Genomic DNA, 288358 nt, shown 5'->3' with positions numbered 1-288358 from the left:
TACCAATTGCAATATGGTCAAGTATCGTTTCCACCACAGGTATTTTTGAAATTTAGGGCCACAGGCAGCTAATCCATAATACATGTACATAATGACATGAATAAATGCATTCATCTGAGCTCCGAAGAAAGCTGTCCAGAAACAGAAGGGAAGATTGCAACATAATTTTGGGGAAAGAAAAAAAGGTTGTCTTTTCTTGTATTATCGATGTGATAGTAAAAGTTATAAAGCACAGGACACGCTAGGATTTCATCTTTGAAATATTCAGTAGTATAGTATAGACCAGACTGCCAACATGTGCTGAGACAAACAGCTGTTCATGCAATTAGTGTATCACATCTTTCCTGGAACTACTTATACAAAAGCTTTTGATAAGATTTTGTTGAACAGATGTAAATCATACGGATTCCATATTAATTATTGTAGCATAGCTGAATTGTTTTGCTAGAGGATTATTAAAAGCTGTATTTGACAATGTAAAGTATAAAGTATCAGGTTCTGAACTTTAATCTTTTAAACTAAATGCACAAGGTCCACTTCTCAGCCAGAAGCCAAGAAACTAGTGGAAGTCTGATTACATAGGCCAAAAACCCCACAAACAAACAAACAAAAAACCCCACAAACCACACAAAGCAGAACTTCAGTTGTGGTTCTAAGACATTTAAGGGCATTGCCAAGTGAGCTTGGCTGAAGTGTTCATCTTTGGTTTCCTTATTTATGACTTAAAATATCCAGCATCTTTAAATACATAAATGTGTAACTTTTCCCAGAATTATCCACGCTGGAAATGAAGATCACAGCTCTTATTCGCATTAAGATCTCTTTACTCTGTCCAGATTAGCAGCCATTTAACAGAAAAAAATTATATCTTGTTAAATTATTCTTATACTGCCAGGCTCAAAAAGGCTCTACCATATAAGATTAGGGCAATACAGACAATAGCTGCTGACATCAGACAGCTCAGATGCCCACGTGGTCTAGCCCCAGATAGTTATAATAGGGTCTAGTTTATAATAGATCTGTCTAAGTAAGCAACATGTAAACAACTAGAACACAGAAGAACATAGATCTATCCACATTTGTGCAGCAGCGCTATACAAATTCAGAAGAGCAACAGTTGCTTTCCCTTTTGCAGGGGCTAGAAACTAAGAGGTAGTGTAAGAACAACAAAACTTGAAATATATTTGGAAACAGTTGCAACTGTTGTATTGAAAGCTGATGATATTTAGCATGAAATTTCTGAAAAAGCAACAAGGGAGAGAGACAGAGGGAATTTCTAAGTAAGACTACAAGTAAGCATCCAGTCTCCAATAAACATTTTATGGGTGTAGTAGTCAATAAAGATCATTAAATATCTGGCTGAGGACCTGCATCCTGCAGATTACTTGGGAAAAATTCAAAGATGGACACAGATGCTCATTTTAAATATTTCTTCTTTTGCATATAAGCAACCACTCAGTACAATTTAGCTATAGTAAATGAAAACATAACCCCCCCATGCAGTAAGTATTAGTATGTTTTGGAGGAAAAAAAAAAAAAGACTACACCCAAAACCAAGCAAACCCCAAAATATTAGTTTGGTGTGATGTTCATTACATGTTATTTTCCGTGTCTTAAGCCTACGAAGTACATTACAAACATCGGCCCAGGTATTTTTCCTGAACTCTCAGCTCTTTAGAGCTTGTAATTTGAGGGGACAAGGCAAAACAACTGGAACAAGGGTACAATGCAGGCACAGAAGGATGTGACAAATATAATGCAATAAGATTCTCCAATGGCTGCTTTAGAAAGGAAGCAAGGAAATGAGAAAAGGTTGATAATTATAGACTTGTGTCATTATGTTTTAGAAGTTGACAGATTGATTGGTTCACCTTCAAGGGAAGGTTTCAGAATTTTACACATGCCTCTTTATAAGAAAGCCAGCAAACCCCGAACTCATATACAATGCCAAAATAACATCTCCATTAACTTCATTATATTTGTACACAGATTGTGGCCCAAAATTAGATTTTGCAGTTCTCTGTATCTGCAAATCTCAAGTTAGACAAGACACGTTCATCCTTCTGTTTCACACAGAACAAGGATAATTCAGAAGACAAGAACTTCAGGCTTGCAATTGATGCCTGTGAGGAAAAAAAAGCAAACCAAAAAACCAGAACAAAACAAAATACTGCATTTCATTAGATTATTGCTCTGTTATCTTTCCCTCCCCACATTTCTCACAGAGGAAGACTACCCACTGAAGCCACTGCACTGCTTTAGTAGTATTTAATCGGTTTTGTATATTATAACGTTAAGTCTATAAGAACTTAGTAATTCAACCCTGTGTCCAGTCAAAAGGGTATGGGAGAAGGGAACTCACCTTGTCCACCTGCAACCCACTTAATACCAATCCACCACAAGGTGAACATGGTAAAATGGTGATAGACATGAAGAAAACTAATTTGGTTAAATTTCTTCCTCAGGATGAAGAATACTGTATCCAAATATTCGATTCCTTTAGAGACATAGTACCACCATAAAGCAGCAGCTATCTGCAATGAGAAAAAGACAACACAGAAGTTTTAGTGATTTCAAGCTGAATGGAATAAAGTTCTCTCACCTATCAACTGCAAGAGAAGGATACCTCTTCCTTCCCCAAATCCTGGTAAAGGTTGAGGTGGAGTCAACAAACATCTGACAGTATGAGAACAACAAAACCAATACTCCATTCACCTGGTCTGGACATGGAAGTATTATGCTGAACCTACTGCTCACAAATCACAACCGTAAAAAAGAGCTAACATAACTAAAAACTTTGCCATCTCTGAACAGTTTACCAGTTAAATAGAGAACCTGTGCCTTAACTGTCTATCCTAAGCTTTGCAGGTAAAGACTACCACAGAGCTTTCCCTACTAATGAGGCCACACTTTGATGTGGTCAGAACAAAGAAGCAGAAACATTAAGGTAAAACAAAGTTGCAAAGGTTGAAACCTTGTATGAAATTCTTTCCACACCACAGGCATGTGGGTGAGAAGATACCAAATCACTTACAAGCTAGGTATGGTATAGATTTCGCTTCCCTTAGAGCAATATTCCCCCTCAGCTGCTTCTGACATGCTCAGTAATCCCCTCTGGAAAGCAACATTTCCCAGTGGCTCTGTGCCACCTGGGGAGTAGGACAACTGAGACCATACACACAAGCTGCAGAGATAGAACGCATCTACCCAACAGGGTAATGCTACACACCCAAAATTCTTTTCCTAATCCACCCATCACAGTGAATCTTGCCCAAGATGCAACATCAACATGCTTCCTGCTGAAATCAGGATATTGTTGTACCAGGTAAAGCCCAGAAGCTCCACATAGCAATTTGTTAATACTATGATATGGGGGTATGGTGATGGTAGGGACTCCCTTCCAGATCCCATAGCATAACAAGTAGTCTAGTTCCTGGCATAATAAGTCATCTAGCTTGTTATACAAGGGTGGGACCAGAACATATCCCACATGACTCATACAGAGAATGAAAGAGAAAAAAGGACAAGGACAGCAGGCAATGTCACAACACACTTATTTGAAAGAAGTTTACCTGGTCTTTCAGGACTCGTCTGATGGAAAAATCAGACTTCCTTACCTTAACATGGTGTGAAATAACTCTGCCACCCCCTCAGTCCCCAGGGGAGACAGTAGCTTCCCTTCTCAAATACATACATACTGTTAGGCAAGTGAGAGAAAGGGGAATCGACAGAACAAGCAGGATAAGAGTAATGCTACAGCCCTGCATGGTGTTTTCCTCCACCTTTCCAAACCAGTGAGGAATGAATGCATTTCATCTCAGAATAAGTTTGTCACAGCCATATCCGAACTGGTGAATGTTTTAAGATAGATTACAGCAGAAGCAAAAAAGCAGCATGTGAGCAGAAGAACACCGCAGATCTGCATTGCAGACTCTGCAGTTTCCCAAAGGGACTGCATAACTTACTGTTGCCAAACTGCAGAGTTTTACGTATCCATTAATGAACACTCTTCTCACTCTCTGGATATAATTCACCCTACTTCAGGTTTCAGGGAGAAGAGGCAGATTTTGACATTTTTTTATATAAAGATACTAATTATGTGTCAAAATTGGAGAGAGGCTTAATGAGAGAAAAGTGACTCCCACAGATCTTGGAGTTCCCAAGACACAGGCAATCTGCAAAGACCATATATATAATGTTGCTCAATATCCAATGCAGTTCTGCTTCTGGGACAGGTAGTCAGGTATTTAATAACACCCATATCAAGACTATGTCTCACACCCATGGGTTGGCATAACAGCCCAGCATCTTTTACAGATCGCTGCTAAAGCTGCATCTCTTAAATTAAGATAACCATCTTTTCTTCTCATGAGTTAACAATAAACACTTTGGACTGTATCCATTAAACAAGAAGCCAGTACTACAGTACCAAAGCTCTTTGGAGGTCCTTCCTTCTGAGAAACTTTTAAAGAAACAATAGGTCATTTACAAGAAAACTTTCATAAAATCTCTTATAAAGCTGATGTGCATTTTGTTACAGTGGAACAATGAGCCAAATAGCCAATAAGCAAATAGCCAATTTACTGTACAACATATAGCAAAAATGTAAGTGGAGAAAAATCCAACAAAATCACATATGTTTTATGCCCAAGCTGCCACAGGTTCACTATATCACAGAATCATAGAATTGTTAGGGTTGGAAAGGACCTTAAGATCATCTAGTTACAACTCCCTGCCACGTGCAGGGATGCTTCACCCTAGACCATGTCACCCAAGGCTCTGTCCAACCTGGCCTTGAACACTGCCAGGGGTTTACCACTTCAACCTGTTCCAGTGCCTCACCACCCTCACAGTAAAGAACTTCTTTCTTACTTCTGACCTGAACTTCCCCTGTTTAAGTTTGAACTCATTAGTCCTCATATCGCTACAGTATGTTCCTGGACAAGTAATTTCATACATTTCCTCCTCTTTTGAATTCTACCTGCTTTTCGCAGAATGCAATTACAGCCCATGGATTAAAATCAGTTGAACTTTTGATTAAAATGCTTCCCATCACTTAAAAATAGTCTACATCTCTTTGCAGGATTATATCAATTGATTTTTGTGTTCCTGTACATTTTTTTGCCTGACAGCTCTTTTGCTTTCTTCCTATAATCTAGTGTTACTGTCATTTATTCTCAAACTTGATAGGTTTTGTGCACTGATGATCTATTTCAGTATTCCCAATGACTTATGCAGATGTTTTGATCATTAGCTAATAGACACTTAAAAAAATGAAACAGATGTTAGGTCATTTGCTTGAGGTCATGCATGCAATCACTGGCAGACAGCAGAAATAAAACAGGAAAAACCACCAATATGTAAAATCTGTCAGGAGCAGATGTTACTATTAAACTTCTGCAAAGCATCAAAAGTTAGGACCTAACCTGTAGCCCTTCTTTGGACACAGCATGAAAGAAAAAGATTTAGCTTAAAAGAAAGTACACATTGAAAGGCATATTCCTGAAATGAATAATGCTAGTCACAACCACACCTATTCTGGCAATTTTCATAGCCACCAATCTAAGTCTGTTAAAACACCAGATGACACAGAAAGATTACATTACAGCCTAGGATTCAGGGGGTCAATAAGAGGTCCAATTCCACGACCTCTCCCTGCTGCAGCGTTTTTGAACAGAGGTTTGTTTTAAGATGGGCCTCCATTCTTGCATCCTCCTTCCTCATTTCAGGTTGGAAGGGGTTTGAGGGGACGGGTACTACTTAGGAGCTAACTGTTACATGAAAACTAAGTGGCTTTTAAAAAGAACTCTTTTCCATGTTTCAGTTAAAAATTTTGCTTACAGGATCATGAAGTCTACTTTGTTAAGTGAAGTTCTCTTTTCACAGGAATAAATTATTATTTATTCCATAAAAAAGGAACTACTCATGCCCTAGACAAATACAAACAATTCAGATTACAATTACAATACAGAAGGCAAGCATAGCTCAGCTTTATGATTGCAATCAGCACACTTAAAAGCAGGAACTAATTCATACAGTTCCAGATTCCTAATTCTTAGTTCTCCAGAAACACTAGATGAACCTTGACCTGGGAAACAAGGACACACAAACATGAGCAGAGGGAAAAAGTTACTACTCACAGGCGCTAACATGCTTTAAGTTAGACAGAGTCAGAAAATTGTTCACTCCAAATACTGGAATTTCCAAAGGAGTATTACAAAGCATTTTAAAATTGCTTTTGCAGATTTATATTACAAAAATTATGGTAAAGGAATCTTGAGCAGGTTTGGGTGTTTTTTTCAGTCCTACAGTACCAAAGCTCAAGAACGTATCTCCTAAACACAGGGCATGATACACTGTAACACATACCAGAAATGTATCCCAGACTCTTTAGTCAGACAAGGTACAAGGCTGTGTTTTCTAGTTGAAACTTATTTCCCTAACTTGGGAATTCATTCCAAAGAACTACCAGGGTAGATGGGTATATATATACCCATCTATATATATGATATAGTATGTATATGATATAGGTTGCTGCAGTTGCTGCAACATCTTGCGAGAATTCAATTTTCCCTGCTTCCTCAATTCTCTCAGATGCAAACTGAACATGTTACAACTTAAAACTTTATAAACACAGTTTATGCAGATCCACAAGTTTGCAAAAAACTGAAAAAAGTCAGGAAGTCTGAAGGGTAGACATTGCTGGAACAACCTTTCTTTTCTGGACATACCACATGCAATAAATACATTGTGCGGGTCATTTTTACTTTATTTCATTGTATAATAGTGCCTTGTCATAACGAACAAAACAGGAGATAATTATTTTGAGCAGGTCTGAACCCTCCACAGCATCCCACAAACAAGTGCACCTAAAAGTGAGTCTGTGAAACAGAATTTTCACATATTAAATGTTATTACATCTTATGCTTCACTAAGATAAAAATTCCTTCAATATACGCCACACCAGTCCTCAGTGTCATCCAGCTGACTACAACATTTTATTTTGTTCATCTGTTGAAAAAAAGAATCCTCTTGAGGGTTACACTTGGATAGATTTTGTTTTTAAACAAAATTATTAACAGAAGTATTCTAATGACAGAAATAGTGAGTGAACAGTATTGGTGAAGGTGAAAGACAGCTGACTAACACAAGGCAAAAAAATCTAGACATAGTTTTTCTGCAATATCAGACATTATATATAATGTGTAAGAATCGAATCTATTCTTCTCACTACCACCCCTGCCACATGCATAAGTTTTAAGTAATACTACCCATGAACACCATTTTGAAATGTGCTATAAATATTAAATGTATTTAGACTATAAGACACTTTCATTGCATTTTCAAGAACATGTTCTAATCTGTAGGTGAAACTTGCAAGAAAAGCTGAGAGATTCTCAAGTGTCAGCTCTGTCAAAAGACAAGGTTTAGTACATGAGCTAATCAACAGTGCTGTGGAGATTATCAAGCATCTGCACTTTGATTTTAATTTGAATGCTTTCCAAAAGCCACACATTTGAAATCCAAGCTTCTACAATGAAACATACTGATAATACACTTGCCAGAAGCCAGCAAAACCTCAGGAAGCCAAACATGGGTAAAGGAGACAAAAAGTTGCCTCAACAGTACGAGTGAAGTGCAACCACAGTACACGCTGACAAATCTTACTTGCTTTGATCAGGCTAGAACACCACACCTTTACTGTGGTTAGCCTGGTATTGTAAACTTCAACATGGTCTAGGAACCAAGGTATGTATACGAAGTTTATCCTGGATTGTGCAACTGCAGATGAAGCCAAGGATGGTATCTTTAAGACCATCCTTGCTTCTAGCAGTCAGATGAAAGTTAATGCAGATACACTCAATGCACTTTGCTGATACCTGCTATGTGCAATGTAGTCATACCTGAGGTGGCCTGTGAGAATATAATGAGATACAGTCATGGGCTGACAGCAGAACTCCAGAAGGACTATTTTCAGACAAGATTTAAACCATCACATAGTACTATACATTACACACATTCATATAGAAATACAAAAAAGATATACTCACCCTAACTTCATAAACATTATCTGAATAATCCACAGTCTGGCAGACATAGCTGTATCCTCGAGCTCTTGACGACAAAAACAGCTGAAAATATTAAAGTCATACATGAGAGGAAAGATGCTACATAAAACATTCATGACAATTACCAGCAAATTTCTTGCTACATCAAACTTACCTGAACAGAAAATATGCTTCTCGATCCTGAGAATACTACTGAAGTTCTAACAACCTGTTTTTAGACAGTGTCTATTTTTTTCTTGTAAATTAAAAAGAAAGTACTCACTTTTCCCTGCATGTTACCTGCTCAGAGCCCTGTACAAATTTGTAAGAATTCCGGTATGACCTTAAGCTATTCAAACCCGAGTATTCTTTCTGATAGCTCTAGCTTCACAGACATAAAATATCTTAATATTTTCACTATGAATGACAGAACCACTATTCCTGTGATGGATCCGAGACAAGTGTCTCCAAGAGACAAGGATTAGATAATTTGGATTTACCATATATATATATATATATATATATATATATATTTACTATTCAGAGCATACCAGTCAAAACCCAGAAAAAACCCTAAGTCTGAACAGCCAGTGCTGAGCACCCATAAAATATATTGAGAGAAACTGAATGAAGAAAAGGTTCCGATTTTGTGCCAACAGAAATGGCCTAAAGCACATGAAGTGCTCCTGTAGGGCCACTCCAAATAAAGTGCATTGCAATAACCTGAACAGGAGAAGATAAGCTTGACATTTGAGCAAGGTCCCATTGGAAAGAAGAGCACTTGCCTAGAACTGTACAAGTAATACTTCTAATCTTGACATTCACAAATGTTATGATCCAAGATTGTTTAAAGACACGTAAGCCCACCCTGTCATTCTTGAATGTTTCTGTTAAAGATAGAAGTGGAGCAGACATAACCTGTAAATTGTGAGCTGTGAAAGTAAAAAAGGGTAATAAAAAAAAAATTCTTCAAAATAAACATGGGTCAGCACTGACTATTCTTACCGCTAACCTGACTTCCTTCTTATTTAGATTGAACTTGAGTTTACTTCAGTATCTCATCTCGTAAACAGCAGTAGAGGTGTAGTAGGGAACCTTTTCTTAATTCAGATGCAGAAACAAGTGTTATCCAGATAAAACCAACATACAAAACTTTGGGAAACTCTGGATTTTGTTGTATGTCTGTTAAATTACAGCAGTGAAAGAATGGTCCAAAGAAAGACACTGAACTACTTCTGCATCATTTGAGCCCACCTGCAAACTGCTGTAACACTACTACCTTCCAGTGTGGTCAGACACAGGCACATGTGTAGGATCAGAGGAGAGCAGGAAACAGTTCAGTTCACATTGTTACAGAAACTAACCAATCTCTACTGTTAACTACTGGGTAATTTGACCAAGGTTCTTTTGGCAAAAGGCAGCAAATTGACTTCACTAGACTGCCTCAAAGTAAAACAAGAAATTCAAGATTTGTGTGGCAAAATAGGGACTGCACATCTGGAACTTCTGCATGTTCTAAGCAGGATTTGCTTCTAATTTTAATCTGAATTTGAGTCCAACATACGGGAGTCTTGGACTACACAACCTAGCAGTGTTTTATGGGCTTTTTAAACATAAATTATTACAGACGAACAATACAGCTTACCTTCAGGATACTTATTCGAATAACACTTAAAGGCATTTCACATTCAAATTCTCTTCGCAGCAATAGCTGGAAACTTTACAGTCATTCACAAAATACAAACTGCATATCATTTAACTCATGTGAATTACAACAGTGGCACAATGGTATTGTAAACCTCATGTCGACTGAAGCAGAAGATGCCTGGTTAAAGGGAACAGTTGAAACTCAAACACCTTCCTCCTATCAATCTCTAAGATCAGGAAAAGACATTTCCTATAAGTGTTGTATCCATAGCCTTAACATCCATGTAACAACCACCTACCATTTTAAATAGCAGGAAACTAGAACCTGTCTGTGTCTAAAATTAAAAGCTTTCAGCCTATCAGCAGCAAACACCTATTTGCAGTCCCATTCATTTTTATGTTAATTCGGCAATTTGGAAATGCTGTACAAAGTCAAGTGTTACACTATAATCTACAAAGGTTTGAAAATTAACTGATCTTAAGTCTGGTATAATTCAGCTTCTGGATAAAACAAACCAAATTAAAAGAGTTTGTGAAAAGCACAGGCATGGCAAAAACTGCAGAGTTCATTTCAGAGGAGTTTCAGTCTTAACCTGTGAAGATGATTGGATTTCATCCATTCCCACAACTCTCCTTGGGTGTCAGCATTAGATTCTGTTGTTCCTGTAGTATTTTATTACTTAGTTGAGTAGTGCAAGGAAACAATTTAGACAAAATGATGACTGAGGTGGGATGGCTAATATTTTACTGATCCATGTCTTTAAAAAAGGCTGAAAACAGTTAATTATTTTATTATAGAAGCTCTCTGGAAAGGTCACTATGCAGATCATCATACTCTGTCATGCTTTCCTGGCAAACGTATAGAACAGACCAGCCAGAAAGAAAGAGCTCTGCAATGCTGTAATTTTAACTGCTCCATTCGTTTACTTCTGGAACCAGATTTTCAAATTTATGATCTGAGGTCTTTCAGGAAGAAGAATCACAATCCACACAAGCAAAGTCACAGCAGCATATACTACTCCTTAGCATCAGCTATATTTTGCGGACCTATCCTTGAATAATGATTACTGAACTGTTAAGTAAGCCCATTTAGCTACTGCTAAAGAGCTGACCCACTGCACTGTTACTAGTAATTTCCTCTGTACAGAAAACTTAAATTCCAATGTTGCTGCATTTTTCCTTTGTTATTAAAACAGAGTGTTACAAAACAAATTAGAAGACTGGATTATTTTACTTTTAAAGATCTACTTCATTTTTATCCTTATTCTAAAACATAACTTATAGATGAGAGACTACTTTTCCTCACTACAACGAATGCCTGATTTTCTAAGATTTATCAGCACACTGAAGGCATCAATAAACAGCTCAATTTCTAACAAGATACATTCTGACACCCTTTAGGATTATTAAAAAGTTGAAAAAAAAAAACCCAAACCAGTTGCAAGCATTAAACCTCTACGGGTTTTAGTTAATCTGTCCAGTATTTACACTAACATAAACCTAAAAAGATCTTGGAATAGCTAGTACACAAATTTTCTCTATAGACTCATTTAGCGCATTTATTCTCAAACACATGTACCTAGCTACAGAAGTACCCACATTAAAGGCAAACTCAGCTTTATAGAAATCTGTGCAAAACATTCCCTGTCAATAATCATAAATATGTAAGATTATTTTCATATTGCAATCTGTAGACACCCTCAGACTTAAATAGGAATTCCCTCCTGTGAAAGGGTATACACACCTCTTTGAAAATGAAGAAGTTGAGTAGAACCATTCCAAAGTTGTAAACAACCAACAGGAAACGTAACTGGAAGGGCTCTCTTGTCTTCATCCATTTGGGGCCCAGCCAGACAGTGAGGAGATAAATAGTGCTTATAGTCAGTGTTGGAAACGGAGACTGCATCAAGGGCCAATCATCGACACGTTTGTCTGGGGGGGTGAAGCAAATAGAAGGAGTCAACAAGGGCTGAACAAAATATATTTCACCACCATTTTATGCATTGCATTTGTCAAGTATTATTCTCTCCTGGAATAGCTGCATGAGACAGTAGAAAAACAACACATCCATTCTTTCCAGGAAGGTTAAAGAAAATATTTTTTAAAAAACCCAAACAAACAACAAACCAAAATGCAACACTATATCACATTAGCTTACACAGAGGTTCATAATGTCATGCAAATTCTGTTGCCCAGTTCTACAGTCCAAAACAACAAAGCAAACAGAATCACATGACCGCAATTACAACTCAACCCACTAATTCCCTAAAATCTGATTTTGTTTATGATGAACAGTGACCGCAGCGGTAATGCAACCAAATATTCAGCACCACTGCAAATGAAAGATACGCAAATTTGGCAAACCTGATATAATTAATATCTTTTATTAGTTTAAAATTTGGCACTAGAAAGCCTTCTATTAATTTTATACAGACTGTATGATGCTAACCAAGCACCTTAGCTATATGATGTAGGTCAGCCTTATGTTTCAGACAGAATACTAACAACGTTACTGGAACACAACTAAGAGTTTAAAGGGATGGTTCTAGTTAGAGTAATCTGTGGTGCCCTACGGGACACAAAGATTTTTACCTCCAGTCTCCTGTCACTCACAGGATCCAGAGTTACACATATTCTAGGACTCAGAATATGCTGTATTAAGTTCTGGATCTGTACTAAAAAAAAAAACCAAACAACAAAACCCCACCACTTTCAGCCTGATGAACCAGTGACATCTAAGATTAGAAGATGTCTCTGCTACAGAAGAGGGAAGGGAGAGACTATAGTGACACCCCCTTACTCAGTGTTTCTTCCCCCCCTCCATACGAAGGCTAATGTGTAGTTATAGTAACAGACAAAAAAGTAATTAATCCATAACTATCAATACTTAAGATACTGCACAGCTATATGATACTAACAAGATTATCTTCAAGATGCTTAGGCCAGCTGGAGTTCAGATGGAAATTGCACCACAGTGCTCACTGGGAACCTCAGACATTTAGAACACCTGCTTCAGGCATTTGTAGGCAAATTCGCGAATAGCAGTGCAGTTGCCCAAAGACTTACCTAGAGGAAAAAGTTCTTTTGGAGAACTATAATCCAAAGACAGTGAAAAAAAAAACCCTCTACCATAAATTAATTCCTGTTTCCAGATACACTTACAGGTTAGAAAGCCCTTTTTGTCTACAAAATAAGTAACTCTGTTGCAATGAGGAAAGTACAAAACAGGACTGCCATTACTCCTCCTACACTTCTTTCTTGTTTCCTTAGTTGCCCTTAAGATCATAAATTAGAACCTCATTTTAGAAGCAGATTTCATGAGACTCTCTATTTCTAATGAACAGCACATATCATGATATACAGAAAGATACACAATGGGCAAGGCACTAACTCTTCATGCTCAGACACTTGATATGCACACTGCAAGCAAGATGCTAGGAGGCCTAAAAAGAACTGAAAAAGGAGAAAGAAAAATCAGCCTAGCTGCTTCCATTATGGCTATTACTATCAGAACAGGGAAGTCATCCTCATGCATGGAAACCTCCATAAAGGCTTACACAGCCAGGATGACAGGAGTCACCCCTGCGACCACAGCCACCAGGAGAAACCAAGGGTGAGATAGTGCAAGAAGTAGAGAGAAGCAGCAAAAAAAGTCAGATCAGCTGTAGAAACACAGCATTGAAACAGAACTGAAGAAAGACAGAGAAGACAGTTACCTCTTTTCAAGTCCCTGGAACAAACACTTCTATTACAATTTAACATACTGTCTGTAAAATATGAGAACTTTCGCTTTATGTTACATGACAGTGTCTTGGGATGTAAAGGAACAACAGCCCAATTTTCCAGACATCACAGAATACTACTATGGAACCTGAAATCACACTGCTGCACTGCAGTCACTACACTATTATCTTCCTTACACTTTAGTTCCTGGTTGCTTTTAGCTCTACCAATCCGAATTTGAAAATAATATGCCACTTAGGAGACAAGAGAACTGGATAACCTCAACATTCACCTGTAACAAAGTAATGGGCAAAGACTCATCTACACTAAGCAAGAAGAATGGTGTCACTTCAGACACTGTAGTGTGCAGAGTTAAGAGTATATGAGGCAAGAGACCCACTTATTTTCCCAAACACTCTTGCACTAAACAGTAGTTTACAGTAGTAGAGAGGCAAGGACATATAAGAGAATCTACCTTCTATTTTCTAACCCAGTGTTTCATGGTATCCTGAATGCTAAAGTGACAATATGAAAAACATGAAAAGGGAAGAAGATTAGAATTTTGCCCAGTAGCTGAATGTTACCACTGCTGAAAGTATGAAGCTATGACCTATTCCAGATTTTTTTTTGTGGCAGGTGACAAACATTCTACAGGGAAGAATGAAAATTCACTAGTGGGTGAAAGAAAAGACAAAGGGACAACTTTCATAAAAGCCCAGCTGCAAGCGGGCTTTGCTCACACTTCATCAGCACCGTAAACAATTAATTCATCTACTTTCCACAAACACTACAAATAGAAGAACTGGGGAAAACCAAGAGATGTATTTAATTGACTCTGACAACAAGATAAGAGCATCTGAGCAGCTGCCACTGTACTTCTATACCTGTATCATGGTTTCGCAGCCTGTTACTTTCCCTCTGCACAGGGTTTTGGACAGTGAGCCACCACATCTCAGAGACAAATCTTAAAGTATTTGCAAGAAAAGCACAGCTTACTGATACAGACCACATAACACTGCCCAGGGAAATCATCTGACTGGGACTTGGGGCACCTGACCCCTCTTAGGGCAATTAATTACACTTTGAACACAGAATGCCTGTATGAGAGGGAACGTAGTAGGCAATCCAGTCCTGGAGTACATCCTGGCCAAAAAGCATGTCAATAGTCAAAAGTTTATTCTAATTCCTACTGTGCTAAAAACAACACCTTGCATTTATTTTAATGACATTTAGGAGACTCAACACATGATTACTTTTTAGTAATAGTGTGGCACCAAAAAACACGCTGTTACTCATCCCAAAATTTGCTAGATTTAGAAACTTGTTCATCACAAGATTTCACCTGCATAATGCAAAGTAACTTACTCAGTTTCAAATCAGTGCCATTCACTATTTTTACTGCACAGAAAGCATTACAAAACCAATTTCATTTCAGCTTACCAGGCAAGCCTGCTTGTCCATGTTCTACACAGAAAACACAGTTAAATGCAGACCCTTGTTCCAAACTTCTTTTCAGATACCCTCTTTCGAACCAAGATAAATTTACTCTCAAGTTATCTGCTTAAGTGACAAACCTCCCAAGCTACTCCAATACTCTCATCCCTGCCATCCCCAACCCTGTTTCAGCAAAACCAGCATAATTTTGTATTCTCTTTACTAGCTGGAGTTGATGAACACAAATGATTTCTACAAATCACAGAAAACTGTGATAGCTTAAGGGGACATATGAGTGTATCAAATCCTGCAGTACTTTGCATGCAATAGGTACATTACCTGGAAGGTGAAATAAGCTTGAAATAAAAAGGCCAGATCCCCGAATTAAAAAATCCCTCCAACTGCTTTGAAGCAAAAAGACCAATGCCTTTACCTGATTAGCACTGACAGAGACTGACTGAATCTTTCAGGAGATTAATGTGTTTGTCTTTCAAATCCTAAGACCCAGATTCTAATTCAATCACAAAGAAAATGTCTGCTGTGATAGCACAAACTGAAGTACAGTGTTTTCTCTTTTGCTAAGGTGGGAGAAGTTTCACAACAAACATTTGAGGTTGCAGTCAATAGTAAATGTGAATCCAGAGTAGAATAAGGCATCTGCTAACATGCTCCTGCTAGAAAATTACTGTTATGTAAGGGAAGAATACGAAACAGTTATATACACAAGGTTTTCCTGTAATTTAGTGTATATACATTTTAAAGTTTCATATTGCAAAGACAGGAAAGAGAAAAACACCTATATTTTATATATATATATATATATATATATATATATAATAAATAATTTTAAATGCCCTGAAGCACCTACCCTTGCAGGATTTAATTCTTCACATGGGGCATTTAACTGGAAACAAATGAACTCCTCAGATTTCTTCCTCCAAAGAAAGAAGAGCAGGACCAGTGAAAAGGACTGAACATCCTATCTGGTAATGTCCAAAGAGGACATAATTAACCTACACTGAAATATGGAAGGCAAATGAAGATAAATTTTGTAAGTAAGGCTGCACTGATGGTGATCTGTATTTAAAACCCACAATAAACTTCAGTGAAACATACCATGTATTAATATGGAAATACTTCTGTTTAATGTGGTTCAGCATTTTCTTTCCAGTAGAGAGGATCTGAGATGTTGCATTTCCTATGTATTACTGAGCCTATGATTTTCGGGGTTTTTTTTTTAATTTCCTCAAGTACAAACTTTAAAAATAAGCAAACAGATGCATAGCACAGTTGTTCCCACATTCATCAGAAGAAATCCTGAAACAGTATAATGGTGATGATCTCTGCTTTTAAGATTAGTTTTAAAGAAAACATTACATAACTAATATATATGACTTGTGAAATTACCTGCATTTCGGATCAAGATCAGATTCAAAATCAATACTTAGTCTTTATTTTTACTTTAACAACATATGTATTCCTTAGCTATAAAGTCGCTACTCACTAATTTATCTGGAGAGCCTTTCTAAGTTATTAATAGCTATTGATACTATTCTCAGAGCAAAGACACTTACAGTGCCAATCCAGCACATCCATCTGTCCAATTACATTTCTAAAGACACTGCAGAAATGATGGTGAGTGTTTAAAAGTGGTTGTTAACAGTAAGAGCTCTCTGTAGATCACGCTGCTTATTTTAAAAAGAAGTGCTGTCAAAGCCTCATCTCAAGAAAGATGTTTTTAAGTGAGAGAAATTTTAATTCCAAAATATAAGGAAGGCAAACCAGTGCTATCTAACTGGAAGACTGCTTTATGAACCTGTCCTGGGTTCAGCTGTAACAGTTATTTTTCTCCTTCCTAGTAGCTGGTGCAGTGCATGACAGAACTACACCAGTTTAATTGTCTAAGAATCTCCTACATCTTGTTAGTTCCAATAGCACTATAATGGAAGGATATTATAAAATGAAAATATGCATCACAGAAGAAAATGTGTTAGAAACAATATCACACACTTTAAATGTTTATAAAGCTTCACATCAGATTCCTTTGCAGTATTTTAGTGCCTCCCCCCGCCCTTTCTCTTTCTGGTTATGGGTTAATATTCTATACAATACTTCTCTTTCTGCATTTTTAATCAGAAATACTGGCTCAGTCCTGTAAATATTTACAGGTGTATATGGTCCACTGTGGCTATACCACCGCTGCAGACTGGCTCAGTGGAAAGCAAATGCGAATAAGCATCTCCATTAGACCCTAGGCTTTTAAACTAAATAAAATAATGCATGAGAATTTGCTACCAGTTTGTAGATTCCAAGAACAAGCTCCGTCATTGACTAACTGAACTCTCAGAACATACAAATAGTACTAAAGCAGAAGCTATAAACTAGTACACAGCTAGTTACATGGGCTGCAGAACTTGCAACTGAAGATTTTGAGCAGTACCATTGCAGAGTCAAAATTGAAAGGCCATACATCTTTGGATTGAATACCTACAGATTTTTAAGTTTTCTATTCACTTTTTACAATTTTACTAGAGCAGTTTATATGGCCCAAAATCAATGATACTTTTAAAGGTCTCCAGTATTTGAATTAACTTGCTTGCTTTGATGTTTCATCGCACTTTGATTATTCATTGCACATATTGCACTCTAATCCTCAGTTATCACAGTTTATCAAGTTTATGAGAAATTTTACAATAGAGGACTGAAGCTACAGCATGAGCTAAAATAACAGGCCTATAACCTCACTTCCATTTCAATCGGAAGTCTATGTCCTCCTAGGAGGGACTGTACAGACAAATTGCTGCAGGAAAGCAAAAGGATACATAAGGCATGTCCAGTTTATGCTTCTTTCTCAGCATTATCTCTTCTATCATGCTTGTTAATGTCTGCAGTCTATGGGTATTTCTAAAGAGTCTGACAGGGTCAATGACTCCCTTACCTAACTCCGGAAGGTCACAATAATCTACAAAACAAAGGCCATGGAACTTCCCCTAACCAGCTCTAGCTAAGAGATCTTCCTTAAAAGAATTTCCCATTTTGCTACAGGACACATCTTTTCAGAGGCAGAAAACCCAGTAGAATACATAACAGCTTGCTGTAAAGTGTTACCTAGACCCACTGGATAAATTTGCTCCCTAAATTAAGGAATAAGGATTAAACTTTAACCAATTTGTGATAATTTTCTCTGCTAGACTGAAGACCTACCTTTTATCCTTATGTTTTCTCTAGATATTCTAGAAACAGTTAAATCAGCCTTGAACTTGTTAGACAAGGAAAATTAACTATAGCAATCAAGTACCTGACAATTTCCCTCACAGAAAAATTCTGTATTACCACAATGATGTCATATCATCAGTGGTAGTTACGACTGGCAAGATCAGAAAGAGGCGGGAATGTTATGGGTAAAGCTAAGGACGACATGCACATGATGCTATATGCACAAAAGTTTCCAAAATCTAGCACAGAAAAGCACAAGAGCTGGCCTGATCTAAGCATCTCACTTTTTTTGAATACAGAACAGTATAAGGAAAACATGTTTACTTTGACCTTCAGGAATGAATGGAAATATCTCAGTTAAGCATTTTGTCAATCCTCAAGCTTTAACTAGCCAAGAACAAACTAATTTGTTTGGATCGATACCAGGAGACACCAAAATTTTATGGCAAAGCATTGTCATTTTAACAACTTATGAAACACCAAGCTAAGATGCAATATTCAGTCTCGAGCACAGTGAATAATGAAAGCATGTACTCTGAAAAACAGAACTAACCCTACAGATTTTAAAAGTTTGCAGATGAAGCTGAACAGATCCTGTTGCACTCAGAAGCGAGATGCCAGCTCCAAGGAACTACAGGCAAGACTAACAGGTACTGCTTATAACCAACTGTGGCTTTGTTTTAAATGTCAGGGCTTTGTAATTGGCTGTTTATTGACTAAACAACATATGCAACATAAAGTACCACACAGCTAAGAACATCCCCTACAGCTAATAAACACCCGTGTAATATGCATGTGTTTCATAAACTCCCATTAAAGTAACAGGAATGCCTAATCCCTATTTGCCGTTAGGAGGTCTGATTTATTTTAACTAGTATTCCTGTTATTCTAAGTCTTCTTGGGACTCCCATCATTCAGTCACTGATACTATATTGTCTTTGTGCCTGCACACAGCAATTCAGGATACACATGTTTCAAGACAAGGATAATAATGAAATTATTATGAAGTTCAGGAGCCATTTCAATTCACCATCTAGTCTCAGGATTTTCAAGTCTAAGAGATCACCTCGTTCAAGTTACTTTTTATTTACCTCCTCTGTTGATCATAATTATTTGTGAGGACAATGCAAACACTCTGCTTCAAGGAATAATAAAAATATAATCCTCATTGAAGCTTACACAAGATTTGCAAGGTAATACACCCTTCAGGCTTGTAGCATTCTTCCATTTGTCAGATCTTACTTCTGCAAGGAGCAGAGAAGCAAGATGAATTCCCAGTCCAGTGAAACCTACATGGCTTTTCTTAAATGTTACAACTTATGGAGTAAACAGGTAAGCAGAACAGATAAACAAGCAAAACAAAAAAAAAAAACCAAAAAGCCATGGGATGCACTTCTATGAACTAGCTGCAGTAATATGTGATCCAGCCCATGTCTTTGTATTTCTTTAGAAAGAAAAGTGCTCCATAAAATGCACTTCAACAAAATTTCTCCTATAGTGTTTTGTTTATTGAAACTTTTGTTCAAACTTTTGTGGTCTTAGCCAAAACTGTATTTGTGAGCTCAGATGTGAGATGTCATTACTTCCCAAAAAAGCAGAGGGCTTTGGTACTATGAAAATAATTGTAGGGGTATCAGTAAGCAGTAATGCAAACGCAGGACTTATGCACATTCAAAGCTGCAATAACAGATTAGACTACTGGCCATCTAGTACCATTCAGGGTTCTATAATGCTGAAGCAGGTGACCACAAAATAAATCTCAAAGCTAACATTCTTGAAAAATGTGGAGGATTATTAATAAGTTTAATAATAACTGTAGAGATGTGTTACATACTCAGCATACATGGGACAGCAAGCTCAGCACAGATACGTGTCTTCCTAATGTGCTAACGCAGCTGGAGGATACTGATGCTTAACTACACAGCAAGTGTAAACCCCTTGTATTGCTGTTCTCCTAATAGGATGATTTGAGGTTGCAGATGAACATTTAGAGACTCCTAGAAGAGTGATTAAACATGTATGAAAACCAGCAATGAAAATTGAAATCCACCTAAAAATAATATACCAGTTACTTGAGAACATCTGCAAGGAGCTGCACAGAAATCTCTGATAAACTACCTGTTTTTTTCTGATTGCATCAGCATGAGGATGCTGCTCATCAATTTGGTTTTACAGAAAGATGAAATGGGATTTCTGTTACTTCTGTTTCGAGTGAAAACTACAAAAGGAGTTATTGAAATAGATTTGCTCCTATGTAAGGTTCAGGGGCAGATGTAAAATTTACAGTTGTAAGGTACATTAGGTCTTCTGGTAGCTTAACACCAGTACATCAGACAAAGCCTTCAAAGAAAAATAAACACCACAAAACATTTAGAACTTAATTCCTCAATGTGCCTTCAACATCATAACAAATGGCAAATCTGGTGGGGTAGAGAGGATGACAAAAAACAAACACCACAAAAAAAAAAAAACCAAAACAAACAAAAAACCCCACCTACTTTTGAAATGTCAGTTTACCACTTGTATTTCCTTTTTCTTTTTTTTTCTTCCCCATTTAGAGTATCTTAAACCATTTAAAAATAAGGTGTTACAAAGATGCTCATGGGGTAGAAGGACATAAAATCTTGTCTTAACACAAAAGGTGAAAGAAATGGGTTACAAATTCCCATCTTCCAGCAACACTGAGCATTCAGAAACCAATAAAACAGCCTCTCAGACTTGTTATAACTGGGAGAGGGAACAAGGAGATGAGAAGTAAACCCACCATGGACAAGCATGCAACCTGAAGCATAACTACAAGAGCAGGAAGAAGATACTTTTGAGGTACTGCACAAAGTGGTAAGAGGGATAAGAAAGTGGAAATGGAACAACTAGTCAGAAGTCCATGATTATGCTGAAACTGAGGAGTACATGTGGAAGGTGAATAGACGGAGTGAAACTAGGGAAGAATCTCATGGTACAAGCCGATACAATGCCACAGAGAGACAGAACACTCTGGGGCAGGAGTTAATAATCAAACCACCTCAATTATTCAAGTACATGAAGAAAGGATTTGAGTTGCAGGCACATAAGAGAGTTAACCTGACACAACCAAGAGCAGTTAATGTCCACAGATGTGCCATTATCTTTCATCAAATGCAAACCAAATTTATGTAACTTATTCCCCCTCACCTTCCATGAGACAAAGGCAAACTAGCTCATGCTTATCTTGAGATCCAAGCACACACAATGCAAGTTAATACAAAACATGTTGCATTCAATTCATCTCTAGGCTTGCCTTGGAGCTACTTACTGCTTTACCTGCAGTCTACGGTGCAGTCCTGAAAATCCCCACAGAGCTGACACCTAAGTCTCAGCAGACCTTGATTTCAGAGCTGCCTTAATTTATGTCCTTAAAATGCCACAAGACCTTGAAGTCTCCACACACTCAGAAGCACTTGAGCACAGCTGTACTCACCTGCCACCTAAGCAAGACCCAGAAGCTATGTATTCCACATCTACATCTTCCTAAAGGAGGGATCAGTCAATATAGTCCCACACACAAAAGTTCCTTATGAAATGGAATGGTAGCTTCAAGCTTGTTTCAAATACAGCCTGAGAAAGCAAAGCCTTGTCATATAACAGTTTACTGTCAGAGTAGCCCTATTTCATGGATCTGATCTACCCTTAAAAGCCCACTGTCCCAACTTCTGTGCTCCCGCCACACTCCACTCACATCAACACTATTTAAAAAAGCAAAAACTTTCATTCTTTTTATGGCCAATTATTTTCAGCTAAACAGACTCTCATTTACCTCCACTTTTTCAGGACATTCATGTTTAGCCCCATTTGCCTTATCTCAAAAACTCTTCAGAACACACAACAGCCTTCCCCCCTATTCCTAGTCCTGCATCTCAGCAAATTCTTCCTCCAAAAGTTCTCTCACAGTTGAAGCCTCTTCATTCACTCACCTTTTATTTAAGTGCTCCCTTAATCCTTTCCTTGTGAACAGAGCAACTCCAAAAACCTGTCTGGACTGGCAAAGGAAAAAGCAGAGTCAAGCCTCACCTACTCCTCATGGCTCCTGATCTAGAAGACCTTAAAAGGAACTACATTCTATGTTTCCTACATCTTCCTCTACCAACTGTCCTTATGAAAACTTTGATAACCTTTCCTGGTTGCACAGGATAGTAACCAGGAAATTAATTGAATGCAACCTCTTCTTGTCTTACATAGCTATAACCACAGCCCTGCTACATGTCTTTTCACCCCAAGCACAGCATAAATACAGAATGACTACCACGATCAACTTCTAGTCATGTTTCTCCAACTAGAGATCTAAGAACAACTGTTAAACCACTGTGCTCAAACAATTTACCATAACCAGTGCAGTCCCCAGGAAGAACGCATCTGCTTCATGCCACAAATATTTCAACTGCTCAAGAATCCTTCATCTTTTGTTGTAGTATGTGGCTCCAAGGCCACATGCTGATTTGCACCTCACTAATGGCATGCAGCCTGAGCTGAGACACATGATCTGCAAGAACTCTATTACAGTAATTTTAAACATCTATTAATTTGGCCTTCTGCAGTAGGTAGTAGAATAATGCAATCAGCTTGGTTAAATTCTGTATAAAGCAGTTTTGCAACCTTGCTCCATGGAATCTGCCTTAAGAGTATTAGTAATATCTTACTTTCTCCAAAGATTTCAAGATATGCTATCTACACAGACTTAAAAAGAATTTTCAGAAGTTATGTTCTTGCCATGTTGTCCAAACATTTCCTTTTGCTTCTGGAACATGTTGATTAGTGTTCACATAGAAGTTCATAGAATCATATCACATTCTTGCTGGTGCTCTTTGAAGAATTTCCATGATGAGAGTTGCATGTGATCACCTATAACTCCTTCATCAGAAAAGAGTCTTCCATTCACAACTTGGCTCCTCGTCCATAGCGTTAGCTTTGCTTCAGGCTTCTCCCTCAGAATTGAGTTCTTGAAGCCTGATGATCAAAAAAAAAAATCTCTAAGTAGACATTTCTACTTCAGTACTGTACTTTTCAAACAATGCCTCCATTGCCAAAGATGCTTGGTATCTGTTTTGTTCTGATTGTCTTTTGAGTTCCACAGTCTGATAAAAATCTTCTGGTGACAAAATGTTGGTAGAATTTCCTTTAACCACTCAGCAAACTGTCTTCAATACCAACAGATGTTTTTTCTTCACTAATAAAGTCCGTCCCTCCACTTGCACGCAGTTAAGTGGGATGCTTAATGAAACAAGTGAAGTTGGATGCTCCTAGTGCTCTGTGTGGTTGAGGGTAGACTCATAATCTAGCCTTTAACATTCTTCTGTAATCAGTTTCTCCAAGTGCTGCTTCTGCCACAGGTTTTCTGCCACAAGACAGCCTAACCCAGTTACACTAGCTTCCCCATTTTCTGGTGCGTTTCTTCCTGTGTAATCCCTGTGCTTTACCCAGATGTGGTCAGATCAAACCAGATCAAACCCAATTTTCTTCTTGAGGTACCAGTTTATCTGCAAGACAGGCATCCTGCCAAATCATCAAGTCTGATGTTCAGCCAGCCCTCCAAAAGCTTAGGAACACATTCGGATTTGTTCCTGTGAAACAGACTTCATGAACCTTTGTCTCACCTTTCGTTCTCTCTCCCCATCGTCACCCTCAGAAGAACTTTCATCTGGATTCTATTTGCCTCCAGCGTTGGCAAACATCCTCAAATACAAGGTTGTACTTGCACTCAGACTGTTCTGCTAAGCACCCCAATGAACTTTCCTCAAGGATAAAAATTCAGGATCCTTTGGCCACATTTTGTTTCTTCTTCCCTCCTTTGTTTTCCCATGCAGAAACCATATGTCTGCTTCTACTTCTGTTTCCTGGACTGAAAAAGAAACTGTACCTAAATTTCCTAACCATTCTTAACTTAGTCCCAAGGTCTTCTGGGCAAAAACTTTCACGGCAATTTGAGTTCTCATGGAAGCTGCTCCACTGATTCACTTTTAAAGACAGCAGATACAAGTTTCCCCTCTTCCTCATCCTCATTGCCTTATACTTCTGACCCAACTGATAAAAGCTATGACTGACATGGCTCCTGAACAAAATGCTACTTCGAAGACTATTCTACCACTAAAGTGAAAGTTTGCATCTTTCTCCTCTCTCCTTTCCTCTTGATGGAAAAAGTCTGTAATCTTATTAACTGCAACAGCTGTAAATAGTTGCTGGTCCAAAGCAGTCACACGTGGCTGGGGATGGCCCTGCCTCCTTTCAGCCTGGAGGTCCAAGAACACCCATTCTCACCCAAAGTCTGTAAAGCCTTTGTTTTTTTAGCTCAATATATTCAAATTAACTAGTTCCTCTGCAATAACTCTTTTCAATACAGCATTTCACAAACCTTTCCTTTTAAAGCCACAGCCTCCTAGTCCCCCTCCCCAGTTGCAGATGTCTCTTCACCCCCATGTTTTGAGATTTCCACATTCTTCTTTCCTGGATTGTATCCTGAGTTATTCATCTTAATAGTTCCCCTGGACTCAGCCTGGAACCTCCCTTTAAGTCACTTGCTCAGTCATCTAATCATGCCCTTAATCCATTCTGGCAGATCTAACCCCAATCAGCTATGCGAGCCGAGAGAAAGAAGGAAGCACTGCCCTACCTATTACATGTAAGCGGTCCCATGCCCTTACAGAAATAATGGCATGGAATTCCTTGATCATGTTTTCTCATAGGAACTGTTCCGTCGACCACCTTTTGTTCTCCTGATGACCACTAAGACCATATTTTTCTCTTTCTGTCTCTCCTTCAAATGTATGGATTCCTAAATGCTTTCCTTCAGCCTTTTCAGGTGAATATGTGGTTACAGTGGATTTCAGGCTTTCATGAAAGGGGTAGTCAAAAAAAGAGTAGTCAAGGAAGGAGAGGAAAAAAAAGTAATTTTTCAACAAATTAACACGTAAAATATTAAGCTAAGGCTGAGAATATATTTGATAATACACAGGCAGAAAAAGTCGTGGAATACTGTTATTATACCCAAACTCAAGTGTTAAAAAAAAAAAAAAACGACAAACAAAACAGCTTTAGATAGCAAGCTTTATGATACAAAAATTGTGATGTCATTAAAAAAAAAAAACAAACGACCCAGTTAGGCTCATCAGATACTCAAGTCTTTTGGGGTTCTTTTTGGTCTCAGAAAAGGTCAGTTGCTTTTTAAAGAGCACAAAGCAGAGGAGGAAAAAGACTGAATCTTTACAGAACCAAAATAAAGCATCACAAGACTCAGTGGGATGTTCTGGCACAGTTCTACACAAGTCTCATCATAGGAGCACAGGGTAGCAATAGAAAACACCTACTGGCCGGAGCACCCTGCTGAATACAGAGAATAGGGCTAAAGACAGACATGGGTGTCCAATAAAAAAATGGAAGAGAGACCTGGAGAGAATGAGTAAATTTGGGTTTATATGAATGAGAAGGTTTTGTGTAGGAGTTGTAGTGGGAATAAAGTTTCTTCACATTTTATTGTGTAATTTTGCTGTGTAGTAGTGTTTCAGTATGATTTATTGTGTAATGCTATTGCATGGCATTATTTGTTGAGCAACTTTGCTGCGTGGTATAGTTTTTTATTTAATGATATTGAACATTAGGCAATGGTCTTGCACACCATAATTTGTGTTTTCCATTGAGCAACATCACTGCCATAGTTCTTGACACAAAGCTGAATTGCATGAGTTCAGGTTTTTAACATATATTTACTCAGAGATGGCAAACAGACTATTTTTTTTCTGAATGAAGACACATGCAGAAATGCAGTAAACTGAACAGGTATTTAAGCAGAACTTAGAACTTAAGATACAATTTCAGTAAATAGCAATGCAGCATTGCCTCAGAAATCTACCTTGTAACTTCTTTGTGTGATAATATGTTTTCCATATCTGTACTTGACTGTAACAACTACAGGAGGACCTTGTTTTACATACTACTGGGTATAAATAAGAACAGTAACATGCTTTTGATGCAACTTAGGCTCTACCCAAAACTATCATTGCAGGGACCTGCTGAAATTCAGAACCTGAACAAGAAACTCTCCACCTCTTACGCAAAAACCAACTGATAACACAGGATTCCACTGTAATGAAGTGAATAGCAACACTACTGAACTTAGAGCAAAAGTTTAAAACTATGCATAAGTATATTAGTAAAAGACTTGAGCATATTTTAGATGCCATCATAGTATCATCCTACTATTGCATAACATTCTCCAAGAAGCAGGATGAAGAAATAAGTTTGTTCTATATGCAGTACTAATGTAACTTACGTATCTTTACATTCCTTACATAAACTTCCCTTTTCATCCCTCTTTTTATTCTCTAATCATTTCTGCCTACAACAAATGCTGTCTATATACAAACTTAAATAACACATCTGAAGTTCTGGAAATATATCAGAACTTGAAGATTTTTTCCAGACAAATCAAGTAATACATAAGGATATCAACCCTGTGCACACACCTATTTTTATATCCATCTGAAAATGCTCCTGACTGGCTACAACAGCACCTTTTCATGCATTACCTGTCAGTCTATGACCAATCGTATGTTGCAAGAGGCAGAGAAAGAGAGCAAACACTGGTAGATTACATTGCAGTGCTGCTGCAAGCATTTTTATTTCATCTCGTATCCTAGCAGGTTTGAAGTACAGAAAAAAAAAATGCACACAGGCTTATTTTTTGTAATATGGCAAAAACTAGAAGGTAAGCTGGGAAGGCAAATTGTGGAGAAAAGTGAACTCCATCTATACCATAGGATTAATTTATTATCTGACAGATGGCAGAAGGGAGGGGGGGTGGAAAAGACTGCCGATGCAGTGAGATTCCTGTCTGTATCGAAGGCCCTACATTCTCACTTATCATACTACCACAAAATGTGTTCACAGTTACATTCACTCCAAAGTTCTGCTCCATGTACTTCTAGGTTTAAGTCAAAAGAGCATAGACCTCATCACTGTGTGGGCTACTGACAAGCTAAGAACACATCCAGAGAAGCGATTCTTCTGTCAGTTGCCCATGGCTACTCACAACTGTGACTATGAAAGCTGCAACTCTACCCCACTTGTTTCGTTTGACTAGGGAGAGAGCCATTCATACTGACCAACACTTCCAGAGCTACTGGTCATCGTAGCAAGTTAGTATCTCATTTGCTGTCCCAGCACTGAGAGCTGCTTTTTCACATTTCTCCATATTCCAAGACATTCCTTCAGCATCTTCCACACTGCAGCCGTGGGGTGCCAATACATAAGCGGAGCATATTAAAACCGGAAAATAGCAGAACCGACCCAACCACACAATATAAAAGGAAGGTGTCTGCATTCACAGTAACAACGTTTCCTCATTTAGTTTGCCGAGCTCCACGCGATGCTGTCACAGGGCTCCCACCTGCCACAGAAGCCAAAGGCTGAGCTCCAGCGGGAATTATCAGAGGGCCTCGCTTAGCCCCGACATGAGACTCCCGTATGAGCACCCCAAGGCACGCCGCAAAGAGGGAAGACTGAGGAGCGACGGCTCCGGGAAGCTGACTTCGCCAAGTCCAGCCCGCAGGCGCCAGGGGGGACACCCTCACCTTGCCATGACGAGATGCCCCGAGCACCCCGGGCCGTTACACGGGATTAAGGAGATAAAACACACAAAGCACCAGAGCACACCCACAAGGACGAGAGGCAGGTGCAGAGGGGCCCGGCCGCTCGCCGCAGCCCCGGGCCGGGGCCCGCCCGTCGCCTCAGCCCCCCTCGGAGCGCGCCGCGTCTCCCGGGAGACGGAGCCATTTTGAACCGCAGCGCCTCAGTGACAGCGGGGTGGGGGGCGCCAGGCACGGGCGATGGCGATGATGGCGGGGCCGCACCGGCGCGTTACCTCGGATGCTCCAGGTCCAGCGGTAGAACTCGAGGGTGTCGTTCACCACGCTGGACATCAGGCCGATGGCGCGGGGGGGCTCTGCGGCAACGGCACCCATGGTGAGCAGCAGCAGCAGCGGCGGAGCCGGCAGACCTGTCATCGGCGCGTGCGTCCGTGCCTCTGCGCCGGGGCTGCTGCTGCTGCTGCCCTTCTACAGCCGGGGATGTGATTTAAATCTCTATCTCTCGGTATCTTCCCTCCAGACTCCGCCTCGCTCCCGTCACCGGCTCCCGCGCCCCGCGGGCAGGGAGGAGGGCGCGGAGGCGGGGAAGGGAGGGATGGAGGGAGGGAGGGAAAGAAAGGCAGGACGCAACGGCCGCGGCTCCGCAGCACGGTGCGCCGTGCCGTGCGGTCCGGTGCGGTGCGCTCGCGTCACGTGGCCACCCCCTCGCTGCCCGCCGGCGGCTGGCCGCCGGGTGCGCGTGGCCCGGCCTGACTGCGCAGGCGTAGTGCGGGAGGGCGAGGGGAGCAGGTGCGTAGCGGCTTCGGGCGCGCACTGCGGGGGCTTTCTCGTCCTTCAGTGGGCGGCTGGGGTGGGAAAGAGGCGCTTATTGTACTCGTGTGCCGTTTGTTTTGAAGGAGATCTGTTTTTACCAGACGGGGGATAAGCGTTTCAGTCATCTTTTATTTCCTTTATTCCTTTTCTCTTCTTAGCAGCTTGTATTTTTCTTGTTCTCTGCTCCCCCTGTCACTCCGCCTTGGTGGACCGGCCGAGGCACCGGCGTGAGTAGCGCTCACTTCACCTCAAGCGGTCATGCTGAGGTGTCGGCCCTTCAGGTGACTGCCCTGCTAAAATCCCTTCCCCTCCTAGGACTGATAAAACCCGCAATGGCAACGGGATCTCGCAGTCTCCCAACCCCACCAGAAACGGATGGTGCCGTTTCCCTCACCAGCAACTTGCCCAGCCTCCTCCAGGTGCCACCAAGGTGTCTTTCACACACTGTGCCCTCCACCTCCTGGGCCAAAGCCTTTATGGTCTCTTCATGATGGAGGGAGGTTCGTCTGCCCAGGCTCTTGCTGGAGGCTGCGGGAGAAGTAGGTTCTGTGGCAATGGCTATCAGGGCCTTTGGTGCAGTCCCGGCTCAGCCATTCTGCACCCTCCGTTTCAACCCCAGTAAACCCTCTGCCTGGTGTGGGTGCACCAGCTGCTCCTCACACCCTTTGCCTCTTATTTCCTCCTGCCAGCCTGTCTCTCATCCTCTGTGTTCATGATCCACACGGAGTGGATGGCTGCATGACACTTGGGATCAGTTTCCCCACTGAGGGACATGAGGGGAGCTGCTCCAGCTGGATGTAGGCCTTCCTCCTGCAGACAGCAGATCAGACAGTACCAGCCTCTTCCTCCCCCAGTGCACCAGCACCTGTGTCACTTCTTGTCACTTGGTCTTGGTGATCACAGCTCCTGGACCGTCCTGGCTGCTGCGATCCCAGCCCTATGAACATGAGAGGCACACAGGCCATTGATAGTTACAGTGAGCAGAGATGCTGCATCTGGTGCTTGGAAACCAGCAGGTATTTCGGAGGAAGGATCACCTGCACTGGGAAAAGGAAGAGGAGCTATGTCAACTTCTGGAGGCCTGGATGGACAGGAAAGTCCAACTTATCCCAATGCTACCTGAAAGTCAGAGCCAAAGCAAGGTTACCACAGGCTGATATGTGGACAGCTGCTACTCTCAAAAGAGAAGAATCAATCAGAACTCTGCATGTATTATAGATTTGAATTACATTTTATTTCGATGGCACTGATCGTGGCAGGAGGTCTGGTGAGAGCTCTGAAACAATCTGTCACTGGGTATGGCAAGGCAAACACCAACCTCCTTCCCAAGGTTTGCAGGCAGACAGCATAGTGTTACCTGTGGTTCCTGTGCCTCCTTCAGATGAAACCACTACAACATATTGTTGGGCAGTTAGAAACTTGCCATGCGGTTGTCATTTCCAAAGCACAGCTTCAGAACTTAAACATTATCACTTAAACCTAAAGGAAACCAGAAGAATGAGCCATAATCCTGAAACTAATGTATGGCTGTTTTCCAAGGCACCTATTTGAAACGGAATGGGGTACTGAATGAATCAGTGTGACAAAGGATCTCACTTCCCTGAATTCAGGGAAGATGTGGAATAAGCAAAGTGTTGTCAACCCCAGGAGTAAAGAGCCACAGTCTACCAAAGAGCAAAAGTAACAAGACATATTAGCAATATTAATACATATTCATAATAATTATTTCTATTATAGCCTAGATATGCTTACTACTTTATAATATTTATTATTATTTATTTGTTCTATGGAATTCTTTTTTGCGCAATTAACGCAAACCATTATTGTTTATAAAATGTATGTATGAACAGGTTTACCATTTCATCTATTTCATATTAGATAACTTTTCTTGATTGCAATTAATTCCTTTATATTGGCAATATGATTGTACATAGATAATTTTACAAAGCAATTAATGCTTGAGGTGAGCTGCAGCAAAGCTGCAAACTTGGAGAACAGGGAGAAGATGAACAGTCTAAACAGAGTGACATCTGTACTTTGACATTGGCTTTAAAAAATTTGAAGTTTATGACAAACTATTGTCATTAGTTTAACTTTCAGCCTGCAAGTATGCAGACATGCTTTTAAAATTAAGTCCGTGTCTGGAGGCTTCCAAAGACATATCAAGAATTTCCTACGTTTGTGAATGCAGCAGGATGTGTTGGTTCTAGGAAAGCTGAAGCCCATGTCTTCTTCTTAAAGACAGTGGGAGAAAGGCATCCACTGATGCAGCCTCCAAGGAAATCTGCAGCATAGTAGTCAGAAAAATATGATGCTTAAATGTTATTAATTAGCTACTGTTGTCATCTTCTACTTGGTAATTTACATGTCTCTAACACCTGGCCATCTCAGATCGTCAAATTCCTGCTTGGAAAAGGCAGGCCTGTGGCAGTGATTCCAGAGGAACACATAACTTCCCAGCTGTGCTCTGGCCATTCTGGTGCTCCAAGGTGCTTGTGCTGGCAGCAGGCAAGTCTGTGTGCTTCAGGAAAGGTGCAGAAGGTTACAGGAAGTTGTGGGCAGTCTGCCCCAAGGAAGGTCTCCTCCCAGTTCCCATTCCAGATACCATCTGTTCGTATTCCTTTCAGACCTTTTATAAAAAAAACCCACAAACAACAGTGAGATATCTCATTTCAGAACTATTTCAAGCCATTTTCTGCTTCTTCATGACACAAATAAATAGCAATAGAAATGTTACAAAATCCAAATGATCAGTGCATTTAGTGATGCACGTGAAAAATAATTAATTAATGAATTTCAGTGAATCATTTTCTGCTATAATGTTTCATGAATAAGCAGATGCTTCTGCACTAATTGAAAATATTCCCACTCAGGTTTTGCTTCAGGTTAGCAATGAGATTGTTCTGAGGGGAAAAATGAAATACAGGTATGTTGGATAATACCTGTGAAGTGTGGTAGAAAGAAAGCAGTCAGAGCTTTGTCTCCTGCCACCAGTGATCCCTTCAGGCAGCTCACCAGAAGACAAAAGCAGCAGTAAAAGAACTTTGCCTTGCTACAGAGAGAATCACCACAACCAGGAACTTTCCTGGTGGGAAACCATAAAGTGCGTTTGATAGAAGATGTTAATGTTAAACCATGCAAAAAGGTGTTCTTTACCACTTTTTGGTGGTAGAAAAAGGTGCCCTTTGGTAAAGGACAACCTATTCACTTACCAGTAAAGAAGGCATACAAAGTATTATATGCATTAAGCATGACCAAATCTAAACTGTTCAGAAGAACTTTAGAAATGTTTTTATTACTTTATTTAACTATCTTCTTTTTTTTCTTTTTTTTTAATTTGGTTCCATTAATGTTTGAGAAGGGAGAATGATGAAATAAGTTAACACATCAATTTGCAGTGCATGGGATTTTCTTTCACAGCCTGTCAAATTTATATGCTCTTTGCATTGAAGCTTTCTAGCTGATATGCTTTATAAAGACTGCTGGCTGTGCCAAAAAAGCCTGTCTGATCTTTGAATCAACAAGTACAGGCTTAAGTGTATGCATATGCAATAGTACAAATGCTATCTGCTTCAGTACAGAGGGTGGTTTGAGGCATCTTTAAGCCATACATGCTTAAAAGAAGCTGTTTTCAAACAGCCATAATTTTCTAAAAATAATAACATTGCAACCAACAATGTGTCTTTCAGCACTGATTAATTTTTTTTTTTTGTTTATTACGTAACATGTTGTTAACTCCATAATTTGAGGTGGGGTAACTCAGGCACACAGGGATTACACAGCTTTTGCACAGGGAGGCTTCCTTAGGATCTGAAACAGATCCAGCTCTTTTGTCTTCTAAACCATCTGCTAGATGCCATCTGTCCTTTCATACATCCAACTGCATCACAACAGTGTTCTTCCAAACCAAATATAATGGTTGCAAATGCAAGTGCACCAAATGGCGCATCAGAAAGTATTCAGAGATGTTAATAGCCAGTGCAGGCTTTGGCCAAAACATACCTTTGCTGTAAGTTCCCACTAGGTATTACCTCACTTGCATCTGCCAGCACCAGCACTGAATTTGATTTCTGGTCTGTACCAACTTCATGTTTTGAACATTGGCCATTTTTGCTGTGGTTTTATCTGAAATACCAAAATTAAAATATGTTTAAGATCCCTTGAGTTTAAGTGCTCAAGGGCCAGAGATCCATCAGAGAGAATTCGTAGTGAAGTAAATACAACTTCTGTTTCCACAGGACTCTGTATACATATTGACATTTCTTCTCCATCTTTCCACCCAAAAATTTGGTCCTGAGAAGAAGACCAGGGGAGTGGTAGACCACTTCCTCCCAAACTGCATTGTTTTATTCCCAAGTCAATATAACTATGGTTTGACTCCAGATCATTATGTTTACAGGTTTTAAACTGTAGAACTAACCCCATTTACTGCAAATCTGGACAGCAAGTGGAGGTAGTGTTGGCCTGCAGTGCTGGGCTGCATCCAACTTAAGCTGCTGCTGTTCTGTGGTGGTCCAGAAGAGGAGCCATTAATCCAGTGCTTCCCAGCCCCACTCATTTATAAGTAATATCTCTGAGGGAGGTTTCACCCTAACCAAGAAGCTGATGTGTATATGCAGTATATGAGATGTGTTGTGTACCCAGCAGGTACACATTCATAGCTTTATCTGCGTTTCACCTTCCTTTTAAAAATGAGCTTTTTGTGGACACAAGGGTGATAAAAACCTGTATGCATACTATCTCATTCTGCTTTACTGATACTTTTCTTACATGGTTTCTCATACTTTTACACAGCTAAGATTTTTATCTGCAGTGATATCTGTCACAGCATCTATCATTTGTGAGGTGTGGTAAGCACGCTTTTGCAATGAGGGCTTCATATGTGTACATGCTGGGGAACAGCTATGCCAAACTATCAGCTGATGTTTTGAGGGCAGTATGTTGAAATGACAGCAACATGTATAGTCAGATCTGCAGCATGTCGCTAACTACCAAATCCAGCCTTTTCCATAGGTGTGTGTCACTGCTACTGCACCCACTTCACTGGGTGTGTCAGCCTCCAGAAGGCGTGTAGCTGTTTGTAGGGATGATTTTGCACCTTTGCTTCTGCACTAGTAATGGCCTGAAATGTAGGGCATTGTCCCCTGCAGAAGCCGCTTATAGCAATACAGTAAGGTGGAAGGGCGTTGATTTTGCAAGCTCTGTGCTATTATGCTGTCTCCGGCTGTAACTGTGCAAGTATGGGTGGTAACAATGGTGCTGGGCATACCCTTTATCTGTGTGATGTGTGGAGGACAAAATTGTGGTAAAGGAGTTACATAAAGGCTGTGTAACCCTCTGAGCGTCTGAACCAGTGTGACCTGGCACACACTGCCTTTCGCTCTGCCAGCAGGGTATTCTGTAGATCTGCATGCCCTCGACGGACAGCGCCTGAGTGCCAGTCCTTATTAGAGGCTCGTGTTGTCCTGTCCTCAGAAGATTGTGTGGAAGAAATTGCCACAGGGTTATATATTTATACACAACAGGTTAGCCATATTAACACCCTGCTGAGATAAATGGGTATTATTCAGTTCATTTTATGTATGGTGAAATCAAGCCTGGAGAAATGCAATGCCAGTTCCAGCTCTCTGGAATGGAATAGAGCAGAAATGTTGGGATCTCCCTTAAGTTAACTAAGTCTTGTCCACTCACCGGTATAAACCCTTTGTTCACTGGTCTTTCCAGTGCCATATTCAGGCATGACTGGTTAAGGCATGAGCCTCAGGACCCTACTTGGAAAGAATCTGAAGATCCACTAGGGAGTTGTAAGCAAGACAGATATTACTCCTAAAACATAACATTTCCTACAATAGGACTAGTGAAACTCCAAATTTTTCACAAAATGTGTGAGAGTTTTCTTGTACATTTTCATTCAGTGGCTGCTCCAAAGCTTTTTACGTGGCAGGGTTCTCAACAGAAAATTTTGTAGTAGTTGTGTGTGTATAACACAATGGTGTTTTAAAAGAACAGAACTAGAGAAGAAGCTAATACCAAGAATATGTTGAAATCAGAAAAACAGCCATTACCTTGTAAAGGACTTTGAAATTGTCTTCTACAAGCTCCTGTCCACACTCAGCCCAAGTTGCCATAAATCCCTCTCTCCAGACTAGGAAAAGGCAGGGAAATCCCCGGAGAGGGCTGCTGTACAGGTGCACTGTGCTTCCTGCTGGGGATTGCACTGCCCATTGGAGGGTGTTGTGATGCTGGGCTTGGTGTTAGCCTGTGAGACATCCATTCTTACTGTAAGAGGCAATTAATACTCAAGACTTTTGCCAGGATTGCAAAGCTCCAGTGGGAATGAAGGTACCTGTCATCCAGGTAAGAGTCACAGCTCTACATGGCAGCTAAATGGACTCCCAGAAGGGAAGGTGACACCCTAAACTGTTGTGCTTTTTAAAAGGCAGCTATTGCATATGAGTAGGTGCACAAAATATGCACATTTTATCTGCCATGCACATTTCATCAACCCCAATCTAGTCACAAGTCCTTATTTTGCCTCAGGTCTTGTCAAAAAATTTTAGGTCTCATCTATGTAATGGAACAGGATTCTTAAAACCAAAACCTGAGAAGCTTTGATACTGGAAGATCTATCTGTTAGAGGCAATATTAAAGTATGCCTGAATCATAGAATCATAGAATAGTTAGGGTTGGAAAGGACCTCAAGATCATCTAGTTCCACCCCCCCTGCCATGGGCAGGGACACCTCACACTAAACCATCCCACACAAGGCTTCATTCAGCCTGGCATTGAACACTGCCAGGGATGGAGCACCCACAATCTCCCTGGGCAACTGATTCCAGTGTCTCACCACCCTAACAGGAAAGAATTTCCTCCTCATATCCAACCTAAACTTCCCCTGTTTAAGTTTTAACCCGTTACCCCTTGTCCTGTCACTACAGTCCCTGACGAAGAGTCCCTCCCCAGCATCCCTATAGGCCCCCTTCAGATACTGGAAGGCTGCTATGAGGTCTCCATGCAGCCTTCTCTTCTCCAGGCTGAACAGCCCTAACTTCCTCAGCCTGTCTTCATACAGGAGGTGCTCCAGTCCCCTTATCATCCTCGTGGCCCTCCTCTGGACTTGTTCCAACAGTTCCATGTCCTTTTTATGTTGAGGACACCAGAACTGCACACAATACTCCAGGTGAGGTCTCACAAGAGCAGAGTAGAGGGGCAGGATCACCTCCTTCGACCTGCTGGTCACGCTCCTTTTGATGCAGCCCAGGATGCGGTTGGCTTTCTGGGCTGCGAGCGCACACTGGAGCCGGCTCATATTCATTTTCTCATCGAGCAGCACCCCGAAGTCCTTCTCCTCAGGGCTGCTCTGAATCTCTTCTGTGCCCGACCTGTAGCTGTGCCTAGGATTGCTTGACCCAGGTGTAGGACCTTGCACTTATCATGGTTAAACTTCATGAGGTTGGCATCAGCCCACCTCACAAGCATGTCAAGGTCCCTCTGGATGGCATCCCTTCCCTCCAGCATATCAACCGAACCACACAGCTTGGTGTCATCGGCAAACTTGCTGAGGGTGCACTCAATCCCACTGTCCATGTCAGCGATGAAGATGTTAAACAAGACCGGTCCCAACACCAATCCCTGAGGGACACCACTCGTTACCGGTCTCCAGCTGGACATTGGGCCATTGGGACATTGGACAACTCTTTGTGTGTGGCCATCCAGCCAGTTCTTTATCCACCGAGTGGTCCATCCATCAAATTGATGTCTCTCCAATTTAGAGAGAAGGATGTCATGTGGGACATTGTCAAACGCTTTGCACAAGTCCAGGTAGATGACATCGGCTCCTCTACCCCTGTCCATCAGTTCTGTAGCCCCATCATAGAAAGCCACCAAATCGGTCAGGCAGGATTTCCCCTTAGTGAAGCCATGCTGGCTGTCACCAAGCACCTTGCTGTTTTTCATGTGCCTTAGCATGCCTTCCAGGAGAATCTGCTCCAAGATTTTGCCAGGTACAGAGGTGAGACTGACTGGTCTGTAATTCCCCGGGTCTTCCATTTTCCCCTTCTTGAAAATGGGGGTTATATTTCCCTTTTTCCAGTCATTGGAACTTCACCTGACTGCCATGATTTTTCAAATATGATGGCCAGTGGCTTAGCAACTTCATTCGCCAGCTCCTTCAGGACCCACGATGGATTCCATCAGGTCCCATGGACTTGCCCCAACTAGATACTATAATACCTGTCCAAAAATCATAGGAATGGGGGCTCTCATGGACACAGAACAATAGTTCTCTATCTGTATTACATCAACAATTCGTGAAGCTACAGTCTGAATAGATCCTCAGCTCAGTATAAATGAACAAATCTCTTTGGACTTCCATAGTCTTTACAGACACCCATTTTATGTCATTTGCAGGCAGGAACACAAACAGAAATATAATACTTGATTTTTCATTGAGAAAGGGGCAATTGAAAATGTGAGGGAGGAAAAAGATGTTGCCCTAAAAGAGCACAAAAAATATTTATAATATAATTAATATTAATTAATAATTATATTAATAATAATTATTATACTTTGAGGATCAATTTAATAATACATGTCAACATGAAAACAATCTTCAATTTTTTTAAATAAACCTGTTGACTAATAAATTTTTTTCTTTTATTTCTGCCTAGCTGATTCTAATAACAAAATAACTGGTCTTCTTTGCTGTAGTCCTACTAAAAGCCATAGGATTTAAAGATGGAAAGCAAAAGAGACAAGTGGCAATAATGACTCTGAGCTTCAATAGAGAGAACTTCAGGGGGATTCGTGGTACACTGGTTTCCAGGAACTGCTTCATGAAAGACAAGCCCAGGAGAGAGCAGGTTTATTTATTGATATGTAGGGATAACTTCCTCTAAGCATGAGCAGCATCCACTTCTGTATGCAGGGCATGCTGGAGGTATGAGGAGACCAAACTAGCTGAATGGGGAACTTTTCACTGGGTTTAGGTGGGAAAAGGAAGCCTATGGGAAATGGAAGCAGGAATAGGCTGCTCAGGAGAATAAAGAAGGAATGCACAGGCATGCAGAGGTTAAACTAGAAAAGAAAAAGCATAGCCAGAGTAAAATCTGGTGAAGGACTTGAAGGGGTACAAAAAGGACTTCTATTGGAACAAAAGCAGCAAGAGAAAGACTAAGGCCAAGTGGACAAGTGACCTAGTGATGAAGGAGATAGAAATGCTGAGGTCTCCATGTCGGTCTTTTGTGGCTAGGTCTGTTCTCAGGCTTCCCATGTGTTTGGAGGAATACAACCAAGGTTAGAGGAAGACTTAAGGGATTACTTAAGCAGCCTGAACACATAGTCAAGCAGGGTGCATGGCTGATATCCCTGCAAAGCTGATCTTTATCTGTTCAAAAGATTGCAATGATCAGAAGTTCCCAATGACTGCAGAAGCAAATGTCACACCCATCTTCCAGAAAGCCAGGGGAGAAGAGCTGGGGAAATACAGGCCAATTTTCTTTTCTTCAGTCCTCGTGAAGTTTACGAAGTAAATCCTTCTGTAAACCATACCCAGGCACATAAGAGAGAAGAAAGTGATAGGGAAAAAAACAACAAGTGCAAATTGTGCTTGACCAACCTAATTGCCTTCTACAATGTAATGGCTGGATTTGAAGATTAGGGCAGAGCAGTGGATGTCATTTACCTTCATTTTTTCAAGCTTTTTATTCTGTCTCTTGTGGCATCTTTGGAGAGATAGAGACTAGCTTCATGAATTATACAGTGAGTAAAACAAAGGCTGGAATAACAGGCTGGAAGTGTCATGGTGCTGTTTATAGGTGGTATTCATTGGGCATTCCTACTGGGACCAATATTGTTTAACATCTCCATTCATGGCTTTGACAGTGGAACAGCATGTGCCCTTCACAGGTTCACAGATGACATTCAGTTTGGGGGAGAAGTCATTGTGCTGGATGATATGGCTGCCATTGGAGTTACTTTGACAAGCTGGAGGAATGGGCTGACAAACATTCTAAGAAATTCAACCGGGCAAAATGCAGTCCTGCGTCTGGGATGGAATAGTGCTGTGCCACAGTACAGGATGGGGACTGAGCCGGAAAGCAGCTTTGCAAAAATAGGCCTGGGGTCGTTCTGCACAGCAAGCTGGATATGAGTCAGCAGGAAAGGTGGTCAAATACATACCGAGCTGTGCTAGCAAGAGTGTAGCCAGCAGGACAAGGGAGGAGCTGCTTCTACTCTATTCTATTCCATTCTACTCTATTCTGTTCTGGATAAACTGCCTGTATGTCCCATTTAGATTGACAGCTAATGAAAGGGAAAGGAAATCTGCAGCTCCTGGAACAAGATTAAACATTGTATTTATTGTAAGAATGTGAAAATGTGCAAGAAAAGGTAGGCTGTGTCTGGTAGAAACCAACAGCAGAACAGAAAGTAACAACAGGAGAAGCCAATGACTGATAGTTCTCCAATAGACTTCCCTAGCTGCTAGAAATCTATGACCATTTGATCTATCTTTGAAATGAGTTTTATGGGCACTCCCCAAATGACAGAACAGTCTGCCTCTTTCAGCACCAAAGAACCCTGTCTGAAACATTAAAAAGGGAATTAAAAAAAGCATGGAATATGTTCAGACTGTAGCTACTTACTGGCATAACCCTCTGGGGAAGAAAAATAGTTTCTTTGATATTCAAAATGTTTAGTATGTCAGAGAAACTACGGATGACTCAGTTTATCTGTATTTTCTACAATCCTTCTAAAGAAGTTGATACAATGCAATATAACAACATACATCACACACTGGGTAAGGAAAAATACCTAGTAATGATGAAGAGTTAAATCTGAACATGAAAATGGCTGTCATACAGCCAAAAGTTAATAGAGGTACATATGGTATGTAGTAGTATTCATTCTACCAGCATGGTCTAGAAAGGGTACCTGTAGGTATAGGTCTAGCTCCAGGGTGTATTCTAATGCTACAGAGGCTATTTAACTGCAGAAAGGAAATCATACTTCTATTTTCTTTTACAATTTTACACAGTACAATCTTGGTATCTAAAGAACAATGCCCCTTAGGACAGTATCTTATTACAAAGTCTATCTCGTCTCTTTTGTTGATGCAGGGGAAAGGGAGAACACCAGCTAATTCTGCCAAGATGCAGGTCCATGCATAACACAATGCCAGCCCAGAACTGTTCAGTGGCTGCAGCACAGAGGACATGGTCCTCAGACCTACTTGTTATCGTGTCAAGAAGCAGCTGAAACACCCATTTATATGAGAGGTGAGGCTAGAGAAAATGGCGTCTGGTCCATATTATGCATAGAGACTGCCAAGAAAATATTCCTGTGTAGGTACAGTGACCTTTAATAATGATTCATTGATCTTACTGATGTTTAAATAGGTATCTGAGGTGATTCCACCTTTTCCACCTCTTCCTACTCCTCCTTTCCTTTTTGCAAACAGGAGTTCAGCTTTGATGTTAAGTTTAAATAGATTCTTGCTGTGTATTTGATTCCTGTGGTTAAGGCTTGCCATGCATTCAATGAAGAAACATGAGCTTGTGCCTGCAGGACTTGGAGTTTCCAGATAGTTCTCCTGTGTTGTGTCTGTACACCAATAGCACAGTGCATTAACAACCCACATGGGCAATAATAGCTTATAGAATTTTTGTTATCTGGCTGTCCAACTTAAAGGATATGGTGGGTATAATGTATATTATAACCTTATATATGTGATATTTTAGCCTTATCATTCTTATGAATATATAATACATAGCAGCAGTTGATTGAGCAAAATGGTAAGTCTGTGCTTAACCTCCCTACTTTGTGCACCTGCGTATCTTCTATGAACTGCTTTAGGTTTCATCACCAGTGGGGAGGAATATAGACACCTCGAGAGGAAGACACATTCGAACACCCTGAGGTTTTCTGTCTCTACAGATAATACAAAGAGCCTAAAACAGTGACTAGGTGAAATACATAAGTATAAAATGACTGAAGAAAATTAATCCCACCCAATATATAGTTTAGGTAAAATTCATCTGTCTTGAGCCAGTGTGTATGTTCTCTAAGTACATATAAACAGAATGTGCTGTCCTGTTATGAATAATAAGAATGCTTTTCATGTATCTATCTCATTCACCCCAGGATCTCCTCTTCTTATAACCATTAATTAATGTGGCTTCTTAACAATCCCCTGAGGAAAGAATTGTGCCCAATTCAGAGATGAAGAAATGCAGTTTTAGCATGCTTAAATAAGTTGTCCCAGGTTGCACAGAAAACCAGCCACATAAACGTAAATACCAGAGGATTGTAACTGAAAGATAAGGTAATCATAAGGTGTGGCTCCCAAATCAATATGGTGCTTGCTGCCACCTTATTCAAAGTAAATAGGTTGAGGTGTGGTGTGCACAGGGTAATTCCCAATATGTTCACATCAGTCGTACAGTAAACTTGATACAGATGTAGCCAGACTAAGGACAGAACAACAGGGCAAGATCGAATACCTTTTCTACATACTTGAACATTTGTCTGTACTTTCAGCAAGGAATCACAGTCTGAGGGAAGCCGTGCGGAGAAGGACTTGGGAGTACTGGTGGAAGAAATATTGGACACGACCTGGCAATGTGCTCTGGCAGCCCAGAAAGCCAACCGTATGCTGGGCTGCATCAAAAGGAGCATGACCAGCAGGTCAAGGGAGGTGATTCTCCCCTCTACTCTGCTCTCGTGAGACCCCACCTGCAGTACTGCATCCAGCTCTGGGGCACCCAACACAAGAGGCACATGGACCTGTTGGAGTGAGTCCAGAGGAGGGTCACGAAGATGACCAGAGCACCTGGCTGGAGCACCTCTGCTATGAAGAAGGGCTTAGAGTGTTGAGGTCCTACACCCTGGACAACAGCTGGGCAGGTTAGTTGGTTCAGGCTGAAAGTAGGACAGGGAACATTTTAGCTTACTAGTATAGCTGATTTCAATTCAGGATTGTGGAACATTCCCTGATGCCAATTTATTAGTGGGCAAGTAGGCTTCTACTGATGCCAGGATTTGTTCACACCATCAGTAGGTTTCATGTCCAAACCTACTATCATCATTGTGCGCATTGCCAGAGCTGCAGGACAGATCGTGTGGTGAGGCTACCTCCCTGCTTTGCCATATGGAAGCAGCAATACATGGATACTTCAAATGTTGCTGAAGTAATCTCAAAGTATTATTCACACAATTCCCTTTATGCTTTCATTCTCTCTCCTTTTTCTTGTCACTCTCCCATGTACAAATAACTTCCTGATGCGTTGTCAATTTGTATGATGTTTCACTCTCCATTTCCATATGGCCCTTTTAATTTCTTACACAGTTCATTGCTAATATGCCAGCCAACAAAATGCCAGGTCAACTTTCTGCTGCTATCTGGGTCATGCTATGGTTTGAGTTAACTGCTGGTGTGAGCAACTAACAGCCAACTCCTTCAGCCACCATCACCTACAGTGACATAACTATGAACAAAAGTTTTCTCATCCTTTTGTTGGAAGATACAGGTGAAAGTAACCGAGAGGTTGCATGTTAAGGGCAAAGAGGAAGGAGAACAGAACACAATGACCATGGGTCTCAAGGTCAGCCTCTGGAAGTGGCTGCACTGGAAGGTGTTCTGCTGAATGCTACAAGTGCTGGACAAAGTAAAAGCTGTGGACATGTCTTGGAGAATGGTCTGTGGCCAGAAGAAGGTCCATGGATCCTTTTTGCTCTTGTCATGGGTGAATTGTAACAGAACAGGAAGAGACTCCTAAATTTGACTCCAGTATCCAGCTTTCTGCACTGGATTTATTACTATTTTACAGCTAGGGATTATATTTGGCATTGTATAAAGATGGGAGAAATAAGTATTTCTCTTGCAACACTTCTTTTTTACCTTAATCTGGTAGTCTACAGAGGATGGAAGGGAAGTGATTTAAACATACAACTGAGGCCTCTTTTAAATTGTTTTTGCAATTTGCAGAGATATAAGAGACGCGGGTATAGTAAGGAAGAGTACCCATATCTTCCAGTATTTCTGTAGCTCTATCCTAGCAGTAGGCTGAGACAGATTAACTAACACTGAAAAATTGTCCCAAATGAATGGACTGAAGAACCCAGTACAGTTACAGTTTTTGACTCATGTAATTTCTTAGAAAGCTTTTTCTGACTGACAGGATGAAGAAAGGTGTATGATACAATTTGCTTGCTGGAATTCCTCTCAATAGTTCAGCTTCTTTTCATGCTTGCCTGAATTTTCCCTTTAGTTAGCAAGCAACACCTCAGAACACTTCATATGGGTGGAATTGCAGGTGGGCAACGAGTTCATGTTTTCAGTGTTACAGTCCATGGCTGTTGAGTCACCAAGTAATGAAGAAATCTCCTTGGAATTAACAGGTGGAAATATGCTTATCTTTCCATAGTTTGCCTTTTTTTTTTTCAGTCTCCAATAGTAATGTATTACAGGACCATTCATCATGAGGATGAAGCAACAGTGAAATGATTTCTGGTAACAAGATCTATGATGACATACTATGTTGTATTATTATTTTCCCTAGTAAATCCTCCTTCAGTTTCCAAGTTATTAAACATTTTTACTAGTCAATAAAGAAAAATAATTCTTAACATAGTTTCTGTTTGTTTATTTTGGCCTGGATTACTTTAGCTTTAAAGACTTCCAAATGCACACTATTTCAGATGGGAAAAAAAGCATGTCATGTTGATAACAAATCCTAACCAGGCTTTAATTTTTGACTAGACAAGAGGACATTATTTCCCTCTTCTATTAAAAAATATTTTCAGTTGTTCTGTATGTACTTTTGTTTTTGCACAGATATTTGGTTTCGTTGTTATATTGGCAGAGTACCCTAAAAATGGGGTTACATTCTTGGAAAATGAAGGAGAAACATGCTGTTTCACCCAAAACTTTTATTGTCAGAGTCTCTGAAAATTCTGTAAAACCAAAAGTCTTTAATACACAACATCATATCAGTCCATAACAGGGTATGGATATACATAGCACACCAGTACACAACACACAACGTGACCCCTGGTCACCTGGCATTCCTTCATTCCTAAGCCGTATCACCCTGCAATAAGAGATGTGGGAGCAGGAGGTATTCCTCACTTTCCCAGGTTGCCTCCCCTTACCTCAAAGGGAGGAGATAGGATTTCTGTCTGTGCGTGCCAGATTCACAAGCTGAGTGTGTACTAGGATAATATATGTGAGCAGAGCCTGCCATTATCTTCTCAGATAATGAGATGATAACATAAGAAGTACGTAAATGTTCACTATGTAAGCTGTGGCATGCTGCAGAGACATGGCCAGGGCTGCATCCTGGTGTTCCCCTGCACAGTGACATTTTCACTGTATCCTGCATGTTCTTCCATCCTCCTGCAGTCATTAGGTTTCACATCATGATAGGAGCAGGTCAATGGGATTCCAGCAGTGAATCACATGCTTTATTGATTACTTTGACAGTAAGTGAGTTAAGTCTCTGTTGTCCCAAAAGGTAAACATCTCTTCAGCAATGTGGCAATATATCTTTGCTGCTACTTCCTATATACACACATACACATGTTGAGTACCACTTGAGAATAATGGAATAATAGCCTCAGAAATTAATTTTTCATGTGTTCATATGATGAGCAAATAATGTGCATTTGAGTAGCACTGATGACTACTGGCATTTGGCAAGTCCAATTACAGACAGCTGTTATTTCAGGGATATTTGAAGACTTATCTTATAACCCAGAGGTGTCATTTCAGTGCCTGACTTTGTGTGATGCTGCTCTCACAAATTCATTAGGCCATAGAGCTGCACCTAGATGCAAATAAGACAGATGCAGGTGAGGAAATGGATGAACCTTCTGTTTGGGAAAAACTATGTGAAGACAGAAAGAATAAGTATAATTTTGCTATGTGGAATTGGGAAGGAATTCTCCCAAAGAGGATGGGATTGTTCAAGATTTGTGAATATTACCAAAATAATGCCAAGAGATAGAGGCATTGGGTAAGAGTATGCATTGAAAGCTGATGAGAATTTAGTGTGAAAAAAGGAAAAAAGGTTAACTAGTGGTGAAGTTACTGGACTGGGATTCAGGATAACAAGTGTTGTTACAGACAAGTACATGTTGTTTTCCTGAAGGAAGGATAAAGGTATGCTATTACAGTTCCATTATGATGACTTTCAGAATCTTGTTAAACAACCAAAACCATTTGCATATATGTCTCTCATGTTGAGTCTCTTCAGCGTTATTTACCAGTCACCAGAGCTGTGCCCTTTTGAGCTGTTCTGTCTCAAAGAGGTAAGGCATGAGTAAAGCTGAACTGTAGCTTTCTAAGAAGCACTTCACTGTGAGAGTAATGAGACACTGGCACAGGTTGCCCAGAGAAGCTGTGGCTGCCCCATTCCCGGATGTGTTCAAGACTGGGTTGGATGGGGCTTGGAGCAACCTGGTCTAGCGGAAGTGTCCCTGCCCATGGCAGGGGGGTTAGAACTGGATGATTTTTAAGGTCCCTTCCAACCCAAACCATTCTATTACTCTTCTATGAGTGCAATACAACCACCTTTCTTAAAAATACGTTAAAAGGGAACTGTAACTGAATATTCAATTTATTCCTTTAGAACTATCCTGGAGTTCTTGAAGCTCTTTGAGTAATTTTGTAATGTAGCTTACTTTGTTTTTTGGTTTTGCTCCTTATGATACAAAATTTTGTGTAGGTCTTGCAACAGTTACACATTCACTGTTCAACAGAATGGACGTTTATGAGAGAACTGCCTCTCAAAAGTCTCATTTTAAAGTTGTCTTTAGCAAATTTACCATTTCAACAGATGGACTAGAGAAGAGATAGGACTAAGGTGCATAATGGTAGAAACAGGACTGTTTCCCCAAAATATTCGTGTCATATGAATTACAGCACCTACACAGCATATGGCAAGTAATTTAGGAAGCAAAAAATAGCTAATAAACATGACAATGCATTTTATAGTTCTGGAAAATTTATTTAGAACAAAATAAGCCTCATAGTCAATCGACATTGTTAAGAATGCAGAGTAACATACATGCACAAATAACTAGCCAACAACAACAAAAAATGGACATAATTCCATGGTAACTTTGTTTGTACAAAAATCTGATTGAAACAGTGTTGAGTAGGAGTTTCAAAATGTTCAGTGTTTAGTGGGATCTCTTTTTCTGATAAAATAAACTCATGCTTTACCAGATTCCACCACCACCCCCCCCCCCCCGCGATCTATCTTTCATGCACTGCATGTTTTGAATTCCCATCTAACTGTGGTGTTTGTGCCTCGACAGCAACTAGATACTTTGGCCTGACTGCCATTCCTGAGGCATACCACATCAACTAATCAGCACAGACAGTACGTTTTGAAACCTAAACTGCTTTTGGCTTTCAAACTCACTGTCAGGACCTCTGAAATTAGTTATTTCATAGCATTTTAAGTCAGACACGACTGTAAAACACACATCTGTGCTGAAATATCACGACTCACTGCATTTCATGGCATTAACTTTTTACTGAGCCAAATACATTTTTGAAAAATCTTTCTTTCAGAAAGAAACAAATTTGATTCAAAGATGGTTATTCACAAACCCCCTTTAAAGCTTTATTTCAGTGGTTATGCTCAGTGCTATGCTGTCTCCAGTTCAGGTATGTCCAGTGTGGCTCTTTCATGCTTTTTAATGACTCACTTTTTTAAACGAGGATCCTTTGCTGTTGACTAAGACAAGACTCACCAGCATCATATCTGAAAATAAAATTGCTCTGCAGCTTCTACTTACTAATCACCTGCTTTCTATACACAAGGACTGAATAATTTTCTTTTGCAATATCATCATAGTTTTACGTTTGCTGTCCTTAAAATCCATATAAATCTCAGATTTTTCCAAGGTACATCAAGGTTCTGGGGCAAGGAAGACTTTTCCTTGGTGGATGAGGATCATGTTAGGGACTAATTAAATAAACTGGACATACACTCTGGACCTGATGGGATGCATCCACAAGTGTGGAGGACCAACCAGCTGGAAAATACCTTTGCAGGAAAGGACCTCTTAATTGAAGAAATTTGCCTATTTGAATCATGTAGGAAACAAAATGTATTCACTAAAGATGTTTCAGCCATTCTTCCTGTCCTTGGCCTGTAATGAGGACAGCTGATTACTGCTGGCATTTCAGTGAGACACTGTAGCTCCACAATAACGCTCTGAGGCACTAGACACATTATTTATAAACTGCACACTTCAGTTACACTTAAAATTCACAGACAACCACATTATAAAATAAAAATGTGAAAGGTCCAACCTATTTCAGACTCACTTGACTTGCCAGTGGGAAGCTGTGGGCAAATGAATAAAGTGATGCACTGTAAGTGGGTTGTAAAGGGGGATATGAATGGCGTCAGGGCCAAATGGTTCTGCTGCTACCATGTTTGTTAGTGCAGCTCCAGGTTAGCATGGCTGCCTCTCTACACTACAATACAGCAGTACTCCTTGGTGTCTAGTGAAGCAGGTACCTCATAAATCTAATTATTTTCTGTGTTCTTAGGTATGCCACTACCTTCAGTAGCTTTAAATACTTGATTTTAGATTTTTTCCATATACTGTCATTTAATTTCTTGGCTTGGTTTTCCATTTTTATCCAGGTCAAACCAATACTGTGGCCATGTCAGGGCAGAAATCTTCAGAAAGATTCCTGTATTCTCTTGGTTTTTACATTTGTGTCCCTGGTTGGACAGTGAAAAAAATGGCTACGTCTTGATACTGCTTCCAAGTTGCAAAACTACTTATAGACAGGCTGTTTGGTAGACCTGATGGGTTAAAGAAGTCTTGCATTGCCAAAAAAAAAAAAAAGAGAAAATAGAATGATTATCTCTTCAAACATCCAAGCACTCCAAGAAAATGTCTTTGCTGGCTTTTCCAGGGCATTCTGTAACACATTTTCCCAGAAGAAGTGTACTTTATATAAAAAGATCAACCTGAAAATCTTCCCATAGACACTATGAGAAAGTATTTCATTTAAAGTTATTTGATTCTTCAATTGTTAATATGTAGCTACATTTATAAAATCACAGGCTAATATGCTATCTCTGTAAATAAACAGGGAAGGGTTTTGCTTTGTGGATGAGTCTTGAAATGCACCTTCCTGTTTCAAGCTACATTCTGCAGGTTTTCTGAATGGAAATAATTACTCTTCTCAAATGCAATTACTGTTCCTACCCCATAAGCAATCAGACTTAGGAGAATAGCAAGTAGACAGACTGCTAGGCAGTAATCTAGGGATCTGAAGTCCCCACATGTCAACCACTAATGAGTATCTGCCTACTCTCACCTTGTGGTAAAAGTGAGTTCAGTGAGGGGTGGTCTATTTGCTACATTCTTTGGAGATTAAACCAGTAATGCATGGTAACACTGGCAATTATGGGAGACCTGATGCACTGTAATTTCATACTCTACTTTAGCCTGCATTTAATGGCTGATGCATTTATCTCTGCAGTTTACTTTCCTGGTATTAATATGAGACCACACATGGTTTCTTCTCAGAAGACATATAAGATAAAGACTAGGGCAAAACCACGTGTGGTGTTATTGGTTGCTCTGCCAGTCTTCAGGCCTCCTAGTACAAAACATTGTGGGATTTTTAGACATGGGAAGTCAGATTCCAGTGAAACAATCAATGTGGAGTGTAACAGTTTGGTATGTGAGAAAATTTTCCTATGTCTTTCTAACATTAGCTGAGAGCAGAAAAAATCAGCAGATTTTTTTAAGGTACTTTGTGTTTCTTGTGAAGAAATACAATAAACCAGATATTCAGGTGCCATGGACTTCAGAAAGACAGCAGGAACTTTTGTTTTTTGACAAAATGGGACTCTATTTCATAGAGCACTCAGAATAATGTAAGTTATAAGGCACTGGATTTGTTTAACTGTGAATGCTTGTTTGTTTTTTTTTTTTTTTTTTGTTTAACATGGAGAACAAAAGTTTTCCTCCTTATCCACTTTGATTATGTCAGATTTGCATTGCTACAGTGAATAATTCACTACTCCTGCTCTGATCAGTTTTAAAAACTTAATCTCTATTACCTTAAGTTACGATTTATTTTTGGGAGGAATAACACTAGTAAATAAGACAACTTTTATTTGTAATCTTCTTTTCTAAGGCTTCTTGAAAGTATTATTTTACATTTTTGTATGAAAGCACTGGTACTGAGAAATGAGAAGTCTGTATTAGTGGCTGCGTAGGTGGGAATACCTGCAAACACTTGGATGTAGGCTTTATCTCTGTTCTCTTTACAGAAACGATAATCTGCTGAAACCACTGTCAACATCTGTAGGGTAGTCTTTCTTCTTATTGCTCATTAATAGGTCAGATTGATTGCTAATTCAAATACACCCTAGTCATCTCCTCTGCATACTTCTCCTTTATGCTAGCTCAGTCCTTGATCTTTGCTGCTACTTTAACGCTCAGGCCATCTTCAACAGAATCACAGAATCACAGAATCCCAAGGGTTGGAAGGGACCTCAAAAGATCATCTAGTCCAACCCCCCTGCAAGAGCAGGGTAACCTACGTCTTAGTACTTTATACATTTATTAATACCTGAAATCCTAGTGGATTTAATAGCTTTTTTACAATCAAGACACTTTATTTCAAACCAGTTTTCATGGAGAGTGTACAGAAGCATAAACTGGAGCACCCTTTGGCTACATGAGCATAAGGAACCTCTTCGCTGAGAATGAGGCTGAAAGTGCCAATGTCCTGCCAAGTGATTACTGTAGCTAATAATAAAATTTTCCTAGTATATATGAAACGCTAGCATAGGTAGGGTTGAAATGTCAAAACTTTTGCCTACCTGTGACTGTACTTCAGTTTTGCAGGATTTAATATGAGCAATTTTAAGATCATTTGCTCACAACAGTGATATTAAAGTCCCCTAAGGTGTCATCAACTTTGAATTCAAACTTTCCAAGGGAATAAGGTAATAAACTGGACAACCAGTGTGGTTTCTCCCCTAGACAGCATCAGAAATGTGCATGCCATGATGACTCCCCTTCCTTTATTCTTGTATTTTTCTCCCTGGGGACAAATGCTCTTGTGATACACTCTAAGTATGGAATAGCTGGTTATTCTCATATCTTTCCTTTCAAATAGATTTGTTTGTCTTACCTCTGGGTACCTATTTCATGTACAGTGAAAACGAGGGTTCCTGCAGGACTACAGCAAGTAGATCAGCCCTTCCACTGAGTCTGGAGTTGCTTTGCCAAATTTAGCCCTCTGGGTAGCATACCCCACTGTCTCCACTGGCCTCTCCACACGTCCATCTACAGATGGGATACACAGCAACAGCATTAGTAATTACCACTATGTGTGCTGTAATCTGGGTAGCTCAGTTAACAACAGCGCTGATAATCATAACATCAGCAGTAGCCAGGGCCTTACAAAGAATACAGTATACACTGGCTACTGGCTCACATGCTGCTATGTCTTGACTGCTATGTTACCTCTGCTTACTGGATTAAAGTAACATGTGCTTGTCTATTTATGCTGCTTACACACACAATGGAAAGCAGGGTGGACAAAGCCTTCTAATCTCTTTTTATCAATATCATGTGTCTGGACATTTGCTAACTGCTAATTTCAGTTCTCATACCTTTGATTAAATCACTCTTGGTGGTTGGTTCTTTTGTGCCATTAATCTACAGGTTACTTTTTGAGTAACTTCCTTTCTTGAGAAACCCTGGGAGGAGGTGCTGCTGCAGTAAGTTAACACCAGTACAGTTTGCTACCCAAGCCATGTTTCTTTTCCTAATTTTCTATGGCTTTCTTACCCCATCAAATAGAGAAGACTGCAGCTCAGCATGAAAGATCTGATTCCCGAGGCAGTAACTTGATTTTTCATTGTCAACCTTCTTGCAAACCTGTCAGGACAGAATAGAGAATACGGCTCTGTACAAAATCATGATCATCTCTTAAAGTCAGATTCTTATGGAGCAACCATCACTTTGTATCAGGCAGTAGTCTGTACTATGTTATATTATTACAGGTATTACTTAAAAATTGCTATTTGGTACCAGAAGCAACAGTGGCAGCATGAAGAACTGTGCAGAATAGAGCACAGCTTCTCAGCTCAACAGTGCTCAGCAATGTATGGGAGCCCACGTTATTCTCTGTTGCTCCTCTTGGACTGCTTTTAATAACCAGGTTAGCTCATTTAAGGTCTGCTAAAATTAAGAACTCTAAAGAAGATGTTGTGAGGTGGATCTTTTGGCTCTTGTGCTGCTATTTACAGCTGTGATAAAAATCAGCTACATATTTATTCCTAGTAATAAGATCTTAAAATGCACTTCATGTTTGGCAGGCTTAGATCGCCTTTTTTTTCTTCTAAGTATCTCCTGAGGCTCCCTTCTGGGCAATCTGCCTAGTAACAGTTTCCACCAGCTTCGCTTCATTGTGTCATCTTGAATCGCAATTTCAGCTTGAAAAGTCAGTTCCTTTTGTGGGAATACATCATCCACGATCACGATTTTAGCCATTTTTTTTTAACAACTTAGTATTACGGAACAGATTTTCTCTTCAATTTTAATTTCCTTCATGCTTTACAGAAACAGAATTTCAATCAATTTTATGTGCATTCTTAAATTTCTGCTTGCTTTGTTTATGCTGAAGTTTAAAATCTTTTTTTTTTTTTTTTTTTTTTTCCAGCAATGGAAACAATCCCTGATATTTAAATCTTACCATTTTTACTTGCAAAAAATAATTTCACAGCAGAGGAAATCAAAAAGAAAAGTTTCTACACTCTGTGCATTTTGTAGAGGGTGCTGATGGGATTATTTGACTGTGTGGGTAATTAAAAAAACAGTGTGCGTAACTTCGGCTTAAGCAGCATCCACCAGCAGGTATTTCTCTAAGACTGCAACAGTTTGTATCTCAGGTTCTATTTTCCTCTCTGGCCAGGTCTGATTAATCCCCATTTCCTATATGATTAGAAATAACAGGGTTCACTTTCCCAACAATACTGATGAATAGTAATTACAATCTACCCTCAAAGAGTGCTCAACATTAACATCAAGATGGTGCAACACAAAGCTGACCTATCATCTGTACAGTACTAGAATCTGTTGCTTCTGTGTGTAATTTTAATTATCAGTCCAACCAAATACTCCAGTACATGGTTACTTCTTGTCTGGCTTCATAAATAAAATTAATGCAATTTTGTCCATGTTAATTTTTACCAACTGCCTGAATCTTTTAAACTTTTTTTTTTTTTCTAAACTCTTTCCAATTTGTAAATAACTTTATGATAATGTAATAACTTTGTGATAATGTGGTAATCAGAAGCTGCAGTGATGTTTTTGATGCAGTCTTTCCAGGGCTGTTAAGAAAAAGAGGACTGGAAAGTCTGAATCTGATCTCTCTGTTAATTCTAGCAGCAAAGGTATGTGAATTTATATCCCTGCCATCCTAGCTGAAATGACAGGCTGCTTTGTTAGCATTAATTTGTGGTGTAGTTGTGGTTTGTGCATGCTCACAGTTCATCTACCACATGAAAATCTGTTGAAATGAGTAGATGAATGCTTCATGCCACTGGAATCTCTCACTAGTGCATTAAGACGCATTACGTCTCAACAAACATTGAGACAAACGTCAAATGCTGCATATTGCTAACATTTGAGTTGTTTTCTCATTCTTATCAGGAAAAAAAAGTGAGAACTTTCAAGGTAGAAATAAATTTATCTATTTCCAGATGTAGGAAATGATTTTGAGAGTAATTGGCCTCAATGTTTTGACCATGCTGCTGAGAAAGGAGGTGAAAGTTTGAAAGGCTCCCTTCATCACACTGCCTGAGGTTATTTTCCCTGTAGCTGAGTGCATCAAAAGGAACGCTTATTTCAGCTGCACATTTCAGTCAAGCATCCTGCTTTCACTGGGACTGAAGAAGTACACTGCATTCCTCTATCTGCATTATAGAAGTAGTAATCTTCAACAAAAGAGGGAGAAAAGAGGAAAGGGTGAAAAGCAAGATTCATGAGAACTCTGACAGAGTCCTTAATTGCTTAAAATGGCAATTGTTTTCAGGGCAGTTATGACATACATCCTTGTGTAACATCATCTCTATTTCCCTTGCAGCATTACTGATTGCCACTTAGTCATTCTTTTTGAATGCCTGCATTTAACTTCTTTTTTCATATATAATTTCATTTTCTCTTCTGGTTCTATTCTCCTAAGGTTCTTATAAGTTACTCCTATTTCAGCTCTTCCCATTCACTTATCAATTTCACGGATATTTTATTTATTTCCTATTTTATTTCCTTCTTAAAGTCATCAATAAAGATAAATATGGGTCAGAAGTGCAATCTCTGTGGCATAATACACTGTTTGGATGCACTGATAATTCAGATGGTGGAGTATTAATGATTGCCTATTTAAATAAATTTTGAACCCTGCTTCTTCTATTCATGAGGGGACACTTAATTCCAGTACAAATCTATTATTATTTATGCAATAATAACAATAGCTGCATTTACATACTTGTAATAATATCTTCCACATGAGGAACTGCAATGATTACAAACCCATTATTATCACCCATTTTCATAGATAAGGACGAAGCAAAAAGAGCAAAGCCCTGAGCCTTAGGTAAATGTCAGACAACATTTCACTTTCATTTGCTTTTCTTGTAAACAAAACACAAGCCTTTTCCCTATTAGCTTTTCATCAGCTGAGTTCTTATAAAATTGTTGAAAAGGGATGCTGGGAAAAGAAGCAGTTAGCAAGTAAGAGGTGGCACAGATATGGGGTCATACTCCTGAGGGGCAGAGGAAATGTTCCCGTGTGGTCTGAAGGTCTGACCCTGCCTAGACTGTTGGACCTTGATTGTGCCTTCTTGGATGTGGTCATCCTCAAAGACTTTCTATCTCCTTAGGTTTACTTTTTTTCCCAGCAGATGATTTCTGGAAATCAGTCCTTCAGATGTTTGGGGTTTTTTTTCTGCACGTGAAACCAGTCTGATAAGAACTGACTTCTTGATTAAATACTTACAAATCACTTCATTTTCTTCTAGTTACAAGTATCATTTAGATTACCCAAGCCTAGATCTTGCCATCCCATTTTCAGGATCAATTTCACAATTATATGTGTTATCTTTTCTTGCCTTCACTGGTTATGGTAAAGGTGTCATCAAAGTAGATTCTTAAGCACCGCAATGGTTTCAACAGTTATAGAGTCTGTGGAGCAGCATGCCCAGTATTTTATAGATCTCTCAACCTTCTAAAGATCCCACAAAGTCATACAGACTGGTGAATTAGCAGCAGCAAATCTGTACCCTATTTTCTCTGCAGGGTCCTATGATCTGATAATAAAAAAAATGTGGTTTGGTATTTATGGTTTGTGTTTTGTTTTTTTTTTTTTTTTGGATACAGAAACAAAATACTACAGCTCTATGTCAAATTATAGCTATAATGCTTATTGATGTTTAGATGTCTGTTACACATCTTTTGAAAGGTATATGTTAAAATGACTGATGCACATTATCACATTATGGCCTTCTACTCTTCGAAATACTCCGTGAAATGCTCTTTGAAATAATGCACTGAACAATGGCAACATGTTGTAATAACTTCAGGCCATGATCTGGTACCAAGAAAAGGTTCATCTTGCACCCATGCACTGTCTTAAATTTGCTGCTTTGAGCTGCCCAAGTTAAACTACTTTTACTGAGTTCTTTCTGATAATCCAATTATTTTCTCCAAAACTTAACATTAGCGAAGTCTCAAGTCAGTCATTTATGACGAAAGATGTCAAGAACAGCTGTTGAGTAAACTCAAGTCCCAGATTTCTTAAACTGTAAGGCATTCACAGATGATATCCCTCTGCCCACACCCCTTATTTTCATTAAAACATACACTGCAGTGTCATAGGGCTTTATAAGGGAGCGGTGAAAACAGACTCAGGTTTCTCTGGCCAAGCTTAAGATAGTCACATAGAAACCACATGCAATCTAAGGGCTGTAGAGAGGAACACTATGCACAAACTAGTGTGTGCTGCTTCTCAGGAAGGTTTCAGAGGACTGTCTCAGTGCAATAGTGTCCTTTGTGAACTGGACCTTGTCCATGTACAACTGGACCAGAACACAGGCAGAAAATATTGTAACTTGAAGCTATTTGACTAATTGCCCTTAAATGTCCACTTCTGCCAAAGCTTTAACCAGAGAAATAGTAGTTGGAATTATCTACACTTTTACAGGTCAAAACTCATATTTAAAATATTAGTAATGAACTGTTTAGCAGCCAGTGTAACAAGTTTGATCATTTTTATTGCAGTTAATAAATATTATCTGACATTTTTTGAAATATTCAAGAATGTATGTATATAAAATATACTGCAGTGAACATGGCAAGTGACCATGTTTAGCTGGTATAGGGCAGACACTCAAAAAGAAATTTCCAAAAGATATATATCTGAAAAATATGCTTTCTTCTGCTGTTTTGACATGGACATCTAACAGAACCTATGGATCCAGCATGACCCAAAGTTGTGAACCTGCACAACAGGCTGTTCACATGATTTCTCAACTCTGTTCTTTTCTAGCTATTTCCAGCCCACATAAATCTGTAACTCAGTTTGGCCACATATGAAGCAAGCTGCTGAACAGCACCATCAGGATGTAATGAAATCTGTATGTTCAGCTGGGTATTATCTTCCTACAGAAGGCACCACAACTCTCATATCATCATAGATTTCTTGTATGGCCAGATAACAGAATAAAACACAGGATAACTCCAGTTGAAAAGTCATCCATGTCAGGTTACTAATTACCCAGTATGCAGGTGAGCAGTCATTTACTGTTTGTTGTACTCAGTGCCAAGCTGTAGAGACTGGCACTATAATAGGTCTACAGATATCACCATGTATATATATACTTTTCATCAAAGATTAGTGCAGCTACTGAGTGCCAAAGAAATCCTCAAATGAGAAAGTTCTTAATGCACTGAAATTGTTACCAGGATCTCTAGCATTGATCACTAGATTTGTTTTTGGCATCTTGTATGACTTAAGGTATGCCACTCACTTTCCTACGCCTTACTTTTCCAACAGAAGATGTGAATAATACTTCTCAGTCTTACAAGGGGGCTAAAACCAGAATTCTCAGGTATTTTCAAGGTATTCTGATGGGAAGGCAATGCACAGAAAAATATCTGCAAATGAAAAGGCACTGAAAGGCTTAATATGGGTGTTTGGACTGTGTAACAATCCATCATTGAGATATACAGGCTGTCCTATTACTTCCAAGGATAGTAAGTTAAAATCTAGAAAGCAGCTGATCAGTTGAGTTAAAGCCATTTAGTTTTTAAGTTTAAAACAAAATACGTACCATCCAGTGAAGAAGTATATCAATGAAGGCAGGAAACTAGTAACAGGTTAGGAGATACCTCAGAGAGAAGGATGACGGGGGTTGGAACTAGATGATCTTAAGGTCCTTTCCAACCCTAAATATTCTATGATTCTATGAGGAGAAATGGCATTGCTTGTCAAAGGAAGCAGTTCAGAAATTCACTTTACCTTATTTAATTGACTGCAAGTTATGCATTTAGACTAAGACAGCTGCAGAGATTCCCTCAACAGTCAACGAGAGGAAGGAAGACACCTCCAGAGTCCCTCACCTCCTCTGTGGTCTGAAAGGAGGTAGGGTTTGACAGTCTCCCCTGTGCTAGCTATGAATGGAATATGGATCACTAGGTTTGGCTATCTATCTTTCAGATAGTTCAGAGGTGGTAAAATTAATCCTAACCTCCTGCTTTGATTTTTTCAACAGTACCCAAAAGCTTAATGATAGCAGTTATCTCAGATTGTAATAATGAAAAATGAGACACTGCACCACTCCATGAGTAAAGACATATCCTTATTATAAAAGAACTATAACTAACCCTATCTTTTTGATTCTCAGAGAAGTAAAGAGGGGGGTCAGTAGAACTGCTACCTTGGATTTCTGGAGGGCAGACTTCGGCCTGTTGAGAAGCCTGGTTGACAAAAATCCCTTGGGAGGCAGTGCTGAAGGGCAAAGGAGTCCAGGAAGGCTGGACTTTCTTCAAGAAAGAAATCTTAAAAACACAGGAGCAGGCCAACACCCAGCCTGACCCAAGCAGTGATCTGGGCCTTCCAAGTAACTCCCTCCAGTTTATATACTGGGCATGACATGCTGTGGTATGGAATACCCCTTTGGCTAGTTTGGGTCAGGTGTCCTGTCTCTGCTCCCTCCCGGCTTCTTGTTCCCCTCCTCACTGACAAAGCATGAGACTGAAAAGTCCTTGATCGGAGTAAGCATTACTGAGCAACAACTAAAACATCAGTGTGTTATCAGCATTGTCCTCAGAGTAAAACCAAAACACACCACTGTACCAGTTACTAAGATGAAAATTAACTCTATACCAGCTGAAGCCAGGACACATTCATAGCAGCTTGATCCACCTGTTTGTTGATGTTCCTCAGTGGCCCTGACTCTTGGGTACATGAGCATCTACATGGGGTACCTTCACCACCAGGTTCTGCACCTGGGCATCAATATCTTGCCACAGTGCAGCAGCCCAGGTGTGTTTATCTCTGCATTGTCAGTTGCTCTGCTTCCATTGCTGCAACCACCTCCACAGCACATTTGCCACCATCCATGAGTCAGTATAGAGATAAAGTACTGGCCATCTTTCTCATTCAGCAATGTCCAAGGCCAGCTGGATGGCTTTCACCTCAGCAAACTGACTCAATTCACCCTCTCCTTCAGCAGTTCCTGCAGCTCCACACAGCTGCCTTCCATCTCTGATGCTTTCCTACAATACTGTAGGACTCATCAGTAAACAAGGCATATTGCTTCCCACTTTCTGGTAGTTTGTTGTACAGTAGGGCCTCCTCAGCATATGTCACCTCCTTCTCTGGTGACAGAGAGGGCTTATAATCAGATTGTAATTTGGGATGGGCATTGTCAAAAATCTTTGCCCTCTGGCCTAAGTCATAATGACTTCGAGGATTCCTTCACTTTCCACTGGACTTTTACACTGGTCACATGGGGATATTAAAGGGTGTCTCAGTTTATGGACAGGAATCAGGGAGTCTCGGTTGGTGCAGTATTGCTGCCAATGCATCACTGATCAGCACCTGTTGCTCTTTGGCCTTCAGCAGCTCCATAACAGAAGGGTCCTCCAAAAGCCCAGGCAAGGTAGACAGTGGCTTAATTTCTTCTGTCTCCAAGGCAGCTATACCAAAAGCCCACTAGTATGTTTTTTGGGTCCTTGAAATACCTTCTCCTGAGATTCATGGAGCCTCTGGACCAGTCACAATGGCGTGCTTTTGCCACCCCTTCCCAGTCAGGCTTACTTCAGCCTTCAGTACAGTCAGCTCTTGAGATTCCCCTATCACTCCAGAAATGCAAATAGGTTCTGTCTCTTGATGGCATTACGGTACATTGCACCAGTGTCTGCTACAGCCTTACATTCCACTTGATCCATAGTCAAATAAACCTGGTTGTCCCTCTCCTCCAGCTGCCTGGAGGCAGGGCCCCTTTAGTCCTGGTCATAGAATTCTCCACTTGCCTCTTGTATAAATGGATTAGAATTGCTTACTATAGGATCAAGGGTAAGATCAACAGCTCCACTCTTTCTGGGAAACTAACACTGGAGACTGAAGCAACAACTCTGATGGAAGAACCCCCATTTGTTGTTGTTTTTCCTTGCAATTCATGTACCTGTGCCTCTAGGATTAAGGTAGATTTTCTATCCCACTTCCTCATGTCTTCTCCATGGGCACGCAGGCAAAACCACAAGGTGCCCTGTGGTATGTTCCTTCTATATCCTCTGTTTTGGTCAAAAGAACACTTACTGTTAACAGCTGAGATACTGGTCCATACAGGTGAGGAGCAGGAAATATCCTCTTTGAATTGCTGGAACCCCTGGACAGTTTTTCCCATTCTTTGGACAGTTCTTTCACAGCCAAGACACAAGTCTGTAGGGAAGAAGAGATATTTTCTTCATACTGCAGGCGTTGGCTAGCTAATTAATTCACTGTTGGTGCCTTTTTCCTCCCCAGGTCACGGAGGGAAGTATCTCCATCACGGTTTGGGGCTCCGAGAAGAAAAGGTGCAATTATAAATAGTTTCCGATAGATGGCTCCCGAAGTACGGAGTCGACGGCAACACCGAGGACAAATACCGGATTAGTTTTGCGACCAGCCATTCCATCGTATCATAAACCAGTGTTACACAGTATAACAACATGATAACCTTAACCCAGTTCCCACAAGCGATAAACCGCACAACAGGGAACACATACTGCAAGGTATTACGTAACACGACTGTTAAGAACAAGCACAACAACTTTGAGAGCAAGCAAGTCAACATTGTGCCAGCGACTATTGAACTAATTTAATGAATGCCTATAACAAATTTGTTGTAACATGCTCTGGTTAGATCTGTCTTTATCTCAACCCTTCATGACCCATGTTGGGTGCCCAAAAGAACTGTTGTGGTTTAACCCCAGCTGGCAACTAAGTACCATGCAGCTGCTTGCTCCCCCAGTAGAAGGGAGAGGAGAATCAAAGAAAAAAAAAGGTAAAACCTGTGGGTTAAGATAAGATCAGTTTAATAATTAAAATAAAAATAATAATTGTAATGAAAAGTGAAACAAAGAGAGGAATAAAACCCCGGAAAGACAAGTGATGCCCAACACAATTGCTCACCCCCACTGACTGATACCCAGCCTGTTCCTGAGCAGCAGTCAGTCCCTCCTGGTCCCAAGTCCCCCAGTTTATATACTGGGCATGATGTGATATGTGGTATGGAATACCCCTTTGGCTAGTTCGGGTCAGCTGTCCTGTCCCTGCTCCCTCCTGGCTTCTTGTGCCCCTACTCACTGGCAGAACATGAGCTTGAAAAGTCCTTGTTCGGAGTAAGCATTACTTAGCAACAACTAAAACATCAGTGGGTTATCAGCATTATTCTCAGATAAAAGCCAAAACACAGCACTGTACCAGCTATTAAGAAGAAAGTTAACTCTATCTCAGCTGAAACCAGGACAATGCAGCACTTGGGGACATGGGTTTAGTGGCAGACTTGGCAGTGTTAGGTTAATGGTTGGACTCAATGATCTTAAAGGTCTTTTCCAACCTAAACGGTTCTATGATCTTATCCACAGCTCACTCTCACATAACTGCTAACTATATTTTAGCAAATAGCACAGGATTATATTCTGATTAAGCAACTCTCGTTTGATAGATTTTGAATATTGAGACCAGTATTCCTTAAGCAGCAAAGCAGAAAGAGAAGAATAAAGAACGTAAAGTGGGGAAACAAGAACCATAGATTTATACAAAGCGTAAGATTAATCAGAAATTATTTCTCTGCCCAAGAAGCAGATGCTGTGAAGAAGCAAATCTGACTGAAAGAAACATTTGAAGATGAGACCCATACTTTCCAAGTGATAAAGAACGCTGGTCAATTATTGAACACCAAGGGTATGTCTCTTCAGAGTCTTGTGGATTCATGAAGTTCAAGGTGGAAAGAACCATTGGATTATCCAGCCTGATCTCTTAGTACAGTTTAGAAGTTTTCATGTAGTAGCTCTACTAAGGGTCAGAGTAAGTTATGCTAAATATAACATATTGTACTACAAGCCCTACCTTAACTGTGAAAAGCAATAAAATATATGCATTTCTTTCCAGAGTTTATCACCTCTTTTTCCATTTGTCAGCACTTTTTTCACTGCCCTTGTGCCTCCCTTTCTCTGTTCCAGGTCTCTCAAATATAGAACCTGCCTCTAATCCCTTCTTCACTGCTGGTCCCACAGTTTTGATAAATCTGTATTTAAATCTGGTATGGCTGGCACCTTTACTAAAGTGGTGATGGTATTCCATTACTACAGTGGTGGTGTGGTTATGCAGGTGCTGTTGGTGTTGTACAATCATACTTCACTTTTCAAAATATTCCACTTCAAATACCTGTGAACTTCGGCTTTTCCTCACATAAGTTCCCCATAACCACATGTGAGATCCAGCCACCTTTCACAGTGTGATGTGTAGCTTTCATCAGCTTCTCACAATGTTACGTTCAGCAACTTCTTGTCACATGCTCTAGATTTCCATGACTCCTCCATCAGCTTAACCTCAGGCTGGGACCTAGTCAACAGTTCAACCATTTGCTCACAGCCTTAACACCATCTTTGTATCAAGTTTATTGGCAGCCTTTTTGTATTACCAATACAATACTCAAAATACATCCGTTAAAGCCAGTCCTCAAGGTGTCCTTCCAAAATGGACAGCTCAGTCATTTCTTACTCACACTTCCTTTTTGAGATCTGATTAGCCAGTTTCTAAATCAGCATTTTGTGTGCTGTAAAATGCACAGATGTGCATACGTCGACCTTGTCTTCTTTCTCCCATTCATTTTGATTTTGCCAGGATTCTGTGTAGTATCCTGATTTCTTGTCACAGCCACAGAAACTAAATGACAACTCCTTGCACCATTATTCACTCACTAGAACAATGCAACTTTCTTCTCCTTTGACCCCATCGAAACCTCTGCTGATAAATAGTCTGTGTCCTTCAAGTGGAGACAGAAGCAGAGCAGATTCACGGCACTTGTGCCACCTCTTTAAATTTTCACTAGAATTAGATTCTGATGGAGCATCAAAGCTCCAATACAACAAAACTGTCAAATCCCCCCCCAGATATGTATATGCAAGGATGAATAAGGCAATGCACAAAAAAATAATCTCACTTACTTGTAGCTGAAAGTTATAATTGCTTTATTCTTAGTAGAGAAACAGGCACATCCATGGGATCATCTACTGCATTCTAAAATAGGTGGATGGACTGAATTTCTCTCTTGGAATGTCTCTTTTCCTTGACTGTAGAGTGATCATATATCACTACATTATACAAGATAGTCAAATTTCAGATGAATGAAGATGAGTAAGATAAATTTCAATGACAGACCAATGTAAGTAAACCTCATAGCAGCCTTCCAGTACCTGAAGGGGCCTATAGGGATGCTGGGGAGGGACTCTTCATCAGGGACTGTAGTGACAGGACAAGGGGTAACGGGTTAAAACTTCAACAGGGGAAGTTTAGATTGGATATAAGGAGGAAATTCTTTCCTGTTAGGGTGGTGAGGCACTGGAATGGGTTGCCCAGGGAGATTGTTGGGTGCTCCATCCCTGGCAGTGTTCAATGCCAGGTTGGATGAAGCCTTGGGTGGGACGGTTTAGTGTGAGCTGTCCCTGCCCATGGCAGGGGGGTTGGAACTAGATGATCTTGAGGTCCTTTCCAACCCTAACTATTCTACGATTCTATGATATGTATTATGTGTATATGTGTATGGAAAGCTAATGGGTAGCAATTTATGAAATTAGCAAGGCGCATATATATACACATCTCGCTGTTTTTTTAGAGTGCGTTAAGAGTATCTTGACAACATAAGCATCAGAAGAACCATACCACCGTAAAGAACACAGTAATTACTATGCACAACCAGAATGCAAACTGAGAGGCTGAATTGTTCTCCTCAGTGCATTTGCATTACTATAATCCAACCCCGAGAAAGGCCAGCTCAGAGAAAGAGATGCTTTAAGTAGCTTTAGGCAGACTGCAGATTTCCAATCAGTTTATGAAGAATCCGCCTGAGAAAAAGGTAGTGGAAAGATACCATCTTAAGGAGATGATCAGGGGACACAGTCCTGCTATTCTGTCACAGGTAAATGAATCTCAAAAATTATCTAGATATCGCTTAAAATGGAAATATTTTCAAACACATTTTAAGTTAGTTCGCATTATACCGTTTCTGTGCTCTGCACTTGCATAACCAAGAACTGAACGCGGGTAGCTCACGCTTCCCTTTCCATCCCTATGGAATCGGGAATAACGATGGAGCCATGCCAGCCCCCCGGACGGCGTGAACCAGGCGCTGCTTTTGCCGCCCCTGTCCAGCGTTGTAGCGGAAGCTTCCTCTCTCCGCTCCGCGAAGACCTCCAGGGAAAAGAGGCCTGCGGCCGGCCAGCCAGTGGGGAAAAACCCGCCACCGCCGCTGAGGGAAGCCCTTCTCGCCTCCTCCGACACGAGGCGGACAGCAAGGCGCGGAGGGTGCCCCGCAGAGCACCGCTGCAACCCTACCTAAGCCGCCTCCTCAGGGCAGAAAGCTGCCGCTCCGCTAACGGGACCGCCCTCCCTACTCCCTGGGACGGCTAACGGCCACCCTCCGCAGCGCGCCTGCGCACAACGCTCCACTGGGCTGCAAAGGGTCCATGGGGAAGAGTACCTGCCGGAGGAGACAACACTCCCACCACACCTCCCTCCAATAGCCGCGGCCTTTGCTGCTTGTCTTTTTCCTTGCCAATCAGCGCTTACTTCCTCCCCGCCCCCTGAGCCTTTTTGACCAATGGGAAGCGAGCTCTTTGGGCGTCGGTGATATTCAAACTGGGAGCGGCGCGCGGGCACTAGTTTGGCTTGTGGGACAGTAGCCGCATAAGCGGCGCCGGTAAGGGTGAGTGCTGCGGGACGGGGCTGCGGAAGGGCTCGTAGCGGGAGCAAAGCCGTGTGTTTGCCGGAGGAGCCCGGCAGGCCCCGGGTAGCCTGTGGCGACGGTGCCCGCGAGGCAAGCCTTGCGCCGGCCCCGCCCTCCTCTTTGGTCCCCGCCGCGGCCGGGAGGCCAGCGCTGCGCCTTGGGGAGCGGCGGTGCGTGAGGCGGCACCTCGGTCACCCGCCCCGGCCTGTGGGGTGGGCTGCGGCGGATAGCGGGGCCTGCGGTTCCGCTAGGCTTCCTCCGCTGAGGATGAGGAGTCGTGGTGTCGCTTCTGAGGCTCTTCCCACTACTGCTCACCGCCTTTCTCTCCTCGGAGTTGTTTTTGTTTTGTTAACCTGGGTTTCATGAGGGGTTTCGGGACTGGTAGTGGGTTGGTTCTTTTGGGCTGGGGTTTGGTTTTTGTGGTTTTGGGTTTTTTTTTTGGTTTTTTTTTTTTGTTTTTCTTTTTTACTTAATTAGGTTCGGTATGTTATGAAACTAAATGCAGAAGAAATTCTGGATAATACAGTTGGTTGCAGGCTTGGCAGCATGCAAGAGGGTGAGGATATCAAAGCATTATGCGGGTTGTAGGCTGAGGAGCAACACTTTCCATAAATAGAATGAAGCAGAACTGAGCTTGATATTGACTTATGCAAGCTGTTTTGGAAATGGGAGAGGCCATGTGGGCAAGGAGAGAAGAATCTTGGCATGGGTGCTTATTCACCTCCAACTAGTGCAGGTGATAGAACAACGGGTATTCCTGAAATGATACCCGAAATTAAAACTACTTCTGGTTTTGTCCTTATTGCTGCTTGGCTATATCCTTAAGCTTATATCTTTAGATAAGCTTTCAGAACTTAAAATTGTATGCTGCTGTGTTAGCCTTTGCTGCCTCTTGGTAACTTACCTGCCCAAACCAAGCCTATTTTGTTTATGCCACAGTAGCTCACCTGCTTCTCTGCTGTTGAATCTCTTTCTGATTAGCCCTGGTTTGTATCTTTGAGTCTTATCTCTTTTGCGGTTAACCTAGAATTTATTTTTTTCCCCTATTCCTTTTCATAATGTTGCAAACTTTTAAAATAATGATTCTTCCCCCAATGGTCGACATTTTTGTTTCCAGTTAAGAAAATCCTGATTTATGCTGTAAGACTTATAAACAAAACCAGTGAAGAATTATGTACATATATGGGGTTTATGGTTATTTTTTTAAAGCCTGTGTAAAAGCTTTAAAAACACCATGTTTCTTTTTATTTTCGGAAATGGATGCTGGATAAAGGAGACTTCTACTAATGGCTGCACTAGGAAACAGTTTAGGAGTGAGTTACCAAGTCTGTCTTATTAGATAGCTAGTTAATAATCTTGTAACCAAGTCCTGTAATCAGGGTGTTATATGGGGCATGAGGTGAAATGGAGATGATTTGGAGGGCTTTGCCACTTGTCTGAATTTAGATTTTGATGTCTGCTTATGGGAAGCTTTAGCTTGACTTTTCCCGCTAACGGTTATTTAACATCTGTCTGGAGTAAGCAAAAGTCATGGGATTTTAGAGAGCAGACTTTAGCTTCTTCAGGAACCTGCTTAGTAAGTTCCCATGGGAAATAGCCCTAGAGGGCAGGGGGGCCCAAGACTGTTGGTTGATATTCAAGGATCACCTACTGCAAGCTCAGGAGTGTTGTATCCCAGCTAGAAGGAAGTGCAGCAGGAGGGCCAGGAGACCTTCTCAGATAGGTAAGAAGCTGCTGAGGAAACTTTGAAGGGAAAAAGAGGCTTATAAAAGGTGGAAGCAAGGACAGGCAGCCTGGGGAGAATACAGGGATGTTGTCCGGGAAGGTAGAGACCAGGTTAGGAAAACTGAGGCCCAGTTAGAATTAAACTTGGCTAGGGATGTTAACGATAACAGAAGGGATTCTGTAGGTACGTAGCAAATAAAAGACTGACTAGGCACAATGTAGGCCACCTCTGGAAGCTATCAAGAGAACTGGATATCCTGGATTTGGAGAAGGCTGAGGTTCTGAATGACTTCTTTGTCTCAGTCTTCACTGGGAAATCGTCTGACCACACCACCCAAGTCTTGGAAGGCAGACTCAGGGACTGTGAATACCTTAGGCCCACTGTAGGAGAGGATCTGGTTCAAGACCATCTTAAGAACCTGAATGTACACAAGTCCATGGGACCTGAAGAAATCCATCCGCGGGTCCTGAAGGAGCTGGTGAATGAAGTTGCTAAGCCACTGGCCATCATATTTGAAAAATCATGGCAGTCAGGTGGAGTTTCCAGTGACTGGAAAAAGGGAAATATAACCCCCATTTTCAAGAAGGGGAAAATGGAAGACCTGGGGAATTACAGACCAGTCAGTCTCACCTCTGAGCCTGGCAAAATCTTGGAGCAGATTCTCCTGGAAGGCATGCTAAGGCACATGAAAAACAACAAGGTGCTTGGTGACAGCCAGCATGGCTTCACTAAAGGTGAATCCTGCCTGACCAATTTGGTGGCCTTCTATGATGGGGCTACGGAACTGATGGACAGGGGTAGAGTGGTTGATGTCATCTACCTGGACTTGTGCAAAGCATTCAACACTGTCCAGCATGGCATCTTTGTCTCTAAATTGGAGAGACATCAATTTGATGGATGGCCCACTCGGTGGATAAAGAACTGGCTGGGTGGCCGCACACAAAGAGTTGTGGTCAATGGCTCAATGTCCGGCTGGAGACCAGTAACGAGTGGTGTCCCTCAGGGATCGGTGTTGGGACCGGTCTTGTTCAACATGTTTGTCAGGGACATGGACAGTGGGATTGAGTGTGCCCTCAGCAAGTTTGCCGATGACACCAAGCTGTGTGGTCCAGTTGATACGGTGGAGGGAAGGGATGCCATCCAGAGGGACCTTGACATGCTTGTGAGGTGGGCTGATGCCAACCTTATGAAGTTTAACCATGATAAGTGCAAGGTCCTACACCTGGGTTGAGCAATCCCAGGCACAGCTACAGTTAGGGCACAGAAGAGATTCAGAGCAGCCCTGAGGAGAAGGACTTGGGGGCTTTGGTCAATGAGAAAATGAACATGAGCTGGCTTCAGTGTGCCTTCACAGCCCAGAAAGCCAACCGTATCCTGGGCTGCATCAAAAGGAGCATGACCAGCAGGTCGAAGGAGGTGATCCTGCCCCTCTACTCTGCTCTTGTGAGACCTCACCTGGAGTATTGTGTGCAGTTCTGGTGTCCTCAACATAAGGATGTGGAGCTGTTGGAACAGGTCCAGAGGAGGGCCACGAGGATGATCAGGGGACTGGAGCACCTCCCGTATGAAGACAGGCTGAGAAAGTTGGGGCTGTTCAGCCTGGAGAAGAGAAGGCTGTGTGGAGACCTCATAGCAGCCTTCCAGTATCTGAAGGGGGCCTATAGGGATGCTGGGGAGGGGCTCTTCATTAGGGACTGTAGTGACAGGACAAGGGGTAACGGGTTCAGACTTTAACAGGGGAAGTTTAGATTGGATATAAGGAAGACCTTCTTTACTGTAAGGGTGGTGAGGCACTGGATTGGGTTTCCCAGGGAAGTTGTGAATGCTCCATCCCTGGTGGTGTTCAAGGCCAGGTTGGATGAAGCCTTGGGTGAGATAGTTTAGTGTGAGGTGTCCCTTCCCATGGCAGGGGGGTTGGAACTCGATGATCCTAAGGTTCTTTCCAACCTTTAGTATTCTGGCTCATGTTATGTTTCTAATCAGGCCGTAGGAACAGACTTAAATATTTAAGCTAACAGTATAGCCACAGTGGTGTGGAGGTATAAGGAAAGGTGTAAGGCTAACAATGTCTTTAATTAGGTTTATCAATTCACTTGGAGAGAAAAAAGGCTGGGCAAGCTTGTGGACATTGGCTTTTTTTTTTTTTTTTGCTGTCCTTTACACCTCCTTGGAGTGAGAGATTCACAATATAGGTAGATTTCAGGGGCAGGATGAGTGTACCTTTTTTTTCAATAATAACATATTTTTATACTTTCTCAAAGTCTGCATATGAGGGAAGACTGCATTGGGCTCCATTCTGAAACTCAGCAAATAGTTTTAACACAGCAAATCCAGTATTTCAAGACTGGATGTTATTTCTATTTATTATAAATTAATATTCTTGGGTGTCACACATGAAATTCTATGGCTAACATGTAATGCCAATTCATTTAAAACACAGACTGCTAATTAGTCTTTGTCACTTGGCTCCTTGTTTAGTGGGTCTGTGTGTGGAGGGGTGGGGGTTGAAGTTATTTAAATTTTCTACACTTTCTTAGAGATAATTCTGTATCTTCCTGATGTTCTCCCTGATCCTTGATTCCTTGCCCCTAACCTCCTTTCCTCTACTGGTTTCTAGATGTTGAGTGTGCTGCCATGGAGCTATTGCACTTGGAAGCTCAGTTCCTATTGAGTGCGTATATAACGGCATGTTGCTGCTTTAGGTCTTTGCTGTCTTTTCACATTTTGAATGTACTTCACACAGATGATTCACAGCAAATGCTTTTCTAAAAGTAGGGATGCAGCAGATTAAGCCAAAATAAGACTGAATACTTGCTTACAGTTAAACTTTGGCATGAGTAGAGATGTTAGTTGCAAATCATGCCAATACACAGATGAATATGCCTTTAGTGTATTGTTTATCTGAACATCATAATAAGCAGACACACTGGGAAGTGCTAGCACTCGGTATAAAAATTATCTTTGAGCTTTTTTGTTCTGTATTTATTACTGACAAGAAATAGTTTTAATGATTTAATGAAAACTATATTTCTGGGATTTCATGAAGTTTAGGCAAGCCTTCAGGCTTTACTGAGATTCATTTACTTTTCAATGTCTAACCAGTCCATTTCTTATACAGATGAGCTTCAGGATGGAGAGCTATGTTTCTTGCCTTTGCTGGATTCTTGGGATCATCTGACATAGTCTGACCTGCATCCACCTTATCTTTTTGACAAGGCACATTCATTCTTCAGGAGAGTTTTTTTCCGTATAGTACACATTGAACCTTGAATAGTTAAGCAGCACACCAGAAATGTAAGTCTGATGCACACTGATAAGAGTTAAGATCAAATTTATGCAGAAAATGTTGCAGGGTGGTTTTGTTTAGTTGTTTTTTTTTGCCTACTGTGTTTGACAAGCTATCATTTGCAAAAAGAATAATGAGCTTTTTACATTGGTGAGGAAAATATAAATATTGTGTTTAAAAGAAAAAAATTCCGCTGGGAACTGTTAGCAATTACAGCTGTAATGAGAGATGACAGTATTACTAAACATGAGGTAAATTTCTCTTGAGGGTCTTGGTGCTTCAGGTTCTCGAGAAGCTGACTTTTAAGTCTCAGCTTAGTGAAACAGAAGTTCTATTTCAGATAGCACTGATTTAGCATGCTGTCTCTAGCTTTCATAGTGGTGGGGTTTTTTTTTGTCTGTAGGGCTTGCTTACAGCTGTATTCGGGGGATGTTTGCTTCTGCATTTCTTAGACCACTGAAAATACTTCACTTGGTGAAGGAAGGAAGGAACCATTTGCATAACTTAATGCATTTTTTGCTTTTCTGCAAAGATATTTACAGTTATGTCTTCAATATCTCACCAGACTCCAGTAGTTGTTAAAGTGCTCCTAAGACTGTTTAGTAGTGGTAATACAGATGGTGCATTTGACAGACTACATTTTGGACTATACACAAAACCCCACCATGTTTTGAACCTACTAAAGCAACACTTCCAGGTAGACAAGATCAGACTTAATGTTCTTGGTGGCAATTTCTAGTACTAGTTCTAGGACAAACATGAAATATGCTTACTTCTGCTGTATAAGCAAGTTCCGTAAGGATGACAGTCTTTCTGGTTTATGGTCTCTGCTTGGGGAAAGCTAGGAGTCTGCTGCTTTTCAAAGAAATGTAAACTTGAGATGACTAATGCTCTAAACGTATTGTGAGACTTACTGGAAGTGGTGCCAACTTTATTTTTTAGATAGTGGAATTAGAGATGGAGGAACTTTTTTTATCCCACTTAAATTATGTTGCTATCAGTAATTCATCTAAATCAGATCTGATCTCTCTGGGCCTTCCGCCAGCTTTTCATTGAGCTGTTATACCTGAGTACAAAAGGAACAAAGAACGACAATTTACTGTAAAAAATAATCTTTTTTTGAACCTGTTTGGTCTGTACAGAGTTACCTTCCCTGTTTCTGGTTTCAGCTTCACAGTAATTGGGAAGCCTATTACCCTGGATATGTACTTAATTCACCACAGTTTTTAATATTAAAATTCCCTTGTTCATTAGATGCATGGGACATTGATTAACATGGAAAAAGCTGTGATTAGTGTGTTTTATAAAAATGTGACAGACTTTCGGTGTAGGCAGAAAAAGATACGATATAAAAGTTTGTTTGCTTTTGGTGTGCAGCTTTGGCCACATCATGTATGATGTAACTATATTTCTGTAATGGATTGCCAGATGTGCATTTGCAATAAGGAATATGTAAAAATTGTGTTAATTTGTTTTAGTATATTAATAAATTATTGTGCTGGGAAGGGGATGTGAGCTGGAAAGGTGAAAGTATCAAATGTGAGAAAAATGACAGTTTTTCCTCGCAGGCGCTTGGCTGTGCTGCATTTGTTGACATTGCTGAGTGTGTGTGTTTTCACAAGCTCTGATGGGTAAAAATCTCTGAGCTTGCTATTTATCCCCAGCAGGCATTTTACTGTACCAGTGGCTTTCAGCATTTATTCACTGGTGGAGCTTTTAAGCTTTTTAACAAAGTGCTGGGTAATTATCATTTCAGTATAGTTTAATTTGTTGTGTCTTTGCTAGTCTGTGTTAATCGGAAAAGTTAACCCTCATATTCAACAGATCAGTCTTGAGTACCACTGTGCTATGATGTATTGAGACTTGAGGGTGAGTGGCATAGCACTTCTTATATTTATTTTGACATGTTATCAATTGCAAAGTTAGATTTAAATTGCCATGTTAATAAATTACTGCAAACACATCACAATAGCAGTTAATAGCTCATTTAAGTTGGCTTCTGTGGAGACATTTACTTGTATAACTACATTGACAAAGTCTCAATAGAATATTTGTTGCATTAATGTGGTTGAGTCTCAAGCTGCAAAATGAGAGGCTTTCACATGGTAATTCCAGTTAAGGTAAACTATAACAAGATTCTTCAGTAACTTCATGGGTTTTTTTAACTTTATGCCACAGATGGAGGAGGGGGACCTAAGTGAAAGAGGATTGCCGCAGATTGCTTCAATCATGAGTAGAGTTAGAGACTTGAAAAGCAAATACAGAAATGAAGACAATATCACAGATGAGCTTAACTGTACTAAAATCTCAGCTGACACAACAGGTATGTGTGTTTTGTTACTCTATTGTCACACAACACATCTTAGAGTCATAGGATAGTTAGGGTTGCAAAGGACCTTAAGATCATCTAGTTCCAATCCCCTGCCGCTGTGGGCAGAGACACCACACACTAAATCATGCCACCCAAGGCTTCATCCAACCTGGCCTTGAACACCACCAGGGGTGGAGCATTCACAGCTTCCCTGGGCAACCCATTCCAGTGCCTCACCACCCTTACAGTAAAGAACTTCTTCCTTATATCCAATCTAAACTTCCCCTGTTTAACCTCTTACCCCTTGTCCTGTCACTACAGTCCCTAATGAAGAGCCACTCCCCAGAATCCCTATAGGCCCCCTTCAGATACTGGAAGGCTGCTATGAAGTCTCCACGCAGCCTTCTCTTCTCCCAGGCTGTGAATAGTCCCAACTTTCTCAGCCTATCTTCATACGGGAGGTGCTCCAGTCCCCTGATCATCCTCGTGGCCCTCCTCTGGACTTGTTCCAGCAGTTCCATGTCCTTTTTATGTTGAGGACACCAGAACTGCACACAATACGCCAAGGGAGGCCTCACAAGAGCAGAGTAGAGGGGCAGGATCACATCCTTCGACCTGCTGGTCATGCTCCTTTTGACGGAGCCCAGGATATGGTTGGTTTTCTGGGCTGCGAGCGCACACTGAAGCCAGCTCATGTTCATTTTCTCATCAGCCAGCACCCCCAAGCCTTTCTCCTTAGGGCTGCTCTGAGTATCTTCTCTGCCCTACCTGCATCTGTGCCTGGGATTGTTCCGAACCAGGTGTAGAACCTTGCACTTGTCATGGTTGAACTTCATGAGGTTGGCATCAGCCCACCTCACAAGTGTGTCGAGGTCTCTCTGGATGGCATTCCTTCCCTCCAGCGTATCAACCAAACCACACAGCTTGGTGTCATTGGCAAACTTGTTGAGGGCGCACTCAATCCCACTGTCCATGTCCCTGACAAACATGTTGAACAAAACCGGTCCCAACACTGATCCCTGAGGGACACCACTTGTTACTTGTCTTCAGCTGGACATTGAGCCATTGACCACAACTCTTTGTGTGCGGCCACCCAGCCAGTTCTTTATCCACTGAGTAGTCCGTAAATCTTAACTTAGACTGAGTGAAAGAACCGTTAACCAAAAGACTTCAAGGTTTAGCATTTCTTCAATATGAATGACCACAAAATACATTTCATCTCCCCTTGTTTCTTTAACTGTAGCGCTCTAATATTTAAAACAGAAGTCACTAGTCATCTTGAATGAAAGCATATAAAAAGTGTTTTCCTCTGTTAATGGTTACTGCAGTTTTATTCAATCTCCTTTGTTGTTTTTTTGTCAGATAACTCTGGAACTGTTAATCAGATAATGATGACGACAAATAATCCAGAAGATTGGCTGTGTTTTTTGCTTAGGCTAGAGAAAAAGAGTATTCCGCAGAAGGATGTTAGCTTCCTAAATAGACTCATTGGTCGCTACAGTCAAGCGGTGACTGCATTACCTGCAGAAAAGTACAGTCAAAATGAGAGCTATGCTCGCATCCTTGTGAGATTTGCGGAGTTGAAAGCGTAAGTATAAATGTTCAATATAAGAACTCATCATTAATAATTCTGCATTTTATTAGAAGCTGATAAAAGTGGCTTGTTCTCAGTGATTTCTGCAACAAAGTATTTTGTGTTGATGTTTTCATATTGGCTTCTTCAAACTCTTGAGCAGTTTTTACTCATTGCTTATCTCTCATCTCCAGAATACTTGCATTTTTTATATATGCTCATAAACATAATTGTTCAGAGTTATTTGATTTAGAGATGCTAATACTCTTTTGGGGGGGGGGTCTGTGTGTGAGGTATATAGGGAAATAGCATGAGACTTTTTTTCAGCTTTATACTTGAGCTCAAAAGAAGCTGTGTGGATAAAATCTGATATAACTTTGGGTAGCTATAATCTGTGTATTAAACTGTGTATGTGGTAAGTTAGCATTAGTTTCCATGTGGTATTCTATAAGTGATTTGGGTGTGAGGCAGAAAATTTGCCATTATCTAATCCATCTAGTCAGACGTTAGTGGTCTTATGCATGTCTCATCTGCTTTATCCCTTACCTATGACTGATCCTAGCTATACTAAACTAGCTGCCTTAGTGTAGGAAGAATGTCTCGGAACATCATTCAGTAATTCCATGCTTATAAAATTAGTGTTGGTTGTGGTCATTTATTGCTTTATTCAGTCCAAGTTTGAACAGTGTGGGTTGTTCAGACATTTTCAGACATAATTTCAGACAGGGTTATAACTTGATTCTTTGGTAAGGAGTTCTTTTGTCACTTGAAATATTACAGCAAGTATTTTGATGAAGAGCTGTGTTTTAACTTGCAGCAGTCCTTAATAATTATGGTTGAGCAGATGATCTTCCAGTGAATATAGCTAGTCTTTCTTACATGTGTAACACCAGAACATGAAATTGTTTTTGACTTACCAAGTCTAAAAAAGAACAGCAGTGTTGCATGTCTGTAGCTTTTGGAGGTTAATGTTATTCAGTGAGTAGTTAGTTGGATCTTCTGTGTTTGGCATATTTACTTATTACTTGTAACTTTCTTGGTGTTTGAGTTTTCCCTAGTGTTTCATACTTGCCTTCTCTGTGTCTGTTTGTCTAGTACTATCTGTCTCTGCCCAATTTTAGCTTCTGTTAAAGTCCTCTCATCTCATGAGTTCTTAGGGTGCTTCCAATTTTTTTTTTCTTTCTTAAACTATTGCAAGTAGAGTAACACTTTGATACATAGGTGCTCTCATGATACTTGCTTTGGTGGGAAAAGTGCTTTTCATTAGAGTTGTTTGTTCTCTGAAATATTTCACTGAACAGAAAAAACAAGTCAGTGTCACAGACCTTCAGAAGCAGACAATGGCTTGAGATTTTAGTGTCTATTGGCATCAACACTGTTTTCTTCAGATCAAAGCTGGATTATTCCATTCTTTGCATTGGACCTATATTGTTCTGGTATCTTCTCTAGTTGCAGTCTGATTCTGCCAAAACCTCTTGATTCAGTAGGATACTGAATTTGTTTAAAGAACTGTTAAATATACTGTGAAATGGGTGAAGGTGAACAATCATCTGCATCTGTGTTTATCTGTATTGCATATTAACCATGCCAGGCCTGTTTTCATGTAATGCTTCTGGCTGTAGCACAGTGCCACCAAGTGTGTGGCACTTGATGCCTGTTGCTAACATTTAGGTCTTGTCTACATATTGCTATCCAAGTTATTGCTGCTATATACTGGAACTTTATTTTTTAACCTGCTTTTTGAAAGTGAATGTAATTAATGTTACAGCTTAATTGCTATTACTCTGACTTGCCTGCAGATGGATTCTTTTGTGCCTGTCCTATTGGTTTGGATGATCAGAGCTGTGTGTGTTAAAATTACTGGAGTTCAGTAACATGCCTAAACTGAGGCTTTTGTTGTTGTTAATTCCACAGAATTCTACTGGAAACACACTCTCTTTAGCCTTGTATTGTATTTCTCCTGTGGTTTTTTTTGTTTAAGCTGTTGTATAAATTTTTCACTGTCCCCACTTCTGTGCAATGCCTTTGCTTGCCTGTTGAACCAGGGTGGAATTCTGGAAGAAATTAATTTAATTTATTTCTTGATTGTGGATTTTACTAATAAGTGTTAATTTTTTTTCTTTGTATTAAAAGGGGGAAGGGAGTCCAATGAAACAATGTTAATCTGTTATTTCATAATGGTATGGATCTAGGCCTTTTGTATCTTAGCTAGTATTTACATAAGCTGCAGATCCTCTAGAATATTTAAATGTTGTACTGTGATGCAGGCATCTCAGTTGTCCTACTGTGCCAGCTATAGCTGAATGCAAAACTAGAGTTTAATTTAGTAAAACTATTAAATGTGAAGTACCTTGTCTGGATTTTGTGGCACAATCTCTGTTTTTTAAGTATACCGTGTTTGCCACTGCTGCTTCTGGTGTGTCTGCAGAAAACAGGCTCAAATTCACCTTTGTTAACAAATTTTAATAAGACTGTTACCTAAGAGTATGGGGAAAAAGGGTATGAATTCTGTACATCTTCTAAGGAGTCAGTGTTCCCATAGAACTCTATCAAGGATTAGCTGTTGGGTGAATGCCTATGTACTAGTTTTCTATAGGTATGGTAGTATAGATGTACCAACAAACATCTTCCTTCAGTGACCTCCATCTCTGCTAAGGGAATCTGACAGTTTGGGTGCAGCTACAGAAGCTCTTTTCAGTGTAGAAAAGTTTATAACTCTTAGCAAAATTTTGGAGTTCAGCATTGGTTTATTATAATGGATTGGAAACTGTGACCATATTGCTGCAGGATATAACTAAGTGTATATAATGCTTCTTCTGACTGATGTGATACATTTTTCCACACTTCCTGTATCTAAAGTTATCTCCTCCCTGTTCTTCTGTCTTGCAACCTCCTTAGTATAGGAGTGGATGCATCTAGAAGACCAGAGTTTTTGCTCTGGATGGTGTCAGCATGTAGCCTGGAAGGGCTACAGGTGGATGTTCTGAAGAAAAATATCCAAGTGTTTTGCAGACCAAGTTATGACGCTTAATCTTCCGGTTGAGCACATTCTGGGTTTGGAAAAGTATCTTTCAGTGGTCAATTTAAGACTCCTTGCTTATTTGTACTTTACTGATGGCTCTAAGGAAGAGTTAAAACTTCAGTTATAGATGGATTGCTTTTCCAGAATTACCTAAAACCATCACCCAGCATGTGGAACTTTATCCTTCTTACTCAGGCTCTCTGCCTTGTATAACTATTGATGTGCTGTCTTTACAGTCTTCAAGATCCAGAGGAGGCACGGGACCAATTTCATCTGGCCAAACTGAACTGCAAGAAATTTGCTTTTGTGCATGTGGCTTTTGCACAGTTTGAGCTATCGCAAGGTGTGTAGATAAACTTATTTGGTGATGGTGTTCTGGGGTTTGTTGTTTTAAAGTTCTGAACTGTTAAATAGTTTGCAAGGAAACAGGTTTTGAATCAGGAAAGAAAAATCTGGATTTTTTTTTCTTTTTTTGATTGAAGTTTAGCAGTAATATGTTTTTAAGCACAGTTCTTGGTAGTTTTTCTTTCTAGAGATAAGATGAAAATTAGTGATTTCTTTTTCGTCTTTGATCTCGTGGTGGAAGTATGTGTAAGGCTCTTGCTGCATTGAAAAATGATGCTCAAATTTGGGTGGTAATTTCCCTTTATATACTTTCTGTGTGCTTGTGGAAAGTTTGTCTCATTGCAAAGAATCTTCTGTGTTGGGTGTGTTGGTTTTCTTTTTTGTTTTGTTTTGTTTGGCTGTTTGTTTTTTTGTAATTAAACTAAAATGTGCTGTAATTTGGTCCAGTTAAATTTTTCCATCAGCTACTCGGGTAGCAATTGGATTTTGATTGATTCTTCTGTTTCCTATTCCATTGTTGAGCATTCATGTTGGGACAGTGGAGATGGTTCGTATCTTCTTTGCTTCATAAATGTTGTGGACTGACTGACAGTGTCATTGCTGCCATGTTCCAGTTGGGGGGCAGTTTGTCAGTATTTAAAATAGAATGATAGTCTTTGCCGTATAGTGCCATACAATGTTTTAGGCGAGCCATTCTAATATGAGAGTGATGTCTCTTAAAAATTCTGGTTTCCTTCTTTTTTTTTTCCATTGTCTTGTTCCTTGGTATACTGGATCTGGTTTGGGTGGGATTAATTTTCTTACGTGATGCTGTGTTTTAGACTGTGACTACAACAGTGTTGATAACACACCAGTGTTTTAACTGTTGCTGAACAGTGCTTACACAGTGTCAAGGATTTCTGTTTCTTGCTTGGCCTCTTCTCTTCTTGAAGGCTGGGCATCGGCAAGAGGCTGGCAGGGGATGCAGCTGGGACAGAAGGGGTATTTCATACCATATAGCATCATGCTTAGCAATAAAAAACTGCTAGGGGATAGCCTTTCCTCAGCAGCAGATGCTTGGAGACTGGCTGGGCATTGGCCTGTTAGTAGGAGGTGATAAATGATTGGTTTTGTACCACTTGTTCTTTTCTTTCTTTTTCCTTCTCTTATTGAACTTTGAGGTTTTTTCCTTTGCTCTTCCAGTTCCCTATCTAGACTATTCTAGATTGAGTTATGCTCTAATATATCTAGAACAACAGGTCTTAAATACTTTGGTCCATTAGTCTATGAAGCTCACCTGGGCTTGTATCACTTTTCTCCTATTGTGTGTAGGGGATGTGGCTGTGGTCCTTGGTAGCAGGGTTGTGCTACCTACCCACAGGATCATACTTTTGGGTGTTGTCTTTGTCTTCCTTCCATGGGTGATTTGAGCAGTGATCTTATTTTGAGGTTTTTGTCGTTTTTCTTCATGGTTTTTGTCAGTATCATGCAAGCTGTTGCATACTGTCTGAGAAATTATCCCCAAAATTAACTATGATAAATAATTAAAGGAGATTAAACTTCTGTTTAATCTGTAGTCTGTTCTACACTATGTGAATATATCTATGTACTATATGTATTATATATGCATCATATACTATGTTCTACACTACGTGAATCCATCTGACTCAATATTGTGTTTACTTTGGTTTTTTTTATAGGTAAACCCACTACCAATGGAAAATAGACTTTTGGTCCAGTACTTTTTTTAACTGTATTTTAGGATACAATTTCGATGTTCAAAGTGTCTCATGAAGCAGAGCCATTTTATTAAAACCAGTAACTAGATGCTCATTTGCCTTTTTGGGCTTTCCATTACAGACTTTAATCTTTTTTTTTATTTCCTTGATTTGTAACTGTTCCTTACTGCTTAGGAAATGCGAAGAAGTGTAAGCAGCTCCTTCAGAAAGCTGTAGAGTGCTCTGCTGTTCCCCTAGAAATGTTGGAAACTGCTCTACAAAACTTTGATTCACAAAAAAAGCAGTTGCTTTCAGATGAGGAGAAAGAGAACATAGCAGGTAATTGCAGTTACTGAAGATGTGTTGGTTGAGTTTATGCATGTTTTAATTCTGGATTGGAAAAAGTCTTTCTAATGTTTATCTGTTCTAGATAACTCATAATCTGCTATTGTCTAATAAGCAGACATTTGTCTCTCTCAATCTTACTCCTTCAGTTCTTGTTTCCATTTTCAATGCAGTAACCTGTAGCTTGTAAGAGCCGTAGGGTTGTTTTTTTTCCTTTTTTCTTTTGAAGTAAATACAATCTGTGGAATTACCTGAATAATCCTAACTATTTTACCTATAGTATCAAGCACACAAGAGTCTGGACTTCAGAGCACATTTGGAAATCACAGAAGCATAAAAAGGAACGATTGCGGTGAAAATTCTTCTATTGTTACCAGACTTTTGCTTGGGTAATGGCTTGATTTCTTAACTTTTAATTTCTCAAAACATCATTTAAACCAAAACTAAACAATGTTGTGTTTTCTTTTTTCTTGCCTTCAGGGAGGAAAAATCACAGGAACTTGATGCTCTAGTTAATTACCACAATCCATTAAGACTACTAAACAAATCTAACCAGGTAAAACATGTATCATTTTGTTTCAAAATCTTAAACTTATCAAGTTCTGCTTTACAGAATTGATAACTTTCAATTTCTCCTAGATCTGCCCCTTTGGGAGGGTTCCTGTTAAACTAGTAAGTGATGATGGTGATGATGTGAAGACAGATATCCCACTTACAGCTAGTGTTACGAAGAGGTATGGTTGCTGGGTTTACTACAGCACAAAAGATTGTAATACTCATTTTCAACAGTGTTTTTATTGGACAGTGGAAATGTAAGATGTTAAAATTGATTTAAATATTAACAACAAGGTCTTGTAATATCAAAAAGATTTTTAAATGCTCATTTTTAGCATAAATCGCATGGTAACAATTACATTAAGAAAGTGGTTGTACTTGTTTTATTGTGAAGTAACTGTTCAGCGTGGAAGAATCTGCCAATTAAAATAGCACTTTGCTACATGTTACCTGACTGTAACAGTGCCTGAAAGTAAACAGGAGAGCTTTTTCCCCCCCAGTCAATCCTGTTATGCTGACTTTCTTCCTCTCTTATTGCTGTGTGATTAAATTCATGCTGAAATAGGAACTCGTGGGAGAAGAGTGTAGCCGAAGGGTAAACCCTGCATACTCAAACTCTCAGAAGTTAGCTAAAGCACGATATTTCAAATATCTGAAAGTAGTTTATTAAGGTATTTTGCATAATAGTATTCTTCTGTCAGGATATAAAAATACTACACTATTGGGGTTTAGGATCCTAGCCCATAGCTTATTACTGTTTTCTATGGAAGACAACCAATTCTGTTACTTCATAGAATGATGTTGTCAGTGCTACAAGGGTTTGTTTTTTGTATTTTCTCAGATGGCTGTCAGAGTATATCTGCCTTTCTGTATATCTGGAAGTTGTAGCCAAAAGTCTTTGTACAACTGCCTTTTTAATCTGGTTCACAAAAGGTGATCACTACATTATATGTTGGCATGCAATGTAATTAAGAGTGGTTTTTCAACAGGCAAATATCAGGCTCCAGGCTTACAGCCTTCGTTGCACCTTTTCCACTATCAGAACCAAAATCTAGTGGGGGTGATTCATATGACCTGAGAGACTTGCAGGTAACTCAAATCTTATTTTAAAATAGGTATAAAGAAATCCACCTGACTTTCCTATGATATTGGAAAATAAAATAACACCTTTTTTTTGTTTTCCCCCCAATTCACGTGAAAATTCTACCCTATTTCTATTGTTAAGTAATCCGTTGTGAATAGAAACGTTGTAGCTTTTATGGTTGAAAACTGTTATGCATAATAAAGTCAAGAATAAAAAGCACTTAGCTCTTTATTATAGAAACTTTATGGTGGAATTTCAGAATGTTGATGGATTTAAAAATAGTATCCGTAATACCTGTTTGTTTATCCTGAACTGTTTTCTGAAGCGTATTTGCTTTGTGATCCATCAGTTGTTAATTACCACAAGGAAATGTCTTTTGGACACTGTGCTTAAGGTCACCTTTGATTAGTTTTAGATGCTTTTTTGTTTTCTTTAGTCCTTAAACAAACAAACAAAAATATCTTTACATTTGCAGATGTTGGATGAGAGCAGCTCAGAAACAGCTACCAATTCAACTGTTACTCTCAAAGCCAAAAATGGTACAAATCCTGCAGTGAAAAAAGAAGGTAACTATTAATATGTGATGTTCTTGTAGTTCTTATAGATTGCCCATGATTTCAGAAAATGGGCTTAAAATTGGAAGTATATCCCAGGATGCTGTAGTGCAAATTATGAATATAATCTTGATTCTGTGTGTTGAAGGCAGTAATTGTCTCTGTTACAGTTGCAGTAGTATCCTAAGATTTTTCTACTAGTATCCTAAAATTTTCCTAAGAAAGTTGCCATGTTACTACACTGAACTGAATGTGAATCCTGAAGATTACATTAATGCCTTTTAATGCATGATTCCAGTAAGTCAGTGGTGTTCGTTTATTCTGGAAAAATGAGGTAAAAGTCTTCTAGAGACTGTGGGAGAAATCTGCTAGAAGCTTTCGAGTACTAAATATCAAGTCTTATTAATAATCTGGGTTGTTTTGTTTTTGGGTTTTTTTTTTTCCCTTCTTTCAGAAAATGAACTCCAGCATCTGGAGTTGAAGATACCAGAGCTAAGGAGTCTGGAAAGTCAACAGCAGCAATCTAGTTCTGGTGAAAGCTATATAAAGCAGTTGGATCAGATTAGATTAAACTGTGTTAACAGCAGAAAAAAATGGTCAAGTCAAGAAGTGACACAGAAAAGCCTCTATGGAGAGGTAAATTAACAGGGATATGTAGTGGTTTTTTAGCTGCAGTAGCCTTCGCATGTTGAAAAAATTATTTCTTTGTTCTGAATTGTAGCTTCTTGTGTAGAATAATATCATGCTTTGCCCACTGTAGGGAAAACAGTCAAGCCTTGAACAATCTGGTCATCCTGTTTCAAAAGGATTATCACCGCCAGATGCTGTTACTAAGAAAAGTGATCCATTACATGTTTGTGGAACACCAAGCACCAGATACAGCGATTATATGGACTGGTAAGATACTTCTTTGAGCTGCACACTCATGAACGGTAGTCAATCCTTGGTAAGACTTTAGCAGTTTTTATAACAGGGCTTAAGTTTCTCTTTAGATAGCAAATGATTTCTGAGTGTTTCCAATGATTGATATCAAATGCCTGACTTTAAAATTCAGATTGCATTTAAGGAACTTTGCCTTGCCTATCAGCTTTTCAGCATTTGGAAGTATACCATCAAATCATTAAATCCTTATTAGAGCATTTACCTCTTTAATACCTGCTATGCGACCCTGTCTTTTGGATGCCTTGTTTTCTTGAGGCTGACAGGCTTGATAACTGCATATCAGTCTAGTTCACACGATGCAAGTGTTTGTGGCCTTAAAAAAACAAGCATAAGGAGTCTAGGTGCTTGCGGAATTGAGCACTCAAGTTAGGAAATGCTAGCATCTGTTTATCTGTGTAATCAGAAATTGGGCATATACCCCTGTGTATGCATTGATGAATCCTCCTAATTATATGATTAGTTACTATTTTGTCTCTGGGATGAATCACATAGGTAATGAGTAACTGTTCCTGTTGGTATGACCTCTGTAGCTCTGGAATTTAGAATATATGTAGTGAATAAAGCACATCATCTCATAGTGGAACTTGATAAAAGTAGTGCTTGAATAGATTCTATTCTTGCTTCTTTCAAACTTTTGGTAATACAAATGCACAGCACATGGTTAATATGCACAATTGTTTAGTGCTTTTGTGTTCAGTGAGAACATTGCTTTTGACTTTTTTTCCAAAGTTCATGATTTTATTTTCTACAGAAAAAGTCCTAGGCATATGAATTCTTTTCCAGTTCTGCTCTTATCATCACTTTATGTACATACTGTGGCTGGGGGAAAATGTATTTGGTAACATAATGTACAGTAAATACATCAAGGGAACAAATAAAAAAAAAATAAAGGATTTCTTGCAGTCTTTAATTTTCTTAAATACATGATGTTTCTGCTCATATACAGCATAGCTGCAGCTCTCAAAAATGCCTCTCATGATTGCCTCAAAGTTGTTTGTCACAATATGCTCACTTAAAATTCTTCACTTAAAAAGGTTGAGTAAAGAACAGTAAGCTGAAGAAAATCAACTGTGGTGCAAACTATCTTACGGTCTTCTAGTTATATGGTGCTTTCACTTTCCAGTTTGTGGGGAATATCCCTATATCCACCTGGTATCTGGATATTTAATAATAAAGTCACTAATATTTAATTAGTGACTATGTTAAGAAAAAATTCCCAAGTATATTATAGTTGAAGTGTACGTCTAAAGGCCTTCTAAGTGAAGAAGTTGAAGTGGTCTTAATGCTGATTATTGAATCTAGCAGAGGCTTAAATTTTTGCTAGTCAAATAGGGTTTTAACTTTTAAGGAGCACTGTAGCTTTAAACTTTGTTAGAATAACTTAAAAATACAACTAAATGCACACACTGGTCATAATTTCTTTTAGTTTCAGAACGCCAGTTGTAAAGAACAACTTTCTACCAGGATGTCAAATTTCTACTCCCTACAGCCAGCTCCCATATTTCCTACCACACACTCCAGCAACTCCATTTCAAAACCAAGTTGGTTTGCAGGTAACAATTTTAGGCTGTCTTCTGCCATTTTTAAGTACATGTTCTTGTTGGAGACTCCTATAGGTTAGTTGAGTCTGAGGGAAGTAAACAATGAAGAAGGAACGTAACTCTTCATTTTAATGCATTTGTAGTGGCCTGAGATCATGTAAAATTGGTTACCTTAGATGGGTTGTACATTCAGGTAGACAGACTTTTGGGGATAGGTTTAAAGTTTGTGGCTGTTCTACAGCTTGGTGTAGCAGGTGTGGGCAATACAGACTATTTCAGTTTCACAGCAGTAAAGTTAGCTAGTTAGTAGCTAACTTCAAATAAAATAGTAGGTGCAGTACGGCTCTAAGTATGCTGTGATTGAAAGTCTCTTAGATAACCCAGGTATGATAGTTTCCAACACTACTTACAAAAAGGGAGGTGTCTCTAATAAACTGAGAAGTCTTCTTAAAGAAGACCCTTTTCTTGACTTCCAGTGTGAAAAGCACTGGTATCTTTATATAAGTTCAATAATGTTAGATGCCAAGTGATGGTTGTTATACAAATACTTTAAGCTATGATGATATTTAGCTTTCAATTAGAGTTTAGCCCTTATATACTTTATCTTGCTCAGAAAGACCAAGTCAACTTATTAACTTAAAAAGCAGAGCTCTACCAAGTCCTGCTGCATGTATACCAATAGTTATTTTCTTACTTCTTTCTGTATTTACATAGGTTCCAGCTTCTGTATCTTCACATGAATGTCTTGCCATCAAAGGAAAAGTTTATACAATATTAAAGCAAATAGGTAGTGGAGGCTCAAGTAAGGTAAGATGATTTTCTATCCTTTTACAATCACTCATACATTTACATAGTAGTAGTTGTATTGTAAGCATACATGTTAAAGTCATCTAAAAAGTGCCTAGTACCAACATGTACAAAGTGTTTTACCCAGAGAACCTAGACTTTTTTTAAAATACTGTGCTTAGACTTTTTCCCTCATGGATGCAGAAGAAACATAGCGCACAGATTAGATTTGGTGCAATGCAGTTTTATGTGAGCCTTCAGATAGCCTGCAATAAGAAATGAATTAGTGTATTATTTTGAAAACTATTCTTCAATCATTACAGGATGTTAAGCACAGTACTGTTCACTTTAGTGGAGAACTAAAGTAAATCCAGGGAGTAGATAAAGGGGGTGGTATTGAAGTAAAGGATGAACAGTGAACAAAACTCTGAACAGATGTGGTCAGAACACTGAATGGAAGCTACAGATCTGGGAAAAAGGGATCACCCAACTGTAAAGAGCATTTTAAAACATTTCACTTAAAAACATTCACTTAAAATGGTGGGAGCCCACTTCCTTTTGTTTTCTGCATGAAGGCCTGAAGGTAGATGGGTTGAATATAATTTCTGTGGTAATTTGAGTGAATATTAAAATTCCTAATAAAATTGTTTTTTCTAAGATGTGCTGCATTATTACTGTACATCTTAATTTGAGATGCTGTTGTTTAGGGTGGTGTGATTACATGTTGGGAAATACATGATTTGTAAGGTTGATTTTCCTGGTCTGGAGAGACCATCCTGTATTACTTCTGTAACTTGTTTGGGAAGTGGAGTGTAAGTGTAACTGAAGTGGTGAGTGAGTTGCTTTTTGTAAAGAAATTTGAGGTCATAGGAGCTTGGGTAATAGTTTTGGCAAAATCTCATGTTCAGAAGAGAGAATTGTAACAAAAAAACAACACAGTTTTATGTGACTTAAATTTCTCTTCTGTCTCCTTCTGTCTCCCACACTTCTGCTTCACCTATTGCTTTTGTCTGTGAAGACTGTATTACTAACAACATGCATAGCCTAAGGATTTCTGTAAGGGAAATTTGACATGTGCATGCATGGATTAATCCTCACTAACTGCCTATGTAGTGCTTAATCTGCAGTACATGGAAAAATCCAGCTGCCTTCCATTCATTCACTAAGTGGGTGACCCTATCACTGAAGGATATGAAATCAGCTAAAAGGACTTGCCCCTTGTCAACCCATGTTGACTGTGCCTGATGATTGCACTGTCCTTTAAAAGCCTTTCAAGAGTACCCAGTATGATCTTTGTAGTTTTGCAAAGAACTGAAGTTAGGCTAACAGGTGTGTGGTTTCCTGTTTCTTCCCTCATGCCCTTCTTGTAAATTGGATTAACATGGGCTCCAGTCAGTGGAGACCTCCGGGAAGAAAAGCTTCCTGTGTTGGCAGCGTACAACTGTAGAATGAGGCAGGATGGAGGGGGGCCTCTGCATATCAGTTAGTCCAGTGGTCTTCTTAAAGCAAGGCCAAAATAGAGCAGGTTGCTTGTGGCCTTTTGTAGTTGAGTTTTGAGCATTGCCAAGGATGGAGATGCCACAGTCTCTGTGGATGACCTGTTCACCTGTTTGTCTATGTGATAGTGAAAAATTTCCTGATATCTAATTTAAGTTTTCCTTGACGTTAGCTATGCCTGTTGCCTCTCATAATGCATTGGTTCAAGGGGAATCTGTCTTTTACATATGAGTCTTTTGTGTAGCTGGAGGCAGCAATAAGATTCCCTCTAGCCTTCTCATCTTAAGACTGAACAGACCCAGTGCCCTCAGCCTGTAATGTTCTGTGGTCTAACATCAGTCATCTTTGGTGTGATGAAATGGATGTGCAGTGGCAGGTCAAATCGTTAGCTTGTGGGAGGTGTTATTTTGCGTTCTTTATCTTAGGAACGTTTCAGACTTGTGATCAAATACACCTAGTGTAATATATATAATATGTTACCAAGATGGTTTCTGATAGAGGGCTGTTTGTTGTAACTGGTGGCCTCTTTGTTAATTTTTTCCTTATACTGCCTTGTTTGAACTTCTTTGTAAATTTAGCATTGCTTCCTCATTTTGAAAAGGTAGACTTTTCTTTGAAATTCTGGCTATGGTGAGGTAAAGTACCATAGTGAATCAGAACTAGGACTGAATGAAGCTATTAACTGATATTGTTTTGCAGGTGTTTCAAGTACTGAATGAAAATAAGCAGCTGTTTGCTGTCAAGTATGTGAATCTAGAGGAAGCTGATCAACAGACAGTTGAGAGCTATAAGAATGAAATTGCTCATTTGAGTAAACTGCAGCAACACAGTGATAAGATTATCCGTCTTTATGGCTAGTGAGTAAACAATTTTATTAAACTTGTATCTTTTTATGTAAAGAAGTTGCCTTAAATTTTACTGTAAGTATATTTATTTATTTTCAGTGAAATTACTGATCATCATATCTACATGGTAATGGAGTGTGGAAATATTGATCTCAATAGCTGGCTCAAAAAGAAGAAAAAAATTGATCCATTGGAACGAAAGAGCTATTGGAAAAATATGCTGGAAGCTGTTCACACAATCCATGAATATGGTATTAAATAATTATAGGTATTTGTATGGGTTACAACAGAGATGTGATTAAATTTTGGAGGTGCCACTGCTTTAATTTCGGTGTAACCTTGGTGATCTTCAAAGATGGGTATTGTCTTATGGAAAATTTTCAGTGAGACAAGTAAATCTTGATGCAGAGGTAGACTGATTTTGCAAACTTAAAGGGATCTCAAGGTATTAGCATTGTATAATGCTTTCCATTTCCTTGCAATAGCCAGAAAATAATTCTTTCTGTATTAGACTACATTGTATGCTCTAAACACTGCTTGTTCTCTATTAAATTTCAGCCACTCATCCTCTCCAGAAAGCTATCATTAATGTCAAAGTTTCGTATTTAGCTCTGTTGTCTTTGACACTTTATCAGCTTTTTCTCACAGTTCTTCAGATCTTCCTTTCTTCTTTACCTGTGTAATTGAAGTGCATGCATATGTATTGTTTGGCTTGTAATATAAAGGAGAGCAGATTTGGATCCTTTTCCTACTTAAGAAAACAAGTGAAGAGACCTGCGCATACAGCAGAGAACATCACCTTGTTACAGCACGAGAACACTGGAACATTCAATAATACAGAAAGATAGCTAAAACACAGGCTACATGCTATTGTGGTGTGTCCTTGAAGCAAACAGTTTTGCAAAATATAAAGATGCATTGGTTTGATTATATGGGTAATAACCAAAATTCATAATAAATCATGTAAGTAGGGTGTTCGAGAGGTCAGTCGTGTAATCCTCAGTGAATGGTACCTTCGAGATAAGGAAGGAGAAAATACCTGACTAAGCAATGTAATTCTTTTAAGTACCTGCTTAGCTGATTATTGAAGAGAAACCTACAGGAGTGGATAAACCATTGAATTGCTCCAGAATAGCAGTTCAGGATGGCAGTGTACATATACAGCCTGTCCCTATCGGAGAGAAACTATGCAACTTAAGTCTCTTGGAGTTATTTTGGGGTTCCTGCAGATCTGAATAAGTAATTCAACCTATAAACTCATGGAGGTCTTAACTGTTTAAAAAGAATGGAAACACGTATGAAATTTGCAAAGAATAACTTATTTTTGACCTGGTAAAACTGATCAGCGCCTTGTTTCTATGCAAGTTCCCCATAGGGAACTGAGCAATAAAAAAACTCACTGTGGTAACTTGGACTAACAACCTGGGTTGACTTTCAACTTTTCTTTTTTATACAGGTATTATTCACAGTGATCTGAAACCAGCAAACTTTCTAATAGTTGATGGGATGTTAAAGCTGATTGACTTTGGCATTGCAAACCAAATGCAGCCAGATGTGACGAGCATCATTAAAGATTCTCAGGTGAAATACTTCTAGAAAATCCAATGTAGACTTCTCTGTAGTGTGCATACTGCTATACTACTTGCTGATTTATGTTAATGCAGTAACTTCAAGGAATGCTGAATGCTTATGCTGAATGGTTTTTATATATGTATATAAATATTCATATATATGAATTTTTACATGTTTTAATCTAAAAGAATTACAGTGGCCTTCAGCCTTACTGGAAGCAAATTTTCAGGATGCTTTTCAGTTCTTTGGGACAAAAATATTAACTTTTTATTGAGTTAATTTAAGTGCATGCTTTACTTGAATATTTTTGCATTTTTATGCCTAGGTTGGCACAATGAATTATATGCCACCTGAAGCAATAAAAGATATGTCTTCCTACGGAGAAAATGGGAAATCTCGATCTAAGGTAACACATGATCTTTTTTTCTTTCCTATTCCCTTTCTCTTAAGAAGAAAGTGATTCAGCCATATATTTTAGGACTTAGTTTTCTCAAAATCTTCCACTGAAACCAGAAAAAGAAGATCCATTGTGCCACGATGATAGGCAGAGAGTGAAGGCTAAGTTTATTCCTCTCTCTACCTAAAAGCATTTTACAGACAGTGTTTAGAAAATTAAGTGCTGAATTAATCAGTAAAATTGTAAGCAAAACATAGTCATACTTTCAAAGTCTTTTAACTGAAAGGCAGGTTTTGGAAGAAATGTGTGCTACCTGATAAGGTCTTTTGAAAGATGATGCAATGAAGGCTGCATGAAGATCTCCTAGCAGCCTTCCAGTATCTGAAGGGGGGCTATAGGGGTGCTGGGGAGGGACTATTCATTAGGGACTGTAGTGACAGGACACGGGGTAACAAGTTAAAACTTAAACAGGGGAATTTTGGATATAAGGAAGAAGCTCTTTACTGTGAGGGTGGTGAGGCACTGGAATAGGTTGCCGAAGGAAGTTGTGAATGCTCCATCCCTGGTGGTGTTCAAGGCCAGGTTGGACAGAGCCTTGGGTGGGATGGTTTAGTGTGAGGTGTCCCTGCCCATGGCAGGGGGGTTGGAACTAGATGATCTTGAGGTCCTTTCCAACCCTAACTGTTCCATGATTCTATGAAGTCTAGTGTTTTAGGGGGAAACATGTATGAGTTCTGGGTATCCTATTTTTCTGTGCTACAGAGTACTGTGTATTGTAGAATTTCTTATAATGTCACCAGGGCAATGGAATGTGAATGATGAGGAAAGTACTGAAGGAAAGCAATTTCACATTGGAAGTCAAACTTCAGTTTAGGGGGGTACACAGTTTTATGGAAAAGTATTTTAAAAATATCTTATGTATGTGCATATGCACACTCAAAGAGTGTGACTTTCTAACAGTTAAATGGAAGTATTATTATGTAGTGAATCGCTATCTTGTCTTTCTAAATACAAAATAGAGTGTTTTATAGATGGATTTCTTTTGTTAAGGATGAGACTTTTTTTTTGGCCTTTTTTACACTTTTAAAAATTGCGTGCCAAGTGCAGGCTTGTTCTGGAGCTCAGCTGATGTAAGCAGAAATCAACCTAACCATTATGCTCCCTGTGTGCCTCTTTCCCCACCTCCCTCTTCACAGCTCCCTCAACCTTATGTGCTTTTTCTTAATGTGCTTCAGCTTCAATAGAAGAAGCGGAAAGTCCTTCTGTCACGCATAGCACAGGGGTGGTGGCTGAAATATGGATCTGAATCCATTAAACTCAGAGGAACTGAACTCTGGCTTCCCATTTCAGGGGCATAGCTGACATATCTCACAGGTTTCTGAATGCTTTTGTTTGTATTTACTCATAAATCTGAAATTCGAATCCTGCTGTTAACAACTAATCATGAATTTTAAGTTCAAGTAAAGTGATTTTTCAAAGATGAAAAAAATAGGTTTCTTACAGAATATTAGTGAATGAACACACATCACTCTTTTAGTAGATAATGGCATACTGTCTTAGTGATTTTTGTGTGATAGTTACCAAGATCTGTTATGTTTAACATACAGGGTTAAGTGAAATGACTGTGTAATTGTATGATAGATTAACTGAAGGGACAGTTCCTTAAGCGAGAACTAATCTTTTTTGGTTTTGCTTTCTTTTTTGTTTGTTTGGTTTTGTTTGTTGTTGCTATATTAGATAAGTCCCAAAAGTGATGTGTGGTCATTGGGATGCATTTTGTACTGTATGACATATGGAAGGACTCCATTTCAACGTATAACAAATCCAATGAATAAAATGCATGCTATCGTTGATCCTAGTTATGAAATAGAATTTCCAGATATTGCTGAGAAGGATCTTCAAGATGTGCTAAAGGTAACTGGCCCTTAAGATTAAATTTGTGTCAAATAATGGCAATTTTTTTTAAAGCATATTTTCATAAACTGAGTTATGCTTGAGAATCTTCTTTCACAATTAAATGCTCACTGCTACGTGTACTGACAGGCCTTGTTCCAAAAGGATTAAGCTAGAGCTGCTTCATATAGCTTCCATGGTAAAAGTTTGGCTTAACTCCCTTGTCTGAACAACATGAAGTAAATAGAGTAGCTTTTGTACTGATCATCCCTTTCCCTCACCCTGCATATCTGTCTGCTTTTAAAACTTGGTTCATGCTTTTACTCAAGCCCTTACTGTGTTGCTTAGCAGATAATAAACTGAAATCCCTAAAAACTTATTCCCTTAACTCTCAGATCTGTGTCTTTTGTCATTTGGAATAAAAGGATATTGTAAGTTCTGGTCTTCACCTACTCTGACATTGTTGCTTGAGTAAAACAGGAATCTAAGCTTTAGAATAAAGATAATTGCGAATGGAGGCAATTAGGTTAATTTGGGTCCTTGAGTATGAATTTTAGCAGTAAGTAGTTCTGACGTGCATCTACATGGTCCTTTAGAGATACTCACTGTTAATTCATAGGAAAACCCTTAATTTATAGGCAAAGCATCTTCCTCTTTTTTTCATTTGCAGCGCTGTTTAATAAGAAACCCTAAACAAAGAATATCTGTTTCGGAGCTGCTGGTACATCCCTACGTTCAAATTCAAAGTCACTGTCAAACAGGTACATCTATATTCAAGTATGCTTTTATTAAATAGTACTTATAATTCTGTTTAAGAAAACAAAATGCTTTATTCTTACATGCACTTACCACCTGTTGGGGTAACAGTCTATTTTGTTTGCCTGTGTGTGTTTCAGAAAAATACTCAGTATTTAAACTTTTAAGGCTCTTACAAACTGCCCTGGTAATTTATACATAGTTGTGTACAGCTTTAACATAACTGTAAATTAATTGCAGGTGCTCCAAATGCAAAAGGAACAACAGAGGAAATGAAACGTATCCTTGGCCAGCTTGTTGGCTTGAATTCTCCCAACTCCATTTCTAGAGCTGCTAGGGTAAGTAAATTGTTTGCGTTTTGTGTGAGACTATGTGTTCGTGCAAAGGTTAGGAGGATATTTGATAGTGAAAGCTGAAAGAATACATCCATCAGAGCTTTAACTACAGCTGGAAAAAAATTGCACTTGTAGTGCTTTTGATTACAAGCATGCAGAATCTCTACATCCTTCTGAATGGGAAGGGTTGAAAGGTTGATGGTAATCTTGATTTATTATTTTTTTCTTTCTTTTCCACCTCCTACTACATCTGTGTTGCTTTATTTCCAAGTCCCCCACTGCTCTAGCATCTCCTTGCTAAAACAGTCCTTACTGTGCTTTTAAGCTGCCGGAAGCTCTAGTAGGTCTTCTAAATTAAGAACTGTTATTATGTAGAAATGATCTAGTGTGCAGGCTTTTGGACTGCAACTGTTCCTGCTTCCTGGAAGTCGCTGAATTGTTAGCACATTGCTATGTGTAGATTAGTCCCTGTATGTTTAGGTATTCCAGCCTCTGCTTACTGCCTGAAAGAAAAGCATAGTAACTTTTTACCAGCTTGGTTCTTCCCACCTAAGTTGTCTTAAGTATGTATATATTTTCTGATCTGACAGAAATTTTAGTAGGGGGCTGGAATATTTCAATACGTGGTGACTTATTTCAAGTGGCAATGATTGTTATAAAGATACAGTTTGAATGCATATGTGATACAACTGTTTTGATTAACTTTCAGACTTTATATGAACAGTGCAACAGTGGTAAAAGTCTCGATGTATCAGCATTTGCAAAACATGGGAATCAAAAATCATGGACCACAAAATGATGTACTACTCTTCAAGATGCAATGGAGATGTCTGGTCTGTTCAGCAGATATTTTGTGCTGCTAGCTTTTAAAAGGACACTCAGCATAAAGTTCACATTTTTAAATGTTCTTTGTGTCTTCTGGTAATGCTTGCAGATCATTACAAAGAATTTGAGTGAATGCTTTTTCACTGTGGGCTGTTTCACTCTTTTCATGCCACAGTGAAAATTACTAGTTGGTGATTATGGTCTTTGTTACTTCCAAAGCACAACAGTATTTGGAATACAAAAACTTGTATGAGAATCTTCAAGCTCATATCCCACTGAAGCTAAAACAAAGAAGTTTGTAAAATGCCAACTGGTGTACCTGAAAAAAAAAAAAATGCAAATGTGTTTTGACATATCTCCTGTGGTATGAATGCAGGTATTATGCTCTTCTGTCCTTTGCCAACAAATGTCTGTTTATATGGGGTCAGTTACAATGCTGATATAAACATGTAAATGTCATCTAGTTCTTGAGGTGTTCCTGTGGTTAAATGACATGGTGGAATTGCTGTTCTGAAGCTATATGAATCAAATGGCTTTTGTTCTATTAAAACTGCTGCTAAAAATCCAGTATGCTTTTCAGACTTCAAAATAATAGAAAACCCATCAAGATTCATGGTGGTCAGAGATCACTAATTTGGATTTTTAAAAGCACTAAGTACTCTTTAAAATGTACCAAACAGTAGGACTGGTTTTTATGTGATTGTTGGTGGGTTGATTGGGCTTTTTTTTAAGAGTTAAATTTCCAGTGCAAGTATAAGAATTCTAAATTTACCTAACTCAAAGATGTTAAAATATCCAGTAGCTTGAAATTGGGGAACAAAATCCCTTGCCTTCAGTTTTATGACAGCCACCATGCTGCCCTTTGCCTTCTAAAATGTGGAGTGCTCTCTATTGATCAAGCATTTTGAATAGTCTGCCTATCATTCATATAGCCCTGCTTATAAAGAGCCCAACTTCATTATTAAAGTGTCTCTTTCATTGTTTATCTATGTCAGTTAAGAGTATGACATACTCCTTGATCAGTGATGGCAAAAGCTGGTCAGCACAAGGGAAACTTTCCTTGACAATTTCTGCCTCTTGGATTACTCAGGTCATGTTACCTTACCTTCAGATGAACACTGAAATATTTTAAGTCTTTGTGATAGCTTCTGTATTTTGTGTTTAAGTTTGGATAACTCCAGTTAGGAAAAGATGTCGTAATGTAATGCTTCACAGTGACTGAAGTTGAGGGAAGTTTGTCTTTTTAGTATAAGCATGTATTTAAATAGTCACTTCCCCTTTCTGAGTAATTTTTTTCTTTCAGACTTTCTGGATTAACAGATGTATTTTTTTTTTTCTCCATTTTGTTCTTAATGTCGGGTTTCACTGATGTGTTACTGCCAGTTGTTTTCTGTACCTTTTGTTTCCGTGACTCGTGAAAGATTGAGGCTCAAAAATCTGAGTGGCTTGGTGCCACTGGTTACCTGTGAACCTGAAACTGGGACAGTACTGCAAGATCTCCATAAGGCCTCTGAGTAAGGGATGTAGTCCAGTTTACTCTGCCAGGTTTTGCTACCTGACATTATGCATTCAAGCACTGGAGTGCCAGTCAAGTGCCTGGAAATTTTTTCTGCCTCTGCAGTGGAGGTGCATGTTCCATAGCACATATGTCATCCCTATGCCATCTGGAAGGTCAACTTTGAGCATCACAAAACACTGGGTAGTTGTGGTTGATGTTCTGAGCATGTGAATATTGTTCTTGAAAGCTTTCTTTTTGACCCTGTGAAAGGTGAATTCACACTGCCTTTGGCATGTGTATTAGCAGGGCTGAGATACTTCTATCTTTGCTTTGTCTAGGTAAGCTTGTCTTACACCCAGAGTAATAAGCATATTGTACCGCATGCTCTAGTCTACTTTCCGTTAGTGTTTATAAGGGATCACACATTACTGACAACTTTAAAAGATAGGTATATTCCAGGCATTTTCTTTATCTCAACATCAATATTTGGGAAAAGACTTTATTTCTGTGTTCTTGTTATCTTTCCTGTCATTGGTTTATCTTTTTTTTTTTTTTAACTTGACTGCCCCATAAGAACTGAAGAATGAGAGAAGAATAGTACACACTTTGATGTCAAATGATGAAAGAAACTTGGAACTGTTGTGTTCTTTCCCAAACTTTTGCTTTGATTTTTAAATAAAGACTTCAGAGCATGCTAATGTTAATAAAAGCACCCCTTGCTAGGTGGGGAAACGTTGTTCTCAATTATCTCATTCAAAGCAGCAAAATAACTCTTCAAATAATAAAGAGTTCTTTAATGAAGAACAGTATTTGTGTAATTTTATCAGGCCTCTGCTTAATGTCTGTGATTAAAAACCCCTTAAGCCCTCTCCGCCTTCAATTGCCAGGTATGACGATCCTGCTGTGACAGAGCTGCTGCGTGTATAAGTGTTAACTACTCCAGGGTGTGGTGTTCCCGTGGCTGTGCAACATGGACCCTCTTTGTTTCAGGTTAGCAGTGATTCTTGGGGTTACACAGGGATAGCGATTAGGGATGGGAACTGCTCCTGCTATCTGCTCTTCTCACCCTGTCATGGGAGGAGAAAAACTGAAGAAAAACTATTGCTGTTACGCACCTTTCATTCTACACAGTTTGCTACTACAGAGACTACTTATAGTGTGGGAACTGAAACACTACCTCTGGCTTCCCCTGGAGGGAGGCGAGAGGTGAAATATCAGCCTATTCAGAAGATCTTTACTCTGCAGAAACACCTTTTTGTAAAGTGTTAACTGAAATACACTTGTGAGGTGGGCTGATGCCAGCCTTATGAAGTTCAACCACAACAAGTACAAGGTCCTACACCTGGGTCAGAGCAATCCCAGGCATAGCTACAGGTTGGGCAGAGAGGAGGTTCAGAGGGGCCCTGCAGAGAAGGACTTGGGGGTGCTGGCCGATGAGAAAATGAACATGAACTGGCTTCAGTGTGCACTTGCAGCCCAGCAAGCCAACCGTATCCTGGGCTGCATCAAAAGGAGCGTGACCAGCAGGTCGAAGGAGGTGATCCTGCCCCTCTACTCTGCTCTTGTGAGGCCTCACGTGGAGTATTGTGTGCAGTTCTGGTGTCCTCAACATAAAAAGGACATGGAACTGTTGGAACAAGTCCAGAGGAGGGCCACGAGGATGATCAGGGGACTGGAGCACCTCCTGTATGAAGACAGGCTGAGGAAGTTGGGGCTGTTCAGCCTGGAGAAGAGAAGGCTGTGTGGAGACATCATAGCCGCCTTCCAGTATCTGAAGGGGGCCTATAGGGATGCTGGGGAGGGAGTCTTCATCAGGGACTGTAGTGACAGGACAAGGGGTAATGGGTTAAAACTTAAACAGGGGATGTTTAGATTGGATATAAGGAAGAAGTTCTTTACTGTTAAGGTGGTGAGACACTGGAATGGGTTTCCCAAGGAAGCTGAGAATGCTCCATCCCTGGCAGTGTTCAAGGCCAGGCTGGACAGAGCCTTGAGTGGGATTGTTTAGTGTGAGGTGTCCCTGCCCATGGCAGGGGGGTTGGAACTAGATGATCTTGAGGTCCTTTCCAACCCTAACTATTCTGAGATTCTTTGATTATATAAATGTTTCTTCATTACTCATCTATAAATTACAGATCTTGAGATATTTCTGCATAATTATTATGATGCTATAATTGTTAATTTTCACCACTTTTTTTTTTTGTGGTTAGTGTGGAACATGCAGAGAAGCAGTGCTGCATGCCTTGGGTTTTTCCTGTTGGAGTATAAGGTTTATCAACCCTTTCTCTGATTCCATTGTTGCTAGAGAACCCATGGGAAATAGAGCTGACATGAGAGGGAGCTTATGAAAGAGGACTGGGGCTGATGAGAGGCAGTGGGTTGTTATCAGTCATCCATTTGTAAATAGAAACTTTCCATTGCAAATGGGAAATTGATTTATACTCCTTCCCTGCCTCAGTGATGTGCTACAGGATGATACTTATTCTGGCAGCTGCTGCTTAGCAGCCCTCAGTCTGTTAGTACTGGGTTTTTTCCTTTACAGGCAACCCATGACCCTTTTCAAAGTACAGGACAGCTATGCATGAGTAGCTTTAAAGGTCAGAAAATGCATATTAAATGTTGGTTAACAGAGGTTGCTGCCTGCTTTGTTGAGATGACAAAAAGTCCATCCTCCATTACTGTCACCCTCAAGGCCACAGCTCAGGACATTGTCTATGTAAATGGGGAGAGAAGATGTCTAATTAAATTACAGGATGTCTGCTGTGGTCACTGTAACTGGATACATGTATAGTATAGTGCTGTATCAGCTATTACTGAGATACCACAACTGCATCAAGAGTGGAAAGGTAAATGAGAACACATCAGTAAGTTACCTGTTTGAAATGGGATTGGAAACTTGCACCTTAAAATCTAATACTGTCATCCAGAAAGCCTTTAATTGGCAGCTAACACTAAGAAAAGCTGAACTGCAGAGTGGTGGCTTTTATTATTGGATGGATATAGCATTACTCTGAATAGCTGTATGTATAATTGGAATTCAAAGACTTAAGTTTAACATTTGGAGGCTCTGGTGTTATAGTCTGTCCTGGTGTACCAACATCCAGAACTGAGTTCTGGGCAAATGCAAGAGGAGCCTGATCTCTTGTCTAATTCCCTGCTTTCAGGAGGCTTGTCCGAGGAGCAATGCAGTTCTGCCCCCATGGCCCTGCAAAAGTCAGACTCCTGTTTATCATTTGGCTTTCTTGGAGGCAGCCTAAGCTCCTGCTGCTGAACAAGTAGCTGGGTGGCAAGGGAACCATAGAATGGTTTAGTCATCTCATCTAACCTCCCTGTCATGGCAGAGACATCTTCCACTGGATTAGGTTGCTCAAAGCCCTGTGCAACCTGCCCTTAAACACTACTGGGAACGGAGCATCCACAGCTTCTCTGGGCAGTGCCTCGCCACCCTCACGCTAAAGAACTACTTCATTTTATCTAATTTATATCTGCCCTCTTCTATTTTAAAGCCATTCCTCCTTGCCATGTCACTACATACCTGTGTAAAAAGTTCCTCTTCAGATCTCTTGTATCCCCCCTTTAGGTACTGGAAGGCTGCTCTGAAGTGTCTCTAGAGCCTTCCTTCTCCAGGCTGAACAACTCCAGTGCTCTCAGCCTGTATTCATAGGAAAGGTGCTCCATCCAGCCTTCTGATCATGGTGAAATCCTCAACAGTAGAGGGGGTATAGCAGGGTGTGAGTCTGAAGGTAAGTGGTTAAATTGTCATTCCCTTCTGGTCCCTCCTGTGGGTTTCTGTTCTTTAAGCACCTGGTGATGGTTTCCTGCCAAACAGGTAACTAATTGGGAGTGGTGATAACCATCGAATTCAAAAATTAAACAGTTGAACTAAACTTGAGTTTTAGTCCACCTTAGTCAGTTTGCTCCTGAGCTCCTGAGCAAGGATGGCAGGCTAAGGTGCCAGCTTAAGGTGGCAAGAGCTGAAAGCTATTTGCTGCTTCCATCCTGTTTACACTCCTACTGCCTTGCTGCTCCCTCAGCAAGGGTAAAACAAATACTTTTTAGTTATATTTCTGTCTTGGACACTGTTATGACTAAGGCACAACCTGTTCCTTTTGAGTGTAACCTGCTAATTCAAAACTCTTCCCTGCCTGCTTGGTGCGTGTATCGCCTCCCAACTCGGTTATCTGTGCCCGCCTGGCAGGAGGGCAAAGTCTGTCAGTGAATTTGCAGAGTATGTATGCCCTTGTTTGCTCAGTGCTCCACATAAGAGAGAAATCCTCTTGCAAGATAAAGGCTTTAAAGAATGGAGCAGGCACTGTAGGGTGATTCCTTGTAGGATATGGAGGTGTGCACCTGTATAGAAACAGGAGTCTTTATACAGCCTCCTTTCTCAACTCATGGGAGTTGCTGAAATGAAACCTGCGATAAAAATCTGACTTCTCACCTCATTCCTCCCTTGGCAGCTGGAACATCCTCAGCTAAACAGTGATGCAATGCCAAGATGCCAGCTCTAATCAGATGAATTACTAAAATCCGAGCGCCTTTGCAATGAGAGAGATGACTAATTTAATGAGTAGTGGTGCCACTGTTTTGAACCTTTAATAAACACAAGGAAAAGGTTAAAGCATCAGCCCATTGGTCTTGATTCTTACAGTACTGTAAAGAGCTGTGGCTTGTTTCTGTACCCACTTACTGTGCACATTATGTGGTAAGTAAGTGCAAGTAAACTTTGGATACTTGCCTGTTACATGCTTTGTCTGCTTACCCAGTTATTTTCCTGGTTTACATAGCTGTTGAAAACCAATTAAAAATACAATTAAGTATATTTAAGGAAACATGAATTAGGTTCTTGGCATTTACACTTGCTTCCCGTGTGGTCTTGGAGAGGATAGCTTAGGTTGGAAAGGACCTTTAAGGTAGAACTCAACCATTAACCTAAGACTGCCAAGTGAAGGGTGAAATATTCCTTCGAGTTTTTGTTCTTTACATTCCTTGTCTGCTTACAGTCTGGCAGAAACCCGTTTTGTACCACGAGTCTGTACTAAGCTTGTTGCATTTGGAGACTCTGGGGCATGGAGGTCTTTATGCTGCTATTGCAGTGGCATCAAGCTCCGATATATTAAAACGGGTATATGATTCCTCATCCACGTGGTGTTTGGGTGTTCATACGATGGGGGCCTGATTTACAGAATCACAGTTCTGTGCAGCAGAAGGCAGAGATGTCCCCCCGTGGTGGCTGAGGGGTGCGGAGCAGGGACTCCTAAGCCCTTCCCTCCACTAGGAAGCACTGACCAAACCCTGCCCCTCAGGCAGAGGAAGACCTGCAGCCTACGTGTTTCACCCCGCTGATGCATGTGCTAGCCATTGCACTATAATGCAAAGCACAGCTTCCGTGGCCACCTCTGCTATGTGCAATTCGGACACATTTAGTGGCCTGGGCCCTTCAAGGGACTCAGCTGCTGAGACGGCTTCCAGATTCATGATGATCTGGGTGAGAGGCAGCCAGGTGCTCGTTTCTGACAAGCCGGTGATGCCTGTTGGCACAGGCAGTGGTGGCACTGTAGTGCATCAGTGAGTTACAGGTGAAAGTGACCACAGACAATAAGGTACCTCAGTAATGAGACAAGCAGGAATTTTGAGGCTTGAGCAGGACTTGGATGCCTGACTCAAAGGTGAGTGTCTGCCTACTTCTCATTCAGTCTGATCTGTGGACTTAGCAGAGGTCTGGGCAATGGCAATATGAATCTTTATTAGGGAGAGCAGATGGAGATATAAAGAAATCCTGGCTTTTGGTACATTGTTCACCTTGAGTTAGAGAATGCTCCTACTGCTGCTCCTGCTGCCCATCTTCTGTTGGAAGGCTGTGACAGAAAAGCAAAGTTGTTTACCTGCACTGGTGTTCAGAGCAGATGAACTCAAAAGTTTCCGTGTCAGAGCCTTGCTCTGTAAGAGATTAGTCCAAGGAACTACTTGAAATTGATGTGCCAGTAACAGCTTTTTAGGGCAGTTGATAAACTCCAGGCCCAGGTGGTATTGACTGAAGGAGTCTAAAGGAGTTTGCTGTGCTAGACATTTACTGTGTGATTCGTAAATTAGCTTTAGGACACAGAAATGGAAGGTAATAAATATGATGCTGGTCTTCAAGAAAGCTGCATCTTGTAAATTGGACTACCAAGTCTGACTTCTGTAACAAATAAATCAAAGGGAGAAATACAAAGAGAGCAGGGTGAAGGGGTTGGTTTATATTGTTCATGGATCAAGAGAGAATCTTTTGTGAAGAGATAATGTTTAGAAATCTTAGTTCTTTCCAATGAGGCCATGAGCCATGATACTTGTATATCTTTTATTTGGGTTTTCCAAAAGCTACTAGTGCAAGGTCCTTCAACAGCTTTTAAGAGAAGCTAATGTGCCGAGACAAAGGAGAAAAATCTCAAGGCTAAATGGGTAGGAGAAAGCTATGGAATAAGTGGTCATTCTCACCTAAGGACAGGAAGGTGCGTCAAGGAACTGTGGTAATGCACATTTCCAAGTGATCCTAGGGTTAAATAGCAGATTGGCTGTTGATACAGGAGAGTTCAGAAAGATGAAACTTAGAGCTTCCTGTGGGGAAAACAGGTAGAAAAATCTCATATTATTGATGAAATGGCAGAGGAAAGCCTACATTGGCAGGGCACAAAGGCATTTACATGAGAGGAAAGTACCCTAACACACGAATAGCACAAGGAGCTTCAAAGTGTATTTGGGGAAAGGTCTTCTGCATTATGCATAGTTTTCTGAAAGCATCTGCCCAACCCTTGTACTAAAGGAGCCAATTAGACTGTGAATTAATGGTAATGGAAGAGAACAAACCAAGACATCAGTGTGCTGCTATGGAAATGCATTTGGTTTGAATGCTGCCTGCAGCCCTTGAAAAGGATCTAGTAAAACCAGAGAATATGGAGAAAGACAGTGAAGATGTCCAACGAGATGGAGCCACTTCCATACAAGACTGCAAGCTGTGTGACTCACTTAGGAAACTATCACTGTGGCAGAGTGCTGGAGGGGAGAAATCAGCATTGCATGGGGCTGGGAGCTGATGAAATGGTCCGTCAGAATTATCAAATGGATGAAAGGAAGATACTGGAGTTTACTATGCAAATGGATTACATGTGAAATGAAGCTAGTGGGGGATATTGTGGAAGCCAAAGGTATATGGGTGTTCAGAAAGAGATTACATGCATTCAAGGAGGTTAGGGTGATCCTTGGCACTGAGTAGAAGTAGTGGGGATATAATCTCTGGTTTGGGAATTCCCTTTAGGTATCTGATCCCAAGCGTCTGGGGATTGCTTACCTTGCTGAAAGGGTTCATGTTGGAAAAGAGTATCAGAGCACACCTCCTCTTGCTCTGACCCACTGTGGCAACACTTTCATTCCTTCATCAAAGCCCCACGTTTGGGTTTCTTTGGGTACAGGACACTTGATTTCAATCTCCATGCCTGTCAACATGGCAATTTCTGCAAGCAGCTTTCAATTGCATTTGTTCAGGTACATCAGTGTCAACTGGAAAGCAGTTGTGTTTAGTAGGCATTTTGTGAACTGGCAATAGCTTGACCATACCTGTATGATGCTATCTGGCGTCTCACCTTCACCTTCTACCTGAGCCACTGCCTCAAGTCCTCATGCAGGTTTGGTAACTTTGCTGCTGAGATCTTGCACTGTACCTCAGAAGGGCACCTGGAAGCTAGGATCACAGCAAAGGCACTTGCCTGGATGCAAGCTGGGAGCAAGGCTACAGGAAAGCAAGTAGCAGAGTAGCCAACTACCATGCTTTGTAATAGGAGCAGAGGTTCTAACAGCCTCTGCTTGTTAGTCTGCAGGTTTGCTCTTACGGGTTCGCCTCTATGTCCTGTGCATGCACTATAATTTTCCCAACTCAGCTTGTAACCACATACTGACATAGTTGGCACTAGGCCTGCAGATAGTGCCGGCAGCAATTCCTGCCGGGAGCGTAGGTCTGTGCGGGTGGTGATGTTCCAATAATCACTTTGGCACTCTGGTGGGTTTTGTTCTACATGGGTAGGTCTATAACCGGTCCTGTGAAACTTGTTTAACTAGCCCCTTCCTTTGCATTGTTACCCCATAAACTCAGCCTTCCCATAGCGCCTTGCCTCACACTTTGCTACATGCAGTCCCTGTTTTAGGGCAATAGCTGGAAGCTTTCTGGTAGTGGTTTCATAGGGAAATGCCAGTTCAAGGAGTTCACAGTTTTCCTTTAAAATTCCTCTGGATTTCAATTTTGATGAGTGCCTGGCATGCCCTGGGGGGACTCCTGCATAGTTCCCAGCATGAGGCCTCCATGTCCTGAAGTTTAGGTCCCTTCAGGACCTGAAAAGACAGTAAGCCTGCTGGGGAAAAAAAAAGCCCCACAGCGTTTCCCTTTCACTCCGTGTTCTGTCATTATATTGGAGCACTAAATCTTGGCCCTTCAGCCTCTGGTCAGGGGTGTTTTAGAGTTCAGGGAGGTTCTGGTTCATGGAAGAATAATGGAAAATGAACTTTTGTGCGTGTTGGACATCCTTCTTTCGACCACGTCTGAAACCTCTATCCTCCCAGAACAGATGTGCATAAAGACTGGCTCTGTAATGAATTGATCCATAAACATTGCTAGTGCATGACCTGTGCATCCAAAGCTAGTGCATCCAAGCACATTTTCTGTAACGCTTTATTCATCTTACTTGATTACAGTAAATGGGAGCCATTGCAAGCGGAGACTTGCTCATTCTGATCAAACAAAATATCATATCTTTCTCAATTTTTCAATTATAATCACTTGAAGTCTATACTGAGGTAAGTTATCATGGAGGTTAATTGCTTTTCATCTCAAGCATCCCTTAGAACATGGGTCTAATAATGAAGAATTTCCTTTCCCTAGCACAGGCCAAGCATAAAAGATGAAGGTACTAATGCAGGATTAGGTGCAGCATCCACTTCCCTCTGCCCATAAGCCATGCTGCAGTACCATGCTCACAGTACCGTGGATGGACCCAATTTTAAAAGAGGGGCACACAACAAAACAAACAGAGAAGTCCAAGCAGGATCAGGGAGGTGCTGTGTCTGCCCTGTTCTGCACTGGGAGCTGCCGAAAGCCTCCCTGGAGGGGTGAGAAACCGTGTGGTGCCCTCCTGCTTTCTCCCAGCCTTCCTTCTCTTTGGCTGAGTGAGGCTTTCCTGTGAGCGTTTTCCTGACCCACACAGCAACCCGTCTTTGCCCTTTTTGCACGTCCTGGTTGGCTGCTTTCAGAGAAGATGAACTGAAAATGAAACCCTCTGAAGTCCCACCTGATGCCTTTTAGAGGGAAATGTTAACAGTGCCTTGTCTTTTCAGGAAGCACAGAGTACGATCCCTAAGCTGCATCTGTTTTATTGGCTTAAGCAGTCGTGATCGATAACTAATAAAAAACAATTCCCTCTTTCACCTCTGACTGTTAAGCTCACAGTACACAAGTGAAATTCTTTGGCTTTAGTTCTAGGTGCTTGACCTGCTCTTTGTACAACTGAATTTGCCACAACTTATTTTTACTCCTACCCATGAAGACAACTACCTAGACCTGAATTACTGATCCTGAATTGAGGGTGATAAAGGCAGAGGAAATGATAATTTTCATTAGAATGCTGGTCATTTGTCACTGATAAAATGACCGCTTTGTCATTGATAAAAACGAGTTGTGATTCTTAAACTCGAGCTCTGAGATCCTGTTTTCAGCCTACTGAAACTGGTCTTGCTTTGCACCAAGCTCTGCAGGCTTCTGATTATTTTCTGACCAGCAGGGTGACATCCAAATCCACCTGATGAGCAAGACCAACGTTAGTACTGTTCTATTAGATGCACGTTCTCATCTGTCTTAATAGTTCATTTTTTCCCAGGTCAACTGATATGCTGGAGGGAAGGGATGCCATCCAGAGGGACCTTGACAAGCTTGTGAGGTGGGCTGATGCCAACCTCATGAAGTTCAACCACGCCAAGTGCAAGGTCCTACACCTGGGTCTGAGCAATCCCAGGCACAGCTACAGGTTGGGCAGAGAAGAGATTCAGAGCAGCCCTGCGGAGAAGGACTTGGGGGTGCTGGTCGATGAGAAAATGAACATGAGCCGGCAGTGTACGCTCGCAGCCCAGAAAGCCAACCGAATCCTGGGCTGCGTCAAAAGGAGCGTGACCAGCAGGTCGAAGGAGGTGATCCTGCCCCTCTACTCTGCTCTTGTGAGACCTCACTTGGAGTATTGTGTGCAGTTCTGGTGTCCTCAACATAAAAAGGACATGGAACTGTTGGAACAAGTCCAGAGGAGGGCCATGAGGATGATCAGGGGACTGGAGCACCTCCCGTTTGAAGACAGGCTGAGGAAGTTGGGGCTGTTCAGCCTGGAGAAGAGAAGGCTGCGTGGAGACCTCATAGCAGCCTTCCAGTATCTGAAGGGGGCCTATAGGGATGCTGGGGAGGGACTCTTCGTCAGGGACTGTAGTGACAGGACAAGGGGTAATGGGTTAAAACTTAAACAGGGGAAGTTTAAATTGGATATAAGGAGGAAATTCTTTCCTGTTAGGGTGGTGAGGCACTGGAATGGGTTGCCCAGAGAGGTTGTGAGTGCTCCATCCCTGGCAGTGTTCAAGGCCAGGTTGGATGAAGCCTTGGGTGGGATGGTTTAGTGTGAGGTGTTCCTGTCCATGGCAGGGAGGTTGGAACTAGATGATCTTGAGGTCCTTTCCAACTCTAATTATTCTATGATTCTATGTTGTGCCAAAAGCTGTATGTGAAGATATATGCAAACACATCCTGATCTCCTGACTGTCCAGAGGAAAGGAATTCTATAGTAGGTCTGATTTGTCATTAACAAACCCAAGCTGTATTTTGTGTCGCTTTCCACATTAGTATTGTTGCATACATTTATTTGTAAATCTAGACATAGCTTTCAGATCAGACTAATTAGTCTTGCATAGATCAGCACATTTTGGTTTTTTTTTTAACCTTGGCAGTCTTCAGGCAGGTAACATTCACTTTAAAATGAGTCTCCCTCACCTGCAATTTCACATGCCAATCCATTTGGAATTACCAAGGAGCATCTTGTTGGGGTCAGAGTTCAGGTCCATGTAGTCTATACCTTGTCTCTGACCAGTAACTCTGATCCAGTACTGGATATTAAGGAAAGAATTGCCTAGGGCAAGTGTGCAGTGATGTTTCTGAGATGGTGACCAGTGCCTTCCCTTGAGCACAAATGAAGTTGCCCTTCCAATTCCAAAATAATGGAACTGTGCAACACCATGCTCAGTTCCAGTGGCCCTCCTGCCTTTGCTCCATGGAGACATGATGGTCCTCACTGAAAACCGAGGCAGAAAATTGGATTCTTTTGGGGTTATATGTAAAACTTTCTTTTAACTGCTTAATGTTACATTTCTGTTTTAACTGCTGCTTCCTGGTTGTCCTTGATTTAATGACTGCCAGCCTTTAATGTGTGTGGTTTTGACTGTGCCAAAATCAGATCTGTACCAGCAGCAGCCAGACTGCAGGTTTGCTTCCTTTGTGGTTATTTGACTGTCCCAGTGTCATGGTTAGAACAAAACCGTGCCGATGTGTGGGGTGGTTTTCTCTTCATAGTGTTGTCAGGTACTGTCCAGGGGTATGTTATTATCAGCGATGATGTTCTAGAGCAATACGTCATTGTCCAGTCAATGTCAAACTGATACCAGCACTGGTATAAGAGCTGGTATGCCACTGCCACCATTCTTTTCTTCTTCGCATGGGCCTGTATTTTTGGCATAAACTTGGCAGGTCTTGATAACGTCTTCAATGTACCTAGTTCATTTCAGGCTAAATAAAAATGATTTCTACCCTTCTTAGGTCCCTATATGTAAAACAATTTTATTAGTCAGAGTTGAGGTGCCCTTAAACAGGTTTCTACTTGTACTGATGGTTTCCTCATATGCCAGTAGGAGGATGTTCATCATCTTTTGTATTCATAGCTCTACCTCTTTTAGGTATGGTTTTGTTTTGAGTTCCAGATGTTGTAATTGTTGTCTGAGCTGTACAATACTTCATTGACACACCACTGGGCTCTGAGCTGTGTTTTAGGTCACTTCTCATGGATCATTAGGGAAAAGCTTCTGACATTGCCAAATCTCTCCCAGGTTGACATTTGATTTGCAAATTACACTTGCTGATTTCAAACATGCAGAGCCTTTTGGTGATATCTGAAAGGTGTAATTCTTCTGGCCATTGACTGTAAATGCGTTTTTTTTGTCCACAGTCAGACAACAGTGGTCTGCCAGTGAATAGGTCTAAAGTTTGTTATGGTTCTACACTGTGACCAAAACTGCTGTTTCTGCTCAGACACGCTGGTCACTGGTGCCTATTGGTGCCTAGTCCACGTACTTTTAACCACCCCCCTTGGCTGAACCACATGCTGCTGGTGTTTTAGGAGTACAATGCCCATGCACTTCTTCAATGTCTCACTGTAATCAGGTTCTTTAACTCCTTCAAAAGTCAAATCTTTACTAAGATCTGTGTCAGTGTGTTGGATATTTCTTCACAGAAGTGCTCTAAAGTAGCTGATTTGGAGAACTAAATGAGGTACCTGTTTCTGAACTTAGTTTTCTGTTTCAAATGAGTTTGTATTCCTTCCTACTCTGCTAGACAGCTGTTTCTGCTTGACTCCTATTGACCATGATTTCACTATATACCTAAGAATGCTCCTTCTAATAAATAGTTTGCTGTAGCTCTAGTATTATATTTCTAGTTCTTTCTGCAGCTGCTCAGAAGATTAAGTCACACTTGAGCAATCTGATTACCTTCTATGATGAAAAGATTGGATATGGGGATGAGAGGAGAAGAAGAGGTGATGTTTACCTTGACTTTAGCAAGCAAGGCTTTTGACACTACCTCTCACAATACTCTTGTATTCAGGGCAGGATATTAGGGACTGGAGGGATGGATTGTTCTCTTTCTGCCCATCTGCTGTAATTGTGAAGAGCCGTGATTCTGGCATCTGTTTCCAGTTAGATGCTGCAATGTCTCCTGATGACAGGCAGCACACCTGGCTCAGGACCCACTCTGGTTTCACAGATCTGCTTCGTGCAGTGCCCAGATTGCACCTTCACCCTCATTATGTGATACAGACCCCCCAGGGGAGCAGCTTTGCCTCAGTGGCTGTGTCTGCTCTGGCAGGTAGAGCAGACCCAGGCTCCCTCCCTGTTCCTGAGGGCCGGGGCACTGCATGGCTTGTATCCATGCACCTGAATTCACTTCTGTCCTAGTCTAAGGTCATCTCATCCAAAATGCCTCCCCTGAGCTCCTGCTGTCCCTTGAATCTTCTGGGAAGGGAGTAGTTGGCTCAGGCAAAGCTTCTGCTCTGTATTTTGCCACCTGTGAAGCAGCAGGGGCAAGGCAGAGTGTTCCACTGGCACAGTGAGGTGACTGGATGGTGAGGCTGGTGTCAGGCAATTCAGCATCAAACACTGCTTTCCAGAAAAAGGCAAACCAAGCTGCATCTGCGGGAGGCAGAATCAAGATCGTTGGCACACGGTCTGTGGTTGGGCCCCAAAGCCGCTCAGATTTCTGCTTGCTCCTTGCAAACATCAGGAGGGTCACACCACAACCGCGGCACATGTCGGTTTTTGTCACAGATCAAACCATTCCTTGAAAAAGAAAGTTCTTTTTATGAAGTGGGAAACTTCCGGTCTGGCACTTCTGATGCCGAAGTGCATTTATGCCTCTGGCCTTGCAAAGGGCTCTTAGGGTGGGTTTGCAGTCTGGGGTAGCAAACCAGAGAGCAGGGACCACCCTCAAGAAGAGGACATGGAATATAGCACATATCCAAGTGTTTTGCATCCACTTGAGGGCACCACCGTATTGCGATAGCAGATTTTTTCCTAACCACGCAGTTGACTGTTCCCTGCATCCTAAAGGAATCTTTTGGGGAAAAAAGAAAAAACCAAACCAGTCAATTTATTTAAAATTACCACTATATTTTAAGAATGCCTGTGTCTGATCTGTTTTATCTTCCCCCAGATTATAGGCATCCTGTGCCAGCATGCAAGACCCTCTGTTGTGGTATGCATCTTATACCAACCCTTTCAGTAACTCCAAACAGGGAGATGAGCTTTGTGGGTGAACAGACTCAAAGAAAGAGGAAATAAGGAGTAACTTAGCTCTGAGCTGTTGTGAGATGTGACCTTTGCTTGGAGACCCCGGGTGGTGACTACTCATTCAATTGAGAAGGGCAGGGAAGATAAGATGAAGGCAGCTGCTGTGCCCAGCACTGCAAGGTGGGCCAGGCAGGCAGCCCCCTGCACTGTCGCTCTAGCAGGCAAAGCCTCCTCCACTGAGTTGCTGAACTTCTTCCTTTGTTTCTATCCCTCCTTTCCCATCCTTCCTCTCCCTTCACTGCTCTAACCTCAGCCTCTGACGCTTCCAGCTGCAACCAAGCTAATGCAGTCGTGGTGTTCATTACCCTCTGCAACATCCCCTGCAGGCAGGGGTGAGTCCAGAATTGCACCTGCTCAGCAAAGAGAGTCCCTTATACCAGAAGGTCACCTTCATGTGGCTGCTCAGGTATGCCTGGTATTGCACAGCTCCTGCGAGCAGCAGAGGCTCAGCAAGCCCCAGGACCTTGAGTCGCCCTGCTTCCCTCTGCTCTTGGTTTTGTGACTTGAAGGAGGGGGATGCTGAGGGTGGCTGATGGACTTGCTGGTTTTAAGGGAGTCTGAATTTTGCCAGAGAGGGTTGACTGAGGGTCTGACTAAACTGGAAAGGACAAAAGAGGGGTCTGCTCTTGCCAGGGACAATTGCTAACCATGCAGGAGTGCCTCAAAGCACTGCAGAGAGCTGCCTGGGGGAGACATCCTGAGGGGCACTTCAAACTTAAGTGTATTACCTGGGAAGAATAAAAAGGAGGATGTGCGTACTTCACTGGCAAGTGCTAAGGGCCTTGGAGTTGTGCCCCAAAAGTGTTTCTGCTGATATTTCAGAGGCTGGACTGCTTCAGGCTTGTCAGCACAAGAACAGGCTCTCAAATGCATAAAGCTTCAGTAGGAGCGTTTTGTCGTACAAAGCAAGAAAGAGTGTGAGTAGATTTGATCTGGGGCTCCGTCCAGGACTCCAGAGGTCCCTGGCTGGCACAGCACCAGGCAAAGAATCAGGGCAAATGGTTCTGAGCCTCAAATCTACTGCGGGGTTCTGTGGCAAACTGCTTGGCTTCTCTGAGCCTCAGCTTCACTAGCTGCACGCTGCACTCCCTTATGCTCAAATTCAGTGACCTAAAATGCAAGGCCGACATTGCTGCCTAGATTTGCTTTTGTTATTTACGGTCTTGTTGAGGACCTTATCTTTCTCAGTGACCCATCTCTTCCAAAGCTCCTCTGCAACAGATGGAATTTCACCTGGATAAAAGGCTTTAGACAGGCTGGCATTGGTCTAAGGGGTGGGAAAGAAGAGAGCCTCTCCTTACCGGGTCAGCTGCTTGCTCACCAAATATTTATCTCTCTGAGATTCTAGCTTTGTTGAAAGAGGTTGGTGATCAGGCTGTGCGATTTGGGACCGCCAGTCATTCTGGTGAGCTTGTGCCACCCAGGGGTGAGGCGCAGCCGCGTTCTCTAAAGAGGTTGCAAATTGGACAATGGCTGATTTTTATGATGCATTTAGAGGAAAAATATTGATAGGAATAAATCCATGGCTTTCCGTGGTGAGAACCCAGATGTCTCCCCCTTACAGGGCTGTCAGACTGGGAAAGCTGCATGAAGGTCCCCTGCTGACCCAGTCAGTCTGTGGTACCTGGACTGTCTCTTGTTTCACATGCTCTGAGACAACGTGTGGTTTGAAATCCCAGGGGTCAACACCACCGGTTGTTGTGCCCATCATCCCCTTCCTCTGTCAGGCCAGCTACTCAGTGATTTTCTGTAAAGAAGTCAGACTATGAACTGTGAACGCTGACTCTAGGAACATTTCTGGGTCACCTTGTCAAAGCAGTTTGGTATCAGTGCCAGAAGAAAATGGTTCCTGTTCACCATCATCTAAGAGACGACTATTTGCAGGCACCTGCACAGTTCAAAAGGGCATTGAGGCTTGACTGTATGCTTTTGTGGCTATTTCTACCACCTTTGGAAGCCTGTAGGCCCTCCTCCAGTTGTCATAGAATCATAGAATCGTAGAATGGTTAGGGTTGGAAAGGACCTCAAGATCATCTAGTTCCAACCCCCCTGCCATGGACAGGGACACCTCTCACTAAACCATCCCACACAAGGCTTCATCCAACCTGGCCTTGAACACCGCCAGTGATGGAGCACTCACAACCTCCCTGGGCAACCCATTCCAGTGTCTCACCACCCTAACAGGAAAGAATTTCCTCCTTATATCCAACCTAAACTTCCCCTGTTTAAGTTTGAACCCGTTACCCCTTGTCCTGTCACTACAGTCCCTGACAAAGAGTCCCTCCCCAGCATGCCTATAGGAACTCTTCACTCTCCCTTCAAGGTGCTGGGTAGCTCAGCTCTGCTTCTCAGTCTTCAGATCCTTTCCCTTCCTGCCCAGTTGCTCCACCCATGCCATGAGGAATACTCACCTGTAAATCCCTCTTGCTCCTTGTTTTCTTTCACATGGCAGTCTCCAATACGCTTACACCCCATTTTCTCCAGTGCACAGTTTTCACATCAGTTCTTGCTTTGTCACTGGTGGTCCTCCTGCCCGCCACCTCTGATGTGGCGAGACGAACATTCCATCTGTGTTGCTGCAGAGCGGTCTTTGCAAGCCTGGTTTGTATTTCTGACTCCATCTCATATGGCAGCACTTCCCAAAATAACCTTTGCCCCCCTGTTTTCATTTTGCATGGAAATCTTGTTAATTTAAACTGAAATATTTACATGCAGTGGAACAGAGGGATGCAGGATTTTGTCGATAAATTTAGGTGGAGATACACAGCTTGCCTTTGGGTTTTTCTCTGCCCCAGGCCCTTTGCGAGTATAAACTGAGAATTTATTATTAGAATTGCATCACTGGTGAGGCATGCAGCAAGAAGGAATCAGTCATAGGTGATGCTGGCTTGCGAAAACTGCCCCTGAGCTTTCTCCTGCACTGCTCTAAAACAGGGCAAAGCACATGTAAAAGCCTGACTAAAGAGGCCTGCTTGTGCTGCACGCGTAACCTATGATTGTATTTTAAAACACACCCCCCCCAGTTTGGTGTCTTTGCAAAGCTGACATTAAAGCGCTGGTTTCACAGTGTGAAGCAAAGAAAACATCAATTCTACTTGAGGCTTGGTGTCAAAACGTACTCACTGCACAGTGGCTTTATAATCTATGTGAGACCAGAGATTAATGTTTTCCATTAATTTTACTTGTTGAATACACAAGTTGGTATTATGCATGTTTTTGCTTCTGAAACTGCATATTTAGGAAGCATATGCTGCTGCTGCTGGATCCCAATTAAAGGTTAACTATACTCAGCTGTCATACTGGTCTCTTATCAATTGTTTTCTATCTGTGAAGCCAGCCTGCATATAATTCTCTGTCCTTGGATTCTGCAATTACATCCGGGTAGTTCGGTTTACTTTTAAGGTAGAGTGAAAAACCCCATAAACTCATGGAGATCATTGCCAGACCAAAAGGCACTGGGTTCATACACGGAAGTACCAGGTGTGTGGTCATCATCCTGTCCACAGCTAATCCATCTGCGTGTTCAGGGACTCAGAAGCACTCCTGGATTTGTCAAGTGATGGGGTGAGAAACAAGAACTGTTGGGAAGAGAGTGACAGAGCAAAGCTTCATAATACTCTACAAACAGGGAAGTATTTTTTCATCACTGCTGCTCTTGCTGTTTGCATTACTATAAATAGCAGCTGTTGCACGTGATACACGTACATGAAGGTATATCCCAGCAGGTATTTTAGAAATAATGATATTTGGTAATCAGGGTTAATCTGCTTTTTACTTTCACATTCAGCAATGTCATGGGGGTTTTGGAGAGAAATGAGCTAGGATGAACCTGCGAGTTGCTACAGTATGTTTACTTCTTATATTAACTTGTTTCGTGATGGCTCCAAAGAAAGTCAACGTCCACTTGTTTTGCCTGCTCTGCAAACACCCACTGACAACCAGGCACACAACACAGAAGGCATGAAGGAAAGGGTGGCAGAAAACAGTTGATTCTCAGGGAAGGTCATGCGTACTTTGATGTATCTTGCATGCTATTATTTCTTTTAGCATGTTTGAATCATACCAGCTATGTGCAGCTGAGGTACACCCAAAACCCAAGCACTTGTGTGCTTTCCTGTGAATGTCCATGGTAGAAATGCCTTATTCACAAGGAAAATTTATTTTGCTATTACCAGAGAAAAATAAAGGGAAAAAAGAATCTTCCTGAATTCTTGTTTTTTATCTTCTTTGTGATTAAAGCTTTCATATTAAACTCCTGGCTCAGACAGTGAAATGTTGATTTCTTAATAAAACTTATCAATGAGAAACAATAACCAGTAATAGTATTTTTTCCAGTAATTTCATGGTTTAGGTTGGAAGGGACCTTAAACCTCATCCAGTTCCAACCCCCCTGCCATGGGCAGGGACACCTTCCACTACAGCAGGTTGCTCCAAGCCCTGTCCAACCTGGCCTTGAACATTTCCAGGGAATTGTTTCATTTGCTTGCTCAGTTTGCTTACTCAGTCATTCTCTTCTTCTAAACACCTCCATCTGTCGAGATTTCAGCCACCGGATTTAATATGTAACAGAATGCACGAAGACCTTGCTCTTAATGTCACCCTTATCCTTTTCAGCACCAAAGCAGTTGCGTGACCAGGTGGCATCTAAAGAGTTTTCATGGGTTTACTGTAAATGGCAGAGGTGCAATAAAACTGGGAACGGAGCACATCAGTGCTACTGCAATGGTGAAGTCATTCACTTCGACAACGTTAATGCTGGTGCATGTACTGTTCTGCCAAAATGTCTTCAGATGATTTTTCGGGAGGAAGTTTGGTTTTCCAGAGACTTCTTCCTCTCCTGTTATTATGATGGGTGGGATCTTCTAGGTTCTACTGATTGTTTATAGTTCTCTTGCTGCCCAAAATGATGTTTTGGGTCTAGACATGATGCTGTATGAAAATCTGCTAATCCTCCCTACAGACTAAAACATGAATTCATACAGAAGGGGTGGAAGGCTAGCTCATGAAACACCTAGACCTCTGCTTGCTGTTTCTTCAAACCATACAGCTTGATGTGGATATAGTAGAGAAGTTCTCACAAAAATATATACTTTTAGCTAATCCATGTGGCACTTTTAATATATTCTACATTATTTGCTTTAACCTTAGAAGAGACATCTTGCTTTGTCATTTAAAATAAAAACAGGGTTACTTTTTTCCCCATTTGTTTTGACTTACTTATTGCTCCAGATTTTGGGGGTTTGAAGGTGACACTTGAAGTCGCAATAAACTAAACAACTCATGTTGACAGTTGCTGAAGAGAAAAATGTGCGTGAAACTACAAATTCTGCAGATTTGTTTCCTACTGGGTTTTCCATTATTCCCTTTGATCTGAAAAACGAGTCTGTTCTTTGCTGTAGTTCATATTTTATTAGCAAAGTAATGCTAGCATGCACGACAGCGAACAGAGCAAACATGAATGCTGTCCTTCCGAACAGTCCTTTTGTAACTGAACGGGCTGCAGACTCTGGCTCCCATGCTCAAAGCAAGAGCCTGGCAAATAAAATCACTGGTGTGGATGCCCTGGGGTGGGAAATGTTGCTGCTGCCTGTGAGTGAGACTGAGTAGCCTGGGGAGCTGGAGCAGGATCTCTTCCAGCTACCTCCTACAGGTCCTGACACATGTAAAGGTACACAGGACCTTACTAGTCAGGTTAGCGTGTGGTAAAAATCATCATTACTGCCACAACAAAAACATAATTTCTCACGTTTGAAAACATTGCAGTAAGAGGTGTTATCTGTCGTTGCTGAAATACCCATGCTGGGCACAGTCACCATTTCCATGTCCCACATAACCTGAAGAGTTGAATGGAGCCCTGCCGCAATGTCCTGGTAAAGGGCTCACTTGAGCTGGTGAGACTCTCCTTCTGCTGAACCAGAGACAAGGTTTTTGGACATTCAGCAGTCCAGCTTTCCTCTGCTTTTTCCACTGATGAACAAATTCAAGGCAATTTTCTTCTCTCTGCAGATGACTTTTCTCCTGCTTTCCAAAGCAGGTAAGACATGCCAAGGAGTCTGGTGGGTGCGGAAATGCATGGGACACAGCAGGAGCATAAAGCTCTGGGGGGTGGCCTCCTACCACAGGATGGGAGCTGTTGGGTCAACTTAGTACCTTTTGTCGCAGAAGCCTCTGCAAACACTGAGCTGGCAACCGGGCTGAGGTACCCTCCCAAATGCTGTCACCTCCACACATGTGGTTGCTATCAACTCTAGTCTCAAATGAGATCAAGTAATGAGCTATGTTATTTGTTCACGCTGAAGATACTGTATAAAACAGGGTACATGGGTACCAGATTAGCAGGGTACATGGTGTGGGTACAGAAAAGGAAGTTTCACATGAAACGTTTATATCCTAGGATATGGCCATTTCCCAGCTCAGCTCTACTTTACAATGACCTGAGAGCTTGTTAGGGGTGTTAGCCCGTTATGGGAATAGCTGGGACCTGTTCAGCTCAACCCTTCAGCCCTGTCCAAAGGAGATTCATATCTCCACAACCGATGGTATCAAGTACTGGCTTGATGGAAGGAAGAGCTAGAGACTTTCCTGCTTGACCTAGAGCATGAAGTATGTGGGGCAGGAAGAGAGGAAAAGGAGAAGAGGTTTGGACCAGCATGATCTCCACTGTTGGACCTGAGCTACAAGGGGAAGCAAGTTCTGAAGGTATAAAATGTTTCAGTCCATCCAAGTTTGAATATACCCTCCTAAAGGACTGCTGTGAAGCTCTTACCATCTTGTCACAGGAATCAGGGAGCGTGAAAGGGTTGTTGGGCACTAACCTAAACACCCTGCAGACACATGCTCCTCTTGGTCTTTTATTTCCTTCTGCGTGTTCACACAAACCCTGCAGCTCTACTGACTGATCTGGATTTTCCACCACTCTCAGTTGCTTTCAGATGAATCTTGCCTCTCTGAAGATGATTTCAAATACATGGCTGGATTCTAAACTATCTGTTCCCTTTAGCGTGAAGGGATATATAGGTATGATACCTAGTTCTAGGTCTCAGACGCTCTCTCAAGCACAATGCTCCTCATACATGTGTTTCAAAGTGTAACTAAAGGAGAAAAAGGTATGTCCCCATTTCAAAGGCCAGTTTGAGAGGGGACAATTTTCCTCTTAAGGAAAAATACCTTTTGGTAGCCACTGCAAGCTGAGAGCAGTCACTGGCATATCGCATGATAAGATCACTCCTGAACTGTGTGTGTCCCAAAAGGGAATGCTACACGAAGAAGAAAGAACACGCTTGATTTCTTTCCTACTGTTTTATAATGTGTTTGAAATCAGTATATTGCATACATTTCAATTTCCATTCCCCTAATGATCTGATGATTCCCTGAAACACTTTAATGGAGTTTCCACTGGCCTTAAAGTAATAGTATTTTTTAAAAGCGGTTAAGTGCAGACTGCTTGAGACAAATGGAGCCAGGCTTTTTTTCAAAACTAGGTTTTTTGCAAATGTGCTTGCATCTAAAAACCTCAGAGCTGGTTTTCAGAGAGACAAGAATAACATAAATGCCAGAGTGAGCAGCAGTTGATCTCAGAAATGCCAAAATCTCAATATTGAGTGAGTAATGCATTCATTTACTACATACAGAAGTAGGTCTAGAAGAAGGTCTGAATGTCTTTCAAACCTCCAGTGAATGTTGTGGAAGTGCTTGTGTCTTGTGGCCACTTCTGTCTCCATGGGCAACTCCCGTCTTCATATGAATGTTTGCAAGTAACATTTACCCTGTAAAAATCTGCTGTTATTAAGTGTGCTGACATTTATCTTCTCATCCTTTCCCTCCCTTCAGTTTTTAATCTGTTTATGAAGAATCAAACCCAAATTATGTAGAATTTTCTATCAGTTTTTAAGTAGCCCGAGCTCTAAGGAAATCCAAATTTTGAGATAGAACTGCTTTCTTCTTTCCTTCTTCCCCAATCTGAAGAGATAGATATTCAACTTAAGAGTTACAGATAGAGAAGTTATCCTGTGGCAAACAGTAAGGGAAGCTTGGGAATGTTAAATTTTGTCACAGGGAAGATTCAATGTATTAGTCCTATACGTCTGGTTGAAGTTAGTCACCCCTCATATATTTCAAACAGAATGCAAATGTCTGAGATTTAGGTTTTTGGACCACAGGTTACTTGTTACACCCTTGCTCATTCCATCATAAACAAAATGTCTAAAGACAAGACTAAAGATATACACTGCATATCAAATCTGCCATCTAAACTTCACTCGCTAATCTGTGGTACTTATAGAGTGCTAATCACTAGATGAGGCATTTATCTTCAGTGATATAAGACAGACTTAAGTTTAGTATGATAGTGGGCTCCATGCTACGTTGACTATTTTACATCTCAACCACTGCTCTCAGCAGGGAAGGGGGCCTAAGGGAGGACTCACTTTTCCAGTGCCACTCTGGAGGTGGAACTGCCAACCATGAGCATTTTCCAACTTTGCTTTTCCAAAACTGTGCCCATTTTCTACCTTGCTTTCCCGTATTTTCCACTTGCAGAACAATAATTAGTGGTGCACCTATCTACATCTAAAATGACAGATGGTGCCTGTCCCAGTGCTGATAAGGGTGACTGTACAAACACAGCCTCCTTGGTGGGGGAGCTGTACAAAAATGGCACAGTCTGGTACAAGGTCATTTCTAGTTTATTTTACAATCTCTACATCCCAACCCCCAAGGTGTGCCCTTACAGAAATTTGCCAATCTACCCTCATAAAAGTTCACCAATTTTTCTAACATGAAGAAATCGAAAGACTGATGTTGGGCAGTTTAAAACTTACTCATGTCTCAAGATTCACACCCCTTTAAAACAAACCCTAACCTTTAATCAAGGGAGAAATGGCCCAGTAACCATGGTTTTTATTCATTTGCATACATGGAATCCATTGCGGTTTTAGAAGCAGACGTGCTTTTTCTTTAGCTTGGTCACCAAAGGTACGTTCAAAACAGGCTTAGTTTCAGTGATAGACATCATTTCACTGGAGGGTCTCCTGGGGCAGCTGCCTCTATTAATTTGCTACTTCTATTCAAAGGACTATCATCAAAAAGAAGTTGATTTTACCAGCCCTCATCAAGGAAAGTATTTTAAGTACACGCTTTACATCAATCACTTGAGAAGTGCACCCATGGGCCTTCAAGATAAGCTAAACATGTTTAAATTAACTGCATTTATAATTTACATACCCTTGCTTCAGATGAAAGGCCAAATTGTAGTTTGCCATGGCATTACCTGTTGGATCATAAGCTAAAGATACTGTTTCAGAGCTTGTTTCAAACCTGAGTGGGCTTTAACTGCGGGGTTATACTTCCCATTATCTTCCTAGTGAAAGTAGGTAGTCTAAACAGCAGCTCTTGGTTCCTCTAGTTGAGAAACAAACACCTTTATTGCTCAAGAGAGAGGGTATGCAGCACAAGGTAAGTAGGAGCTGGAACCCTTCTAGAAAGACATCCGTTTTACTACTAGCTGCTTTTGTCATCATTAAGGCTGTCAGTGAATCAGGTGTCCTCAAAAGTACCTGTGACATGAGATTCACCCAGCGCCTCCCTCTGTATAAAACTCCTAGAGAAAATCCTGTTCTGAACTCACGTAGACGTTTATAGACCAATTAAATGTTTGGTGGTGTTTTTACAGGAGACCAGAGAGATAAGAGATCACTGAATCAAGCAATACATGCATGTACCAGGCTGGTGTGACAGGATGACCTCAAAAAGGCTGCTGTCAGCTTCCTAGGAAGATGTTTCTTTCTTGTAGCCCATATGAAGAAATAGCGTCAGATTCTTCTCCTCCAGAAACACATCTTATTCAGAGGATGACTAGTGCTGTTAAGAATTGCAGAAGGGGTTTGTGAAAATCATCAACTAGGTGTCAAATGATAGCTCAGTGTATGTATATGGCAAAAGATGCACATAAGGTAAAACACTCCTAACTATACTTCTGACTAAGATGAGAGCCTCTGAGCTGATGACTGTCACTCAGGAGTAAAACTTGGGGCCTGTGAATGATTCATGACAACAACATCTCAGTATTTAGGAGTGACTTCTGGGAAAGACAAAACAGAGAACTTCATCTATGCTTGTATAAACCCATGCTCTCCTGAATCCTAGATACTAAGTCCTGTTCTGATACGTTTCCCACTTCCCCTTAAAGAATATCTTAGAAAAGATGCAGGTCCATGAGAGGTTCAAAAAGGGCAACAAGATGATCAAGGCATGGTGTTACTCTAAAAAACCACATAGGTTTGGAACCTACATCTCTTTAGTTTGGACAAAGAATGACTGTGGGACCCTCACCAAGATTCATAAAATGAAGCAAGATACAGAGAAGGTGAAGAGGGGTTGACTGATTCTTTTTTTTTTTCTCCTCAGTGCCAGAGCAACAGGACATCAAATCCAGCAAACATCATTTTCATCTAGTTTTGTCTCACATACAGCATCCCCAGAGCTCCTTGACACAGGCTGATGCAGATGTTCATGGGGCTTCAGGAGCAGACTGCATGAGATTATAGGGTAGAAATATACTGAGAGTTATTAAATGCAGAAAACCACTCTTGTTCAGGAATTCCATAAGCTGTAAATGATTGAAGACAGGAAAAGTACTCATGAGAAGAGCAGTATATATGTACCGCTTTTCCTGGAGGACTCGCATTTGGCTACTGCCAAGGTAAGGATGAGATGGCCACTTAAGCTCCTGTACTATCTGGCAAGTGTCTCCAGCCCCCGAGTAATCTATTAGGCAGATATGGGTAAGAGCCAAAACTACTAGATGCATTATACTTTTGCACCTGATAGAATATTTAAGAATGCACACAAGTCACTGCGTACTTATTAGTAACAAATATCCCTCAGCTCTGGCTGACTTCGATACACTGACCCTGCTGTTACACACTGGTCAGAGAGGGTAGAAGCATGGGACCATCTATTGCTAGCAAGCAATTTTTGCACACCTGAGAAATACTTGGATTTCAGGAAAAAGTTTGCATTATGGGTGAATCTCTTAAATAACAAAGGCAAAGAGCTGTATATATTACTTGTAACAGTAACATACATGTGTGCAAAACATTACTCAAGGGAGAGATGGAGATGGCAGCCTTGCTTGCGGCAGGACAATTCCCAGCAATAGCGCGAATATCCATGAGCTGCCTATAGCAGTTTTGTGTGTGGGCTTAGGATGTAGTTTCTTGTTGCACAAACGGTGGCACTTGTGCCTGGGGAGAAATTCTGATGGCTTCAGAGAGCATCTGGCGGCAGCAGGTATTTGTGAGGGTGTGCGTGCTTTCCTACTGAAAAACTGTATAAATGCAAAGCAGAAATAATAACACTGATGTGGCTGCGTCTCACTGTTCTCAAGCCATCATGCTAGAAACAGCATGTATTTGTACAGCGTACTTTCTCAACATTTGAAAGTAAGAAGTGTTGCTACTGTAGCAAGAAGACTGTAGGTGCCTGATATCAAAGTGCATGTGCTGGCAACCATTCTATAAGTAAGATTTAGAAAGAAAAAAATAACTCCTGTCTAATACATAAGCATAGAGGTGAATTTTAGCTGTTGGTCCTCTACATTTGAGAAAATCAGGTCACACAGAAAGCTCATCTCAGGCAATTTTGGATCAGGACCACCACAGTCAGCTTCACCTGCAATTCAATACTGACTCATGATAATAAGTAATCGTTCTCCCAGAAAAAGCTGATGATGTATTCTTAGTGATTGTACTGAGGCAGTAACCTTTACTCTCTATTTCTGGTAAACAGTCATAAAGCTATTATAATATACCAGGAATTCCTGTTAGAAAAATATCATTTGCTTCGCCTTCTTAGAAATATAGACAATCAAAGGAAATCAGTGATGACAAATAGAAATGGTATCCAATGCCATCTGTTACTGACATCAGGACTCTGCATGTGACTGATGCAGATCTCAGAGAAAAAATTAGGGAAAGAACCAATTTAATCTGGAGTAGAACTTTAACAAGCACAATTAATAGGGGCTATGAATGACGACATGAATCATGAGGGTGAAATGACAGGGAACAGTGAAATGGTACTGATTTAATCATAGAATCATAGAACAGTTAGGGTTGGAAAGGACCTCAAGATCATCTAGTTCCAACCCCCTGCCATGGGCAGGGACACCTCACACTAAACCATCCCACACAAGGCTTCATTCAGCCTGGCCTTGAACACTGCCAGGGATGGAGCACTCACAACCTCCCTGGGCAACCCATTCCAGTGCCTCACCACCCTAACAGGAAGGAATTTCCTCCTTATATCCAATCTAAACTTCCCCTGTTGAAGTTTTAACCCATTACCCCTTGTCCTGTCACTACAGTCCCTAATGAAGAGTCCCTCCCCAGCATCCCTATAGGCCCCCTTCAGATACTGGAAGGCTGCTATGAAGTCTCCACGCAGCCTTCTCTTCTCCAGGCTGAACAGCCCCAACTTCCTCAGCCTGTCTTCATACAGGAGGTGCTCCAGTCCCCTGATCATCCTCGCGGCCCTCCTCTGGACTTGTTCCAACAGTTCCATGTCCTTTTTATGTTGAGGACACCAGAACTGCACACAATACTCCAGGTGAGGTCTCACAAGAGCAGAGTAGAGGGGCAGGATCACCTCCTTCGACCTGCTGGTCACGCTCCTTTTGATGCAGCCCAGGATACGGTTGGCTTTCTGGGCTGCGAGCACACACTGAAGCCGGCTCATGTTCATTTTCTCATCGACCAGCACCCCCAAGTCCTTCTCTGCAGGGCCGCTCTGAATCTCTTCTTTGCCCAATCTGTAGCTGTGCCTGGGATTGCTCTGACCCAGGTGTAGGACCTTGCACTTGTCGTGGTTGAACTTCATAAGGTTGGCATCAGCCCACCTCACAAGCGTGTCAAGGTCCCTCTGGATGGCATCCCTTCCCTCCACCGTATCAACTGGACCACCTGGCTTGGTGTCATCGGCAAACTTGCTGAGGGCGCACTCAATCCCACTGTCCATGTCACTGACAAAGATGTTGAACAAGACCAGTCCCAACACTGATCCCTGAGGGACACCACTCGTTACCGGTCTCCAGCCGGACACTGAGCCATTGATCACAACTCTTTGTGTGCGGCCATCCAGCCACCGAGTGGTCCATCCATCAAATTGATGTCTCTCCAATTTAGAGACAAGGATGTTGTGTGGGACAGTGTCGAACGCTTTGCACAAGTCCAGGTAGATGACATCAACTGCTGGATCAATCATCAATTTCAGCTGAAGTCAAAGATTTTTTTGACTTGGAGTAGAAGATCACTGAAACACCACCAGGCTCACCTGCAATTAGGAGACAGAACTACTTTTCACAAGCAGTGTCTGGGTAAGAATGGTTTCAGCAAGCTCAGCCATTAGCCAGTCTATGTAACTCATGAAGAACCTCAGACAGTATTAGCCCTGCAACTGGAGTTCATTGCATTGACCCTCTGCCCAGCTTGAATTTTACAGTGAGAATAAGAAGAATGAGACTTTCTGGGGACTTCTCTGTTGCTGTGCCATTTAACCTAAAAACCTCTTGAAACCCCAGCAATAGGCAGCAGTTGAACGGATGGAAAGGTGGACAAGCAAATCCCTTCAGGTGTTCAGTGCTCTGGGCCCCTTGACCCAGCAGCACTACACTTTCAAATTGCTCAACTTTGAAGCAGTCATCTCTTCCTCCATTTTTATCTCCTCAGAAGGGGAAAATTTTGCAACATAAATATAATGGAGAGGGAAATAAATGGAAATTTTTAAATGGCTCAGCATGGAAAAAAACAACCAACTATAGCAAAGGACAAATTTGTGGCCACGCATCTGGTGGCATGGCATTACACGCTTGAGGCCTGAGACCTAACAGAAGTGGCTCTTGGAGCTGTTGTTTTTAATGCTCATTTTTTGTTAAGACATGCTAAGAGCCCAGACGAGAAGGATGCATAAACATTATGCTTGGTATAAAAAACTCAGTACCTTTTCCCCTGTATAAGAGCAAGCAAGAGAGAGCAAAGTAAAAAGAACTTGAACTATCAATTTCTTCTTATTCTGGTCAATCTCCTTGCATTCCTGCTACTTAATGTTTCCTGATGTTGACTGAAGAGTAATGTAGCTCTTGCTCGGCTACAAAAGTTCCTACCTACAGCAGTATGAATTGCCGTTTTGCTTGCTTTCTTCATGAGTTTTATTTCCACAGCTTGTATGAAGAATATTTCATTACACAGTGAGTCTGGGAGAATTCCATATGTTCTGTGTTTGACATTATCGTATGCGAAATGCAGGAGATAACATTGTCATGAACTACAGCAGCTGACTTTCTCTGAAATTTCTCTCAGCTCTCCCAGCAATGTTAAGTAATTCCTGTGTATGGGCTTTCCATCCCTGGGACTTTCAGCTGTGAGCCACATCCTGTTAGCTACAGCGTAAAGTACTCACACACTGTTAAGTGGTCTGTGAAAAGTACTGTTAGACATGCGGTGTCTCCAGCTAGCTCCTTTCAGCAAGAAATGAAAGCGTCTGCTCAAAGTCCTGCCAGCACAGCATCTTTTGTAAGTATAAACATATTTCTGTGCATCCCAGAGCATTAGCCAGTGGGCAAGGCAGGTGCATCAATGCGAATATAGACAACTTGCTCCGTCTTCTCTTAATGGTGGTGTAGTTTTCACTGTGCTTCCCCTCGGGGCAGGCTGTACGTGTTATACGGCTGTAAAAGTGCCAGCGGTGGCGGCAGCAGCACGGAGCCACGGGCGGAAGGCCAGGCACGGCCCGGCTGCAGCAGCGCCCATGCAGCCGGTCCGTGCTCCCAGGCGCTACCGCAGCCCCATGCGACTCCAGCTGCCCGCAGCCCCGCCTCGCGCGGTGCAAACAAAGTTCAAGGCTGCTTCACAGATCAGGGTCATGCAGCTTTTCACCCGCCTCTGTACATAAAAAGCACACAATGGCTCTCCGCGTGGCAGGAATGCTCTCCCCTGCTGTTGATGCACAGCCCCACAGGTGCTGCCTCCTGCCACAGGGAGCTCTGGCTCTATGGCTACCGAGATCCCACCTGAGAAATGTGGGAAATGTCAGTGTGAGACACACCGTGCAAAGAGCATCCTGTACCAGATCCTTAACAAAGAGCATGGAAGTGAGACCAAGCGCCAGCTGTATTGCAGCCCCCACGACTCCGCAGGAAGTATGGGCTGCTCTTGTGCAGGCAGAAGAGTTGTCCTAAAAATGCCAGAAGCCACGTGGAGAAGAGCCTCTGAAGTGCTCCTGAAGACTTTAAATTTCATTAGGAACTTGCCTTCTTTTTATCATGTGCCTTGGGAGGATCAGCTCATCCTCATACAGCAGAACTGGGCCCCTCTTTTTGTCCTGGGCATGGCACAAGACAGGGTGGATTTTGACCTGAGAGAGATTTCAGCCCCTAGCTTACTGAAGAAGATCCTCCTCAATCAGTCCTTGACAGCTAGCAATGAACCGGACAGCTCGTCACCGGGAGCATCTTTCACAGAAGTACAGAAGATAAAGAGTTTATTGTGGAAATTCTGGGACCTGGACATAAGTGCAAAAGAATATGCTTATCTTAAAGGAATTACTCTTTTTAATTCTGGTAAGTCCTCAAGGAAATCGCATGGCTCATTATGTGCCTAGAAGGATATTTTCATAGACAAATGTTTCATTTCACTCTTTCCTATGAATATAGCAAAATGTGTTTAAAAAAAAATCTATATTCCACAGTTTAATGATTTTCTGCCTGAAGCAGTTTATTTAGGTTCCTTGGATAGTCACCCACTGTAAGCCAAAACAGCTTCTACTAAACAAATTTTAAGTCATAAAGAATTAACTGTGTCACTTCAAACTGATTTCCAATACAGAAGCCTCACCCTTAGTACAGCAAAGGAGAGGTGGTACATGGGTATGTACATGATGTATTAGAAGCAGTTTAACAAAGACTTCCTCTGTAGCAAGAACACTGGAGAAGATAGCATTATCTATATCATCTGATTTTCATCAGTGGGGCAAAAGGATTCTGCGTTGAGGTGACACAGCTTTTATCTATTTATTTATCCTCTACTACCTCTACATTCGAAGTCTGAGCACACTCAGACTAGTTATTGCATCCTCTCACTTCTGGTGCCAAGGTCAGCCTCTCACGAAGGAAGGTTGCCTGGGTGAGCACCATGGAGTGGGTGAGTCACTAAAAGCTGAGCTCTAAGCCTACTAAAGTATAGGGAAAGACTTATTGACTCCAGTCTGCTCTGGATCAGACCCGCAACTCCTTCCATTGAAATCACTGCTGTTGGCTGCACTGTCAGTAGAGTGCTGTACTTGGGATTGCACCAAAAGGATATCTGAGTGCTTTGGTTATTCCATGATAATTCTTGTGGTGAATGGTTTATAGGCTGCTTAAAGGCTATAGTGACTTTATTTGTTTCCAATAGGATTTAAATTATGGTTCTTGAGATGTAATGTCATCCAGATGTTTGTATTGTCTTGTTTTTGATGCTGTAGCATTAAACCAGTGGAGTTCCTTTCAGTGCAAGTTATTTTCTCAGTTTTTCACAATAAAATCAGGCTGAAAAAACCACCGGTTATGGCCAGGGTTAGGGTAAGAGGAGAAATCCCTCCTCTGCAGTGGATTACACAGTTTAACAAGCAAGCATTTTTATTATCTCTGTGGATAAAATATGATTTTCACTTAAAGAAACAGAAGCAGTGTAATGGTCTGGATTTGCACCTTCCAACGCCTTCTCCTTCCCCGGGGTGCTGTATAGAATCATAGAATCATAGCATAGTTAGGGTTGGAGAGGACCTCAAGATCATCTAGTTCCAACCCCCCTGCCACAGGCAGGGACACCTCACACTAAACCATCGCACCCAAGGCTTCATCCAACCTGGCCTTGAACACTGCCAGGGATGGAGCACTCACAACCTCCCTGGGCAACCCATTCCAGTGCCTCACCACCCTAACAGTAAAGAACTTCCTCCTTACATCCAATCTAAACTTCCCCTGTGTAAGTTTTAACCTGTTACCCCTTGAAATGGGGAGGCCCAGCAGCCCTTCATGCTGCAGACACCTTCCAGAGTTTTAGGGGACTCCCTAGTTCTTAGGGGGGATGACCCTATTTTCTGGCTGCAGAAGGAGGCTGGGAGGACTTCAGCTAAGCCTAGATTGCCTCCAGATGCACCGAAGAGTTGCAGTCTAACTCTGGGCTGAAACAGGTAGTCAGGGCTTGCACACAGCCCAGATTACCCTTTCCCTACCTGCTCTGCTGCAAACAAGTCTGTACAGCTATCATTTCACAATTACTATTCTTAACAGTTTATGAACACTTTCCACCAAACTCAGAAAACGTTTTCTATATGCATGCAGCACATTTTCAGCTTAGTTTTGGCTTGATGTTTGCCCAAATATTAATATTCTGCAGGCCTCAGTTCTAAGAGAATTTCAGGCAGCACCACAGTGACATTAAGCCCTCTCCTGGATCGTGGGTTACCTTCTGTGGGCTTCCACCAGGAACGTTTCATTCCTGTTAGGGCCACTAAAACTGGCTGAGGCAAAGGGGAAGGACCAGGCACAGAGCAGTCCAGAGCTCAGCCACAAGCTGGATTTCAACAGGGTGCCCAGAAATTCCGCTGTAGCAGCACAGCTAGGCCAGTGCTTGGGCAAGAAGCATGATGAACAAGTATGGCAAAGCTTAGCTTGTATCCTAAATGATCTCATGTGACATAGACACTGTGCTTACTATCATAAAACCCCCTCTGGGGACATGGTGGCAGGCAGCATGGAGTATAGGTCCCCCCAGTAAAGCACGATCTACGCAGCACTTCTGCACGGGAGGCTCTGTCTGGGTTACTGATTGACCACATCTGGGCCGGCAAGAACCTGTGAAGGAGAAAGTGTCCCGCCATGCATGAACAGCACAGAGTGAAGTGAAACTGCTATTGCTGCTTTTGACACTTGTCTGAAAATGGGAACTACACAGTGAACAGATGGGAGTCACGAAAAATATTGCTATTATTGTATCAGTGCCATATATGTATGTTCATGGACTGCTATATATGTATTTATCTCCATCAAGACCGCAACAGGACTTCTCTTAAAAAAGGTGCTCTTAAGAGGTTTACAGTTCAACTCGGAACATGCGTTTGACTGAATATTATTACAACAGATCTCAGAACAGGAAGTTTTTTGTTATTTGAAATGAAAATTGGTGTTTGATTAGAAAAAAAAAACCCAACAAAGGGGGAAATTGAGCAAATTTGAATGGATATAAGCAATTACAATTTCATCCTGAATGTACAAAATCCTGACAATTTCCTTTCCATGAAAAATCTAACACTTGGAACCATTTCACAGCTTGCAGCTGCTGGTAATCATGCGGGACGAGATGACTTTTCCAAACCCTTCATTTCTGGCTAGCCTGGTTGCAGGCCTTGCTGAGGGTTCTTCTCTGGCAGTGATGTCTAGGGAGAAGAGAGCTGCTAAACACTGACAAAGGGCAGTCAGCCACAGATGAAAAAACCCAGCCGGCTTGGTTTTGCCCTGCTGCAGGGCGCTAGGCAAGAAGGCAGAACCTCCCACAATTAAACAAATGATCCTGTGTGAGACGTTCCCGTCTAAGCTATTCAGACCCCATAGCAGGGAGGTATGGGGTCAGTCACTGTAAAAGATGCTAAATGGGCCTGGAGTGTATGTTGGAGGATAGGTTAAAGAAAACATCAGAGGCTGGAGAGGCGGGAGTCAGAATTTGTGGATTCATGCGGCCCCTATCCAGGCTGCAGCAATTCTGGGAAAGAAAAGATGGTGTCAGCCTCAGGCAGTGGAGACAGGAGGGAAGAAGTTGCTGAGAGCTACATGACAAGGTGATACCACCAGAAGCAGAGGATAAACAAGGGGCGTCCTTTGAACTGACCCCTAGCAACCACAAAGACCCTCAGTGAACCAGAAGGTTTGAAGTCACATGCTATGGAAGGTAAGTGACTGAGGCTCAAGGCCATCTGTTCAGAGGGCAGAGACCTCTCCCTCTTCAGAAATGACTGAGAAATGGGAGTACAAGAACAGGAAATACAGTTATCTATACGACTCCTGTGGGTCATGATGCATCTCACAGAGAATCTTTATGCTCTTTTTAGACTGTAAATGAAGATATCTAGATAGTATGGTGAACCACAGTTCACCATAGCTTAGTCTAGCAAGCAGAGGCAACCAGAGGAAGAAGACAGGGCTGGGTAGGCTGTAAACTTATCTCTTCAGACTACCAGCCTGCTTGCTGCTTCAAAGTACCACTTCCATCTTCCTGATGTTGCCTGTCTATTTTAGATCAGAGCTGGCAGGTTTCCACATACTCAGAACACAGTCTCAGCATCAGCTGGTGGGTGGACAACATGGACAACACTATAAAGCTTCTTCTCCATCTGTACTGAGTCAAAGTTACCTCCTGTTACCATTTCAAATCTGGATTTAATGTAATGGGCTGGATTCCAATGTGCTTACAATGCTGCACCATCCTCCTTCACATGACTGAACTATTCCTACCAAAAAGCATGTTTAGAAAGTTTTTATTGTTTTTTAGAGAAAGTAGTATGACAAGCTAGAAAGCCAGAAATCCATCATTACAAGGGGCACAGAATTAGAATGGTCACTCAAGATTTATTATTTTGCTTTTTGTTTTGACAGGATGCCATGCCCTAAAATGTCTCCTGTACGTACAAACACTGCAGCAGGAAGCTCAGCAAGCCTTGATGGAGTTTATCTCAACAGTGTTCCACAGAAACCTAAGCAGGTTTGCTTGGATTCTTCAGCTAGTAGCCTCTCTTCAAGACATTGATGCAGATGCTATTGAAGAGCTCTTCTTCAGGCCCATTCTAGGAGAGGCCACCCTAAATATAGTACTTCTAGAAACTCTGTATATGAAGCCAGACTGGCTTTGAAAACAGATGGCAACTGTGCTCTCAAATACCTGTTTTTGAAGAGATGAGAGGATTTTATGAGCTAAACACATTTCAAACAAATCATTGATGCATCTTTGTAAGCCATACATATTTTTTGTATGATGAAGTAATTTTGTAACATTTTAGAATTAAAAGCAGAGAAATCCGTGCCTTTTATGATTCTGTGTGCTTTTGAAAACCTTTAGTATAACATATTTGAAGACTGTCTAGGGGCACCAGCATACTTTCCAGTTGTGCCTGGTATGATTTCTAGTGAGCTTCTTCATAGCTTTTTTAAACTATACTATACGCTTTGGTTTTACAGAAGTTTTTGCTTTCAGGAAAAGGAGCAGTGGTAAATATTATTCAGTGCATCACCAGCTGAAGATGAATACATACATAAAATGCTGATCAATGGTAAGATCGGTATAAATCCTTCCTTCTCTTGGGATGTTATTCCCTGATCCCAAACCCTTTTCTGTTCCACTGTAAACTCTAGTCCTTGGTGGTAATTACTTAATGAAGCACCCCCTTACTTTCTTACAGGTTCCTTTCCTAAGTCTTGCAGTAAACTGTGGCCATTAAATCCCTCTCCCATTATTCACCATCATAAGCAGCACAACTAATGTAGCCCAGTTTCCTACATATTTAAGACCTTTTGCCTTTAGCCCCCCCTGCAGCCTTCTATAATTACCCTAATTTCCCTCTAAACACATGTCAAATGTTCCTTGGACAGCAGAAATGCTGAAATATAGTTTCCTACAGATGTGCACAATCTATTTGTCCCTCTTTAGCTGCAAGAGTTCCACGTCTCCACCTCCAAGTGTGTTGTGGCATCACCCCTCACTGTCTTCTCTCTGGCTGGCTGGAAAAGAGGAAACACATGCTGGGGCTGGTGGCAAGCTATGTGTGTGCTGACTGGTTATCCATCGGGATAAAAGCACCATTAAGCTTATACTTTAGCAGCATTAAGAGAAGCTATTTGTATCTCTTTTCTGTCCCATTCCTCTCCCAAGTTTCCTCTAAGTTTCCATGAAAGAGAAATTAAGTTTTGATTTTTTTTCAGTAGAGGGTCCACTCTAGTTTTGTGTGTACACTCTACCTGTACCTAGGCAGATAGACAGAAAGGAGGACAAAGGGTATGATAGCGTAATCCACGCTTCCTTAGAAAGTCAAGCTAAAACCATAAGAAAAAGACTCACATATATATATATACATGCACACATTGATATGTATTTACATAGAGATGGATATTCAAAGGACTTTAAAAGAAAGTCGATCAAGGAAAAAAAGAAGTTTAAATAACACAAAGAGTTTACTACCTACCGCTTTTGACCAAGTACCACATGTTTCTCCCCCTCCCTCCCCCCTTCTTTGGTAACTGAGGAATAAATTGTAAAAATAAGAGGAAGAAAACAAACCCCAAACAAGACAAGAAAGACAACTGAGCCCCAGGGTATCAGTAATCATGGAAGTAACAACCTCTACAGTAAGCATAACTCACCTTCTTGTGTTACAAGCTACCCAAACCTTTCAGAGATGCAGCTTTTTGGACTGATGTTTTCCATGGAAAGCCTTCAAGCTAGCAGTTTTCAGTGAGTTTTTATTAGAATGGTTCAATAGTATTGACACAGATCAAGGGGTAAGTGGTGAAAGTATTTCATAGTTGCTTGTGTTAGTTAATGGAAACATTAGTTCAAGAGGTTTGCATTTTGTCTGTTCTTTCTAAGATTCACCCAAGAAGTATACATCCAAACCCCTTATTTTGGTATTGACAGTACCATATGGTAGTTGACATATGAGTTTCTCTCAAACACTGCCTAAGTCCCAACAGCTTCCAACTTCTGGCTGCTATAAATGCTCCACTTGTACAAGTGACAGTGGAGCACAGGCCAGGGCTGCAAAAGCAGGACTCAGCTGGCATGCAGCAGCTTCTGCAATAGGAATGGCAGGAAGATCCATGCTCTGATCTCAGTGCTTCCACTGCTGGTGTGGAGAGAGCAGGGAGGGGAAGAAACACCCTCAGTGCAGTGGGAACTGTGGGGAATTTTGGATAGAGGTAAAAAGTACAGAAAACGTAAAACGACAAATTGTCATGGGTGGTTAGAGACAGGAGCAAAAAGGGAGGTCAAAAAAAAAAAACCCGACAGGAGAGGGGGAGAGAAGCAGCTTATTAATAGAGCTAATTTAAGTGTAGTGTCCAGCTTACCTTCATAAGCCAAAGGCCTGCCCAGTGATTCGCTAACAGCCTGAACCCAGCATGAGGTTTGTGACTCAGTAGCCTGAATTTCAAGCTACTGAGAGCACATCAGTCTATGCTCAAAGCTTTACTTCTTATCAAAAACTGCTTCAAGGTCTTTGGCTTTATCTTCAAGATATACAATGGCTTCAATTCAACTTTGAATTGGAAGGCACAATGCCAACAAGTTCCCATGGCTTGGCTCATCTGGAAGACAATGCTTTATTTGCTGACTACTCTGTGTCTATGCAACCAGCTGTCTGGAAAGAATGCCTAGTGCTCCACAGTGAAGATCATGGTCAGCATCTTGAGTTTTCAAGATGGTGTTATCATCTACCACAAAGGCAAATACTAGGTTTGAAAGGGAACTCTCACAGGATCTGATACTCATGGACTTCACCTCACTGAGCTCTAAATGCAAAATTCAGTCCTTCAACAGGCCTTTAACAAAATACATCTTTAGTACTTATGCAATTAAAAACAAACCAACCACCTTGAGCTAAAGCTCTATGTAATCAAACATTCTCTATCTCATAGACATCACAAAGAAAGCATAAATATTAGCAATAATTTGCTTGCTATACTGTTTAAAGAGGCTGACATGCCATTGCTTTGCTGAGGACAGAGTAAGAATCTGTACTTAATGTAACTAAGCTGCTGCATATGAAGGCGAATGCTGTGAAGATACAAGAGGCAGGAAGGAACAGGAGAAGTGAGGGATCATGAGTAGAGGTTAGGAGCAAAAGCAGGAGCTCTCTCTGGAAGGAGGAAAGGTACAGAATGAGACAGCCTTTAGAAGTGGAGGGGAATAACGCACAGGAATGGAGAGGCAGAAAGAAATTAACAGAAGGCAAGAGGAAGATAAAATTCTCTCTCTCCCTTCTACCCAAAGAACAAACAAACAAGATTAAAAAACAACGAGGAGAGAAAGGTTTGTCAGCACTTAAGGAATTATTACTTTTGTTTCTGGAATGTAAACCACTGTTTCTCCTGCTGTGAAATCCACCAGCAAATCCTGTGCATCCACCCCCCCTAGTGCCCAGAAGATGACAGTATTGCCCCCACGTAGAATGGAAGCATAGCTGATGGAGACCTGCCAAATAAATTACCTAGGACTGCAGATAGATAGATGATCCAGGCAGAGCTTTCACTCGGAGGCACCTCTCCTTTCCCAGCTGGTGACTGCTGTATGACAGCACTTTTAAGTTGTCAGAAGAAACTTGCGTTTGCAAAATCAAGAATGAAAAAGTAAATTTATTTTGCTTGCGAGACCTTGCTGTAGCCTCCTTTTGAATATATCATAAGCTCTTTTAACGATCTGATTATAGACTCCTGTGGGTTCCTCTCAGGACTCCCTGCCTTACATGGGGCAAACAATTGCCTCTGCTGTGGGGTTTTGTTATGATTGTGCAATGGAGGAGGCTGCTGTCTGCTAAGATTCAGCTGCTTTCGTTGCAGCACCAGCATTGCAGAACCTGGATTAAAATGGGTCTGCAATGGCAGAAACAATGCCTTTTAAAGTTAAATTGGATGAATGACACCTTACAGAATGTGGGGCAACCATGTAAAGTCAAGAGGCGTTACTCCAGGCATTCCAGACTGGTATGTGTCCCAGAATAAATCTGCTACTAACAGTGTTAACTGGAATACAAGCTTTCTGTTTTCATCATGGCCAACATGGGGCTGGGGAAAGCATGGTTTGTAGAACTCACATCTGCAGTGCAGCTTACAACAAGCTGTGTTTCACACTTCCAAAATGATGCATAGTGCTGCAAGCACTGAAGAGTCAGTCTGTACACATCCAAAGTGCAGGAAAGCTTTCAGTGGCTCTAGTCTTGCTTCTTTTCATTCCTTCGTTGTCAAAAGAAATCACAATATTATTGTGATATCTATTTTGTGACACATCTTTGAAGATATTAACCAGAGTTTTTAAAGAGCTAACAAATGCTATTCCTGAGTACCTAAGAAAAATCCCACCGAAAATGAGTATTTCTGTGTTCTACGCTATATTCAACATCACACAGTAAAATAATGTGGAAGCCTACACATTACAGGGAAAGGATAAAAAGAGAAGATACTGAAGAAGCACTAAGGCAGAAATCCTCTGGCAAAAACAACATGCCATTTGCTATGGAGGAATCTACCTCGAAAGTAAGTCGTTCTCTCTGTACAGAACAGACATGAGCATGCTCTGAGGGAGAAAAGCCTCCCTTCTCTTAGCCACCTGCCTTAGGTTTGGATGAAAGCACTATGACAAAAAACCAAAAGGATCTCATTGAAGCCAGTGTTACTAATTGTACAGATACCCTCAATCTTTTCCAGTGGGTCAGGAGAAGGGAGGGTGAGTCAGTAGTTCAGTTTTGCTTGGGCTTGTTATCAGTTGTTGTCCTAGGTGAGGTTGTGATTTTGAAAGTACAAGTTGTCATTCTTCCTGTGGGCTTGCTCTCTCTCTGCCTGGGGGAGGGGTAGCAGAAATGTTGCAAGATGACTCACTCCACATCTCACCTAAGATAAGAACTCCTTCATCAAAGGAAGACGTGGCCACAGATATCTCTAGCAGGTAGTCTCAGGAGCCAAGAATACAAAGCTTCAAGTAGCGTGAGAATGGTCCCATTTCAGTCACAGGAGAAACAGTGCAAGCCACGCACACTCGCGTAAGTCACAGATGTTTACTAGGGGCGTAGAATGGAATTTTAGTGTGCTTGTGACAGTAGTCAGGATGTCAGAAGAGGAGTTTGCAAAATAAAGGTCCCGTTTATGGAGATGACCATGCAGTGAAGGGTCTAATGATCTATCCCCACCAGATCTTACTAGGAATTAAAAATAATCTGTCATATGCCTAACATATACAAACATTTGTTTCCAAATATCCAAATATCAGTCACTGGAGCGTGACTTGATGCAGTAGATGGCTGTGGCCACTGCAGTGTGAGCAGTGGGTTGTACATTTGTTGAGGAGCCACGTAACTTCTGGGAGCATGACAGACAAGGAAGGGATGCTCTAACTAGGAGGAACAGTGGCATCACCTCCACTGCATAGTGTTGTCTAGGAACCCAGCACAACTGGGAGAGCAATCAAAGATGTAAGTCATCATTACTGGTGACATGTCGTACACAGCGCTGGTGAATCAGACTTCACCAATAAATCAAACACCACACTGGCATACAGACGTGACCAGAAAGATGTTGCATGCACTCCTGAGGGTCACGTCAGCCCTGATATATCAGTTTGTACAGTCCCTGCACCCCTAATCTAAGTAGTTTTCACACTTCTTTGAGGTACTGAATGTAAGCACCCAGCACGGCCCTCTGAGGGTGTACGGATAGGTGTGGACTCCCTCCCCCACACTTCAAGTTAGGCAAAAGTAAGCCGGTTCAGATCTGAAAGTTATGTATTTGCACAGATTTAACAACTTGGGTACACCCCTGGGCCACTCCAGCTCAGATTCCAGATGTGGGTGGCATTTAGTTGGCTTGGAAAGTGAGGCAAATACGTGTCTGTCCGCACCTGTCGCAGTCAATAAGTATGAGTCAACAGCATCATTATTAGGACAATAAGATTAGGGCAGGGACTAGGAAGGTCCTCCTACAACATCCAATCTGGTCTCTCATAATGGGTATCAATCTTGTATATAATTACATCCCCAAACTTATCAAGCTCCACCTGAAGATAATCTAGGATGCGTCTGCATGCTCTGCTCCTAATGGGATAGTATGTAGAGCCTCCTGATCCAATTGTTAGGAACTTTCTAATTCCTATTCAAGATTATTAACAACTAATATATTCACATCCTTTCTTGCACCAACATTGACATTCAATTCATTCAATTCAAATATCAATTAATTCAGTTCATTCAATTAAAATATCATCTCCAAGGTGTTCATCCAAGATACATTGCAAATAAAAGACAGACTAGGGACAATGTCAGCCCTCTTCGGAAGCTATCAGGAGAACTGGCTATCCTGGATTTGGAGAAGGCTGAGGTTCTGAATGACTTCTTTGCTTCAGTCTTCACTGGCAAATGGTCTGACCGCACCACCCAAGTCTTGGAAGGCAGACTCAGGGACTGTGAGAATGAAGACCTTGGGCCCACTGTAGGAGAGGATCTGGTTTGAGACCATCTTAAGAACCTGAACGTACACAAGTCCATGGGACCTGATGAAATCCATCCGCGGGTCCTGAAGGAGCTGGCGAATGAAGTTGCTAAGCCACTGGCCATTGCATTTGAAAAATCATGGCAGTCAGGTGAAGTTCCCGACAACTGGAAAAAGGGAAATATAACCCCCATTTTCAAGAAGGGGAAAATGGAAGACCTGGGGAATTACAGACCAGTCAGTCTCACCTCTGTGCCTGGCAAAATCATGGAGCACATTCTCCTGGAAGGCATGCTAAGGCACATGAAAAACAACAAGGTGCTTGGTGACAGCCAGCATGGCTTCCCTAAGGGGAAATCCTGCCTGACCAATTTGGTGGCCTTCTATGATGGGGCTACAGAGCTGATGGACAGCAGTAGAGTGGTTGATGTCATCTACTTAGACTTGGGCAAAGCGTTTGACACTGTCCCACATAACATCCTTATCTAAATTGGAGAGATATCAATTTGATGGATGGACCACTCAGTGGATAAAGAACTGGCTGGATGGCTGCACACAAAGAGTTGTGGTCAATGGCTCAATGTCCAGCTGGAGACCAATAATGAGTGGTGTCCTTCAGGGATCGGTGTTGGGACCGGTCTTGTTCAACATCTTTGTCAGTGACATGGACAGTGGGATTGAGTGCGCCCTCAGCAAGTTTGCCATTGACACCAAGCTGTGTGGTTCGGTTGATACGGTGGAGGGAAGGGATGCCATCCAGAGGGACCTTGACACGCTTGTGAGGTGGGCTGATGCCAACCTCATGAAGTTTAACCATGCTAAGTGCAAGGTTCTACACCTGGGTCGGAGCAATCCCAGGCACAGCTACAGATTGGGCAAAGAAGAGATTCAGAGCGGCCCTGCAGAGAAGGACTTGGGGGTGCTCGTTGATGAGAAAATGAACGTGAGCCGGCTTCAGTGTGTGCTCCCAGCCCAGAAAGCCAACCGTATCCTGGGCTGCATCAAAAGGAGCGTGACCAGCAGGTCGAAGGAGGTGATCCTGCCCCTCTACTCTGCTCTTGTGAGACCTCACCTGGAGTATTGTGTGCAGTTCTGGTGTCCTCAACATAAAAAGGACATGGAACTGCTGGAACAAGTTCAGAGGAGGACCACGAGGATGATCGGGGGACTGGAGCACCTCCCGCATGAAGACAGCCTGAGGAAGTTGGGGCTGTTCAGCCTGGAGAAGAGAAGGCTGCATGGGGACCTAATAGCAGCCTTCCAGTGTCTGAAGGGGGCCTACAGGGATGCTGGGGAGGGACTCTTCATCAGGGACTGTAGTGATAGGACAAGGGGTAATGGGTTAAAACTTCAACAGGGGAAGTTTAGATTGGATATAAGGAGGAAATTCTTTACTGTGAGGGTGGTGAGGCACTGGAATGGCTCTCCCAAGGAAGTTGTGAATGCTCCATCCCTGGTGGTGTTCAAGGCCAGGCTGGACAGAGCCTTGGGTGAGATGGTTTAGTGTGAGGTGTCCCTGCCCATGGCAAGGGGGTTGGAACTAAATGATCTTAAGGCCCTTTCCAACCCTAACTATTCTATGATTCTATGATATTTGTAGACAATGATAGTTCCCTATCCATCTGCCTCTGTTAGCCCCTCCTGTAATGTTTACTCTGATAGTTTTCAACTTTTGTTCCATATCTCATCCTCTTGGTTTTGGCCTAACATTACGTTCACTTGATCTGCTTGAGTCAGAGGATGAATCTCTGGTAAAGAGATGAATCTCATATTTGCTCCCATCTGTTCTCTCCTACACCTGGAGGTTGCTTTGTTTCCTGGTTTATGTCAGTCTCATGTATGGCTTCATTGCTCTGTCTTAGGCTCCACCTCTTTGCTATCTCAATCATAGCTTCCTCTCCTCTGTTGCAACTGTCTTCCCTAATCTTCTCTTTTGCTGTTCCATCATCTGCTTGATTTTTCACATCCTTTTCCTTTACAGGAGATTCATTTCTCAACTGATTCTTCTGTTACCAGCAAGTCTTTTTTATTTTTGTTTTGCAACTGCATCCTTTTTCCTCTCTTCAGGTTCTCTTCCTAGATCCCTGCCTTAAAGGATGAAAATCCCCAGACCTCCTCCTACAAGTTACTACATAAACCACTCTTGCTTGTTGTTTGTTTTGGGCAGGCAGAACATTGCTTGCAAGAACAGTTTTCCTTCAGTGTTGTCTGTAACAGTCTTTCACAAGAAGCTGAATGTATGCAGCTGTATGTAGGCAGTTGCTTTGACAGTACATATGAAACCACCAGTAAGTCTTGTACCACCTCCTGGCACACTTGAAGGAAAACAACCCCAGGTATTCATCTACTGCAATGTAAATCATCCCCGTATCCTGCACAGCTGAACAAAACCACCCCTATTTTCTGTCTCATCCTACTTCTCAGCATGCTAAGAAAAGTGTACTAAGAAAGCACACTTCTCTCTTTCCACTAATCTCATTTCTGGGTGATGTCTAGCAGGGAAGACAGAGCAAGACGGTATAGAGCATGAGTCTTCACAGAGTGATCACATGCCTAGGAAATACACAGTGTCCTGCTGCTCTCCAGAATTTTTGACTTCTTCAGCTTCTCCTGTCATGCCTGAGAACCCCCTTTCAAAGGAAACTTTAATTCATTAACTTGGGTTAGTTCAGATGAAGGATTTTCCTTCCATCTTACAGTGAAATGTTATCCCTTCTTTGCATTCTGAAATATGTTTTAGTTTACTGGGAGCTTCTCAAAAGAAAGTACTGGAAAGTACAGATTTACAGTTTATTGCCTAGTTCAAGAAAAACAAAACCAATGCTTTGTTTGATGTTCTCCACAAAAGGAGATGAGGCAGAATAGCAATAAAAATTAATGTTGGGGTTTGGGGTTTTTTTGTTGCTGAAGCAGATAATTTGTCATGTTCTTGTCTTTATTACATTCACTTCAGAAAGTAGATGGACAATACAAAATCCTGCAAAGGGGGCTGACCTTAGTCCTCTTGGACACAGCTCAGGAGAAATCAAGGAGGTTTGTGGCCATAACTCCTAAGGAGGATGCAGTGAGACTGAATCTTGTTTAGGTCCTTGCATTCTCAGAATATGACAGTATCTCAGAACATGTTTATCCTTTTCTGGGGCAGACTTTCATATCTGACTGTAAAACAATGAAAGGACCAAAAGAACAGGATTTGGGCCCAGCTGAGTAAGCACTTCTTGACATTTCTGACACAACTGTGAAAAAAATCATATGGAAAACAGCCTGATAACAGATAAACAGTCTTCCCTAGCTTCAGGCGTTTGGTAACCCACATGTGAATCATACAGACTAGAAAGACCTTTCCTTTCTGGAGATCAAAATATTTCATACAACTTCTATGTTTTAAAAATGTAAGGCACAATGAGTGATCACATTGGTCTTTATGATTGTTCCTCCCTTTTCCACGAAGGTAAGTAAACCACCTCTTTCCCAGACCCAGCCAACAGCATTAACCAATGTGCTGTTAGGCACCAAGCTGCTGAGAGCACAGCAGCATCATTAGTATTTACAAGTGGAGATCACTTCATGTGAAAACCAAGCCAGAGGCCACAGTTTTGCTATGGGCTCCAGGGGCAGATTATAGCGTGTACACAGCTTGCACTATGTATTACATTGCACGACACTTACAAGTTCCCAGCAGCCTGTCCTTCCTAGAGCACGACCAGCCCTACTGAACACAGCCCCCATGACAAACGCATTTGCCTAGTGACTCCCGTTTTTCATCAGATCTTTCAAAGGCAGTGATTTTTGACTGTTAAATGGCTCACGGCACAGTAGAAAAAATATTGCTTGTCTGGTTTCACACAGGGTCGAAGTTCAGCCTCCTTACACATTGCAGCTCCTCTCCTATGGGCTACACTGCATCTTTCCTAGGCCAGGACATCCCTCATCTAGAGAGTTACAAGGTAGAAATAGGGCATGGTGATCTATGGATCAGCTGTAACACTAATCCGTTTGGACTAAGACTGCTGTCAGATGCTAAGGCTGACAACATGCTGAATTAGCTTCCATCCATTTGACAGTTTTCTGAAATCCGTGATTTATTTGTGAAGGAAAAACATGGCTGTTGAAGATGACCCATGTTGTATGCAAACAGCCATGGTGGCCATTGGACTAGGATGTGCAGAGGCAGTAAGTATTTCGATATTTCTGTAACGATATTCAAGTTAATAGAATCTGTTGCTTAAGTTATCTTGTGGCACCAGCATTATTACTGGGCTTGGGATTTTTAATTATTAAAGATTCCTGTTCATATACACAGTTATCCACAGGATTGCCCCTGTCTGGACTGGGCATATAAAACACACTGACTGAAACTCAGTGACTGAGATGAAAAATACTGAATCCAAATCCAAGTAGACATGTAGACCTCACAAATACTAAGACTACAGCTTGTGTGCTTACTGTCAGTGTCCTCAGGGAACACCGAGGGGAATGAAGAACTGCTTTCTTTCAAACCCGATTGCCTGGGACAAAAGAGACGCACTGTGAGTTGCTACAACACATTTTTCTGTGAATTTCAGTCACTCTTCTGTCACTCAGACACATTAAAACTGCATTGAGCTGAATTTCTCTGCATATCAGACTAGTCAATAACAAATCAACAAAATGTCCCTCTTGTGCTTTTCCTCCTCTCAAGTGTTAGCTTAACAAAGAGGTATGGAGAACTGCGGCTGTAACATATTTTGTGGAATTGCTGCTTCTTTCTTTGGCATGAGTTTGTTACTTAAACATATGGAAAAATCTGCACTGTGACTTTCCAGTTAAGCACATGTGATAATGCCTGTGGCATGGTTCCTACCAATAGCACTAGAAGAATTTAGGGAATGAGAACAAATTTCTTAGGGGTGACTCCTGCCAGGGACTTGATTCTACGTCTCTGGGAAATGCTAAGCATAAGCATCCCTAACTCCTACAAAGCCACTAGCGGCAGAATGAACTTCCCATTCATCAGTCATTGAGTGAGTTATCAAGGGGCAAGACTTGCTCTGTGATTCTTGCTATCTACCCTCTCACCCTGCAATTCTAAAATCAGCAGTCAGAGAAACAAATGTTTCTGGCAGTATAAGTTTGCTGTGTTTTTACATCCACCTGTCAGCCTACCCCTTAAAACCAGTTTAGAATCAAGATTCCAAAGGAATAATACAGTTTCTTGCCTCCCACTAATGCCTTCTTGAATTAGCCTGGCCCAGGAGCTACTTGCAACAGTCAGATTTAGCCTGACCAGAAGCAGAAGTAGAGGTTAGAAGTAAAGATACAACTGTGGTGAGATTTAATTTTTGGAGATCTCCCAGGAGGATGAATTGTCTTTTTGTCTTTTGACAAAAGGATTGCATAGAAATGAAATCTGAAACAGTCTTGCTGTAAGTCGTGAGCCCTGTTGGTAAGTCATTTAATAATTAACTACACAAAGCTCTTGACAGTTCACAGTTGGAAATAATTCTGATTCAAAAAGGGTGGAGAGAACAATCTGACAGATCTGTATTTCAACATACGCATGACATTTCAAGTAAATCGTTATTGTTCCCTGCCACCTAATGGTGCATGTGAAAAATTACAAATCGGTAAGACACTTCTCAAGTTAACGCTACTTCTAATAGACTTTGATATTTAAAGAAAGATCAAGGTTATGCATAAAAATGTGAATTACTATCATTGTTACTATTACTGGCTTTCAGTGGGATCCTAATTCAGTGAGTGCCTAATTTAGTTTACATTCTGGGTGTTAGTGAAACTGTATTTCTACATTAAATGCCTGTGCTGCCAATGGGTGCCTCTGAAAACCCACTACAAGATATTCTGTTCATCTAAATTACACTTATGCAGAATTTTGTCATATACCTACTTGAAACAATTCTTTATATGAAAAGCAGAAAGTATAAATGTACAGCATTGCCACAACTTAGTTGCTCTTTTTTTGAATGAGGTACAAAAATGTTGAACTGATCTTAAATTTCCCCAGAGCCATACAAATTGCATGAGTGTTAAGCATTCCTACTTTGAATGGAAAAAAACCCAGAATTTGCAGGAACACTGTATTGATGAAAACCTATAGCCATAGCATATAGAAACATCGCCTCTTTTAATGTTTAATTAAAAATACACCTACAAATTTCTTTTTGTTGGCATGAAGAAAATAATAATAATAATAATAATAATAATAATAATAATAATAATGATGATGATGATGATGATGATGATGATGAGTAATACCACAATCAGCTACTTTATTTAAAGATGGGTGCAGGTGGGTGACTGCATTGGGTGCAGACACCAGTGCAGCACTGACTTCAGCATTAGAATCTGAATATGATCCATATGTGAAACCTTTGTAATACAATTAGCTTAGGAAAAAAACCCAAACACCTAGAACATCCTCTAACTGCAGAGATGGTCAGACTAACTGGGTGAGGTACGTAGAAGGAAAAGAATATGCCATTTGGATTAAACTTAGGAGAGCTGATAGCTGAGTAAGGGGTTTTGCTTTTATAAAATTAGTAGCACAGGTGTCCCTAGAATATGATCTAGTTTTGGTGAGTTTTGCTTATTCACACCTTGAATACAGTTCTTTTTCAATCTCCTCATATTTGAGACCAAGGAAATGTGGGCCTGGATACTGCACTGACTTGTGCAATATTGCCTCGCTGGCTATTCAACAAATGGGCAACCAATGCATTGAAATTGATGTACTTGTTCACTTGCTGGTAGAGTATCAATCCCGTATGTTTAAATTACAGAAATTACTATTAACATTATGGGGTGAGATTTACTATTTTCATAACTGATTACAACTCCCACTCTGATCAGCAGTACAATGTCAGTCTGGCAAGGCAAATGGAATCTCATACACTTATTTAAACCTATGGAATGTGTTTCTTGGTACATGGTTATCTATAGAGCAGCACCTGCTAGCAGCAGGTAGAACACTGTGGAAACCTGTAGAGAACCCATGTGATCCAAAAGTGACTTCTTTAGATTATATGGCCATTACTTAAAGCCAACTAAACTGAACAAAACTGTATCTTCTGATAAAAGATAATTCATGGACAGTGGATTTTCCTTTCTACCTCCTCCTTTAACCCACTTCTACCTGCACGTGTGGTAAGGTTTACAGCTGATTATTATTTAACTCAGACCTAATGTTATTGGTCTGAATAAAAAAAGCAGATAGTCCTCTAATAGAAATAATAGCAGCAAGAATACAGAATTATGCTTTAGACTTAGGTACAGAACACAAAATGCTTTATAAAGGTGCCTCAATTGAACAGAGATGTGAACTTCACTGTGCTCTAGGGGAATGACTAACTATGGGAAAACAGCGAGGCTTTGGCTCAGCGGGTTCCTGGCACTTATTGATCCATCATACTTTTTCATTCCCCCTTTTTTAACTTCTACTGAACACAACTATACTATAAGCTGGCCAGTATACTGTAGTATGATGCCAAAACACTGGAGAGGCATTCCGGCATATTTTATATGTAATCTGTTGGATGGATATGTTTTATCACAAGAATTCTGATTATGGGTGTCCAGGGTTCAGCAGTAGCAGTCATTTTTTTCTCCTTAGTAGCTGGTGCAGCACTGTGTTTTTGACTTTCAGCCTGGGAACAGCGCTGATAACACCAGTGTTTTAGATGCTGCTCAGTAATATTTACTCTGACCTAAGACTTTCTGAGTCTCATGCTCTGCAGGGAGGAGGGGGAGCTGGAAGGAAGCAGAGCCAGGACACCTGACCCAAACTGACCAAAGAGGTATTCTATACCACAGCACCTCGTGACCACTATATAAACTGGGGGCAGTTACCCGGAAGGTAAGGCAGATCACTGCTCGGTCGGGTTGGGTATCGGTCGGTGGGTGGTGAGCGGTTGTATTCTCTTCCCTTGTTATTCCCTTATCATTATTATCATTGGTGGCAGCAGCAGTGGTTTGTGTTATACCTTTGTTACTGGGCTGTTCTTATCTCAACCCGTGGGAGTTACATTCTTTCCATTCTCCTCCCCATCCCTCTGGGAGCGGGAGGGAGGAAGGAGGGGAGTGAGACAGAGACTGAGTGGCTGACTGAGTTTAAACCACGACAATGGGACTTCTGTGTATTTGCTTTTTGACTACTGTTTATAACATCAGTTGTAAATATATATACATATATCTCTCTATATAGCCATATATATATATCTGTGAAGAATTCATCTTGCTGCTCATTTCTGAATCTGATATTTTTTGGCATACTTTCCTAATCAATCAAATGGTAGTTCCTGCTTATTAATGAACAACAACAGATATTTTAGAATGGGAGGTGTTAATATGATTATTTCAGCATGATGTCACCCAGTAGTTTTGGTATCAAGATTATATTTTTGTTCGAGCTACAGTACTTCTTTTACAAAGAAATCTAGCTACTATTTGAAGAACAGGAGTGATGAGAATCCAGCATGTTCTCAGATAAATTGTTCCTACATTTAATTATTCTCAAGATAAAAAATGTGGTCCTTATTCCATGTACAAACTGGATTTCATCATGACTTTTTTTTTTTTTTTGGTGTTGGAATTATGAACTGTCAACTATTAGAAAGCATTTCCTTGTACAGGTATTTCTAGACTGAGTCACAGTCTAGAATATGCTCTGTGGCTTTTCAAAGCAATTAAAACTAATTGAATTAAACAGTGGAGAGTGGGATTGTTTTCCCATAATTATGAAACACCAAAATGCCTTATAAAAACCAGTTTAATAATGTCTCTGTGGATAGACACCGCTGTTTCTAGCACAGCTTCTCTTAAGGTTAGGAATAACTCATATAATTTAAAAATAGGATTGTCTTTCACTCAAATGTGATCATTCTGGTGAAGTGTTTAAAAATCTAAGAAGCAACTGGGGATGACAGCCACAGTTACTATTCTAGACTGACAGGGAAGCACCGTGGGTGATACGGCAGAAGTAAGTGGATGATTTCTGGTGCCATTGCAAATGCATGCAAAATCACTCTACTAAAGCTCCTTTCCCTTTTTTTTTCTCCTGCTCTCAGCCAGACTACAACTTGGATGGCTCCAGATGCAGTGTCCCTGGTCTGGACTGCTTTTTATCAACAATATCTAAAATAATAGTTTCTCTGCTAAACTGCAAAACTGTCCCAGGCATTTATGCTACCTAAGATGAAACCATTCATTTCTAAGTCCCTTTGTTCAAAACCACTGCTCCTCTGCTTTTGTTCAGTTTGTCTTTCTTCTTCCTAGGGGTAAGACTATCCTTTCCATTAACATGTCTAATCTGTACAGGACTGACAATAAAAGCAGCCAGGCCAAAAGCTGCATCTCCTCATTTCCATAGCGTACTTTAGAAAACAGTTCCTCAGCTGTACGTACAGAAGAAAGATATGACAGTCTCTAACCAGCAAAATAACCTATTTGTGTGAGTGAGGAAGAAGGGACAGGGGAGAAAACAGATCCAAATTACCAATAAATTACAGAAAAAGAAGGATGAAGCAGATCATAATTACGGTAGGAGAATGACACAGCAAACAAAGTAAGAAAACAGCTGCAGTGCCAAGACACAGTATCATGTCAGAAGTGTTTACTAGGAGGTCCTCTAAGAGGGGATGAATCAGTTAATTGACTGTTGGTGTGGAGAACATGCTACAGAATTCCTTCAGTGAAACACAGAGAGGTGAGAAAAACTTACAGCAACACTACAGCGCGACAGAATTGACAAGAAAGCAACAATGAAACTACACTTGAAGAAATGCAACAGAAATCACCTGGATGCCTTCTCATCTACAGAGATGGAATTTAAATAGAGCAACACCTACTGGGAAATGTGGCAAGCTCAGAAGGAGTCTAAGGTTCAGTTGCAAGCTATGTCCAAATTTTGAGAGATTTTGGAGTAGAACAGTAGGCATGGACCCATATGCTCATGTCAGAGTCCAATACTTGCAATTTGCTCCCAATTAGATTCATGTCAATCAGAGGTAACAGCATGGATTTCAAAGGAGTTACATCTGATTAATGCTGGCATAAACTTGTCAGTAGGGTCTGCAATCATCATCAAATCCTCATTAATTGCTGTGCATGATTATGCAGAAATAATAGTAATGACTGCCAGGGATTTTTAATGATTGTCAGCAACACTAAGGATGCACATAATGACTAATACACACAGATGTGGAATGCAGCTGATTTCAGCTCTTCAAAGTCTGGTGTATAGATTTAACAGAGTGGCCCTAAGTGACTGAACAATTTCCAAATGAGAAAACTGTTTTCAAAATGTAATTGAAGTTGCTGGAATATGGTAACGCATACCAGGAACAACATGGATATAATTATGACCCCATCAGATCTGGAAAGACATGAATGCTAGGACTCATCTTCACTAACATACTAGTCAGCCAAAATACATCTGGATAAACCTTTTTGATGGCCCATTCATCCTGGGTTCCCTTTTTAGTATCAGTGCAAACTCCCAAGGCCATGTGGACAAACTTTTCTACTCAAAAGGCAATAATAATTTACGTGGCAAGTCTCATCTCCAGACACTTTCTCTCTTTCACCTAGGTTTGAATAGCAACTGAATGGGTGTTACTGAAGGTATTTCTTCTTTCCGCCCTTCCACCATGAATGCCATAATGTCTTCTGCAGGGTACTGGGCTCCACAACCATTCTTTTGCTTTTCAAGTTTCATGTGTCACCAGATGTAGGAGACAGCAGTCACTGAATGAAGACAGTAAGGAGAATCCTTTTTCTGCCCATGTTGATGACTGAAGCATCTCCTGGAATATCTGACCAAGGTTATGCCCACATTTTATAAATAATACAGCATGACAAAACTAACTGTACAAAAACCAAATATATCACATAGTTTACAGTCAGTTTTTAGCAATACTCTTGTTTCATCAGACAGGCTGCTTTTTTATTGCCTGTATTAAAATTCTCATGTCCTTTAGATAGTCATCAGTATTTTGCTTCCATGGAATATACGGAGGCATGTCAGAAGAACTTGTTTGATCCTATCATCTTGGGTGCTTTGTCAGCAGTCTCTAAAGATAAAGGAGATGTTAAAGAGCAAGTGATTGGTCTTCCCAGCCTGTAGTAAGATAAAGGCTTTTATCTTGCATAAATCCCAATAATGAATTAATTAAACATGAAAAAAACTGTTGTTTTATTTTTTTCACACAATACATAATGAAACAATGGTCTTCACTGCCACGGTCCTGTGGTCATTAAGAGGGATATTCCACAATGGCTTGGAAGTCAGACAGAAAAAAGAATATCTAATCATAATAGTGATACGTATTTCATACTATAATACGAAATCTTATATGCCAGTGTTTAAAACAAGCTCCTTTCCAGACTGGGTTACACATGAGCCCCCTCATTTGAAAGAGGTGATGCCATATATACATTATTCTAGTTTCCAGTCTTTTTCTCTGAGGCAAAGTTTTGGATTTAGTGTTCTTGGAGCAGGGTAAAAATGCTATCCAGTAGGGTCAGTCTTAGAGATAATATCAAGACAGACAAGAAAGGGGACTGTCACAATGTGTTGGAGGCTGCATGAAAGGTGTTGATGGAGAAACATGTTCATGGACAAGATGTGAAGCACTGGTAAAAGCAGAAGGATTGATACAGAGGTGCCTTTCAACAGAGGCAACTGAAAGGTGTCAGTGATGGACATATGGAGGAAGAAAGGCTGCAAAGGTAGAGCAAGAACCTTCACCTGGGCAATGGGAGCATCTGGGGAAGGAGTGTGAGGTGGTCACTTTGATAAGAATGTTAGAATGTTTTATAAAACCTTACAAGGAAAATACATAGGCAACTGTCATTTCAATTGCTTAAAAAAATTAATTTAATTATGGTATGAGCAAGGGTGTTTGGGAAAAAGAAAAAGACCTTGGACAAGATGAATAATTAAATATGAGGCAGAGGCTGGATGTGCAGTTGAGAGGCGGTTTCAGGTCTATCATTTTTCATCCTTCCAGGCCATCTGCTGGGGTAGAATTTGATGATTTCAGGCATTTGTTCAGTATTTCTCTCTGCTGGGACAGCAATACGAAAATCCCAGTGGAAGAAAAGCATGTTTAAGGGAGAAGGTAAAGCGTTTTGTTTCACCCACGCTTGTGACAGTACTGAGAGAGGCGATGCCAGTTTCGCACTGCCCAATGCACCCAGTGCCTGTCACACCGCTACCCGCAGCACCATCGGGCCGGGAAAAGCACCCGCTACCCGGCTCTGCGCATTCTGCGGGGCCCCCCTTGAAGGATACACCGCCCCTCACACAGACCCAACGGCAAACGGCAAACGGCAAACGGCAAACGGCAAACGGCAAACGGCAAACGGCAAACGGCAAACGGCAAACGGCAAACGGCAACGAACACGAGCACAGCCCGCCCCAGCGCGAGCATCACTCTCCACGTGCCGCAGCCGCGTGCGCAGCACGTAACCTCATCTCCCTCACCGCCCCCCCGCGGCCCCGCCCCGCGGCGCGCCTCCAGCGCAGGCGCACTCAACCCTTGCCCTGCCCTCCCACCCCTCCACCCACCGCAGGACGGCTGCTGATTGGCCCGCCCTCCACCGGCCGCTGGCCAGTGAGGAAGCCCTCCGGGGCCCCCGCCTCTGTACAGCGCGCGGTGGTCCCTGGCAGCTGTGGCGATGGCGGCGGCGGGGCTGGCGCTGGCGCTGCGAGGGGCGCTCCCCGGCGGGGCGGCGGCGGCCGTGACGGTGCGCTGCCGCGGTGGGCTCCGGAGCCGCCTGCCCCCGCCCGCGCCCCGCCGGTCCGCGGCGCACTTCTCTTTCCTGCCGGACCCGGCGCCCACCGAGTACGGTGAGAGCGGGGCTGGGCCGGGGTCCACCCTAGGGCCGGGCTCACGCTCAGAGTGCTGCCAGGCCCGCCCCGCCGCCGTCTTCTCGGGGCCGTGCCCGGCCGGGGTGTGGCGGTGGGGAGGGAGAAGGGTGGGCGCTTGCCTCCGCCGCCCCTCGGGCGGCACTGCCCCAGCCGGGAGGGGGTTGTCACGGTGCTCTGCTCGTCAACCCCAACGCTGGGGGCGAGACCCCGGGCGGCGGCGGCGGCCTTGGCCTGGGTGTGCGTCCTCCGCTGTGTCTGCGGCTGTTCGACCTGCGGGCTTGGCGTGAAAAAGCCTGGTTTGTGGTGAGAAGGCTCCGGAGTGCGGCTGGCGGGGGTGCTCCAGGCCTTTTCGGCGCCTCACGGCCCTGATGGAGTGTTTTTGGGCAGTCAGTGCAATAGTTGCAATAAGCCTACCCATCATGAGCTCAGACCCGCAAGCGCCTTCCCTGCCCCTCTTCTGTTTCAGTGGTGAAGCTTCTAGTAGTAACTGAATGACCTAATTCCTCCCAGTGTTTTATTGCATGGTTAAATTATCGATGTGGTGATAAACTTGTTGAAAAAGACAGCTGTGTAGTGAAAACTTCGAGGTAATTGCCATGATCACACTGCTGGGAGTAAACAGGTCAGTTGGAAACAACCAGCTCAGGATGAAAGTTGGTGGTTTTGTGTCTGAGATGCAACCCTGAAAATGAGTTGTGCTGAGTTCTGGAAGAAGCCTGCCAGCTGCAGAATAGTGATTTCTCTCACAGGAACCACCCTGTCTTCTAGACAGGGGCTACTTGGTTGGGTGCCTTTGGTGTTCCAGCTTGGGCATTAGGTCTGAGAAAACTTGTCAGTTTCTCTTAGTCAGTGGGGGCTGGAAGCATCCAAGGTGTCAAGGAGTAAAGGACTGTGGCCTGCAGGTACCCGCTTGGGATCATAGTGAAAAAGCTCTAGGGGGTCACGCCAGTTTTGTTGCCATATATCAATAGCAAATTTGAAATTCTGTGAAAAACTGAAAGTGAAATAAAGTTAAGCCACTACTCATCCTGATTTGCTAAGATAATGCTTCTCCAACTCCACAGTTCAAATCTGAAGGACACAATTGGTTTTTCCTTTCCCAGGAGGCCTTTATTATAAGGAAGAACAGCAGGTCAGGACAGTCAGTGTGAAGACTTTCTGACAGTTGCTTAAGCATTTATTTATAACAAATACTGGAAGGTTTGTATATTATGGAAAAGATAACCTAAATACTAATGTGTATAACTTGGAAAAAAGAGAAACAACTGCTGTTCCCCAGCTTTCTGTCCCTTGAATTTGTAAATGTTGATTTAGCTTTCATGTAATTTGAACAGTTTCCCATAACATGTTGTTTTATACAGTTTCCCCTTCTTAAAGGGCAGTGTGAAGTGTAACAGGTGAAGCTACCAAGTACAGAAACATATAGGAATGCAGCTACTCAGCCCTGGTGTGGCATGACATAAGTCTTGAAGAAAATTTGCTAATGTTAATTAGCAATATAGGAAGAAGGAAAGCTTGAGAGATAATGTCACTACTGGAAAAAGAATATTGTTTGCCTGTCTGATTTCTATCCCCTGTTCTTATGTTTGTCTGGGATCATCACCTAACTGTTACTTGTTTGTTTGTTTGTGTGTGGGTTCTTTTTTAATGTTTGTTTGTTTGTTTGGGATGTTTTTTTAAGTGCTGTGTGTGCTGGTAGGTAGGATTCTCCTGGGCTGTGGCTTTTAGTCATGGCTTAGATAGAGTTTTTTTGCCGGTTAAAGAGCTACCAAATATCAGACAGGCAATTTCTTACTCGGTTTCTGGTAAGGCTTTATTTTATTTCCTTGGAGAATCTGAGTTGGTCACAGTAGTGGGGACAGGACTATTGTTTTATTCCATCTTTGCATTCAGGCCTGTTTTTTTTCATTGCAGTGCTTGAGTGGAGAAGGGCATTTGGGTCTTGAAAGTTTTCTTTCAATCTGCACTCTGGAAGACTTTAATACGGCAGTCTGGTGCATTTTTTTTACCTCTTTTAAGTATAGCTGTTCAGTGTCAAGTTGTCTTTCTTTGCAGTGTGGATTTGATGCTTCTGACACTTTCTAACTGCAGTCCAGAGAGAAGGCTGATCAGAAAACTTCTGATAATCATAAGAGTCTGTAAACAGGAAAGGCTGGAGCTTTAAAAAAAATGTAACGAAAGAATGATGAATTAAGCTTAATAAGATCTGGTGAATCTTAGTAGAAAGGATCACAGTCCTCAAAACAATAAAGCTTTACTATGGTTTCTTCCTTTGAAAGGCTGTTGTAACAGTCATTGTTCCTAGTGTTTGAGTAAGCATTGCAAAGCTGCATTTGCTCTAGCTAAGAGCATAGTTTTTGTAAAAAGTAGTAGAATTATAGTCCTTGGGATTGCAAAGTATACCATGCTCAATCCCATCCATACCATAATTTAAGTTTACTCAGCAAATGCATCTTGGGTGCTCCTAACAGGGAATCTTGTTTATGACTGTTAACTAAGTTTTCAGTTGTGCTTTGTGTTTTCTAATGTACTTCGTGTTTTGAACCAGATTAAATTGTTAACTAATCACTTTCACACAGGTGAGACGCAGAAGATGAATCTCTTTCAATCCATAACAAGTGCCTTGGACAATGCTCTAGCCAAAGATCCGACTGCAGGTATACTACACTTGTTAGTGTCTTTTGCTTTGTGCAAATTTCCTTTTGTTTTCCCTGTTTATTAAATGCATTTCTTGTGGCCTTTAAAGTTTTATAGCAAGTTATTTCTACACTTTGATCTCAAATCTTAAAAATGTGTTGTATTATCAGATTATTAAGGGATTATAAAATCTAAAATGCAGTTGTATGACATTTTTGGGTGACATGTGTGAGGTGTCCCTGCCCGTGGCAGGGGGGTTGGAACTAGATGATCTTAAGGTCCTTTCCAGCCCTAACTATGCTATGATTCTATGTGTCTTCTGTGGTAGCTGGGTTAATCTCACTTTAAAGTCAGGACAGAAAGATACATTGCTTAACATACTTCTGGTATTACTGATGTGAACTGTAGTTAAGGTCAGCTTAGTTAACTTAGTTAAGGGCACTAATAGGTAAAGGAGTTTTAAAAATGTAAATCTTAGTTTTTAATTCCTTCAACTCTCTATGCTCACAAAGTTTTTTAGAGACTATATGTTCCTCACTCTGTCCATTCTTCCTTCTCTCCTTTCTGCCCTTCTTCTCCCAGGCTCCAAAATTCCTTTCCAGGTTTATTGATTTCTGTTCATCATCATGCATAATAGGCACTGTAAGGTTTTTCTAGGCTTTTGCAGTCTGGATAACCCATGACTGAAGATGCTAAATCATAGCTTGATTTAAAAGGTTTAGCCTAAACTCTTTTGCACAAAGCTATTTACTCCACTTTTAATTCTTATACATAACAGGTCTCTTGCTTCTTTTGTTGTAACAAAGGCATGATGATGGCCAGATATATGAAAGAGATGTTTATTTTTTTTTTAGCGTGTTAGTAACACTTTTTGGCACTGCTTGAACCACTGCTCAACCTGAAATCTGACTAATTATCTCATCTGTTAGGGCAAATTCCATGTTATCTGTCCAGTACTATGCCTGTATACATTTCCTCTCAATCTACAGCTGTGTTATTATCACCTTTATTAAATTAAGCTTATACAGGCGAGGGTGTGCCCTTGTCTAAGTGCCAAGAACAGATTTTAGTACGATTTCTGTAGAATCAGCCATATAAAAACAAGTAGACTGTTAGTCCAGTAGGAATCTAAACTCATGTATAATCTTTAGCCCTTTAGTCACTCTGAGGTTCCAGTCTTGCTCCTCAGCTTTCCCAGGTTAGATCTTTGCAAAGCTCTTTGCAAGACCATGTTGGAGTTCTACAGTCCAGCCTTGTCAGTTGTATCACCCTGCTTACTGAGTTAATGGTATTTCATGCAATAGAAAGCATGTTCTTCATATGTTTTTAGTTACATGGGAATTGAGCAACTGTTGTTTAAGTAGTGGAAATCCTCATATTTGTGTTGATGAGAATGAGAATCTGTCCAGGAAAATATTTTCAGTGGCTGAGCAGAATTACTAAATCCAGGCAAATTTGCTGATATCAGCATTAAATGGGGTTTTATTTTTTTATGTCACCTGGCTCAAAAGTGAATAGTCATATGGTCATGGAAAGGCCTTACAAAGATTTTAAATACATAAACCCTGAAACAAATTAATACTAAAAATGAATTAGATGATTTGAGGGCACACTTTAGTCATATACTCCATGACTTCATTGGTTTCACATCATTATACAAGTTTTTTTCTTTAAATGGTGTCATTTACATGATTTTCAGAAGTGTGTTAGTCCCTTTTAGTGCCTCTAACCAGAAATGTATTTAAACAAAAATAATATTTGAAGGATAAGGAGTCTAACTTATTCTTTTTTGCCCTTTAGAATATCTAGGGTATCAAGGGATTTGGGAATTACCAGAACTGATCCCAGTTCATGCAAGCTGCTATTGGTGATACTGCTGCACATCTCTTACATGCTTTAAAAAATATTGAAATTGGTAATACTTATTTCTGTGAATCACAACACTGTATTAAGAAAAATTAAGCATCATTATTCCAGAAATTCAAAGAAAAAAATAAACAAACCCAAGATTAGTTGATTTGAAGCTAAGTTTTAAGAGCAATTACTTTTAGAGATAATACTTTATTGGCTACATCACCTGTGCTATAAGGTTAGTGGTTTGAATACTGAGAGTTGCCCTGGTCTTATGTTAGTGTCTCAAAAACCTTTGAAACAAGTTCATTAAAAGTAAGATGCATTGGAGTAACATTAGCCTCCTCTACTGTTCTTATTTTTCAGTAATATTTGGTGAAGATGTGGCCTTTGGTGGAGTCTTCAGGTGTACAGTTGGCTTGCGAGACAAATATGGTAAGTTAACTTTTAAATCTGACATTTTGACGTTAACTTCTCTGTTCTTTTGTACCCCTCTGTGGCTTATGGGATAAGAGAGGAGCATGCTGGAGAGAAGCCCTGTAAATGAACTTTTGTTTTCCTTTCTGTCCTTGGAAAGAGAACAATTTTGAATGTATTGCCAGTTATGGTAAGCTTTCAAAGCTTTCAAAACTTGCTGACATAATTTCTGGAGTCTTCTTTTTATTCAACTAACCTTATCAACATAACTTTGTATTTTTTTTTTAAACTGCGGTTGGACCGGATATTCATAATGTGGCCCCATTTAATTACTGTAATCAAATTAAAGCCTCTTAGCAATGATACGTGGTGATGTTTTTTGTCCCATCTGTCAAGAAGTGAAAGAATTACATTAAAACAGATTTAAACTCTGGAGCACATGAGTTACTGCCAGCTTGGAGATCACCATGATCCACATCTTTCTTTTGGACTGACCCATAAAAGGGAGAGGAGAAAGGCTATACTTTTAAGATGTTTTAAAAACATAACCATGTTGTTGTATTTTTTTTCTGCCTCGGTTATTATGTAGATGTTTTCTCACGCTCTGTTTTATATGTTAATATTCAATAGTTTGGTTGTGACTTTTATTAGCAACGATCATTAATGCTGCGTGTTGAAGTTAAGAGTTCTGTAACTCTACTTTAAAAGACAAAAAGAATAAATTTTATATTGTTAGGCTGTTGCTTTGAGGGTAATTTGTTGGTTTTCTTTGATAAGAAAGTACTATAATATTGGAATGAAGGAAAGACGTTATTTAATTCCTTTATAGCATTTTATTGATGGTGTATTCAAAAGTGCTGTTCAAAGTCTCTGTGATAGCCTATGCCCCAGTTTGCAGAGGCTACTGTTGAGATGGTCACTGTTGAGGGAGTGCAAAGAACTATTTACACTGAGTTAGTCAGTATGATAAGCAACAGTTACAGCGTATCAGCAGCTTAGCTAGAATCAGGTTTATTTTGTGGGTATAACAACAAAGGGTTTTAATAAGATCTTTTAATAAGATAAGTCATTCATAAGATGACTTTGGGGATATTTGAAAAGAACTCCTTTAAACTATGAGGGGTAACATGAGAAATTGTGGAAGTACTTAGATGAACATTGAACAAGGGCTAATGAAATCTAGTATTGCTATTTGTAAAAAAGGGGTACTGACCTCTTTATGTTAAATGAGAGGATAGATTTGATAAGCAAAAGCTAAGAAATGCTCTTGTTTCATGTAAAATACAGTGGGTGGGTACATAAAGTGCTGGTAAGATCAAATTAACAAGGTACAGAACTGTCTCCTCATATTCATTCAGAGCATTGCAAAGATTATATTTGATAGAGGAAAGTGTGTTAGGTAGATGAGGAGAACTTTGAAAAGGTTTTGCTGGTTTCTTACTCATATAGAAACAAGTTTGTCTTACAGATTCATTACAGAAAGATCTTCCTAAGATCTATTTGTCCTGCAGATTCTGAGGTTTAGGTCTGGATGAGAAGTGAACTGAAGATGCTGATAGTGTTTGAGAGAGAAGAGCATGGAGAAGGCATGAAAGAAAAAATAAGAGTTCTTATGCTGCTAATTAGGTGGCCAGAAGTAAATGAAAGCAGTTACCTGAAATACAAGTTTTATGCAAAAGCTAAGAGTCCATGTAAAATGAGGAGGAATTCCAGAAGGAATAGATGAACAAGCAACATCGTGGATCTTACCTGTATGAGGAAGATGACATACACTTACTGACTCTTCTTTCCTCATTCCCCTTCTGCATTTACCATCAAAATAATAATAATAGGAGATATAAATGATATGACATTGTTTCTATATGTTCATGTAAAATATGAAGGAATTATTTTTTTTCCCTTTTCTCCTGGAAGAGGAAGGTTGGTGGTCTATTTTTTTTTACTCCCCATAGGTAATAAAAATCACTAGGTGGCAGTCTATGCCTATAAATAGTTATTTTGCTACAAATGGATAGTTCCTTTTCAAACACTTTTATAGAGGTCAAGGTCTAAATATCACCTAATATTATAGTAGGGAGAATTTAGTATATTAATACTCAGTAGCAGTAGTACTATACAGATGTTGGTTGCTATCCAGACTGTTACTGGAGTCTCTCTGGGGAGATAGAGAAGAAATTTGCTTTTAGAATATGTCTGTCATCAAATCAAATCCCTTTATTTATTTATTTATTTAGCCAGGAAGCAATTTAAGCCTGAGTATAGAGTAGTGTTGTGATATAAGCACAGATAGAGGCCTATACTACTAAGTGAAAAATGTCAGGCTCACTGACCTTGTAAGGAAATAATACCTAATATTTGATCGGATTAATATTTGACATGCTGACTGGATTTTATTTGAAAATGTTTAATTGAGGAATCATATATAAACAAGTCAGTATGTGGAAGTTTATTTTGCACAATAGCCATGACTTAGGTTAATATGTTTCTTCCTGTACATCTGGTGTATAGGAAATGGGCAGTTCCATTTTTTTTCTGGCATTGCTTTGCTGCTCATGATCCCTTTGCATTAACTGAATGCTTAGAAATCCATTGCTGTATAATTCTCCATCCTGAAAATGAGTAGAGTCCCTGCAGTTTTTATGTGGAGAGTTACTTTTGGATAAGGGAAGGGAAATAAGTCTTGTAGAGTTTTTTTCCTTTGTCTCCTCTCTCTGCTCTCACAAACTGGAAAGCATATTCTTGCTTTATTTCTTGTCTCCTTCTCCATCACCTCCTGCCAGGTTTTTGTCACCATTTTGTGGAGGTTGCATACTCTAACCTGTAGAGTATCTTTATTGAAGTAATGAATGTCTGCCATTCTATAGTCCTGCTGTCTGGAGATGTGTCCTGTGTCTATAGCAAACATGTAAACTGCAGGATTGATAGTCTGCTTCTTTGTCTATTGTACTTTTGTAGCCTTGTTAATGTGTGCAGACATGTTTTCATGTTTGTGTGGGGTTTTTTTTGTGTGTTTTTCTCTCTCTCTTTCTTTCTTTATTCTTTTTCTTTTTTCTTTTTTTTTTTTTTTTTTTTACCCAGAGGGAAGTACATTATTATTTTTGTCTTTTGAAGAAAATACTATCTGAATGAAATAGCTTGTACGTTTGTCTTTGAGTCTGCAAATGTATTTGAAACAATGATGTTGGAGTGTGAATACATGTCCTATTGCTCTGCCTGAAGTGTGAAATAAAGTTGCAGCATGTAAAGATCAGTATCGTCCACAGGACAAAACTAGAGAGGAAATCAGAGTTAGGGATTAGATAACAGCAGGTAAAGGAATGGGGAAAAAAACCCCAGAGGATAAGGTAAAAATGGAGAAAGTGGGCAGAAGGAAAGACTGAGAAACAAGAACAGAAGAAATAGTGATTGACAATAAAGGCTACTTGGAAGAATGACAGAGCAAGTGTTGTTTTGGATTGGGTTTTCTTTTTCTTGTATGGGTTTTTTTTTGGTTTTGAATAACCTGTCTGACATTCTCCAAACACTTAGACCTTGAGGACTTCCTTACCTAAAAGTGCCTCTGTGTAGTCATATGCCTCAGTCAAGATGTATCTTTAATACTATTCTGGTATATGCTTGAAGGGAGGCTCTAATGTGCACTTACTGCAGCGTCAGAAACCTTTTCTTAGCGAGCATAAAAATCAAGAGCTTTATGACTGTTTCAAAGCTTAATGTTCTGAGAATGTGGAATAGGAGCAGTCTTTTCTCAGGACTTGGAGAATCCAACAGAAGTGGGATTGGCTTGGTAGGTCTTTCCCTATAACAGTGTTTTGGGGAGACTGAGTTTGTTTGTGTTCACTTTTATAGATGAGATTTGGGTAGGTGATAGAAACCAAACTCAGAAGAATTGGAGTAATTGAATGAATTTTAAAAATTGGAATCTTAGATTGAGTTACTGCCAATGCTTGTTATCATGTCAAAAAGTAATACACATCTTTAGTAATTCACATCTCTGTGCTAACAGTTATTTATGTATAGGCTTTCAAATACTACAGCTGTTCATAGGTTTTACCAATTACATGCAGATAATATAGGTGCACAAATGTGTATGTATGTGTTTGGATAGTGTGTTTCAGTCAAGCTACGTTTCACTCAGATGCTGGAAAGTTACTATTCTTGCCAAAAAGTTTGCACTATAGAGAAGAAAGTTGACCTAGTAAAGAAATGTGAAGGACAAAAGCTTAGTTTTTCATGTTGCTAAGATTTCAAGCAAGTTTGAATAGCCAGGGAACCAGCAGTTTCCCCTTACAACAGGAATAGTGTTTGAGCCTTATATCACTTTAACTAGGCAGAATGCCGTTTATTTTAGGAACTGTTTGTGTTGGTATATGTGATGTCTAATTAGAGTTCATTAGAGCTCTTCATGTTTCTTACTCCAATCGCTTCCCTAGTCCTGCTGGCTACACTGTCTCTGACACAAGCCAGGGTGCCTTTGGCCTTCTTGTCCACCTGGGCACAAGCTGGCTCCTGTTGAACTGGCTGTCAGTCAGCACCCCCAGGTGCTTTGCCACCAGACAGCTCTCCAGCCACTCTTCCCCAAGCCTGTAGCATTGCACGGGGTTGTTGTGAGCCAAGTGCAGGAGCCAGCACTTTTCCCTGTTGAGCCTCATACCATTGGCCTGGGTCCATTGGTCCAGCCTGTCTATACCTCTCTGTAAAGCCTTCCTACCCTCAAGCAGGTAACACTCCCACCCAACTTGGTGTTGCCTGCAAAATTAGAGTGTGCACTTGATCCCCTATCACATAGCAGCCTGCATTTCTCTTTCATGGCATGTCTTTCTGTTTGAGACCAAGGGAGTCTAGGTGTCTTCTTAAGTTAGATTCCTAGTATTTGAATGCCTGATTAGATTACCTTATAAGTTTTTGAACTGTTGGAATTATTTTAAGTGAGATTTTTGTTTTTTACTTTTCAGTAGAGACGTCTTGGATAATGCCATTTTAGTTCATTTGCAACTATGTGAAAATATGGCTAGAATGTGAATGCTTTCAATGGAATTCTTTATTTCAAAGATTCTCTCAGTTCCTGGAAGATGCCACTGTGGTGTTTCCCACCAGAAGTGCGTGCTTGCCCAGTGTAGAAGACACTTGTCCTCAGTTTTGTTGCTGGGGAGTTTTGAACTTACTCCCAAAAGAGCTGGCTAAGATATCAAAGCTGATCTCTGTAAAGATGTAGCAGAAATAATTTTGACAGTAGTTGGGCTTTTGAAACGTTTTGGAAGGGATTGGTCTTTTGCTCATGTGATTCATTTGTCACTGTTTGGGATCTTCTGTGTGATAGGAGAGTGAACAAGAGGAAGATAGTTTTCCTCTTTTGTTCATTAATGTGCCATTACTGGTTGGCCTTTCACTCATGGCTTTTATTTTTGTCTGTTCTGGTTTCTTTTAGCTCTTCTGTTTGGTCTCTTTTATTGCTGTCCTTCTCTGTTTGTCAATGCTTACAGACATGTACTGCCCACAGCAGCTTATGGTACTCTCATAGAATCATAGAATAGTTAGGGTTGGAAAGGACCTGAAGATCATCTAGTTCCAACCCCCCTGCCATGGGCAGGGACACCTCACACTAAACCATCCCACACAAGGCTTCATCCAGCCTGGCCTTGAACACTGCCAGGGATGGAGCACTCACAACCTCCCTGGGCAACCCATTCCAGTGCCTCACCACCCTAACAGGAAAGAACTTCCTCCCTATATCCAATCTAAACTTCCCCTGTTTAAGTTTGAACCCGTTACCCCTTGTCCTGTCACTACAGTCCCTGACGAAGAGTCCCTCCCCAGCATCCCTATAGGCCCCCTTCAGGTACTGGAAGGCTGCTATGAGGTCTCCACGCAGCCTTTTCTTCAGGCTGAACAGCCCCAACTTCCTCAGCCTAAGCCCCAACTTTCTCAGCCTAAAAAATGCATACAAAGTCAATTAGTCATACAAAGTCAATTAGAACAAAATGGTTTTTATAAGGTTTTTGTGTAACATTGCTAATATGTTCTGCAGTGATGTTTGCTGCCTATATTAGCAGTATGGTGTTAAGTGTCAGTTTGTGGCATGCTTTAGTCCCCAAGTCCTTTTCTATTAACTGCTGTGCAGCCAGTAATTACTTCTTTTCCAGGTGGACAATTCATAAAGTGAAACTCAGTAAGAGCAAGTGCGTGTCACTCTTATATGTAGGATAAAACAAAATAAACCTCAGATCATTTCCTTTCAGGTAATTCTGACTGGTTAGAGACATTCATACTTGCAGACAGTAGTAAATGAGAAATAAGCATCTAAAATAGGTGTCCTTACATGGAGTAGAAAGGGTGCAATAAGTACAAAAAAGTAACTTGAAGTTTTATTACTTTCTTGCCCTATTCTGTTCAAGCATATAGGCTTGTTTTATAAATAATCTTCCTATGCTGTATGATTTTGATGCAGCTAGAAGTGTAGATAAAGTTGGTAGGATTTTTTTTTTCTTTCAACCCAGATTTAAAAAAAAACCCAAAAAGTTTAAAATAGATGGGGAGCAGATTGTAAACGGTAACTAGTGTCTGTTCGGTTTGTTCAGGATATCTTCTTTCAAATTGGAAAATCACAGGCAAAGGAAAAAAAAAAAGGAAACCAAGAGAAGAAATAACACTTGTATTGAATCCCATGAGGATGGGAGAAGTTGAGTGAAAGATTTCCCGTGTGGAAAATTTCCAACACATCAAAAAGCAAGTGATTGAACTGCAAATGAAACCAGGAAAATAATACCTAATGGCAAAATGACCTAGTCACGTTAGCAATCAGCTGGATGCTTTAAAAATGATTTTATTTATCACTTCCATATTTGTTTTCCTCTACTTTCTGCCTGCCTTAGAGAATTAGAGTTCTGAAGCACAAGTCATGGTTTTGAACAGCTGGCAAAGGCTGTTCTTAGCCTTCAGTGATCAAGATTCTCTGGCTTCCCTACACACACAGTCCCAGTGGAGGATTATTATTATGGTTTGAATATTTTTTATTACTGGTTAGTTTTCTCTGGACTCTGCTTGCTGCAACTGCTGGATATGGACCATCCAAAACTGGATACTTTGTGTCTTACTGAGTAAATCTCTGTTATTTACAGCTTTCTATTGATACTTCTTACAATAATGCTAGCTTGTTTTGTAGCAGTAATGCTTATTTACAGTGTCTGATCCACTGTAATCCCTGGTTGTTATTCTGCAGACTTTGTGCCTGAGGTGTAAACACCTGTGTGTTTTCAGGGCACACTTCATTCTCAGTAAATGAGTTATTTGTTTATAGTAAAATAATGCAGTTTTTTTTCTTTATTTGACCAGAAGATGGCTGTACCTAGCCATGCCCAAGAGACATCAGCCTTTCTAAAACTGCAGTAGTCATTCTTTGAAGAAAAGTACTTACGCGAACACAGTGTTATTTTATGAGCTTGAACTCTAGAAAACTCCTGAAGGCAAGTTTCGTGTTTAAGTGAAATGGCCATGGAGGAAAACATGGGTGAGAACATAAGGCTGTCCCCAGGTTGTTATAGCATTTGTTGAGATTTGTTGGCTAAGGATTGGATATGCTTACAAAAACTGCTTAATGTCCTGATGGCTTTTAGTAGCATGAAACAGTGGGAGAACCAACCCTTTGAAACTCAGCTAGTATTGGTAGAGATAATGTGGTTTGGGTTTTTTTATTTTATTTTATTTTAATAATTTGTGTCCAAAATCTATAAAATACTTTAAAATGTTTATATTATAAATCCCTTCTGTTAATGATTCCAGGAAATTGTTTATTGTGGAGACTTCACAGCATGTTACTGTCAAGGGAGCAGAGATCTGTCAGTGGAGGTTCTGGGTATGTTCTTGTGGTGCCAACATTATAGTGCAAGAAGTACAAGAGCACAGTTTAGATGGGTTGGTTGGGGCCTGAAATGCAGTGTACTAAGGTAGGGTGTTCTGCCTTCCAGGAGCTATTAGTGGGTTGGTATTAACTTCAACAGGTGGGGAGACACACCGGGTTTTTTCTTTGAGATTTTTATCAGTCATCATGGAGTCTTTTGCATGCTTTAAGAACATAGGAATATGCTATTATAGGGAGAAGAAACTCAGCCCAACGTAGCATCAGGAATAAATGTTAGGGGTTTATTGAATAAAGTAAAAACATTAGCTTAGCGCTTCAGAAGCAGACTGAAAGCTTGTTGGAGAAGCACTGTGCTTCCTCTTCTATGCAGATGCTGGTCCGTCATAACATATTGCACATGGCAGAATAAAGTAGCTCAGAATTTTTGACACGGTGGACTTAAGCTGAGGGTGGAACATTTTATTCAGAGTTAAAAATGATGAGTTCTTTTGTACAGATCGAGGAAAACATAAGTAGTCTGGAGTTGGATTATCCTTGTTTCTTGTGGATGGGTTTAAGACGGAGAATTCTGCAGCTTGCTTGCCTGGTTCTTCCAGAGCAATTGGCAAGATCTGGATTTTCTTCTGATTTATATGAATGTCTTTGAACACTAACATCTGTAAAACATGTTCCAGACTCATTCCACAATAGAACATTTTGTTCATTTTGATCTTAAATAGCCAATTCTTAAGATTACAATTAGGAAAAAAAAAAGGAAAGTTGAGAACTTCATACGGTGTCCAGTTATACTGTTTGTATCTGTGGCATACTGATATAAACCAGTTGTTGTCAGAACCAGATAGATTTTTATTTTTGTTTTGGTTTTATTCTTTTATTGTTCTGATAATGTGCCTAGTATGACAACATTTTATTTGTTTGGGACTAACTAATATTTATTATGTTTCTTTTTGTATATTGTAAACCTGTTTGAGAGAAAGATAAAGGATGTAAGTTTCAATATAGAACTTGATACTCAGTACAGGGCTTGATCTAACACATTTTTAAGGTATTTCAAGATGCATTGCTGGGCAAAAAAGTATGTGCCACTGAACTTTATAAATGGAATTATCCACTTCAGAAAATACTTGCAGTGAAACATGTAAAAGTAATATTTTGTAACACAGTGTCAAGGAGGATGAAACTTTATGTATTAAAGGCACAAGATGGAATCAATGAACGTTAATATATTTGCAGTCTGTGTTAATAAACCAGGTTTGCAAGCACAGGTTGTTTACCTTGTTTTAGATATCAGTCTTCAGGCCTTTACTATTCCTGAAGTAGAATTTAGTGATTCTCAATTTCTTTGGATAGTCCTGTGATCAGTATGCTCTGTTTCATTTGTGCTCATCAAGTGGCACTAATTTAGCATGTCTGCTGTTTTTTCTACCTCTGAGTGTAGTGATACAAGTGTGTTATCATCACTCTGGTTTAAAAAGGTGCTACAGACTTGATTATAGGGAGTAGAACTCTGTTTTCTTGGAAGTAATTTTCTAGAAATATAGAAGGGTCAAAAAAGGCAAGTCTAAGACTACTATCCAAGTCCAGTCAATTGCCTAAGCAGGTTTGCAATACGAGCACCCTGAGGAGCTGGTTAAACTTCATTAAACTTGATTCAGAACCATCTTCCAGTGGCCATGTTGACATAACATGCTAGTCATTTATCATAAGAGATCTCTCTCTTTTTTTTTTCTTTTTTTTCTGATTTATAGAAATAATAAATCCTGAAAGCCTGGTAAGGAGTTTTCACACTTGTATAGAGCACCAAGTATAGATCAATTGATTGATTTTTCTCATACATGTGCTTTGCATTATTAAGGGACTGGCATGGCTACAAGTGAGATTCATGAAATGTTTTTCATTTCTGCAGATTGCTGCTTATTCAGCACTTTGTTCCTAAGTACTTCTTTAGCACCATTATATCCTTGCTGTTGTACTGAGAGCAGTTGCTTCACAATTCAGGGTAGATCCAGCATGCTTTCAAATTTCCTAGAAAGTATTTCTACACTGCTGATACTGAGTAGTGTGGGAGAGACTGCCTTGTATTTGACACAGTTTTGCGCATTCCCCAGTTTGCCATCCAGATAGTGTACCCAGCCTATTACAGCAGGGTTTTCATTAACACGTTGTATTATTTAGCTTTGGTAACTGTTACGTATTTTCCTGTTGGATATCTTGTCATGTCATGTAATGTTGCAGATAGTGTGAAAATACATAGAACTGACCTAAGGCTCCTAACCAAGGCACGATATATTATTTATACCCTTTATATTAGCCATATTTATCAGCTTTATTTATACTTATAAATGTATAAGAGTTTGGTAGATGTTGATTTTAAGGTATATCTTTGCAAGTAAGCATTCTGTCATCTGGTATAGCTTCACATGTCTATACACAGTTATGCTTTTCTGTAAATATGCTTCTCACACAGCAATTTTTTTTGTGGTTGAACAAGGAATGTTATTAATCATAGCTGGAGTAGCACTTGAGTGCCTTGGTGTGGTTAGGCGCTGGGCTTTTTTTCTTTAGGCTGATACAACTGGGTATATGAGCCAGATGACCAGAAGGAATTCAGTGTGGAGTGAGCTACCTGCATAGTCATCAGTAAAAAAATTCTGGTGAGCAAATCTGCCACTTTGATGTAAGCTGCTTATTGAATACTTTTCTAGCAGTGTGGAGCTGAATCAGCTCTATTTTATCAATGTCATGAAATGCTTCCATCAACAGGACAGGCACAGACATAAAAAAATTTGGGTAGTCAGCATGTAACCCTGCTTAGGACTGTTAATGAGTCATAGAATCATAAAGGTTGGAATGAAAAGACCTTGAAGGTCATCTGGTCCAAACCGATACTCAACATAGAGCCGGTTTAGGTTGTTTGTGGTCTTGTCCAGGTGAGCTATGAGTATGTCCATAGAAGGAGCATTTGCAGCCTCACTGGGCAGCTTCTTCCAGCATTTGACTACTGTCATAATTATTTTTTTTCTCTTACATCCTCAGTTTCCCTTTCCGCGTCATTCTTTCACTGTGTACCTGAATGGAATCTGATCTTCCCTTGGTTATACTACTGCTTGGCTGCTTTTCATCACAGGATTAAATGACATGCAAGGTTATCAGCATTTGGAGTTACGCTGAAGCTTTGCATCAACCTTACCTGACCCTTACTATTCCCACTTCTTCTCTCTGAGAAAGGGACGTAATATTTCTGGTTTTTCTTCTTACCTTTCAATGGGATGCTAGTTTGTTACAAACGTCAGGAAATCTGAAGTGGAGAAGAAAGTCAAAAAGCAAGTTTTCCCTATTTGCTTTAGGAAGGTAGAGCTCTTTATAAATAAACTCATGGGTCTTCCCTCATCCAGGAGGCCATAAGATGGACAGTTGAGTAAATGCTTAATGTTATGTTCATTCTGTGAGCAGCTTTAAGAATTTACTAAGTTTTGCTAGAAAGCAAGTTTCCTTTCTTTCCAAACCCACAATTCAGTAACTGCAGATTATATGAATTTGTAGATAGTTGAGGACATTGCTCCCTGACCATGCTAACATTTTCTTTATACTTAGCAGTTCTCCTGCCTCTGATATTGTTTAGGGTCTTTGAGAATGAGGATTAAATGAAAATGCAATAAACATGCTTTTCACCTGAGGCAGTCTTGGAGAAGAGGAGGTGAAAGTGCAGTTTGGATCTGTGGAGCTCTCGGGGGAAAAAAATGCACTCTCTTGAGTAAAAGAATGGCGTGTTGAGAACACTGTGAGCTAGAACTGTTAGTTCAAATATGTGTGTCTATTCAAATGTATGAATGCTCTGGAATTAGTAACTGGAGGAGACTTGAAAGGAAAAATTGCCCTTCAGCTGTTCTTAATTTCCAATTTATTTGAAGTACTCATCAGAAGTATGGGTTATGTCAGTGGAATAAATTATAAACCTGTGAGGAATTCCTGTTCTTACCAGTTACCTGTCAGAACAGGTGTCTTTTTCTTAGGGCAATACTGTGGTGATTAGTGCTTCAGAAGGGTGCTTTCTTCTGTGCACGTGGTTTTATTTTTTATTTTTTCCTCCCCAAATAAAGCTTTAGTAAGACTCCTGTTAGCAAGTGAAACTGAGTAAGAAAGACTTATCAGTGATTTGACCTTTATAAAACTTCTATCTAGAATAAGAAGTTGGGTCATTGATTGCAGAGTAGAATATGATAGCAGATTTAGCAGCAGCTGTAGAGGAAGCAGCTAATTTGGTTTAGTGCATGCAAATCTCTATGCTGACCCTGTGCTTGGTTGCTCACAGATTTCTGAATAATTAACTAATTTATGTATCTTAATTGCCATAATGTGACTTTTTTGGAATATTTAAGGAAAAGGTAATGGCAGTCTGCCATAGAATTAGTGGCCAATTAATCAAAACTTGAATGAATTTTTTATTCGAAGTAACTAAATGTTGTAATTCTTTTCAAAACATCCACACAATGAATTTTGTGTGTGTGTATATGTGTTTGTCCTACAATTGACACTACTCATTGCACTTGATTTGAAACTTTTTACATTGACTTCAGTGGGAGTTGAGACGTGGCTGCTCAGCTGTATAGGCTGCTCTGATCTACACCAGAGAAATGGCTGCATCCTTGAAGTCTGCTGTGAGTGTATGGGCATATACAAATGTTCTTAGCTCAGTCTGTACAGCTCTTGTAGGGTACAGAATTGGGAAAGAACAGGAAGGGAGTAACACAATAAACTGTTACTTTACACACAGTAGGTAAAATTAATCATAAATTTTAAGCTACTTGCAGATTAAATCCTTTTCATTTCATACAATTTTTATCTGTTAGGTAGGTGAAATGATCTATTTTAACATGGGCAGCTCTGGAAAAAGCAGCTTTTTAAATGACATGGCACGTTAGTGTGCAAGGATTCGAGATTAAGAGGTAAACCATCTCTGCGTCCATGAAACAGAAGCCCTGCTTTGGGCTTGTAGGTTTGACATTTATGTATTAATCTGGAAAGCTAATGAGCTTTTACAGATGTTCGCTACAGAGGAACAGTGCCCATTCCACACCCTTTTTTTAAAAGCTGAAGAACTGTGACTATGATATCAATTGAAGTGGCAGAACAAGTTGATTAAAATGAGTAAGAAATTACTAGAACATTTTAGTGTTCAGCCAGGAGCTGTACAAGAGCTGAGTAGTAGCCAGACTACTTCCTCTGATGCCTGCCCTCTCATATAGCATTAGAAAAATGAAAGATGGTAAGTGGCACCAATTGTGAAACAGAGCTTAAAAGGGATTGTGGGACCAAGGAAGTATGAAGGCTGGATAGATTGTGTTAAATTATGTTAAAGGTATTGAATTAGTAGACTTGTGTAGATCACAGAATTATTAGGGTTGGAAGGGACCTCTGGAGATTATCTAATCCAACTCCCCTGCCAAGGCAGTGTCATCTAGAGCAAGTTGCACAGGAATGTGTCCAGGTGAATTTTGAATGCCTTCAGAGGGGGAGACTATGCACGTCTGGGAAAGAATCTTAGATATTCTAGGATTAGAGCAGGTTTTTAAGGTAGGACTGATTCAAAATCAGTGATTTCTAGTTGAATTTTCACAAAGTACTCCACTGAGTAACAAAGAAACCAATCCGCTGGGACTTCTGTTTCTTCCCAGTCCTCTGTTTCTCCACATGCATCCATGTTGTTGCAGTTGAGGACAGAATGTATTTAGCTTCTTAGACTCTTCTGTTGACTTCTAGTGGATGCTTTAAATGGAAATTACAGAAATTATGGGGACAAATAAAGTGCTGCCCAGGAATATTAATACTACTAAGTACTGGCATCTTCTAAAATGTCTTTTTTAATACAAATGATGTAGACATGTATAAAAAACAAACTGAAAACCACCTTCCTTTGGCTAAATCACCAGCAGTACTCCTTAAACTACTCAAATTGTTCAATGTATACTCAAAGTGATGCAAAATTACCCAGAGTTGGAGCCTTGGGTGGTGTGCTAATGTTACAGGGGGATTGATATTGTTTGGATATCTCATTTTTGAAGTTAAATTAAGACAGGAACATGATTCATTGCAGATACCAAACTCTGAAATACTTTTTTCCCGATGGCTTGGAACAAGTAAAGATGAAGCAGGCCAAAACCTTAATGCACAATAATCGACTACGTATGCCTGTAAACATGTTCTGTTAGGTTGCTATGAAACTTTTTATTGCTGGCGGGCAAGAAGATGACTGTAAGGCTGCCTTAAAACTGTTGCCCCTTAGGCAAAGGATTAATGGTAATTTGAACCCTTGTAGGGTACTTAACTCATTGTTCCAAAAGTTGGTTTTTTTTTTTTTTTTGTTTAATTAAAAATAGATCAGAGGAGGATGAAGTAATTGTTTAAAAATTGTTTTTAATCAAAACCTGCATTTTTCTTTTAATCTTGTCAGGTTTACTTTATTCAGTAATACTTCTAGTGTATTTACTCTCCTGCTTAATGTGCACGTAATCTTCTCCCTGAGTTACTGGGATGGAAAGATGAGAAGAATCATCTTTTTTCTGTTTTTTTCACATAGCCCTGTTTGCCGCATTGCTTCCCTCACTGCTTGGAAAAGGGCACCAACCTGTTCAGATGGCTGAAGCTAGGGATGTTGCTAAAGCTGGGCAGGTTAATTGAAATGGACACCAGCATAACGTCTTTCTTCAGAGACTGACGCACCTGGTTTCAGATAATGTGAAGGTACTGCTTTCACTTGGAGTGACAAGTCAGTTTGTGGAGTTTGTGTTAGCTTGTTTTGAGCTGCTGATGCAAGTAATTGTTTTGGCTGATGCACGTAATAGGAGAAGAGTACATTTGAGGAAATGTTTCTTCATTGCTACAGAAATGAAATATGGAAAGACAAAGTATCTCTGGGTTATTTGTCTGCTGCAGTCAGATTTCAGCTGAAATCTGACTCAGATGCTTTGCAAGGGATGATGTGAACGGCTGTTTATCAAAATTGACTATGTGAGATAAAATAGAAATACGAAGGCTTAATGCTTTTAAATGTTCACTGGTTACTGAAACTAAACAAAATATTTAATGTTTTGTCATACTGTATCAATAGAAATAAGATGTTAAAGGCATGCCATACAATTTTTAATGTTCAGGGAGGTTAATAGATTTGTTTTATCCCAATGATCTATATATCTTTTTTGTCTTAAAGGGCTAGATTTTATGTAGAAAACCCTATGTCTTGAAACTATCCAAGGCTTGTTTTCCCATCTAGTGAATAGCAAAGTGCTTTATGTTTTGCTTTTAAGGGATCATAATTATTGTTTTAAATGTGCAATCAAGACCATTTCTCACTAATAAATCTCATTCAGTCACATTACTTGGCTTTTCCTTTTACTATTTGTCCTGGGTTGAGCAGCAGCAGCCATTTTTCTCCTTCTTAGTAGCTAGTGCAGTGCTGTGTTTTGATCTTTTGGCCTGGGAACAGTGCTGATAACGCCGATGTTTTCAGTTGCTGCTCGAATGTTTGGTCTGGCCAAGGACTTTCTGAGCCTCATGCTCTGCCAGGGAGGAGGGGAGGCCGGGAGGAAGCAGAGACAGGACACCTGACCCAAACTAGCCAAAGAGGTATTCCATACCACAGCACGTCATGCCCAGGATGTAACGGGGAGTTACCCGGAAGGGTTGGGGGACTGCAGGATTGGAGGAGGTATCGGTCGGTGCTCGGCTGGGGGGAGTGGGGGTGAGTTATTGGTCGGCTGGTGTTGAGGTGTTGTATTCTTTCCTCTTGTTATTTCCTTTATCATTATTATTATTGGTGGTAGCAGTAGTGATTTGTGTTATACCTTAGTTACTAAACTGTTCTTATCTCAACCCGTGGGAGTTGCATTCTTTTCGATTCTCCTCTCCATCCCTCCAGGAGCAGGGGGAGGGCAAGAAGGGGGGGAGTGAGTGGACGAGGTCTGTGGTTGGGTTTAAACCACGACACTATTTTAAGCCATAGTACTTCAGGATTATGCCTTTAGTTCTAAAAGTTCGACTTAGGTACTTCAAGCTGATCCTGTTATAGGTGTCATGTTGTAATTCATGTTTGCTTTTATTGATTCTCACTTCATTTGCTTTATCATAGTAACAGCATGATGCCTTTAATACTGCAATAGTATTTCAGCAGTTTTAGTAGGGTGTATTTTATGTTTTCAATCAGAGTGACACACTATTGTGCTTTTAAATTCATTCGTCTACCCCAAATTGATACTAAAGAATTGATTTTGAAGTTTTTATTAATTATTAGCTAAAATTGGTAATTTTACAGGACTGTTCTAATACATTTAATTTTTCTTTATGGAACCCATGTGTTAGGCTATTTCAGTGTACTCTGAAAAAACTTGTTAATAAGGAATAAGGTTAGGCATGCTTAGTATGCTCTGACCTCAGGGCACCTCTCAACAGTGAGATTTTTTTCTCTGCTAAGACAGTATATTTTGTAGGCTATTTGGTAGAGTCTTAAAGCAGACTTATGTGTATTTCACTAAAGTGGTATGTGTTAAAAATGGAATAGAAATCCACATGGATGGAAAAAAGGGCCAATTTAATATTTTCATTTCAATATACCAATGCTATATTTTTAAATTTACTGTGAATTTAAGATTTTTTTTTTTGTGTGTTAATTCTGTCTCTTCTGTAGTCTTATTTTTTTCAGTGTTTTCTTTGCTGATTATGTCCTATATAAAAGTGTAAGCAAATGACATGGAATATATTGATCTGCCGATAGACTTTTAAGAAGTAGGAAAGAACAATATGTCTTGGTAATGTTAATACGTTTTTAGTTTATTAAAATCTGAGATATTTTAATTTGAAAAATGCATCAGTGAAAGAGACGGAAAACAAGATGTCTAATTCATGGTACCCTAAATTAAATAAAAAAGAGAGAAGGAGGTGTTTGTCAAGTGATTATAGTCTTACAGATGGATACAAGTACAGGGACATCCCTTGTGTTTGCTTCCTCTTGTGGTTGCAGGGCCTCATCACCTTCACAGATGCTGGCATAGCCTAGGGTAACTATACATTTGCATAGGCAGTTTATGTTCCTCTTTCCTTGACCATGGTGCCTGTCAATGGAGGGAGCGCACCAGAGGACACTGTATAGCTTGGGAACTGAGATTGCAGCCATCATTCAAGAATGAGAACAATTTACACAGTATGTATGCTCTCTGGGTTCAAAAATAATCGTGTTCTCATTGTTACAGAAGTTCTTTCATCTTTTTATGACATTATTTTCCTTCTCCATCCTATGGATTAGTTTACTGGTCTATTTATTCTGTAGAAATGGGACTAAATAGCCCTGAAAGCCAAAGTTTCTTGCTCTGTGACTGCTACTGCTAAACCCAGGACAGCATCGTACTGATGTGACTGAAATCCCCTTTTGTCTGCTGTTAAGGGAAAAGATGATTCTGTGTGACCCTTTCTGAACTCATTTTTGTTGTGCCTTGGGCTTTAATTAATTGATGCCTTTCAGAAGTGAGGATAACTTAATTATAGGACATGAAAACAAGTTCCATCTTCAATAAATATCTTCCCCAGTTCTAGGTTTCCCAGAGTATCCTCTCTTTCTGCTGCTTTGAATGAAAACCTGTCAGGGCTCGGCTGTTTTTATGTAGTGACATTGCCAGACACATTGGTAGTACTAGTAAAGAAAGAACAGAAATATGCAAACCAGTACTGTTACTGCAGCATCCTGGTAAAATAAATGCCTAGCAAGAGTAAATGGCAGCACTATGATGTTGCTGCCATTTTTACTTCCTATGCCATCTTCAGTCTGAATAACTTTTGAGTACACTACCTGTAGAGATTATTATTTCTCTTCCAAGAGATGGAAAACAAAGTACAGATCGCCCACATCTAGAAATTACTGAGGTCATCTTGTGCATTTACCTGGGAAATGAGAGCTAGCAGATTTTTCTACTTGTAAAATGTTCTGTGATCTTCAAGGTGCTTTGCTGTGTTTCAGAGTTGATAGGGGTGTGTTTGACATCCAGACAACAAAATCCTACTTTCTTTCAAAAGCTATGCAATAATTTTATTAATCTGGAACTCCATTCTAATTACTGAGCTAGCTGTGGTAACATTTCTATCTTCAGCAGCAATAGCAGGACAAATAAAAATTTAAAGTTTCTTGGACACTTATTTCTAAACATAAACCAGCCCAGTGTGCGTGTATCTTAAAAATATTGTAAATCTCAGGGACTTTTGTTTCAAACACTGATTTGTAAGAAATAAGTAGAAGTCACAGAAGTTTGGAATGACTAATTTGAGAAAATGGTACTTCCCCTCTAAAAGATGATATTTAAGGTGCTTGAAAAACATTTCCTCTGTCTTGTATGCAAAGTCATTGAGTGCCCTACAGTTACGGACTTGGTTTCTGTACCCTCACTGACACCACCAAGACCGTAGTATCATGTGTTAGCATGTGTTTTTTTACTTGCCATAAATGAATGATATCTTTGTCATGTTCCTGGTGGAGGGGAAAGAGAGTAAGGCAGAAGGAGAACCAAAGACTAATTACTGGCGGCATCTCAAGAAAACAAAATCCCCTCCAAACTGAGCAACCAAACAAACCCCCAAACAAGCCCCAACCAAAAATCCCAAAAAACAACACCAAACCAAAACCCACAAAAAAAGTCCCCAAAACCCCAACCAAAAGCAAAGTAACCCTTGAAGCAGGAAACTCAAAACACCATGTAAAACATGTGGACAGGGTACAAGCCATGACAATGCTGTGCTGGGTGATGTGTGAAGATGAAAGAGGTGTACTTCAAAGATTTGTAAAACATGTCTCCTTTAGTGTATTGTAAATACGGCTGTGGGCAGTGGTTCTCCTCTTATCATCCCTTTCTAAAACCTTTTGTTATCTTCCTGTTCTCTAGTTTGTTAACTTGCAGGTATTGAAATTAGGAATCTTCATAGTAACAACTTATATAATTATAAATTAATTAGTTTAGTCTTTAGTTCTTTATTTGGTGGGTATTTAGTTATTGTTTAATTTATTTCATAGCCACTGGTGTGCACCGTGATAATTTTTTTCCTGTCCAGTGTGATGTCTTAGCATATTCATGCATAGTGGACTCCAAGAGAAACCTCCTGTCTATTTCCCAATATTCTAAACAGAAAATATAATAGCAAAAACTAGGTTCCCCTGCTTATCTGCTGAGGGAGAATGCTGGCAAATATTGTTAACATGTCTTATAGAGGATATTGTAGTTGTGTTTCAGACAGTATTGTTTATATGGAATGTGGGGAAGAAACAGTGTACTTTCATACAGATGCTCTTGTAGATCCATCTGCTTTGAGTATGGACAGTTCATTTTGACTGCCTGAAAAAAGTTGAAGTAATGGTACTGCTTTTTATTCTAAGTTTATTTTAAATGCTTGTAAGTAGTCTTTATTCCTCCCATATAAGCATGAAGGGTATGTGTGCTTATCTCTATATTTATCAGAAGAAATGATTTTCCTTGAAGTATTCAGAGCATTTTAAGTTACAGAAGCTGTTCTTATTTTGTTTCTCCTTGTCCTCCTCTGAGCTGTTACTATTAAAATGAAAGTGCATTTACCTGTAATGGATGTGTATTGTTCCTACACCCATCTAAAGAGCCCGTCTAAAGAGCCATATGCTTAATTACAGATGACTTGTTTATAACTTGAATATTTCTGGGCTGTTTTTTCGACTTGCTGGCTTAGCTTAAACCATGACAGTGTGTTAAAGGAATGCTATATTTTTATTTATTTATTTATTTATTTGTTTTAATAGGTAAAGATAGAGTTTTCAACACCCCCTTGTGTGAACAAGGAATTGTTGGCTTTGGTATTGGAATTGCTGTTACGGGTGCTACAGCCATTGCAGAAATTCAGTTTGCAGATTACATTTTTCCAGCATTTGATCAGGTTAGTACTAATAAATTTAGAGAAGTAAAAAGAACTCTTGTGGCTGTTTAAATTACTCTTCTGTTGGCGTTAGTACTTGGTTTGAATATGTGACATTTGCAAATATATCCACAGCTGTATTACTAATATTTATGCATGCTTTAAGTAAACAGGAAGGTACCCAAGCCAGTTTGAAGGCTCATTAAATAATGGAAATTAAAAATGTGGTTTGAAGCAAATGTTTCTTTGTTTTCATTTTTGGTTTTCTGGGTGTGTTGGCTTCAGCAGCCTTAAATTCGTCAGCTGTGTCTTCCCAGCACCACCTCTCATTTCTCTGTGCTGCTGCAGCTGGCCGTGTGTCCACAGGACAAACTACAGATTTGAAGAGGGCTGATTGACCTTGTGGGAATGGAGAAACAGTTGGGTTATATGGCAACTCCCGAGGCCTAGGCATCTAACTTGCACACACTGCATTATTGCTTCCTTTGCCTTGGAAATTGTTTGCCTTTCCACTGTCTTACAGGATTCCTTTGCTTCTAATTTGGTCCTTTGAATCACATGCATGGTGCAAATGATATAGTTGCATCTCATGTATTATAGAGGTTTAATGACACATAACTAAAGGTATTGGACTGAATATTAATTTTGTATATAAATCTTCCCAGATTGTTAATGAAGCAGCAAAATATCGTTACCGCTCTGGAGATCTGTTTAATTGTGGGAACCTCACCATTAGAGCTCCCTGGGGCTGCGTGGGTCATGGTGCACTATATCACTCTCAGAGTCCAGAAGCTTTTTTTGCTCACTGTCCTGGAATAAAGGTACAGTAACTCATATTTTATGAAGATTAACTTTGTTAGTTTGTTTTCTAATGGACCTGACTAACAATGAGTCTGGGTGCAGGCAGGGAAAGTAGACTGGAAGTCAGTCCACACCAGAATATCTAAATATGTTAATTAAAAACTCTTCAAGAAGTTTTCGAGTTATAAAATTTAAACTGTATTAAGCGTTTGAGAATTTATAGCCATTATTGAAGCAATTTGTAGTAGATTTTAGTAGATGTAGTAGCATTTTGTATTTGTGTGCTTTTTGCTGTAAAAGCATGCATTTTTAATCTGTGCCTAGTATAGCACAGAAACTAAAAGCTAACATTAATAAATAGTACTTTCCTTTTTTTTTTTTTTTCATTTCTGCATCTGTCGTGTTAAATGCATTAAGAAGTGAATAATCAAATTCATTTATATGAATGACAGTGACTGGCAGTGGGCAGAAGCTGAAACACAAGAGATTCTGTCTGAACAATAAGGAAGCACGTGGCATAGGTTGCTCAGAGAGGTTGTGGTGTCTCCGTCCTTGGAGGTATTCAGAAGTTTTCTGGACAGCTGGCTCTGCGTAACCCTGCTTGAGCAGGGACGTTGGACTAGATGACCTCTGGGAGTCCCTGCCAACATCAACTGTTCTGTGATTCTCTTATAATAACTTTAGGGAGGCTTTCTGTGGGAGATGGTGGCATCCCTTGAAGCTAAGATTCCTCGGAATTAGCCGGATAACTTCGCTAGAGAAGAAGGAGGGGTGGGATCTTACCATTTCATATTGAGAGCACTGTTTGCCAGCTCTCCATTTTTCTGGGTAAAATTTTGCCTATGGACTTGAACTTCTGGATTAACTGGCATCCAGTCCATTGAGAAATGACTCACAGCTTGATCAGAGTGGAAGACTTAAGCAAACCCAGTATTTGTATGCTGAAGACACATGTTCATTGTTTATCTGTTTAGACTATTATGTATATATGATTTTTGGTATTCTAAAACTCCAGATATTATTAATTTACAGGAAGGCCATAGATCTCCTACTTGTTTCTCTTTACTTAAAAGAAATATCTTGTATTATTCGTATTTCATGATATTTGAGAAACAATGAATCTTTGTCTTTGGGCATTCTTTAGGGTCTCTGAGGTGTACCTATTTTCATCTTGAAAATATTTCCCAATATAGACAAAAGCAGTCTACAATGTCTTTTGCCAGGTATTTGAATCAAATGGTTTCTTGAGCTTGTTTAAAAACTTAAAAACTAGTTTACCATCATATGGAAGAACAATATAACTTATATGATTAAGACACTGATGCCAGGTCTAGCTAATTTATCATGATCTTGTTGGTCAATCTCAAACCTTTATGTACTGAACCAAGTGCTGACATTTAGTGGTACACTCTGGTAAGTTAATTGTTTAATAATTTAATTTATCTAATTCATAGCGAGCTAGTACTACTGTGCTTATTCTTCTAATAAGTTAACAAGTCAGAATTTTATTTAATCACTTAAGGTGATTTAATTTCTTTTCTCTCATGCCTAATCTTTTGTCTTGTTGATTTTTCACTTTCTTTACTTTTCCTTGGGTAAAGTGCTGAACTGTTACTGTAACTGTGTTACTGCTACCTGTAACATCTCATTTAAAGATAAAGAGTACATTAAATTCTGTGGAACTGATGAAATAATATAGAATCATAGAATAGTTAGGGTTAGAAAGGGTCTTAAGATCATCTAGTTCCAACCCCCCTGCCATGGGCAGGGACACCTCATGCTAAACCATGCCATCCAAGGCTCTGTCCAGCCTGGCCTTGAACACTGCCAGGGATGGAGCATTTATATGCTAGTTTTTGGTGCGCAGAGTATTTCAGACTCTATCTTTTGAATTTTGTATCTTTGTGAAAATAATGTTGCTTCAGTATGTTTTGCACAGCTGTTCATTAATGCAGTTAATATTTAAGGCTTTATCTTCAAAGTTGCAGGTCTTTTTTTGAATGAATCCAAAGCCGGCCCTTAATGTATGAATCCAAAAATGCAAATGGACTTGTGGTTCAGATGCATTTGCAAAAGTCTCAATCTGTGCATATTTTCTCTGAACTACAGTAGGAAAGGTCATGTGTTACAAGCTGGGAAAGGTAGGATTGACTTTTGGGGAGAGAGGTTTTCAAAAGTGCCCTCTTTATTAAACTCTGACCTAAGATTTTTATTTTTTTGCCTTTCCTAAGGTGAAGTTTGGGTATTCCAAGCAAAAGGGAGTTTGTATAACTTTGAGTGCTCAGGGGAAGGACTGTAACCATTAGTACTTAAGACAAGGCTTATCAGGGTGACAGGGACATTGCTAGGTGGTTGTATCTTTTGTTGTGAGGATGTATGTCTTAATGAATCTGACTGACTTCCAGAATCACTGTACTGACTGTCATAATTGTATTGTTCCAGAATATTTGCTGTCATGGCTCGAAGCTTTCTTTCAGTTTCCAGCCTAATTTTGTCCCTGACTAACTTGTGTATTTAACTTCACTGTCTTTCATCTTCCCGTTCATGTACTAAGAGAACAATCGTTTTCCCTTTAGTCTTTGTTTTATTAGACTAAGCAAATCAAAATATCAGAGAGATGTTAACAATTTGTGAAGCTTTATTGGCACCTTTTTCAAAATTTCTTTCAAAACAGTTGATACAGTTATGAAGTATTCCAGCAGAGTTTCTAGTAGTAATTTTTGCAACAGTACTAACAATTCCTTGGCTATTTTATTATGCTTTTTTTAGGGCTGCACGGCATAGTGTCGTAGTCATCCTTTGAGCAGATAATAAATTCAGGTCTGAATTTCTACTGCTGTGTTCTAAATTTATAACAAAAATGCAGTCCTTAACTGTGTGACTTTTCAGTATGTGGTGTTCATTTTACTTGTGCTTTCGTCAGTCATGTCTTCAATGTGAACTAGGTCATTTTGTTACCATCCTCTGTAGTGGCTGTAGTGGTAGTGACTCTCAGCTTTTGAACAGTTTTCTTTGCCATGTTCTGATTTAACATCATGAGTGAATAAGGTAAATAAAGTCTGTCCTAAAACTGATGCCTAAGGAGCTGCACTAGTAACATCCATGGGTAAATTCTCATGTGTCTTGTTACCAAATACTTTGGTGAAATATTAATAGACTGCTTCTATCCCTTATTTACAAAACTCATGTATCAAGTTAATTTGATGTGATAGCAGATTTAAGTTGTATTTTGACTCTTTTCTATTACTTTCCTGTAATTAAATGTTCTTACTCTCAAAAAATATTTTGAAGCCTTGGAAACTCCTGGAGGCAGTAAGTTACTGTGTCTAGTTACATGGGTTTATTTACTTTTTTTGCTTTAAACTCATGCTACAACTAATGCTTTTAGTCAGAGGGGGTCACTTGTAACTTTGCAGCTATAAAAAATGTTTGCTAGTAGCCTTAATGCTATATGTCCCAGCTCTTGAAGATCTCTGAGATGTAAATTAGCTGGACCTTCTGATCTGAAGGAATAGAGCCCTTGGGTTCTATTTTCAGTTAAACTGTGATAATTTGGTAATTTTCTGTTCATAAGCAACATTCTGTTAGATCATCCAAAATTAACTCTTCTGTTGGCAAATAAATTATACTTGTCCATCCAAGTATTCAGATTACATATGGAGGCCTTGCTTAGTTTTCTCTTTGTTTGATAATAGTTGAAGGCATTTTTTGGTATTTGTTCATTTCTGGAAATGAACATATTTCAGGCTTCCACCATAAGCAAAGGAAGAGACCTTATAGCAGCCTTCCAGTATCTGAAGGGGGCCTATAGGGATGCTGGGGAGGGACTCTTCATCAGGGACTGTAGTGACAGAACAAGGGGTAACGGGTTAAAACTTAAACAGGGGAAGTTTAGATTGGATATAAGGAGGAAATTCTTTCCTGTTAGGGTGGTGAGACACTGGAATGGGTTGCCCAGGGAGGTTGTGAATGCCCCATCCCTGGCGGTTGTTCAAGGCCAGGTTGGATGAAGCCTTGGGTGGGATGGTTTAGTGTGAGGTGTCCCTGCCCATGACAAGGGGGTTGGAACTAGATGATCTTGAGGTCCTTTCCAACCCTAACTATTCTATGATTCTATGATTCTAGGAAGTCAACTTTATGTAGCTATTTATTTTTTAGTCTTAAAAACTGACTGGACTAAGTCGGAATACCTTCTAGGTCTGCTTTGATGAATCTTTACCCAAGCAACTGAGGATCACTAAGCTGTCTGTCTTTATTTTACTAAACTAACAATAATATATATATGTATTTTTAATCTGACCTTCTTTCTTCTGTTCCTTTTACCTCAAAATGTGGTTGTTCAGATCCTAGTTCTACCTTATTGGAAAGGAGTCCATTAGTATTTAAATCATGATGTAGAGGGAACTATTCAAGCCTGATGAATGAATAAAGTATAATTAAAAAATTTGAGCGTATGTCAGTAACATAGCACTGATATTACTTCACTTTGCAAGAATTGCTCAATCTATATGTAGGTTTACATAAAGCAAATAATTGCTTGTTTTTTAATATTAATTAAATGAGCTTGTAGCAGAATAAACTATTTAAAAAATATTTTTACAGATTGTTATTCCAAGGAGTCCTCTTCAGGCCAAAGGACTGCTCCTGTCATGCATAGAGGACAAAAATCCATGCATATTCTTTGAACCTAAAATACTTTACAGAGCTGCAGGTAAAGATTTATGTATGTATTTTCCAATAGGCAACACTTTTTCGTATTTTTTGTTTTTCTCGCAGCTATATGTTGAATAATCACAGTTAAACCAATACTGTATCGGAAGTCATGACTTGTTTTGTTTATAGCTGTGTTCGGGTGTTGGCTTTTTTAGAGGAATTGCGAAAACTGATGAAGATCTCTGAATTTGGCTGCAAAGATAAATTAACATTAACAGTGTGATTCATGCTCAGTTAACTATAGAAGCAGAACACTCTGTCCAGTCTTGGGTTAAAAATAAATAGAACTAGAAGGCATTATTCCTTATGAAACTAATATAAATTTGACAGAAGTTAAACTGCCTTATTTTTTTTAACTTTAGATACTAAAGTAAGTTTCTAGATCGGTTTTTAGTTTTCCAAAAGAATTGAACATCTACATCACCGTTTTTGAAAAGTTAAAATTTCTTTTAAATGCTTTCTAAAAATCTTCAAAACCTGCTCTGTTAGATTTTAATCTTATGTGGAAGGAAGTGTGATTGCCATTATTTTTTTCATTTGTTTTAGTCATAGTGAACTTTATGGTTCAGAGAAGCTTTAACAGCTATGATTATGCATTACATATAAGAATAGAGTAATCTGATGATAATGCTTGAGTTGGTTGTAACAATCGGCTTGTTACTTCTTTGGATGAAAGAAATTGGACTGAGAACAGATAATGGATGAAAACAAATTTTGCATGTGGAGATAGGCAGAGTCATCTACAGAGCAACTGATGAAATATAACTTAAGCCATCACTTACCTTCAGTGTTTCTGTGCCTATACCTCTATATGCCAACTATGCTTGAATCTCTCAATTCAGTTTATAAATTGACTGAAGCTGAGGGAAGGACAAAATGCTTGTATCTTATTTTGAACCTTTTAACAGTGCTTTTCCATCAATGCATCCATTTTCTTAGTAAATTTATTCTCTTCCTAGAGTAGAGATCTGAAGAATAACAAGGGAGAGAGAAAACAGACATCAAAGCTACATAAAAATAGCAGAACAACTTGGGAGCAAATTGGATATGTACCGGGGAAATTGCTAATTTGCTTTTATATTTTCAAACAAGACCCAGAATTCATGTTAGCAAAGTTTTTTTAAAAATGCCGCTATTTTTAGTGTGGGGTGGTGTGATGTACCTGAAGAGTATTGCATTCTTTAAGTTTTCAGTGTGTTTTGAGAGCTTACTGAAATTTAGCAATAAAGATGTCTGACCCGTCATTTAGATGAGGTAGTTGAGAAAGTGAACTTGATTCTTTGAGTCATGTTAAACAAAGAAAAAAAAAAAAAGTTCAAAATTCAACAACTCTTTTCCTTTTCCTTTTCCTTTTCCTTTTCCTTTTCCTTTTCCTTTTCCTTTTCCTTTTCCTTTTCCTTTTCCTTTTCCTTTTCCTTTTCCTTTTCCTTTTCCTTTTCCTTTTCCTTTTCCTTTTCCTTTTCCTTTTCCTTTTCCTTTTCCTTTTCCTTTTCCTTTTCCTTTTCCTTTTTCCTTTTTCCTTTTTCCTTTTTCTTTTTCCTTTTTCTTTTCTGTCTCCATCTCTCCTCCTCCTCCTCCTCCTTCTCCTTCTCTTCTACTTCTCCTCCTTGCCTTTGCCTTCTCTTTTTCCTCTTTTCCTTTCTTTTTCTTCTCCCCCCCACCCTTACCCCGCAGTATTTGCAAGTCAGAAAACCAGACTGTGGAGTTAATAGAATGCTTGCTTTCATAGTGGAATGAATGGCTGTGCATCAGTATCACACAGCTTTTGGGAATATAGGGAGGTTTTTGTGTCTGAAGAAATGACGTGTAAAGCAATTGCTGGAACATCTAGTGAACATAAATAAGTCTTGTGATTGAAATCTGGAGTAAAGATGTGCTGAAATAGTGGCTAATGTGGTTTATGTTCTGGTCAATAACCAACCGCAGCATTGATGCGAGATGATGTTGGTAGTTTCTGAAAGACTGTAATTTCTTCCTGTGTTCCAACGGCCTGATTGTCAGAGACATTACCTACATTTTTGTCTTAAAATTTCTAAGAACATCAGTTTAGTGATGTAGGCTGAAATTTATCCTACATTTGTAGCAACATGTGATGAGGGTTATCATGACAGGTAACTTCTTTTTTGGATATTAATAATATGACATAAAACCCTACCCAAGATTTGGGACCTCACTGTTCCAGGGGGAAAAAAATATAAAAATCATTATTTCCATGATGATGGCTAAGGCACTGAATAATGGAATTATACTGACCCTACCATAAACTTTTTTATTCTAGCTTCAAGGGAGTAGACACGTTTGTTACAGAGAACTTTATGACTGCTGTTACAGTGGGTGTGTAGGAACTTCGTTGAAAAATTAAGGTGTCAAAGATGATAATGGGAAGTAGTTTTTTCTATCTGTAAAATTAATGTAGGCATTTGAGCTTCATCAGTCTCCTCTAATGGAATTTTCTTTCTCCCTGTGGGGCCTCTAAATAGCTATGAATGGTATTTTGTTCACAGTTGTTAATATCTTTGAAAGTTTAGCTGAAAATAGGCTGTAGCTGGGATAGTCTTAAAAAAAACAGGATAACTGTCCTTGTTCATATGGGTTGAAGCTACTAACGCTCTGTTTAAAACAAATAAACAAAATGAAAAAAACAAATCAAAACTGACATCGCTCCCCACCACATCCCAACCAACTGAAAAATGATACCTTCAGTTTCTCCCGCTAAGTATTGCTATTATTATTGAAATTAGATGCTGGATGCTCGTGATGGAATATCATATGTATCTATCTAGCTTAGGATGTTTAAACTGAATTTACTTTTTGAGAATGTTAAGCAGGGAGCCAGGATAGGAGCTATGTAGGCTCGCCAACTGCTCTCATGTTAAAGTGGGGTTTTTTTGGTGGTAGGTTTTTTTTTTTGTGGGGTTGTGTTTTTTTTTTTTTTTTCCCCAAGAAACAGAATCTTCAGAAAAAGAAGAAGTGTTTTGAAACAGAAGTCTGGTCTCCAAGGTAAATCAGAGCTGTAGCACAAAATATTTGAGTGTGACTATCACATGGATGTTCTGATAGCTTGCTGTTTTTATTGAATAATGAATTTAGCTGGATGTCTTCCAAAATGCATACAGATCTGCTTATTCAGATATGTTGTATGCTTATTCAGACATGATGTAAAACTAACCATGTTATTAAATGAACATTCATTTCTATATGAATATTTGTTAGCTAAATGTGCCTTTGCCCACATAAGATGCAAGAATAAAAACAGGCCTTATACATTCACCTTAGTCATCCCTGCGAGAAAAGTGGATATCGGAGTAGCATTGCCTCAAGTTCACTGCATTGACACTGTGATGAATAGAAGAGAAAAGGCAGCTTCTGAAGTGATAAACAGCTTTGCAAGAACATTTTGAAGACATTTTCCAGTTTATTCAAAGGTCACTCATACTTTAGATATGAGAGCTGTGGTAACACCAAAAGGAGGGAGTGGACTTAAAGCTAAAATCTGAAACACTGCCTAGGTGTATGTTAATAGTAAGTTTTAAAAGTTACAGAAAAGAACTATGTATTTTGTTTGAATTAAATGCAGTTGATAAGTTTCATATTCTGTGTTAACTCTGATGTGCAGCCAGTTTGAAATAGTCCCTATATACAGATATACGTGTTTATATATAGGTATAGGTATCATGTTATTTATGTGCATATATATGTATATACAGATATATATGTGTGCAAGATATATCACAAAGCAATAATTAGACTGGAAAGAAAAAAGCATATTTAGCATGTGTAGTTGTAGCTAGTAATTGCAGATTTCTTCTACCTGTGCTCTGAAGCAGCACAGTGCTGCTTCTGTGGCTAAGACACCTAGTGGCCTATTTTTCTTGCACAGTCACCCCCTTTACTAGCAGTTTGTTTAGCAGAGGACTTGCTGTTCCTCAGTGTGCCTGAGCTCTTTGGTGTGCTCATCTGCTCTTTGGTTATTTGCTCAGACAGTTATGGCAGTGCTGTTGCCAGCTTGGTTGTACGTATGTGAGTGGGAATGACAGTGTTTCTTCTCCTGGACAGCTCTTGAGTGGAGGATCTTAGCCAGCCTAGCAGCACTGCATGGCTCCCACAGGAGACAAAACAGCCTTTCACTTGTCGCATTCCAGTCATTGGTGGTAGCTCTTGTGTGAGATATGTGCTGTTACCACCCCTGCAGCTGGTGGCCAAGACTCCCACTTGCTCCTGTAGCTCACACCACAGGCCCAGGGTATCTGCAATCTGCTTTGACTCCTGTTGCTGCCCCAGTGTCTTGTCCTCTCATGCTGGTCTCACCAGCAGCTGGCATTTAGTCCTTGCAGCACACACCCCTGCACAGGATGGGATTTCAAAAGAAGCAAGTACTGACCACCATGACAAGGCAGAGGTCTCAGCCAGACGTGCTGACTGGCCGCGTTTTATGTACAACCAGCTCCTTCTACAACCCTTTATTTCCCACCTTGCTCCTCAAACCGGCCATCAAGGGCCACTCTCGATCAGTTGCTGAGGTGAGTAGCTTGAGAGAGGACGCCTGCAACACCGGAGCGGAGAGGGGAGAGATCAGCGTCCAGGAGCCTCACCTCAGAGCGACAAGAGCCACTGAGGAGGGAGCCTCAAGTCCTCAACAGGACTTGCCCAGGACTCGGAAGCTCAGCTCCCGCGAGGGGCTGACTCACAGGGGGCGGAGCCAGGAGGAGTGGCACCAGCTGGGAGTGGCTAAAAAACCTTCCCAGGGAGCGCGGCGACCAGGAGCGCGGCGAACAGAGCCGGCAAACAGAGAGCGTCGAGGCAGAGGGTCGAGGCAGTTTGCGCGGGCAGGCGAGCGGGCAGGCGAGCGGGCAGGGAAGCGTTCCAACCGCCTCATCGAGAGGACTCGCCTGGAGTACAGGAGGGGGAAGGAGTGCTGAGGGACGTAGACGGATTGATTGACCAGATAGATCATGGTTACAACACGATCGAAAGCTGTAGTGAGTACTAATGTGGGTATCCAGACTGAGCCTTCCTGCAGACATGCAGCTGTGCAGGTCTCTGGCTGCAGCGAATGCCTGAGCCTGGCACTTGTATTGGAGGGAGCCAGTGATACTGCTTGTGTTCGCTGTGAGCAAATAAATGACCTGCTCAGGCAGGTGGCTGAACTGAGGGAGGAGGTAGAAAGGTTGAGAGCCATTAGAGAGTGTGAAAGTGAAATAGATTGGTGGAACCACACCCTAAGGCAAGGGCAGAGGGAAGTGGTTCAACAAGCTATGGATCCCCTTCCCTCCTACCATCAGACAGAAGGAGAGAGCTTAATGGACAAGGATGGATGGAGGGAGGTTCCTCCTCGGAGAGGTAAGCGAAAACCCTCACAATCCCTTCCTCCCTCCCAGTTGCCCTTGAATAACAGGTACGAGGTCTTGGAAATTCAGGGCCAGGTGAATGGAGATGGTGAGGCAAATCTATCTAGTGAGTCACCCAGGGCTAGTCACTCACCCACATACCTCAGAACTTCCCCAACCAAGAAGAAAAGAAGAGTAATTGTGGTGGGTGACTCCCTTCTGAGGGGAACAGAAGGGCCCATTTGTCGACCGGATCCACCCCACAGGGAGGTCTGCTGCCTGCCTGGGGCTCGGATTAGAGATGTTAAAAAGAAGCTCTCTGAACTGGTGCAGCCGTCTGACTACTACCCACTGCTGGTTTTTCAGGTTGGCAGTGACGAAATTATTACGAGGAACGTAAGGGCAATGAAGAGAGACTACAGGGCCCTGGGACGGCTGGTTAAAGGGTCTGGAGCGCAAGTGGTGTTTGCCTCCATACCTGTTGCAAGCGAGGGTGAAGGGATATATAAGAAGACTCTGCAGGTTAATGTATGGCTACGTGACTGGTGCCAAAGGCAGGGGTTTGGGTTTTTCAGTCACGGGCTGCTGTATGGGACACCTGGTTTGCTGGTGACAGGCGGGATACACCAGTCCCAGAGAAGAAAAAGGGTTTTGGGGCAGGAGTTAGCAGGGCTTATTGACAGGGCTTTAAACTAGTTATGAAGGGGGGAGGGGATTTAACTGGGCCTGTTGGGGACAAGCCCAAGAGGAACATGCTAGGGATTGAAGGATGGCGGGCTAAGGAGGACTATCAATCTCTTGTTTCACTTGTGGGAAAGGATAGCTCTTTAGACCCTGTCCCCCAGGGGAAAAAGGGTACTAGGACTGGCTCCCTGAAATGCCTGTACACCAATGCACGCAGCATGGGGAATAAACAGGAGGAGTTAGAAGTCTGTGTGCGGGCTAAAGGTTATGATCTAGTGGCGATTACAGAGACATGGTGGGACAGTTCACATGACTGGAATGTGGTCATGGATGGCTATGTCCTTTTTAGGAAAGATAGGTCAGCAAAGCGAGGTGGTGGAGTTGCTCTTTACGTGAGAGAGCAACTAGAATGTATTGAGTTCTGTCCGGGGTCGGATGAGGAGCAAGTGGAATGTCTGTGGGTACGAATCAAGGGGCTGACTGGCACGGGTGATACAGTTGTGGGGGTCTATTACAGACCTCCTGATCAGGACAAAGGAGTTGATGAGGCTTTCTACAGGCAACTGGAAGTAGCCTCGCGACTACATGCCTTAGTCATCGTGGGGGACTTTAATTACCCCAATATTTGCTGGAAGACTCACACAGCCAGTCATTCACAGTCTAGGAGGTTCCTTGAGTGCATTGATGATAATTTCTTAATGCAAATGGTGGACGTACCAACTAGGGGAGCAGCGCTGCTAGATTTAGTACTCGCCAACAAGGAGGGTTTGGTCGAAGTGGTGACGGTCAATGGCAGCCTTGGCTGCAGTGACCATGAGATGGTGGAGTTTAGGATCCTGTGTGGGAGGAATAGAATACCTAGCAAAGCCACAGTTCTGGATTTCCGAAGGGCCAACTTTGGCCTCTTCAGTCAACTGCTAAGGGAAGTCTCATGGGAAAGTGTACTAGGCGGTAAAGGGGCTCAAGATAGTTGGTTAGCATTCAAGGACAGCTTCTTCCAAGCTCAGGATCGGAGCGTCCCAATGAGTAGAAAGTCAAGTAAGGGATCTAGGAGACCGGCATGGTTAAACAAGGAGCTGCTGGGCAAACTCAAGTGGAAAAGGAGAATCTATGGATTATGGAAGGAGGGGCTGGCCGCTTGGGAGGAATATAGGACAGTTGTTAGAGGATGTAGGGAGGCAATTAGGACAGCTAAGGCCTCCTTGGAACTCAATCTTGCTAGTCGGGTTAAAGACAATAGAAAGGGCTTCTTCAAATACATAGCAAATAAAACTAAAACAAGAGGCAATATAGGCCCACTGCTGAACGAAGTGGGTACCCTGGAGACAGAGGATATAAAGAAGGCAGAGGTGCTGAATGCCTTCTTTGCCTCTGTCTTTACTCCTGCAGACTCTCCCCGAGGGCCCCGGATTTCTATAGCCCCAGAAGGAGTCAGGACAAAGGAGGAGTTTGCTTTGGTAGATGAGGATTGGGTTAGGGATCAGCTATGCAAACTGGACATCTGTAAATCGATGGGTCCGGATGGAATGCACCCACGGGTGCTGAGGGAGCTGGCGGAGGTCATTGCTAGGCCACTTTCCATCATCTTTGGTAAGTCGTGGGAAACGGGCGAGGTGCCTGAGGATTGGCGGATGGCAAAGGTCACACCAATCTATAAGAAGGGCAAGAAGGAGGACCCGGGTAATTATAGACCGGTCAGCCTTACCTCCATCCCTGGAAAGATAATGGAACAACTTATTCTTGACTCCATCACTAGGCATATCAAGGATGAGGGGGTCATTAAGAACAGCCAACATGGTTTTATGAGGGGGAAGTCATGTATGACCAACCTTATAGCCTTCTATGAGGAAGTGACTAGGTGGAGGGATGATGGTAGAGCGGTAGATGTAGTTTTTCTTGATTTCAGTAAGGCATTTGATACTGTCTCCCACAGCATCCTCATAGATAAGCTAAGGAAGTGTGGGCTTGATGATCAAGTAGTGAGGTGGATCGAGAACTGGTTGAAAGGAAGAAGGCAGAGAGTTGTGGTCAATGGCGCAGAATCTAGCTGGAGGTCTGTGACTAGTGGAGTTCCTCAGGGGTCAGTGCTGGGACCGGTGCTGTTTAATATTTTCATCAATGACCTGGATGAGGGAACTGAGTGCACCCTCAGCAAGTTTGCTGATGACACAAAACTGGGAGGAGTGGCTGACACACCAGAGGACTGTGCTGCCATTCAGCGAGACCTGGACAGGCTGGAGAGTTGGGCGGGGAGAAACTTGATGAAATTTAACAAGGGCAAGTGTAGAGTCTTGCATCTGGGGAAGAACAACCCCATGTACCAGTACAGGTTGGGGGTTGACCTGCTGGAAAGTAGTGAAGGGGAAAGGGACCTGGGGGTCCTGGTGGATAGGAGGATGACCATGAGCCAGCAATGTGCTCTTGTGGCCAAGAAGGCAAATGGCATCTTAGGGTGCATTAGAAAGGGAGTGGTTAGTAGGTCAAGAGAGGTTCTCCTCCCCCTCTACTCAGCCTTGGTGAGGCCGCATCTGGAATATTGCGTCCAGTTCTGGGCCCCTCTGTTCAAGAAGGACAGGGAATTGCTTGAAGGAGTCCAGCGCAGAGCCACAAAGATGATTAAGGGAGTGGAACATCTCCCTTATGAGGAGAGGCTGAGGGAGCTGGGTCTCTTTAGCTTGGAGAAGAGGAGATTGAGGGGTGACCTCATCAATGTTTACAAATATGTGAAGGGTGGGTGTCAGGATGATGGAGCTAGGCTTTTTTCAGTGATATCCAGTGATAGGACAAGGGGCAATGGGTGTAAACTGGAACATAGGAAGTTCCACGTTAACATCAGGAAGAACTTCTTTACTGTAAGAGTGACAGAGCACTGGAACAGGTTGCCCAGGGGGGTTGTGGAGTCTCCTACACTGGAGATATTCAAGGCCCGCCTGGACAAGTTCCTGTGTGATGTACTGTAGGTTACCCTGCTCTTGCAGGGGGGTTGGACTAGATGATCTTTTTAGGTCCCTTCCAACCCTTGGGATTCTGTGATTCTGTGAAACCGCTTCACCTTCACATGCCTTCATCTGCTGGTGTAGTTCCACACAACCCCTTACAACACCCTGGGCCCTCAGGTTTGTGTTGCTTATCCGTTGCAAAGTCCTGGTTTGCTCATAGTTAGCTCTTCACTCACTGTTTCCGACCAGTTTGATTCTTGGTTTTGTCTCTTCATGTTTATCTTCAGGTTTGTGTCTCTCGATATTTTGTTTATAGCTTTTCCTTTTTCTTTATTATCACATTTTAAAAGGACTTCCATCAGATAATCTTACTGAAACACTCCCACATTCCCCATACCCTTATCAATAAGTGAGACTGAGCAGGTTTGGTTCTTCTTACTGCCTCCCTCATCGTTTGTTGGCTCAGTTTGTGTCCCTGTGTGTTCTTCCTTATGGCTTCTCCCTCCTGCCATTATCCTCTTTTGCACTGAAAAAATCCTTGTCCAGACATGCTTAAAGGAGCAGATGTTCTCTCCTTCCACATAACCTTACAGTCATCATCAGAAGTTTTGTGTATGTTGGTTTGCTTTGTATAAAATTAGAAAGGAGAGAAGAAATACAAACCTTTTCTGGCTAAAAGTCCAGAGGTAAATATACAAGTACTCGTATACAGAGAGAATTCTGTTGCTGGTTAACTCATGAGATTAAAATGATATTGAAAGTGCTGTGGTAACATCCCCCTAAATGTCAGGGATACTAAGAAAATAGCTGAATTAAAAAGAAAAAGGAGGCTTTGATTTATAAAAAGTAGTTAACAGTCTGTGCAGTGTCAAGAACACATAATGATTATAAATCAAAGGAGAAGATGAGTCACCTTGACATTATCAGGTTCAGACATCTTGTGGAGAACCTACTCTGATGTTTTTTGACCTTTTCAGTTTCATTTAATTGTGCTATATATGACATTGGTGGTGTAGAAATAAATATGACTTGCATCAGTGGTTGTTATAGAGACAAGACAGGTAAGATGAGAAAACGTGTTTTCTTTCTGCTGTTCAGACTGCTCTTTTAGAAAAAGCAACAGATGGTGCAGCCTCTTAACTTGTGATGGTCCTTTTTTTCTCTGATAATTACAAGTTTTCGTTAATTGCTTTTTCTGAAATCTGTATTTGAAGTATTTTATTTAAAATATTTTGTTTATATATTCACTAATAAATTAAGAGGCTGCTTTGTATATTAACATAGTTCTGGTTTGGTTAATTACAGTGGAAGAATATGCATAGAATAATTTACTATGCTACTTTTCATCATTATTATTATTGCAGTTTTGTAAAGTATTTGACTAAAATTCTGCCAAATCTGGATTAAATCAGTGTAATTTTTTTAATTTTGCAATTAAAATTATCAGGTATCCTAGGTTAGCTTATCCAGTGGCCATCTTGTTACAGAATATTTTAGCTATAGTAAGAAATCAGTTAATTTATGTAATTCTATGTTATATTTAATTTCCATGTGTGGATAAAACCATGACACAGGGAGGAGCTCTTTTTGTATCATGTACACCTTCCAGTTTTTCCTCTGGTGCATCCCATTGTCACTTCAAAGCTTTCCTAGTCATGACAGTTGCCCATGCTCCCACTCAAATGTCCTGTGACATCTTTATAAATGGTTCTTTTTCTCTAGGTTTCATGTAGATGACCATGAAAAAGACAATTATGCAAGGCCAATTAGTATAGTTGTGGGTTTCATTACTTTCAGAATCACTGCTTTCTTTTGTCTGAGGGTTTTTTGATGTGAAAAAATCCTTAGAAGCCTGGCTTGCTTTGCTGCCAACCAGTAATTTGCAGTGTGCAAGGGCTAGATGTACCTTTCCCCTCTTTCATTCTCTGACCTATATTCCTTTAGCCACTTGTTATTCAAATAAATTATTACAGGAAGACACTGATATTTTCATGTATTAAAAATGCTAGCTTGCAAAGAGATCTGATTTTGTGCTATGCTTAAAAGCACCTTGAGTTGAATTTTTTTTTTCTTTTCTTGACATGTGTTGAATCATAATGGAAAAGAAAAAAAGGTTCCTGCTTTGTTTTTAGGAAGGATGATTTAGTTAATATGTACATCTCTTCTGTGTCCGTGCAGGTGAAGTGAGATATCTCTAACAGGCAAAAACGTTTTTGCTGTGAGGGTGGTCAAACACAGGAACAGGTTGCCCAGGGTTGTTGTGGAATCTCTGGCTGCGGAAGTACTCAATACCCAACTGGACATGGGCCTGAATGGCCATCTCTAAGTGACCTAAGGAGGGGGCTTGGACTAGGTGATCACCAGAGGTTGCTTCTTACCTCAGCTGTTCTGTGAAATTTGTAGTACTTATGCACCATTGCTTGCAAAAACCAAGCCAACCAACCAAAACTAAACATCTGTAATTATAATTAAAATAAAAAAAAAATAGATAAATATAATCACTTGAGTTATTAGAAAGTTATGTTTATAATTTGTAAGCCAGGAAAAAAACTAGGTCATTCTAATTGTATTGCAACATTCATACCAGTGAAGGAAAAATACAAAACACTTAATTTTTCCAGATGGTATCATTCAGTAGGATTCTTTACCATAACTTCAGGAAGCAATTTTGTTCAACAGGAAATCAATAGCTATTTTATGAACTATGAAATACATTAACAAAAAAAAACCTAAAACAAAACCAAACCCTGCCTTCTTTATAAATTGGTTTTGTGTATTTAGGAAGTTGGGTAAGATTCCCATACACTTATCATTACAACTTACTTCAAAAACTATTATTTGACTTTCTGGTGCAGAGACAAGTTCACCTTTAGATCAAAACAATGTTTATTTTAAAATAATGTACATGGATGCCTTTTATTTCCATTTTAATTGTTAAATCTGTCCATGTATAGTGCGTTGGAGCATTGGTTCAAAACTAGCACAACTGACCTAAGGTGTTTCCATCTGAAAAGTGGTAAATGGGTCTCAAGCTGAGTGGAACCACCTGAATGTCTTTTAAATACTCTCTCTTATTGTGATGTATTTTTGGTGAATAGATAACTATTTTTTTTTTTCAAAGCAAAAGTATTCAGACAAATTAAATCTGTAATCACAAGTTTTTGATGCCACTTTCTGTGTAGGTGCTGAAAACTTTTTCCCTCTATTGAGACATAAAACTGTGGAGCATCATTCTTTGCAGATATTAGGAGGGTGCTGGCACAACTCTTTCTTCTTTTCTGATTATTGAAGTACACCTTCAAGGCTCTCTTGATGCTTGTTAGAATTTGCTGCAGTGATTACTTGAGATTTTTTGATCAGTTGTAGTATTGTCCATCTCCAAATCCGATGCTCATATTTTGGCTTGGGGCACACCAAGACTTACCATAATTTTTGTGTATATGTATATATATCTTATTTCTGTGACATCTAACATAAACACTAGATAGAATGTGTTTTTAACTGTATAATTAAAAATCATGATTATAATGAAAAATCATGGCAGTCAGGTGAAGTTCCCGATGGCTGGAAAAAGGGAAATATAACCCCCATTTTCAAGAAGTGGAAAATGGATGACCCGGGGAATTACTGACCAGTCAGTCTCACCTCTGAGCCTGGCAAAATCTTGGAGCAGATTCTCCTGGAAGGCATGCTAAGGCACATGAAAAACAAGGTGCTTGATGACAGCCAGCATGGCTTCACTAAGGGCAAATCCTGCCTGACCAGTTTGGTGGCCTTCTATGATGGGGCTATGGAGCTGATGGACAAGGGTAGAGCACTCTACCATCTACGTGGACTTGTGCAAAGCGTTCGACACTGTCCCACACGACATCCTTGTCTCTAAATTGGAGAGAGATCAATTTGATGGATGGACCACTCGGTGGATAAAGAACTGGCTGGATGGCAGCACACAAAGTGTTGTGGTCAATGGCTCAATGTCTGGCTGGAAACCAGGAACGAGTGGTGTCCCTCAGGGATCGGTGTTGGGACCGGTCTTGTTCAACATCTTTGTTGCTGACACGGACAGTGGGATTGAGTGCACCCTCAGCAAGTTTGCCGATGACACCAAGCTGTGTGGTTCAGTTGATATGCTGGAGGGAAGGGATGCCATCCAGAAGAACCTCGACACACTTGTGAGGTGGGCTGATGCCAACCTCATGAAGTTCAACCATGACAAGTGCAAGGTCCTACACCTGGGTCGAGCAATCCCAGGCACAGCTACAGATTGGCAGAGAAGAGATTCAGAGCAGCCCTGAGGAGAAGGACTTCGGGGTGCTGGTCGATGAGAAAATGAACATGATTCGGCTTCAGCGTGCGTTCGCAGCCCAGAAAGCCAACCGTATCCTGGGCTGCATCAAAAGGAGCGTGACCAACAGGTCGAAGGAGGTGAACCTGCCCCTCTACTCTGCTCTCGTGAGACCTCACCTGGAGTATTGTGTGCAGTTCTGGTGTCCTCAACATAAAAAGGACATGGAACTGCTGGAACAAGTCCAGAGGAGGGCCACGAGGATGATCAGGGGACTGGAGCACCTCCCGTATGAAGACAGGCTGAGGAAGTTGGGGCTGTTCAGCCTGGAGAAGAGAAGGCTGCGTGGGGACGTCATAGCAGCCTTCCAGTATCTGAAGGGGGCCTATAGGGATGCTGGGGAGGGAGTCTTCGTCAGGGACTGTAGTGACAGGACAAGGGGTAACGGGTTAAAACTTAAACAGGGGAAGTTTAGAATGGATATAGGGAAGAAGTTCTTTCCTGTTAGGGTGGTGAGGCACTGGAATGGGTTGCCCAGGGAGGTTGTGAGTGCTCCATCCCTGGCAGTGTTCAAGGCCAGGTTGGATGAAGCCTTGAGTGGGATGGTTTAGTGTGAGGTGTCCCTGCCCATGGCAGGGCGGTTCAAACTAGATGATCTTGAGGTCCTTTCCAACCCTAACTCTTCTATGATTCTAAATACTTTTAGTTACAGCAAAACCTTTGATGTAAAGGCTTATACCCAATGTGATTTTGGCCTATTGTTTTAGATGGCATTAACATTGAAGAAATGTTTTATTGTATATTTTTAGGGGATAATATGGAGTAGTAAAATAATCTAGTGCTTATTTCTCCCCTTGTTTTATTTTACTCAGTGGAACAAGTTCCTGTGGATCCCTACTACATTCCTCTGTCTCAAGCTGAGGTACTGCAGACAGGCAGTGACGTGACACTGGTTGCTTGGGGCACTCAGGTCAGTAAGGATCTTACAAGCTATTTGTCATTCAGCAAAGCCTAGGCTAAGTGTTACATGATGTTTGAATAGTGTTGTATTTGGTCTCAGGTGCCAGATAATAAACTGCATTCATCTTCCATCACTGTATGCTTGAATAAATGATTACCAGTGCTTATATTTATATGAAACCTGCTTTTTGCGATGTAAGATTTTACTTGAATTTGGTTGAAACTGACTCTGGAAATGTGAAAGAGGTACCTGTGCATGAGGTTAATGATTTATCCATGATTCTGAAAGTGATATGTTTAAAATGGGGCAGAGATATGACTCTGAGGAAGGCAGTGGGAGAGTTCAGAGTAGTATGCTGAAAGAAAAGTACAGATTTTTACTGTATGATTTAAAACAGTGCATTCTGGGGTTCCTTTATATAAAGGGTTAAAATCCACTGAATATTTAATACAAATAGGGATTGATATAGTTTTGTTTCAAACAGTGATATTTGAAAGCTGTTTAAGAAGGACTGGAAAACCCTTGTTCCCCCTAACCCCCAAATTAAGATGTGCAAATATTGAAAAATCTGGTAAGAAAATAAATGCTCTTTTTCAAGAATTGTAGAGAAGAAATTTGAGTCTAGTTTGCAATTAGCAATTTTTTATTGCCTTTAACCAATAATTAAGAAATTGCTGTTTTGCTGGCCTAATTATGTCTGAGAAGCTTTTAGAGGAGGGGGTATTATAACTTTTCATCATTACAAGGGTATTGAATTGATCGCTGGGTTGTGCCTTTTGTTTGTTGTGTTTGGTTTTTGTGGGTTTTTTTTTTAATCTATAATTTTCACTGCTTTTCTGTGATATTTTCCTTGTTCTCAGACTACCTGATCTGCTTTGTACTCTCTTATATCTATGGTTGTTGCTACTAGTCTTTGGTATTAAATTATGGAGTACTTCAGTATCTTTACTTGTACTCATTTCTCCAGCAAAAAGCAGTTTCTATAGTTTTCTGTGTTCCTTTTTGAAAGTGCAAATTTCTCTACATATGGGTGAATTCTTAATGCTCATAATATTCCCAAAAATTGAATTGATAAAGTAATGGCTTGAAACCTGGCCATGGAGATTTAATACTAACCTGAGTTTACCCAGGGGGCAGTAGTGCAGAGAGAACTTGGAGTGACATCCTTCAAAAAGATGGTGTGCTTTGGAGCTTGGAAAATATAGGCCAAGTGTTCAAAGAGGCGGTTCTTTTGATGTGAGTAGTAATAGGACAGATGTGCAGCCCTAATCCAGCTCTGGGAGCTGACCAAACCGTGGGTGTGGCTGTATAATACAACACAGGGACAGATGCTTAGTGCATGCACAGTAAACCAGCATATTCTGGATGTGTTGGGCTTCTGCAGATCAAATGTGTTCAATGAGTTTGTGCTGAGGGTGTTTGCAGGCTGTGTACATAAACTTGGAACTTGATTGCTAAATGTGCAGCCAATCCAGAGTTTATTGTCAATGTGCTTAGTGATTGCAGGTACTCACTGGTTACTTCTTGTGTGGTTTCAGACGTTAGGTAGTTGCTTGGCAGCTGCTGCTCTGGTGGAGTGGCCTGATGCTTGCTTTTCTGGGTGGTACTAATGAGCGGAGGGGCAGTAAAGGCTTTTAGTTCCTCTCCAGTGGTGCTCAGTCTTTTATTGTCATTAACTAAACCTTATCCCCTGTGAAGCAGGTAAACATTCTCACTTATACATCCAGAGAGAAAGCAAAAATACCTATCCCGTGTATTATGTTGAAAATTCTTAAATCCTTTTATTACAGCTGCAGAAGTATTAGAAGTTTAAACAAAACCACTACTGCAAGCTATATGTCACTTTATTATTGCAATGCTTGTATTGACTTACCTTCTAAAATAGCTCTTTGGTGTTTAGTTATTCATATTTGTGTTTTGTGGATGCATATTTAGATACTTAATCATAGAATGGTTTGGGTTGGAAGGAACCTTAAAGATCATCTGGTTCCATCCCTCTGCCATGGGTAGGGACACCTTCCACTAGACTGGGTTACTCAAAGCCCCAAGCAGCCTGGCCTTGAACATTGCCAGGGATGAGGCAGCCACAACTTCTCTGGACAACCTGTGCCAGTGCCTCACCACCCTCACAGTGAAGATTTTTTTGCTAAGACTAATCTAAATCTATCATTTTGCAGCATAAAACTCTTCCCCCTTGTCCTAATAATCCAGTTTCAGCATAGATTTTTGCTCTATATTGAAATTAATACTGCTCTCTGACCATCAGGCACCTGACAGTGTCTGACTGTGTCCATTCTGTTAAAATCTGTTGCCTTCCAGACCAAGATGACCTCCATCCAAATTGCTTTTTGGGGATGGTCCTTGGCCTCCAACCCCTTATGTATGCGTAGAAGTTGCTCGATGTAGATCGTCTGCCTTAGTCCAAACCTGTTCTAACACTGAGGAAAATACCAGTTTATTTACAGTATCATCTGGAAAAGTTCTTTTTACCACTGTATCTCGTGAGCAAATACTTTTTGCAGAGATAATTGTGGAGTGTAATCTGAGTTGTTATAGCAGTTGTTATTTTCCATGTTGCAGCATTTGCTTGCTAATGTTTGTTTTAGGGAAGCCAGTGTTTACAATACGTTTTGCTTTAAAGTGTATAACATAATGTAAGGATACAATTTTAAATGTATGCAGTATTGCTTTCTCTTCTTTTCATATCATAACATCTTATGAAAAGGGTGCTGATAGATGTGGGTTGTTTTACATCTACATTGATGCACTTACATATGCTGCTAAATACATTCCTTGACTGGTGGATAGTAAACAACATACATTCTAGTTCAGTACAAGCCTCTTGCTAGAGGGGAGTACTTTTTTGGTTTAGTAAAATGTTAATTATAATAGATAATGTAATATTTGTAATGTTATTAAACTGTATTATGTATTAATTAAAAGACCAGTGAATGGCCACGTTGTCAAATTGCCAATATGTCACAATTGTAGGGGTTGTGACTGGATGTTTACAGGTAATTTTTTTTATGTGGTACTTAGCTATCTGTCCTAGCTCTTAATAAGATAATGCTTTAGAGATGATCACTTGGCAATCTATGGCATTTTCAGTAGATTCTAGTAAGCATAGAATGCTTCTTGCAGGACTCCATGCTACTGCTACCTAAAAATACATTGATATAGCTGATATAGCTGGGTCTTAGCTTAATTGCAGTCTTAAAAACCGCTGATCCTAAACCCCAGACTAACTAGAAATATAAAATAGTGATACTGATCACTGCAATATACTTTTCTAGATAGCAAGTTTTGTTTTCAGTGATTCTTCATTGAAGTTAGTTCTTGAAATGCTCCTAAAATACTAGGAATAAGGAGTAAATAAGAATGAACTGAATAAGAAATGCTTATTAGATTAGTAAATAGAAGCATTTGTGCTAAACATGGAGGTATTATGTTAAGTCATTGCTTGTATTCAGTATGCATAACTGAGAAAATCTTAAACAAATTAAATGTTTACTTGGTGATAATACATTGCCTTTTCAGGTACATGTGATCAAAGAGGTGGCAGCAATGGCTCAAGAAAAGCTTGGTGTGTCCTGTGAAGTTATTGATCTGAGGACCATCTTACCCTGGGATACAGAGACCATTTGCAAGGTAAGGAAATGATGCATGTTAATTTAAAAATACAACAAGCCAAAAATCCCTATGAATAACAACAATTTAAATGTAAATAATGATGACCTTGTTCTTAAATTTTTTTAAAGGCCTACATTTTGTTCTCTTGTGTATGTTGGTCTGTATTTTCTGTTCTGAAGAGGAAGTACACATTACATGGACCAAACATTTGCTTTAGCATTGAAAGAGCATTATGTTTCAGGGTTCAAAATAGTGTTAGAACACATGTTCTTTGCATTGAAACAAAGGGCAGGATTTAATCAGTCTTGTGCTTGAAAACTGCATTTCCACTATTTCTGGTTCTTTGTGAAATATTTGCTGTTTTGGGTCTGAAGAGATCAAGTGAGATCTTTATCTTTTATTCCCTGATGTTTTATACCAAACCTTTATCTAGTTTTAGGTCTCTAATAATGTGCTTCCGTTTTGTTTATCCATATTTCACAAAACCTAACAACAGCAAAACCAAACTGGAGATCATTAAAGCAAAACCTTGTATTTGGAAAACTTGATTTCCCCCTTCCCGATTATTGTCTAACTTTTTTTCTGTTTTCCTGAATTAGGGTTAGATTATTTTTTTTTGGTGCATTTACAAGCCCTATGATCTTCCTCCCCCCCTTAATTTTTCATTTACCCATGTGATGAGGTACTTTTAACGGTATAGATATATGAATAAACTTAGATTTTGCAAAATAAATGTTAGTATTACTGCTTTGTGACCACTCTTATAGCCAGGTCTTTTCCATAGCTACCTCATGAAAATTAGTCTGAAGTCTCTTCCATGAAAAGACTTTTTACCAAGCTACTTGAGAACTGTAGGAGAAGAGAAGCTGCCTGGCTGCCATGCAGCAACACAAATGCTAGTGAACGTGCTTTTGGACTGCAGTGCTACAAAAGGTTCTGCAGGAGTTGTTGTCTCTGATTATTTACAGCATTAACAATTAGAGATTAGAGCATAGCCAAAGTTTTACTCCTTACTTTGTTAATGGCTCCCTTGATTTAAGCTTGGACAAGTTGTGTGGGTTAGCAGAATGCTTGCTGCTTCTGATGAAGCTTCAAGTTTCCTTAAGCTGGCAAATCCACAGTCCTACTGGAGTATGGCTCATTGTGTCCTAATTCAATCTCTGTACACCAGCTCATTTTGTGCTGCTGATCAAATCACTTTGAAACTTGAGAGATGTCTGCAGCTTAGTTAATTCAGGCCTAGTAACTTTAGCATACTGATGTAAAATAGCATAGGGAATTGGAAGACCAGTGGGCTTGAAAAAGATGTGTGGTTTCATCAAGTACTTTCTGTGCTTGCAGTTTATAATTTAAGACAAAAAGCTATAATATCTACAGCTAAATTGGTTTCTACATATGTTTAAATAGGACAGACTAGACACACCTTACTGACACACTCTATGTAGAATATATTAATCATGTGTTTTGTCATTCTGTAGTTGCTCAGTAAGGGGCTTGCTCTTGGTAAGGTACAGTATAAACAGATTAAGTGTGATAAAGGGAAAGATAAGCCATTGGTCTGCTACTCTATGGTAAGGCTTGTACTTCTCCATGGTATTAATTTTACTGTTATATTTGTCTGAGGGGCTGCCAGTGGGGCTGGACAGAGCAGATTATGGGAGGAAAGATCCATGTTGGGCGTCCGCTATTGGCAATGTCCTATTGTCTGGTTACGGATATGTAACAAATTGTGTGCTTGCATGCATAGCTATGTGTTGCCCCATATAAATCTGATCTTTTCAATTGATGTGTTTTCAATGTTTGTTTACAGTGTATTTCACATTACTTGGATGTACTAGCTGTAAAAATGAAATGTGTTGAGTTGTCATCAATAAGAAGAGAATCTTTGGCAGTAATAAATCCCTTATAATCCATTATGAAGAAGTAAAGTTATTCCTTTTTTCTTTCTTTTTTTTTTTTAGCAAAGTTTTTTTCCCATTCTAAAAATTTGAGTTGACATTCTATGAAAACAAAGTATCTCTTTGAAAGAGCCATTAAGTCTGTTTTGTTGGACTGGACCTGCACTGAAATGCTGTCAGGAAAAATCACAGCTGTGCTTAGGTAGTGCATAGCTTTAGTTGTACAATGTTTTGCAAATCTGTACATTAAAAATAGATATTCTGTGAAGACTTTCAGCTTATGTTCCATCCTGAACCTTTTTTAAGGTAACTGTGGCATAAATAGAATGATGGAACAGATAGACCTGTTGCTTTAAATCTGCTAATGAGTTTACTATTAAGAATTATAAGAGAGTTATTTCAAGAGAAATAAAGTGCACATGGCTAGGCAGCTTTTCAATGATACCAAATAGTGAATGTTTTTAGCACTGGTCTTATGTTAGTATGTCTGCAGGGTGCCCAGTCTGATGGGAAAAATGTTAAATTATCTACTTTCTGTAGATCTTGTATATTTTCCTCAGTTGAAAATAATTAGTGTTTTGCATTTGGTAGTATGCAACACTTAACTTTTTAACTTAATTTGCCTCCTAGACAGCCAGCATAGATAGAAGGGTGGAAACTATAGCTATAGCTACTTGCTGTAGCTGCATCCCCAGAGGGACTGCTTGGTGTAGCTGTTGCAGATGACAGTGGCTTACAAGGTCAGCTCTGGTGATGGGACTTGTTATTTTCTTTCTGAGATGCCAATATCAAAGACCAAGAGAGCAGTACAGAAGTTGGCCATGCCAGAGAAAGTCCTCTGTTGTCCATTGGTCTGCTTAAGTTCTTTTTGGGCCTCTTAAATGATAATGGGATTGCTTTTACTTTTGTCCAGCCAGTAAGCAAATCATCAGCTGTTACAGGCTGTCCTTTGCCTTAGATGATTACTTATGTCAGCCTCCATAAATCTGAGGACAAGTGTTTATGTTTGTCTTATATATATGTTTGAGATATATCTATAATCTCTTTATCCTCTGAATGCAGAGGAAAAGGATGGTGCATGTGATACACTGCAACCTTATTGCTGTTCTGCTAGTGCTGGGGTGCATGGTCCTCTGCTGGTAGGAGTCTCTGCTGCGATCTTGTCAGAGAGCAGGACTTTGGGTTTTGACATAAAGATACATCTCTCAGTTTTAACAGCTGTGATGTAGGCAAGAGGGAGGGTGGCCTGAAATGGTTAGGCCTTTGGAGATGAGCAGTAATGTCCAAATTTTCGCAGCAAATCTAACTGCTAAGTCTGCTGTCTGTAGCTGTTGCTATATAGAAAATTATGTCATCAAAATAGGTATTTCATAAATTTGAGAAGTTATTATTTACAACTGCCACCAGAGGCCTCTTTAGCCAAGTTAATCAGGTGCTTTGTCTTTGCATTGCTCTTGTGTGTTTATTGATGTATAGCTCTGAGTATTTTATTGCTGTATAGCTCTGAATGAAACATAAATAGTAACTTATAGTGAACATAAATAAAAATTGCTGCCTAATTTTAATAATATTTTCTTTGTGTTTTATAGATTTTTGATATTATGTTTAATTTTGAAATAGGCTAGCATTTGTCATCTGTGAGACAAGTCGATGAGGGTGCACCTGCTTGTAGCAGACTGCCATGGGCTTTGAATGGATCCCAGGATTAATTGGAAACTTCTCACTGGTAGAATTCCTGGGACAGGTACATGTGCAAACAGGGGCTAGATTTTTCTTTTGTCAGTTTCAGATGTTTAAGAACGAGTACTGAAGTTTGAGCTAGTTACAATAGCTCACAGACTACCTCATGGAGGTCATTTATCCCAGCTGTTTCAGGAGCCTATTCTGGGGTGAGAGAAATTTGCCTCTGGAAATGCCTTAGTTTAAAAGTCTGGTTTTCTTGCCTTTTAAAAAAAGAAAAAAAAAAAAAAGAAAAGCAAAAATAGAAAAGAAAAAGAAAAGTTAAGGGAGTCCTGATAGAGTGCAAATTCGGGTGAGATAAATCACACCCTCATTGAAGGTGGCACCTACTGCTGACAGAAAGGATATAAGTAGTTGGCCTGCTAAAAAATATCTAACACCTCTTTGCTAGAATAAAAAGAAAGAATCTCTGTGTATGTATATTTATATACTTTTAAGTAAGGCTTCATTACTATTTAACTTGGGAAAGCTTCTTGTGAAAAAAAGACATCGTTCCCTATTAAAGGCAATAGATACCAACAGTTCTTTGCCTCAGAAAATTGATCTATTCTCTAGCATTCTTTAAAAAACATCATTCCTTCTCTGGATCAAGATACATCCCTGATTTCAGAGGCTGACAGCTTAAAAAGATATACAGGAAATATTTTAAGTCACTTAAATTAGTTTAGACCTGTATTTTGTACATTGTTGCTTTTCACAGAAATCCAGACAGGTAAAAAGTTTGAACTACATAAAGTGTAGTATATTTCATAGTTGCCTATATTCAATCTGAATTTGTCATTTTGAGCATATTTCAAACTGCTGAAACTATGCCTTCTGTGCGTATGTTATTTGATAGGCTCGATGTGAAAGCTTGGTATGTGATGTCTCTTCTGAGATTTAGATTAGAGTTTTCATGTACTTAGAAAATAACTTCTGAAGTGATTATTTTTCTGAATTTTGTGAGGTGTTTATACCAGCAAAAAATTTTTTTTTTTTTTTAATCCCTGTTTTTTTTGTTTTCTTGTGCTGATGGCAAGGACTGGTTTAGGTTTGAGGTAGGGTGCTTGTATGTCATGATCACTTAAGCTTGGACTGTTCTCAAAAGATTCAGATCACACTGAAAGTGTCAGTAGTTGAATCTGCCAGAATTTGATACCTTTTGAGCTGTAAAGCCTTTTAATAAAACACATCATTTTGAAGACAAAGATGGGAAGCCAAGACCTTTTTGAGAGTAACCTCCTTACAGGAGTGATCACATTCCCATTTGTTTTCTCTCTTACTGTGGTTTGGTGCTTATTCTATGTGATATAGTGTAATAACAGCAATAGAATATGAGCAGGCTGATCTCCCAGTTTATCCTATAATTTGATAACAAGGTCACACCCCAGGGAGATGGAAGATTGGAGTGGAGAACCCTTGTGCTGACAAGGGATTGAATCCAAGTCTTGCTCCTCTTCAACATGTGCCCTTACTACCATCTCTAATTGAAGAGTTGAGTACCTGATGAGCTTTTGTCCCCAGGGCCATGATACTTTGCCGTCAGTTAAATGTTAGTAGGTTATCAGCGTGCTGAAAGCACACTTCAGTCTCTGAAAGATATAATTTATTGTGGTTTCTTAAGCAGTGGGTTCTAAAAGGCTGTGTGTATGAATTGTGTGTTTAGGTTCTTAAGTAAGCCTTTCATCATGCGTTACTTGAGAAGCACGGATCTACTGCACACTTGATGCAATGAGTGTCATATCTTCCTGTCTTTGTGATTTGCTTTTGTGCCCATGTCAGGTTGCTTTTTGCCCTCTTCATATAACATTATCATGTAATTCGATGTACTGTGAGATACCTGGGTGGGTACATGTAGTTATTTTAGGTTACATGTAGTTATTTTGACTTTAGCAGGATTTTTTAAACTTTTTTTAGTACATTTTTGCTCAGTCACCATAGCCACTTAGTTCAGCCACATGGAAGAAATGCAAGATCTTAGTAGTGTAATACAGCTGTCCTTATTTGTAGATCTGTTCCTAAAAGGAAGAAAAATAGTTGTATTTGTAATTCCTTTTTCATGATGGATGTTGGAGATTTCCTTTCTGGAGGTGGGAGCCAGCCTTTTGCAAGGGAAGTCTATCAGCAGTTTAATTTTACTGAGTGTAGAAATAATTTTATGCACAGACTGAACTGTAATCTTTCTAAAGGCTTTCACAAGAAAAATGGAATGGGTTGTATAGGTTGTATGTGCATAGAGCTCTGGTATACTGTTTCTGATTGAGACATAGTGTGATTCTTTGTGCTTTAACTCTAGAGGATTGAATATAAACCCAACATCAACTCCTAAAATGTAGCTAAATAGATCAGCATAAAAATCGTGTCTTAAGGAAGTGACACGAGGCTCTTCAAAAACTATGTGTTGCCTCTGCTGCCTCCTTAATAAATGTAACAGTGAAGGCTGTCTTTAGATTACTGAGCCTCTTGTCTATATGTACATTCTCAAAGCACATTTCATGGACAAGTGAAAAATTTAGTAAGACCCTTGTTTACTTTGACTATCTTTGCTGATTTCTGACTAAAACTCTTTATTCCCTAGGGCTGGAGTATGAGTGGTACAGTGGTTGTGATTCAGAGGAGTTAGCTGTCCACAGAGTGGATTACTTTCTTTTGAGGGAGAGAATGCATGCCCTGTGCTTATTGTAATGTAAGCATCCTGCATCTTTGTGTTTTATTCACATATGAGGGAGCTGGGATCAGGAGTGATTTCTCCCCTTTATACCTTCAGCTGTAACCTTGAATATGTGAAACTCGTGGTTGTCAACATACGCTGCCCGTAAAGAAACCTCTGCCTTGACCATGCTCTGCTGACTCCTCAGCTGTTGCATGTGGATTCAGATGGCTGCATTTAGTGCAGGCACAGCAAAGGTGTCAGTTCCTACCCAGGCAGGTAACATTTTCCTACTGTTTGATTGATCATCTGTGTTTTTACTGGAAGGCTAAGCTATCATGAAAGATGCTGCTCAAGAAACTGAAACATGAGATGTATATGAAATATCCATAAAACATTTTACTTTACAACCTACAAAACTGTTTAAAGATGTTTTTTCTCCCTTTGAGAAATCGAGTTTTCAGGCAAAACTTTTTTCCCTTCAGCATGCTCAACAGATTTGCTTGGAAGCTTTGGACAGTTTAGTCTGTGTGGATTTTTCTGGCTATGAGCTGTTGGGTGGTGTGGTATTGATTAAAAGCCAATGGAACACTTCCCAGTGCTTTAGTGGTCACATTCAGAGTAAAATTATGTGGTTGTAGTGGCTTTTTATGTTGAAATGCATGTATTACTGGAAGTGGGAAATCTATCTCAGGAATAAGTACTCTTAAGGGATTGTGCAAATTCCTGTATTTTATTCACCCTGAATTGAGTTGAGCATGTTATTTAAACTTTAAATTGATTAGTATCAATTTTCCATTTTCACTTTTGCAAGGGAAAACTTGCAAATGCATATTTTTGTGCTGTTGTATTACTTAAAAGGCAAGTATTTGCCACATATAATCATAAAGATTTGCATTTATTACCTAATTAGTCATCCTAACTTTCTGTGACCTGTTGCTACTGTAAGTGCAAAGGAATGCTGAGAGCTATTCCTTCGTGACTTCATAATAAAAGCTCTGTAAAGTGAACTGAGCTTTAAGGGCTAATGGGTTGCTGTGAGCCTGGATAACTGAATTTTGCAAAGAAAAAAAAGAAAAAGAAATAGTGGTGTCTCTGCAGAAATATAGTTATGGGTTGATATCACCAATAGTAATTCTGAGGTTGCTTTTTCAGGAGGCTATAGCACAGCCCATTGAAGGGGTGTATGTTCTTCTGGGCTCTTGGTGTTTACTCTTCTGTAGGAAAGGTTCTACAGAGGCCAGAATAAATGCTCAACAGGCTGAGAAAAATGTCTGCTTTCTCACTGAAAAGAGCAACTCTGAGCAAGAGAGAAAGCAGCTGCAGTGAGAACTGGTGGGTACTACAGCCCTGGGGAGCAGATTAGGGTAAATTCTCTGCCTGTTTTCTATTAACCCTATTTGCAGGGAGCCGTTACACACTGTAGAAATTACAGTGTGTATTAGAGCTTTCTCCTTAATGCACAGGTAGCATTTTTGTCAACTTTTGTCATCAGAGAGGTGGAATAATTGTCAGTAGCAGATCTTTGGTGTCCTATACTTAACTGGCAGCATGTTTTAGGAGATCAATTGGTCTACCAGCTTGTTGTTCCCATTCTTTTAAGTTTACTTCATCTAATTGGACTGTGAATAAAGGAAAATCAAGATCAGTGAGTCTGATGTGGGTTTTTATGTATTAACTGCCCTCAGCAGGCATTGAACTGTACAGCTGTATCATAGGTATCTTGAAACCAGATTTGTGTTTCTTGGCTATCTGTTCTTGATCTTTTGCCATTTTACATATTGCTCCTTGGATTTTTTGCTGAATGGATCTCATACCTCTAAAACGTGATTAAAGTTGTACTGCTTGCATGATGACATTTAACTTTTGTCACTGTTTCCATAAGAAACTCCTGTCTTTTGGTCTTGTAGTTCCATGTTGCTAGAGCGTGCTGTGGACTGTTGCTTGGCTTCCAGAAGCAGAGCACTGGAACTGTGCTTGCAGGCAGTAATGTTAATGTTATGAGAATATATATAACAATTTTAGAAAGCAATTACTCACCTCTTTTGCTCTTCTATATTTCAGGAAAGCTTTGAATGGAAGCCTTTTTGTTTGTTCCCATGCATATTGTTTTAGGGAAGTACTTCAACACTGAGGCATTTATGAATGTGTAGTTCTGTTTTCTTCTCCCTCCCAGTATAAAAATAGCTGTCAATCTTTAAATTCCTGTATCAGGTTTTCATGTATGTATTGGTAAGTGGTACTTGAAAAAGGGGCTGACTATTGAAAACCTTGATTAAATAAAAAAAGTAATTTCTGTGTAGTTTAACTATGTGTATAGGGCTGATATGGTCTGAATTCCTCATAAAACCTTTTCCCCTTTGCCTGCATCCATATTACAAGCTTCAAATTGAAAGGCACTTATTCACATAAATGAGTAGTGACATGTAGACTGTGTTTAGAAGTTATTTTATAGCTCTATAAATATATGATAATAAAAATATGATAAATATATTTTATAGCTCCAATGTAGGGGTTGTTTTTTTCTTTTCCAGTGCAAGTGATGCTGATTGAATTCTAATGGTACTTGGGGTGAAGTTTCACAGTGGTGTAATAGTGTAATGCATTGTATTTGTCTTATTGTAAGTATTTTTCTTTTATGGTGAGCTTTCTGTGAAGGCAATCTGAAATTCTTGGAATATAAACATGGGCTGCAGAGATTGCCAAATGGAGGTGTTTGATTTTTTTTTTCTTTTTTAAATCTATTTTTTGAATAATGAGGGTTTTTTCGTTTTGTTTTGGTTTTTTTTTTTGTTTTTTTTTTTTGTTTTTTTTTTGTTTTTTCTTTTTTTGTGTGTATGTGCATGTGATTTTTTTTTTTTCCTTTTTTTTAAGATACTTACCCAAAGTCTTAGAGCTGTACCTAGTAGGATGACAGGCTACGTGCTGACCTGATGGATATATTGATTAGGCTTAGTTTTCATTATGCTATTACCTTTTCCAGTGCTACTAATATAGAACTGGACAAACCATTTACCTTCCCTCCTATCTTTTTTCTGTGCTAAAGAGCCTGGATTTATGGACTGCTTTGATTTTTGGTCTGCCACACAACAGTGCTCACCAAAATTGAAGGGTTTCTTCTAAATAAACTCAATATATTCTATGATAACTTTTTTGTGTTAAGCTAATATAGAGTACTCCTAAAATCCCCCAAGTCTTGAACATTTTTTAGCCTGTTTGCCTGTTTCTCCCTGCAAATCTTGTGAGTTGAATTAATGCATGAAATCAATATTATAGCTTGTGAGCTAGAGGTGCTGATGTTATATGGTTGTTTTGCAAGCTTATTTAATTAAAAAAAAAGTAAGATTTTATTTCTAAAGTTTAATTACAACAAAGAAGTCTTTAAGAGGGATTAGTTCAGGCTGTTTTCTCTTCGATGATAGAATATGAAAGATAACATATAAGAAGAAAAGCAACCAGAAATTGAATTAGTAAAGTACTGAAAAGTTTTAATCTTTAGCAATCTAAAAGAACCTTGTTAAGCATTAGAATAATCTTTATCACTTTTTAAAATCAGGTGATGTGATGGGAATTGATCATTCACCAAGAGAAGAGACTGCTGGTATTATAAATACTTACAATGATATAATTTTCAGATCATAAAATTCATTCTTTGTTCTGTTTGAACTCTATGTGAGGTATTTATCCACTTGCTTGAGCAATAGTCTGTTTCAACTCCAGTCATATTACTTAGACTAGTAGTGCAGTCTGCTGGAAGTTGGGACTGTACTTGGGTTTATGTCTTGTAGCTGAAGACTTGCAGTTGTTTACAGACAATGCTAATCAACCTTTCCGGATGAGAAAAACACTAAGTGGTAATGTAAAACCACTTGGTTAAAGTATAATGCTTGTGCTGTAAGTGTGCGTGATTTTACCATCCAGCTGTGAAAAGAAGCATATTGCCAGTTTTGTTAAGTTACTTGGTCTGCAAATGACAGAACTGCAAAACCACTGTTTTGGTGTGTGTTCAAACATTGCCACTATGTACTAATATATACTACATTATCTCTGGCGTTTGTGGTGCATTGAGAGACTCAATGCTTTTATAACTAAACATCAGAAATGCAGGAGTATAGAGAAAGAAATTGTGATTTGCATTAGTCAAGTGCCTTACAAGTACTTTCTGGCACATTCTACTTAGGATATTTGGTTAGATATTTGATCGCTTTGTGCCATGGTCTTACCATTTATAAAATATTCATAAATCTCTCCTTTTTCCTATGTTGTGCAATGCAGATACATATTTTCATAGTTTCGTGCTTCCAGTAGCTTTTAAAGATTTAGATACTTTGTCTAATTTTCTTGAACACACTACAATACAGTCACTTAGTCCCTTTTTCCAGTTTTCTGAAGTCTGCATGCCAGCTGTTTAGTATCTGCTTTACCAATTCCACTTTGAGGAAAATAAGTGACATCAAAGGCTAAGCAACAGTCTCTCTGTAAAATTATATTTTATTCCAAACAATTTTACCGGAGAAATCTAGATACTGTGATGAACCTACTCATGAAAAGCTTTCTGCAAAAACAGCTCTAAAGAATATCAGAGAACACAGATTTTGTTACTGAACAGTAAATAGATGAGCTTCTGTGAATGGGAGTGTATAGTGGTTTTCTGTAAGCAAATGTAAATGTTGCTCAGAGTAGGAAAATGGTAAGAACAGTAACCACATTTTGTTTACCACCTACAGTGCTCAGTAACTGGTCTTCCCTCTAGCCCTTCCACTGCCAAACTAAGTTTTATAAAGATCCATAACAGATCGATAGCTGATAAATATTTCTCTTCGAGTATCTATTGTCACTCTTGTCAATACACTTGACAAGTTTGGCTGTGCTTTTTTATTGTTGTGCTCTGAGGTGTACAAACCTCCTTGGTATTTCAAGGGATTCGTGTGTAGTATTTTTTCTCTCTGGTCCTTGCATATGTAGAGGATGTAAATGGGGAGATCTCTATAGGCATTTCAATGATTACAGTGATACAGAATTAATTTCTGACTCAATGCTCAAGGCCAGGCTGGATGAGGCATTGAGCAACCTGGTCTAGTGGGAGGTGTCCCCACCCATGTCGAGGGGGTTGGAACTAGATGATCTCAAGGTCCTTTCCTAACCATTCTATGGTTCTATTCATTAGCACTGTATTAGGAAATCAAAGCTTCAGACAAGAAAGGCTCATGTGCACCATGTATGGTTCTTACACCAACTTCATGGTTTTCTGTTTGCATCATATCTGCCATAGAACATAAAGGTTTCCTTAGGGATTGGAAGAAAAATCTTCATGTGACACTTAATCTAATGCTATCACGTTTCAGATTGTTTAGAGTAAAAACTGTGTCTCAGATATGTTAATAATACATAATGAGCAGAAAGAGGACTTTATTCAGCAGTATTCAGAACTTTGAAATGAATGATTTACTAGCTTTGACTATTCTGTCACATACAAATATGACTTCTGTCTTTTAGTCACTAAGCATATAAAGGGTTCAACATGTCTTTTAAGTTGTTGCTTAAAGTAGAAAATTCTATTTTCTGTGTATCATTGAATACAAGAAATGGGAGTTGGTTCTTTGAGGAGCAGACGATAAATAGATATGGAATATTATAAACTCTTAATGCTGATAATTTGTTCACACTGCTGGCTTTTTGATTCTATGGTGATCAGTGCAATGGAAAAAATATGTATCAGTTAATGGAAGCAGGATTTTTTCTCAGGTTACTTGCATGACTTTTTTTCAGCTCATAGAATCATAGAATAGAATCACAGAATAGTTAGGGTTGGAAAAGACCTTAAGATCTTCTAGTTCCAACCCCCCTGCCATGGGCAGGAACATCTCTCATCGAAAAAGGCTATTTAAAATGTTTCTTGGTTAATAGATAGACTTTCTTTTGTGTACTTTGTAAAATCACTATAAGTAGTGTACGTGGGCTAACACTTAAAAGTTTCAGTGAAGCAATTAAATGTAGCTTTATCATATGTCAAGGTCTGTCTTAAACGTGAGGCTCGATTTGGTGTTTGTCATTGAAGAGGCTTTCATTGACGTCAATAAAAAATGCATATATTTTGTGGCAGCTTCTAGGTCACTTTGTGTGTTACTACTTTATTGTTCTGTGCTAATTCATCAAATGTCATTGGCTTACTGGAGCTCTAAGTAGCATGTTCCTTGTGCACAAAGACCATTAAACTTAATGGAAATGGAGAAAGAATTTGGTTGACTGTAAATAGAACTAAAAGGCACATGATTAACCTTTTAAATGTCTTTGGCATTGGGAGGAGTTCTTTAATGTAATGTTTTTATTAGTTTTAGCTTGAATATCAAGAAATGTTGATGGAACAAGCTGGATGAGTTTAATAGTGGCATTTGCCAGAAAATAGATTAATAGGTTATGAAACTCAAGTTTATCTGTAGAGGAAATATTGCCGAACCTCAACCTTTGTTTACGTCATGACTCAGTCTATATAAATTTGTAGTTTTTACTGAATTGAATGAAATGCTTCAAAAAGATCAAAATGAAGTTATTGTAGTAGAAGCAACAGAGATGTTACTTAAATAGAAAATAACTATTGTTTCATGTTTCGTGGTATTTTAATGGAAATTTAAATTAAATGTTACAGGCATATTACTGAGTGATAGCTCTGTGTTAATGATTTTAAAATCCCAACAACATAGTAGAAATGTTCTGTGAAATGGAAACCTGAAAAAAACCCCACCAACCAGAGAACTCTCAGATGCAGATTCCATGGTTTTTGATTTGGTCTTTCTATCTTTTCTCATATGGTGCTATGAAGGCATAGAAATTAATTAATTTTTTTTACTTTGGGTAACAACATAATGATAAAGAATGAAATATAATTACCACATAAGTAATGAAATCTGGTTTTGTATGGATTTATGTTCCATATTTCCTACCTGCCAGCATTCCATATTCTCCATTTACTTACCTACATTGGGATGCTCAGCTCCTTTCTAGATGGCTGCCTAGTCAGAAAGTAGCAAAAAACCCCACAGTTTATTGGTGCTTCCTGGTTGCAGAAAGAGCTGTGGGAAAGATAGTGTTAAGTGCAGTTTATCTTTTATTGGATTACTAAATTAGTAGGAGTACTAATCTAACTCACCCAGAGACACTGATTCTTACCAAGCTTGCAGGAACTTAATATGTTTAAGACTTTCATTTGGCTGCAAAACGGCTGTCAGGAGACTGACAAATGGTCAGAAAAAGAAGATCAGGTTGCAGAACCCTCATTTCCTTGGGTAACAGGCTGAAAATGAATATATACTTTAAATGACTATTTATTCCTCTGTAAGTTGAAGTAGGTCAGATACAGAGAGTGTATAACTGATGGAAAAGAATGGAGATCAGAGAAGAAATGAAGATTGCTTAGATGGTTTTAATGAAGAGGGAACAACAAAAAAAAATTAAAGGGATTGTAAGACAAAATATAGCACTGAAAGAATGAAAAGAGGAGTTGGTTGTTGCTTTAGAAAAATTAATTTAAATGGGAAGTAGTGTTCAGAAGAACATTAACAAGGGATACAGTAATTTTAAAAATACAGGTTTATAAACTATTTGCCACAAAGTTCTGTAAGCAATCTGTATTATTTAAATATTCATCACATCCATCAGAGACCTGCTAATGCTTATTTTTGAAAGGAGTCAAAAATGGCACAGGTCTTCTTTTCAGACATCTACTTGACCATCTTGGTCTACTTCGTATTTTTCTTAGATTATGTCATGATTATTTTGCTCAGATCTTTCCATTGTATTGCCTCATGCTTTCCTGTATAATCCATGTTAGTAATTCAGATGCTAAATGCAATGAATCCTTGGCATAAGTGGGTTCGACAGCTGCAGTGAAACAGATTTATCTGTCTTGTCCTGAGCTGTATGAATTTGTGCTACCAGAATTGGAGTTAAGTACAGGAAATAAAAAAGAAGTGACTTCTGGATGCATAAATGCTGAAGATCCTGCTTTCTACGGAGTTTTAGTGCTTATTCATATTATAAAATGCACTAGCTTTCCCATTGAGCATACATACTGTAGTCTTCCTTGGTGTGATTCTTTAAGTGTTACTTGAAAAAGACAGTTGCTGGTATGAAAAGTGTCAACAAAATGATTCTCCCCACACACTTGAAAGACATCTTCACAGATGTTTATTGGTGTCTAGAAGCTTATAGATGTTCCCTTCTTCTGTGTCTAAAACATTTAGGGGACATACGGCAACTAGAAAACACTGCATTAGGTCTGAGTTCATTGTTTTTGCCAAACTCTGGATATATGAAAGTTTGAAGATCTAGAACAACCTTTTTAAAGATCTGTGTATCTTTTTGGTCGAGAAATCTTGTTTTAAATTAGGCTAATAGTGGACTTCTGTGGCCTGAACAAAGTCTCGCTGCTGTCCTGGTTATGCTAGAACTCCAGTATGAACCAGAGTGAAGAACAGACAAGTGTTATGCCACTTTTCTCTGTTCCTTTTGCATACCTTCCAGAATCCAGATCTTTTCTGCATCTTGGCATCTCACTTGCCTTGGCCTTTTCTTTTTTCTTGCTGTTCATTTCTTCATCTACATTTCTGCACTTCTCATTTTCCAGAATTCAGGTTTTTCTTCTGTCTATTCTGCCTTTAAGTTCTTATATTTTTGTTACAGTTTTTTATCTTCATTTACAGCTTTTAAGAAACATCAGTTTCATTTTAATCTTTCTATTTGAAAAATAGAGTGCCCAGGTGGTAAATGACAGGTTAATTGCAGTAAATTGCAGGTTATCTTGTATCTATCTCCTGTTGTTCTAACTGCTGGCTTTCTGTCACATGCTGCACTGTAATGACTTGATAGCCTTTGTATGAGAGGATACGTGTAACTTGCCATATACTTTTTCATTACAGTTTTAATGTAATTGTAACTGTGACTATTAATAAACAATATGCCCATAATTTTTGAAAGGCAAAAGGAGGGCTAATTAATCTGAGATTTAAATATTAATTTATTAATAGAATTATAACTTCTGAGACCTAAAATAAATGTTAGTTTTGAGCATGAGTATAGAAAAACTGAAGAAGCAAGATAACTTATGAAGAGTATTTTGTATGTTTAACAGTGTAATTTAAATGGCAAGGGAATAAAAAGCCTCAGAAGAAGACTTCGTGGAATGTCAACTGAATGTTGTAATGCCACACAAACTTGAAGGGGGTCTTATATGTCCATGATGATTTCTGGCATGAAAAGGATCTCTGTAGTGAAAAGGATCTGTTTAGTGCAGCATTGTCTTGCTGTATTTACCAAGACTTTCTACTTTTGCTTCCATTAGCATGGAATTAAAAAGTAGTTTTGAGGGGAGGGAAGGACAAATTTGTCCATTGTGTGTTATTAACTACTGGTCAGACTGGTGAAGTTTGGAGGCTGCTGCTGCAGCTCTTGGCTTCTGAAATCTTTACTATTAAGTTTTATGTTTTAGGCTACACACTCAGAAATTGTTTGTATAGATGTATTTAATTGTGGTTAACTAGGCAAATATGAGTCACCAGCCTAGTGGATTCATGAATATTTTACATCAATTCAGTTGCCTTTATACTTAAAAAGATCATTTAAGGAATTATTACAGACAACGACTGGGAGATTTAGAGGCATTTGGTCAAAAGAAGCTTTTTTTTCCTATTCATGTTACGTATTTCAGCAGTGTTACCCTGGTTGTATGTGGCATCCTCAGAAATAAACAGGGAGTCCTTGCACCAGATTAAATATTCTCACTGTTAAGAAGAGTTTCTGGCATCAGAAAACAACAGTTGTGAAAAAGTGGAGGACAAGAATGCAATAAAAATCAGCATAGTGTCATGAAGTGATAAGAAGAGCCAGGTGAGTTTTATTTTCAAATTTACTATTGACTTCTGATTCAGTTTTCTTTCCCAAACGATTCCAGTGCCTATGGAGCAATTTATCTTAAGGCTAATAAGGGGTCATGCTATGAAATTTCAGAAGTAATTTTTCTTTGCCTGTCTCTTACTGAAGTTGGTTAGTATGTTCCTAAATATTTTTAGGTTAAGCAGGGGTATCTATCTGCACAAAACAAAACTTTTCTCTATTGTCTCCACATTCTCTGACCATTATTAGCAGCTAATGTTTTCTTAGCAATTTACTGCTTTAGGATACTTAGAATGGTGTTATGAAAGTATTACAAATGGTTTTATAGCAGCAAACTGGGGAAAAGATCCATCTTGATGTGGATTTCAAAGTGGCAAGATTTAACCAGTATGTTGTACAACATCAGCATAATAGCATAAACTATGCAGTCCTGTCACTTGGCACCACTGAAAATGTCTTGTTTGCACCCTTCCTTTGGGTATGTATGTACACTGGTGAGATCTCTTAATCCCAGTCACTTACAAGAGGTAAGTTTACTGCATGGCATTAGGAAGTTAGTTATTGGCTGATAGAATATCAGTTTAACACTTTTCTATGAAACACTATACCAAACAGTGTTGAGATGCACCCTGCCGTGTGTCATGTCTCTTTTATCTTTCCACAGTCTTGGCTATTTAAATTGAAAGTTGTTCTGGAGAGGAATCCTCTGCTACTCTGTATTTTTATGATGCCTAACACATTGGTAATCTGTTCTCAGTTCCTGGCTTTTCAGGAAGCATATAAATCTCTCTGTTGAACATCTCTGCTATACCCTGACAATGCTGTGTAGGACATAAACGCCATAACTGTTTTATTACCTACTCTCTTCATTGCTTTTTAGGATGCTCTGCCTAGCTCTGTAGCCAACCCTTTTGGCTTTGACTGTCATGTTTTAAACTTTTCAGGCTAGTTTGTATTACTTGTGTGTTTGTTTTCATTTCTTATTATCTCTGCTCCACTATCTTCACACTACGGCATTATGTTTTCAGTGCTATGAAGGAAGAAGCCACGTTAGTATTTCAGAATTATTTTTGGCATTTATAGTGTAAAATGATACATATTGGAATAATAAAATCCTGGTGTGTTGAGGCAGTAAGTTTTATGATTGTGCTAACATTTTTCTGCAAGATGTTTTATATGTGCATCCCAGCTGTGGTCAAATTAGTTCTTTATGAACTGTTTCTGCCATATGTACATTCTAAACTGGGGAAAAGATCCATCCTGATGTGTGTTTCAAAGTGGCGAGGTTTAACCAGTATGTTATACAACATTAGCATAAGAGCTGATTTAGAATATAGCTCTGCTGTATTGAGATAGCTGGGGTGCTCTTTAGTGTGGGCCATCTTAGTGACAGCACTCAGACTGCCTAAAGATGCATATCTCTTGCTTCAGTGAGCATTCAGTTGCCTTTTTGTGATCAATTTTAGGAAAATGATGTAAATTCATAAAATAAATTATATATTTCATAAATGATAATTCATAAAATAATTACCAGTAAATTCTTTTATGCTGTTTTTCATTGCTAAAACTAGTGTTCTTCACCAAGACTGAAAGTGTCCCATAATTTCTGAACATACTGAGGAGAAGAAAAGTATGATCTTACTGAGACTAACTCATGCTCATCCAATGTGATTGCCTTCTGTGATAAAAATATCTGGGTTTGTGATCAAGGGGTGAGCAATGGATAATAGGTACCTTGACTTCAGCAAAGCTTTTGATACTCTCTCAGAATACTCCTGTATCCAAGTTAGGATGCACAGCTAGCTGGGTAAAATCCTATTGGCATGATTGGGCTTAGAGGTCATGGTTAATGGGGAGAGTATGGTATACTGCCTGGAGGTCAGTTACAGGCAAATGCTGCAGGAGTCTGTACTAGGACCTCTCCTGTTCGAGCATCATTATCAGTCATGTGAGGAGGTGATTGAGTGCACCCTCATCAAGCTTAACAGATGAAAAGAAACTCTGGGGATTGATATGCTTGAGGGCAAGGCTGCCGTTTGGAGAAACGTAGACAAGCTGGAGAAATGGGCTGATGAGGAATGGGCTGGCAGTGCCTTTATGAAATTCAACAAGGTCAAATGGCAGGTCCTTCACCTGGGATGGAAAAGAAACAAATAGAAATAAAAACAAAAGAAATAAATATGTAGACATGCATCTGCATACAGATAATTAGGTAAAAACATTAAAGCAGAAAAAGTGCAGAGAAGTCTCTAAGTAACTTTATTGAAAGTTTGGCTGGTACGCTAACAATTTATCAACTGAAACGCTTTTGAACTCCCTGTTCATTGTTCACTGTAAGAAAAAGAAGCATAAAAAAGAAGAACAATTCTATCTATTATGCTGATTTTCTCTCTTTCCTGCTTGGTCAGAGTTCTCAGAGAATTGTCTGAAAATAGTTTTTGAGATTTATTGCAAGTTGCTTTCTAACTCCAAGTCATCTAGTAGAAATACAAAGTTATTCTGCAGAATGTGCAGGTTTATTTCTTGACCACCAGCTCAAATGTAGCTGAAAACCCTAGAAGTGATTTATTCACAGCCTTTCTGACAACAGAACCAAGGCTCACCAACTCCAGCAGTAGGTGATGTGCATGTATGGGATTAAGAATGTTTACTGTCTTTGGGCCAGGTGAGTTATGGACATATATGCACAATGTATACCTATCTATATATATCTAGAATTTTATCAAAGAATAAACCTTACAAATTTATTATGAGTCTCTGCTTTGTTTAACTTATCAGTGTGATTTTGTTTGAAGTCTTAAACTCTTAAAATTCCTTGGAACACAGAAGCATACTTACAATGTTGCCTTTACTGTATAATCAATTTTTTTTTTTTTCTACAGGGAACATTATTTATAATATGAAATCTTTCTTGTTACTTTAAGCTTATTCTTAAGCATAATTTTAAAGACATGTCAAAGGCCAGAGCTGTGATGGACAGCTGGCTATAAATGAAAGTATGTTTGATTTTTCTTTTTTTTTTCCCTTCCTCATCATGCTGTTAGCATCCCCTCTTGCCAGTGTCAAAAACGTGGTCCAGCTTTTCCCTGTGTTCCAGACTGTTTGTTCCTTCCCCTTCCTTTGAGCTACCATTGGGATTTTCATCCAGCTATATTGCACTTATGCTATAGAGTTGATAAAAGTAGTAGCCACGTGGAAATACAGCAAGACTGACCTTTCAGGGAGAAGAGGTTTAAAGTGGCCTTGTAAAACTAACTTAAGTCCTTTTCTTGGAGCTTTACTCCTTATTAGAAGTCAATATTTGAATGCACAGTAGTAACTTTTAAAGAGCTCAATGGACAGTATGACAGCTGTATTCAACATGCTAGACCTTAGTACATGTTTTGATAATTATTTCGTGCTTTTTTTAGTTTATTGTTTGGTTTCAGGTAAGCAGCTCATTCGACAGCAAATGCATCTCTAATACTTCTCTTAATTTTCCTACGTTTTTCTTCATTACTATGGTACTTGGAGTTGTAATGTGTTATACCTTCGGATCTTTATTTTCTCTGACTGCTGGTCTACTCTGATTTAAAATTAGTTGGATTTTGTTTGTTTGTTAGGCTTTGGTTTTGTTTTTAACTTTTCCTTCAGAGAAGGCAGGTAAGGGTATGGACACCATGTCAGAGATGGGTTGTGCAGCAGGATGGCCTCTCTCATCACCCTGATGTGCTAAGGTCACGTGTTGTGTTGAGCACTAGTGGAGGGCTGTTCTCTGTTCTTTCCCTTGTCCCTGTTTCCTGTTAGAGTTGTCTCCTTCTATGAACTGTGTTTTGCTTCTTTGTCAGAAACCAGAATTAGTGCCTCTTCATTTTTGTGCTCTTTGCAGCCTGTGAGCCCTAGTGGATCTGCCCATCCTTGCTATGAAATTGGTTATCTCAAATCTTTTTGCTTTGGGGAAGGTCATTCCATGCTTCTGAAGCTGGCAGTAGGTCTGAGCTCTGTCCAAGGCTACAGCCTGCGACAGGAGCCTCAGCTGTGCCATCTGCGGTCAATGAATTCCAGGCTTGTAGTTCAGAAAGCACAAACCTCAGCTATATCAGCTGAACAAGCAGACAGTGGTGGATCAGAACCTCGACAGACAAAGATTTGTGCTCTGCAAATATGGATCAGTTAAAATGATTGGCAACTTTTTAGCTATTTGTGTCAAGCTAAAAAGAAATCAGATTTCTTTTTCATTCTCTGCTGTTACTCAGCGTACTCATCTACTATAGACTGCCCATGCCTTTTCATTGTGTTGTTTGAAAAATTTTTGCTTCCTTTCCAAGTAGTTTTCTCTTTGATCTACATACATTGTTGCCAACACACTGCTAGGATTCTCTGCTACATTATTGTAATACTGTGATATACTTACAGTAGCGTTACGAATCTTAGCAGAACGAGTGTAAGGCTGACTGTTTTATTACCAGCAGTTGTGAAATCTTGTTCATACTTTGAGCTGTTGAGCTGTGTGTGATGAAATAATGGTTTTTCTTGTAATTTGTTTGTCTTCGCATCTTGAGTTGACTGATAAATGAGTTTCAACTTTTGGGAATGTAGTGTAGACATCACAGTATAGTGGATTTTAAGACTCACTCTAATTTTTCTTCTCTGGGAATTTAGTAGTGTTGAAAACCACGTCAAATGATGTTATTTTATTCTCTTTTAATTCAGATTAATCTAAAATTTTTTCTTCAATGGTAGGGGTTATTTTTGTTGCTAGATTGGAGCTTTAAGGAGTGCATACTATTCCTAGCTTTTACTGCTTCTAGGAAAAGTTAGTTCATCAGGGCAACTGTGACAGTTGTAATTTGCGAACTAGATCATGATCCTTAGGAAGTTACAGGGCTTTCTCATGTCCAGGTTATTAGGACTCATCCTATTTCTCTTGTGTTCCTTCTTTTGGCACCCTAGTAAAAAATGTTCTTCAGGATCTGTTTGGTTTTCCAGAGATCCCATAACCCCAGTAAGGATCTGGGATGTCTGGAAATTGGGGATGCAATAACTGCATTTAAGATTGTCAGTATATCACATGCTCAAACAATTCATTGTATCTGGGAGGCGTCATCCTATGGATCTGTATGCGCTAAGTAAATGTAAACCACAGTGATTCATCTGTCAGGTTATGTTATGTATTTCTCTAGGGAAAGTGTTGAGTAGAAATCTGGGATCTTCTATCCCTATGCTTATGGTGTTCAGTACCAAGAATGCTGCTATGCAATTTAATTTGTTATTGAAACATTAAAAGGAAAATAGCCTGCCTAAGGTTTTACGGTTTCAAAGCACAGATTCATTAAAGCTGATTTAAAAATGAAAAAAAAAAAAGAAAAAGAAAAAGTTTTTTGAGGCATTTGTTGAAACTTTACCAAGTTTTGGTGTTTTTTTTTTTTTTTTTTTTAAGCTTCCGTATTCTGGTTTGTTTTCAGGAAAGGCACGCATCAATGCTCATTTTGATATCATTTTATAATTGTTTCATACATGCTTAGTGCCAAATGGATATAATACAGATAGAATTTCAGTGCTTTGCCAGCTTCTTTAAAATTATTTTAGAAAGCAGGTTTTTCAGTTACGCAGGGTACTTTTACGCTCACTAAAGGATACAATGAAAAGTAAGCAAAAATTTAAATGTGAGTGTAAGCATCAAAATATTTCCTTTTCTGTGAGAGGTGGAAATATTTTCTCTCTGAGATTTTCTTCTTAAAACAGGCAGTTTGCCATTGTGACACAATGACAGCCATTTATAATAAAATGCTGACTTTGATGGTAAACTGCATTTTATGCTATTATTCTCCACACATAGCAACAGCACTACTTCCAGCTTAACCAGCTGCTTCACTAACATAGCAACGGCCTTTAAAGACATTATCAAACTAATTTTGGTTTAAGTCTGCTTTCTTCTAAGTAAGGGCATAGTGTGTTATTGGTAGTGTCAGCACATAGATTTCAAAGTGCCTGGAAGTGCCAGACTTGTGTTGTTTTCTTCTGTCATCGGTGCCTGTAGGAGGGGAGAAAGCGGCCAACATGTGAATTGAGAATTGAACAGAGAGATGATGATAGAAACTCTTGGATAAAAAGTGTCACCAGGGAGGTTGAAAATAATTTGCTCAGCTGCTTCACTGCAAAAATCCTGGGCTGCAGTTCAGAAAGCCTTCAAAGTACACTCTGAAAGCACTAGTCTGGCAAAGACACTAGGTTTTCTTTTGCATTTCATTATCAGGGTGATCATGCCACTAGCCTTTTGCTCTGACACAAAACCAGTGGTCATCCTTGTGGATGACACTGGTGTAAAACAGTCCTGACAATGAAACTGAGGTGGAATAGCACATCCAGTATTGGTTTCTGGTTTTGTTTTAGTGTTAATTTAGTAGTTGAAAGCCCTAAAGTCTCTTCTCTTAATGACTGGATATAGCACAGGTGACAGTGGTGTGCCATGACCTGTCTGTCAGGTGCCTCCTGGAGAGAGGAAGAACTGCTGAAGTTTTCGTGAGCAAATTCTGATTTGCCTTTGATCTCTGAATCTGTCTCTGGGGTGGTGTTTGCTGCTTTGTGCTAACTGTCCACTGCTGCAGGACAAATCCGGTATCTCCTTCAGCTGGCTTACCCCATGGCCCCTTTATTGCTTGAGGAGATGTCAGGGATGGGCTGGGAACAGGAGGTTCTAGGTAGGGTAGGACCTCTCGCTTATGGGAGCAACCAAGGTTGCGTTAGCTGAACTTAGCTGTGAAAGTGCAGAGTGACAGCGGCACAAAGCAGAGCTGTGCTCTCTAAATGCCTGGGTGTTGCTTTTCACTTTCCTCTATGGTCTGTTATTAAAGATGGCAAAAAAGTTTCCATTTTGATGTAATTTGAAGTAGGTTATACCTACAGGATGACTTAGTACCCCCAGAAATATCTCTGGACTTTAAAGATCAGCAAGCAACATCTTCAGATTGTGCATGTAAAGAAGGAACATTTTTATTGATGCCAATCTCCTAAGCCATACCATATTTTTTTTTAAGATGCATTTAAAAAAGTATTCTACATGAGTTGCAGAATGTGCATACACTTCAACATTTTAATCTTTTACTGAGGTAAGAAGAGTGTAAAGACTGGGGTTTTAGTAGAAAGAGTGGGGATGTTGGGGAAGTGGAGGAGTATCAAGCACTTACAAGAAATGCAACAAGTTGTGAGGGGACAAAATATGCCATTTGTTAAAAAAGCCATCCTTTTCTCTAATTAATCCAAATGGAAAAGAAACCCACTCCAACTATCCACATTTTTAAAAGGTGATAAAATTGTAAGATTCTGTGCTGGTGAATTTGTTACACTGATTTACTTACTGTTTTCTCCAGTTTTATGCCACTGCTATTTCCCATGAAGTTTGAAGATTGAGAATCCCATTAGATAATGTTACTGTGCTGCATTTATTTGGACTGTAAATGCTCTTCTGAATATTAGGCTTCAGTTGGGCTGACTTTAACTGTATGGCACAGAAAGGCAGTGTTGGTGAATAGAAATAGTAAAGTCATGAGGTCCTGCAGAGCTGGACTTTTAACCTGTTTTTTAATATTTCTGTCCAAGATATATAAACTTTTGAAACCATTACTGATAAAAACATAGAGGTAACAAACAGCTGGAGAAATAGATAAAATAGACAGTTACTGATAAAGAGGAGATACACTCTTTAACTGAGTTGTGTTCTGGCACACAATGTATTTTTCAACATATCCAAATATAATTTTGTATCTTGAAATAATAAATGCACACTGTATTTCCATCTTTATTCCAGGAAGTAATTATCCTTCAAGGACAAACCCCTCTGTCCCAGGAACAGGGGATTGCAGTCATCAGTTGAAGCTGGACTCAGTGTTGTTATGCTTTGGCCAAAAGGCTTCATGCATCCAAGAGCTCCAATATTGAGGTTATATTATCTCCATATTTGGTGGTGGTGTGAAAAAGTCTGGAATGCTGTTTCCAGATGGGTGTACTTCAAGAAGGACATTGAAAACTGGAGGTGATTCAGGATATGGTCATAAGAGTGATGAAGGAATTAGAAGTGTGCTGTTTGGTGAAAGATTTAGAGCTCAGTCTGCTTTGTTTAGCACAAATGTGGTCAAGATACCATTTGATCACAATCTTAATGTATTCATGTAGGAAGCAGATATGTGCTAATAGATAGTTTCTCCATCTAGCAAACAGAAGAAAAAGAACCAACAGCTTGAAATTGAAGTCAGCCAAATTAGTTTGGAAATAAGGTGCAGAATTTTAACAGTGAAGGCAGTTGAACACTGAAACAACTTACCAACAGCTGTGATGCATTTGCAAATGTTGGAAATACCATAGCTAAGATTGCACGTGTTTTTGAAAGACTGACTGTCGTTTAGGAACAAGTGTTAATGTGAAGTAGAAATTGATGCAGGAGCCTGTAATACTCAGGAATTGCAATAGTTGTGTCCTTCCTTAAAAGTTCAGGACTGTATTTGCAGTGCAGTGTAGTGGTTAATTTCTGCTTCTTTTGATTCTGGTTTAACCCATAGGAGAATTTTTATTGTACTTCTAACTGGCACGATGTGATGCAGGTATCCACGCTGACCCTAAACAAGCTAGGATAGGTACTAAAACCACAAAAGCTATGCTAGTTTTCCAACAGGAGTGACAAATAGTGCTTTTTAACAGGGCTGAGATGCTTGTATACAATGCTTGATCTCAGCTGCTTACTCATTCTTAACAAGTTCCTACAGGTAAGGGATCCTTGAAGCCTTGGGAAGTTATATGTAAAACTAAGGATTTCTCATATAGGAGAAGCAGGTTTCCAAACTGAGATTTTTCTTCTTTTTATTTTTGACTTTATTGTTTACATGTGTTCAATATGGGAACAGGCAAATTAATACAAGAAAAGTTACCAGCTACTTAGAACAAGAAGCTGTATTAGACTCAGGAAACCTGCAACGTGAAAATAGTTGGATGCTGAGAAGTTGTGAAGGAGCACATTAAAGGTCCTGGTTTTACTCTTTCCTAAACATCAGATTATCTCCATTGTGTAGACAGGACTGCTAGATTACTGGTCTGATCCCATGTGGATTTTCTTATATGAGTCCTAACAAAGTCTGTTTCATACTACTAAATTCTGAGAAACCGAATCTGTAACTTTGATAATAGCTTGTAATGTTTCAAAGTGTGAACCTCTCACAATAAATACATGCAAAATAATATTTATTTAAACTAACAGGATTAAAAAAATCTTTGAAATTGATTAATTGTATTGTTTTTTCCCATGGCAACTTAAAACTGATCGTATCAGTTTTATCATATCAAATTAAAACTGGAGTGTACATTTTGTTTGTTTAACTGCCATTTTGATTTATTGGACAGACTTATAGTGCAGTTAATGTCTCTGCTCTTTAGATAGGAGTTTCCAGTGCTGGCAAAAGAAATTCAAGAAAAGGGCCTACATAACTTTGGATTGCTTTCCAACTGTTGAAATGCCTTTTCCTGCCTTGTTTAGCTCTGAATGTTGTCAAACCACTTCATAGTACAGTATATGGATCATCTAGTTTATAGGCCTGTGACTTGCCAATACATCTGTGGATGAGCTGTGTAGAGCCATTGATTGAGTCATAGCTAGAAAAGCAAAAGAAATAGAAAAGCACTTGAATCAGAAGGAAAACTGTACAATTAAGGCATTAGCTTTATGAATTCTATTATGTGTGCAGCTGCCTGACTGGAAATGTGCTGGCGTAGACATTAAATTGAAGATCACAGCATTAAAAAAGTGTGACCTGATAGCCTAGCACTGTTGTGGGCTTTTGCACTTGGTGACTAACAGTGCAGCAGCAGTACACTATGTGCTTATCTTAAAAGTCAGACTGTAACTGTTCTTGAAAGATTAACATACACATTATTCTGATGGTTTTTTTCTGATATATGTGTCTCTAGAAGTTCATGAAACTTTTCTATGCACCTGACTATATGTGTATTACAAAATGTGAGATGTTGCTGCCATATTTCTGACCAAAGGTATCTCATGCTGTTTGATTCTAGGCAATTTAGCATGTAGTTGCAGTAAACTGTAAGATATTTGGGCGTGGTGAAGCTTTATAGTCCCATCAGATTAAAAATATTTTTCTTCCGTTGTTATGTTTCATAATGAATACTTTTTTTTTTAATTAAAGATACTTAAATCACCTTCTGTATATATTGTGCTATGTGATTATAAAGTAGATCATGTAAAAACCACACAAACTTTGAGATCTAAAATTAGAAAATGTAGCTTCTAACTGCCATGTAAAACTTAAACAAGCATCATGAATCTATATAATTGTTTTCTTCCTGAAATTTTTATTTAACAATTTTACTTTCTGAATAGTTATGATTCATAACTTTACCTGGGATCTGGTTGTGCAGAGATACGTATCAGTGAAAGATTTCTTTACATGTGTTTCAGGATCAAAGTTTTTATCAATGACTTGTTAAAATCCTTGTTCTCCTTCAGAAATGTCACAGTTTGCATTGATAGGGTGAATTCATAGTCAATGGAATAAATTTTTATTCTTGGTATTTGCTTAAAATGGAAGCTGGAAACACTTTTACAGGAAATATAAAAACATCCTATTAATTACTCAATTTAGACTTTTGATTTATCTTTCAGCGAAAAATGCAAGAGGGGAGAAATAGCTGCATTCTGACAGTGCTTAATAATGACATATTTTTCATATATTCCATGCGCAGTACAAGTAATAAATCACAAGAGCTATAATTTGATTACATTTTTGGGATTTGTTTTTCCTTTCAGTCAGTGGTGAAGACTGGGCGGTTGCTGATAAGCCATGAGGCTCCCTTGACAGGAGGATTTGCTTCTGAAATCAGTTCCACAGTTCAGGTACACAGATTGTTTGTATGAAAGTGTTCTGAGTGGCTGAATATATTTACTTATAAAAGGAATATTTACTACTGCATTAAAAATTGAGGTTTTATTTTTTTAAGTTATTCTTTTACATTTTTATTAGATTTCAGTTTTGTGGGTGTTTGCAATACTTTACCTCAACATCTGAGAAACCATGTACCTACCAGGCACTGTGCATAGCTTCTGCTACAGTAGAAATCTTAACTTTTAGTGAAAAGGAGGGAGGAGGCACTGTCAGATGCAAAGGGAAAATCTTTATGTATGGTCTGATTTTAATGTACTTTTTTTACTTTTCTCATATTTTTATCTCTAAAGCTTTAAAATACATTCTAGGAGAGTTGAAATCTGAGAAAGCACCCAAACCCAGTGCAGTGTAATGTGGTGTTATGCATAGTGTTCAGAGATTTAGGAAAGCACTCTGTGGAAGTGTTTCATGCATAGTTATGTAGATGCTCACACTTGTGGAGAGCTTGTATGCACAGGACAGCTCTGAAAGGTTGAGGCGCACATCACTAGCAGTTGTTTGGAGCATTAGGCTTTAACTTTTCTGGAAGTCCTTTTGAGCTTTCTGACATGTTTTATACCTGTACTTACATACAGATTTTCATCCTAACTTGATTTCTTTCCTATGCACATCTGTGATACTGGTTTATAGAAACATTTAAACTAATTGTGTCCATCACCATCTGATTACCATTTTCTGATTATTCTGTTCTTAGAGTAATTAAATTATAGGTCTAGAGAGAAATGGGATTCTAAATTTCACAAAATATAAACTGTGGTTTACATTTTGTGAAAGTAGTAGTAGTTAAAAGTCTGGGATTTAGCCTTTTTGTAGGAAGGAATAGACTTAATTGTTCTGGGAATGTAATTTTGAATTTCATATGCATAAGGAGTCAGAAATCTGTTTCTTGATCTGTAGTGCAATTTCTTTTAAAGAGTAATTGTATTAATTTTAGTATAATTAAATGAAGGTCATTTTTTTTTTCCCTACCAAAATTTTGTCTCTGTTAAAAACCAAATATTTATCATCCTGTTAAGTAATTAGTATTTGACCTCCCTTCTCTTATAGGTAGCCTCTTTGATTAAAATAGGTCTAGGAAAGTCATAAGGTACTGCCAAACGTGTGTTGAAAGTACTGATTTTCCTGAAATTCTTACAAAAATGTGAAATAAACTCAACCAAAAGAACCTGACTTTCAGTGTCTTGCATTATTAATAACACTGGAGGAGAAAACTTGTTTTAAGCCGTGCAGTAATCTCATAATTTACTGACATAGCAAAGAAAAGCATATGTATTGGAGAAAAAAGTGAGTTGAAAATTAAAAAAGCTCATCAGTAAATATTACTAGAAGAACGTGAGATGCAAAATGTGTTGCTGAAACTACAAAATGAAGGTTTAATCTTCTCAGACCTCCATTAAGAAAGTTAATTACCTGATTGATCCATCTTGGGGGTGTTTTCATCTCAGAGATCTATCTTGGTAGACCACTCAGAAAACAGAAAACAAAGCTTAAAACGCTTTAATAAAGAGGCATTTATTTTTGTCTATTGAAAGCAAATATTTGTTTCATGATAGCTCATAATTTTATATTGATTTTTTTTTAGGAAAGTAGGATTTATATCTTGAGAAATATGAATTAATTTGTCACACATACTACCTCAGAATACATTGGAATATAGCTATGGCATTGAATTTATCCATGGGGAGATTCTTTCATATAAATTGCTTGACGAGCATCTATGTTATAACCATATTGTCATTACTCTTTATACCCGTTCTTGAAGATTTTATCATCTGTACTAAAATTTTGATACCAGTTATTTTTAAGAGTATTCATACTGCAAAAGAGATTAGAATAATATTTGCAAAGCGTTACAACTTTTTAAAGAAGAATATTGTTTTAGGCATAATAAAGACCTTGCTTTTTTTGTTCAGTTAAAACTCTTGATCTCTAAATGATCAAGATAAGTCCATATGTCTATTGTTACGGGGCTGTAAAAATGAAAACAAGAAGTGAAATTCTCCTGCTGGATACATTGTGTACTGAGGATGCCAAATATTGGGGATTGCAGTTGGCTTTAGTTTCCTCTTACACATGGAAGTAATAAGACTTCAATAAAGTGTGTCCAGTTGGATTAGATGGTTAGTTTCCATACTGTTATTCCATCCTTGCTGTGGGGTCTCTTATCGTAGAAATAAGGTGAATAAAAGTACATAGGTTATTTTGAAAATTAACTGTCCCAAACACTTCATGGTGGTGTACACTTCAAGGAAATGAGTATGAATGGAAATAATGGCTTTCACCCATGGACTGGACGAGAAAACTATATTGAACAGTTTTCTTTTTGCATATGAGAGATTAAAAGCATTGTTTGGAGAGCATATTAAGATTTGTTCTGTGTCAAATAAGGAACATTTGAAAGGGGCACATTATTACGTTAAGTAGTTATTTACTCTGATTTCTCAAGTACATAAACCAGAACAGGATGAAGTGGTGTAGTTAAAATGCTGTGATATGTAATCTCGGTGGGTATTCTGAATTGAGCAACAGATGATTAGATTCAGCACAGGTGAAGGTAATCCTTCGCATTGATTATATTCTGTATAAAGGCTTGCAGACCTGTCAAGCTCAGCAGTGAGGGCACTAAACTTCTGCTTAAGGCATATGGTTGGAGCACAGTCTGAGAAGCTTTGGAGAAGGGCCCACTGAGATGTCACTTCCAAAATAATGAGGCACTGGGTGTGGAAATCAGCAGTACATTAATCATTTGTGGTATAAAAGAACATAAATTCAGTATTTGTGTCCCTGTTAAAAAAAAAAAAAAAGAAAAAAAAAGAAATATGATGTTTTCAAGGAAAGATGAGAGGGAGGAAAAGGGGAAACGGGAGTAGATTTTTTTTGTATGATCGATAAAAGGCTCGTCTATACACACACGTGCGCACAAAGGAGCCCAGAGGCATTGCAGCTAGCAGGGGAACCCCAACAATAAAGTCCATGAAATGGAGCCCCTGTCTCAGCTCCTGCCAGGGCTGTCCAACAGCCGGGGCAGGGACACTCTGGTCCTCTTTGCAGACTGAAGGGGATTGCTGCCTGCCAGCATTTGGGACTTAGTATGTGAGTGTCGTGGCTTAAGCTCAGCTGTAAATCACGTAGTTGCTCTCTCACTCCCACCATTTCCTTCCCCCACTCCCGGAGGGATGGAGAGGATAATTGAGAGCATGTAACTCCCATGGGTTGAGATAAGAATAGCCCAGTAACTAAGGTATAACACAAACCACTGCTGCTACCACCAATAATAATAATGGTAAGGGAAATAACAAGGGAAGAGAATACAACTGCTCACCACCCGCCGATACCCAGCCCAATCGAGCAGTGAACTAGCACTTCTGCGTAACTCTCAGTTTACATCCTGGGCATGACGTGCTGTGGTATGGAATACCTCTTTGGTCAGTCTGGGTCAGGAGTCCTGTCTCTGCTTCCTCCTGGCTTCCCCTCCTCCCTGGCAGAGCATGAGACTCAGAAAGTCCTTGGTCAGAGTAAACATTACTGAGCAGCAACTAAAAACATCGGTGTTATCAGTGCTGTTCCCAGGCTGAAAGTCCAAAACACAGCACTGCACCAGCTACTAAGAAGGAGAAAAACTGACTGCTACTGCTGAACCCAGGACAGTGAGGCAGGGAGGAACATGGGTATGGCTGAAAATTTCATGGTGACCTCAAGGATGCTATTTCATTAAAAACATTTTGAACTCCACAATTCTGAGATAAATTTCATGTAAGGCTGAAACAAATAGCTTTTGTTTTTAAAATTGAATTTTTAACAGTCACTAGTGTAAAATGTGGTTCTTGCTATTTGCTGGTTTTATGTAGCTTCTGTGTGTTATAGAATGTGTGCAGTGTTTTGAGCATTAGAGGCCTGATTGCATGGCATTGATCTTGCAAATACAGAAAATGCGTGTTACAGGAAGGTCTTGCTGGTTTCTGTCAATCCTTTACAAATAATGGCTAAAATATTGAAAAAATAGAAAATGTTTTACTAATTTTGAATGTTTTTATTTAAGGAATTTGACATTCAGTTTAGGAATTTTGATTTTTGTGTACATCAATGCCATTATAGCAGAATACACCATGAAGATGTATGCTGCTACATAACACACAAGAAATGCATGTGGTGAAAGAAAGGTGTTAGCTGGCCTGATAAAGACAATTTCTGTCTACAAATTAACAACTCAGCACAGTGTTTTTTTTTTTGTAGAGGGTTGCACACATGTAAAAAGGAACATATTTTCTTCATTCTTGCAAGAATGTTTTAAATGTGTTTTTTGTCTTAGTAGCATAGTTTCTTTTCTTATTGCCCGGTAACTCCTTTGTTCCTGGGCATCTTGTGAGGATTGGGGGAGCAGGGGCTGTTGGGTCAAGTACCAAAGAAATGTACAGTTGAACAGAGCTCAGTCCTCAGGAGTCGTTCCAGAGAGCTCAGTGTGTTTCCTAGAGTTACGTATGGGTTTCAGTCTTCCAAAAGCTTGATATTAATCAAAGGATAGATCCCAGCAAATTCAATGGAATAACCTGTTTCTGAGGATTGAGTTACGTGATGTTATTTCCAATACTTCAGTTATGTATCTAAAAATTGGATATAATAATATTTGTCTATTTGGATTGGTGGTGCTTTAGGTTTCCTCCTGCTGCTGCTAAATAGGGCCTAATCTCCAGTAAGTATTGTAATTTCTTGCTAGTGGCTAACATTAGGAGAAACTATTAGATAAGCTATTTTTGTCAGAAGCATTTCAGGAAAAGGAGGAGAGGATACGTCTAGGAATATCTTTCAAAAACTAAGAGTTTCACGGAAATTTAGTTCTAAAGCAAGTTACCATAGACAGAACGTGCCAAAACAAAAAAAGCCTGAACGACAGCAGTAACAAAATAATTCAGTGATTTCAGCAGTATGAACATTTAGAGTAAAATAGCCTGAAGGTTGATATTGGACAAGGACTGTCAAACTATTATTTTACAGAGGCCTAACAACAACAACAACAAAAATGATCTTTCTAACAAAAAGCTTTCAGAATGTGTGAACTGAGTAATTTTTCGTATCATTACGTGTCTTTAAAATCTGAGCTGCTGAGATATTCCAAACAGTCCCATTATTTTGGTTCTCTCATGAGCAGAAGTTAAGGTGGAATTTCCCAATGAGCTGTGACAGTCCATGGCTTTTTATGATACTTTGTGGAAACAATCACAACACAGTACCCCAAAATATTTTTGAGACCAGGTCTCAGCTTTGGTTTATGTCTGTACTTAGTGCAAAAGGGGCCAACCAATAACATGGTCTGTGGGATTTGTATTGAAATTACAGTGAATTATTAAACTATTTAACTTCACCACTTTTGCTCTTTTAGCCCATTTAAGCAGGAATTACAAGGTAGAAAAAGCCTGGCTTTATATATCACATCAGTTTCTGTCACTAGGAGTATGAAATAGGAAATGTGGGTAGAGAATATAGAGGAAAGCTGGAATAAATACATGGAAGCAAATTCAAGTTTGGCATAAAGTGGATAGTAATTCCACAGAAAAAGAGCAGTGAACTGAAGGAAAAGAGAATCAAAACATAGAATAATAAAAAAGAACAATGTTATTTCAGAAGTAAGGAGTTGGGATTAGTAAGGGAAGTATCATCAACATAAAGTTGCCAGCCAGTAAGATGTATGTGAAAGGTGCATGAAGATGTTCCTTGTGTTTATAAAATAGGACTATAGGCAGTTCAGGAACCCCCAGTTTATGGTGCAGCATGTAGTAGAAGCAAATTTACTATGCAAGTCTGAAGTCTTACATTGTATTGAATGTCATTGGCATATTTTGATAAGCAATGTAGAAAATAAAAGTAAATAGACAAAATGTTACAAAACCAAGATTTCTCAAAGGATATAAATTGATATTAATAAAAAAGATGAATTTTGTATACTACAAAAATGTTAAAAAAGATTTACTGGTGATACCAAAAAGTTCAGTAAAATCAGTGGAAAAAAGGATCTTTCATATTACAAATTTGATTTACTGATTATCAAACTAGCAGTTATACTGTCTCCTAAAGAGTTTGGACACAGCAATAAACACTCAAACTTTTCTGTTTTCTTTTGTAAACAGAAGAACCAGTTTTGTGCCTGTACTTCCCTCTGTGTCCCCGTCTAGACCTTTGCCCCTTCTTGCAACAGTGCTTGCACAGTACCTGGGGCTTGGGAGCCTGGCTGTAGGGTGGCTGTGTTTGTCTGGCGAAGGTGGTACTTTTCTGAACCTTTATCACTTCTAAAAAGAAAGCAAATTTGAACAAGGAATGACGGTGCATAGAGTGGTGCCTCTAATTTCTCTGCAGTAAATTTTTGAGACCAAAATTGTTCTTGATGTTGCACCAAAGTCTCTATTATGGGTGGAAGTATCTTAAGTTTCATTTTGTCTCATGTTCTGATGCCTGTGACCCATATGGAAGTCTTGTTTTATAACTATAAAAAATGCAGCACAAGATGGATGGAATTTTAAGGAGTTTTGTGTCATGTTGTCATGTCATAAGCTCCATTTTACTCATGCGACCTTATGCATGCTTATTTTAGTTTTGGTGGGCATAGGAGGAACAAATTAAAATGCAAATTGAAAATCATTTTAATAGGGGTATGTGTTATCAGTTCAGGATACAAGGGGGTGTTGTGTTCCTCTAGGTTGGAATAAATTCAGTCCTGAGAAGAGAAAAACGATTTAATGAATTACATATAGCCAAATATTAAGCAGAATACACAGTAACTTGTCTGTACTGTGTAAAACTCCCAAATACATTTCTTAAAACAAGCAAACAACCCTGAAATCCTAAAACAACATTCAGGTTGGAAAATGAAGTGCTCAAAGATCATGGTGGATTCTTATATAATCTTCCCCAAAATACATACTCTAAAGTTGTAAACACAGAGTGTTTACATGCCCAATTAGTCCAGTTCTAGACACAACAAAAATCAAAATGTCTTATTCATCTGCAGCTCAGCTTGACGTTTCTTCAGCTTCTGTGAAACTCTTCATGGAAAGCTCTATGCAGGAATGGGCACATGTACTAAGAGATGTCCCAGCCACAGGGTTGCTCATGCACACTTGCTCTTGTTTTCGGGGACAATCTCATGCCCTGCGGGAGGGGCAGCACAGACCCATGTCCTGCCTGCTCTGCCTGCGGGCTGTGTTTCAGCCAGCTACGTGTGGCACATCCATCTGATGGCAAGTGATTAGCTCAAGCCTGAATCCCACTGGTGCTGATTTGGATGTGGGTTTTTACACAGTAAGTGTGTGCCCTGCCTACTTACTTTTGGGTCTGTCCTGTCTGAAAAGTATGGGTTAGGGTAAGCTTTTCCCATGCACCATGAGGGTATCCTTGATGCTGGCAGGACTGAAAGCTGTTTCTTTTTAATTTTTTTTTTTTTCTCTAGAAATATAGAGGCAAGAATGAGACAGGAGCTTGGCAGTTCCCATAGGCACTGAAAGGAGAGGGACAGTAAGTGGTGCCTCATTAAGAGTCTTTTATAAGTGAGAGAACAAAGCCACCAGTAAGGTTTTGAGGGGCCATTCCCACTGTATGAGAATGAATGCCTGCCCTCTTGGAGTACGTGATACACACCAGCTTTGCTGCTATGCCATCAGAGTTCCGATATAGAAAGGGTAGGTAGGATGACAGGCATGTGCCAGTAAACAGCTGGCAACACATGGAGCAGAGAAGGCTCAAGACAGCAATCAACTTGAACCTGCCTGCTTCTCTAGACAGGCATTTGGGTAGGCGGTACCTAACAAGATCAGGCACTTTTAACAAAATCAGTCATTGAGAAACGATATTTTAAAAGCTTATCATTAACTTGCATGCTTTCTATAGATTTATTATTTTCAACTAACATATTGAATAAATGCTTTTGGCACAGCAGCAGAATAACCTTCTCTTGTCCCATTTTCAGCTGTGCTGATGTTTAGGCAGGGGCAGCATTTCTGCCAGATGCATCAAACCCCGTTTGTCTTCTCCTGTTTGAACTGGTTTTCCTGCATTGGTGGGGTATGCAAGTGTGGAGCCAAATACTCTTTCATTCTTTATGCAAATTCATGAAGAGGCACGAGGAGTTTATCCCAGGACAATACAAAGTGATAAAGTGGCAGAATACACTGAGAGTCACTGTGGTTCAGTGAAATCAAAAGTTCTGGCTACTGAGCAAGTTCAGTGTTGGCTTCAACTTAATCAGTCAAGTGTATAGTGTTACGTATGCTCTTACTGAATTTACTGAGGATGCTTTTTCCATGTTCTGATATTTAATTGGCATGCAAATGTTCATATGCCTGAGGCTGAGCTCCAGCATCATTGTCCTGCTGATGCATCTGTGTTTATTCATATTCATTGTGATTTATAACTTTGAACAAAGTGTTTGGCCTTCCATTCACTAATTCTGAAAAAGACCAAGACCATGAGCACTGAGGCAGAATTAAAATTTTCTTTGCTGTGCACCCTTTCCCCACTATGTGCATGTTCATCTTTCTAGCTACTAGAAATTGTCCTTCAAAGAGAAGGAGACTTTTTTTATTTATACTTACTCTAAGATACATTTTACAGTTTAAATTCAAGCTGCTTTAATTAGAACCATGTTGTGATTCTAACATTACATTTCTGATAGCCCATGGAGATGATAGGAATGAGAAGATTTTACTCCAAAGAGTGAGGAAGGCAAAAAACTTTGTGGAGTGCATATCCAATGTTTTCTGGTCTGTGGTATGGTCCTATTTTTCCATTTTAGTCTCCAGTTCCATGTTAAGAGTTCAGTAGCATCAGCATTTTAAACTGGTATTTAAACATAACTAGTGATGATTTAGGAGAACATCAAAGCGATGAAGTTTCCTACAGCAACTTTGTGTTAACGCGGTTACTGAGCAGGCCTTTATATTATAACACATCAAATTACCAACTCCTTGCTTGATTAATATGAAAAAAATCCCTTCCATCTTTAGTAGCCTTTACAGTGCTTTGTAAAGATGATCTGAGGCAGGACTCTAGAATAAGGCAACTGCAAAGTAATTGCTAACTCAAGGATATTTAACTTCTGCTTGACAGCCTAACAATATCGTGTTTAACTTGCTTTATTTTGTTTGGCATTATCTTTTCCTCTGTATGAGTTATGAGTCACTTTAGAATGCCAAATGGAGCTCTGGACAACAATTTACAATGGTGTGCCCAGGAGTGCCCCATAAAAGTTTGGTAATGACCTTTCTTCTAATTTAGAGCTCTACAAACCTTGTGTGGTTGAAGTCACTCCTCCTTTCTCATCTTTTCTCAAAGCAGTTCAGTGAGATGCTATAGAATGCTTTGTTAGCCACAGATATAGCAATTCAGTAAGTACTAAGGCATCTTGACAAGTCAGGGTAAAGAGTAATGTGGAGTTTTTAAGTTGTGCTGTATGTCAGGTTTACTTCTTTGGTGCAGACAGTAGCTTGTCTTCTTTACTTAAAAATTTACTTTAAAAGCGTATTTTTCTGGGATTTTTTTGGGGTGGTTTCCCCCCCCCCCCCTTTTTTTTTCCCCCTATTTTTTCATAATATGATATGGCCACTAGAAATGGTCTGGCTAAACTGTCAGTTTGGAACAGCAGATGCAGTCAGAGTAGTTTCACTGGAGAAGAGTAGTCTGTGGTATACGAAGATCTATGCAGAACAGAGTTAAAAATATAGCATGGAACAGAAAAAATCTGTGCTTGCATGTTAATGTCTACTGAAGTTTTTAAAATACTATGCATAAGGAGTATTGCTTTTTTCTTTTCATACAGGTTTAATTAATACATAAAAGGCCTGTAAACCAGTGTGTATTTATTGATGTTTTATGTATGCATACAAGATCAAATTATTTCATTTCCGTGCTGAATGTGTTCACAGAAGAGGATGTAAAAAGAGCCTCTTGAACTCTTCTGCGCTGCTGTGCCCTTCCAGTGTGCCGTGAATTTTATATTGTTGTTGTTGGCTACGTTAAGATCTTTAATACCAAAGAGAAGATGGAGGCTGCTGTTGTACTGCCTAAAAAAACAAGTCTAGCAGCTTCTGCTGCATTCTGGAGAAGGGAACTGCCTGCTCTCTCTGGGGACAGGTACAATTTGTCAGTGCCTGAGTGTCACCCTGGCTTAAGGTCTCATATGTTTGCAGGATATGTTATGACAGTGCTGAGTTTCCACATGATAGTTTAGGTAGGCACAGAAGAAGAAATTTTGGAATGGTCTATTTTGTCCAATAGTCCTTTTGAATGTAAATGGACATATATGTTCATTGCTGTCATATAGGGATGCAGCAGTTTAAAAGCTGTAATTAGAGAGCTACAAAAGCAATTAGAACTGATTAAGAATTCCTGAGTAGCAGTTGTAAACCTGGAATTAGTTCCTGAGAAAAAGAAAATTTCTAATTTCAGTCAGTTACATGAGAAGAATAGCAACACTGGGAGACAGCCCTGCATATTCCTTCTGTTTCCTGTGGCCTTATCTGAGACAGTGCTTTAGGCTGCTCAAGAAAGGTTATATACTGGTAGCAGCAGCATGAGAGAATGAACATGAGTTATTCTCCTAGTTCTTGATATGATTCATATGCTGTATATAGGCAGCGCCTGTGATGCTTTATGTAGTTGTGCTGTGTTTGCTACCACAGTGGGATTTTGGAAGGCAGTTTTATTGAAAGAGCATTAGCAGTATGGGCATCTGTCTACTTCCAACTGGAAATGTTTGTTATTGTTCCCACGCTTAACACTGGACATCTAAGTAGGAAACAAAGTTGCAGGCGCACATAGCACATATCAGTCTACTGACGGTTATCACAGGGAGCAAAAACTGATGAGGATTTAATGCTAGATGTGACTGAGTGGGGAAGGAAGGTCTGCTTCCACTGCACCAAACAGTGGTGATTTTATAAAACACCTTTCAAAACTGAAAAATGTTATTTAGCAAGAGCCAAACCCATCTTTTATTAATTTATATATGGAAGTTTCTGCCTTTGGAAAAGTTGATGTATGTAGCTGGAATAGTTCCTAAGATACATTGGCTTGGAAATAATTCTTTGCTCCCTGTCATCACTGAATAAGTGCCTTTTGTCAGCATTATGGCAAGTGGAGTTCTGATCACCCAGCTGCATTTTGCTGAAGCACAAAGCATGATCAAGTGATTAGCGCTGCAATAACTTTGATGTTCAAGGAGTATATCTACTTGGATGGAAGTCATAAGTGGAAGGCAGAAATGTTTCACTCATATGATTTGGTGAAAGAGTAAAATTTCTCCTTTATATTTTAAAGAAATTGCTATTCTACACTTGGGGTAATACAGGTTAGGAAGAATATAGATAAAATGGAGCTTTCTACTCAAGGTAATATAAAATACCAAGCTCTTCAGTGGGGAGGCAGTAGGGAATGTAAGCTACAGAGATTTCAGAGGCATTGTCTGGATACTGTATGCTCTCCCTTCCCATGAGTGTCTGGGTCTATCAACTTGGCCTCAGCTCACACAGGGTGAAAACATAGGTCCGGGCGATTAAGTCATTGGAATTAAGATTTTATTCTGAATACCTCTTTTTATAGTATTCCATGTGGAGAGGATGGTTGGCCCTAAGTGTCACCTGTTAATTTTTTTCTTTAACTGATTGCACATGTGTAAAATTGGAAAGCTCAAGTTCTCTAGAGCAAAGTGGCAGTGCTTTGATTTTTCATACATTCTTTTGTTCAACCAAGAACATAAGTTGGATTGTGCACCGATGCATAAATAACCTTGCAATAAGTAAATCCCTAGAAAGTGCAGTGTTTTTGAGCAAAGAAAATATCTGGGATGTTCTCTAATACTGAAGTGTTATGAGTAATATAACCGATATATTGTAAAAAAAATGCGTGTCACCAGGTCTTCTAGAAAGGAAGTATCTCCTGGTTTTGCTTTCTTTAGTTTTGTGGATTTCAGAAACATTTCAGAATCTTCTGTGGCTTTGTACATTATGTTACATGAAAAAAAATGAGCTTATAGTATCTTAGAAGAGATGCATGAAGCTGTTTAGCAGCTAGCTATGAGAGTAAACTTGTATCTTGGACACATTTATTTTAAGCTATATTAGTCAAAATGTTACACATTCTTTGAGAAGACTCGGGTTTTCTCAAGACAGTGATTCAGTTCAAAATTGCATCAATGTTGCATCAACAGGTAAAAGCAACAATAAAGAAAGAATCCTCATTATCCTCATTGTCCTTAAAAAATGCAAGTTAACTGTTAGAAGTGTGTCTTGCCTTGCTGGAAGTTATGAAAGGCAATGCAGTGCATTTACGGACATCACACAAGCCTCTGAAATATAGGCCACAGTTACAGTGGGTTTGTGGTGGAGAATCAGAAGAGGTAATTTTTTTGTTGCCTTTGACCTTAAAAGCTATTTGTGAGACTATAGTTTTCCTTTTTCCAGTTCTTCTCCTACATAGCTTTCTTTTTAAAGGAGTCTGTTATTTTTCTTTATATGATACATGTAGCAAGAAGTCTGTATTTGTTTACCTAAATATATGGCCTGACTTAAAAAAATATCTTCATCTGTCCTGAAGCTTAATGAAACATTCCTGCTGGCTTCTTTCTCTTAGTACTTCTCATTCATGAAAAAGAATGATTGTTATATGAAAAAGGTAATCTAAATATCTCCTAGTTCTTCTTTTTAAAGTTGATATCCCATAAATCATCTGCTTCAGAAATAAGGGAAAAAGGATGTAATTGCAGTGATACCTTTTCATAGGAAAGTGCTGAAAGAAAAAGGAAAGAAGCATCATGACTTAATGCCAGTGACATTAGTGATTGGTATTAATCTATCTCTGATCTCTGAGATCAACAAGTCATTAGTTAACTTTGGTAGAGCCAGCATTCACCACTCTATAAAGAAGCTTTTCTAGAATAACAAATCTTTAGCAAGGTACCTTTTGAGAGAGATCAGGTTTTTGTGCGGAGCTTTGCATTCATAATTGTGTGACTGAAAAGGACTTAGGTTTTGTATGCGTATGCTCATTTATTTTCTGGTTTGAGAACATGTTTGAAATTTAGAGTGCTTTAAAAATAAAATAAATAAGTTGCTTAAAAAGTTCTCTTAATATGGATTGTAGTTTTGGGAGTATCTTATTTCTTCTGAAACATCAGCACTTTCATGGTTTACAAATTAGATGATGAAATTTATCTTCCCTTGGACAAAGATTGATCCTTAACTTGTGCATGTGTCATGCTAAGAGGTACAGAATTCTACTATGCTAATATAGTGAGAATTGTTTGTTTGGTTTTTTTTAATAAGAATATAATTAACATTTGGAATAAAATACATTTAATTTTCTTCTCTCTGATTTATTTCCTCATCTATGGGCTGAACTTGCCTCAGAGTTGTATAATCAGTAGGTGGGATGGCTTGCAAAAAAGGATAGCTGAGAATTATTGCAAACTGTTTCAGGCATCTTTCCATAGTTAATTCAGAGTTTTCATATGTCAGGGATGTGCACCTTTTAAAGACTTGTAGAAAGTTGTCTGACTTCTGTGATTATAATTTTGGCCTCTGACTGTTGAAAGACTTGCTTTTTCAGGAGCTAGTTGACTTAAAAGATGCAGATGTAATCATCTCTACCATGTACATAACATTTGTTGGACAGTGGAATATCCACTATGATAAAGTGGTTTTTTTTTTTCCTGTTAAACTGATCATACATTTTACATTTCATGTGTGAGAATAGTCTAAAAAAAATTAAGCAGAAATAATTGAAGCGCCATTCTGATCCCATGGTGAGGCTGTTTGTCATTATTGCTTCTTCTTAATATCACAGTTAAATACACTCTAGATGGCATAATAAAATTAGCTGCTTGTAATTTTGAGGAGAATACCACGTATTGTTTTTTAAATGGAATACAGAATTGCAGTGATACGTACTAGAGTTGTCCTAGGAAAACTCTTGAAACTCTTAACTGGCAAGTGACTTTATATTGGAAAAGCAGATTTATGGTCTGATTTGGCATAGTACATGCCACTATTTGAATTAAAAGAGAAAGAGAAATATGCTTATGAAACTTGGGTTCCCATGCTAGTAACTGGTGCTATTGTCAAAATGAAATGTATTTCTAAGCATATAAACAAGTATTGCAAAAGAGAATCTCAGCACTAATCTTACTGCAGCCCGGTAGTTAAATAAAATTGCAGAATATCTTCAATAAAGCAGTTTTACAGTGTTAAATAAAATGGAGGTTTGGTTTGTTACTGAAGCTTACGGGCTGTACAGTTTTATAATTACATGGGTGATTTTTCTTTAATCGGCTTTTAAAATATTAATTATGCCTATATTTCATACTATTAAAAATTATTCCTCACTGACATTTTAAAATATTTTTCTGGGGAAAAAAAAAAACCAAGAAGCTGTTTGGCTGAATATGTTCCAGTGTTTTTACTGTGGGATGTGGGTGGTTCTGCGTACTGTTAGCCCTACTCTGAGTCATTAGTTGGGAGCTCTGCTAAAAATACGATGACAATCATTTATGCCTGCGGAAGTAATTCAGCTTTATCTGACTCAAAAAGCCCTTTGCAATGTTAAAAAAGTATTGCAAGTGTGAGAAGCAGTCCTCTATTTGTGTGCTAACAGATATTGTGCCAGCATTCCGATATTGTGGAGCCCAGTGCTCTGTGCTATGGGAATTACCTGGCACTTTAAAATGCGAGAGGTATGAGTGCTACTTATCAGACCGTGTGTAATGTGAATCTTAGCCCAGTCCTGCTTCTGCAGTTGTTAAGATTGGGTAGGACTGAGACACATAAAAATAGTGCCAGTGATTGCAGTGTTTCAAAACAAGGCTGAAGTAAATAATGAAATATATAAGGGTCAATGTATAGGTTACTTCTATTCTTGACTGAGTGCAACAATGCTAGTATCACAGCCAGGAGTGCAGCGAGTTAAGTGAGCCTTATCAATTTGCTTGGAAATCGCTGCACAATAACTTTATTCCTTGTAACTGACAGTTTATGCAAAGGCATAAAGGCAAATTCCTGGCTCTTATTCCAGACAGCCATACTGCTTAGGAGATTTCCACATTTATCATTGCTTTGCCCAGTCAGTTTCAAAATTTTCTAATCTGTTCACTTCTAATTTTGTCATACTTTATTAATAGTAGGCATATTAAAAACACAAAGCAGTTGAGGAAGATGGCTGATGTAAAGAGTTTTCAAATTACGATTAATTTCAGCTTTACAGCTGAAGAAATGAAAAGCAATACTCTTTTTCTGCTCAGTGAAGTGGCAATGTTTGTGCTTTCTAGAGCCTTAGGGTACACAAATCAGAAGGAAAAAGAATGAAGAAGTATGGCTGCAGATTTTACTGGCAATTTTCAAGTTAAAAAATAGTGAAATAAATATTGTTGTGCTTTCGAATGGAAGAATTCCTCTTCTTTTTTTTTACTGTAAAAAGATTCCTTAGCTCTTTAGGAAGGCCTTGTTCTTCCCAAGATTTCAATTGGATTAAGTTAGATGAATTATTGCTGTATAGTTTCTTTGAGGCTGAAAAGGTTGTGTTCATGCTACTGTTCTTTTGGGCCTTTTCCCCTGCTTTCTCATGTGTGCTTGGCAATGTGAGCTGCATCTCTCTAGAAGATCATTAACAGATCTCGGGGACATTTTCACAGCCATGGCCACTCTTCTTTCTGTTTTTGCATGCCTTGGCAGTGGACACAGAAGGCAAATAATGGCTCTTGATTAAACAGAGAAATACATCGTCTTGTACTCTGTGCTTATGGGTTTGATATTATATTGAAATTCAAGGATGTTATGTTAGCAGAAGGCATGAACGTTTGCTACTGACAGGCAATGCCTGGGACTGTGCCTACCACAGCAGAGTGTTAATTAGGGAATGCAGGGCAACAAGGGCTTAGGGCCATCTCAGTTCTCACAGTAAATCCGTGTCTGTTATTTTAGAAAGATTCAGATCATGAAAGCTTTTTGCAAAAGGTTGTCCAGTGTCTAATAACCCTACATACTGATGTCAGTGACTACGCAAGCAGGCTTTCTAGTTTACTTTGCACTTCCCCATATACAATGCAAACAGATAGCTAATGACTGGGTAAATACAAAGGAAATGTACTTTGTGCACTGTGTGTTCTGAGCTTGAGTGTTTTGGTCCTTATTTGGTTTGCCTATTTTTATATTCTTTCACAAGCACATTTTGTAATGATGGAATATTACAGAGTTCCTAGTACAGTACAGAGGAATAGCACAGGGAATGTATTGTGCTCACTCTTTGAAAATCTGAAATCTTTGCTGATGCCAATTATTTTTGGCTTTCATTCTTTTAAACTAATACAGCATGAACAGGGGTTATGTGTTATGATTCTTTAGCACGAGTGTTCATTCAAAGCAAAAACTTCAGACAAAAACACATCTGTCAGATTATAGTGTATCTTTTTCTTTTCTTACCTTTTCAACTTATTTTTCTTTTAAATGAAAATCCATAAAAAATTTAAATGTGTGAAAGAAATGACAGTGGGAGCTGAGGAAAAAGTCATTAGCTGAAAACTACTGCCAGTTGTAGTATTAACCCACAAGGATTATGTTTGGGTCATGCGAGCAATATGATTTACAAAATCACAAAAGACAGACATTGAAAGCAAAGTATTTAAACTCAGGATAATCTTGGACTAGCTAACACAGCCCGGCACACTGGTCCGTGCTGCTGCTGGAGATGCCTGCTGCTGCCTGACACACAGCTGCACTGCCCAGCAGGATTCCCAGCTTCTTTTCTGCAGAGCTGCTTTCCATCTGGCTGCGCCCAGTGTGCAGTGGTGCATAGGGGCTTCAGAGCCGGGGTGCTGGACTTGTGCTTCTTGAAGTGCCTATAAGTCCTTTTCTCTGGCTGCCGAGGTGCTACTTCGTAGCTACTCCACATTGCAGCTTATCAATCCTTTCCCCCTAGTTTGGTGTCACCTGCTGCCTTCCTCTGGGAGTGTATGCCATCCTATCACTAAGATTTCTAATAAGGATGTTGCTGAATGTTGATCCCTGAGGAACATGTCTACTGACCTGCTGCTGGCTGGATTTTCTCCTGCTGATCGCCAGCCCCTGAGCCTGACTGATCAAGCCAGTTTTCTACCCATGCTCACTTTTTCAAGGTGTGTTTCTTCAGCTTGGCTGAAAGCGAGACTATGGGAGGCTGTTGATAGCTTTGCTAAAGTAGTGGTAAAATGATATCTGCTGTTCTCACCTTGTCCATTACGAAGGCAAGGCACCTTAGAAGGCAAGCAGTTTGATCAGGCAAGATTCACCCTTTTTAAATTCATGTTGTCCTTTCCAAAGGTGTATATATACACGGCCATTCCCAAACAACTTGTGGCCCTTGGTGTTCTTGGACGTGGCATTGAGGATGGCTTGCTCCATCTTTTTAGGAACTTGATATTAAGGCTGACTGGCTTACAGCTGCAGTCACCTTTCTGCAGATCCTCCTTCTTGCCCTGCATAAAAATGTGAGTTAATTATGTTGCTATGCCTGACTGTGTCTTGTTCCTGAAATCATACTGGAGTTGAGGAAGAAATCACCTATTATAAGTCTCTCTCTGGTACTAGAAAGTCCCTTACACACACACAAAAAAAAAATCAACCCTCTATCAGCTACTTGATTTAGTTTAAAGGTCGTGCAGGGTTTTGTTTATTCAAAGGCGGTGGCCTGAGCAGAAGGGGTTGGCAGAAGTGCATGGGCTCGTCTGTTCTTATGTAACTAATTTTCCAAATTATTTTAGAATATTATGGTGGAAAGAAAGGAAAACTAATGATAGCGTTTCTGCGGAAAAATCCCACCCCAGTGCCCAGCAGTTATTGTGTCAATATGAAAAGCTGCAGTGACCGTGTGAGAGCGGAGTGCTTTTGCCACATATTGTGTTAAGATCTTTCTTACTGCCTAAATTGCCTGTCATATGTCTGTCAAGCCCAGCCATCATCAAACAGGTCAATCTGGGTTTTGTTGTCTCCTGACGTACTTATCTTTAAGGTTCAAGCAGTGACACTTGCAGATAATTGGAAAAGATAAGCTAAATGAATATTTGATTTGTTCTGAGAGAAGGAAGGCATTCATTTTGGAAGTTTTGCAGGAAGTTTTGCATCCTGAAGGGAAGCGTGAGTTTTAGCATTAGATTTCCCTGACGGTTTTTTGCATTGCAAGCCTTCGTACCAGCTGGAATCAGCCTCAGAAAGTGGACAAATGGAACAGTTCTCCGAAGAAAATTTGGAAAATTTTCCTTCTTAGATTGCTGTTTTGTATGTTCCTGGCTGATTTAGACAAAACTGAGCTACAATTTGGAAACTTTGGAAGCTTGTGATGTGTTTGTGTGGGAATAATTAGGATGAAAAGCACAGTGTTGCAGCTTGGGTGTTTATCTGTTATCTGGGATTACTTGCACATATTCCTACTGATCAGTTCCTTGATGCTGGATGAGCCCTGGCTGCTCCTGACAAATAGCTTTCACATTGTCACTTAGATTTTGGGGTAAGAGAGTTTCTACAGAGATTTAGTGTTTGAATTCATTTTAGGCTTGAGATTGCTGGAAGCTATCTGTGTGAAACATAATTGCTTCTTTATGGGGCAGTGGACTAGATGTTCTGAAGAACACTTCAGACCTCCACACTGTTGAGTTAATATGGCGATATTACATAGTTAAAAAGTTGCCTTTGTTTTCTTACTCCCTGTTTTTAATGTACCTTTCTCATTTTAATTTCTGCCATTTCTCAAATTCAGCACTGTTCACTTTTTTTAGCAGCTCTTTCAAATGTTCTTGGAAGGGAAGCAATCATATGGTCTCATTTACAAGAAAATATTTTGAAATGATCTAAGGAAAACCTGTAATGGTAAACTGATTTGTTTTTAACTCAGGCCATAAAAAAGTAATTAAAGAAGTGTGTTGAAACTGCAACTAAACCTGTTACTGTCTTAAGATGAATTGCAAAGTAAGCGTGTTCCATAAGGGATTTTGCAGGTTGCAGCGCAAAATGTTTCTGCAAATCATAGAGGTGCTGTGACTTAGAATGAAGGATATGTCTCCTAAACCTTGGCAGTGTAAGCAAGCAGATAATTGATCTTGCTGAGACTGCTGCATTAGGTGGGTGTTCATGAACAATTACTGTCTAGTTATATTTAATTACTATTTAACTGAGCTCCACTGCTCATCTAATTTACCTCCACTTGGCATCAATGTAATCCAATAAAAATGTAAATAATTGAAATAAGTTCTTTAAAATTTCAGTTGTACAAAGTTTGGTAGCTTCACTTACAAATGATAACATATGATCTTTGCAGTTCAGCTCAAAGATGCATTGGTGTGATTGGTATATTTGCTCATTTTGCATTACTTAAAAATTTAAATTAAATTTTTAATAAAATTCAAAGATGTTTGATTATATAAAAATCAATAATATATAGTATATGATAATATATATGCTACATATACTGATGCTTGAATGTTAATGTTCTCCAAAGCCAAATATGCTGCTTCTGTAATTAAAATATTAACAAATAGTTTTAAGTTGCATTGTGGATAGTCAGTTTCTTAATACAAACAACTTTGACAGAGGTTTAATCAATTAATGTCAGTTTTGTCTGATCTTTTTTTTAATAGTAGACGAAACAGACTTTTAAGGCAAATAGCTGACCCTTTACTGAAATAGATTGACATATGCGAAGGATGTGTAATCTCTGCTATGTTATATAATTCTGATCCAAAGAACTTTGATGCTAGGTTAGATAAGATGCCTGACTTAAGATAAAGCTAGGCAGTTCCACGTTTAGAGGGGAAGGTAACAGACAGCTGAAGTAAACACTCAGCACAGAACAAACTGCATTATTCAGAAAGGGAGATTTATGAATTCTGTGTCTGGTGGGAATCACATGCTGAAAATCTCAGATGTTGAGTAAAACGTGCTGATGTCATCTATTCAGACAGTTCATAAACATTTAAAAGACAGAACATTGTTTTCAGAAGTATTTTCCTTGGTTTTATTGTCGAAAGGCAACATGGTAATAATCGTAAATTATTTGTAATTAGCACTTGGAGACAGTCAGGTTTGTCAATTTAAAGTCAAACAGTTTATGTCCAGAATAGACATTTGTTGCCAAATAAAGGAGGACTATTACACTATTTCAAAGGACAGTTGTACACTTAGGATACTCTCAATATTTTTAATAAGGTAGAGGATACATTTAGAACTGAGACTAACATGCTTATCTCTGCAGGCCAGGTGTGGAGGAGATTAGCTTTAAAATTAGAAGCCATTAAGAGTTTTGCGCTGAAGGCAATGTCTAATAGGAGTAAGACATGAGCTATAATGTGAGGAACCTATTAATAAAATGCAAACAAAGGAGAAGGAGCAGCTGCCCTTTAAATATATGTGTGTGTATATATATCTTTTAATACATCTACATACCCCTAGATTTCAGCTATAAATTAGTGAGGGAAAATGCTTTCATGTGATTAGTGTGTGAATAGGCATTTATGGGACGAAAACCCAATCAAAATTACAATTTAATTTACCATAGCTTTTTCAACAAGGTTACATGCTACATGATCTAGCAAGGTCTAGTTTCACCAGTACCTAGAAGCCTTAGTTGTATATGCTAACAGCTTACTGGCTTGTAGGAGCACCTTGCAATGGTATCTATGAAAAGGAAGAATTAAGGGCTAAAGAAACTTTTTTTTTCTGAAAATTACTGCAAAACCAGCTCCTTACCCGATAATATCAAATATTCAAAATGAAGTTTTTAAGCAAAATACATTTTCAAATGTCAACCTTAAACTATTCTCACAGAAGGGATCGCGTACCTTTTAAAACGTTACTTGCTTGATGAATGACAGTTTTGAAATCATTCATAAGGAATAAACAATAGTGTTTTACACAGTACAGCTGGGAAATGTGGGGATTACAAGTTTTTGAAAATGAATTAATAATTCTCTCAGAAATTATAATACAAGAAGTTGAAATAGGTCTGTCTAAAATGTGACTGATTTAGTATAATGCCATTGACAAAATGACACTTTATCAAATGAAAGTAAGCAGTTACTACTTAAAGTCTTTAAATATTAGTAAGAAACAAATGAACATCGTGAGTTGACAAATCTGGTACATTTGCCGGATGCCTGAGTTTTCAGATATCCTGAAAGAGCGACTTGGAAATCTGAATTTCTGTGGGAAGGAATTACTCTAATTCTAATTCTTACTGATATTACTGAAAAGATAGATGGAGTTGAAAATGGAATCCAAAAGTAGAACTGAGTCAGGAATTCAGGAGTGTTTGCAAAGTTCAGAATTCATAATGAGAAAAGGAAGGGACACACAATCAAGATGATAGTCTTGAAAATGACAGATGGCATTAATTCTGGAGGACAAGCATATGAAGCACAGCAAAATAAGTGTGATTGAAGCGATGATATGAAACTGGATCTGCCCTTGATTTATTAGCTTTAGTAAACATGTAGACTAAGAGGATTGTGTACAGAAAAATATTCACAGAATGTATTTAAAATGGAAGTGGACTGTATCAAGAAAATATATTCCGTTGTTGAGATGTATTCTTTCATCTTAGGCTTTTTTCACAAATATTTTGTTTGGAGAGTTGTTTCAGTGCTTATAATGGTTAAATTCTGTTGACACTTTTCTGGACTTTCAAAATGTTGTTTTTTTTCTCAGTTGAGAAACACAATTTTTGGAGAATAAGATTAAAACGTATTTGATTAAAACTGTGAAGGCTCTTATTTTTTGCTCATGTTCATAAGATCCGAATTTCTATGCATGTGCCAGATTTTACAAGTGACCCGTATTCAACAGATTTAAGACTAATCTTTTGTAGCTGAATTTTTGAAAATCAAGGTATTTGCAGTAATTTGCTCTGCAAATGCCGTTGGTGCTTTGATTTGATCATGTACTGTAGCGTCTACCTACTCAGTTTGCTGGAAAAGCTGATGCAGTCTTAGCAGAGTAAAACGTTCAAGCCGTTTGGAATCGCTGATGGTTTCAATTCCATAGCTGGGAAATGGTGAGCAGCGCGTTACTTGTCTTTTCCCTGCAAGTCTTCACCCTTGAATATTAGGGAGAGAAAATTCCTTCTCAGTTCAGAAGTGCTAGATATTTATAGCAAGAGAGTTGAAAACTAGGATTCTTAGCTGCAAAATGTGGGACTTTGTTTTAAACAAAATGAGGCCAGAGCCGTTAATTCCAGATAGATTTACTTATTATCTAGACACTGAGCGATGCCATAAAATGGTCAAGTGCTGGAGCCAGTGTCTGTCACTAGAGAAGTAGGAAAAGAGTTGATCTTCGATATAAATCAAATTAGTTTAAGACACTGCTGTGCAGATAAGCATGCTGATAGTCGACTGTGTTACAGTGATATAAACTGCTGAACATTTCAATACCACAGAAGTTTTTTTATACTTCCCTTTTACGCTTAGTACTTTTTGGCATGTGGGAGTTTTTAGTACTGGTTCTTTGCATTCTTTGGCTGGACGGTGTTTAGCTATTCCTCAGTGGCTCTCTTGATTTAAGACCTGCTTTATAGTGACATCTACCAGCATGTATTGATTTATTGCTCTGTGTGAAAAAGAATTATATCACTTCACTGTGTAAGCAACTGCTGGGATGACCAGGGCTCATGGTAGTTGTGTACACTCTGTATGTAGTTCTGTATGTTCTTTATGGCTTGAATAACTTAAATTTGGTGTTGATAATTTCTTTTATAAAAATAGGGCTTAATTTTTGATATAAGTGTTGGCTGGTTGGACAATTGCCTGGATCATATTAACTGAGGGCTTTGAGAAGTTTTGCTGCCATAACTCCACTGCAGTCGCAAAGCAGAAGTCTCGGTCATGCAGAGCTCTCAGGGACTGCCTTGCCCCTGCAGAGTGGGGCCTGCCTTCTCCCTCAAATTGTGAGGAGGTTTCAGACAACTAGCTTAAACCAGATCCTGGCTCTAAAATAGCCGACTGAGGTTAGAAACTGCCCACTCTAATGGACTGATTTCAGACATTTTATTGATGAAACAGTTTTAAATTAAATATTTTAATGTCCAAAATGCATTTTTAAATTCTTTCAGGTAATACTCAGCTGCCGTTGCTGACATTTCCCTCTGGGTAATACAGTAACACAAATTTATTTAGTGGCTTCTGAGTAAAAAAACCTACTTTTAGATGTCTTAAACCTGCCAAACTGGGGGTGCAGCGCTTGCTTTGCAGCTTCAGGGACTGAATTGTGCCGCCCCTGGCAGTTTGTTGGAGAAAAGGGGTCTGTCCCCTCTGTGGCAGTGCTCTAAGTTCTTGATATGCCTCCTGAGCAAGGCGGAAGTTTTGGGTCAGGAAGTCATTTGCCTGGAGAATTCGTAGGAGGTGTTTGCCACTTGAGTTCAGAAATAAATGAGTTGGGCACACAAAATTTATTTCATTGAAGCAAACTTGTGATGAATGGAACACCCTACCATTGCCTTTTTCAGGGCCTTCCAGACAAGTGGTCATAGCGGACTGATTGCTATATTCCAATCGATTCAATTACAATAATATAAAGTGTTAAGCATAAAGCAAAATATTAACTATTATAGTATAAAACAAAATCATTATCTTAGCTTTTACAGTTTTTGACCAGATATCACAGAATGAATATTTGACGGTGTGGATGCCTCTTCCTGTATGGCCAAAACACCTGTGGAGCTGAACTGGAGTCCTGCCCGAAAACACAAAAACCAAACCAGGGAGTTGTTTTACAAACGCTTCATGCTCTAAATCCACAGTTTAGTGGGCTGTAACATGTTTGATCAGTAAAACAGGTAAAATCAGGACTGGCTAGTGCATTAACATGTTTTGTACTGTTTCTTTCACAAAAAACACACCCAACCATCAGACCCAGCCCTTTGTGCTGTTTATTTATTTGCTCACTGAGAGCAAGCAACTGCATGGCACTTAGTTGCCAGCTGGGATTAAATCACAACAATATGGAAAGGGTTTCATAGTTTGACTGTGTGCTAGATTTGTTAATCTCTATGTTAACCTTTTTTTGACAGTTTTGAGCCAGTTCTTTTGTTTACATGGTAGGGAGAATTAAGAATGGTAATCAGTGGAAGTAAGAATTAAAGAATTCAGAGTGTCTTTCTACATAAGTAGTAGTAACAATTATGAAATATATTCCAGAGGAAATGGATGCTTTTGTTATATTTCTTGGCATAGCGTGACACTAAAAGATAATAAATTACCTCTAATTCTCTTTATGTATACAAGCGTATTTGCAAATTATCACCATTTCAAATCAGTATTTTTAAAGCTTTATGTTCTATAAATACAACCTAAGATAATTGCAGTTTGAGTTAATTGCTTCCATGTGCTCTGGTTTGTAGTAGCACTTCAGCTTTAAATTCTGAAAGCCATTCTCATGCCTTTTTCATAGCATGAGATTTTACAGTCGATTATGGAACATAAATACAGAACTGAAATACAGGACTGTAATTTTGAAATATATTCCTTCTATGCTAAATTGATCTGTTTATTATTTAACACTTTTTAACAGATTACTAAATTTAATTCTAAAGCTCAGGAAAGTGTTGAACACATTAGCATTAGCTGTTCAGAAAAAAAATATGTTTATTTTAGAAAACACCAGTGATCAATACGTAATAAACCTGAAATCTGAGTTTTCCATATGTAGAAAGTATGATATTATTTATGGCATTGTACCTGGAACTCTGTATTTTTAATGTTACTGGGTTTGTTTTTTTTACAATTAAAGTAAAAAATTTCCTTTCTACAGCTGTTCATAGATTTTACAGTCAAGAAAAGTTCTGAATAATACGATGAAAACTTCATGGCCCCGTATTTGTACTTTTGCCAAATACTGTAATTACTCCAGTGCAAAAAAATACATTAGGGTATAATATAATTACAAAAATACACAAACTGTAAAATGAAGTGCAGTCATCTTATTTTGAAACAATTTGCTGAATGTGAAGTGTCTGTTAGCTGAAGCTGAAACACAAGTCTAGTTCCACGTGCTTCGTAATCTGATCTCAGTGTATAAAATCTTTGGAGCAATATAAACGTGTGTAAATGAATTAACGCTCAGTTTTTGTAATATAAGTGCCTTGAATCATGAAACCTCAGAACCAAGATGTTCCATCAGGAAGGCAGGAATACTGGTAACAGTGAAATCCAAAATGCATACAAGAAACAGCTTTTGAATTTATGAGTCCAAAGACAACTCACGTGGTGTTACTGCAGAAACTTAAGGGGAGAAAAAAACCCCAAACCAGCAGAAAAACCCACTCCTTAAATCCTGCTTTATAATGTGAAAGCTGCATGCTTTTGTTGGACAGCTGAGACGATGAATCCTAAAGTATTTTAAGATTGGCCGCTGTTCTGAATATAGTCAAACTTATACTGTTCAGCATTGTCACACAAAATAAGTTATCTGCAAGCCCAAGTTTCGGTAATTGAATCCTGGAAGGCCCCTTGGGTGGCTAGCACTGACTGGTGTAATTCAAGAGCAACAAGCATCGCATTTCATTTATGGAACACTCGAGTAGAAATATAATGTATCTGTCTCTTTGCCTAACATGATTTCAGAATTTTTCTTTAAGATGAACTGTAAAAGATGTGCAGACTCTTAGATGTGTCTGTAAGTCATGGCTAGATCCAAGGCAATAATGACAGGGAAAGAAGACACAAAAATTCTGAGGACCATCCAGTTCCACTGTTTTGGGGCTGTTGGTATTTAGTCCCTGCAAAGCTATTCTTTCAATCAAGCAGGAAGCTAATTACATGCAATGCTTTCATCCTTTAGCAAAAAAGATAAAAGTCCTCTATTTTAGGACTGGCTGTGATTTTTTTGACAAAATATTGTTCTGTCAGAAAATGCCAATATCAAATCTTTTTGCAGCTTTACCAGGCAGTTTGTCAAGTAGTAGTTCTGTCTTTCCAGGTGGAATTTCTGACAAACTTGATATTATTCATTGATATTTTGACTTTTTTTTTTTTTTTTTTTCCCTGGGCTGTTCCTCTGTTTTGCATTTGCAGCTAGGGAATAAAATGTATGAGGAGGAACAGGACTTCAGGAGCTACAATCCCTGGGGTGAGCATCCTGGCCACTGGGCAGAAGTGTCATACTTGTGTTCCCTTCTTTGCTGTTTGGTGCCCCTGCAGCTTTTGGGGTGCCACAAAGAGAAGGCTCTTCTTTCCGGTTTTACCCTCCTCTGTAGCTAGTTATTAGGGTGGTTCTGTATTCATGTGAGCACTTCAAAAATAGTTTTTCTGTAGAGACCAGAGTAGTGATTCTTGTTTGTTTGGTCAGTTTTTATTTGTTTGCTGCAGAATAGGTGCAGCTACCCTCCCTGGGGATTAGGTTCCAAACGTCCAGTTGTTGCTGGCCTGGCCACCACCTTACATTAGGAATGCTATTTGGCTGGGAATAAGAAATATTGAGTATAAAAAGCTATTAATATTCTTGTATATGCTGTAGGTGTGAAGATCAAGGTTGCAGTATACACGTATGTCTGAGGCAATCACAGTACATATTGATGTTGATGGCATTAACATGATTATATGCTAATAAATATATTGATGGGGTTATGCTGTATTCAGTCTCAAAGGGCAGAACTGAGAGAAAATGTCTCTGAAATACGAGTTATAATAACCAAATTAGCTATGTATTGAGTCAGCAAATTGTTTCCATTTATTCAGAATGCTTTGGATAAGCAGTGTATCTTCAGAATGTATTGAGACTGCTTCAGATGAGCACGAAACCTAGTAAACAATAACAAAGAAGTAATCCAGTGTTATTCAAAACTGAAATGACATCATCAGTATTGCATTTCCAAGTTTATTTCAAACCCTTCCTTTCAGAGGATCCTGCGTGGTTAGACAAAACCTGAGAAATCTAATTTCCTTGAGGCAGAATGCTCTAATCTTTATGTATTTAATCATTCTCTGTACTGAGAATACTAAGAAAGTGATTTATCATTTAAAGAAACATGGCAGGATTAAATTATTAATGTGAATTTTACCATCTTTACAAAAGTTAGTCTTTTACTAATCTTTAATGATAGAAGGACTCTGATTTAGCCTTGAGTAGGAAGATCTGAATGTCTCCCATTTTCATATGGAGTTTCAAGCTATCTGTTTCTAAATATGACTTTAACATTATATACATGTTTAGAAGTGTAGTGTTATGAGTGAGGGTCAGTGTATTCTGTTAGGCATCTTTCCTTATCGGTTTATTTATTTGCATATGTTCACTGCTTGTGGAAGGTTAAGAAATATTGTCTAACTGGATTCTTTTCTTAGGAAATTGTAATTTCCATTAGTAGCCTCATTTGAGAAGCCAATAGGTTAATCTAAAACATGCTGAAATGAAGTTATAGGAGCAACTTCAGAATAGCTCCCACAATAATTCCATTTAACTGTGAGCATTTGTCTCATCTCTGCAACTACACGTGTAAAGACAGTTACTGCAATGAGGTGACATGGGTTTGATTTTTCCTTGTAATTACTCAGGATTACTCAAAAAATTGCATCTTTAATCCATTCACACCAGGACTCTTTCCTAGTCAATAAGAGTAAACATCTTCAAAGGGTGGCACATTTCATTTTAGAGTAAATCTCCCTATGGAAAGATTTGGAACTTTTTTGCAGTGACTGAGAATTAAAGATACTGTTGAATGTCTCCTCAAATAACTATCTCCCTTACAAGAACATCAAAGCATTGGACATCCATCTTCTAATTTGTCAGTGCAGATATATGGCAATTGAGATTATCCGCTTTAAATCTGCTCAACTGTTCTGCAATGTTAGCAGTCTGTCTGCAAGGTACATTGCAATTGTCTTGCAAACTGTTCTAAATCACCATAGCATTTATGTATTTCTTTTTTGAGAATGGTATTAAGGTTTGATTTGCGTTTGGGTTTAGTATGAGTTTTGTTTTCAGTTAAATCAATTCGCTCCCTAAAGTACCTACTTTTTTAAATTTGTAGAAAGAGAGCTTATTGCTCTGTTGTCCTCCTGTTCAGACTTATTAGTTGTCCATTGCCGTGTTAATATTCTGCAGTTTACTTAATTAAAACCACTCCCACCCGTTGAAATAACCCATCCCAATCGAAAAGGAAAAAAAAAGCCTCTCTTAATAGTTTTGTTTCTGTTCTCAGAGAAACTGAATGGCTGACATGTAACAGCATGGAGAAGAGTATTTAAACACTGGTTAGAGCTGAGAAATTCAGATGCATATTTCATATTCCCTTTTTTTTGGGGGGGGGGGAGAAACCTTGAAATCAGCTATTGTAAGCTGTAAACAGCAATAATTCAGAACATTTGTACCAAATAAGTAAGAAAAACTTCAAAATATGTTTGGCTATTGCAAACCATTGTATGCAATAAGAAAACTGCAAAGCAGCAGCTTGAATTTCATCATGCTTTGGTCACCATACTACAGTAAACCTCAGCCATTGCTTTCTTTGGTCAGATGGTCTTGTAGGCTCAAGTTGTTTATTAACCATGAAAAGCTAAGCTTTTCTTTCTCTGTATTCTTTGTGGTGACCACTAAAATAAGTAGAAATATCTTAAAAAAATTACACAGTGTTCAGAGAAAGCTATTTAAACCTCTGGTTTTGTAGAGCATTCAAAATAATATTGATTTTACGATGGATAGGAAACTATGCAGCCAGCAAACCCCATAATTTCTGGAATATCCCTGAATTCATAGCAGATACAAACCATGAAATAATGTGTTACATGTGAGCTTTATTTCTGTGGCTGTTTGTTTTTTACTTTCTACGAACCACAAAAGACATTTGAGAGCATGTTTCTTGTTTTGATCAAGACAAAGTACAATGTCAAATGCTTAAAGCTGGATGTTCAGTGATATAAACCCATGCTTGCAGTGTCTGCAGGATTCTTTCTTATATCTGTTAGCACAATTGGTTGACTGTATTTATTCTGGCTGACACATGAAAAATACAAAATTAATGTAGTCACCAAATACAATGATGAAAGCCCCAATACATCTTCTGTACCACTTCCGTTTTTTCTCAGCACTGGTTTTCCATCTTCATATCTCTGAATTCCCTCCGAAAAGCATCAAGTGCTCATTTTCTTCAGTCATTGTATTCTGATAGAAATTTTTGTCAGGCTTATGTTTTCTGAAACTTAATTTGTTATTGAATTTGCTGGGCTTTATAAAGCAAGTTTGTGTTGTGCCAGATTAACCTGACAGATTAATCCTAACATTACAAAATCTTGGCAGTACAAGAACTAGAAGTTATATGATGAGGAGACTGGAATGTAAGTCCTGTTTATAAATTTACTGGGGAAATGAAAGGTAATGAGCAGAAAAGGACCTATTTTAGGACCTATTTTACTAAAGTAATGCTGGGGAAAATGATATATGAATGAATTTAAAATGAATGGCTTGAAATAAGAAAAAGGGTTTTAAGGTAAACTGTCATAGAGAAGGAGTGTGGATAAAACATCCCCAGTGACAGCAGTATCCCCACAGTACAGAATATCCAGTTAAATATGGTCACTTTATGGTAGAAACTGTGGCCTCCAGGCAGAGACTGGACTTGGATTCTGAGACCTCATCAAGTCTTGTGTCCTTATGCTTTCTCAGAAGTTCGGGAAAGAAAAGCTTTATCTGGACATGGCCTGGCAGTCTCATTTTATTGGTAGGAAATCAGATGCATGGGCTGATGGGCACAGGAATTTCCCTGACTGGCTAACCGTTGTTTAAAAATGTGTTTTGGTTTTGTGGTTGCACAGCTAGAACAGCACATCAGTGTCAGTGCACCTAATCCCTGACTTCCACCATCAGTAGTGACTTTATGTGATGGAAAATCTGATTTCAACAGCAGATTGCTGTTTGGCCACCAGCAATCAAAATGAACCTAAAATAAAAGCTCAGACTTCCACCGAATTCCAATTTTGGCTTCTTTCTTAATTCTTCCTCTTTTATATCATATATTGCAGACTGTGATTGGAAGTGGCTAGAGTTTATGCTATGGTATAATCACAGTACTGGATACAGGACAAAACAAGAAGACTGATGTGTTTCAAAGCATATGTTAAATATTGAGAAAAAACAGCAGACATAGAGACCTTTAATTCTTAAATGACCCTGCTTTAATATATTAGCTGTGGCTTTTACTTTTTTTCCGGGGTGGGGGGGGGGAGGTTGTTTAGGATTGCTGTTTACTAATTAGCTTTACAGAATCAGAGCTTGTAAATATGAAAAGAATCTCTATTTATACTGTAGTTCTGTTTTATATTTGTCATATTGAAAGCCATTTGTTACTGGTCTACAATCCTCTCGAATGCAGCTTGTATTGATAGCATAATCTCAGCATAAATTTTACGTAGTGAATAAAGTGAGAAAGAACTTCCTAACGTACTTATATGGGGGAGATAAGTTTGATTTTTACAGTTAGCAGTCACATAGGGGAAGAAAAAAATCTCAGCTTGACCTTTCCTTTTTGCAATATTACCAATAGCTCAGTTTTACATTTCATTCATGGCAGCTGTACTTTAAGTGCTATATGTAATTTAAAAGATGAAAATTATGCCAAGTGCTTCATGGTAACTTAAGGTATCTCTGTAGGTATTTTACTTTTTACTCAGTTTCTTCATTAAGAAGTTCACTATACAGCTGATAACATAGGTGGAAAAGATAGATTAGGTTCTGTAAAAGATTTATAGTTTTGGCTTTAAAGCTGAAAGTTCATTAGTGGTGTGAAAATGAAAATTTAATGATTGATTTAGTGTAAAGGTAAAGTTCACACCACCGAAATCCTTGTAGCCCAATGTCTAAGTTTTTGTATTCAGTGTAATACTAATTTAATTTGATATCAATTATACAGTGAAATACTAATTTAATTCAGTATCAACGTAATCTATTTAAGTATAAAAATTATTTAAGTGGTCAGTTCTGAATTACAGACCAAGTTAAATACTTGGGCTTAATCCAACGAAAACGTCAGTAAAGACTCCTAGAATAGACAGTTAACCTCTACCTTTATGTTTCTCTAGTGTATAAAGAAATATTAACTCTGTTATTTCTATTTCTGTTCTTAAACATTGCTGGATATTTCAGAGGTCCCATGCATTTGTTTTTATATGTGCAGTTCATTGCCTCTTCCAAATGAGGTCAATAATTTTAAATGGTTAATTCTGGGAAAAGGTAAATAAAATTTCATAGCCTCTGAAAGATATTATTCCTGTTCTTCATTTTGAGACCAGCTTTTAAATGAACATATGCAATTGTACTGGGTAGATAGTTTCATTAAACAGTTTAAAATGAAAGTACATCATTAGCAGCACATTTCTTGGTCTTTTGTAACAGACTTGCGTTAACTTTTAATAGCTGGAAAAATTAATAGAGTGTTAGTTTTTTATTATCTTAGACCTTTTGGTTTGGTTTGGATTATTTTTTGTTGTTGTCTTTTTTATTGTTTTATTGCCACTTTACCATGGAACAGCAATGTAGCTGGTTTGTTTAAAGAGTCATTTAGGAAACACAGTAAAAAATGATAAAAACTATATATATAAAAAATACATCTATAGGAGAGAAGCTAATAATTGTAAGAAAGTTTGGCATAACTTGGTATAAAAATTTAAAGGTTTATGATAAAATAGTTCTTCATGCTTTTTAAGTCAGCTTGTACCCAAAAGCTCAGTCTCCATTATGGTACATTTGTACATATGGTACATATGGTACAAAAAATACATTAGTATTTTTTTTTATAAACCTTTATACTTTCTGTCAATCCTCATTGCAATTCCTTCCATTCAATTTTTTTCATTTTTTCTGTAAAATTTGCCTCTCTATACTCGCCAGTCAGTAACTGTTTTCTAACAGTTACTTTTGCCTTTAAATGAGAGAATATTTAATATTAGTCAAAGCTTTGCACTAGAATTCTTCTACCTGTGGGTCTGAATCATCAAGCGGCTTCCTAGAAATTGAATACTCAAGTAAAATGGCAGCTTGGTTTAAGGAATACGCTATAAGATTTCTTCTACATCTGTTTCAAGTAATCTAATATTTTCCCTCTGCTCCGAGTCTATTTCACAAGGACCATAATGTTAAAAAATGCTGTGGAAAAAACCTAGATAAACCCCAACCTTTTCATGGGTGGACAAAGATATTTCCTTTGTACTTGCCTCTCCCTGGTGCCTGGCCAAGCTGAGGGTTTGTGCTGGGGAAGCATTTGGTGATGGTCAGTCAGAGTGACAGCATTGTTCTCACTGTGCTTGTCCCAGAGTGCTTTGGTATAAAATGGGAAATATGCTGGTTTAAATTGTTTAATAACAGGAGTTGAAATTGCATTTCCTTTGAATTTCATTAGCATGTGTTGAGTGAAGTACTTCTGTGAGGATTGTACTGTGCCAGATACGTATATTGAAAAGGCTGTCTTTGCAGGAATCTCTCGGCTGCCTAAACAGCTGTAAAAATAAAAATACCACTCGCTGCTATTAAAACTCTTAGCAGCAAATCCTTCCTGTCACTGCTGGCATGCTGTGCTTAACCAGGAGATGTTTTTGCAAAATACTTATTTAAGTAAGTAGAGTGGTAGGTGATAAATGATGATCTAGAAGTTTAAATCTGATTGTATTGCTAGGATATTTCTAGGTTTGTGATTAAAAGGTGTAGTATGTAATTAGAAGGAGGATAATCCTCACTTTATCATCTTAACAAATATTTATTCTATTGCTCATTCACGCAGAAAAATTACTTGTGATCTGCAAACAGTTTCTCCTGAGAATAATTTTATTCAGGCACATTAACTCCATTGATTTCACTTAGATTATTTTCTGTGTTAATGTATGTGTAACAGTTTGCAGGATCATTAACTGAACAGATGAGTTAGTAATGCCACGTAACAAAATAAAGCAAGTATCTTCAGACACTCATGGGTCTGGGAATTAATTCAAAGTGTCTGTAGGGCTTAGGGCATGCTTTTAGAAAATGTGTGGGTCCTAGTGCAAATATTCATAATCGATGCTTCAAGAAATTATGGTAAACTTGGAACATCCAATAGAATAACATAATTTGTAGTGAATGTGCTCTAAGGTTATTTGCTACTCTGAAAGGATAAATAACTTCTATTTGAAGAATTTTGTCATATTTTGTGTATATAATGTATAGCATAAATTGGTAGGAATTACCTCGGATTGTTTCAGATATCATGTAGGAATAATTGCCTAGAAAAAAACAGTATTTCTCATACTTGTAGCGAAAAGATGGGAAGTGATCACCTAGTGGATTACAATTAAATATCAAAAACCCTACTTGCCAAAGAGTGTTGTTATGATTTATTTAAGGCAATTTTGTATTCTAGCAACCTGGAAGTCCTGTTTTATCCCTTGGAGCATATCTATCTTGTGCCAGGTTTGGGCTTTTTTGTGGAGAAGGCAGATGCTGGCTGCTGCCCCTCATCCCTAAACAATGCAAATGATACATTTTCTGGGAAGAACTTGATTCTGAATTAAATATATTGCAGTTCTGATCCCAGAATTCCACCAGGCTGGATTTAAATTGTGTAAAATTTTCATGGAAAGTTGTAGCCTTTTGAATAAAGCATAGGATGAGAGAGAATGAAAATTACTTTTTATTTGTTTGCCTCCTTTTGTGGGAAGGATGAGCTCTTTGACATAAACAGAATGGATTTTTTGTTTGCTTTGTGGTTTTTTGTTTGTAAATACCTTGAGGATGCAGTGCTGAGTTTTAGTTTTACCACCAAGAAAATTAAGCCACTGACCGAGGCTCTAATCCCAACAGCTTCAAGTCAATATTGTTGCTGTGACTATTTGTTGGTGTGGTTGTGTTATAAGCTTGATAAAGAAATTTAACAAGTCATATCAGTCGTACATTGGGTTATTAAACCCAATGGTTGTTTGTGAAGCTGGAACGAAAACTGAAAGCAATCTTCAAACCCATGTATGAATGAGAACTTCTGTTCATTTTTTTACAATACTTCAATTTGACTTCATTTATAAATATTGCTTTATGTGATTCAGTTCTATAAAGACAATCATTACCATGAATTGCTTTTTAGTGGTAACAAGCCATTGAATTACACTCCCCCAAAGTGCTTCTTTGTCTTTTAATTGCTGCTGTATTTTTTAAGTAAAAACATAATCTGTTTTTGCAACTGTAAGATAAATAATGTTAGCAGTACACTATTTCTTTATATTTGACAAGATACTAATTATGCAAGTTCAAAGAATTGGTAACAAATAAAATCTCTTTATAAGCTATGCTGAGTTCTGAAGGATTGTTTTAAAGTGATCTTGAAAAGGGGAAAACTCTTTGGTAAAACATTGACATCCAACTGGAGAGTTCTCTGAGGAAAAATTGTATCACTATTGTAACTATCAGGAAAAGGTTTAGAGAAGTTTTTGAAGATGAAAATGGCTAAGCTGTTGGAAAAAAATGTTCCCGCTAAAAAGATATATATATGTATATATATATCTCAACTTGAAAATATCTCATGGGTGGATAGTACTTAACTAGCTCACAAAAGTGGCTGTTCTTAGGAATGTAACGTATATATGTTGTCAAAGCAAATTATGTTTAAAATTTGTAGCATTTAGTGCTTGCAGCTGTCAAGGAAAGTACTGTACTACATTTGAGACATGAAAACTGCAGATGTTTGACTTTTCTTGTATTGAAACTATCCAAATTAGACTTTTGGTTGTTTCTGTGGGCTTTTTTTTTTTTATTATTTTTTTTTTTATTTTTTTTTTAGCAGAAACCAAAGGAAAAGACCTTTAATCTGTATCTAGTGTCAGCTTTATTGCATGAAATCCGCCTTTTATAAAGTGGGAGTTGATCAACTACCTCTTTGGAAAGTTTGTTTTGAAAACAGTTATCCAAGCTTTGGCTTAAAAAATAGTTTCTGTTGTAATTGAGAACATCATGCTTAGTATTAAGCTATAGTAGTATTCACTTCATTCTTACAATAGTAGGTAATTTACGGTTAAAAATCCACATGGTGAAATAATAGATAACATAAATGTAACAGGGACTTACAAAGTGATACAGAATAAGTTTGCACCCCACACTTTAATTTATGACAACAACATAAATCAGAACAAAGGTATCAGAAAGTGAAACTCCCATGTGATAGTTTTCCCTCCGAAAACTTATTCAAATATATATATATAGGGTTTTTTAAATTTTAGAATCTATAGATTAAATGGCAAAATTCAAAGTTCAAATTGACAGAAACCACAATTAAATTAAACCTTTGCAAATAGTCACTAAGTTCCTAGGTTTAAGTTTTGTAGCTATTGTCAGCAGTGAAATAAACAGTCTTGCCTGAAAAATGTTCCTACAGTTTTCCTTGTGTAATGGACCTGAACCTTATGTTTCGTGGTTTTGTTATAACAGCTGAAATACCAAAAGAATTATGAAAATTTTTATCAAACTCTACCTATTCATGTTAGTCTTTAAAATTGACTTTTTGTTTGTCATCTTACCGAAAGGAGGTTCCCGTACTGAAAAAAGAAGTTGCAAAATCAGTGTTCTCATCTAGCAGCTCTGAAGGCATATGATATTCTTGTAGCTGTTAATTTTTTTGAGAACCTGTAGGGTTGCAAAATAACAATAGCACAAAATAGACCCTGGGACAAAAAATGTTGCAGGAAGAATTGATTTTTAAAGGAAAGTTTTCTCCCCTTAGGAAGTTTTCTGCAGAGTAGTAGAATTTAAAAATAAAAACCATTTCATGTTTACTGATTTTAAGCCATGTCAGTCAGAGGGGGAAAATGAAATAGATCCAAAAGATACAGAAATAAATAGAATAAGACCAAAATAGGGGCAAAATACCAGTTAGGTAGTGTCTGTCTTGCTAGCTGCACATTAGATAGTCTCATTTACGGGTACTTACAAAGTGTTTGCATATGGAGGTTTTTTTTTACTGTGAGTATAGAATGATAGAGTTTATGTTCAGAGGAAGGACAGTCTGGAGGAATACACTCTATTTTCTTACTGGCCAGATGCCTGAGAGCACGCCCCCTAAACTGCAGACCAGATTGCTTTATTTTGATATGCGTTGCAGAAGGATGAGTAATGTTTTCTTTCAGTAGTGCCTGGTGGTGGATTTGTTTTCTTATTTTGTCCTTTTTGTACAAGTGTGTATCTCTATAAATGCCTGCAATTCTCAGTTGTATTTTTTTTAAGAGTTTTACACTCAGAACTCTGATATAGCAATGAGTACCTGAATCTGTGATGTAAATTATACACATAAATAAAGCAAAAATAAACTTGGATAAAGGTCTCCATGTTAGCATGCTAGAATATTATAATTTGGGGGAGTAGAGGGAGTATACCCAGTACTAGAGGATGCATTTCAAATGCAACCATGCAATGCCTAAAAAGTCCTTGATTTTTAGCATCTATTCTAAAAATCAAGGCATAAAATTATTTTTAAGTGGTGTGTGTGATACATTTGACTGATTGATTGCTATAAATTTCAAGAACAGATTTTTGGTGGACTTGTGCGCTTAAGCTGTTTGAAAATTCTTCCCAAATGTATGTTAAACATCAGATGTTCAGGTGAAATAGTGTGACCGATTAAAATACCTTTATAGAATATATTATTTTCCAGGAAGCTTAGAGGGAAATTCAGGCATATGAAGGTAATTGGCAAAGGTCATGTAGAGTAACTGAGGCCAGAATTTGACATCTGCAGTTAGGAAGCAGTAAGATCAACGATTTAATGCTTTGTTTTGCTTTGTTTTTTTAATTGAGACAATTTAGATATATTAGACTATTAACTGTATCTGTTCCTTTATAAGCATTTTTTTTTTCCCTAACAAAACAGTAATTTTTTTACTTCTGTTGAATTTTGGAAGTTCGTGGATATTCTACTGAATAAGTGTGACTTTTTAAAAAAAATTGACTTTCAAAACTGAATTTAAAATATTTTAGTCTGTATTAGAAATCCCATGCCTACTACTTTACTTTTGAAACCATTTAATTTTCAGGTTTTTTTCCTAAGGTCTTTCCTTGAAAGATGCCAGATTGTTTAAGCAATTAGTCTGAAACATTCAGGGACTTATTGAAGACTGTGTTTCCACTCCCTTATTGTGCAAGAGTGCTTTGAGTCAGTACCAGGCCTTATATGCCCAAGTAGTATGGTGTAAATCCACTTAAATTGAAATTTTGATTTTTTATCACTCTCTTAAATACTGTGGTAGACTTGTTCTGAAAGCTTGTACAAGGGATGTCTGCCAATGTCTGTCTTCAGAAGAGATGGATGTTGTGTATTTTATATTCTCAGTACTGTTTTTCTAGTGTGGCTGTACAGGTGCTAAAAATCTGGCATTGCAATATGTACAGCAGATGTGGCAGTATCGTATTTGGGATGAAGTGGATTCTTGTTAGTCCTGCAGTCTTTTAGCAGCAGGTGTGAACAAAAACCTGTGTAAGACAGGCTGTTTGATGAGCTCATCACTTAACTGCTCTTCAAGCTCAAAAAGGAAGATGACTTAGAAATACTTCCATAGACTAATATCCTTTTTATGTTAGGGTATAAACCTTATAAAAACATGATTTTTCAAAGTCTAATGCCATCTAATGAAGAGTGTAATCTTGTTTGCTCAGATTATGGTTCTTAATGCCATCAAGCCAGCAGTTTCAAATTCCATAACTTTGAAAAAGCTTGGTTTGATTTGAGGGACACAGCTGAATAAATTGTCCCATAAGCTAGAACTGATACCAGAGTTAAATCAAACCTCCCTGAACTGATAAACTTTTTAGTTGTTTTTTAAACAAAGCTGGCTCCAAACGTAAATGGAGATAGCTACAAGCAAAGACCTCAGTCCTACGAAAGACTTGCTGCATACCTAGATGCATCCAAAGCACGCCTAGTAAAGTAGTAGTATCTTCTACCAGACCACCTTACATGATAAGAAGGATTTCCCTCTGAATCATCTAATTAAGATATTTCTTTAAGCTTATTTTCTATGTGTTCAAGGCCAGGTTGGACAGAGCCTTGGGTGGCATGGTTTAGTGTGAGCCATCCCTCCCCATGGCAGGGGGGTTGGAACTTGATGATCTTAGGTCCTTTCCAACCCTAACTGTTCTATGATTCTATGATTCTGTGTCTCCATATGTGTAAAATGTGTGGATTTGTGAATTTTTTTTTTTTTTTTGAGGACCAAATCCTTAGCATGTGGCAGGAGTATCAGTGTGTTTCTGTGAGTAAACCTAGCTATCCTACTGTAAGCATGGTGAAAGTCATAAAAACGTTAGCTTTATTATGTTTTGAATCAGGACCAGGATGGCAATGTCAAGAGTTTGCCATGCTGTTAGACAGATCAAGACTTTTATCTCTTTCCTTCTACATTATAAAATAAAAATGCATTTTCTTGATTGTTTTTTAATTATTTTTGGATTATGATTTTATTGCTACTCTATTAAAAAACCCCGTCTTAAATGCTTTTATCCTTTGCAATTTGCTCTTATCATTATTCTTGCAATTATTTTCAGTGTCTCTGAATTTAGTGTCAACTGAATCATCTTCATATTGCTAGGTATGCAGCATTTCTGTTACTGTGCTCATTGAGAGACTTACTCCAGTAAGTTCCATAACCAACACACCACCTGACCCAAACCTGCATTTGTAAAATGTATGTGTCAATAATCTCACAATCCTCTGCAGAATAGCATATACATTTGTGTAAGATTTGTGTATGAGTTTAGGTATGGCTGGTAATGTAAAAAATACATTGTAAGATGATCTTACAATGGGGAGAATGGACTAGATGATCTTGGCAGTCCCTTCTAACCCAAACCATTCTATGTTCTATGGTGGTAGAATCCAAAAATCTAAAACCCGTAAGCAGTTTATTCAGTGTGTTGTTATACAAATGTTGTTACTTTGCTAGGAATACTACCTTTTCCATGATAAACTATTGCAATGTGAAATTCTGTGTGTGGCAGTATTAGAGCCACCTGGGTGTGAATCTCTCTGACACTGTGTTGACTTCAGTCAGTTAATGTGTAAGTAGAGAGTTTCCTCATGGGTTTGACTGGTGGCTTGGGTCTGTTTTTTCTGTCTCTGAAGAATTTTATAATATTTTATAAAAATATAGAAATATTTATTGCACTCATACAGTGCAATAGGTTAGTTAAAAATCTGCAAATGCACCCCCCTTATCTCCAAAATAGTAGTAGTAAAAGAGTTATGTTTGTATGAGTACACACAGAGAGTAGCTCAGACTTAAGAGCTTTTCCACCTTTATTGGGCTGTCATTCTTGGATGGTTTATGACAACACAACACTGCTCATGCCGGCTTCACTCTCAGACTCCCTCACTGAGGTAAGGGAGTCCCCATGACTCCCTGGAAGCTGTACAAGTTTCAGAGCAATAGGAGTATGCTCAAAGTGAAAGCAATTGCTGAGTTTTAAAACCACAGAGGCGTGCTTGTAACAGCTGGTTTGTGTTCTTGAGGAGAAAAGTATTAAGTGGAGTTTTGGAAAGTCTTATGACTTACTTTTTACTCTGAATTAACTATATTAGTAATAGAATTACTAAATATGCATGCTTGCAACTATTCTATATGGCTCGGGTTTACCAGCTGAGATTTACATTTACAACCAAGCCCTCGGTCTCATTCACGGGTGTATAGCACCCCACTGCCAGTCATGGCTGACATTTCTCTGCTGCTTGGGCTGCTGCAGATGCAGTGCTGCTGTCTGCGTGGATGCCCAGTGTATGTGGAATAGTGCAATAAATATTTTCAGTGAAACTAATGAACTTTCTCTTTAAGCATCATTTGGGATGAGCTTTTAACACAGATCTGGGTATGATGTAAACCAAAGGTCTCTCTTAGGCAGTGGGTACTCTGAAACAGCAATGCAGAGTTGGAAGGCTATGGGTCTAGAATATACTTGTATGCTTCGGTGTAATGAAACTTCACAGATGGTCAGGACAGTCAGTTTTGGGATGGTACGAAAACTACTGCTTTATTTTATTGGGTAGTCACAACATGGGAACCAAGGATTGATTAGTATGACAAGTATTCTTCCCAGCAGGCTATAGAAGGACATCATGATCTACCTCATGGGCAGGTAAAGAGTTAATACACTCTACTGCACAGCATTTTGTACTAATGCGAATCTTTCACTTTGCAAAGAAAAGCAAAGGAGTGCCTGAAAATGGAGCTCAAAAAGTCTTCTAATTCTTTGCACGTATTTTTACCTCTGACCAATTCGGACTCTCAGGTTTTCTGGGTGAATTAGTTCACAGTTAAATGTAATGATACTGTACGTAATCACACAACTTCTTGGACTTGCAGGGATCTTGTAGATTTCTGTCTTACAGAAATATGCCACTTCGCAATGCACAAAAGTGGTAGCTGGAGCAAAAGGGTATAATCTCAGTGTGTTATGAGTACTTTCTATGCTGCCAAATACTGTGTTGTATATAAAGCACAGTAAGTTAGACTTGGGCTGCCATGGACTGCAAGGCACGTGCATTCAAAACAGTTCATCAGTCTGAGAAAATACTTAGTGCTTTGCTGCAGGAAAGCATAGCTCTTTGTGGGCCTGGTTTGCCTTGTGGGTCTGGTGGAAGAGGACTGGTAGATAATCCTTCACCTTCTATTTTGCTGAGCCAAGTGCAGGGGAAGTTGGCCAGGATGTCTCAGTTGCTGCAGTCCATAAAGGAGAGGCCAGGAGGAGATGTGTTTTGCCTCTTTATTTGTCTGCTCTGAAAAGCAAATATGTATGCTAAAGATATGGGGAGAAAGGGTGCTTATAATTAGCATCACCATCAGTTTGATCTGGCAAAGTTATTTCTGTATCTACTTCTTGAAGATTTTCATGGTCTGTGACCCTAATACTTGACAGTAGGAAGATTGAAACGTCACTATTTATTTGGTTATTAAAGCTGGTAATATTACACATATTTCCATAGGTTACTTTGAGATTAATATGGTGCATTTGTAGTATTTTGTGTCCTACTAGGTCAAGTAATGAAGCTCTTGCAGTCATTGCCAAGTCTGATCTCCAAATAGAACACAAATTGAGAGGTTTTGTGTACGGCATGGATTTGACTCAAGGGTGGAGATACAGAAATCCATTTGAGTTCAAATTCATCATTTCCTAACTGCTTAATGCTTCTCAAACAGTCTCAATAATCTAAGGTTCAAAGAAGTTTGAATCTGATGTTCATGTATCCAACAAATAATATTTACTCTTAGATTATGTAATTTTTCTATAAGTTTCAAAGTGGCACAGGAAAGAAACTCTTACTCCTTTGTTCCTAAAATATTTGTTTCTTGGCAGCATGTGTCTGGATGTATAGCAGATGTACTAAATATAACGTGCATATGATTTAATGTAGCACACATGTAGAAAATGAAAATAACATTAGTACAAGTTGTTATTTTAATATGGACCTTTGGGCAAAAGGAAACACTGTTCTGGTCTGGACTACTTATGCTGTGATATAAATAGAAGGTTTGAGTTTGCCAGGACTGTCAGTCTGGCAAAGTTCATTCGACCTCAATTTGTGATGCAAGACTCCTGAAAATAATGGACTCTCTAACATTTGTTCTGTGTTTCTGTTAATAGGAGGAATGCTTTTTGAATTTAGAAGCTCCTATTTCAAGAGTATGTGGCTATGACACTCCTTTCCCTCACATCTTTGAGCCTTTCTACATCCCAGACAAATGGAAATGCTATGATGCTATTCTAAAAATGATTAACTACTGAACAGCACTACAGGTGAGAAATAACGTCCTGTACTCGCAGTTTGCCTTTAAGGATTCTGTCGGAGTGACTGTAAGGTCTGGGGATAAAGTGCTACTTTTTTAGTCAGTTATAACAAGAATTGCCTCTTATGGCTTCAGTCTTAAAGGTGTCTGAAAATTTTTATGTAGTGCCATTGAAGTCAGTGTTTAAAATTGTCTTTCTTAATCGGTCTGAAAATTAAGTGTCTTGTATCTTGAGAAATGAAAAGAACATAGGGTGAAAGTAATGCAGAGAACATGTATCCACCTATAACAGAAGATTTACAGTTACTTCGTAAGCAAATCATAGTGTTAAATTTTGTAATTTTGCACTCTTCAGGGTGGCCTGTAATCCTGTAGGGTATTAATAAGGCCCACACTACACCAAATATAGGCACAGCATTGCAAGCATACACAGAGCATTGAAAATACACAAAGTATTGGTAGTATCTTACTGCTCTGTTAAAATAAAATTATAAGGCTTCCATGTAATATTTATTCTAGAAGTATTTTTTCTTTATAATTGTTTCTGTAATTTGGTCATGCTTGCAGATTTCTGTGTGCCGAGTGCTTCAGGCACCACACCTGTGAATGAATACATATTTCTATTACATGACTAACAGTCTGTAACATCTTTTTCCTTTATTTCATTGTAATCAAATACTAAGTAGCATTAGACCGTGCAGTGGCCAACCGGGACTTAGTGTCGTGCATTGCTGTGGAAGAACTTCTGGTGTCTAATGACCAAAGTTTAACGATTAGGAAATGCGTCAATACATTTTATTCTCTACTTCCTTTAATTAAATAAGTTAAATAGCCTAGTTTTTGAGATTGAGTCTTGATGGGTCGTGTATCTCTGAAAGAAAAGGTGAAACCAACAGGCCTGTTTTCCTTTAGAATGAGGAGATCAGGGGGGTTTTAGCTGTTGACACCGAAGATGTGAGATCCAAGGTGGGTCCTACATTACACGTGCCCTCTATTTTACCTATATATTAAGCTGTGAATTAAGTTTAAGGCCAGAAATAGAAAGAAGCTTGTCAAGTCCTTAATGTTAATCTTGTTTATATGCATACTTACTTTCAAGATGACTTTTCGCAGTTCATTCTCCTTTGTTCCCCTTGATAGCTGATAGTGGGGTGCCTGTGTGTGAAGTAGGAACGCTATCAGTGAGGCAGTGCTTCTGAAAGTTAATGTAGTTCCAGTTAAAATACTACTCAAAAATCACCTGTTACTGACAAACTGGAGCATTTTCTTATGATCAAAACTGAAAAATGTAGTGATCTGTTTTGTAGAGTGTGTGGTAAGCGCTCTCCTTTTCATGACAGTTGTCTTTGCCTTTGTGTTGAAGTAAACTTGTTAAACATTTATTTTCTTTTTTTGTTTGGCACCTCTGTAATAAATTCAGTGAAGCTTTCTTAAAGAGAATGGGTTGTGTCTGCTCTTTGAGGTGAGTTACTAGGCCTTGCTAGGTACCCTCTAATCTGCCCTATCCAACGCAAACTAAAGGACCAAATATTCTTACCTCTGTGTAGGGAAAGGGAGACAAACTGAGGAAATTTGGTGGTTCAAAGACCCAGTTTAAGCGGGTTCTGGAATTGCATTGAATTTATTTATACAATAATACAGGTGCTTTGTAGTGTCCTGCTCCTGCATTGACTCATCCACAGGTCACAGTCCCTTTGACTTGGTTCATACTGGAGTTCCAACCTGTCCAGTACAGTATCACAGGAACAGTGGTGATGCCCTGGCCATACAGCAGTACAGCAAGGTGTGAAAACAAAAGGCAGCCACTAACAAGTACTAGATCCCACAGCAAGCACAGGAGCCTGCCAGTTAATATCTAAACAGCAGTAACAGCCATAAATTCTATATGGCACATTAGAATCAAACCTGCCATCTTGAGCTCTTTGAGCCCATGCTGGGATCCAAAAAGGACTGTCATGGTTTAAATCAGCGAGCAACTAAGCATCATGCAGCTGTGCTCACTCACGCTACCCCAGTGGGATGGGAAAAGGAATCAGAAGGGTAAAAAGTGAGAAAACTCGTTAGTTGAGATAAAGACAGCTTAATAGGTAAAGCAAAGGCAATGCACACAAAACAACCAAGGAATTCATTCACCGCTTCCCATGGGCAGGCCGGTGATTGGTCATCTCCAGGAAAGCAGGGCTTCATCATACCTAATCCACCCCCCTCTTCCTCTTTCCTGCTTCCTTATTCTTCCCCCAGCTTTATATGCAGTGATATGATTCCCTTCCTCCCCTTGCTACTAGATAATACCAAGTTGTATAACGTTTCATGGACTGCCACTGTTTGAACATCCTGTACAGACCTGGAAACAGGTTCTAGATGCATGGTGATGCTAATTCCAAACTTATTTTTACCAGTTACAGTTCTTTAAGTTATTTGTTGTGTTGAAATCTTTCTGTCCTTATTCACACAAGTGTTTCTTATTTAACAAAGAATACAGTTGCATCTCCTTAAAAAAAAAATAAAAAGAGCAAAACCCTCTCTGGAATATGGTTGGCTGTTTGTACGAATGTACCTCATACCCGAAAAGGTTCCTGTCAGGCACCTGAATTAACTTACTGCTTTGTGTCTAAGGTTAATGTGTGGTTTCAAGCTGGATGCTACAGTCGATCATTTCTAAAGTTAGCCTTATTATCTTAATGTGCCCCAGGTTTTATTCAGTCTGTGTTGATAGTGTCTCACACATGCTTAGTTGCTTATCTTGAGGTTGACAGTATAAATGGATTTCCTGCTCAAAGACACTGTTTGACAATGCATACTGTATACCTCACTGGTGAGACAGGCAAGAGCAGAATCTGTATCTTTTAGCAGCTTTTTAGCTATTAAGATTTACATCTATGCTAGCTATAAGAGAAATAGCTTCCAGGTAGGCAGCTGTGTTCCAGACAATTCTTTGTAGTTGGAAAAAAACAAGAGAAAAGAAGCAGTGAGATTAGAATGGATATACATTTCCTGGAGAGATGGAACAGCATCTGGCTGTTTATTTGGGGAGGGATGGGGTGAAGATAAAAGAAGAAACAGAAGAAAAGAGCCAAAACTTTTATAAAATATACTCCTGGGACACAGAAATTTATTGAGGGGTGGCTGTAGCATAGAAATATCAAACAGCCAAGTGCTTTCCTGTTACCTTTTCCAGCTTTCTCTACCACATTTGCATATACTGTTTTCCTGTCAAATTCTGAATTCTGGCTGTCCCTGCCAGGCGATGGTTTACCTTCATGAGATTGTGTGTGTTTGCAGAGACACCATTACTGTTACGGGTTTGGTCTCTAAAAATATGAAGTTATCACACCAAACCTTGATATGGAACTATTTTATGGAAAGTTTAATCTTGGTGCTTAAAGGTGCAGTGTTAGGGGATGGTAGGGTCTTGTTTTAAATTGGTTTTTCTTTCCAAGAATGTATTTGAAGTTGTATTTCAATATGCTATGCAGTTTGCTGAAAACCTGTGCTCCAGTTGGGAGAGACTTACAAATGACAGCAGTGCTTTCCCTTTCTCAACCAGTAAGTTGTGCTGGGAAATGGGAAGGGACCTGATAGATACTTTCGTTAATAATTGTCTGTTCTTCTAGTTATTAAGCAAGGTACTCAAGGTACAGGAAAAACATAATTGCTCTCCCTGTTTGTTAAATAAAATATGAGTGACTGTGCAAGATCATTTGGTTTTAACCTTACAATCAGTTTTTTTTTTTCAGCACAGAATCCCAAGTGTGGCAGGCTAAACTGCCTGCCTTTTGCAATGTGCTGTCTGTAACCCGATAGAATAAACAACCTCCTGTGGCTTGAGTAGGACACAGCATTCCTGGTTTATAATGTTTTCCTGCTGGATGGTGAAAATTATGCAAATGTCCAGTGAATCATGTCTTATTCACAAGCAGTGAGTAGTCCAGATATAAGATTAGAGTCTATTAGTGCTATGAATTAGTCTGTTAATATGCCCGCTGAAGGTCTGTACTTGTATACAAGCCTTGACGAGAACTCATGCAAGATCAGGAATGATTAAATTACCTTAAAAAAAAGCTCTAAATAGGAAAGGTATTGACTATAGGTTTTTTACAAGACCCCTCTTCACTGTAACAGTGGATTGATAGTATATTTAGTAGAGCTGTAATGAAAGAACATAGCAGAGTGGGATGGAAGGCATCATAAAGTTTTTGCATAAATGGTGGTAATTAGTGTTGTCTTCACAGTACATATCAGTTGCAGCATTTCTAATTTCTGTGTGTCTACCCTGGCAGCTTTAAAAATGTAATGTAATTTTTCATATGTGTAAGTAATGATTTTGTTGTAATTCACAGACCTTGAGGTTAACAGAAAATTATAAATGTAAAAAGTCAGACTGGCATGGAGGGCAGTGTGTGTTTAAGTTGTGGATATTATTTTCAGCCTTAAGATTTATCATTTATTTTGTCATCTTCTTCTGCAGAGATGAGAACAACAGGGAAATACGGAAGTTGCCTTCAGAACTCTTGACACTTCACTGAGATCTTTTGGGTTTGGAATTCACGTAGCAGACTGTTTTCTCTGAACTCAGCTATCCTTAATATTCATCTTGACTATTCTTCAGAAAATTCAAATTTTCCTTAATTATGAAATCAGTGTTGGGCAGGTGATTGCTATAAGAAATAGTTTCAGATGTATTTAAACATGCTCCAGATGTATGAGTGTTGCACATTGCCATGTTTTACTAGGCTACATCTCTAGAATTCACTGTGTAAATATTGGAAGCAGGATTTTATTGAATAAAACATATCACGCACATGTTGTCTCTTGGTTTTTGTTATTGTTTTAGGAAACCCGAAGAAGTTATTTAAATGTGACTCTATTTTCAACAAAATAGGCAGCCAGAGCAGCTTGTGTGTCTGGTCTGACAGAGACCTTCTTTAACCACTGTCATTAGCTGTCTCTAAGTTGAGTGGCTTTGTGTAAAATATCACCAGATACTAATTTTCCTTTCTGCGAGGGGAATGAAAACTCAATTTGTCCTGCGAAGGGAGGAGATACTCTTTTTGCAGTGTTGCTGTAGGTGAGAGCTTCCATTGGTACATCTTTCCTGCAACATCTTTTTTAATCTAGATATAGAATGTGTTTGCTGCTAAGCATTTGTGCAAAATGTGCCGGTTTGTTGAGGAAAGGTAACAGTACCGTGGCATATGCATACCAGTGGTGGGAGAAGAGGCAGTGCACATTCATTTTCTGTTGGTGAGGACACAGAAATACAAAATTACCAAAAAGACTCTAGTCTAGTGTAAAATTAAACCTGAATGTTTATTTTTCCTCTGCTAATATAAAGGGCACTGAACATCCCTAAGTGCAAAAAGAGGTCCAGCCTTTCAGACTGAAGGTTTCTGACCTCAGTTGAGGTTTGCTTAATTTTCAATACTTCCCTTCTTTTCCATATGGCACACCAAGAACGCAGCAAATGCGTTGTGAAAATTATCCTCTCTTGTCCTACATTCCAGCACTGCTCAAAGGGCAGCAGATCTTCTTCCAGCACAGTAGTTGCAAAGCTTATTACTGAATTCCTTTGGTACCAGCTCTGCTCATTTTTCCACCAACTAAATTAAGTGTGAATTCAGCAGTTCATAATCTTTTTGTACAGAGAGCAAAGCAACCCAATCAATCTCATGCTGTGTTGCTTCTTACTACATGGGGGAAGGAGTGGAGGGGGTGGGAAGATGTATGCCAGTAGCCAGATAACCACACTTCCATTATTATTCAGGGGGATCATTCAAGGAGAAAGAAGGATACCTTTGTACACAAACCTGCTCAGGGCAGTCCTCAAGTTGGTGGCTAAAACACGGCAGGGAGGAAACTCAGGAGGATAACTTCGCTCTGAATATCAGTGGATATTGCCCCCATATCCCTCCATCATCTACTTTGATGATTTGTGAGGTTGTTAATGAGGTGATCCACTGAAATCCAAGGGAAATATGGCCTTTGATTATGGGTGCCCAAATGCACACACTTGCACCTCAAAGTGGTGTGCTTCTCAGGGCTCTGAGGCAATTCGTGTCATGTTCCCAAATCTCAGAAGCAATCCCTATAGTGTGATTTCAGCGTTTATAACATGGGGCAATTCTTGCACTCCAGAGAACTCGACTCAAAAAGAACTTGTACAGATGGAAGGTGCTAAATGATCATCGTTTCAGAGCCTGCTACTATTTTGCGTAAGATTCTGCCTTCCTAGTTCATACATTCCATGCAGAATCCCACAATTTAATAATGAAACTAATTATTAATGTTTCTAATCAAAGTAAAATGATATTAGTCATCTGTCTGTAAATCTTCTGTAAATGCCATGTATAGAATTTCATTATTGTTTTAAAAAAGATAGATGCATTATGTATTTTGTATTTTTTGTGCTGGATGAAAACTTGTGGTTTTATGAAGAAAATTGGTTTAAAAATTATTTCTTCCTTTTATGAAAATCAGTAGATATTTGAGTAACTATCTTCTGAAAATGTTACTGCATTTTAAACCATATAAAATAGATACAATTATAGTACTGCCATAGTAAAATATGGTTTCATAATTAATAGCCTTAATACTATACGCTTTGTATTTGAGGTTTTTAAATTTAAAAGCAGTTTGCAGTTTAGTGCAGAGCTTAAGTTCAAGTTGTTTGTATGGAGATAGAGAATAATGTACTTCTTCATAAACATGTAGAAAATAGTTGCCCTTGATGTCGACTCCTACAGTCTGGTTGAGGGGCTGGTTTTGCATTTCAGTGAGTGGTGATGTGTCATTTTTTAATAGTATAAAAATTTTTCCTTTCTTCTCCGTTTTGGATGATGGCATGTTTTTTCCCTGGCAAAGATAACTGGTGTTCTAACACAGGTGCTGCTCCCAGCAGCCTGCCTAGATGGCAGTATCCGCTCACGTAACTTGGGCTCAAGGATGGCGGCTGTTTAAAGTGCATGTTATAGACAAATGATATATAGTTCTAAACTGGACGGGAAGGGCTATATTGTTAGGCACAAATAACTGTTTCTCATTAATTTCTTAATAATAAAATCCATAGATAAGTCATAGTACCTGTTTTTTAACTACTCACGTCTCTTAATTAGATTATGCAAAAACTGTGCGGAGGAATATTCTCAGATTTAGCCTGGACAGTGATTGCTTCACTTTAAGTAACACCTTCTAAAGCAAAAACCATGTCAGTACTCCTTGCTGGTCGTCCAGGAAATTAATAATCGATCTAGTCATGCTGGAAATTGCTGGAAATAATTATGGTACATAGCTTAATGCTGGATCCTGGAATTCAAGAAATATACAGGCTTATTGGGATCTCAGATTTATTAACTGCAGAGGAAAGACTTGTATACTCTTTGTCATCTACCTCAGTTAAGAGTGTAGTGCTGTAACAACTTCATCCTAATAAACAGTGCACCAATTAGTGAAAATTGGATTTAAATCATTAGCGGTATTCTCCCTTGTGGAAGTGCATGTGTTTATAAGAGGATTAGCCAGTAGTACATTTCTCACTGCAGTAGCCAGGAGCCTTGACAGAGCCTTGACACAATGACCTTCCTCTCCTCTGGTCTGATAATCAATTCTGAGCTCATGAAACTTTTCAGACAGCTCTCTTGCTCCTGTAGCTAAAAAACAGTGTTCCCGGTGCACTGGTGTATTGCAGAAGGTCTGTTCTAGCCACATAACTTCAGAGGCAGCAACTGAAAGGAATCCATTCAGCAAGCTGGCAGAGATTGTTATCACAGCAGCTCATGGGGTTCAGTGAGCATTATATGTTCATAACAAAATAAGCTGACACAGCCTGCAAGCTCTGCCAGATTTCAGTAGACCTGAAATAAGGACGTAATTCTTTTGTAGCTCTTTTGCTGCTCAGCTGCTCTGCAGAATACGTGTTTGTTAGATATGGGAGACATACATCTGACTTCAGTATAAACAAGATTTTTAGGACTTAATTCAGTTGCTTATACTTTGGTATCTAGTACCATTTGAGACACCCTGGGGTATCCTGCGTGGTCTCCATGTCTCCAGCTTCTGCTTCCATAGGCCCTGTGTGATATCTGCCAATCCCGTGTGTATCTTGGGTGCCTTAGGGCATCTCAAATGGCACAAGATGCCTGCGTTCAGGCATCTAAATGGAGCCCTTTGTTTTCTGAGGCTTGCATACCTGGTGTCTGACGATTTTTCTGTGAGCTTGTATAAAATGCTAGCACTAAGATTGGTGCATGCCTCAATTTTCAAAATAAATTGCTCAAATCCCCAGAAAGTACATAAAGTGGGATATATGACATGTTGTGCATGTGAAAGAAAGGATTGTTTCCTGGATGACAGGCTGATGCAGAGCTGTTAGTTCCTTGAGGTGAATAATTTAGACCAAAACCCCAGCCTTATAAATGTCCCATGACTGGAGTTGGCTGCTGTAACTCACAAGGTTTCTAATGAATATCTGAAGATATTACATGGGGCAGGACCTGGCTGAAGTTCAGCAAAGCCATGAACAACAGTGGTGAGTTAATGGGGGATGAGGGAGCTGCAGTCCCCTTGCTTCCTGCAGGAGCTGTGTGTGGGATTTTGCTCAGGATTAACACACCTAAATTTAAGTGTTGAGATACAGGTGTGTATGGCTGAGCAAAGCAGGTGAGCCAGCTAGTAAGTACCTTTAGGGTAATCTGACTCATTCTGTAGGCTGAAAATAACTCTACTGACAGGGGAGCAGCGCTGCTAGATTTAGTACTCGCCAACAAGGAGGGTTTGGTCGAAGTGGTGACGGTCAATGGCAGCCTTGGCTGCAGTGACCATGAGATGGTGGAGTTTAGGATCCTGTGTGGGAGGAATAGAATACCTAGCAAAGCCACAGTTCTGGATTTCCGAAGGGCCAACTTTGGCCTCTTCAGTCAACTGCTAAGGGAAGTCTCATGGGAAAGTGTACTAGGCGGTAAAGAGGCTCAAGATAGTTGGTTAGCATTCAAGGACCGCTTCTTCCAAGCTCAGGATCGGAGCGTCCCAATGAGTAGGAAGTCAAGTAAGGGATCTAGGAGACCGGCGTGGTTAAACAAGGAGCTGCTGGGCAAACTCAAGTGGAAAAGGAGAATCTATGGATTATGGAAGGAGGGGCTGGCCGCTTGGGAGGAATATAGGACAGTTGTTAGAAGATGTAGGGAGGCAATTAGGACAGCTAAGGCCTCCTTGGAACTCAATCTTGCTAGTTGGGTTAAAGACAATAGAAAGGGCTTCTTCAAATACATAGCAAATAAAACTAAAACAAGAGGCAATATAGGCCCACTGCTGAACGAAGTGGGTACCCTGGAGACAGAGGATATAAAGAAGGCAGAGGTGCTGAATGCCTTCTTTGCCTCTGTCTTTACTCCTGCAGACTCTCCCCGAGGGCCCCGGATTTCTATAGCCCCAGAAGGAGTCAGGACAAAGGAGGAGTTTGCTTTGGTAGATGAGGATTGGGTTAGGGATCAGCTATGCAAACTGGACATCTGTAAATCGATGGGTCCGGATGGAATGCACCCACGGGTGCTGAGGGAGCTGGCGGAGGTCATTGCTAGGCCACTTTCCATCATCTTTGGTAAGTCGTGGGAAACGGGCGAGGTGCCTGAGGATTGGCGGATGGCAAAGGTCACACCAATCTATAAGAAGGGCAAGAAGGAGGACCCGGGTAATTATAGACCGGTCAGCCTTACCTCCATCCCTGGAAAGATGATGGAACAACTTATTCTTGACTCCATCACTAGGCATATCAAGGATGAGGGGGTCATTAAGAACAGCCAACATGGCTTTATGAGGGGGAAGTCATGTATGACCAACCTTATAGCCTTCTATGAGGAAGTGACTAGGTGGAGGGATGATGGTAGAGCGGTAGATGTAGTTTTTCTTGATTTCAGTAAGGCATTTGATACTGTCTCCCACAGCATCCTCATAGATAAGCTAAGGAAGTGTGGGCTTGACGATCAAGTAGTGAGGTGGATCGAGAACTGGTTGAAAGGAAGAAGGCAGAGAGTTGTGGTCAATGGCGCAGAATCTAGCTGGAGGTCTGTGACTAGTGGAGTTCCTCAGGGGTCGGTGCTGGGACCGGTGCTGTTTAATATTTTCATCAATGACCTGGATGAGGGAACTGAGTGCACCCTCAGCAAGTTTGCTGATGACACAAAACTGGGAGGAGTGGCTGACACACCAGAGGACTGTGCTGCCATTCAGCGAGACCTGGACAGGCTGGAGAGTTGGGCGGGGAGAAACTTGATGAAATTTAACAAGGGCAAGTGTAGAGTCTTGCATCTGGGGAAGAACAACCCCATGTACCAGTACAGGTTGGGGGTTGACCTGCTGGAAAGTAGTGAAGGGGAAAGGGACCTGGGGGTCCTGGTGGATAGGAGGATGACCATGAGCCAGCAATGTGCTCTTGTGGCCAAGAAGGCAAATGGCATCTTAGGGTGCATTAGAAAGGGAGTGGTTGGTAGGTCAAGAGAGGTTCTCCTCCCCCTCTACTCAGCCTTGGTGAGGCCGCATCTGGAATATTGCGTCCAGTTCTGGGCCCCTCTGTTCAAGAAGGACAGGGAATTGCTTGAAGGAGTCCAGCGCAGAGCCACAAAGATGATTAAGGGAGTGGAACATCTCCCTTATGAGGAGAGGCTGAGGGAGCTGGGTCTCTTTAGCTTGCAAAAGAGGAGACTGAGGGGTGACCTCATCAATGTTTACAAATATGTGAAGGGTAGGTGTCAGGATGATGGAGCTAGGCTTTTTTCAGTGATATCCAGTGATAGGACAAGGGGCAATGGGTGTAAACTGGAACATAGGAAGTTCCACGTTAACATCAGGAAGAACTTCTTTACTGTAAGAGTGACAGAGCACTGGAACAGGTTGCCCAGGGGGGTTGTGGAGTCTCCTACACTGGAGATATTCAAGGCCCGCCTGGACAAGTTCCTGTGTGATGTACTGTAGGTTACCCTGCTCTTGCAGGGGGGTTGGACTAGATGATCTTTTGAGGTCCCTTCCAACCCTTGGGATTCTGTGATTCTGTGACTGCCTCGGTTGTCTGTGCACAGTGCCACATGAGGTGCTGTAAGGTATGCTGCCTGGCTTTTGGCTTGTCTAGAAGTGTTCAGATCTCCTGTTGGTCCTCAGTCATACCTGCTAGCTCAGGCATATCTTTCATGGAATCACAGAATGGTTCGGGTTGGAAGGGACCTTAAAGCTCATCTAGATCCAGTCGCCTGCCATGGGCAGGGACACCTTCCACTTGACCAGGTTGCTCTAAGCCCCATCCAACCTGGCTTTGGACACTGCCAGGGATGGGGCAGCCACAGCTTCTGTGGGCAGCCTGTGCCAGTTCCTCACCACTCTCACAGTGAAGGACTTCCTATATCTACCCTCCTTCAGGTTAAAGCCATTCCCCCTTGTCCTACGCTCCCTTGTAAAAAGCCCCTCTCCAGACTTCCTGCAGGCCTGCTTTAGGCACTGGAAGCTGCTCTAAGGTCTCCCCAGAGCCTTCTCTTCTCCAGGCTGAACAAGCCCCACTCTCCCAGCCTGTCTCCAGAGCAGAGGTGCTGCAGCCCTCCAATCGTCTTCGTGGCCCTCCTGCGGATTCGCTCCATCAGGTCTATGTCCCTCTTGTGTTGGGGGCCGTAGGTCATCTCGGGTTTTGTTGCTAGATGCTTGTGGGCAGCAGGATCTACTTCCGCGATGGCTGTGGCTGTCATGGAATCACAGCCCAAATGTGGACATCAGACGCTTAACTTTTCATTGCGTATTCCATGCTTCTGATGCAAGGGGAAGAGAGTGGAGAAGCAGCACACAAATTGTTAGGCAGGTGCTAAGGCCGTGTGCTAACTGGTGCAATGAGCTAGGAGATGTTCATCTGTCCCTCAGTTCAGCTGCTACAAACATCAATTGCCTAACCCATACTTAACATCACCTTACTCATCCCCAGCCCTCTAACAGAAACAACTAAGCCTCCTTATTAATAATACTGATTAACTTGATTTTTAGCTTATTTCATATTATAAGTGCAAAACTTAATCAGCACCAGCTTTGGGGTTATGTTATTTGCTCTGAAATTGTTTTATGGTCTTTGGTTATTTTTTTAAACCCTTTATTAGGTTAAAAAAACCCCAACATTTTTGTCTGTCTTGGAGGAAAAAAAAATAAGCCAAAATAATCGAACTACATTAAGAGTAGAAATTAGTGCCTGTTCTTGCTCATGAAGGTCTGCGGCTAACTGTTCTACAACTGACAGTAATGTGCCACCAGTGTTTGAGAAGGACTCCCTGTTGATTCCTGCATCTAATTAATTACTTTTATATGATAATTAAATCATTTCTGCTTACTTGCACTCCGTTTGCTTGCAGCTGAGTACTTGCTGAAAACAGCAATTGTATGAATTTATGTTGCCTGTGCACTTCTTGCAGAGTCTGTGAGCTCTGCCGTGCCTGAGCCACTGCTACTCTCAGTTCCATGTGGTCTCGGGCAGTGTTGAGGTAAGTGACCCAGCCCGCAGGCAGATGGTTTCTTTCCAGTCTTTCCACCGCACCTCTTTCTGGTATCCTCCTTAGCCTGGGTGATGAAGCAGCACAGACAAGCGCAATTGTTCCCCCTCCAGGAAAAGCCTCTCTGGTTAGCTCTCACTATGAATTTGGGTTGCTCATGCCTGACCTGGACTCATCCCGACCTTCCCAGGGGGAAACCTGGAGGACAAAGGAGACGGTGGAAGTGCAGGGCTTCTCCAGTGGCTGGTGGGGAGCTGGCAGGGAGAGCAGTCCTCACAGCCAGCACCAACTGCAGGTCAGTGAGAGACCCCTGCATTCAATGCAGTTTGCTTGCCCAGGGCTCTGGCATGAACGGCAGGGTTAGTAAAGCTGATGTACCCTCTTCCCCTCTGCTTCCCTGCCCATTTAGGCTGTGCTGACCACCTCGAGGCAGCCCTTGCCAAGGGTCTGACGGGTGGAGGATACTATGGGTTTGCAGAGCAACTCCAGGATCCCAAGTACCTTTATTTCTTGGGCTGGGGAGAGGGCAGGAGCACTGCCACGAACCCTGCCTTTGCCCGAGCTGCAGCAGCGGGACCATGGGGGTGACGCGGGCAAGGACTGTGACATTTAGGGAGCTGGAGAAGCAACTGGTGCGAGGGCAGGTGATGGCAGTGTGGGCAGCAGCTGGCACGCAGACCCAGTGGTGCATCTCTCCGGCATCTGAGTCAGAGCAGTGTGGTACCCGACAAGAGCGGTTTGGTGCATGACACACAGGAAATAAGCCATGACAGGAGACAAATGGAGGGGCTGGCTCACCCCTGTGAGCTGGGTCTGACTGGTCTGGAGCAGCGCATCCTGGCAATAAGTCTCAGTGGTGGTGGCACAAAGGAGACATTAAAGAGATTGTTGTTCAGTGACAACCTAGGACACAACAGGCACTGCGTGACTCCAAGCCTGCATGCATTTGCAGTGCAGCACCTCAGCTTGCCACAAGCTCAGGTAGCTCAGCCATCTCACGCTCTTTATTTGCTTAATCCAGGGGTTTGCAGGAAGGAGACAACCTAGATATGTTTAAAATGTTGGGCTGGTTTGTGCAGGAGACAGAGGGAAGGTGCTCCAGCAGGACCCATGGCTGCAATGTATTGCTATAGGCTCTCCTCTACCACCCAGCCTGATGCAGGGCAGTGCCTCAAGTCAAAGCAGAAGGTGCTTGAGCAGAATGTGTCACATAGTAGAGTGTTTGTTGGTAGTTATTTATCCCATAAACCCCAGGAAGATTGTGTCTGCTGTGACGATAAAAGCTGCAATGCCTCCTGGCTTGATCTTGGCAATTTTCAAAGATGCCTCTTGAGAGAGCAGTGAGGCAGTGGAGGAACAAAGTGCAGCCTTGTTGAAGTGCAGCTCCAGTGGCTTAATCGCATCTCACGTTGTAAGCCACTGGTCCTGTGTGTTATTCACAATACAGAATTTAGCTTGGGAAGGAAAGTGCTAGCCGGTTGCTATTCAAATGTTGATATGTAGGGAACAAAAAGGACTAAGGACAAGGTTAGAGTAACCAAAACTCTTACTCCTTTCCAATGATCATTTTTCTTGTCATGCCCCCCATCTTTGCAGTAGAGTTTTCCTCCTCCCTTTTCGCCAACAACCTGGCTACTTTTTCAACTACCGCACTTAAACTTTTAAAATGACTTCTGTCTCGCTTGTAACAAAACCGAAGCATAGGTTATTGAGCTGTCCTCAGTGGTGTTTGTTACGCTTGAGACAGAGATGGCTGTAGCAAAGGCAAGTGGTTGCTGAACTGCCTTGCAGTGCAGAGTCAGTCTGAACCCCACGCCTTCTCCCTCAGTCCTTTGCTTCCTGGCTTTGCGCCATGACACAGCCAACCCACGGCTCTCCTGGGTGTGGGGGTCTGGCGCTGAGCTGGGTCGGGTGGTGGAGCAAGATACTGCTGCTGCTGCTGCTGTGTGAGGAGAATGCGAGGTGTGTGGTGGGTACTAGCGTTTCATAGCGGGGTCACAGCCCTGCCTGCCCTCTACCAGTGGTCCCAGCTTCCCCAGGCTTCCCTTCTGCTGCTAGTCTTAGCCCTGGCCTCTCCGGAGAGGGAGCCAGCCTGGCCGTCACAGAGTGTGCATCTGTTACCTGCCTGCAGCGCCCTGCCTGCTGGCATCGCATACCACCCCTTGCATTCGGTCTTGTTCCTCCTTCCCCAGGGTGGAGGCAGTCTTGGTGGCTTGCTGCTCTTCACTGCTCAGAGCCATCAAGATGGTGAAACACCCACTCAGGCTGTGATAGGGTGTTGTCATATGCACAGTGTGAGCCTTTGGGAGATGGCGCTTGATCTAATTAGCTTTTAAGAGAGAACCTGTGATTCATCTTGTGCTACGAGCAGTGACATTGCTGACAGTTTCGCTGCTGACTTTGCCAAATGAGCCCTTAGCTACCCTAGTGCTGTGGGTTAAGGGAAGCCTGGCAAAAATCTGCCTGGGTTTCTGCTGTTGCTGCGCCAGCTCACTCTGATGCTACCTCTGCTCTTGCAAAGCCATTCCGTGGCAGTGCAGGGACTGCCTGTGTTCAGCCTGCTGTTTTTGGGGAGGAGGACGTTCACGTTATTGACATGGTTAAAATGACCTCAGTGAAGCATAGCTGCAAAAGCAAACTGGTATTTGTGTCTGCATCTATCTATGCACACTGAAATGGATGAGTCTGCTCGTGAATTAATGTCTCCTTGAGGCTGAAGTTTAAAGTATTTTTCCCAATGAACTTGATGAATTTTACTTTTAAGGACAAACAATCCTCGGGTTTTAGTCATTTCCTTCTGCTGTGTCAGTAACATCTGTCCGTATCGATAATGAAAGCTTACGATCCTTCATCTAGGTATGAAATATAGGGACATTTTCTAAGCAGGCTCTTTCAATGTATCTGCTTATTTTTCAGCTATGGGGAATGGTGAAATTCAGGTAGCTTTGTTCCTTTATACTTGTTTATGAAGCTCTTTAATCCTTTCATTATATGCTGTGAAATCTGCTAGGAAACCCTTGCTGCAGTCCCTTCCAGCCAGGTGAGTTATGGCTGCAAGCACTCCCCATTCACTGCCAGGGAACTTACGGACCTAATGCTGTATCTGAGGAATAAAGCCACGACTACATTGTCCTGTGCTCCTGGAAACCGTCAGTGTTTGCCTCTCCGTCACCAGGCCCTGGCTGCACCAGCTGAGAAGATGACAGGGCTTGTGCAGGACCGGCCACCCCGCAGTGTGTCCCTCTGGCTCTGGGAGGATGCTGAGGGTGCTGTGCGCTGGCAGGAGCACCAGATCGGAAATGTTCCCTTGTGCGTTCCCATGCGAATAAGTGGTTCAGGTCAGGGCTACCCCCACCAGCTACGCGTGGTGCTTACTGAGGCTGAACAACATGTCAGCTGCTCTGCTGATGTGCCATGAGCCCTCACCGGGATGCGGCTGTAGGCTCGCTTTCTGCCCACCAAGCCCGTGGGGCGGCCAGATTTCAGGCTCCCATTTGCACATAAACTCCCTTTTCTTTCCAGGTCTGTTGAGCTGTGTGGGTGGCTTCACCAGCCGCTCATTTCCTCTGCCCACAGTGGAAATGATTAGGTGTCCCTGAGATGGAGGCTCGGTGCTTTGTAATTTGCCAGCCCCACCACGACAGGAGCAGGCCAAGCCTGGTGGCACAACACATGGCTCCTGAGGCAGCGTCCCAAACCGGTGCTCAACCCTGGAGGCTGCCACTGATGCGGAGCTGAAGGTTGAGCTCAGCTGGGCTGGTCTGCGGCTGTTTATACACTCCTGATTGGTTTGGTCAAAAAATATTGGCAATGGAGATCAGTGGGGTTGTCCCCATCTGGCTGGTGTGGAAGTGAATGAACTTTAGGCTGGTGGAGCGATGACTACTGGCTGTGTGTGCATGTGTTGTATATACATTTTTGGTGAAGAGCATACTTCAGATACTTGAGTACCTTGGAAGAAAATAAAATACAACAAAACACTGCTCATACATTTTTAAGAGGCTGTATACAATATGGCTCTCTAGCTGCATCCCATTATCTGAAATGAGATGTTCAGAAACATCTCAGTCAAGAAACAAGAAAGTGACAAAATGTGGTGAAGACTATAAATCATAAACTACAAAGCAAGCCCACATCTTGCAACAAAAGCTGCTTTATTCAGGCAAGGAAGTGCACTTAGGCATAACTTTAAATAGCATGCGTCAGAAAAACTCTCAAATTCTATATAATTTGACATAATTAAATGTAGGTATTTCATCCTACTACAATTTACTGCCATGCCCCTTGTGCCTACAATGTTGATATTCAGCATAGACTCGAGCAGTTTATTTCAGTGAAAGCTAACCCACACTTGCAGAGCCCAGATTATAATTATCCTACTCCAAAGCGCCAGGCACGGTTCCCTCTGTTGCCCATCTGAGTACTGTCGGATCCAACCCCAGGCAGGGGCGTTCGCAGCTCAGCAGATGCAGGCACGTGCAGACAGATCCCCAGCAAGGTCCCGCCTGCCCCATACCCTATCTTACTTCTGGACTCCTGTTTTCAAGGCTGCTCTGTTTTCCTCCTGGCTTTGCTCCCCTTCTCATTATAGAATCATAGAATCATAGAATAGTTAGGGTTGGAAAGGACCTGAAGATCATCTAGTTCCAACCCCCCTGCCATGGACAGGGACACCTCACACTAAACCATCCCACCCAAGGCTTCATCCAACCTGGCCTTGAACACTGCCAGGGATGGAGCACTCACAACCTCCCTGGGCAGCCCATTCCAGTGCCTCACCACCCTAACAGGAAAGAACTTCCTCCTTATATCCAATCTAAACTTCCCCTGTTTAAGTTTTAACCCGTTACCCCTTGTCCTGTCACTACAGTCCCTGACAAAGAGTCCCTCCCCAGCATCCCTATGGTACTGGTACTTCCAGTACTTAAGGTACTGGAAGGCTGCTATGAGGTCCCCACGCAGCCTTCTCTTCTCCAGGCTGAACAGCCCCAACTTCCTCAGCCTGTCTTCATACGGGAGGTGCTCCAGTCCCCTGATCATCCTCGTGGCCCTCCTCTGGACTTGTTCCAGAAGTTCCATGTCCTTTTCATGTTGAGGACACCAGAACTGCACACAATACTCCAGGTGAGGTCACACAAGAGCAGAGTAGAGGGGCAGGATCACCTCCTTCGACCTGCTGGTCATGCTCCTTTTGATGCAGCCCAGGATGCGGTTGGCTTTCTGGGTTGCAAGCACACACTGAAGCCGGCTCATGTTCATTTTCTGATCGACCAGAACCCCCAAGTCCTTCTCCGCAGGGCCGCTCTGAATCTCTTCTCTGCCTGACCTGTAGCTGTGCCTGGGATTGCTCCAACCCAGGTGTAGGACCTTGCACTTGGCATGGGTAAACTTCATAAGGCTGGCATCAGCCCACCTCACAAGCGTGTCAAGGTCCCTCTGGATGGCATCCCTTCCCTCCAGCGTACCAACTGGACCACACAGCTTGGTGTCATCGGCAAACTTGCTGAGGGCGCACTCAATCCCACTGTCCATGTCAGCATAATTGGAGTGCTGCCTTTTGAATGCTGAGGTCTGGGGTTGTCACATTTCTATGAGAAGACACAGTATAAACAGGATGAGAAAGTCCTGGAAACCTTTTTTGTGCTGGCTGTAATCTTCAAACCATGGAGAGCCCAGTGATGGCAGCTGTGAGATGCACAGAGGGACCATGGCTTCTTCTGGACTGGAGAGCTGTGAGGGTTTGGTGCAGGACTTCACAGGGCTGGGATATTAAACATGGAAATACACAGGCAATGGGCATGCCACAGTGGCACAGGGGCCCCATTTCGGGCATTTACCCAGCAAGAGCTCCTGGCCCATGGAAGAGAGCAAACCTTCCCAAAGGCAGTGTGGGCGCTCAGGGGTATGGAGGGCCATGACCAGAGCACCATGAGCTTGCGTGGAGTGCTGTTGGCATGCAGGGAGCGTGTTTCAGCAGGGGTGACATGGACATGCCAGTGCCTACAGCAGCTCTTGTTTGCATGGCTAATGGGCAGGGGCTGGCGCTGAGCAGGCTGGCAATGCCACGCTATGATGCCAAGAGCCCTGTTCCGCCATGTGGCTGGGAACAAGAAGCCATTACCCAGCCCTAGCTGCAGTCACAGGGTCACTTGCTGTTGCTGGTGCAATGCCATTGGAAATGTTGAATGACATCCAGCGAGCAGGATGAGATCCTCACCTACCCCTGCAACTGGGGAGGCACAGGTACACCAGGAAACATCCGAGGAGCTTTTCCCTCAGTGCTGTCAGCACAATCACCTTAAAAACTACCTCATCACTTGCATTTCTAGTTCAAGCTTGCCATGGTATACTCAGACTGGTATACACTATCAGACTGACTATATTTCCTGGGATGGAGTCTGCACATACTACCAGGGTTCTGCTTAATTCCTTTGTTTCTCCTTTCCTTGCTCATTGTATTGTTTTTGGAAGGGAAAAAAAAGACCAAGAGGTTTCTCCAGTGATTTATATGGAGAACATCCAAAAATCTGGCCAGCAATGAACTAAATTAATTCTTTGATGTGGACTTGACACCCAGATCTGTGTTTGAAAGAATGGAGTTGGTTTAAATTCTGCTACATTAGAACTTCGCCTGACATCCCCCCCTTTTCTCTTTCACCATTACTTTTCCTGCTTTTGTAAATGTTTCTTGGTTTTTTTTTTTTTGTTATCTTCCTTTTACTCATGTGAAAAAGTATACCTCAAAGAAAAGAACCACGTTTCTGCCACTGTGTCAAATGCCAGAGGCTCACCCAGGTAAATGCATTGGAAGAGAAGGATTAGGCTTTGGTCTGTTTGCTGGGATCTGGTTTTATCTCCAGAGACTTTAAGGCAGGGCTTGTAACAATGGTAGCTAAAAATACTTCCATGCAGATGTAAGATTTCCAAATTGACACCATTTCTTTAACAGAAAAAATAAATAAAATAAAATGTTTAAACAAAGCCCTTGATTCATTTATTTTCTTGCCATTGCCTCTCAGCCTTGGCCATCCTCAGCTTGCAACATAGGTACAGCTAAGGGCGATGAAAATCACGCAAGAAAGTGTGACGGGGGTTAGCTTGCTTCTTTAGCCATCCCCTAAGCAGCACTGGCTGGGCTTTCAGGGAGAGATTACCATATCCATACATTTCTATTTTTACATCCTGCAGCAAACATGTCATTACCACTAAACTGAGGAACAGAACTTCAGACACAGCCTCTCGCACACCAGAGGAAACCAGTGTCACGAGCCCCGCCAAGGGGGGTTGCAGCGTGTCGGCTCTGGAAGCAGTGGTGGGAATGGGATCCAACAGGAATGCTCTACCCAGGGAAGCTTGCTCCCCGCTTGGCCCTGAGAGAGCCTCAGCCTCCTCCTGCCCTGCCTGTGGCTCCTGGTGTGGGAAGGGTCCGAGTGTGAAAATCGGAGCCGGTTCCTTGTTTTCCATGCGGGCCGGCACCTGGACTCAAACCTGCTGGAATCACAGAATCACAGAATCCCAAGGGTTGGAAGGGACCTAAAAAGATCATCTAGTCCAACCCCCCTGCAAGAGCAGGGTAACCTACAGTACATCACACAGGAACTTGTCCAGGCGGGCCTTGAATATCTCCAGTGTAGGAGACTCCACAACCCCCCTGGGCAACCTGTTCCAGTGCTCTGTCACTCTTACAGTAAAGAAGTTCTTCCTGATGTTAACGTGGAACTTCCTATGCTCCAGTTTACACCCATTGCCCCTTGTCCTATCACTGGATATCACTGAAAAAAGCCTAGCTCCATCATCCTGACACCTACCCTTCACATATTTGTAAACATTGATGAGGTCACCCCTCAGTCTCCTCTTTTGCAAGCTAAAGAGACCCAGCTCCCTCAGCCTCTCCTCATAAGGGAGATGTTCCACTCCCTTAATCATCTTTGTGGCTCTGCGCTGGACTCCTTCAAGCAATTCCCTGTCCTTCTTGAACAGAGGGGCCCAGAACTGGACGCAATATTCCAGATGCGGCCTCACCAAGGCTGAGTAGAGGGGGAGGAGAACCTCTCTTGACCTACCAACCACTCCCTTTCTAATGCACCCTAAGATGCCATTTGCCTTCTTGGCCACAAGAGCACATTGCTGGCTCATGGTCATCCTCCTATCCACCAGGACCCCCAGGTCCCTTTCCCCTTCACTACTTTCCAGCAGGTCAACCCCCAACCTGTACTGGTACATGGGGTTGTTCTTCCCCAGATGCAAGACTCTACACTTGCCCTTGTTAAATTTCATCAAGTTTCTCCCCGCCCAACTCTCCAGCCTGTCCAGGTCTCGCTGAATGGCAGCACAGTCCTCTGGTGTGTCAGCCACTCCTCCCAGTTTTGTGTCATCAGAACCTGCAGGGCTTTGCAGAGAGCAATAACTTTTATCAAGACCTTTGCAAGTTTTCTGCTTTGCAGCTAGCATGCAGGCCAGTGGTTTCACTGCACAATTCAGCTTCCATGATTAAAGTCTGGAGAGTGCTGTTGAGCTTCCAAAATAATAATCATAATTAAGCCACTTGCTGGGCTTAAACCACTCCCCCCATTTTTTCCTATTGCATGAGCATGCCAAAAGATACAGGAAACCCATGGCAAGATAGCCGGATTTTTCATTTTGGCCGATCCCATAAGATTAATACACTTGCTGAAAAGCCCTTTCGCAAGCAGTATTCATGCCAAGCATTCCCTTCTGAAGCTCACGAAACATATAAAAGTATTGAAAAAATCCACGTTCAGTACCTGTATGGCTTCCAGTTATAATAAAGTGAGCCCTGTGGCAGATATGGCTGGGCTGATCTTTTGAAGCGTTCTGGGGTTGTTTGCATATTTGAAGTTTTCTAATTCAGATCTCTGTGCCAGAAACATGAAGCAATATTTTCACACCGAAATGGTTTTGAAGTGTTATTTTTCACCGTGTTCTCCCATAGCCCCACTTCGTGCTTTGAGAAAGGCAGTAAATGAAAGGTAAACCTGGGCGTGATGCTCACCACAAACGTTAGCTGAGGTGAGCTGTCCTGTACGAAGCATATCAGCTTTCCTCTTGGGCCCTCCTTTGGGCAAAATCATGTTTGTGGAAATATGGTGCCAGTTAACAGGAAAACAACAGTGGGTCCCAGAGGAGCATTTTCTGTGGTGGAGAGCACTGTGGCTTGCCCAAGCCAGAGGCACATATGCTAACTGTAGTACTAATAACTGTGAATGTCTTGATTCCATGGCTTAATTCCAATGAGATCTCCAACCAACAAGACAAGCTTGGCTTTATAGGAAAGGACACTAGCTGCCAATGGGGATAGATGAGAAGGCTTCAGGGATGGGAGGTCACATATGGAGCAAACACAGATGCTGGCAGAGACTCCAGAAAATGTACTGGAGAGCCAGTGCCAGCCACAAGCTGTACTGCCTTGGCAATGGTCTCCTCACAGTTGTGGTGGTTTGAGGAGAGCTCAGGGAAGGTTATAGCACCTGGGAGATGTCAGAAGAAATAGAAAAACAAAACTACAACTCTACACTAGTGGTGAACACGTGTAAAGCCCCAAACCCAGCAGGCTGGCTTAAGGTAATGACAGAAATTGGGCAAAGGTGATGGCAATTTCCTCTCCTTTTTTTGGGTGGGCTAAGGGATGCCTCAGGAAGCAGCACTCAGGTGGTGCTGGCTGATGGCAGCAGCCCTGGATGCTCAGGTGAGCAGATGCTGTGCAGCACCTACTCCTGGCACATAGGCAAAGGTGCCAAGCAGTGTCAACACAGGGAGGAGGCCTGCGTAAGTCTTGATTGCTTTTCACTGGAGGAGAACAGCATATGCAGCTCAACAAGAGAAAGTAAAGGTCAGTAATGCTGAAGAATTTTGTTTCCTTGGTGAGCCCATACTGATATGGCAACAACAGAAAAGCCAGAGAAAAGGCCAAGGAAAGAAGCTGGTGAAGACCCTTCAAAAGGTAAAACATTGAAGCAGTGAAGAACCAACACTGCTTTCTGGTGGAAATAAATATGGATGGTAAGAGTTAAAACCGTTCACTTTGTTTCATAATGTTGACAGAGGTTAAGAGCTGAGAGAACGTGACGTGTTATGGGTCTGGATGTGTCTGAGAGAGCTGGACCATAACCAGTAAGCTATGGTAGGAAAGCTGGTTAGGCACATAGTGGAAAGCTGGCAGGGTCCTGTGGCCAGTATGGGTCCAGAAAATGTTTGGGAAGAAAGGCCATGGATGACCAAGAACATTGTGTCAACAAAACATAAACGAAGATCTAAATGGAGCTGAAGATCAGCTGGGAAGAAACAGATGAAAGGGCCAGCCACTGGGGTTTTGGAGAAATCATCTGCTGGGCTTATGAGTCACAGAGACCAAAACCAGACACGAACAAGAACTAGGCAGTCACAGTTATGGTCCGCTGGTTCTGGGATGAACCACTAATTTATTTTGCATGTGCTGTATTGCTGATTCCCTCCACTCCTCCCTAAAAATTAGGGCTTTTTACACCCAGAAAAATGAGCAATGGTTGTGAACTTAATTCATACCACTTGTGTCGCTGCTTCCATGAATCTGGTGGCCAGCAATCTTAAATGTACGTGGGAACCTTGGGCTGTTCCCTTGCTTTCGTTTCATCTATTTACAACATCTACGGTGAGCTTTCTGTCCCAGGGCAATAAATAGCTGGAGAGGCGACAGCTGTCACACACTCATGGCCAGATGCGTGCACATGGCTGCATCTGTAACAGAATGGGATGCAGCAAGTTATGATGAACTGTGTTTTTTCAGTGTGCTGGGCTTTCCTGGAGCCTGGCTGAGGACAAGCCTCTTCTGTCACATTCCTGAGAGCCTGGGGCAAGGCTTCTGAAGGCCTTTTATGGGGTGTTACTGAAGGCATCCATGACACAGTAATTTAAGTATGTGACACTGACTGTTTCTCAGTCACTAATAGTCTCATGGTGCCTGGCAGAGGGGGATGCCAGCATGACTGATGGATCTGGTGTTTTCCATTAATCCTGACGTTTATTGACTTTAAGGGGGAGGTCTCCAGTGTGGTCGTGGGTTCCTCTTGTTTGTATAGACAGTGGCATATCAAATCTTGGCGGTTGTAATTTCTAATAACAGCAACAACCACGGTAAACCTATGATATACATAGGAAGTGGAAGAAGAAACACCAATGGTGATCTAGCTGGGTTCAGTTTCTACAGATCTAGTTGACAAATTCACGATTTACCCCCACAGACAGCACAAAAAGTTTTGTCAAAATATCTTTTACCTTTTGGAAGAGGTCAGATCTGGTTTTATCCTGAATGAGACCTTGAGTTATGGGATGTTCCTGATTACTGCAGTCCCAGAAATATAAGTCACATGGCTCCTTCACAGGTCATTTCAAATAGTTCAGCTGAGCAGAAGTTTGGCTTTTTGATAGAAAAAGTAGTTCCCTTTTCAACTGTCATTCCAAAGTAATGCTAGGAATGTGGTCGAGCAATGCTATGACATGAAACTTGGACTGACTTCATAATAAGTTCTAAATGTGTTTTCTGCATAACCATCTCTGCTTAGACATAGACTTTTCTTTTCTTTCCCCAAAACTCTGATGACGGTTTGGAGACCACAACACCTCTCTTCACAAGTGCAGTAAGCTTCTAGCCCACAGCTTCCCAGAGTCTGCCCCGTCACTTTGCTCAAATCCCATCAAAGATGCCTGTAGCTCACTGAAGAGCTCCATTTTGGTTACATTTCTGTAATCATGCAAGGGTCACAGGATATGTCTCTTCCAAGCACACTTATTTTCCTGCATATCAAAGGCACTTGCTCCCTTGTTCAGATCAAAGACGCTTCTCAGTGTTAGAAGTTTCTTACTTTCAGAACTAAGCTGAACAATTACAACACACTTGCTTGATACCTCTATCAAACAGTACCTCGGTATGTTCATTGCTTTTCACTTTGTGCTCTCTCTACTGTGTGTACTTTTTGCTTGTTTTCTTTTAACCTCAGAAGCACAGTAGGGCTGCCACAGCAGCTTTGGTACTCCTGTTGTAATGTAGTCCTTATCTTAGGTGTTTTTTTTTGAGTTTCATAAAGTGCTTGGGTATGTATTCCAGAAGGTTATGACAGGTATTTAAAACTGGACTATGGGCTCCTACAGATAATTGTATTAAGCTCCAGAGAGGAGCCTTCAGCACTGGAGCTAGGGGAAACACCACATCCAGGAGCCTCACAAGTTGCACAAGAAGTCATGAATGATCCATCCCTGACAGTGTTCAAGGCCATGTTGGAAGGAGCCTTGGGTGACATGGTTTAGTGTGAGGTGTCCCTGCCCATGGCAGAGGGGGTTGGAACTAGATGATCTTGAGGTCCTTTCCAGCCCTAACTACTCTATGATTCTATGAAATAGAGACTAAGTGCCCAGCCAGGTGATGGGGAGCTTGAGGGAGCTGTTTCTTATTGCAGTGGGGCATATTCCTTGGAGTAATTGCCTCTACGCCCTAGAAATTGCTCTGAATGTCAGATCATATGCACTTCCAAAGCACAAAACTGTTCTTTGCTATTTCCTAATTGGCCAGAAAGCTCTGCTAATAGGGTTAAGGAAAGAAAAGGAATCAAGTGGGGCTCTGCTGTCTTGTCTCCTTCTGTGGAAGCTAACTAAAATATACAGAGATGGTTTCAGCACCATGGTCCGCTGAATCAACGAGAGAAGTGTATATTCCCTCTCAGCACTTTCCTTACCAAGAGAGGACAGGGGAGAGAGGATGGGGTCTCAGAGCAGCAAAGTAGCCCTGATGTCCCAGAGCCTTCAGAAAATCTTTTGTGACTGGGAGCAAAAGCCTCAGACTTAGGGGAGTTGGTTTTTGAGACTCTCCATTATTTTGGGCTCCTGATGATAGCCAAAAGCGAGGGTGGTTTTCCTTCTCTCTCCTTCCCATAGTGCCCACGGACACTGTTCCTGAAAGACCCCAGTGGTTAAAGTCCCCAAAGTTAAATATGAAGTAGGTGCTGATCATGGGACTGCTAGACATACAAGAAGCAAGAAGAGCCAGATTCCTTGTGCCTCTTGAGCAGCCACAGCAACGGAGCCCAGCTGCAAGTGACCTAGAGGCTGCAGACAAAATGTGGTCTAAAGACATCTGAAGTTTTAGGTTGAGACAGACAACATCTTCTCAGTAGATATGGGAAGCATTAGCAGTGCTGTGCAAGGCTTTATGTATGATTTTGTTTAGAAAACTGTTTCCAGCTCTGATTAGCTGTGTTTTAATAACAGATAAA

The 288358-nt window shown here is 40.1% G+C and overlaps 4 protein-coding genes and 1 long non-coding RNA gene across 8 annotated transcripts in view; 3 read left to right on the top strand and 2 right to left on the bottom strand.

Annotated features, from left to right (window-relative positions):
* ELOVL4 (ELOVL fatty acid elongase 4) overlaps positions 1 to 28462 on the bottom strand; it is a 29652-nt gene extending 1190 nt beyond the window's left edge. Inside the window, exons 1-6 of one of the 2 annotated variants that reach the window (XM_065681382.1) lie at positions 28157 to 28462; positions 27955 to 28066; positions 11440 to 11627; positions 8052 to 8132; positions 2363 to 2534; positions 4 to 131 (exon numbers count right to left, since the gene is read on the bottom strand). In XM_065681382.1, coding sequence (XP_065537454.1) covers positions 4 to 131; positions 2363 to 2534; positions 8052 to 8132; positions 11440 to 11627; positions 27955 to 28054 — 669 coding nt within the window. In that variant the 5' untranslated portion in view covers positions 28055 to 28066; positions 28157 to 28462. Of the gene's footprint in view, positions 1 to 3; positions 132 to 2362; positions 2535 to 8051; positions 8133 to 11439; positions 11628 to 27954 lie in introns of both variants that reach the window. The other variant, XM_065681381.1, reaches the window with a different exon arrangement.
* A 2177-nt stretch (positions 28463 to 30639) lies between these two features.
* Positions 30640 to 62736, bottom strand: LOC136015424 (uncharacterized). Its single transcript, XR_010613193.1, has 4 exons — positions 62655 to 62736; positions 58374 to 58496; positions 32495 to 32617; positions 30640 to 31121 (listed from the first exon to the last, which is right to left on the bottom strand). It is a non-coding gene; the product is annotated as an uncharacterized LOC136015424 (long non-coding RNA).
* Positions 62737 to 62929: 193 nt separating this feature from the next.
* TTK (TTK protein kinase) lies at positions 62930 to 93364 on the top strand. Its single transcript, XM_065681380.1, has 23 exons — positions 62930 to 63024; positions 67890 to 68065; positions 70236 to 70380; positions 71731 to 71956; positions 75200 to 75306; positions 77201 to 77344; positions 77631 to 77739; positions 77831 to 77906; positions 77990 to 78084; positions 78895 to 78994; positions 79426 to 79555; positions 79998 to 80179; positions 80304 to 80440; positions 81912 to 82038; positions 82741 to 82833; positions 85009 to 85166; positions 85254 to 85405; positions 86611 to 86735; positions 87052 to 87132; positions 88861 to 89037; positions 89687 to 89777; positions 90013 to 90110; positions 90817 to 93364. The coding sequence occupies exons 3-23, from the start codon at positions 70236 to 70238 to the stop codon at positions 90904 to 90906; spliced, it is 2643 nt and encodes an 880-aa protein (XP_065537452.1). The 5' UTR covers positions 62930 to 63024; positions 67890 to 68065; the 3' UTR covers positions 90907 to 93364.
* Positions 93365 to 121644: 28280 nt separating this feature from the next.
* Positions 121645 to 126691, top strand: LOC136014391 (nuclear receptor subfamily 0 group B member 2-like). Its single transcript, XM_065679151.1, has 2 exons — positions 121645 to 122212; positions 126284 to 126691. Exons 1-2 carry the CDS (start codon positions 121645 to 121647, stop codon positions 126535 to 126537), a joined length of 822 nt encoding a protein of 273 aa, XP_065535223.1. The 3' UTR covers positions 126538 to 126691.
* An 18860-nt stretch (positions 126692 to 145551) lies between these two features.
* Positions 145552 to 267393, top strand: BCKDHB (branched chain keto acid dehydrogenase E1 subunit beta). 3 transcript variants are annotated; one of them, XM_065681376.1, is made up of 11 exons: positions 145557 to 145718; positions 148319 to 148396; positions 150594 to 150662; positions 170300 to 170433; positions 171078 to 171233; positions 175816 to 175936; positions 190034 to 190131; positions 193660 to 193770; positions 220697 to 220783; positions 262448 to 262600; positions 267059 to 267393. In XM_065681376.1, the coding sequence occupies exons 2-10, from the start codon at positions 148333 to 148335 to the stop codon at positions 262586 to 262588; spliced, it is 981 nt and encodes a 326-aa protein (XP_065537448.1). In that variant the 5' UTR covers positions 145557 to 145718; positions 148319 to 148332; the 3' UTR covers positions 262589 to 262600; positions 267059 to 267393. The 3 variants fall into 3 exon arrangements, with proteins under 3 accessions (XP_065537450.1, XP_065537448.1, XP_065537449.1); XM_065681377.1 differs by having other exon boundaries at positions 145561 to 145718; positions 175816 to 175924; XM_065681378.1 differs by lacking the exon at positions 220697 to 220783 and having other exon boundaries at positions 145552 to 145718.
* Positions 267394 to 288358: the final 20965 nt, after the last annotated feature.

The sequence above is a fragment of the Lathamus discolor genome, chromosome 5 (genome assembly GCF_037157495.1).
Source record: "Lathamus discolor isolate bLatDis1 chromosome 5, bLatDis1.hap1, whole genome shotgun sequence".
Taxonomy (NCBI): Eukaryota; Metazoa; Chordata; class Aves; order Psittaciformes; family Psittacidae; genus Lathamus; species Lathamus discolor.
The sequence above is the reverse complement of the archived record's forward strand: the minus strand, read 5'-3'. Positions and strand labels throughout refer to the sequence as shown.

Excerpts from the sequence above, each read along its gene's own strand:
- TTK (XM_065681380.1), top strand. The coding sequence starts at position 70,236 with ATGGAGGAGGGGGACCTAAGTGAAAGAGGATTGCCGCAGATTGCTTCA. Across the intron at positions 75,307-77,200 it reads ACAGTTTGAGCTATCGCAAG|GAAATGCGAAGAAGTGTAAG; the intron begins GTGTGTAGATAA and ends CTTACTGCTTAG. Across the intron at positions 89,778-90,012 it reads TCAAAGTCACTGTCAAACAG|GTGCTCCAAATGCAAAAGGA; the intron begins GTACATCTATAT and ends AATTAATTGCAG.
- LOC136014391 (XM_065679151.1), top strand. The coding sequence starts at position 121,645 with ATGGCTACCGAGATCCCACCTGAGAAATGTGGGAAATGTCAGTGTGAG. Across the intron at positions 122,213-126,283 it reads AATTACTCTTTTTAATTCTG|GATGCCATGCCCTAAAATGT; the intron begins GTAAGTCCTCAA and ends TTGTTTTGACAG.
- BCKDHB (XM_065681376.1), top strand. The coding sequence starts at position 148,333 with ATGAATCTCTTTCAATCCATAACAAGTGCCTTGGACAATGCTCTAGCC. Across the intron at positions 148,397-150,593 it reads AGCCAAAGATCCGACTGCAG|TAATATTTGGTGAAGATGTG; the intron begins GTATACTACACT and ends CTTATTTTTCAG. Across the intron at positions 193,771-220,696 it reads ATACAGAGACCATTTGCAAG|TCAGTGGTGAAGACTGGGCG; the intron begins GTAAGGAAATGA and ends TTTTCCTTTCAG.